General features: G+C 43.9%; 3 protein-coding genes across 9 annotated transcripts; all 3 read right to left on the bottom strand.

Moving 5' to 3' along the window:
- Positions 1-83,141: 83,141 nt before the first annotated feature.
- Positions 83,142-99,808, bottom strand: LOC115650000. The gene is made up of 4 exons (XM_030559302.1): positions 99,713-99,808; positions 98,479-98,692; positions 84,877-84,992; positions 83,142-84,784 (listed from the first exon to the last, which is right to left on the bottom strand). Exons 1-4 carry the CDS (start codon positions 99,806-99,808, stop codon positions 84,410-84,412), a joined length of 801 nt encoding a protein of 266 aa, XP_030415162.1. The 3' UTR covers positions 83,142-84,409.
- An 8,513-nt stretch (positions 99,809-108,321) lies between these two features.
- SYT16 (synaptotagmin 16) lies at positions 108,322-257,164 on the bottom strand. Of its 7 annotated transcripts, none has more exons than XM_030558534.1 (7): positions 180,534-180,611; positions 163,888-164,525; positions 146,370-146,582; positions 135,856-136,112; positions 129,966-130,409; positions 127,806-127,995; positions 108,322-110,174 (listed from the first exon to the last, which is right to left on the bottom strand). In XM_030558534.1, the coding sequence occupies exons 2-7, from the start codon at positions 164,450-164,452 to the stop codon at positions 110,158-110,160; spliced, it is 1,686 nt and encodes a 561-aa protein (XP_030414394.1). In that variant the 5' UTR covers positions 164,453-164,525; positions 180,534-180,611; the 3' UTR covers positions 108,322-110,157. The 7 variants fall into 7 exon arrangements, with proteins under 7 accessions (XP_030414394.1, XP_030414395.1, XP_030414396.1 ...); XM_030558535.1 differs by lacking the exons at positions 108,322-110,174; positions 163,888-164,525 and adding exons at positions 112,898-118,213; positions 257,115-257,154 and having other exon boundaries at positions 180,534-180,713; XM_030558536.1 differs by lacking the exons at positions 108,322-110,174; positions 163,888-164,525 and adding exons at positions 112,898-118,213; positions 257,115-257,153 and having other exon boundaries at positions 180,534-180,704.
- A 12,078-nt stretch (positions 257,165-269,242) lies between these two features.
- Positions 269,243-284,614, bottom strand: SNAPC1 (small nuclear RNA activating complex polypeptide 1). Its single transcript, XM_030558531.1, has 10 exons — positions 284,337-284,614; positions 283,410-283,569; positions 279,446-279,586; positions 278,740-278,844; positions 277,826-277,984; positions 277,278-277,352; positions 275,858-275,920; positions 274,035-274,179; positions 271,754-271,840; positions 269,243-269,860 (listed from the first exon to the last, which is right to left on the bottom strand). The coding sequence occupies exons 1-10, from the start codon at positions 284,462-284,464 to the stop codon at positions 269,826-269,828; spliced, it is 1,098 nt and encodes a 365-aa protein (XP_030414391.1). The 5' UTR covers positions 284,465-284,614; the 3' UTR covers positions 269,243-269,825.
- Between the last annotated feature and the right edge of the window lie 3,744 nt (positions 284,615-288,358).

Here is a 288,358-nt window from a genome sequence, read left to right as displayed (position 1 = left end):
ACAGACACAATGAAGGGAGCCCAATTAAATAAGTTTGAGAACCACTGGTCTATATTGTCTATTTAGAGCAAGGACTGTTTCTTACTATCACTGGTAGAATCATAGAATTGTAGAACTGGAAGGGATCATCTAGTCCAGTCCCCTGCACTCAAGACAGGTCTAAGTATTATCCAGACCACCCCTGATAGGTGACTGGAGATTTTTAAGAGCAGGTTAGACAATGACAGATTTCACAACCCTCCCCAGGCAACTTATTCCAGTGTGTAACTACCCTGACAATTAGGAAGTTTTTCCTATTGTCCAACCTAAATCTCCCTTGCTGCAATTTAAGCCCATTGCTTCTTATCCTAGCCTCAAAGGTTAAGGAGAATAATTTTTCTCCCTCTTCCTTGTAACAACAACCTGAAAACTGTTAACATATTCCCCACTCCCATACAGTCTTCTCTTATCCACACTAAACAAACCCAATTCTTTCAATCTTTCCTCATAGATCATGTTTTCTAGACCTTTCATCATTTTTGTTGCTCTTCCCAGACTCTCTCTAATTTGTCCACATCTTTCCTGAAATGTGGTGCCCAGAATTGGACACAATACTCAAGTGGAAGCCTTATCAACATAGTAGAGCAGAAAAATTACTTCTTGTGTCTTGAGTACGACAACCCTGCTAATACATCCCAGAATGATGTTTGCTTGTTTTGCAACAGTGTTACATTGTTGACTTATATTTAGCTTGTGATCCACTATGACCCCCAAATCCCTTTCCGCAGTACTCCTTCCTAGGCAGTCATTTCCCATTTTGTATGTGTACAACTGATTGTTCCTTCCTAAGAGGAGTACTGAGGATTTATCCTTATTGAATTCCATCTTATTTCAGACCATTTCTCCAGTTTGCACATATCATTTTGAATTTTAATCCTATCCTTCAAAGCTCTTGCAACCCCTTCCAGCTTGGTGTCATCCACAAACTTTATAAGTGTACACTCCCATTATCTAAATCATTGATAAAGTTATTGAACAGAACTGGACTCAGGACTGATGCCTTTGGAACACCATAGTTTGACTGAACCATTCAACTACTCTCTGGAACGGTTTTCCAACCAGTTATGCACCTCCTTTATAGTAGCTCCATCTAAGTTGTATTTTCCTAGTTTGTTTATGAGAAGGTCATATGAGACTCTGTCAAAAGCCGGCTTATATAGTGACTAACACAACAATCCCGATTGGGGGCTGTAATACAAAGAATAAATCTTAATAATAAATAAGACCACCACTCTGAGCAAGCAGGGGCTACGAATTTGCACTATATCTTTTGTGGGTTAGGAAAACCAGCTTTTGCAGAATTTTAGGTGCATAGTCATAGTTGCTACAGGTGCGGCACCTGGGTCACCTGCAGTTAAACAAAATTAACCTGAACTTAAATGGTTGAACAACTGTGTGCCAAGCTTAAAGCTCATTTAAAAAAATAATTCTGAGCCAGAAAAAAAAAAGTAATAATTCTTCAGAGACAAACTGAGTTTGTGTGTTATTGGATTGCTGAAACTCTAAGGCTCTGTTTATGTGGCTGAATGAAAGGCTCATGTTAAGTTAAATATGTTCATAAAGTATTATGAAAGCAATAAATGAATGTGCATTAACTCTCTTGCAAATGGATCAGACAGTTTTGACTGTGTTGGTAAAAGGCTATAAGGAACTCTTTATTGTTGGTAGGAGGCCAACACTTCAGATCAATAGTATCTTTACTACACCACTTACATCTCTTTTTCCCCATAAACAAGAGGCAGTACCCGCCATTAGCTTTCACTTCAATTATTCTGCAAAGTGGAAGCATCCTTTAATATACGCTCTCCCAGAAAACTCCAAAGAGGAAAACTGCAAAGCTGAACCTTGTATGGCTGCTTGATAAGGGTAGTTCTTTAAAATGAAGGAACTGATGGATAAATCACACACCTTCAGCCAAGCAGAATTCTGTATTACAATACTACTCCCTGAGTTTTTATCTACTCAGCTCAATCCCTGGAAAAATCATAGATCAGGTCCTCAAGGAATCCATTTTGAAGCAACTGGAGGACAGGAATGTGATCAGGAATAGTCAGCATGGATTCACCAAGGGCAAGTCATGCCTGACCAACCTGATTGCCTTCTCTGATGAGATAACTGGCATTGTGGATATGGGGAAAGCAGTGTATGTGATATATCTTGACTTTATCAAAAGCTTTTGATACGGTCTCCCACAGCATTCTTGCCAGAAAGTTAAAAAAGTATGGTTTGGAGGAATGGACTATAAGGTGGATAGAAATCTGGCTAGATCATCAGGCTCAACGGGTCGTGATCAACAGCTCAATATCTAGTTGGCAGCCGGTATCAAGCGGAGTACCCCAGGGGTCGGTCCTGGCGCTGGTTTTGTTCAACATCTTCATTCATGATCTGGAGGATGGAATGGATTGCACCCTCTGCAAGTTCGCAGATGACACTAAGCTGGGGGGAGAGGTAGATACACTGGAGGGTAGAGATAGAATCCAGAGTAACCTAGACAAATTGGAAGATTAGGCCAAAAGAAATCTGATAAGGCTCATCAAGGACAAGTACAGAGGCCTGCACTTGGGATGTAAGAATCCCATGCACCGCTACAGGCTGGGGACCCACTGGCTAAATGGCAGTTCTGCAGAAAAGAACTTACTTAGGTATTACAGTGGATGAAAACCTGGATATGAGTCAACAGTGTGTCCTTGTTGCCAAGAAGACTAATGGCATATTAGGCTGCATTAGTGGGAGCATTGCCAGCAGATCAATGGAAGTGATTATTCCCCTCTATTCGACACTGGTGAGGCCACATCTGGAATATTGCATCCAGTTTTGGCCCCCTCCCCCCCCCCACTACAGAAAGGATGTGGACAAATTGGAAAGAATCCAAAGGAGGGCAATGAAAATTATTGGGGGGCTAGGGCACATGACTTATGAGGAGAGGCTGAGGGAACTGGGGTTATTTAGTCTGCAGAAGAGAAGAGTGAGGGGGGATTTGACAGCAACCTTCAACTACCTGAAGTGGGATTCCGAAGAGAATGGAGCTAGGATGTTCTCAATGGTGGCAGATGATGGAACAAGGAGAAATGGTCTCAAGTTGCAGTGCAGGAGGTCTAAGTTGGATATTAAGAAAAAACTATTCCACTAGGAGGGTGCAGAAGCACTGGAATGAGTTACCTAGGGAGGTGGTAGTATCTCCATCCTTAGAGGTTTTTAAGGCCCAGCTTGACAAAGCTCTGGCTGGGATGATTTAGTTGGGGTTGGTCCTGCTTTGAGCAGGGGGTTGGACTAGATGACCTCGTGAGGTCTCTTCCAACCCAAACCTTCTATGATTCTATGATTCTACTGGCTCTGTGTGCAGTAAATCTAAACAGGCTCCTCTCCCACAAGTGATATGTCCCACAAGTGATCTTTTGCAAAGAGAGAGAGAGAGGGAGGGAGGGGGAAAAAAAGGGGGGGGTCACTGCGCTGGTTTCAGTCCCCTGACAAAAGTGGCCTTACCATGGAATTCCCCTATCCCCAATTTTGCTCATGTTTCCCCCTGAACATTCATGCTAATGAGCAGAACTGGACTGAAAAGTTGCAAAGTTTGGATACTGATTTGAAATGCACAAGTTCAGGGTTTTCAGACCTGGTGTTTGAGGTCAGCCCCAAATCAAGTGATGTAAGCCAGGCTAAACTTTGAAACTAAAAAGGAAGAGTTTTGCTGCTACCTTCCTTGAAGATCCATGTTCTTGACAGGCCCTTTTAGCTTTCCATGTCTTCTGGACGGTGTCTTGTACCTGCTCTTGCCTCACATGACATCTTCAGGAGGTAGCTGGCTCCCCCAGCCATGTTTAGATGATAGAAGCCTGGTGAGAAGTCCTGCTATCCCCTCAATTCCCATGGGAACTAACTCCTTTGGATTTCTGGCTTGCTGCTATTCTTCACCCAACATCGGATCATGGCATTACTGTTTCCATGACAGGAAAAAGATAGCCCCCAACCAAAAAAATCTAAAATAAAAAACAGATGAGATGGGCCTCACTGCCCAAAACTATCTCCTTTTGGTGGTATATTTAGAAAGGCATTATAAATTAACATGGCTAATGCCTCTTTTACTGCCCAAGTCCTCTGTACTCAATCCATTCTCAGTCACTGCTGATATCATTCCCCACCCTCCTTGATGTGTGGGCTGATAATACATAGGCCCTTCTTTATTTCTCTGTCTTGCACTGCTCATCCAGGCAATGTCCAAATCCTTGTGTTTGTTATTTTGAACACTCCTGGGAACAGACACAGCTCCAGTGCAATATTTTAGTAGGCTTTGATTTAAATGAGCACCATGTATATGCTACTCCTGGGGGAATTCTGCGCCACTGTCCATGTCCAGAAAACATGTCCCCCCCCCAGATTTATTTGCTTCCCTGAAGTAAGTGACAGGAAAGCAAAGGAAACCTGTGCTGGTGGGGAGAGGCTGAGGACACCCATGGTTGTTTGGGGGGGGGGCATTGTCCCCCCCATAAACAGAGGCAAGGCATAGGGGGCACATAGGGTCATGTATCACTGCCCACCCATTATTGCGAGTGCAGAGCTGCCTGGCTGAAAGAGGGTATCACTCGCTGACTCTGAAGTTGGACACTGCCTCCTGAGTCCTAGTGGCAGTCATGCTCCTCTTCTGTGTGCTGGGAGCCTTCCTATTTTCTGTAGGACAGTGAGTGCCCATGATGGAGCAGGGAAAGGGGGGTGGGGTGGAATAGGGCAGAGGGAGAGGGGTGCGGAGAGAGAAGAGGGGGATTAGTAGAAGGGAAATCAGGAGCCCAGCATGTGAAATCCCTTGGCAGCATTGAGGGCTCCCCCATTAAGCAAGCCCAATGAGCCTCCACCCCACCAAACCCTACTCCCCCAGTACCTGCCCGCCCCCGAGTCCTCCACACCCAGACCCCCCCTGCTGAACCCTAACCACCTTCATTCAAATTCCCTGCAGAGTACCATTGCCCCTGTACCTGGAAACCCTCTCTGCCTCAAACGAGCCCCAGTGCATTCAGATCCCCCACTGAGCTGCTTATACCCAGGTTCCCCTACAGAGAACCCTCTTACCCCATGCCTGGATCCCCCCACCCCAAACCCCTCTACACTTGGTATCCTGCTGGGTTGAGCCTGCCTACCCACACCTGGTGCGGAGGGGCAGGGCCCCAGGGTGTTTCTGGGGCAGGCCTGGCCTTTGCATTGTGTCACGGTCAGCTGTAGGGTCACCACCTATTCCCTGTCCCCAGATGTGAGGGGAGGTTGCAGAGCGATCTCCCACCTCTATGTAGCCAGTGCCTTGTCCTTCCCACTGCCATGCTGGAGTCTCCACATTTATTTAAGGACAAATAACATTTACAGAATTTTAAATTGTGTGCAGAACTTCATTTTTTGGTGCAGAATTCCCTCCTGAGTAACATGCAGTTGAAAGTGGAATTTGACCCAAACTTTGTTCGTTTGTAAGCACAGATCTACGGTTGTTAGAGAAGCTATTCTGAACATTATTGAGCTTTACTCCAACTGCCCAACAAACAGAGATAAAAGCCCACTCCCCACTACTATAGCAGCACCACAGTACGAGTAGTACAGCTGTATCGAGAATATTATCTTCGCATCTTAAACCATGCACATTAATACTTTACTTTGTTTCCAGACAGCAGATTATTGCAGCCTGGCTGCCAAACATGATTAATAACTCAGAGAGAACCTTTGTACTGTACGCAGCATTTGCCAAAACCAGCAGAAATCAAAGGAGGAGGGTGCATTGCAATGACAGTTATTTCACAGCCAGATGACTATTTCTTTGTGATTAAAGAACAAACCCAATTACATGGAGAAAATTCAGTGACAGGGTTTTTTCCTGCCCACCCCCCTTCTTCTTCACAGTGTTGCTTGGCATTCTTGAGATTAATTTCACAGCTCTAAAATAAACACTTCCAAAAATAACACGAGGCAATATGGTAATCCTGTAAAGTGGAGTCTCCATTAGCTTATTTTCCAAAGTCCAGAACCCCTGCCAGACTCTGAGTCTTATTACTGCACAGTAAGCAAAAGATGATAAATGACTTTCAGTGTCAGCAAAGGAGCTGGTGCTTTGGTGCAAAGGTCCAGCTTTAGTGTATGTTAAAATGGATACAATCCAAGAGAAAACTACCAGCCTATCCAAGGAACTAAAGTGGCCTTCTTCATTAGTATTCAATGCCCAGGTTCTTTCTGCTGAATATGTTATTATTAGTACAATATGTTCTCCACACCGATAATATCTAAACAGAAGCTGATCCAGCTAAGTATGAAATACCGCCTACAAGCATCCCCAAAAGGTCTGCTAGCCTAGTTTGATAAGTAAACCTATTATGCAATTTGACACCCCTCCGACATACACATACGCACTCACACACCACTATCCTAAAAGAGATAAAAAGATTTCTGGTAGCCTAAGCTCTGGCTCTAGTGGAAAGCATCATCCTGTCTACACCAGTGACTCAGGTAATGAACTTGCTGTGGACAATTGCTAGGAACGGTTTTTGGTTTATGCTGTAAAATGCATCATCCTCCAGAATGCTCACAGCCACACTAATAACCAAAAGGAAAATTAAAGTGTTGTAAATGCTTATGGCTGCATTATAAAAAGAAGGGGACTGGGGACTGGTGGCAGAGCACTCCATTAGGGCCCCTTTCCTTTGGGATCCATCTCCCCTCCCAACCTGTCAAGGTTTGGAAAAAAAAAATCCCTTCAATAAAAGAAGTATCTCCATCTATGGTTTAAATGTGGGGAGTGAACTGAATGTCCACCTGGTGGAACAAGAAACAATATTTCTATGAGTTCACTGAAAACAGAAGCCTATTTTATTTTATTTTGGTAAAAATGATAGGCAGTTTTACTGGATGGGAAAGTTCCATTTCATCGCAAACAGGTGAGTTTTTTAAAAGACATGGCAAACTCCCAGAAGTGGCAAGCTTAAGAAAACTTCCCAGATGGTGGAATTGGAAAACTTTCACTCAATCCTCCCTCCCGCTCCCCGCCCCCATGTAAACCCAAAGCAGAAGGCAATTTGATGACCACATCTTCAGCAGGTGTAAATAGGGTGACCAGATGTTCCAATTTTATAGGGACTGTCCCAGTTTTTGGGTCTTTTTCTTATATAGGTTCCTATTACCCCCCACTCCCTGTCCTGATTTTTCATACTTGCTGTCTGGTCACCCTAGGTGTAAATAGGCATATGTCTTTGACTGGCTGGCAATCTAACCCAGCTTGTGTTGCAAGATTAAATGAAAGCTGGCCCATGCTCAAACTGGGGTGGCCAGGAAAGGAAAGGTTCCCAGGTAAAAAGATATGAACTAAAAACCCATGCAGAACCCAGTTCATAGCATTCAGTCCAGGGGAGTGGTGCTTGCCCCACTGTAGCAGATGATAGTTTCTGAACCTGTGCTGTTTCACTCTGTATGTACGTAACATCTCAATAATTGTTTGTACAGTGCTTAGCAAAATGAGGCCCCGATCTCTGCTGGTAACGGCAATAGAGAGCCAAATCTCTATTGCTAAATGTTCTCCAACAGCAGATGCTCTGTGAATGCAAGTCATAGACACAGCAGAAGAGAGGGATAGGAGGGTTTGCTCTTCAGAGACAGGCACTCTTGTGGGATGTTACATAAAACACAGGATTGGCTGAGAACTCTGAGCACTTGGGATGCTGTTACCTCGTAATAATGGCAGAAAACAACTTCAGACAGGTGAAAATCTCCTTACCGCAGCAATATAGCAGCTTGCAATAACATTGTCAATTAAGCAATGTTCTTCACACATTAATCCAAAATGAACATTCCCAAAATCCAAGCAGGTTTTCCAATGAATAATTAACCTGTTTTCTTCTAGTCCTGAATATTCTTCAGGGGATTGTTAATAAATCTTTCAGTTCTTATATACACACCATATTTCCTGATGAGCAACTCAGCCTGTTTTTGTTTAATTTTTGTTTTTAAAAAAAATTGCATCAGTTGCAAAGTTCTGACTTTCCTCCACGCCTCATTCATTTCACAGCCCCCAACTCATCCCGTCGTCTTAAATTTAGCCTGCAGGAACAACAACTAGCAGAAGTCATTTCATCCCACCGCTAGCTTTTGTTTGGGAAATATGCCACTAGGATGCAAACAGTTTATCTGTGGGCCCAGATATTTACTGTGTTACAAATTCTCCCCAGGTATATAAAGAGGCAAGAGTGAAAGCTAGAGCAATTAGAAATGTGGACATGTCAGTGTGAATTAAGTGATCATCAGTAATGCTCCTCAGGCAGAGCCGGCTCCAGGCCCCAGTGTGCCAAGCGCATGCTTGGGGCGGCATGCTGCGGGGGGCACTCTGCCGGTTGCCGGGAGGGCGGCAGGCGGCTCCAGTGGACATCCTGCAGGCGTGCCTGCGGAGGGTCCGCTGGTCCCGTGGGACCAGCGAGCGGCAGAGCGCCCCCTGCAGCATCACGCCATGCTTGGGGTGGCAAAATGGCTAGAGCCAGCCCTGTCCTCAGGTGTTATAAGAGAAATACTTTGTGCAGCTTAAAATGTGATTCTGCTCTGACAAGTTGTGTTGCAAGCATAGCATTGTGGGGATACCTTGTTCATTGTTATTCACTTACTTTCATATTAAATATTCTCTGTGTGGACTGGAAGTAAAGATATGTTTTCAGGAACATAGGACTTACCATATGGGAGCAAAGCAGGGGGTCTAGTATCCTATCTCTATTAGCAAACAGCAGCAGATGCTTCAAAGGGGGGTATAAGAATGGTTGTAATGGACAATTAAAGAATAACCCATCCATAGAGGAAGATAATTAGTGTTTGGTTTATGCACATGTTGTACATCCCTTGGTATATTTTATCCTAGCCACTGTAATTGCGGATGTTCTCACCAGCGATATAAATGCCCAGCATGACTCAAAAAAGGATTAAGCTCTTCAATTCATGGCCCAGATCTCCAGGTCTGGCTCAGCTAATGCTCAGCACAAGGTGACTTAAAGCCTTTATGCTCCCCTGATCCTAGGGGCAGCTGGACCAGCCAGTAACCGTCATAGGGCCAGACCACTAAGTCATGGGAGAGGTGGTGCTGAAGCAGAAATCTTACCTCTTCACCAAGTGGTTAGGAGGAAGGAAATAGCCCAGACAGCCAGGGCTGGTTCCAGGCACCAGCTCAGCAAGAAGGTGCTTGGGGTGGCTAAGGGGAAGGGTCTGTATATTGGGCTCTTTGGCGGCAGGTCCCTCGGTCCCTCTCCGAAGGAAGGGCCTGCTGTCGAATTGCTGCCAAAGAAGAAAGCAGCATGGAGCTGCCACGGATTGCAGCTTTTTTTTTTTCCAGCTGCTTGGGGCAGAAAAACGCTGGAGCCGGCCCTGCAGACAGCCAGAGCCCAAGAGAACTTTATGGGTGAAATACACCAGTCTGCAAAGGGCCAGGTCAGCAATAGCTCAATGCACCAGTTAAGTGTCATGCAAGCTCTATTTTTAGGATGTAAGGAATGTACAGGCTTTGTGTTGGCCCTTGTGAATGGGGGTGAATTTCTCCCTACAAGCAACACTCCTCTATAAGCAGAGGATCACTGATCATGTAGTCCTAGTTCCAATCTGTGGGCAGCATATTTGGACAAGAGAATGGGGATCCAAATATGCTGTGCATTTGCTGAAAAATATTGGGTCCAATTCTCCTCTCCTGCCCACCAGTTTTACACTCATGTACCTGTATGGACTGAAGTAGAGCCACATCCAGTTTACACTGGTAATCAGGCTTGAGTTGTATTTGCATGGCCAACTTTGCCCCACATTAAGGGTATTGTGTTATTTGGTTAATTTAGTGTGCTGTGTAATATAGCCAATATTTTCAATAACTACAGCATCGTCAACCAGCATTTCTGAAGAGGTAATGAAAGCCTTGTACCCCATAGACTATGATAAAGAACAAGAGTTGTTTTTTTTTAAATACTGCAGGGAATAGGCTCTCTGTAGTGTAATTCACCTTTTGAGAGCCTTACTACAGTAGTTCATGCTACTGACAACAACATGTGGCATTGTGAACATTAAGATTTATTGCAGCCAGAGAAGTAGCAACCACAATATTTAAAAGAACAGCTTCCACAACTCACAGGATGGCTTCCTATTAGAAATAATAGGAATGCATTTTATTGGCAATGTCCTGAGAACTAGAAAAAAGTAGTTTATGCAACTCCTTGGTAAATTCCTAATGATATTGCCATAAAAAGTGTTTTTAAAAGCAACAAGTGTCATACTAGGGGCCCAACACTGGAACAGACTGCAGCTGAACCTGTGTGATCATATATGAGAATAAGAGGACACACGAACTGCCCCATATCATGGGCAGCTGCCCAGGGAGAAGAGTAGACTTTGAGGGGCCACTGTGTCCCCAGTTCCTGTGCATGAGGTAGGTGTAAGAAGAAACAGGTAGGGAAGAGGCAGCCTGTGGCTCCACCCATTTTTACACTGGCCAATACAGCTGCACAAACATACCAAGAGACATGGATGCACCCAGGTATAGGCAAGGGGAAATCCACGAGGCAAATCGTGGTTGAAAGTAGAGCTGGGCAGAAGTTTTCAACCAAAACTTATTTCTGCAAATAAATGCAATTTTGGCAACATCAAAACATTTTGTGAATTGGTGACAGTTTTGCCAAATTGTTTTGGTTAAAGAAAAACTCTAAATGAAACATTCTGATTTTTCAGTTCAAAATGACTATTGCAAAATTTCCTATAATTTTATTAAAAACTAAGCATTTTGAAATGGTCAAACTCAAAGCAAAACATTTCATTCAGCCCGGAATGATTTTTCTCCACATTTTCAGAATTGCCAGTGATCAGAAAAAAAATCCGTTATTTGCAGTTCTAGCTCTGAGTCATAATAGAGCCCCACACAGGGCCAATGGCCAAACCATGACTGAGCCCTTTGTGTGCATTGATGTCAACAGCAGAACTCTCATCAATGTACACATTGATCAACAAGATACAGCCCTTACCAGTGGCATAGCTACCATGGGACATTTGGGTGGATCCTGACTTTGGGTGAGTAGGCAATGATGGAGGGCGGGTGAAGGGGGGTCACCACAGATCCAGGGGGCTGCCTCCACCAACCTCCTCCAGTCCAGTCGGCCTTAAGGAGAGACGATGGATGCTCTGTCCAGGGCACACACACCCCCACGGGGCCCCGTGTGTGCACCCAGCTCCAGGAGGAGGTATCGCTTTCCAGCATGCATGGCTCCCAGCACCTGTCCCCATTGCACTGCCCCACGCCAGGCTTGGCTTTCTGAGGTGGGATGCCTATGTTTTTTGACGATCACTGCCGCTGGGCCAGCCACAAGGTGCATAGGTAGGCAGCCGTGTCTAGCTCAAGGCTAAGGTTCTGAGTATGATTCATGCAGCAGAAAAATGCTCCTGAGCCAAGCTAGTGCTTCAGTGCTTTTATTTTTTGTCTCAACCTTTTTTTTGGGGGGGGGGGAGGGGATGAATATTTGTGTTGAGCTACAGTTTAAAACAATGGCAAACTTTTCTCTATTTATCTGGCACTTTATGTGTCTCACAGCTGTGCCCACTATATAGCTGTCCTTCAACTGACCTCAACCCTGGACAGAAGGGAGGGAAGCTATGCTTTTAGGTAAGTGAAGTAACAATATGATTTGCCAGCTCTTCCTTGGATGGTTGCCTGGCTGATTGCCAGCTGTTCCTTACTGTGCAAGCCAATTTTGTGATGTGCACTACCCCAGAGTGCCTGGGACCAAGATTAGGGTGCAAAGCTAATTCACTTACTGGGAATTAGGGGCAAATTCCAGCTCTTTGATCCCCCTCCCCCGTGTGGTTTAGCAGCACACCAAATACCTCCAAGATAAGCAATCTTTGGTGCGATCGAATGAAAGTAGCCATCCAGAAAGGGACATGGAATTCTGTCAGCTTCAGGACTCCTTTCACTTTTGATTTTAAGTTGCATTCAATAGCCCTCAGGAAAATTAGTTTATAATGCTTAGTGGTTACAGGTTTATCAGATATGCTTTGTTTAAAATGTTCTCTAAACTGTGTATCAAAAACTAGATTAATGGTTTTTTCCTTGCATCTTCTAAATATTATGGATCCTTTAACACTGGAGGTGCCAACTCATCCTTCCTGTTTTTCCTCCTCTTATAATCTTTCCTCACTTTCTTTTCAAAGATTTTACTTGAGACAATGCACAAATGTAAAGGACGTGCAGGCCCATTTTTCTTCAGTTACACCATTGAAAGATGCATCTGAGGAAGTGGGTATTCACCCACGAAAGCTCATGCTCCAAAACGTCTGTTAGTCTATAAGGTGCCACAGGATTCTTTGCTGCTTTTACACCATTGAAAGAGAAATTCAGAATGTCTGGCTCTACTTGGCAATAGCCTAGCCCTTAATGGACACCATGGAGTCTCTTGCTATTCCTGTTTTGGATTATAGAAAGTTTTGCATGGAGTAGAGTACTTTAAAGGGGTGGGCAGCAAAGGGTGGTTGATTATAAGAATGCTGTTCTTATTCTGGTGGACCAGCTTTAGCAAAGTGGGCGTTTTTGCAGCATTCCTATAGGTGGATAGATTCTGGAAGCAGGTTCCTCAATTGGACCCTCTCATTTGAGAACATTAGGTCTCCAGCTCTCCCATTTCATTCTGCATTGGTCTTAGACGAGCACTACCCTCCTGGCAGTTCAGTCATCCTGCTAGTGCAGGATTTTTCCCTAAAGTTAGGTCACATGCAGAATCATTAATTTTTTGGTATTTTCTGCACCAGCATTTTCCCAGCAGCAGAAGACTGTTTTCTTCCCCATCTGCCCCCCTCAGAAAAACCATCTCACCCTTCTGAACATGATCAGAATGGAGACAAGTTTAGGAAGAAGCTGAATCCCCAGTCTGGCACTTCGAGTGCAGAAGGTGAAGACCCACAAGGATTGTAAAAATTAATACTGGCCACTCCAGGCTTGTATTACACTCCAAGAGTTACAGCTTCTCTCTAACCTTGGCTTGGTAAATGCTGCCACCACACAAATGCAAAAACCCCCTTGAGCCCAGGAAGGAGCACTTGGGAATTCCTCCTTATGGGGTACCCTCAAGCCCTTTCAGCCCCCTCCAGGGAAGAGAAAGAAAACAAAAGAAATTAGCTGTTGCCACCAGCTAATTAAACAACATATGCGCAAACTTCTTAAGACACCAAAAATCCAATCCTGTTCTTATAGGTAAAACTTATTAAAAACAAAAAGGAAGAAAATACATCTGGAACTTAGACTTTTGCTAGATTTTAAAGAGCAATTCCAAAAATTAAGCACCCAGAATAGTTTTCTTGGGGGTTCAGCTTAAAGTTACAAGCAAACAAAAGGGTTAGCACAGAGGAGATCCACAAGCCAAAATAAAGAAATAAACCTGATCATGTCTATCTAAACATTCCCTGTCCCAAGGATTCCTTCTAGGTATGGAAGATAATTTTTTATATCTGGTTCAAACCTTACACTGCTGCTCTGTGTCCCTGCAGCCCAGAGAGAACAACAGACAAAAGGAAGTTCTTTCCCCCAATTTTAAAAAGTTCTAGCCCTCCCATTGGCTCTTTTGGTCAGGTGCCCACTCCCCTTTTTTTTTTAAACCTATGCAGGAAGGCTTTTTAACGCTTTACAGGTAAAGCAAGCAGAGAACAGCTACCAAGAGGGATTTTATAGCTAGCTGACTGGCTGGGTGTCCATAAAAGGGAGCTCTCTCCCCCCATTTATCACAACCAGAAAAAGAGTCTGCCATTAGCTTAGAGGCAGCCTACTGAAAGTGAATGGACATGCCCAGTCTTTTTCATGTGCAAAAATAAAAATAAAAAAACATTAAAATTGCCTTTAGGGGCTTAGCCCTGTCTCTAACTTTCTCTGCTTTCTTTCTGTGTCACTTCAACTGTTGCTTGAGCTTTGGCTCCAATACAAATACATCCTAACAATGCGTGTGTGTGTGTGTGTGTGTGTGTGTGTGTGTGTGTGTGTGTGTGTGTGTGTGTGTGTGTGTGTGTGTTCCCACTACTGAAGTGTTTGGGTAGTTCTGTAGTGCAGTTTTAAATTGCAGTCCTCATCACAAGGCTAATGAGAAACAGTAGATAACCTGGTAAACATTTTAAAAAGGTGCCAATCACCATGGTATCTGGGCACCTCTTGCTTCAAATGTCTTCACCATTCAGGTTTAAATCTCCAGGACTAATAATTTCACATGACTATGGGGTTTTCCATATAAACACAAGCAAAAGAAAACAGGCCCGGAGGAAATATATAGTTAGTGGGAGATCTATTGTATGTATTCAGTATCTATACTGCAATACAGTTGAGAGGATTCAGACATGTTGAGGTCCTTTCCCATAGCACAGTGCATATTCCCTACATTCTTTCATGTCGGTACCATTTCAAAGACAGACAAACAGACATGTTGAGGTCAAGGCAACCAAGCTGTCTACATAGTGCTTGTGGGACTTGCAATGAAGGGAGAAGGGAAGCGACAAAATTAAGAAAAGGAAATAAGAAGGGAGGGAGACAGAGCTAGAGTGGTAGGTGGTGAGGTGTATGATTGTCCTTAATTCCTGTGGGAGTTCCTTATAGTTCTGTATAGTCCAATGGAACAAAAAAAAGAAGAGGACAAGAGAGAGACTTTGAGCCAGACAGTGCTAACTGAAGTCACTGGGAGATTTTCCATTGGCATCACTGAGGACTGGCTCAGGCTCTTTATGAATTAATTTAATTTAATGAAGCTCCTTCCACATGCCTGAGATTTGAATGCTTATTGCAGAAGCTTGCATAGTAAAGATCAGCTCTGGTTCCTACAATGGGTATCTGTGGATGGAGAGAATGCATCACTTCCCACTATTCTTATAGAATGCCACACCAGACATGTCATTAATAGGTATGTATCATCATCATGGTAATGACTCCTATTCATATCACAGATGACTTTGGACATAAAGGTCAGAGACGCATCTTGTTTCCTTTGATAACAGGCTTAAATCTTCTCATGCTCAGTGTACTACCCAGAAGAGGATTGTCTTCTTGCTCCCATGAGCTCTTGGGGAATCTATTAACATGGCCACTATGTTTCATTCTTTGTGGCACCTTTCAAAAACTTCACATCAGTTTGCTTAAGCTACCGCTAAGAGGTTTTATGAACGTAGTGCTAATGAAACTTTGCTTCTAGCTCTCACGGCTGGACAGTGCAGCCTTCACTCATAGTGGTGAACACTTACTACAGAATTCCCACTGGCTTCAGCAGGGCTACTTCTGAGTAAGCTATTACTGTGTATGAATAAGGGTGGCAGATGCCAGCCCTAAACAAACAGTGACAACAGTTACTAAGCTCCAAGGACGGAGAACTGGGGGGAGGGGATGTGCAGTAGCTTCGGGTTAGTTGTGCTGTGACATTAGAGCACTGCCGTAGGCCAAGGTGGTTCCTGGCACTTTTAAAAATTAAGTGGCAAAAATGTAACAATCCCCAGCCTGTTCCTCCTATCTGCCTTCCCAAGTGACCGTGCAGCAGCACTGACTTCAGGGGGAAGAGAGGACGGGGGAATGGAGCTCCACAGTAATAGAAGAACTTTCTGAGAAACTGAATGACAGTGGAACTGGGGAAACAAAACAAAAAACCCAAAGTTGAGGGCATTGTGCTTTTTTGGCTTCACAGAAATCCAGGTGTTCCCCTTTCTGCCTCGGTCATCAAAAGCCAGACCCAAAAACGCCCATTGAAGTTCATGGAAAGCCTCCCATTGACTTCCTGGGCTTCTGGACCAGACCAAGCAAAGCACCAAGCATTTCCAGAGCACAAACTCTCCCTAAAGCAGTACAGGAAGACACTGGAAATGATCAATTTCAGCCTGACCTTGATGCAAATAAATCTGGAAACTGTCACAAGAAAAATGCTAAAGCTGGAGAAGAGCACTGTCAAAAGACAACAAATAACAGCCCGAGCAGGTCTAAATGAATCCCAGGGAATCTTTAGAGCTTTGTGCGAGGCTGGTCAAATAAATAGAAATGCTGGGGAGTGGGGTAGGTCCTGAAAAATCCCAACCATCAGTCCTGGGAATCCCACTAATGCAAGGTGATTCAGACTCTATATCTCTAGTTTATCTCCCCCTGCCACCGCCTGCCCTTAAGTTCAGCCTAGGAAGCACCTTTGGTGCCTCTTGATCTGTCTTTATACATCTCTCTGAATCTGGCCTCACTAGCTTCCTCTTGGCCTGGGCATCCCAGTTTCAAGCTTTGATTCCCTATCTTCCTAGGTTCTCTCAGGCCTTCCAGTTCTGCAGGTTAGTGCAAGCCCATCTGCTCTCCTCCCCAGCCATCCCTTAAGACCTACTCCTTGCCCAAGTGTAGTTGGGATGGGCTAACTGAACAAAACTGACTGGCCTGAAGCCTCTTGGTCCTTATACATAATAATAGGAGACATACCTAGCTCTGGAAGGGACCCCAAAGAGTCAGCAAGTCCAGCCCCCTGCCTTCACTAGCAGGACCAACTACTGATTTTGCCCCAGATCCCTCAGCAGCCCCCACAAGAATTGAACTCAGAACCCTGGATTTAGCCGGCTAATGCTCAAACCACTGAGCTATCCCTCCCCTTAAAGGGCAAGTGGCCCTGTTACAATAGGTAATTATATCCTGTTATCATTTGTATTACAATAGCAAGCAAAGGCCCCCAGCAAAAGTAGGGCTGCATTTTAATAGGTTCTATACAAACAGATAAGAGACAGCCCCCACCTCAAAGAATTTACAATCAGAACTAAAAGACAAAAGGTGGAAGAAAGTAAGAATTGCTATCCCCACTTTACTGATGGGAAAGCAATTGAGGCACAGAGAGATGAAACTACTTGACCAATGTCATGCAAGGTGTCTGAGGCAAAGCAAAAAACTGAATACCAATCTTCTTAGTTCTCATCCAGCTTGGGTTAGCCACAAGACAATAACTTCTTTCTACTGCAGAGTGTTAAGATGAAAAATGTTTAATAGCATTATTCCCTAACTTAAAATAAGTTTTTATATTAGGGTTCCATCTTAATTTACAAGCAAGCCCTGCAGCTGCTTTGGGGTTTTTTTGGTCTTCTGCTGAACATAGTAGAATGCCAGCTCCTGGCAAGCTTCATCAAACAGGTGTGTTTCTAGTGGGGTCCTGCAGGGATCAGTGCAGTGACATGGAAGAAAACATAACATTGTTACTGATAAAGTTTACGGCTGACAAAAATTTGGGAGAGTGGTAAATAAAGGGGTAGGACTTCTGAATCACAGAGCTGAATCAAATGATCTGGATCACTTGGTAAGCTGAGCACAAGCAAACAATATGCAGCTTAATATGGCTAAATGTAAATATATACATCTAGGAACAAAGAATATAAGCCATAATTACAGAATGTGGGGGCTCAATCCTGGGAAGCAGTGACTGAAAAAAATTTGGGAGTCATGGTGGAGAAACAGCTGAATATGAGCACCCAGGATGACTGTGGCCAAAAGGGCTTTGTGATTGTTGGCTGCGTAATCAGGGAAAACTTGAGGAGAAATAGAGAAGTGATTTTTTTTTACCCCTATATTTGGACTGGTATAACCACTGCTTGAATACTGCACCCAGTTCTGGTGTCCAAAATTCAAGAAGGATGTTGATAAAGGAGGAAGGTTCAGAGAACAGCCAGGAGAATGATTACAGGATTAGAAAACATGCCTTTTAGTGATAAGACTCACAGAGCTCAATTTATTTAGCTTAACAAAGAGAAGATTAAGGAGGTGACTGGATCCCAGTTTATAAGTACACAGGGAACAAATATATAAATGGGCTCTTCAATCTAGCAGACAAAGGTATCACATGACCCAAAGGCAGGCAGTTGAAGCTAGACAAATTCAGACTGAAAATAAGTTGCAAGTTTTTAACCGCTACAGCAATTTTCCAAGTGTCCTGATGGATTCTCCATCACTGGCAAGTATTAAAACGAGACTGGCTGTTTTTTGAAAGATGATCTGTAGGCATAATCATGTGGGAAGTTCTCTGGCCTGCGTTATACAGCAGGTCAGACTAGATGAGCACAATGGTCCCTTCTGGCCTTGGAATCAGGAATTTATCTTGACTCAGAGAGGTACGTGATCAATGATGGCAGAGCTGGCCTGTATCCAACCTCCAAGAATTGTTAGATAAAAAAAACAAGAAGATACAATTTGCGTTACTCTGGCATGTCACATTGTTCCAATACTGGTTTACAGTGACCCAGTGCTGTGTATTGCTAATTGCGATACTTTCCACTGGGGCCTACCTATGCACCAAGCGGCTCAATTGCTTGTGGTTACAAGCTACATCTGCCCTTTTGTATACTACTAAAAATTAACTAAATTAAAATGAAGCAACATTATCCCTTATATTTTCTAATGCCAGTTTGGATAAATGTCATCCCTGGAAAGTAGACATCTAACATTTCAGATACTGGATAGTTGACATTAGGTAGAGCTAGTTTTCATTTCAAGGCTTTGGCAAGTTTTTGGATCTTGCTAACATTATCTTACTATCAGTTACTTGGCAGAAGTGTCTTTTCGTGCCCAGTGCCAATCAGTCTCTTTAGCTATTGATTGCACATAAATGCCACATACAGAATTTCACACAAACAGTGCTGATACATTAGCTTCTGCACAATGAGGTGATACACTGGCCACAGGCCAGCAGAAGCACTTACTAGAGCAGTGTGATGTCATCTTGGTGAGCAGGGAGTTAATGAAACCCCCCTTTTTTTGTTTTGGTTTATGCCACAATAATTTCTACGAGCCCCAATCCAAATGCAAAAGGAACTTCTCAAAGGCTAACAATATGTATTTATAGGCATTTCTTGACAGCCATTTTGGAGATAGGAACCTTTTCCAAAAGTGAACAAAGGATTCATTTTCAAAACACCAGGTCCGCATTTCTGAGCTGCCCTCAGCACTAAAATAGGGGGTCAGGGTTGGGCAAAATGTTTATGTCTTGATTTTAATTACTTTAAGCACAGGGCCTAGCCCGGACCTCCATGTATGTCATCCCAAGGTCGGGGCTGCTCTAACTCTTATATATTATATTATATCAATTGTGTATAGGCAAGACAAGCAAGACAACATTTAAAATAATAATAAAATAATAAAAAAGATGAAGAGCTAAATAGTCTTGAGCCAATCAATGGCCTCTGAATCAGTGGTGTTCAGCTTGAGAAAACCTCCTCGGAGCCCCACACACGTAAGACGGAACATCCGCCACATGTGATGCATCCTCCACAGACACACCATGGGCTCTTTTGGATGCCCCAGACATGGTTGGTCTTGGTGCAGCAAACCATGCAACATCTGAACCTCTTAAGTGGTTCTAGAAGTGGCATGGGAGCCCAAACCCAGGTAGCCATTCATCTGGCCTGACAATGATGAATGAGTTCTTGGTAGTGGTAGAGGCTCTCCCCCATTCTGTCTGCCACTGGGAGCTGATGATATTATCAACTGAGCAAAAGTGTGTAGCACTGTCCAGATGGGATTTCTGCTATGCAGTTGGTTAGGGGTACATCCCATATACTCCTGAATAGTGGCGAGTGTGGCATTTTGCTGTACCTCTGCTGATCACTTTGTTGGCTACATTCTGAGCAACTGTACTGTAGAGAAGCAGAAAACAGAATTAGAAAAAGCATTGCAATCAATGAAAACAGGGAAAGGCTTCAGCTTTGACAGTGCATCAACAGAAATACAACATCTTGGGGAAAAAAGCCAACATCAGTTATCTGTCTTCATGTCCCGTGTCATATATGAGAACATGATACCCAAGATATGGTAGAAAGCTACAGTGATAGCTTTGCCAAAGCAAGGTAAAGTCCACTCTTTAGCAGCCAGCTATTGCTCAATGTCACTCCTGAGTTGTAGCTACAAACTCCTGGAACACACTGATGGGTTGGGTCACAGAAACCCCCTTGGGACTGATACCTGATGTGCCACATGTGGTGGAGAATGTGGGCAATGATTGGGACTTGCTGAGAGGTTCAGAAGAAGGGAACTAGACAGCAAGACCTCCACACCAGTCAGAAAGGGATACCGAGAAGTTCCTAAAGTGGATGCTGGAAAGTCAACAGCAGGCCCAGCTGATGCAGCAGATGGCCATCCAACACCAGCTCCAGATGTCCCAGCATCAGGAGCAACAACAGCAGCTATTTGTGAGCTGGTAGCCCAGCACAAAACCCAACAGGAGTGCCTGGTCCAGCAGGTGGCAATGCTATTACACCCGATTGGACCATCATTACCCATCCCCTCAAGGGTAGGGCCGGAAGATGCCCTGGCAGGACTGCCTATATGTCTCACCAAGATGGGGTCAGGTGATGATCCTGAGGCATTTCAAGTCACTTTTGAACAGGTTGCTATGGAAGCCCATTGGCCCCCATTTAACTGGCCAGGCACAGACTGCTTACTGCAAACTTGATCATCGTAAAGCCTTGGAGTATTCCTGAGTGAAAGCTGCCATATTGGGTCACACTGGCATTAGCCCAGAGACCTACCACCAGTGGCTCTGCAAAGAACAGTACTCCCCTGCAGCTCGATCATGGGCTGTGGCCCAGAGGGTGCAGGACTATTGTTGGAGATGGTTGAATGTGAAGAACTTAACTGAGACCCAGGTGGTGGAGGCAGTGGCCCTAGAACAATTCATGCAGATACTGCTGGCAGGCAGGCAGGAATAGGTACAACACCACCGACCGTCAACACTGGCAGAAGCTGTAAGCCTAATGGTGGACTACCTGGTGGCTGATGGGACCGAGGCCAAACTCCAGAGGTCTGGGAGCCCAAGAATGAGAGAAGGGCCAGCAGGGGGGAACCCAGGGAGAATGGAACTACGAGAACCCCAATGCCTATCCCGACCACCACTTGCCAAACCCCCCAGTCCCGAATCGCGACGACATGCCAGCCAAAGGCACCCATGACAGGGATGAGGCCCACCACAGGAAGACACTAGGCCCATGGAGACCTGAGATCGCTGCTGGGGGTGTGGCCAAGAGGGGCACTTTTGGTGGCACCGGACTCCTCATTACTTATATGCATTGTTAACTGTGATGGGTTGGATCTCAGAAACCTCCTTGGGAACTGCCACCTGATGTGCCAAGACTACCTCTGAGCCCATTTTCCCTGGCAGCTTGGGACTTCAGTTTTTCCAGACATGTTAGCCAGGTACAAACACAGATCCAGCTCTGAACCAGGTCCCCCAAAAGCTGCAGCCTTTACTGAAAACAGCTTAAGAAGTTCTCATGTCTCCAACACCCAGATGCCCAGTTCCCAATGGAATCCAAACTCCAAATAAATCCATTTTACCCTGTATAAAGCTTATACAGGGTAAACTCATCAATTGTTAAAGCAGCAAAGAATCCTGTGGCACCTTATAGACTAACAGACGTTTTGGAGCCTGAGCTTTCGTGGGTGAATTCACCCATGAAAGCTCATGCTCCAAAACATCTGTTAGTCTATAAGGTGCCACAGGATTCTTTGCTGCTTTTACAGATCCAGACTAACATGGCTACCCCTCTGATACTTATATATTGTTCACCTTCTATAACACTGATAGAGATATGCAGAGCTGTTTGCTCCCCCAGGAATCGATTGCTTGCTCTGGGTTAATTAATGAGTAAAACATGATTTTATTAAATACAAAAAGTAGGATTTAAGTAGCTCCAAGTAATAACAGACAGAACAAAATAAATTACCAATAAAACAAAAAAACTCACACAAGTCTAAGCCTAATACAGTAAGAAACTAAATGCAGGTAAATCTCACCCTCAGAGATGTTCCAATGAGCTTCTTTTACAGACTAGACTTCCTCCTATTCTGGGTCCTGCAATCATTCATACCCCTGTAGTTACTATCCTTTGTTTCAGTTTCTTTCATGCATCAATTTGGGGTGGAGAAGATATCTTTTGAGCCAGCTGAAGACAAAATGGAGGGGTTTTTCAGGGCCTTATATAGTCTGTCTTGTGGGTAGAAACCCCTTGTGTTTTCCTATGCAGAATCACAGCTACAAGTCACATGGACAAGTCACATGTCCATGCATGACTCAGTTCTTTACCAGCCAAAGCCACTACTTACATGTTAGGTTGAACGTTCCCAGGAAAGCTCAGATGTTGATTGGCAGCTCTCAAAGTCCATTGTCAGCTTAAGTGTTTCTTAATCAGGCACTTACTGAGAATAGTCTTTTCTCAAGAAGCTGACCAAATGCTTCACTGAGGCTACTTAAAATCAAACAAGTACATAGCCAATATTCATAACGTGGAATACAAAAATGAGTATGTTCAGGATGAATATATTCAGTAGATCATAACCTTTGCAGAGATATGTTACATGGCATATCTAGCATAAAACATATTCCAGTTATGTCATATTTACACTCATAAGCATATTTCTATAAAGCATTATGGGGTACAATGTCACACACAATCCTACAAATAATTACACCTATGACAGAACAATTTGAGTGATGACCAGGCAGGTTTCCAATCAAACTGAAGCACTTGTGACCAAATGCTAGCACTTATGTACATGAAATAAATTTCAAGAAATCTGGAGCTGTCTTTTTTGATCTTACAGCAGCCTCTGACTGGCCTGCTGTATAAGATGTCAAGAGTTCTTCCTATATACATTGTCATGGCAACTGAGCTAATACTCCTAGATAGAGATGGATTCCTGCAAGGCTTGGTGCTGGCACGGATTTGAATGTATTCAATGACCTACCAAACTCATGTATGACGACAATATCTGCTTGGCCTCAAGGGACCGTCACTTCCAAAGACTGAGGAGAACCTGAACAATGATATGGCTGCCTTAGCTGACTTCTGCAAAAAAATGGAGACTGAAATCAAATATATCAAAGACTGGTCAACATGGTTCCACCGACACCAGCTTCAGAACTAACTTGAACTTAATACCTTTTAAAATGGTTAGCACACAATTCAAAGCCAGTATCTAGGGTGACCCCTAGATTTCTCTCTCTCTCTCTCTCTCTCTCTCTCAAACACACACAAATATACCATCTCTCTAAAGCACCTTGAAAGTTCAAGAGCAGAAACTATCTCCTGAACAAACTGCTAAGGTCCACCTGGTTAGCCAATATGCAAACACTGCTCAGTTTGGAGCTTTCTGCTACTCATCTGGTGAATACTGTGCCCAATTTTCTTTAAATTCTGCCCACACTAGACTAAACAGCTTAATCACACCAGGAAAAGTATCCCAGGCACACTGAAGACAACAAAACTTTTATGGTTACCAGTCCTAGCAGTTACTCCCCAATACCCAGCATCAGAATGCTCTAACTCATGTCCCACAGGGAGCCATGGCAAGCAGAGAATAGCTAGAAGCGTGCTTCATTCACACCTCCTTCCTTCTTCTGACCATCCTCCAATATAGCCCCAGTGATGGAGAGCTGGCGTAACTATCCTGCCTATTCTGCACTATTAAGGAAGCCCTTTACATAGGGGTATTCCCTGGGAGGTATTTAGAACATTAAATTTATAATGGTAAGGTACCTTCATTCTGGACTGTGGCTACTGTGTTCCCTAAACTTTGAATAACCTTTTTAACACAATCCCTTTCCATAATGAACAAGAAATAGTAGAACTTGGCCCAAAGTGTCTCCAACAGTCATATCTCTACGAACAGAAAATAAAATATAGACTCTAAATTTAAAAGTAACTTTATTCACAAATTTGGCTTTAGTTTAAACCATTTCTATAAAGTGCTCAGTTCTATATTGCTGCTCAACAGTAGCAGAGCTGTGCAAATAACCATTTTTTCAGTTGGCTGGCAAGTCTGAAAATTGAAAATAAATTAATGTTGGGTCTAACCGAAGATAAATTTTTTGGTAAATTTAAAAGCTGGGAAAAAATCCATGTTGGGTCAAATGAAGTATTTTGTTTCAATATCAAGAATTATTTAATGTTTTTTAAATTTTTAAAAATAAAGTAAGTTTCAAAACAAAATGTCATTTTGTGTTGAAACATTTTGCCCTGCTCTATACAGAAGCATCTGGGCAGAATTCCATTGGCCTGTGTTATACAGGAGGAAGGCAGTATGGATGATCTAATGGTCCCGTCTGGCCTAAAAATCTGTGAAAATAATACAGAATAGTCAATAACTAAAATGAGAATAGATTATAATTATGTGGTACCCATTTGCTAGAATTCCCAGGGACCATACAAGTAATATTAAAACATGACACAGATAAAGCATTTAGAACATCAGGATGTGAGAGACAATGTGGTCTAGTAGTCTGAGAAGAGGACTGGGAACCAAGAACTTCCAACCTGTAATCCCAGTGCTGATAGTTGGGATACTGACACTGTGATGCCCAGCTTACTTTTCTGCCTTGGACAACCTATCTCTGAAGTGAGGATAATAAACACTTACCAACCTATGCACAAGATTGCTGAGGATAAATTAATGTTTGTCTGGCACGTGGAAGATCCAAATTGATTATTACAGTAAGCAAATTATTTGCAAGCACTTTCTAAGCCATTCTTAGGAAACATTTTTTAAGAGAGACATGTCTATTCTTTTAGAGAGGCAAATGTAAATATATTTAAAGCATTACACTATTATAAACTAATAAAACCCATTTTTAGTAAGAAAATGATTTTGTAATAGCATTTTGGCCACTTCAATGCATACCGTTTTTCCACATAACATTTTAAACATAAGGATTTTCTTGCTGATTATGCAATTTTAATTTCTGGGCGTAAGGAAATTCACTTCCACAGTGGAGACTGGGAAATACATCTTCATCCCTTAATGTGGAACTGTAGTGTTGCATTAGGGTGCATTTCACTCAGGGCCCTGAGATTAGGTTGCAGAAGACAAATTAAGTAACATTTATGGGATGCTAGAAAAGGCTGTCAGAGCTTTGGGGGAGGGAAGGAGGGAGGAAATCAAAAACTGAGTTCAAGTATAATTTATTGGGGCAACATGTACAGTATGACAAAGTGTCAGGGCTGTAAAAATTTACTCAGACAGAGCCTTATCCAAAGCCTATTGAAGTCAATGGGCATCTTTCCACTCCCTACAATGGGCTTTGGATCAGGCCCATAAATCTGACATTCCTGGAGCTAAGTAGTGTCTTCTTGCCCCTAACTGACATTTGAACGAGCGAATCCCAGGATCTGGGGACTGAGAGTCAATGGCCGATAAGCACCAGGTTGAGAGCAGGGACTAAAGTCAGTGGGGTTCTTCTACTTTACCACAGAAGAAGATCTAGGCCTCATAAGTTTTGACTCCAACATTAGCAATAGACACATGGTCTGCTTCTTATATACACTAAACTCTTAAAGTGAGGTGTGGTCTTTTACACTGCCAAAGTGGTGGGAAAGAGCCTTAGTGCAAATTCGAATCAGGCTCACAGTGTATCAAGTGTCAATAAGTTGAGAACATTTACCATAATGTTTAGTAGGTTTATGAAGAGCATCTTTATCCAATGATTGTCTTCCGCCGGTGTGGGAATAAGTCTGATCTAAAGCCTAATTAAGAGCGTTTAGCTTTTCCATTTTCTAGTTGAATCAACCTGCTCAGGGCTTTGAATGCAGGCGCCATTGTGAAAAACTTTTAACAGGAACCCAGTGAGCCTTTATTTATTTGGACACATCAATAGTAAACTAAAATTTCCAGACTACATTTCTATGTCCTTTATGAAAAAATAATGATGTTTTTATCTATGAGATGGTTATTTATAGCGCTTCATGAATTTAGAATGAGTAGTAGCAAACTGTTTTTTTGAGAGCTAGCAGAACAATAGTGAATAAAGCATAAAGATCTGGACTTAAACTTTTGATGTGATGGTTTCTCTTCTTTTGATTCTAATCAGCTTCATGGCACCTTATAAGGAAGGCCTTGAAAGATCATTTTTTAAACTTCACTCTTTGAACTTCCGCATGCTGTTTTGTCTGCATAAAAAAACCTCAGATTTTTATCACCTTAAGAGTCCATTATGATCATCTAGCCTGATGGCCACATAGGCCAGAGACTTTCATGTAGTAAGGAGAGCCAGATAAAAAAAACATAGCAGGCTGAGATTGATAAGTGCAGATAGCTTCCAAGGAGAAGGCATGAACTGATGGTTTTTGGGTTGCAAGGGCTAATATCTAGGCCTCTTAAGCCACCAGGGGAGTATCAAGGTAACAGTGTCACTGTCAAACCAATTAATACAGCCCAGGCCTCATTAAAAAACTCCAGTGTGTCCTACCTAGTCATTTGCTCTCTAAGATTCAAACCATGGCTTTGCTATGAGCCCCAAATAAAGGACAATATCTTGTATTGCCCCTGAAGCTTTATGGGAGTGAGATTAAGATTTAGGGAATTACAATTTCCATCCAGTCTCCCTGCTGCTTTAGGGAGACTGCACAGGGTCTCTACCCAGTCACCTACAAGCAGAGGGAGAGTGGGGAGAATAGCAACTCAGCAGAGCTACCTATAATGCAGATTACCAGTCTAGGGGCATGATCTTGTGCCGCACTGTGCTCCCGGGCCACCTTGCTAGCTAGGCTACAATTCAGCCCCCCCTAAATCAGCAAGGACTAGAGTGTCTGATCTCTCCTCAAATGTCATCGCTGTGGGAAAATAAAAAGCAGTTGTGACAAACACAAGCACAGAGCTACACAACTGCCAGTGTGCACTATTAGATTTTTCCCCATCATCCACAGCATCCATTTGTGTTTCCAGATGGCTCAATGGTCTGATCCAACAAATCCTGGGTTCCTGTCCCATCCAGGTCCTCTTCAATCTGAAGAGTGGTGGCCACGTTGTGAGTCCTCAGACATAGATGGGGTTATAGAAAAGAGTGAAATGGGGGAGGGCTTCAGAGCTCCAGCCATGATGCAGAGGACAATCTCATTGAAACATAAAGTTGCCATTTTCCCAAAGTTCAAACAATCCATGCAGGGTAGAGGAAGGTAGATGTTGTGCTTGTCCTGAGCATGCCATTGGAATGTTTCATTTATGTGCAAGGAAATATCAAGAGTTGTTCCAAACTACAATATAGGCCTATGTCCTTTATGAAAAATAATGGAGATTTTATATCTGTGCTGTGTATTTATGACTCTTCATGAATTGGGCATGAGTGACAGCAATGCTTTACCAGAGCTAGCAGAAGAATAGTAAATGAAGCATGAGCAGGAGGACTGCAGACACTTTTGATATGATGGTTTGTTGAACATGATGAGGGAATATTCCCTGTTGGTTAAAAAGGCTAATACTTCTAACTGTAGCAATGAGGTCTTGCAACAGCAGCAGTGCATTACCTTACTGTTCTGAGCAGGAGAACAAAGCCTGTGGAATGTACTTTTAAAGATATATGCACTTTTTCATGACAAAAGAAATATGTGCCTAAATGAAGGGAGGACAGGCTGAAGGAATCCATTACCCAGCCCCAGGTGAGACAGAGGCTGTCTAAGGCAGTGGTTCTCAAACTTTTGTACTGGTGACCCCTTTCACATAGCAAGCCTCTGTGTGTGACTCCCCCCCTCCCTTTTAAATTAAAAACACTTCTTTACATATTTAACACCCTTATAAATGCTGGAGACAAAGTGGGGTTTGAGGTGGAGGTTGACAGCTTGCAACCCCCCAACCACATAATAAACTCATGACCCCCTGAGAGGTCCTTATCCCCAGTTTGAGAACCTTTGATCTAAGGTGAAGCCCCCATTGTGGTGAAAAGGTGGCGATAGTATGTGTCAGTCTTACAAAAACCCACAGAGAAAAAGGTTGCAACCTTTTATTCTTAATTGTAAGGATCAAGCCAGCTAAACTGAGACAATCAAACTAGACTCTGCTCCTAGTTATTGTACAATGCTGGGCATACTTGAAGCAGACAGCTCTCACCATTAAAGAATCAGCATTTGCCAATATTCATCAGGCAGTGGTATCTGAGACACTGTTTTTTCCCCTGTATTGTACTTAGAACACGAAGTCATTTTGCAATATCTATTGGCAAATGTTGGCTATTTAAATGGAGATCAAGGTAGTTGGTCACAAATTAAGCACTGATCAGACATCCCATACAACCAGTCTGGGGCTTATGCCAAGGCCGAGCCCCATCAGTTGAAGAAGGAGCCCCGGTACCGAACAAAGTGAGGTCAGACTAGATAGAGTTGTCAGCCCCACTAAATGTGACAAATGAGTCCCAGGACTGTCAGGATAATGCTATCAAATTACTGCAGCACTGTCCTTGTTTTAAAACAAGTGTCTACATTTGCACTAACTTTTTTGTGCCCTAATTTTTTGTCTCATGTGCCTTGATTTGTTAAGTAACGGTCTGCCCTGAGGAAAAATAACTAATGAGCTATTAACTTTCTGAAGTCTTTCTATGCAAATTAATTCCAAACTTTAGTTATTTTCCTTCACTAGATGATCTCTTGTATTAAAAAAAACCACCATGCCCTCAGCCATTCCACTGTTGCTAAAAGCACTAATAGGATTAATAATATAAATATCCAGTATTCCAAAGCTAGCACTCAATGCCCAGAGAATGAGCTACATTGCTTAAAGAAAGGGCTCATTAGAGTAACAAAGTGACAGTTTTGTGCAAGCTTCTTTTGCCATTTCAAAATGTGTGTGTTCTGACGGGATTAAAGATTTCCTCTGAGTAAGAATATCCTTAATGACGGATTCACCTCTGGCTATATAATTAAGCAATAAGATATGACAGGCAGAGCATTGTAGGGGATTTTTGCATGCCTCAGGTACACTGTGAAGTATAATGGTGAAGGCCAAGCAATCTCAACTCCTTAAGAAGTATAATAATCCAAGCAATGTACTGCCTCATTATACCGGACAAAAGTACTGGAAGAAAAAAATCCCATCTTATGAATTTCCAGTACATAATGTTGATAGCCAATCAGAAACCACAATTTGCTTCCAAAGTTCTAAAGGTCCCATGTATATGGAGCAAAATTCACTCCTGCTGCGTAAAGCCCAAGTAATCAGGCTTTATTACTGAACACACGCAAGCATTTCTCTTCTAATTGCCACTGAACATTGTCATTTTATAGCCTCTAATAATCAGCCAAATCCTGCAAAAGACCCTGAAGGCAGCAAGAATGACAGTAGCTCTGTGACACTAGAGGGCAGGATGCAAGGAACCAGCATAACAGTCACTTCTCTTTAGTTTGTTGCTGACACACCTTCACCAGGTGTGTTTTATGGGTAAGAAAATGAGGATTAGAAATGTCCCTATGGAAAGCCATCAGCCAAACCACCTCCTCACATCACAAGCCTCGGGGGAGGGGGAGCACGGCTGCTGACAGCTTGGCATGCAGTAAGGGCCATGAGGCAACTCTAATGGCACCTGGAGGCTCAAGTAAGGTGGTAGGATCCCATTCACAATCACATCTTGATTCTGCAACATGTATGTTGGCACAAAGTCAGCCTGCGTACGTTCTCACCTAGCTGTGTGGCCTAATGTGGTAGAAAGATGGATTTGGCATAGAGTCCATCTGCTATTCTTACTGTACTTTCCAAAACCTCTCTGCTGTAGCTCTGTATTCCTTGGGCCTCACGCTTCCAAAGGTCAGTAGTGATTCTGAATGCCTGAGTTTTTGGTTGCTCAACTTAAGACACCTTCAGTGGGCCTGATTTTTAGAGGGGGGTGCTTTAAGGCATCTCAAGTTGTGCACTCAGAAATGGAGATGCCCCAAATGACTGGTCACTTTTGAAAATATATTCACTTGGAAACGGACTTCTCTGAAGCAGAAGCTCAGTTCATGTTTTGCCGTAAGAAGACAGCCTGCAAATTTTCTGTCTCCAAAAAGCCAGAATGCAAATTGACTGCATATGAGATCTGGATGTGTGACACATACACACCGTGCAAATCATTTAAAAAACAAAACAAAAATCAAACCTCACTTGGGAAATATTCCTTCAGCTCACAAAAGGCTAAATCAGACGATCAAACAGGATCACACAATGAAATATCCGAACCACTCAGAAATATTAATATAGTCTATTCACAGTGAGTATTCTGCATCTAGTAGGCATTCTTGCATTAAATTATAAAGGGATATAAACCACCACAGGAAAAAATATGAGTTAACCCAAGCAGAATTGTTACACTTATTGGAGTCATTAAAGACTATTCAAAAGAAGAGGTAGGAGGTTTTCCAACTGATATTACAATATTAAAATGTCTTGATTTGTCTGTAGATTTCTTCTGTTACTCTCCTGTATATTTAACAGTTCCTTACTATACTTCTCTGATAGGGAGGAATGTGAAAGAGATCACAGGGTAAGGCCCCAGTTCACAGAGGAATCCTTGTTCAGGGCAGCACATTTGCATATGCTTAACTTTGAGCACATGCTTAAGTCCCATTAAAATTAATGATAGAGTACTTTGAAGTCAATGGGACTTAAGCTTCAGTCCATCCCTGTTATACCTGTATTAAGTGCTATCCTGAAGTGCTTTCCTCAACTGGGCTCTTAACCAATACACTGTGCAATCTGGAGGTTAGTGACAAGGATCCCAATCCAGGAATGAGCTTCTAAATTAGCTGTTATCACTCAAGAAAGATCTTTGAGTCTCTGGATAGTTCTCTGAAAACATCCACTTAATGTGCAGCAGCAGTCAAAAAAGCTATCAGAATGTTAAGAACCCTTAGAAATGGAATAGATAATAAGAAAGGAAATATCATATTGCCTTGTAGGAATGCAGGATCATCCCTGCAGCGCCTCCTGCTGGTTGTCCTCAGGAATTAGTTCTTTTTCCAGCCAGGAACACCATCTGCAGGCCGGTGATCTGCCTTACTGCTGGCCTGTGTCCCTCCCAAGACCCAGTGCCCCTTTTACCTGGGGTGCTGCCCTCTGGCAGTACCCCTCACAGACTCAGGGTCTCCCCCTCCCAGGGGAACCCCCACCCACTAACCCCACTTCACCTCAGTATACAGCTACTGCCAGTCACCATCCAGCCCCACTCCCTGGGGCAGACTGCAGTATACACCACTCATCATATGCAAGGTTGGGTTGAACCTGCTGCCTCTCTCTATAGCTGGGCTTCCCCTCTGCAGCCCCAGTACTGATCTTAGGCCCTCAGCTAGGTCCACAGCCTGGGGCTTTCCTAGGCCAGAGCTCCCCAGCTCCTCTAGCCTTTCCCTATCGCTGCTCCACTCTCAGTACTCTGCTCAGCTCCCTAGCAACCAGGCCCTTCTCTCTTTACAAGCAGAGAGAGAGAATCCTGAGCTTCTGGCTGCCCTGGCCTTCTTATAAGGCCCTGTTAGTCTGTTTGGGGCGTGGCCCCAGCTAGAGCCACTTCCCCCAATCAACAGGGGGTTTGCTCCCTTCCCCAGCCCCAGCCCTCTTCTGGGCTTTTCAACACCGCAGGGCAGGTACGGGTAACCATCCTGCTACATGCCTCTATATAAATCCATGGTACACAAACATCTTGAATACGGCATGCAGATGTGGTCGCCCCATCTCAAAAAAAGATATATTATAATGGAAAAAAAGGTTCAGAAAAGGGCAACAAAAATGATTAGGGGTATGGAACAGCTTCCATACAAGGTGAGATTAATAAGAGTGAGACTTTTCAGCTTGGAAAAAAGATGACTAAGGGGAGGGATATGATAGAAGTCTGTAAAATCATGATGGGGTGGATTATAACTAATCCAGGCTAAGCAGCTGGGAATCTCTCACTTATGCCTAGAAACACTTTGCCGCCCCCCGCGCCCCCAAGTCCAAGCAGCATAGATATACCAAGTTCCTTTTTTCTGGCGTTTTTATCCTCTTCCTGCCATGCGCTCTGAGCTGCAAACTCATCTGATGGAAAGAGCACATTTGCATGACTCTTCTTCATGGAGAGAACAACAGAACAGGAAAAGTGTTTTGTCCTCTTGACAAATTTCACATATAGTGAAATTCCAATTGCAACATTCCAGAATAGTCCATCTGATATTGATGGATTTTTCCTTTTGGGATGGGCATAACACCTTCTGTTGAAGATCTGCCCTTTACGCTAATTAATGTCTCTCTCATGTCTAGTGATTTACAGTCACAGAGATTCACAATACAACCGCTCAAATATTACTGTTGAAGCTAAAAGTTGGGTAACTGAGTCACAAGTCCACTCAAATTAGGCTCAATGAATTTTTACTTTATTTATACAGTATGTGACAATAATTGTCTGAAAGTGTCTGGACATATATTTATTCCAGACAAATAACATACAAGGCAGTATTGGTAAGTGGGCACAAGTTACCACATTCTGGGGGACCGGGAAGTTCTTTCAACTTCCATGATGGTCATCACCTTCTCTGAACCCTTGGTCTGATCCTTCAGTTCCATTCTGCAGGTTCTAGTCCAGTGTTTCTCCAGCTTGGGCCCATGTTCACTTAGGTCTTTTATACGTTTCTACATTACAGACGATTTAATCTTTATCCAATTGGTTTTTAGCACACCAACCCTTTGGATTTTAGGTAACCCAAACATTACGCATGCACTAGTTTCAGTTACCCAATGTCTGCATTTTTTCTGCCTGTTTCGGTGTCATGTTTTTGTGTGTCCCTGCCCTGGGTCTTACCAGAAAAGGGGGGTTTTATTTATCATTAATGTTTGTGTATCTTTTACTTGCATCTTCCAGCTCAGTATGTTTCCTTTGTTCTGTCAGCAACAATTCTTTAAGCAGATTGACAATTCTATGTAAAAGAAGACTTGGCAAAACCACACATGCCATCAAAGCCTTGACTTAAGTGTTACTCATCGACTATACATAATTACAGATCCTTCAAAATACAGCTATTGAAGCTCTTTATCTTACCATTAACAATTCTCTATTTTATATTTCAGTGTTATAAACCAGTATGTGTTATTCTGTGCTACCCTTAATCTATTAGAAAGGGATATAGGAGTTATAGAAAACATGATGATTTTTTAATGTCAACATTTTCTGTCTTCTTTAAACATGGATTTTTCAGTCAAAATCCAGTTTTGTTTGTGAATCGTTAAGGAAACCTCATTAGAAATTTTCCTGTGAGTGCCTTTTGAAGGGTGTCTCAGTTTTAGGGCCTTGATATTAAATTGCTTTTAATGGTATCCCAACATTTACCTTATTGGGATACAGATGTTATAAGCGAGACTGAAGTATGTAGTGACTCACAAGTAATCAATAAAGTCTAAACACTAAAGACATTCTTATAATTCCAATGCCTATTTTAACAATACCAACGCACAAATAATCCAGTCAGATTCCAGTTGTGTATTTGTCAGTGCTCAGTTGAAACATGGGGATCTTGGCATGAGCTGGCAGCTGGTCACTCCCAAACTCAAGCCCTGTATTTCTAATTACATCTTGAAAAGTTACTGATGAAAATATTAAAATTTAAAATTTCAATGAACCCTTTCACAAAACAAAAGAAATAAAAGTTAAAATCTCTGTCTCTGGATATGAAAAAAATAATTTCCTTTTTGGAGGCAGCAGAAGAGGAAAACCAGATTAAAAAATCACTTTATTGTCACCCTGCTTTAGAGAAGGGAAGAATGGATTAGCCTGCGTCAGGAATGCTGTTTCTGTACAAGCCTTCTAATCTTTAAGGGACACTTCCCACTGGCCTCTACACACAGCCAGTCGATTCTAATTTTATACTTACAGCAAAACTGTCTTCCCTCTCCCACCTGTCCACATATCTAACAAGTAACAAGGCTTATGTTCTCAAACTCTAGAGCCACTGTTACACAGTACTGAAAGTAACAGCCTTGCATTAGCAGCATGAATATTTAACATGCAATGTTTTGCAATATTTAAAATCAATAAGAACAAAGCAGCTGAAGAGCAGGTCTCAAAGTCTGACTAAAGCTGGTGAACCCCCCAAAAATGTTTCCATCAGTAACTCTGCTCAGATCTTTTATTTGCAGGAAATAAAATAAATTCATTAATTGCAGAGCTCTTTATAAGTCAGTTAAAAGTGACACAGTTGGATTATTCTGAGAATTTGTTTGTAAACAGCATATGAACATGTGACTGTAGAAAATACATTGCTAATTGCTTCCCCATCCGTCCCACGAGTATAGAATGCTTTTATGTTTCAGAACAGAACAGTTCCCATTGAAATTAACCCCCACTCAGCTAGATACAGTGAGGGCATGAATTGGCTAGGGGACAGGAAGATCACAATATTCTAAAATTTATATTTGTTATATTTACAGATAGCCTTCCATTATAAGGTCCTGGGCTTGATTCTGCTCCATCAAACTCAAAGGAATTTCACTATTGACATCAATCGGTGCAAGATCAAGTCCTCTAGCTGTTCAGAGCTCTGAAAACTTTTTCAAATACAACTTTTTGGGGGCAAAAAAATGTAGAATTAGGTCAACCAAAACATTTCACAAATTCTTATCAAATTTGCCAAATTGTTTCAGTCAAAAAACAAAAACATCCCCCCTAAATTCCATTTTTTGGCATTTTGGGAACAAAATATTTTGATATGAACTTATTTCTGGTTTTCAATTTTACTTCAATTTTACAAAAAAACGGTTAAAAACCCTCAACAATTAAATGAAATGTTTCATTTTGGGTCAAATAAAACAAATTGTTTCACCTTTCACTGAAAAATTCAAAAAGTAAGCCTGATACACTGCAGGTAAACCAGACATAGGTTTTTTAGTTTGGCCACCGAACTGACAAATCAACTATTTGCACAGCTCTGGGTGTAATGCATTGTGTCTATTTACATCAAGGGATAGGGCACTGCTTTGAAAGTCAGGACACTTGGGTTCTACTTCTTGCTCTGGACTGCTGAGTAAACATGCGCTAATCATCTCACCTCTCTGGACCTCAGTTTCCCCATCTATAACATAGGAATAATGATACTTGTCTTCTTTGCAAGGTATTCTGTGATTCACTGAGGAAAGGTGCTGTATGAAAGCTTGGTTATTATATAACTGTCAATAATAAAGGAAAGATATTAATAGGGAATCCTGTACCCAGGGGCCTTTTGCCACGGAGCGATGATAATCATTCAAAATTCTCTTTTAAAATACCGAAAAGCATTTGAAAGAGGGAGCTTGTAAGGAAGTGTCCAAGAATAGTACATCCACCTGAGCCAGACAATAGGACTTCAAGAAAACCCATATGGTGAGTTTTCCTTTTAAACGAAACTCTAAAATTAACTAACTAAGTCATTGAATTAACATGTCCCTTGCTGCTATCATGTTGTTCACTTTGCTGGTGTGTTATAGCCCTTTCCACTATGGTGTGTCTGGACTGTCTATTAGATTGGAAGCTCTCTAGAGCAGAGGTTATCTGCTACACTGTTTGTGGGGTGTACAAGCCCCACACTTGGCAAAAGGGGGTTAAGGGATTATCTGGGGCCCAGTCAGCCCTACCCTGCCACAATTGCAGCAAATGTTACATCTGCTGGAGGAATTAAAAGAGAGGGAAACAGCTCATTTGGGTGGCAGAGCTGGAAGAAAGCAGACCTGCAGCTCACAGCTCCAGCAGTGCAGAGCAGAGGGAAGCTTAAAGGCTCTGACACAACTGCCTCTGAGGGGCAGGAAGACCCACTCCAGAGATAATCGGAGAGGGGAGTGTCTCGCTTTCCCTTGCCTGTGGAACCTGGGCATTGATAGCCCCTTCTTACTTATTTTGTTTGGAGTTCCCCAACGGAGGAAAGTCTGGGATTATGCTGACCCAGATGGTGGAGGGAGGCGATGAGAGGAACTGGTCCAGGGAGGACAACTTTAAGCAGCCTTGGTTGCCAGAACACTGGTAGCCCAAAGGGCCCTGGGTCAGAGACCAGTAAAGTGGGAGGGTCCAGGCTCCACTCCCCACAGCCCCCTTAGTAGTCATGGATTGCGGCCATGACCACTAGGCCATGCTCTCCAACCAGACCCCAAGTGAGGACTATTCCAAGTGCCTAGCACAGTAGGGTCCTGTTCTCTGTTGGTCCCCAGGCACTACCATAAGAAACAATAATAAATAAAATAAGTATAAGTGAAAAATAAGCATCTAAATATGCCATTGATGCTCAGCACTCTAAAGATTTTCTTGCTCTTGTCCTTCTCCCAGATAGAACAATCAAATTTATAATTCAACAAGGTTTTAAAATCTTCCATTTCATCCTGTAGCTGTCTCTACCTTCTCTTCTCTCCCCCATCTTCTAAAATGAGATGTAAGTTTTCGCTAATAAGTATTCCTTCCTCCGTCTACCCTCTCCCTGAAAAGTCATGAAAGAGAGATCACAAATGTGCTTTATTCCTGTTCAAAGGCTTTAATGACTTTTCCTCCATGCCTGGTGTCAGAATCCATATTCAAAACAGCAGCACTTCTGTCAGTTCCTCTGAGGCTAACAATATTCTCTATGGTTCTCTCAAACCTGCAATGAATGGAGTAAAGAAACTGCCCAATAAAAACTATAAAATAACCTCCAGTGAGTCATCATATGGTACTTGTGCAATTAATGTACTAAACTGACCACTAGTGTTAGTCATCCACTGGTATTCTCACCAATGAGCATCATTGTTTTGTCCCCTTTCCATTATTTCCAAATTTCTGTAGGACCCAGACATTGCTTATTCACCACAGCTGGTGAATATGCACATTGTGCCTTGATCAAATCTCCAAGTTCACAGTCTTGCAAAATGGTCTATGCAAATGCACCTTCTTGCACAGAACTTCATTGGAGTTCCTTGTTGGTACAGAAAAAGCACAACGCAGCTTGCAAAATTAAGCTCTAAAGGTATATACGGATATTTGGTACTAGCAACTGTGACAGAATTTTCTCAGACATTAGAATTCCTCACTGGAGCATCAGCACAGCTAGGTTATGGTGAGAAATGTCTACTGTTAGTGAGGGATGATGGTTCAGAACAAGGTGTGACTGTTCAGTTTGATTTAGATAAGCATTCAAGAGTTCAGTCACTTGTGACCTCTTTCTATCACCATTTTCTCTAGACAATTTAGTCTTAAAATGGGCCTGTAAACCGCATATGATCAGGCTTTCATGTGAGATTCCTAGCATTTCCTGGCATAGACCAAGCCTGAAATACTGCAAAGACTCCAGTATTTTGTCACTTCAATTTGTCTGTTTTTATTCAAGTGTTTCAGGTGGGTCTTATTTTCTCTAAAGAGATTATTCCAGTTTTGTCCCTCATTGGTTCTCCAGGAGACCAAGAAATTTCTGTAGGTAGAGATCGCATTTCCATGATAGAATGCCCTGTAAGGTAAATATAGCCCAACAAGGGCCCAATCCTCCTGCTGACTGCAATAGAGCAGGCCCTAAAGACTTCATGTGTCCCTGTATAATATCTGTATTTTACTCTGTAAAACAAGAGGGATTATCAACAGCACCACAAATGCTGGCACATTTGTAATATCTGGCCAAAGCCCATTCAGTAGAAATGAGCCTGAACCAAACCCTGACTTGGAAGCCCCACTGATTTGGAGGAAGTTTGGAATCTGAATATGGATCCAAAAGTATCTTTATAATGAGCTGAACCAAAACCACAAATCCAACCCTCCCAGGACTCTGGGTGTCCATACTCTGGATCTAAATTTTCTCTTTATCAAGCAGTCAGCATATTCATCTTCAAATAATCAACCCCACAAATCAAAGCTGGTTAAATCAAAAATAGCCTATCTATGGACCAGAAAACTTAATGATGTAGGGTGAGAGTGTGGGGAATATTGGGAATGACAGACACCTAGGGTCAAACATACGTGTAAAGAAAACATATCTGTAAAACATCATTTTAGAGTTGAGATTTTTTAAGTATACATTGCCATAATATTGGCCATAATAGAAAAAGTGAAAATAAACTCCTAAACTAGTTTCCAGGATAACAAACTAATAGTGCCTTCCAAAATGAGGTAAAATATTTGCAGGGGGCTACAAGTTCAGGGAATACATCATGAAAATACTTTGTAAAGAATCTGTATTTCTCTTAGTAGCATAATACCAGGCAAACCAACTGAAGGCTAGAAAATGACATTTGGAAGAAGTTATTGCTTTTTCCTTTCTTTACAGTCTGACATGAAAGATATGAATCTTCTTCAGCATCTGACACAAACATGAATAAAGCTTATATCAACCCATAACAGAAGAAAATGAGAACTTCTTAGCTGATTCAGAAGCACCTGTTTGGTGCATGGTTTTGCTTTGTTTTTGGGCTTGTCAGTTTACTCCTTCAGGTAGTTGCAGGTTGTGTCCTGGAGAAATTCTGTGACCCCGTTGACTTTTTAATTCACATATCAGAGATATTCTAAGCATTCAGGCAGAGCAGAGATCCTGCAGTGAAAGAAGAAAGACGTGGGATGATGTCGAGGCAACATTTTTATATGGAGGAACTCTAGCTGCAAGCACAGAGACATGACTGTTGTCAGCAATGATCTAACACAGGCCTCTATCAGCTTGAGCCAAGGAGGTTCATGTAACAAGGTACTAGAAGGACCAGAAAGATGCTACAATCTTGTCCACATTAGGGCTCTGACTGCAGCTGAACTAGCAGGAGTACTGCCATAGACTCAGCCTCTTGTCCTTGTCAGTTCCACATGTCACAGAGCAGAGAGAATTTTGCAGACTTGGGAAGGGTAGAATTGAAAAATTAAACTAATGATACTAAGAAAATGTCATCTGGTTGCCATCTCTCCTGTGTCAAAACTGATCCCCTGCCATGAGCTCTGGAGCTTCTAAGACCCAAACGGCACAAATTAGTTGGAATCCATTAAAGACAATGCAATAGTCTATACTGGTGTTCATTTAAACATTGCACCCTTCCCCCTTTCAGGTGTACTTAATAGGACATTTCTTCTGGTTTAAATGGATCCCATGCATTCAAAGTAAAGTTAAACCCAGGCTGGAAAATATACTCTGACCTAACAGCCTCTGTTTTGAACATCACCTTATACCCAAAGGTTATAATGGAAAAGGGGGTACAAGAAGCTCATTCTGCAATTACTGCCCCAGGTTATGATAAGCTTGATATTGCCAAGACAGGACAGAATGATGGCAGGGATGCTGACCTGAAAAATATTCATCTGTGGAAATGAGAGATTGCAGCATTTCACATACAGGGAAATATTTACAGTTAAGCACCTGAGCTAATAAAATGTGCCCTCCATGCATAGTTTGCATTTGCTGCAGACTGCTACAATGATATTTCTAAGCCACATGACCTGAGTATTTTTTTAAATATATTTCCAGCATGTAATAGGGATGAAGAACAGTATCACAGCATTTACCTTACTGTGTCAAACTATGCATTTAGGGGCATATCCGCTGGCAGATGACCCAAAATAAATGGACTGTGTGCAGAAGAGGTCTGCAGGGGGCACAAGGGATCTCTTGCAAAATGCAGTGACACCAGGGCATTCTGGGGCTGCTACTGCCATGGCAACCTCACCTAATCTATATATCTAAGGTATTTGCATGGCCCCATTACCATCGGATCTGAGCACCTCACACTCTTTAATGTATTTATCCTCACAACACCTCCAGGAGTTAGGGAAGTACTATTTTACAGATGGGGGATTGGGGCACAGAGAGGCTCAGTGACTCAGCCAATATCACAAATGATGTCTAGAAGATCATGGATTAAACCCAGATACCAAACACTGGGCCATCCTAATTCTCAGGGCAGTTTGCCTGGTGGATCCACATGGTCATGGATTTAGCAGCCCCACATTTTCTCTAGACCACTCTTCAAACCCCTGCACACTAGGGTGCAGGGAGTCCCTATAGGGAAGTGGTTCTCAAACTTTTTTTCCCCCATGGACCACTTGAAAATTGCTGAGGGTCTCAGCAGACCACTTAATGATCTTTACAAATGTTGTTTATACAGTGAGCTAACTATTGTTAGCTTTGGATAAAAGTGCTATATAAAAAAAAAGTTTTTTGTTCTACAAATAAAAGCACACAACTCATTTTAATATCAGTAGTCTTACCTTTCTAATGCAATGGATGTGCCCTCTCCCCCAGCCACAGCAGCCTCCAAGCTGGGGCTGGGAAGGAGGTGGGGTCTCTCCCTCTCTCCCCCACCACAGCAGCTCCCAAGCTGGGACTGAGAAGAAGGGGGGTGTCTCTCCCCTGCCACAGAGCTGGGACTGGGAAGGTGGGGGTGTCTCTCCCCTGCCACAGAGCTGAGGCTGGGAAGGAGAGGGGGGGTGTCTCTTCCCCACCACAAAGCTGGGACTGGGAAGGGGGGGGTGTCTCTCCTCAGCCACAGAGCTGAGGCTGGGAAGGAGGCCGTCTCCCCTCAGGCAGCTGCAGCCCTGGAGCCAGGGAAAGTCGCCTCTTTCTTTGGCCGCCACAGCCCTGCAGGTCCCAAATTCCCCCCACCCCCTCTTTTCACTCCACTGCCTGCTCTCACCTACCCCCACCTCTTCCCCCCGAGGCCACCACCTCACTTTAGATGTGCATCTTCTCCAGGATCCAGGCACCTAATTAGTGGAGCCACGCCTGCGTGGCTCCACTAATTAGGTGGGTGGCCTCTTCATTCTCCCACTCAGGCGCGCACCTTAGAGGGAAATGACTGTGGACCACCTGAATGGAGCTCGCGGACCATTGGTGGTCTGAGGACCACAGTTTGAGAACTTCTGCTATAGGGCTACACACAGCACGGAGCGGGACATTTTGGCTCCTCAATCGCTCCTGCCACACAGCAGAACCGCGCTGCTTCCAACGCAGTCTATCCCTTTCACAGCTATAAAAAGGGGCTAGCGATCAGCTCTTACCTCTTCCCAACCTGACTGTGCAGCATTAGCTCATGTCAGGTTCCAGCATGTCACATCTCATCAGCTGGGGTGAAGCACAAGATGCTATAATGGAAACTAACATAACGCTAAGGGGGAAGAAAACCTGTCATGTTAAAAAGTTTTGATTCCAAAACCCATTTGGTTAATCATCCCTTTAAGAGGCTTTCACTGTAACCCAAGGCTTAACATCTCCTAGGCAGCAGCACTGATGATTTAAAGCAAAGATCTGGATGTGTGAGCAAAAAAAACCAAAAAGGGGTTAAGTTAAAAATGCTAAATTATACTACTGAGTGACCAGCAGGGCTGGTACTCACTGAGCAGCTTTTGTGAAATGATAATATATGCAGAAGGGTTCTCTTATTTGGATGGCAATATAGAAGAGCACGATGCACCGATCCATCATTGCAATTAAATAGGCAGCAACAGTTTTGTCCAGGGTCAGAGTAACGTACATCGATGGGAAAGAGCAGTTACCCGTCACTACGATCTGTGTTCCTGCTTCCTGCCACTTTGATAAATGAACATGAGAGACACAAAGCTTATTGCATGATACAATTTCTTACCTAACAGGTAGGTTGTCATAACATTTTTCCCAGATCTGGACCTTAGCGTCCAAAATATGGGTTTGGGATGTGGAACCATAATTGGCGAAGGGTTGTTAGGATTGGCTGGCGCATGCTGCCCAGCCTGCGCTAAGTCCAGTTCATGTTTTCTTTGTTTTTCCTTTTCTTCACTTTCTTTTTGTTGTTTTTCCATGTCTCGGCAGTAGGCTGCCTCTTCTTCTTGTAGTTTTCTGTGGTGGCCTGCATTTTTGGCATCTCCTTGTTTTTGTAGCCTTTCCATCTTTTGTTTGTGAGTTGCCTCATCTTTGGCCATTTGTGTTCTTAGTAGTTCTATTTGTTTTTCCATTGCTTCCAGCTGTACTGCTTCTGGTTTTTGTGACATTCTGGTTCCTGTTTTCTTGTGTTGGGGTGCCCTCCGGTGTTTATTGTCTGAACTGCAGGTTCTCTGTTGCCTCCTGGGGTCTGCCTAGCAACAGTGCCTTTTTTCCTTTCTTCCTCTAGCTAATCTTTTAAATGTAAAGTAAACCAGAAAAACCACTTTATTTGCATGTGTATTGTGCTGGTATTTGACTCACAATCGGAGTGCTATTGTCTGACAAAAGACCCTTAATAGTTCCTTAATGGTTCCTTGCTTAATATGCAAGCCAAAAACTGCAAGAGAGAGCAGAAAAAAAAATCTCTCTCTGGTTCCTTTTAAAACCAAACCCTCTTTGCTTAAAAGCCCCTAGCAGAGAAAAGAAAAATATAATATTCCTACTGACTTCTGGATTCTATCCTTCCCACTTCTGCCACCATGTCATAACATTTTTCCCAGATCTGGACCTTAGCGTCCAAAATATGGGTGTTAGCATGAAAACCTCTAAGCTTAGTTACCAGCTTGGACCTGGTAAAGCTGCCACCAGCCAGAAATCTATACAGTGCCTGGCGCACTGTGGTCTCCCCAAAACCTTCCCTGGGGGACCCCCAGACTCAGATTCCTTGAGTCTCACAACAAAGGGGAATAAACCATTTCCCTTCCCCCCTCCAGGTGTTCCCTCCCTGGGTTCCTGGAGAGATATACAGAAGCAAGCTCCGTGAATCTAAACAGAGGGACTCCACCCTCCCTATTTCCAGTCCTGGAAAACACAAGTACTGAGAGAGAGCTAATCTCTCCTCTTCCTCCCTCACCCAGAGGGTATGCAAAGTCAGGTTAGTAAATCTAACACAAAGAGATTTTCCCCCCTGACTTCTTCCTCCAACCAATTCCCTGGTGAGCTGCAGACTCAATTCCCTGGAGTCCCCACTAAAGAAAAAACTCCAACAAGTCTTAAAAAGAAGGCTTTATATAAAAAAAAAAGAAAAGGACATAAAAATGGTCTCTCTGTATTAAGGTGACAAATACAGGGTCAATTGCTTAAAAAAATGAATAAAAAGCCTTATTCAAAAAGAATACAATTCAAAACATTCCAGCAACTACACACATGTAAATACAAAAGAAAACAATATAAACCTTATTGTCTTACTATTTTTGTACTTACAACTTGGAAACAGAAGATTAGAAAGGCAGGAGACAGAAAGATCACTCTCAGAGCCGAGAGGGTCAGACACAAGACAAAGAACAAAGAACTCACACCCAAAACTTCCCTCCACCCAGATTTGAAAAAGTCTTGTTTCCTGACTGGTCCTCTGGTCAGGTGTTTCAGGTTACTCCTTTCCAGGTGAAAGAGACATTAACCCTTAGCTATCTGTTTATGACATATGTATCCTGGAGCAATGAAGAGAATGTTTGTCTTAAGTGTATTCTTTTCATTTTTTAAGGCATCCCCTACAACTTTATACATGTGGAAAGCCTTATTGTAGCATTAATCTGGATCTGAATGCCTGATTTATAGGTTGTGTCAAAAGAGCCCATCTTCTCATTCTATTTGAAGAAAATGCTGTGGTTTTTTTGTGGGGGGAAGCCAGCATTATTTGGAGTATTGAAAATTCATCTCAGAGAAACTAACCCATTAACATGCTCCAGGCTGCTCTCAAATCTATTGAATGAAAGCTGTTAAACGAGGTTAATGGACACCATCAGGCAAAGGATAGTCAAAGAGTATGGTCTAACATCATGAATATTAGCAAGCAAGATCGCTGAAACAGAGCTGCAAAAAGCAAATGCCTTCTAATAGTTAATGAGTGGACTCCCCACAAAGAAAGCTATCACTTAGGTCTGGTCTGGAAGATGAATATTATTTATTATTTGTAGTGCAGAAGCAATCAACTGGGATGCATTAATAACTTGGGGCATCTCCATTTGGGCACAATGTGATCAGCCCAGACCCATGCCAGTAAAACATTTATAATGTATCATTGGGGCATTTCTTTCTACATAGTTATAATACACAAAAAACTACATTAAAAGAGCATTATAGTTGCACAGTGAAGCACTCAAAAGTAAGAAAATGCCAGAATTAAGGTTGCCTTTGCAACCTAGGAGATGTTAAGCATTGGATTACAGCAAAAACCTCTCAAAGGAATGATTAACCAAATGGGTTTTGGAATTAAAATGTTTTAAAGCCTTTCCAACAAGTAGCAGGTTGCCTGTGCAACCTTAATTCAGCCCCCTGTGAGTATGCAGTAAGAGACAGTCTTCACTTGCATGGTCACATACTATTTCTTCCCAGCAGGACCTCTTGCCTTGTTCAGTGCGCAGAATGGAAAGTAATCAATTAGTGAGTGGATAGTCAATATTTCCTTTTCTTCTTATAGCTCAATATGTGGCCCCCAAGCCATATTTACTGCACACTCTTCATAGCCTGCTCTGAAGACAGAATTATTAACTTCCTCACAGGCTTTTCTGTGGCATTCATCACTGTAGTATTAGAGTGCTTAACACACACTAATTAATCTATTCACAACTCCTGTTTGGCTCTCCAGCCACGCAATTCTGAAGGCAGCAGCGCAGAAGTAAAGGTTCATGGTCTGGTATTACCACCCTTACTTCTGTGATGCTGCTGGTAGAGTGCTGCCTTCACAGCTGGGTGCCCAGCTACCAGCTGCACTCTCTGGCCACCAGCCACCGCTCTCCTGCCTCCACTGAAGGCAGTACAGAAGTAAGGGTGGCAATACTGTGGCTCCCCTAAAATAACCTTGTGACCCCCCCAAGTCCCTTTTGGGTCAATTTGAGAAAGGTTGCTCTCCCCTGTGAAATCTGTATAGTATAGGGTAAAAGCACACAAAAGACCAGATTTCACAGAGTGAGGCCAGATTTCACAGTACATGGTGCATTTTTCCTGGCTGTGAATTTGATAGGGCCTTAACTATGGTACTGCTGTTCGGAGCACAGTGAGGAAGGCAAAATGTTGTATTCCACAACTGCTGCCATGACTAGCTCACTTCAGAATAATTCCAGTCTCCTCAGAAGCCCTTACTATGTGGGTCAGACCTACCTTTAGACTAGAGATGGATGCATAACTGATTTTTTGGTTTGCTGGCAGTTCCAAAAAATGAAAATTATTTCAGTTTGACCCAAAAAACAACAAAAAAATCAGCAATTGAAACAAATCTGGTTTTGTTTCAAGCATTTTTAAAGCTGGCCACAGGAGAAAGGAGGCACCCTCCTTAAAACCTTTAGGGCAGTTGTTAGGGCCCTCACCCAGGTTCAATTCCCACCCAATGTGGACGATGGAGTTGAATGAGAGTCTCTTTTTAGGTGACAAATCTGAGGAGTCAACAGAGGAGGTTTTAGAACAAATTGATAAATTTAACAGTAGAGTTAACTATCCACAATGACTCCAAGATCTCTTTCTTGAGTGATAACTGCCAATTTAGACCCCATCATTTTGTATGTACAACTGGGATTATGTTTTCCAATGTGTGTTACTTTGCATTTATCAACACTGAATTTCATCTGCCATTTTGTTGCCCAGTCATCCAGTTTTGAAAAATTCTTTTGTAGTTCTTCGCAGTCAGCTAGGGACATAACTATCTTGAGCGATTTTGTATCATCTGCAAATTTTGTCACTTCACTGTTTACCCCTTTTTCCATATAATTTATAACTATATTGAGAAGTACTGAGCCAGTACAGACCCCTGCAGGACAGCACTATTTACCCCTCTCCATTCTGAAAACAACTGCTTTTGTTCCAGGACTGAATAATTCCTCAGATATGTTCAGCTTCCAAAAAGAAGTGAATCACTGCTGATGATCAGTATTTCTCCAGGATCTGTCTCCTATAAATTCAGATAAGCAGAAATAGCATGAAGATCTTCATTAGTGCTGTCTGGTAATGGGCCTGACATAATATCTAGTGAAGTCAATGGGAGTCTTTCCATTGACTTCAGTGGCTATGAGAATAGGCCCATAATCCTCTCGGCCTTGATTCAGATCTATCCCTGACTTTTCCATTGACTACACCTGAGTTATCCTCAAATATACATCAGTGTGAGAGAATCAGGCCCCAGTGATTTTTAGCAGCCTGGAGTTATACTGTTCAGAGATGTGTGTGGTAATTAAACAGCTAATTGTGACCATCTCAAATTATAAAATATTAAACCTAGATTTTATTGACTCTCGTACAGCAAAAACTCTGCTCTTTCTTCCAAATTCTAAAACTTGACTGCATTTTCCAGTCCCCTTCAGAGCTTAATTATGACATATAAATTAGAACAGTGGTGGTCTTAATGCTATTGTATATACAATCCTCAAATGGAATAACCACCTGTAAGTGGTACTGATGTATTTTTGTTGGCAAAAGCCATGCAATACTCACTAAAGCGATTCTGAAATGCCCCCATGTAGTGGCTTCCGTTGGCAGTAACAATATTCACTATTGAAACTCTACTCAGACACTGAATCGTTAGTCTGATTTTCAGTGGGATTGAGCACACAAGTCCAAATAAAAGTCAGTGGCAGTGCCCTACGTCTGAAAATCAAGCTCAGATTTGTTACATCAGCCACCCACCATACAGCTCAGTCTGAAGACTTTAAATATGTTGGTTGTGCTAATTAAGTGATCACTGAGAGACTGCCAGAGTGAAGGGAGCAAGGAAATACTAAGGAAAAGCAGCTTGCTCTAGCAAGTCTTCTCTCAATTGCCGGCAACAACTGAAATTGTTTAATCTCTTTGCCCAAAAAGGCACCACTTTTATCAAACAAAGCACATAGCAAGTCACTTAAATTTCCCTGTACCTCAGCATCACCTCTGTAAAACTGAGAATTAATACTTCCTTTGTCTATCTTGTCCAATTAGTTAATAAGATCTCTGGGGAAGGAACTATCCTTTACATATGTGTACAGCACCTAGCATAACAGTGCTCTGGTTTTGAGACCTCTCTCCACTGTCATCATACAAATAAGTAATAGTCAGACACACTCAGGAAAATATTATTTAACAGTTTGAGCATCTGGGTATCTCTAAATAGAATAGCATAACCTTGCCTTTGCCGACAGCTGGCTCAGCGAGCAGTAGTCAGAAGTACTGTCCCTTCCTTATCCTGACCTATTACTTAACCCTTATTCACTAATTAGAATGAAACCTCTGAGCCAGCTATAAAGGGAAAACAGCAAATGTTTCAACACCCTACAAATCCGATTGTTAAAATATTTTTTGCTTATTGTATTACCTAATAGTCTAAGACAACTAATTGCTTTTGACTCATTTGAACAAACAATTGGATTGTTCCCTGTAGCTGTGGATCAATAAATTGTGACATTGATAAATATATTAAAAGCCTATTAAATGCATGGGCTTAATATTAAAAACATTAAGTTGCAAATAAATGTATTCTTTTAAACAGACGTGTTTACTCAGAATGATATTAGGACAAACGTTCCTCTTCCTTACATCATTGCAACTACAGTAAACTTAGCAAGGCTGCACTGGTGAAATGGAGAGCAAGTAAACATATCATTGTCCTGTATAGTGAGGCTTTTCATCAAGGAGTGTCTCTCCCCACAAGCCACGTGGAGGAGGATCAAGGGTGCACTCCTAAATCCCTGACATCACTTTCTCCTAGCTGTGGAGACAGAACCCCACGGAGAATATTTTATTGAGATTGGGGCAAAGAGTTCGCCAAGCAGCAGAATTGTCACTACTTCTAACCTCTGCCCCCAGGTTGCAAGATGAAGCACTGTCTGCTGGCATTTTGGGAAGATCTCACTTTCCATCACCTTTGGGTGTCTACGCTGTAGCTCAGCCAAAAGTTATGAATGCCTGGCTTGATGCAGGAATCACTGGGTGAAGTTCTCTGGCCTGTAATGTACAAGGGGTCTGATGCGATGACTGTAACAATCCCTACTGGCCTTGGAATCTATAATCTTTGCAGGCTGCACCACCAATTAAAGATGATGATTTGCTTTGGTGAGCAGTATAGATCCTTGTGACTAACTACAGGTGGCCTGCTATGGTGTCTAACATAGAGTCTTTCCAGGTTAAATTATATCAAACTTCAGAGCTTCAACTTTTCCTTGAGCTATCTCAAGGCAGAAGTGTTTGGGTTTATTTCATGGTTGAGAGGAGTTTGCTACTGTAATAAATGAAAGCTTCAAACCGACTGGATCACCAAAGACATTATCTCTGAACTTACCTTGACCTCCTTCCACTCACCTTTGAGAGGACTGCGTGAAATGGGATTTAAACCTCCAGGCAGTCAGCACTTTGCTTACACAACACAGCAATACAGAAAAGGCTGAGTAGCTACTCCAACTCATTAGTGGTCATGGGGTCTGTATTCCCCTCTGCCTGGGGCACAGAGGCTGTGTATGGCCCGTATAAAGTTTGCCTTTGGCAAAGAAGTGCAATTTAGCTTTGAACTAGATATCAAGATGTGGATTTTTCATCTACATCAGTTGTAGGAACAGGACTGGAGTATTCAAAGCTCCCTGTCTGGAGGTACTTAATTTGGTAATTATGCACATACAGGGCCTAATTCTGAGGTCAATGTGTGTATTTTGTCTTTAATGGGCTTTGGATCAGATACACAGTATGTATACTTGTGTTGCTTTCCATAGGCATTTTCAAAGGTTATTTTAGATGCCTCCCACTTTGAAGTTCTGTTCTGATCCCAGACAGAGCTGGTAGCACTGCCTGTTAAGGCTAGCCGACACTTCACATTATAAGCCCATTTTTAGTTGTTTATAACAGAGGCAGACTTGAACCATTTGGGTGGAAATGTTCCATGTCTGGTGTCTGTGTCAGGTTGAAAGTGTCTTGAAAATTTCGGTCAAAATGGTTCATTCATTTCCAAGAATGATCTGGCGCGGGCGGGGGGGTGGGGGAATGTATTGTTTTACCCAGATTAAAAAACTCTGGTGATCTTTTCTTTGAAAATCTCTAGCCCCCTCTCCCCTGACTTTGGAGTAGCAACTTGAAATTTGGCAGGAGGTGGCCTCTATGCCTTTCACTAGCCCTGCAAAAATCAGCCAAAATTTGATCTAGTTATTAAGATATTTGAAAAAAATCACAGTTCACACAAGCTCAATAGTTATTTTCTTAGATTTTAGCAGCTAAGCTCCCCAAATATTCTGTCCACACTGAACATTCTGCAGCCTGGGACTCATCAGGACTTTGCCTGAAACTGCAGCTCTGGGCTGCTGCAATCTGCACTGGTGGGACCAGGTACCTGAACTGAGAACAGGGAGCCTGTCGCTTCTGTGTGCTCAGTGACATCTCTATACGTCCCAGGCAGTGTGGAGAGGTCGCTACCTGATTTGAATGCAGAGGGGACCAGAGCCAGACCTGCAAGAGGGACCAGGGGAGCAGTTTGTGGGGAATGGGACTCACTGGGCAAAGAGACAAGGACTGAGCATCAGAGAGTGGAAGGGAAAGGATGTGAAGGGAGCAGGGCTGGCAGATCTGAGAAGTCACAGTGTGGGAGACAACTGGCACTGGGTGGGAAGAGAAAATGGGACAAGCAGCCAGTGGAAGGGTAGTCTGGGACGGAGAGTCCAGAGGACTGAGGAGTGGAGACTGGGATTGGGTAGGTGAGGAGAATAAAACTGGGAGAAGGAAGCAGGGGTGGGGAACAGGTACAGGCAACTTTAGATCTGGCATTTCCTAACTTCAGAGTCAACTTTGTCACCTGTATGTTCTTTTACAAGAGCTGTGTATGTTGTATCGAGATATGTTCTCTTTTACCGACCCTTTGTCTCCTCTGTTTAGATTGTAAAAGATAGGCCCTGCCCTGACATGTTAGCAAAGCTTTTGTACAGCACCTAGCACAATGGGGTTCCACTCTCACTTGGGGCCCCTAGGTACTACCATAATAAATCATAATTTTGCACTCAGAGTCTTCTTCCATTGCACCATTTTTATACTGGGCTAATCTCATCAGCTTCATTGGAGTTACCCCCCATTTACATCACTGTTCATAAGGGAACCAGACCCTACACTTAGAAGTTTTGTGCTCCAACGGCTGTTGTAGACATAACTAAGATTTTCAAAAGCATCTGTGACTGTTGTCTGTTCTGCGAGCATAAGCTCCCCCTCCATGTTGTTCTTCATTCTACGGGAACATATGGCTATTGGCCTTGGTCTGTACTCTACGAAGAGCCAGCTGTAAAGGTCTGTTGATGAAATGCTGCGAAGGAAAGGAATGTGGCAGCAGAAAGCTATGCTGGGGTTTTATTTGCTGCTTGAAAAAGTGACATTGCCCCTGAAAGTCTTGGGAATTCTTCCCCATAGTTAATCCCATTATTTTAATGGCTGAGCTGGAGACTCCAGTTCCTTGCTGCAGAAAGCAGCACAGTATTAATACGGTGAGAACCAATGTTATCGTTATGCCTCCTCTGTGCTACCTGAATTTGTCAGTCGGTGCGACTCCTGGGAGGAGCCAATCTGCTGCGCAGGTGCAGCATTAACAGCAAACTGTTTGCATTCCCCACAGCCTGGCTATGTTCCAGAAACCAATATCCACCCCAAATCGCTCCCCTCACCTCAGTCTTCAGTCCTGCTTGCTCCTCGGTACAGTAAGAGATGTGCTGCGAGCTTTGCTCCCAAGCTTCACCCCTGTTCTGGCACCTAGTTACTCATTCTCCGCTCCAAACCCAAAGCCTTACATTGTCATCTCTCAGTCTCTCCCCAGTCCCACAGAGAAATAGGAACCCTGCTACAGAGCAAAGACAAGCAGATGATTAGCCGTTGCCAGGGACCCTGCATTGTGTAACTACTGTCCTTCTGCCAGTTTATGTGGTATTTGTGACAGGGTTGTTCACTGTACTCAACAGAACCATCCAGGCAGAAGCAATGGTCCCCAATCAGTGACTCTCAGCAGATAGCAGGGCTCCAAAGGCACATATCCAGCCATGCAGAGAAGCCAGCGCAGAGAAAAGCCGTTGGGGTGATGGAGGACACATCGGAGCAGAGCCCCATTTTTGGCATGAAACAAAACAAAAACAACCTGTAAAATGAAAAACTGACCCCGCAGCGACAGATCCTGTCCCACGAGGCTGGGCCCAGCTCTATGCTCTGGGTGCAGTGACCTGGCACGCATGGTCACAGTGCCACTCACTCAAATTTAGCCCAATTCCCCCCCACACACACACACACACACACTCCCATCACAAAGAAGTGTGGAGTAGTAGCGTTGAATCAACGACCTGCCTCCAGGGACTTTTGCCCCCAACCCACCCAGGGACAGGAGCTGACCCCACCGCCAGGACCCACTCCCAACCCCCCACCTCCAAACTTCACACACCAAGACAAAAAACTAAATCCCCCCAAAATAAAACAAAAAACTTACAAAAATATTACAAGAATTTCACAGGCCTCTGCATCTGAGTCCTTATCTCTGCCTACAGCCCCTGCACCAGAACACCCGTCATCCCATCCTGGGCACCTGAGCATGGAGGGCAGATGCAGGCACCCAGACTCCAAGCCTGCCCTACAGGAGACACCAGCCATGGCACCTCCACCTAAGAGGAGGAAGACAGCTTCTCTGCATGCCATACAGCCACTGGGAATGCAAAGCATCTCTTCCTTCAGACACTGTCGACCCGAGTCCAGCACTCTCTGCCCAAGTCAAACTGGACGTATGCAGAGGAGAAGCTGGTGTCCTGAATCTGATTGTCCCTTCACGAAATGAGACAAGGGGCAGCTGCCACTCAGTAGGGATGCGGGAGACCAGGTCCTAGTGCAGAGCCTTGTCTTGTTCCCTGCATACTGTGCTAGAAGCCTTGATAAGTGGGACAGATCCCCTGTGGGAGTCTGCAGGAGGTTAGACTTGCTTAGCAGAGTCACTAGATATGCCTGCTCCACCTGACACAGCACCCATTCATGAGGAGTCTGGTAAGTCTCTCTCCTGCTCTTGGAGAAGTATCACAATCCCCTACTGGCTGCCCACAAAGATGAAGTGCCACCACCACTAAATTTCCTCCCCCCACCACCAACCAAGCAGTGGTAGAACCAGATGCCCCTACCTCCATCTCCAGGAGGTGCCTGAAGACCTCTGAGGCCAGTGAGGATAGCTTCTTAGCTGGCCATATAGATGCCTAAGATCCCAATTTCAGAGTTATCACCTAACACCCAATTGGCTCTGCCACCACCTTTTCCTGTCCCCACAATTTTTTTCCCTGATAAGCATCGTCCTGATGTCGTTTACCTCTATGTGCATTTTTTTGCATTGTTCCCATTTCTTCCATTGGTAGATAGTTTTGAACGTTCACTGGATGTTTCTCCAGCACTGACACAACACTAAGGAGAAAAGTGAGCCAGGACTGGTCTACCACCCTAGACTAGTCTAACTTTTCAGGGCATAAATCATTATTCCATGGACCCTACACTTCACTTCAAATGGGCTGAAGGAAGCCTAAACTCTCGGCCATGCTTGCAATCCACAAAACATGAGTGCATTTGTGACAGCTGCCATCTTAGCCGACACCCCAGGGATTGAACTGGGAACTTCTAGAGCCTAAATTAGGAACTGTTACAGCATGAGGGAAGTGTCAAAATATGCTAGCTTCTGTTGTAGCAAACTCCTCCTCATGTGGATTGGGAACAGAGATGGCCCTGTAACACACACTCACCAGTGGATTACACACTGGCCCCATCACACACAAGGTCCTTGCATGCACTTACCTCACCTGAAAATTCCTTGGGTGCTTATCTCCCTAGGTAGGTGCACAAAATGATATAAAAAGCCAGCCTGGTTGTTATGAGCATCTATTAAGGCTAAAATGTTTTATAGCCCGGCTCTGTTAGCTAGGCTGCTGCGAATGGGGAGATAGCATCTTTAGAGCAGAGCCTGTAGTGCTGATAACATGGATTAGGGGACTGTGTTGCAATCAGGAGTCATTTATAAGTTATGGATCAGAAGTACACAGCAGTCTGGGAAAACAGACAGAAATAACAGGGTTTTCCCCAAGAATAAGAATAAAAATGCTCATCAACAGCACTAAAAGGACTGAGCTCAATATCTTCCCAAGGAAAGGGAGAGAATAATAAAAAAACAACAAAAAAACCCTAACCAAGATAACAGCCAAGTCCAGTGTATGCATATAGGGTGAAATTCTGGCTCATGACAAAGATTCCCTTGACTTCCTCAGGGCCAGTTAGACCATGATGATCTAAAAAGTGAGAGGAAGGAGTCTGGGGGTGGGGGGCCAGGGATTTTGAACAACTTTGAGTTTCACCAACAGCTGATTTCCAACCAAGCTGTCATCATAACTCATTGTAAAAGGTGGAAAGGGGGTGTCAGTGTGGGAGACCAGTTATTCCGTGTTAGCAGGATTCCTCTCTCAAATATATGGGCTGGGCTGAATGCCCACAGCACTACTTCAGTGTCCCTTCTCTGCCGAACAGAGACAGGGACTGTTAGATTCATTATCTCACTCTGCCTCCTTCTGCAACATGTGGAACTCATTGCCACTTGATAAAGCAAAATCTTGAGAAGGAATCCAAGATTAGGCATTTAGATGAACAATAGGGATAACTGCAGTTACAATAGATAGGATAAAAATGTACTAGGGATGTAAAACCTCATGCTTTGGGGCATAAACTAATCCCTAACTGCTTGAGTTAGGAAGAAGTATCCTTTGGGGGCATGGTATGGTACACATTGTCTAGTATGGGTGTTTTACTTAGAGCTTCTTCTGAAGCATCTGATTCTCATTCTTATAAGGCATAGGTTACCGGACTAGACAAACCACCGGTCTGATCCAGTCATGTAATTCTGATGTTCCTATCAATTCTGCAAATATTAAGAATCTATTTCTGAGTAAACTAGTTCTATTAGATTTAACTGTAATCTTGCTGACTTCAAAGCTCACATCCATCCCGGGGTGGGGGTTGGTTTCTAACTTTAGCTTGACCCAAATTACTTACAGCCTTCCTCTGCAGCAGGCAGCAATAACAGTGAAACTGTATGTCACGCTTTTGATCATTAGATCACTGGAATAAATTGGTCGATATGTCTGTGGAAAGATCAGTTTTATAAACAAGCGTGTTTAAAGCAAGGCCCGGACTGTTGCTGTTATTCTCAGAAGTATGCCCTCATCATCTGGGGGAGTGGGAAATATGGGCTTGATCCTGATATTGGCTGAGCATCCAAAACTGCTGAATCCAAGACCAGCCCCTCTCAGAATGTTCTTGTTTTGGTTTTACATCAGCTGGTCATCTAGGCTGTGAAGTAAATCTCCCCGAAGGTTTAATATTCTTTGAAAAGGTTAGACCTGGTATTCAATCATACCACAACTCCAATTTAGGAATCCCTGAGAGAGAGTGACTAGGCTGATATTAATATACAAAGACCCTAAAACAGAACTTCCTGTCCCTAATCCCTGACCATGTAGCCCATAACCTGAGTGGGAACAAGACACTGGAGCCACTTTTCCTTTACTATCTTAAGTGCTTTCCCCTGCCCCCTCCCACACACATATATACACTTCGCAACAGCAACATTAAAACAATCTGTCAGGACACTGCACTTGGAATTGGATGATAAGTTATTGAAATAGCCAGTCTGAAATTATTACACACAGTATACTGGATAAGCATTCCCATTGCACACCAGTAGATTTTTTCCCCTTTTTAACCAAGATGTTTTTTGTCATCATGAATAACCAAAACTCCATAGTTTCGCCACTGAATGTATCTTGGTGTGAAATTCCCAAAAGGGGTGGGGACACAGAGTTTAGATATTTCAATGATGCAATGCAAGCAGAAAACAAAAAATTGGGGGCGGGAGGTTTGAAGCCAGCTTTAAACATCACAAAGGATGAGAGAAGGGCAAAGCCAATGCTGTTTGTATATTCCAGAGAGGTGAGCATTGCACACTAATTTGAATGAGGGGTGTTGATATGCAAGCAACAAGACCAAATAGCCATTTTGGAGACAATGAATATCAAAGTGATTTAAACGTAAGCTTTAAAAGTGAAATCCTTTTGAAATTATATTGTCCGTCTTTTCATAAACATTTATATTTGCACTCATAAATTTTAGACAGATCCGGCAAAAGTATATTAAAGGAGTTTTTAGCATGCTAGATGATTAAAACTGATAAAAACAAATATTTTTAGTGTCATTCAACACACCAATACTTATGTAGGTGCCATCATTTGAAATATGGTATACATGTCACATCCTGAATAGCCATATCTTTTTTTAAAAACCTATGGCGCATTTCAGGAAAGAATTATTATTCATGAAAAGCTCCTAAACACATGGTGAAGCCCCATTGATGTCAATTGCACAGGTTAAGTATGTGTGGTGACACATCAATAGCATCGGTGAGCTGCTGTATAAGTTGCTTCTGTTCATACGGCAGTCAATTGCAAAACTTTTGCCAATTTCAATGGTATCAAGAGTGAGCCTTGGCCCCAAATTTTCTCTCTTGCTGTACAGCGCCTTTATATCAGTCATGGAGAAATTCTCCTATATACAAGGCTACTTTATGTTGCTCCTTCTCACGGCCTCTAGGGGTATGGTAAGAGGGCGTGCACATGCACACACACACACAAATCTGAACAAGTAGAGCACTTGTGGGAAGCTGCCACAAGGTAAAGCAGACCCAAGGTTAGGTTTGCTCTCCCCTACCACTTGTGCTGTGCATTCTAAGAGGCACGGTTCTGACTCCAAATGGGGATGTGTCACAACTATAGTGATAATATATTTTAAAGACACTATTGTCAAATAAGATTTCAGCTCTTATTCTAAGTCAATCATTTTATAGTAGCCCAGCACCAAAACAATCTCACTGATCTACCATTCAGCAGTCATTTCCGCAGAGTTAAGCAATAACACTGTACCCCATTTGCCCTGTGAAATCCATTGCAAAAATATAATTGAGCACCTGAAAAAAATACCCTGTGTGATAGAAGAAGAGTACATTTTGAGAATAATGAAACACTGCTTTTACTGAATGTAAATCAATTAAACTATTGCACTGTTTGCAAAATGCAAACAATATGACACAAATGAATTCTCCACTAAACTATCAATTTAGAATTACCTGCCTGATATAAGCATTGTGAAGATGCAATGTAATTTATCAGCTTAATCCAAGTCATGGCATTTTGGGGTCTGATCCTGCTACCATTGACCTCAACTGGAGTAGGATTGGCCTTCAGCTATAAAAATTAGACTGCAGGATTATTTAAGGTAACAGGTGAAATGGGTCCAATCCTGCTTTCCTGGAGCAACCAAAACTCCTATTGAATGTAACCAGGGTAAGGATGTGTGGATTTAGCCCAGATATTTGTATCTCCATGTGCTTGGTTCTAAGTAGCCTCAGTGAAGGGTTTTGTCAGATTCTTGAGAAAGGACTATTCTCAGTAAGTGCCCAATCAAGAAACACTTAACTGACAATGGACTTTGGGATACACCAATCCACATCTGCGCTTCCCTGGGAACATTCAAACTAACATGTAAACAATGGTGTAAGCCTGAAAAAAGCTGAATCATTCACGGACATGTGACTAACCCAGGTGGCTACAAACTCCATCTTTTTGCTGTGACTATGTACAGAAGAACAAAGCGGTTTCTGCCCACGAGAGAGAGAGAATATAAAAGGCCCTGGAAAGCCCCTCCATTTTGTCTTCAGCTGGCTGAAGAGATGGCAGCTCCACTTCCAAGAGATGCCTGAAAGAAACTGGAACAAAGGACAGTAACTACAGGGGGGAGGGAGTGATTGCTGGACCCAGACTGGGAAGGAGTCCAGTCTGTGAAAGAAGCTTATTGGGACATCTCTGAGGATGAGATTTACCAGTATTCAGTTTCTTACTGTATTAGGCTTAAACTTGCATGTTTTGTTTTATTTTGTTTGGTAATTTAGTTTGTTCTGTCTGTTATTACTTGGAACCACTTAAATCCTACTTTTTATACTTAATAATATCACTTTTTGCTTATTAAGCAACCCAGAGTGAGTAATTAATACCTGGGGGAGCAAACAGCTGTGCGTATCTCTATTAGTGTTATAGAGGGTGGACAATTTATGAGTTTACCCTGTATAAAGCTTTATACAGAGTAAAACAGATTTATTTGGGGTTTGGATCCCATTGGGAGTTGGGTGTCTGGGTGCTAGAGACAGGAGCACTTCTTAAACTGTTTTCAGTTTTGTTTTATTTTTGTTTTGTAACAAAAATTCTCATGGAAACTAGAATATTTCCTAGTCAAAAAAATTATAAACCCAGATATTTCCCTCACAATATTTTCCATAGGAAAACAATGGGGTTTCCAACCACCTGTATTTGTGAGCCCAGTTGTTTGCCCGTGCAAGTGTATAAGGCAGCATGAGTCATCTCTCAGTCCCCTGCATCACCAGCCCTGTGTGGGGCCCAGGGAAGGAAAGCCACTACTAGATGGATGGGGATAGAGAGATAGGACATGAGCAGTCTTACTTCCACCCCTCCCCAAACCCTCAGTCAGTGTAGTGTAGCCAGCAAGGAGCAGGGAATTAGTCAGTGTCTTGAAAAGGGCTGGAGGCCCCACGCATATAGAAAAAGAGAGAAGGGGGCTAAATTGTCATAGTTCAGTAACTGCCCTGCTTCTGGAGCAGAACAACTACCTAGTGCCCCTTTTTCAGTATGGATGACAGCTCTTTGGTCTTTTTGTTCTGTGTTTTTATGGCTCCTAGCACAATGGCATTTGGGTGCATGACTGGGGCTCCTACGTGCTACCCACAAAACAAATAAAACAAACAAACATCAGTCCAGGCCTTCCTTAGGAGCTGAGGATTGCAACCTCAGTCATTCACATTTTGTTAAGAAATTCACTTTCTCATGTTCCATGATAGTTAATGCCATCAGATTTTCCTGACATGAAAGTCCACAAGGAGTGAATTGTAGAGCACAAGCACTGGCAGAAAAATTTTCATTTCACACTCACAAGTATTTGTGTTTGAAATGCTATCAACCAGGCATAGTACAGAAACAATACCATGCAACTTATCTGACCAGTCACAACTAAACACTATACCTCAACAAGCAGCAATCAATACTCAGAGATCTGTTGACAACCAATCTAAACACTTAAAGAATTATCAAACTATTCTGAAAAGCAAATACAGTTGAGGAAAATGTGTTCTGCTTATATATATTCTGCAAACAGAAAAAAGCTAAAATAGTCAGATAAGCTATACCAGTATATCATGTATTATTCATTGAGTTGCAGTTATGAAGGAAGGTTAAGGGAATTGGGTTTATTCTCAGTGAAGGAAAGGAGAGCGTCATGATTTATAGCTTTTCAGAGTTCTCAAAGAGAGTGATACATTTAAAATGAAGCGAGAACTATTTATCCAGGTAAAGTTGAAGCCACAGTGGCATGTTAGCTAAAAGTTAGGAATGTAAGAGTTAATATGTAAAAAAACCTACTTTACACATGATAATAGATATGAAAAATAAATTATAGCTAAAGGCAACTGAAGCGAGTTCACAAGATGTGTTTCTGGAGAAGCTGGGGACCAAAGGATGTGGCAACAAAGTAGAAAGAAGGAATTAGATCAATAACCACTCTCATCTCACAAACACACACACGCACACAAATAAAAAAAATCAATGCCCAATGGGTGGTGAATGCTGTTCTTGTTCCTAACATTGCTTCTGTTCTTATGCCCTTTTCTTCCTTCTTTTGGGCAGCTAGGGCTAAAAGCTAAAATGTGAGGGAAAAAAGGAGAATTAGTCACTCTAGTGCATGAAGAGCACAATTTTAGACAGCTGCTAACAGGAAACAGAACATACGTACATAATTACCTGCCAAATGCATCAAATGCCACCTTATTATTTATCAGGCTTTAGAGAGACAGTTTGGTCATAATATGCAATGCCAGTAGTAGTAGTCCATATTACAATGTCATGTCATAGTATGACACTTTGACATATGACATGTCATGATATGCACTACTACTACTATCATGAAATGTAAAAATAATAAAAGTAATATAACAATTTAAAATATATCATTTTGAGACAATTTCGGTTTTGAAATTTATTTTCCTAAATACAATTTTTTCCATTGGAAATTTTGTCAAAATGGATAAGATTTTGCAAAATATTTTGGTTTTTCAATGAAAACCTTTTTAGACTAAATATTTTCATCCAGTTCCACTTTCTTTTCCCTTAAAACAAAGTTCTTATGTATAACTTCACAATTTGAATATATAATTCTAGAAGCCTTCCAGTGCCTTGGATGCCTCTCAGCACTTAAAAATCACAACCAAAACAATATAACTCTCTCTAAGACCACAACCCTCAACAACAGCATTACCAAAGAGTGGTTTTGCAGCGTGCTTGGAAGGTTAACAAATCTAGGATCTGGAGGACCAATGAAGGGATGAGGAGGAGAGCCCATAAATGAAGACCCTTCCTAGAGAATTTAGACTTCAGATTAAGTGCCTGAGCATATATCAACTGCAGCAGCATATCATGTGGAGTGATGCATGAGCAATCAGGTAACCAGTTAAAAACCAGAAAAGATCTAAGGAATTCATTAGCCATGGAATGACATCTATTAGATCAGTAGTGTTCTAGTAGGCTGATTGCAGTGCTAGACATTTACAGTGAATCATTACAGGCATGGACAGCCTCTGTGACCATGGGTAAAATTACTTAACTCCCCTGCCCCCATCTCCCTATCTTAAAAGAGTACTGTAGGTAAATAACTTGCTTAGCTATGGGAGGTTCATTTATCCCGTTGTTAATCACCCAAGTTGTGTCTGTGTCCCTTAGGTCTATTTGCATGAATAATGTGATTATTCACATCAGGCTCTGGACTCAACTATCAGAGATGTGATTTTCCACTTGGGTAGGCATACCAGGCTAGCTTTAATGTAGCTAGCTCACTAAGAATAGCAGACACCCTCTTCAATATGGGCTAGCCACAAGAGCATGTACCAATGGTCCTCACACTGTGCTTGCACCACCCCACTATGTCTTCACAGCTACTTTTACCTGCATGAGCTAAATTAAAGCTAGTGTGGTACATCTATATGAGCTGCAAATCACACCTTTGATTGCAGTGTGGACATCATAGCATATGATTAGTTAAGGATGGTAAAGCATTTTGAAAGTGAAGGGTCCTGCATACATAAATATTAATAGCAATGACAAATTGCATTTCTGGGGCACCTAGGTACCAAGGCACTCTAGACACCTTCATAAAGTAAGACTCCCATTTAAGTGTTTAATTTCCACTCCAAAAATAAAATGGTAAATAAAATATTCACCAGATCTTTCAATTATCATCTTTGCATTCCTTTAAAGCTAGTTAAAGTAAATAGTACTTGTTCCCAGTACACAATCATCCTGTGGAATGTATTACTGCAGGGATCCATCAAATCAAATACTGGATTTAAAAACAAATGTATGGAATCATAAAGTGCTATCGAACTCAGTAAGTAATAAAACAATTTAAAAAATATTTATATTTATGCAGCTTGAACTGTGGATCATTGTATTTTGGTGGCATAAACTGATCAACTTCAGGAAGGAATTTCCTCCCCAATGCACAACTGGATAGGTGTGTTATTTTGGGGGTGGAGCAGGCATCTTCCTCTAATCCAGACTGGCAAATTCTCTCAGTCCTGCCAGTGCCATAGGAGTCCACTGTTTGTATTTGCTGAAGTCTTTCCCTTTCAAAGGTAGTTTTTCATGGGATCTGCTGGATGCTGTCAACTTCAGAACCACCTCACCTGGAAACTCCAACAGCATGTTCAGCATCCACAGACCAGAGATTTACAAGATAAAAAAAGTACTGGTAGGATGTCCAGAACCCCAAGAAGAGAATTTAAACTCAAAGAGACTTTACTGTGGCGCATTCTCAATTAAATGATGGTTTTGATAAGCAGTCAAACCAATAAGCCATTCTTTCCCTGTTGAAACCAGATTTTATGGGACAGCTTTCTGACAAGATTTTAAACCAAGTCCAATTTTCAGAGCACATGCACAAAGGTCTCATAAGCAGAAAAGAAGAAACTCACTTGACATAATAATGAAGAACAAGGAGACTCCTACATTGAAAAAGTTCCCTATTGAGGTCTCAAGGGATCATTTCCTTTGCAAAATAAGAAATGGTCACATGGCAAAGTTTAGAAAGGGATTCAGTTCGTACGCTGCTAAGCATTGCAACACCTAACTTTTATGCACCTGGAAAGACACTACAATTCACAAAGCCTCTTAGGCACATAGGTTTACCTGTACAATGAATGGGGAGGATGAAGTGTTTTAGACGATGATTTACAAAAGCCAGCATACTAGGCAGGAAGCTACTTAAGCTAGCCAGTGAGAGATACCAAAACAGAGGGGCATCCTAAACCCCACCCCTCTCACAGAGTTAGGTGCCCAAGGCCAGGCTGCAGGGAGCTGCCTATCTCTGCAAGTGGGTTAAATTAATCTGGGGATTACAGACACCTATACTCTGTTAAAGCTCATTACTGCACACAGTATTTATACTCCGGGTTCCAAAGTCCCATTTAGAGTCTCATAATCATTTATTTTTATGGCTTTAGGGAAGAAACCTTTACATTTTACTTTACAGGGAGATCATGGCAAACCAGTAATGTGCCTAAACCACTACTGCTTTTTGCTAAAAGTAGCCAAGCTAACAGGCAGTAAATGGGCTTTGCAGCAGCATGACCACGTCAGAAGGGGAAGGAGGTTTGGTGTCACAGAAAGGGCATCTTGACCCCGCATCCTTCCTGATGAGATCACTGTAGAAGTTGCTGAGATATGCATTTTAGGAAAACAGGATGCTTGCATATATGTGCCCTCAGGCATGTGTCTGTCATGGCCCCAAGGCATGCAAACTCTGAAAAAACACATCTGGCTAATTGATGATCAGAAGGAAACCCATTGCTTAACCTTTGAAATTGCTTGCTTAACAAGTTTATTTGAGAGACGCGTTATTGCAATATTAATGAATAAATAAGGGAAGAATGTTTTGGGTAGTTGGACTCTTCAGGGACTCTCCCTCTGGACACAACTTGTGATCCCACTGGCAGACGGAAGATTGGCCATCGGAAGACTGTCACTGTGCCACTTGTGAGCCACACCCAACTCTGGTAATTATTGAGGGTTGGGGGTGTTTTACTAACCTATTGCAGACTTGTATAATTGCTTGAGACCAAGTAAAGTATAGCTTTAAGTGAAAGCACTTATGTTGTCCTGTTTGTGCCAGCTATCTATTGGTCAGACGGCCATGTCTCCCTTGATTTATTTCCTGACACCATCTCACATGGAGTAAAGTTATCAAAAGCTTTGGGTTGAAAGAACCCCAGGTAACATTGCCATCTCTTTGGAAAAGATGGAGAATGCCAGTGCTTCCTTCTTATCAGAGTAAACATAAAACCTCCACTAATAGTCACAGGTGTGAGATTTGAAATTCTACAGTCGGCTTCATTTAGAAACCTCATTTTTTTCTGAAGTTCATAATATAGCCATAAAATTCTCTTTGACTTGAACCTAGAAGAAAGTTTGAAGACTGAGGTTTTGATCGGCTGGTTTTAACCACACAAAAATAGCATTATTGATTCAGGAGTTTGTCTTGTTTTATTTTCATGAATGGTACAGGGGAAAAAATAATAGTTTTATACTGTTATGTCTCTGATGTATTTATATAAAATCCTATTTATAGCTCTTTATCCCATTCTCTTCTATTATATTAGCTAGAATAAGAGATTAAAAGGGATATAAACCCTCAAATTACAGGGCATAAACCAGCAATTAACAGGGATTAGGCAGGTACTAATCAGTTTGATTATTGAAAGTATGGAGCAGAATTTTGACTTACACCACAAGTAACAGATTCTGTTCACTGTTTTTTGGTAGAAAAATGGCCCCATTGTTAAGTTAGAAAAAGACTTTTCACCCAGTGAATGAAAAGGAAGGCAAGTATATGGACAAGTAATTCCACAATTGTATAAAATGTAGTTTCTTGCTCCTTGTTCTAAAGATTCAAGTATAGACCACTATTAGTGAGAGAATAATACAGAGCATTAGTAGAATCATGCACTGTGGTTTGTACCATCCAATGTATGTTTTGGCTTTTTGCTTTTGCACACTCCCTGTCTGCTGATGGGTGGGCCAATGGGTGGGCAGTGGAGCAGAGCCCAGGGAGCTAGATGAGGCATATGTAGAAGCCCTGTGGGCTTTAGGAGGCAGTAGCTCTGGAAGAAATTCTGCACAGGCCTCAACCACTCCCCTCCATCTTAAAAAATAAAAGTGGTCTGTCATTCCCCTTTTCCTTCCCCACTTTAATAACTGGCTCTCGCGCTGAGTTTTACAGACCCGTTAGTGAGATCTTTCACCTGCTAATGCAATCATTCCAAATCTAGCAATTCATTCAGGGCTTTATAGGGGAATTCTTATGGTCAGCCTTGATTTCCATGAATACCTATAAGCACAAAGAATGGTGCTCAAAAGCACAAGCTGCAACAGGCCTGTGAAGAAGATGATCAGAAAAGTACAAATGGTCTACAAGTTTCTTGAAGTTTGACCACGTTCCTGGTGAATGAATGGTTCTGCTACTTAAATTTCTAAGCCTTCCACAGCTAGTGAGGCTGTTGATTTTGATTTGTCAGGCTTGTTGGGCACAAACTTATCTGATTTCAGCACAGAGATTGGTGTTGAATTGTTGGGTACTGGAGTCTCTGATTCCAAGACAGAAAATTGCCCATTGATTGTTAATGTGATTGTTATGGATGTAGATGCAGAAACACTTTGTTTACTGAAAGCTTGGGGCAGAATTTTGAATTTGGCCACAAGTGACAGATTCTGTTTATTGTTTTGTGATAGAAAATGGTCCCATTGCTAATTTAGAAAAACTTATCACCTAGCGAACGCAAAGGAAGGCAAATATGAAAATCATGGTTCTTTGTCAAAACTCCTAATGGTGAGTGTAGTGGGGCGGACTGTCCCACTCCCTGTGAGAATGGGCTGTGGCAGGCCAGGGAGCCTGTGCAGCCCGGGAGCCAATCAGAAAAAGGCTTATGGGGAGCCAATCAGGGCCCACATTGGAGGGAACCAATCAGGGCCAGGCTCACCCATATATAAAGGCTGCCCAGAGCAGGAGCGGTCAGTTTGTCCCAGGCCTTTGACAGGGGAAGGTCAGTCTGCAAGAAGGAGACTAGCACTGTGGACACTGCAGCGCAGCACTGGGCAGGCTCAGGGAGGCTAGAAGGCTCTAGCCCATAGCCGCCAGGCTGCAGGCCCTGAAGGGAAGGGCCTAGCGGGTGCAAGGGGCCATAGGGGAAGCGGCCCAGTGGAAGAGACAGAAGAGGGGAAAGAAAGAGGACAGTGAGGCTGACACCAGAGGGTCCCTGGGCCAGGACCCAGAGTAGAGGGTGGGCCTGGGCCCCCTCCCTTCCTCCTTGCAGTACATCCAGCCATTAGCCGTAGGGAGCAGCCATTATAGACTACGCCTGATCCCTAACAAGAGGGATTAGACTTTGGAGTGTGTGGTTGCATATGGTGGCTGGAATGTCGGACTGCTGATCATCGATCCCCGGAAGGGGGTCCAGATGGACTAAAGGACACTACCGGAGGGCAGTGGCCTCAAAGAGGATGCCGCTGAGCAGGGAGCAACGTGGGTCTAGGGACAGCAGCGGAGAGCAGAGGACTGAGCAACGGATGGGACACCACCAGGAGGGAGTGCTCCACTGGAATCGAGCTAATTCCCGGAGTCACCAGCAGGAGGCGCCACAGGTGGTGAGTCCCAACCCGTTTACAGTGAGTTATGCCAGCGATCTGAGTAGACATATAGTTTGATTCTGGCCTTCTTGTTTTGTTTCACTTGTTTGCTTTTCCAGCCAAATTCCTCAACTTCCTTTGTGAACCATAAAACTGAGTTTGTGAACTTTTTCTGCTTTAGCATGTGGGTTTCCCAACATGAATGTTCAAAGGAACACATGGAGCCAATCCCTTGAAGGATGGAACTTGCAAAATGATGGAAAAATGGATCATTCAGTTGTTAGAGCATGCAAGCTGCTAACAGATCCAGAAGGACAGGTCGTATGAATATTTTGAGTTATCTCAGATGTTTTTCCTGTACTTAGGCTACAGATATTTAGATTTGAGATGTTCAGATGAGAAATTAGTCATCATAATGGTAAACTTGGGGTTTACTTAAATTTCATGCGAGAGATCATGTGGCCTCTATTAAGGCTGATGCAGCAGAAAGTGGCATACTTAGCATACTGAACTCAAAATTAATTTAGCAGTAGGATTGCACGAAAGGTAGAGCAAGCTATTTTCAACAAGGTTAGGAAAACTCTATTTCTCTGAGTTCGATTGCATGCCAGCTCCCTTTTGAATGGTCTCCAGTATTAAGCAATGTTGAGGCTTTGAAAGAGAGCAAAGATTATTGAGAGCTTTATAGATTTCACTGATATCCACACCAAAACAGGGGACGGTATTAACAGAGGTTATTTTAGAGAGGCTAAAAAAAAGATGATTTAGATTGCCTGATTGCAGGCAGAAAAGCTACAACAATGGAGCTAACATGACTGCAGCATACAAAGGAATTCAAAATTGAATTCAGCAGGTAAATCATTATGCATCTTTCTTCCCTTGTGCTGCCCACTCACTGAATCTCAGAGAAACTGCTGCAATGGTTCTCCAAAAAGTTGTTCTATTTGGGGGGATTGTTCAGAGATTATATACCCATGTTTCCTGCTTCTGCTAGTCATTGGGATGACTGGGGGGTTCAGGATATTAATTTAATCTAGAACAGGAAGCTCAAAAGGTAAAGTCCCTACTTTCCCCCTGAAGGGAGCCCTGACATTCCAATGCAGCATTCGCGTTCCTCTGCCCAGAGTGACGGCATGGCAGTGATCTTTGTAAGGCGAAGAACTCCATAAGGAACTGCACTGAATTCACTGTTTCACAGGCCACCAAACACCCACCTCTTTGTGCAGGCACCTGGGCTCATTCCCTACTGAAGGAAAACACAATCCAAAAGCTACATAGAAATTGTTAATATTCTGATTTCTACTAACAGAGACCAGGGCTTGGACCTTCATTCACCCCATTTTGATTTCGAATTGTGGTGCAGCTGGGATCGTGTTAATGTTTGATCTATGGAGACACTGAAATAGACAGAAATAAATGTGTGTGTTGAAAAGAGGGTAAGTCTTCACCCTGAATTCCCCTGCTTATACCAATATAAATTAGTGCTTTCACATTATAACAGTTTTCCAAAGCATAAGACTTATTAAACAATTATGGTCCTATTTCTGACCTTAGAAATGTAACTCCCATTGAAGGTTTAGAAAATGCCTCACAAGAGAGATTTAGAGATCATTCTGTTTAGCTTCTCCAAAAGATTGAGAGGCAACTTAATTACAAAGAAAATACCAGGTAATAAGGGGCCTTTTATATGTATCTGGAACAGTTATAACAAGAACCAGTGGCTGGAAGCCAGAGCTAGACAAATTAAAGTTTTTAAAAAGCGCCTATTTTCTTTTTTAAACAGTGATGTGATGTAATGAGGACTGTGTTCGAATTACAAGCTATCACTTTTAGAGCGTGTGTCGAGGGGAGGCTAGAGAAACCTGCAATCAGAGTCAGTCTGATACAAGGTGTTGGAGGAGTTGAACCTCTCTGCCCTAGGGAGCAGCCTGCTGTGTCTGTTTTTAGTTGTTGGGTGTTATTCTGGATATTAAGAATACAAGTGGTGATGTTGCAGCCTTCCAGCAAGAGGGCTTGATGTTCTTATACAACTCCTCTCTGTATATGCCATGAACGTTACAAGTGAGATGATCAATCATTACAACAAAGTACCAAGGAAAGCGGATTCTTCATCTCATGGTTGTCTTCAAATCAAGACTGACTGCCTTTCTGGAAAAAACACGTCAGTCAAGTACAACTATTGGGCTCAATGGAGAGGGGTGACTGGGTGAAATTTAATGGCCTGTGTTATACAGATGGTCAGACTAGATGATCTACTTGTACCTTCTGGCTTCAAACTCTTAATATTAGGAATAACTGTACATACACTTATGGTGAAAAAGGTCATTCCCCCTTAATGGCACAGAAATGCCTACATTTCAATTTATTTCTGCCTACAGCATTAGTAAAAGGTCCACAATGAAATGAGCTGGCAAACTGCCACAGTCATGAGACCAAAGTCCAATAGTAAAGGATCCACCTGAAATAGAGCTACCATAAGACACTGATCTTTTCTTTATTACTACTTTGATATTATGCACTCTATGTAGCTACTGCGGTAGCTGGTTTTGCTTAAGTTTACTAAGCAACATTATATGCACTATGCAATTTAAAACATATGGCTCAGTGCTGCCTTAAAATATACTGCTGCAACTTCCATCCCATTGGAAGGACAGAAACAATAAGCCAAGATGAAAGGGTGTACAACTTATAGAGAATGACATTTATATTTCACCCTGGCATTCCCATTGTGTTCTACAAAGAGAAGACCTTTGACATTGGTAATGCTAGTTATTCCATTACTGAATGTTTACAGGAAGGAACAGATGTTACTCCCGGTTCTATAAGCTCTTATGAAAGAATCCTGTGGAATTTAAGAGGAATTAAACCAAGAGGTTTCTACAAAAATTCTGTAGCTTCACTTAATAGAGAACTGTGTTCAGGCTATAAAATACTATAGGATGGTTTTAAAACTCTGTAGAAAGATTATCCTCCATTAAATTCTGTAGACCTTTCCCATAAGGGAGGCTATATTTTGAATTCACAGAAAAATGAATGCCTTCATTGCAAAAATTATAAATGCAGCCTGTCTCTGTGGTGGTTAAATGATTCCTTAAGTATATAATTTCTGATTCTCTTGCAATGATTTATGCCAAAGGTAAATAGTTTGTGAGTGGACTCCCTTAAAATTCCATTAGTCAGAATCGGAGGCACAGCCCTGTTTAATTTCTTTATCAAAACTGGGATTTTCAAAGGCATTGAGGAGTTGGTCAAAATGTTTCTCACTCAAAGAAAATGATTGTTTTTTCTAATAATGGCCTTTTCTGAAAGTAAAGTTTTTCATGGGAACAACTGATTTTTAAAAATCACTCATTAAAACCATTATAGAAACAATTATCACAAAAAACTGTTTCAATAGAAAGTTTTTAAAGTCTTGTTTTTTTTCTATTGAGTCCATTTCAGAATGGAAACAACTAATTTTTTTTCCCCAAAAAGAATTTGTTTCTTCCCTTTCAATCGGCTCTTAGCCATAATGGACATAAACACCCAATTCCCAATAAATTTGAGGGAGACTGGAAACCTCCCTCCCTTATCCGCCTATGAAAATCTTAGCAACTGAAAATGCTTTATAATGTGGCTAGGGTATTCTCCATATCAGTCTCTGCAGCTTGTGTGTGTGTAGCATGACATTACATAGTGTCCTGTAGGGATGTGTGGCAACGTTCTGCTAAAACTTACCCCTCCGTAGCACAGTTATAATGTGATTCTAGTCAGTGTCTAATGTGCATATCAGGCGAGGTGGCAATATTTGCAGATGATACAAAACTACTCAAGATAAAGTCCAAAGCAGACTGCAAAGAGTCAAAAGGACCTGGGTGACTGGGCAACAAAATGGCAGATTAAATTCAGTGTTCATAAATGCAAAGTTCATGCACATAGGAAAACAATCCAACTATACATATAAAATGATGGGGTCTAAATTAGCTGTTACAATCCAAGAAAGATCTTGGAGTCATTGAGTGGATGTTTTCAGAGAACTATCCACAATGTGCAGCAGCAGTCAAAAAAGCGACCAGAATGTTAAGAATCATTAGGAAAGGGACAGATAATAAGACAACATATATTGCCTCTGTAAATCTGTGGTACTCATACATCTTGAATACTGTGTGCAGACGTGGTCAACCCAACTCTAAAAAGATATACTGGAATTGGAAAAGGTACAGAAAAGGATTAGGAGTATGGAACAGCTTGCATAGGAGGGAAGATTAATAAGATATCTCTTTTCCAAGCTGAAAAGTCTGTCTAATGGGGGATATGATAAAGGTCTATAAATTCATGACTGATGTGGAGAAAGTAATTAAGGAAGTGTTATTTACTCCTTCTCATAACACAAGAACTAGGGGGTCACCAAATGAAATTAATAGACAGCAGGTTTAAAACAAACAAAAGGAAACATTTCTTCATACAGCACACAACCAACCTATGGAACATTTTGCCAGAGGATGTTGTGAAGGCCAAGACTATAAAAGGATTCAGAAAAGAACTTGGTAAGTTCATGGAGGATAGGTCCATCAATGGCTATTAGCCAGGATGGGTAGGGATGGTGGCCCTAGCCTCTGTTTGCCAAATGCAGGGAATGGATGATAGGGGATGGATCTTTTGATGATTCTGTTCTGTTAATTTCCTCTGAAATACCTGCTATTGGCCACAGTTGGAAGACAGGATACAGGGTTAGACGGACCTTTGATCTGACCCAGTATGGCCGTTCTTATAAGCAATCAAATCTTTTTATAGGAATTATTTGTGGACCGTAAATGTCATGGTAAAAATGTGGCGAAAATGGGAGACAGATGGCACATGTGGGGTTAGCACTGATAATTCTTGCATTTGTAAGCTTCTACTTCTCTTAGCCGTGCTGGACTTCTTCACTGTTGTCGTGAGTTGCTAAAATTAGCACAGGACAGAATAGGTTTTATTTGCTAAGATTTGCTGCCATCTACAGACAAAGCCAAGTTTTACTTACCCATCAGTGCCTGGCAAGGGGAGAAGAGAGAGACACGATGGAATACTTCAGCTAAAGGCTCCAATTAAGCTCGTGCTTTGCTGAATTTGGTCCCAAGACAGTAATTTACTAGAAGTCTGTGTAGGAGCACGAGCACCTCCAGCATCATGACATCAGCTCCCACTGATATATGAGAACTTCTCAGGGTAGCTCTAAATCTCTCTCCATTACAACTGATCGCAGACTTTCAACAGACACAATTGCACTGAAAAAAAGAAACAAAGTGCCCAAAGTATCTGTAAATTCCCCTCCACACACGAATTTTCCAAACAGTCCCACTATCTGTCTCTATGCTACAGGAATACAGAGGTAGTACAGAACACAACTTCATACAGCTGTTGTTCTAAGTCTTATTCTTAGCAGAATGGCGTGAATAACCGATTTTTTGGTTTGCTGGCCATTCTAAAAAACAAGTTTAAAAGAATCCTTTCACATCAAAACACACACACACTGTCATGGTATAATTCCCCACTCTGAACCTTAGCGTCCAAAAGATGGGGTACCAGCATGAATTCCTCTAAGCTCAATTACCAGCTTAGTACTTGTAGCACTGCCACCAACCAGGAATTTCAGTGCCTGGTACACTACGGTCCCCCCAAAACCTTGCCCAGGGACCCCCAAGATCCAGTCCCTCTGGATCTTAACACAAGGAAAGTAAACCCTTTCCCTCACCGTTGCCTCTCCCAGACTTCCCCTCCCTGGGTTACCCTGGAAGATCACTGTGAATCAAACTCCTTGAATCTTAAGAAAGAGAGGAAAATTCACCTTCCTCTCCTCCTTCTCTCTCCCCCTCCCAGACTGTCCCTGAGAGAAAGTAATCCTAACACAGAAAGAAAATTAACCTTTCTCTGTCCCTTCCCTCCTTTCTCCCCACCAATTCCCTGGTGAATCCAGACCCAGTCCCCTGGGGTCTCACCAGAATAAAAAAAACATCAGGTTCTTAAACAAGAAAAGCTTTTAATTAAAGAAAGAAAAAACAGTAAAAATTATCTTTAAGATGGAATATGTTACAGGGTCTTTCAGCTATAGACACTGGGAATACCCTCCCAGCCTAAGTATACAAGTATAAATTAAACTCCTTCCAGCCAAATACACATTTGCAAATAAAGAAAACAAACATAAGCCTAACTCGCCTTATCTACCTAGTACTTACTATTCTGAGCACATGAGACTGTATTAGAGAGATTGGAGAGAAACCTGGTTGCACATCTGGTCACTCTCAGAACCCACAGAGAACAACCACCAAAACCTAACAACACACACAAACTTCCCTCCCTCAAGATTTGAAAGTATCCTGTCCCCTGATTGGTCCTCTGGTCAGGTGACAGCCAGGCTCACTGATCTTGTTAACCCTTTACAGGCAAAAGAGACATGAAGTATTTCTGTTCTATTAACTCTTAACTATCCGTTTATCACACACACACACACACACACACACACACACACACACACACACACACACACACACTTTGTCATGAAATGGGGTTGTTTCAATTTTTAAAAATAAATTTCAGAACAAAAAGCCATTTTGAATTGAAAAATCAACCCATTTCCATTTGAAAATGAAACAGGATCACACATAATATTAATAAGAAATAACACAGACATTTTCCTAATTTATTACCGAGCTCAGTCTCTTTCTCACACATTCTAATTTTTCACTGAAAAACTTCAGAAAGTCTCCAATGGGACAATCTTTGAAATCTACAAAATTTTCATTGGACTTCAAAACTCTTTTCCACCCACCTCTACTCCCACAGCAAGGTGGACTTCGGCGAAATGGGTCAAGACAAGTAGGGGCTTGAGAGGTCTGTGGCAGTGGTTCCAGGTGGCTGGATTTCTCTCTTGGACAGACACAGGGGCTGCACCTACAAGTATGCCTGAGAGACCCAGAGCAAGGAATAGCGACTGGCGTTGGCTCAGAACCAAAAGGGCTTCAAAGCACATGGGCCCAGGATTTGGGTCTGTTGTAAACAGACTGGTGTCACCAGACAAACTGGAATTCACACTTTGAGGATATGTCTGGGTCAATCTGTATGTGTGTGTACACACACACACGCACACAATTATATACATAGTAAATTATGTTCTTAAAGGCAGGTCACCGAGAGGTAACGTCTTAAGACAGGTTCCACCAGACGGGGGGTGGGAGACACTTATCTCCCCAGCTCACTATTGTGCATTGTGTCTTGCACTCTGTCTATTTGTAGAAGTCTATTTGCATGCTGAGTCAAATGTCAATGAAATTATTGTGGGGACTTCAGGAGAAGAAATTAACAGGAAGCAGTGAACAGCAGCAAAGAGGGGTGAGGAACAAAGGACTGGTCAAATATCGAAGGGTGCCAAAGACACTTGGGGATCCTTCATGTGGGGAGACAAGCTGCCAGCAGTCTTAGTCTTATAAAAGGAGAGTCTTAGCCAACCTGGGTGAAAGATGCTGTGAGAAGGACTTTAGGTAAGCAATACCTTATTAGACAAGAGGGTATCTCATTAGTTAAGTTTAGGAACTAGAATGCATGTTATGATTTTATATGCAATCCTTTGTTTCCAATATTTCTGCTTGCTATCATTTGAATCTTCATTTTTTGCTCAATCGAGTTAGATTTGTTTATAAAGAGAGCCTATGTATAACTGCTGTGTGTTAGGCAGATCTGGGTCCCAAGATGCAACTAGTAAGCTGGGGTGTACTGATCCTTTGGGCAGTGTGGGCTGGGTAGTTCTGTGAGAGCCCAGTGGATAAGGGGCTGGACACCACAGAGGGAACTTGGAGGACTCAGGGGTTGGAGTGTGCCCATCACTAGCCTGCATGATGGACAACAGAGTCAGTGTGGGCTGAAAGGGGAGCACTTGGGGTGGTAGAGTCAAGGAACCAACCCCTGGCAGGCACAGACAAAGGTTTCCCATGCTCAGGGCAGATGGTAGCAAGGTCCCTCACAACCCTGGGTACCCCCCAATAAGTATCAAACTAAAGATATCACTCAACCTTCATTCTTTGGTTGCCAGGATACTAACATGCAAGATCCCCTTCATGTGGGTGTGCATCCTCTTAGCTTACAGTTACAACTACGATTACACAAAAAGGTAACAATCCACCCACCACTGTTAATTGAGGGAGCCAAAGAACAGCCAATATTGGCCACAGAAAATATAGTCCAGTTAGGACCCGGCAGAGATGTACAAACAAGTGGCGTTCCCCAATGGTAGCGCCAGATCCTTCACGCTGAGTTGCTACTGAGTCTGGCCCATGAGGAAGAGAGAGGAGCATGCCAGGAGGAGCGGAAGGAATTATTGAAGCCACAGACTAAAGTAGCTACAACCTAAAAGGCAGGATAAGCCATAGAACACAGGGCTCCCAGCTGCACATCCGTAGTAGATCAAGCACATCACTGTAACAAGCATTTAGGGGGGCACAGGCTCTTTGGGCTCAGGCTAGCTAGTGAGCTCCTGTTCCACCCTGGGTCTGAATCACATTCACTCTAGGTCCACTTACAGCACTCTGGCAGTGTAAAGGAGCGAGAGTGCTTAAATGACTCTTATGTCCACCTCCAGAGTAGGATAATGGGGCTTTACAGTGAATGTGGCTAAGGAACCCTCTGTTTATGCCTTTTCTGGCCTATTTCAAAGAGTTAGATTACAGCCAACATAATTTTGACACTTCTCTTCCTGAAGTATCAGAGGAAGAATAATTCCCAAGGCATGGTCAGTATCAGCCTGAGACTATTCTAGATAGAAATGTGAAGAATTTAAAGGGCTTGAAACAGAAGGGTAATACAAGGGTTTTCCTACTCTCAGACCGTATGCTTGTTAAATGCATGTCTTTGGGGGCTCCGGTCAGTGGTTTTACTTCTCAATAAACAAATCAGCAGCACACAGAATCTGTGTAAGTAAAAATATAAAAGATAGCTTGACTCAACTCTCTCAGTATAATAGTGCCATCTATAGAAAAAATAAGTTACTCTACATCTAAAGAAATGAAGACTACATCCCCTAAAATACAATTTAACAAATGCTAACAGGTGAATATAACCCTAGCAGTTAAGTCCCTCTAGACCAATGGTCTCCAATCTTTTTATACCCAAGATCACTTCTTGAATCTAAGGCAATCCAGGATCTACCCTGCCCCTTCCCCAAAACCCCACCTCACTCACTCCATCCTCCCCTCCCCCTCATCACTCACTCTCTCCCACCCTCACTCACTTCCACCAGGCTGGAGTAAGGGTTTGGGAGGGGGCTCTGGGCAGGGGGGGAGGTTGCAATGTGGGAGGGGTCTCTGGGCTGATCCTCGGGCAGGGGTGCAGGAGCAGATGAGGGGTGCAGGCTCTGGGATGGGGGTCAGGGCTGGGGGCACAGGAGAGGGTATGGGGTGCTGGCTCTGGGACAGGGCTCAGGGTGGATCTTGGTGCAGGAAGGAGTATGGGGTGCAGCCTCCCACCAGGCAGCACTTACCTCCAGCAGCTCCCAGTCAGCAGTGGGCACAGCGAAGCTAAGGCAGGCTCCCTGCCTATCCCAGCCCCACACCACTCCTGGCCAATGGGAACTGCGGGGGGCAGTACCTGCAGAGGGAGACCTCTGCCCCATTCTCCCACCCCCAGGGCAGCCCTGGCCACTTCCAGGAGCACTGTGGGGCCGGGGTGGGGAGTCTACCTTAGCAGCAGCCACACTGTGCTGCTGGAGATCATGATTGATTGGCAGATCCTCTAGAATCAACCAATCAATCATGTTTGGCTGGTTGGTGACCACTGCTCTAGACTAGGGCATTTAAACTTTAAATACACAGCTAAATTCCTCTCTATATACCTGCCATAGGGAAGATGAGTTGCACCTTTCTCATTTGTCTTCATTCTTGCTAACTCTAAACAACAAGCCATTGTCTGTGTTGTTCCAGCCTCAAAGGGGTTCTCCCTCAAGACATTCAGGCTGGTGATTTGTTACCCTGACTGATAACACAGCAGACACCAGTGGGCTAGTCCAACAGCCCAGAAATGATCAATTCCATGCCAGAGTGTTTCAGGCCCTTGTCTCAGGGCACAATTTACTGATAAACAAACAAAACACCACGATAAAGTAGTTTCTCTGCCTAACAGGTTACAGTTAGCAGAGCTTTTGTGCACACCTTTCTCAGCCCCCTCCAGTGCTCAGCCTAACCAGGAACTCTCTCAGGAGCCTTCTATTCACAGCACTTCCCACACCACAGGGGAATCTGACCTAATGGTCAGTCCCTCCACTCTCCAGTTCAGCTGAGTGCTTGCTTACCTTTATAAGGACCAGGTGCACGTCAAGCTATCACCTGACCCCACCCCCACAGCCTCACATGGGAGGCAACTGAGGAGTCACGGGTGAGGTTGGGCTCATCTTCCCTTAGAAGGGCCCACGTCCCCCTGTGACACAGATTTATGTTTATTTTTCTGGTTATTACTTTTCTTTATAATGTTTTATTGACCTATTATATATAATGAGTCCAGAGCTTTATAGCCACAATGAATTAAAGCCGAGGGAGTCAATCCAGTAATTAAATATCCACAGTCAATGCATGTTATGAACAGATTCAGACCAGCGTCAGGATGACACTAATTTGTCTCTGCACAATGCCCCTCCTTGGGTAATCAGAAAGGATTGTGTTACAGTCCCATATTGATAGATTTTGGGGAGGAAGGATGATCTTGTGTTTGAGATGTGGGACCGAGAAATCTGGTCATTGTCTGCCACAGATTAACTGCATGCTTTTGGCAAATCATAGTCTCACTAGGCTTGCGTTCCCCCCTCTTCACAATGGGGATAACTCCCTTTGCCTACCTCACAAAGGTGCCCTTTGGGACAAAGACTTTCTGGGAAAGTGAAGAACTCAAGAGGGTTTCCAGGAAAAAGCTGAGGGTTGTGGGTGATGAACATTTGAAGGGAGCATGGGGCTGGAGTTGGAAGAGTATCATAGATTATTAGTGTTGGAAGGGAGCTCAGGAGATCATCTAGTCCAACCCCCTGCTTAAAGCAGAGCCAATCCCCAAATAGCCCCCTCAGGGATTGAACTCACAACCCTGTGTTTAGCAGGCCCATGCTCAAACCACTGAGTTATCCCTCTGTTGGGGAGGATTTTTAAATCATAACAATGAAACAAATTAAATGTAAAAGTTTTTTTATATGTAAAAATAAACAATTAAAAAAGAAACAGGTGAGGGTTATTATGAACAATAAAGAACTAAGCAAAAGCTTCTATGACATTTTAAAGGACCTAGGCCAATATAAATGGAACTGGATGAGCTTTTTCTTCTTCTTTCTTTCTTCTTCTGAATCTTTGTAGTTTCTTCTTCCCAACTTTCCTCAGAGCAGGAAAGAAACCATCCTTTTTCTCTTCTCTTCCCCCTGGTCCACAAAGTACTCAGGCACCTATATCCCAGACTTAGGCACTAAATTCCTGGTTTAGGCACCTTACTCCCCGTTGTGGCTCCCCTGCAATCCTCAGAACTCCTGCCGAACCCTGTAGGCACCTAAACTCACTTGGCACCTCAGCTCTCCAGGGGAAACGTTCCCTAGGCATCTACATAGGTGCTGAAACTAGGGGTGCTGAATGTGCTGCTGCACCCCCTGGCTTGAAGTAGTAATAACAACCCAAATACATGGTTTTCGTCTTCAGCCCCCCCCCCCCATAAAAATTGTTCCAAGCAAGGATATTCTAAAGTCTTTCACACCAGTCAGGTTTATCTCTATACATGATAGAGTCTGTTCCCCAGTGTTCCTTTCCCAGCTCCGACGCCGCAGAGCGTTTACCCTGCCTCCCCCTTCCTGGCTCTGATGCCACAGAGCCTTGCCTGTGTCCCTGTTCCCCTATTCCCATTCCCCCCCCAACTTAGCAAGCACCACCACCGCTCTGGGGTTTCCACCACCGGCTCCTGCCAGCTGGGGTCTCAGCCCGCTGCCAGCCTGGGGAAAGGAACCCCAAGCCAGCAGCGGGTGCTAAGTGGAACCAGCTGGCAAGGGGCCAGCAGCGGGAACCCCAGAGTGGCGGTGGGCTGAGCGGCTCAGCCCGCCCTGCATGCCATCCAAAATCGGCTCACGTGCCACCTTTGGCATGCGTGCTGTAGGTTGCTGACCCCTGGTGTAGGGTCAAGGTCTGTCTGTGATGTAAAAGGGTCTGCACTGAACTGGAGGGCCTGGCCTGCTGATCCTGCCTGGGAAGTTGTTCCCCGGGGTGTTTGCACACCTTGCTCCAGCTCATTTGTTTACAAGGGTGCCACCTTCTTCCCCAGGTACGTGGGCTGTGCCACCCACACATAACATGCAGGGAAATAGCCTGACAGTGATACTGTGGGTGCCGTGTTCAGTTCCCCCCCACCTTTTGAGTAACAAACCCCTGCAAAGAAATCAAACGTGTACACAGGTAGCAGGTAGATCACCAGGTAGCATCCAGTCCCTGAGCCTTGCTGCTGCAAAGCTGCTTCCTTCAGGACATACCTCTGCCACGGCACCTGCAGCGCAATGACTGACTGCTGCTTATGACACTTTCTGTAAGAGTCTCACTGTGACTGTGTGTTGACCCCATTGGTCTAGGGTAGCCACTTGTTACCTCTCATCACATATGTAGATTGTCGCTCTTTGGGGCAGGGACCATTTTTTTGTTCTGTTTGTTCAGTGCCTAGCACAATGGGGTCCTGGGACACTGCCACAATAAAAATAATACATAAGGGTAAACAGGGAGTCCAGACCCATGAACTTTCCCTCTAAGGGAATTCTCAGAAGACATTAAAGCTGTCACAGCAACTTCCAGACCATCACCTAATGTGGGCTCTGGGACAGGGTGGGCATGGCACCTCTACCCCACGTGATCCCAGCTAGGAGCTATCCCAGGAGCTGGATACCCAGGGATTGGGTAGGATAGAAAAGTGGCATGACACTACTCTATAGGAAGGAGAAGAGAGCGAATACATGGTTTGCTGGATTTATCCAGCCCAGATCCAGGGCTCAGTCTTGCAAGGTACTGAGGTCCAGGCCTTCAAAGGTATTTTAGTGCCTAACTGCCACTGAATTCAATAGGAGTTAGGCACCTAAATACTTCTGAGGCTTTGGATTTGAGTGCCCTCAACTCCCATTAAAGTCTGGGCATAAGACTCAGGTTCAGTCAAGAAAACCAAAATTTCACCATTAATGCTTTAAACAGCAATATCGGAATGACACCGGCTCTGGTGAGCAATTCTTGGCTTGCCAACATGTTTATACACCTGGCCAAGAGGAGTGGCTGGGAATAAGCTTCACTCCTTGGATGACCCTTTTAAGCCCAGGGCAGAGGAATGGGGGGGAGGGTGGAAACCTCTGCTCTGTTGGCCCCAATTCCCGGGCTAGCTCCACCTCACTACCTCCACACACAGCTCCTGCAAACCTAGTGAAGTCCACCACCCAGATCCAGGAACCTACATACCTTTGAGGATCTGGGCCTGCAAGACTGGGCTTTCCCTCCTGATGACACCAGACAGCAACTGTGAAAAAATGGGACGGGGGTGGGCGGCAATAGGCACCTATATAAGAAAAAGTCCCAAAAAATGAGACTGTCCCTATAAAAATGAGACATCTGGTCACCCTAATCTTAAGAGATTATCTTTGATAACTGGGCCTCTGTCAGGCCACCGAGGACATAAAATTTTTGACCAGGTGTAGCAGTTCTCTCCAAACATTTTCAATTAACCAGAAATAATTGTGAAAAAAATTCCATTTTCATCTAAATTATTTTGGTTTTGAGCAATCCCAAAATGTTCAGAGGGTTTTGGTTGCAGGTTGTTTTGGTTGGTTTCTTTTGGGGTAAAGGGGGTAAATGAAAATCCCAAAAAGGTTGAAGAAAAAATTTGACAAAACAAAAAGGTTTTTCCATTTTCATCATTTTGGGTGGCAGGTGGATGGGGAAAGGCAGAGGGACAGGAACCCATTTCCTAACCAGCTCTAATAGCTGCATATGTTGTCTAGGGCCCTTCTTCACTATTTCAATGGAAATTATCAGTGGAAATCAAGTTGATTTGAAAATACCTTCCAAGATGAATTTAAATAAGTTATTTCCATGAAGAAATGACAGAGGGTTTCTCAAAAACCTTGGATTAGGGTCTGCATCCAGGAATCAGATCAATTTAGGCAAACTCTTGTACCTGCAGTGAGCCTGTTAACCTCCAGAAGGCTCCAGCACAAATGTGAGGTTCTATCATGTAGTTCAGACTGTAGGATTAAGACATACATTTTTGTTTTGTTTTTTAAATTATAGTATGTTAAACTTGAAGCTGTTAAAACCATCTCTTTGGGATTGTGATGGGGCGCACTTGCCCTGCACTGGTACTGCAAGGGTTAATTCTACTCTCTGGGACAAGGAGGTCACGCCCATGCGGCTCTGCTGGACATGCTCCGGCGAGAGACTGGGTACAAAAGGGAGCAGCTTGGCTCATTCAGGACTGACTGCTGAAGAGGGAGAATGCATGCTGTGAGTGCCAGCCTAGGAACCATGAAAATGGTAGAAGCCAGGGATACTGAGACTCCGGTGGATGCCCGAGGAGTGTTGGAGCTGCTGGGAACCTCACTGACTGAGGAGCCCAGAGACCCTGGGGATGCCAGAGATGCTGCATCAGAAGCAGGGTAGGAAGTAGTTCAGGGGGACTAGTTACTGTGCCATGTGGAGTCAGCATATTTCGGGCGGATTCCCACTAACCCAGTGTGGGCATACTTGCCACTGACAGGTCCCTGAGCTGGGACATGATAGAGCAGGGAGAACCTGGGTCCCCCTACCCAGCCACCACCCTTCCCTCAGATGGTGGCCCACTCCCCGATCTAGCTGCTGGGCCAGGCAGCCCCAGCTGAATGGGGCAGCTCTACTGGCTCTGGCCGCTGGGCCATGCAGCCCCAGCTGAACAGAGCAGCTCTGACTTTTACCCAAGCTATCCCAAGACAAGGGATGGTTGTACAGACTCAGCCAAGGGGCCATCATTACCTCCACTCCCTCCCATGAAGGGATGGGGTGCACTTCCCCCACAACAGGGATGATAAATAAGTTTGTACTGCATCAAATAGTCATCATATAAATTGATCACTGTGTACTTGGAATTTTTGAATGAAAGCTTCTATGTTTCCATAGAAATAGATGTTTTATTAATAACATGCACACATATATATTTAAAATACATGTACGCTTCTTCTACATTCACTTTAGAAAACAATCTCATAAAACCCTTAAACCAGGTCCCAAGTAATTTTAAACATTAAAAACAATATTTTTCCATGATTATACAACAAATATGTATTACTCCAACTAAGTGGTATAGAATCACCATCTAACTTTATAATGCAGGTTCATGCCTTTCAGTAGAAATAGATGTCTCCTTTTGATGCTTTATTAATATCAAATATATTTGACAATGCCTGCACCAGCTATTATATGCAAGGGTGATTCTCTGATGCAAAAACATTGTATATAAAGGATTTAAATGAAAGAGAGAATTCTGTTTTGCAGCTCTGTCACTGAATTTATATGAAGAGCATCATGTGTATACCATGCAGCTGTGGGTAAAATAGAACCCAAGGAATATGACAAGAACTGGGAAAATATCATTGCATGAATCATGAAAGAGAAATCATTGAATAAAAAGTAAAGCCTTGGTTTATATTGGTTAGAGTCTGAAATCCTGCTGTTAGGTTTCTTTTTAGAGTGATCGCTTTTTAATGTACTCCCAAGTATCAGCCTGGATCTTTGGAGAATACACAAAATTATCATCAGCTATATTGTGGTTTAGTTTTCACAGAAGGCTCCTATGATGAGGGGACTTTAAGGCACAATATTCTATATACTCAACTGAATGCATTCACTAAAAACAAAAGTTCTACTGACGATGCCTGATATACACATTCAAGAACTCAAGCGGTAGCTCAGTAATCACATCCATTGAAAATTAGGCAATTCAGGAGTTGCTTCACTGTATACATCCGCCTGGATCCTGCAAATACTTACACATATGCTTAATTTTAAGCACATGAGTATCCCCTTGACATCAATGAGACTACACATGTTGGTAAGTTAAGCACATTGTAAGAGCTTAGAGAATCTGGGCCATTGTATTTCCAAATGCCTGTAACTTACAGGAGTTTGTAAGTCCTCTATCATGTAACTGCAAGACACTCTGCTTAATTATAATGATAATTATGAGCTTGATCCTGCGAACACTTATGGCCACAAGTAGTTCCACTGCAGGCAATGAGACGACGTGGTACAATAAGCACAATGCCTGCTAGTAAATGTTTTCAAGATCAAGCCTGACACTTGAAGCCAACCAGGAAAAGCGGTACAAAGAAAACGTAATAATTTACATGTTTATAATAAACAGTCACATGAGTATCTGTGTAAATACATGCAACACTGCACTGAACATTATTTTTTCTTAAGCCAGTCATTTGCAAAATTACCAAATGTTGTTACCAAATCTTTCCCTGTCAGACATATCCTTTATATCGTCTCTAAGGTGTCATACATTATTTTTAGAATATTTTCCAAGACAACTGGTTTTGAGAGGAAGGACTTTTTTTCCACCCAGTGCAAATATAACCTGTGTGTGTGCATAGTACAGTTGTAAAATCACATACATTTCTTTACACTGAAGTCTGACCATGAGCTACCTATAGATAGGATCACTTAGGAAAGTTCGGAAAAAGATGCTGCAAAAGTCAAACTAAACCCTGAATGGTTTTATCAATAAAACATCTCTTTATGTATCTGTATTACAGTACTAAATGGTGGCTTGGTAACAGAGTATTAAAATATCACTCGATAATTTAATAACTTTCACAGTCAAGTTCTAGGGTCTGATTCTCACCAAAGTTATCCCATTTTTCAGCTGTCTCTGGGAGAACCAAATCCTTGATCTTCTAAAACGCTGAGCAGTTAGTTACCTGAAACCCGTTCAGAGTGTTTTTTCCTTGATATCTTTTAAAGGTGCATTAAGCTGCAACTCATCATGCAGCATCATATAAAATAAGCTTTTAAGAGGCCAGAAAGCACTTCCTTTTTTCCCAGACAAGGGAACTATTTTTCAAAGATGACTTCAACAAGTCTTGTAGTTCTGGTAAAGGTTAAAAGCTAACTCCTGCTCAATTTTTTCCCCTCCCTTTCTTGCAAAATATTAGTAGAAGTAACATTATGAATCATTTGTGAAGTATAATTTAATGTAATGAGCCTTGCCTTTTAGCCCAGAATTATAGTGTACATACAATATAGTAGGTACCATTGTCAGTCAGTGAGAAAGGGTTATTTAGCATTTCATACAATAATCTGATCATTATGAATGCTGCAGAAAACTAACACAAAGAAAAAAGTGCATGAATCTGTTCACTTTAGAGCAGAAAATTACACATTTTTAAAATCAGAAGGCAGAAATAATTTCCCATAGACACCTGTTAGTCCTCTAATATGCCTTTCCACACCTCTCCCTGCACACACAGTAGGCAATGGACCATCAGAGATAAGAGAGCTCTTTGAGCGATGATGGCTCCTCTAACAACACTAATCGTGTCATTCTCTCACACATTGTACAGTAAACTCATTTCACTACCAGTTTATAGTAGTACACTTATTACACACATTAGATAATTGGAGCCTTTCTTCAGACTAGCCTGGCCTTCTTTCAATTTTCCTTGTTGCGATACGTAGCGTATATTAGTAGCTTTTAGCTGATGTCTTTTCAAAATACTTCAGTTTGCAAAATGCGAGCTAAGGTTGGAAACTTTGGCCCAGTTTTTCCACTGGGATTACTCCAGTGGATCAACAAAAGGCCACTGATTTCAAAGGCGCTATGTTGATTTACACCAGCTGAGGATCCGGTCTTCAGACGATTTGACCCTTTTACCTCCGAGATAAGTATGGGCAAAAATGAAAGTGACTTCTCAGAACCTAAACATACACAATACTAACTTGACTTAAGAAACAGCATTGCTCCATTTTCCAGCTTTCCCGTTTCTGTGCTCTCTGTAGTCTATTTAGTATTAATGGTGTTTCACACAGCTGTAGATTCTGAAATTTGGGAGGAGTAGTTGTGTTGAATTTAGGTCAGAGAATTTTTAGTAAAAATGTTCAACTTTCTTGGATTTTTAGTTCTCTCTCTCTCTCTCCCTGTCTCTGAAACCTGCACTGCCTTCTAACTATGAATATCATCCTTGACTCACTTAATTTTGCACCTCATACTTCCTGTCCTTGCCTTTTATTTACTGTACAGTTAATACATGTCTGACAGCAGCAATTGTGTGTGCAATATACAAGAGCTAGAAATCGAAGGAGGGTTACAGGTGGAATTTTCGTTCTATACTAAGCACACCCATAGAAAGCCATTTTCATTTGTTCATACTGTATAATGCTTCAGAAATAGCATCAGTCAAATCTACATGAGAAAATTGGTTACTTGAATACATGTCTGCCTCCATTGTTACAACATACTATTATTTCACTTAGCATTACCTCTAAAGCTCCAGTGGCCATAATCTGCAATGCAAAGCTGATTCCTTCACTATAAACTTATAGTCTATAGCAGATGTTCTCAAACTGAGGGTTGGGACCACTTAGGGAGTTGCGAGGTTCTTCCGGGGGGGTCACGAGCTGTGAGCCTCCACCCGAAACCCCACTTTGCCTCCAGCATTTATAATGGTGTTAAATATATTTAAACTGTTTTTAATTTATAAGAGAGAGAGGTCACACTCAGAGGCTTGTTTTGTGAAAGGGGTCACCAGTACAAAAGTTTGAGAACCACTGGTCTATAGGACTCCCATTGAGTTCCATAAGCTTTGGATCAGGTATATTTGTTCAGCAATTCTGTGTTTCAAGTCATCCTTAAGTGAACAAATATATTGGTAACTGTGTAGTTTACTGGCTTGTTAATAACGTTCTCCCAAGTTATAGTGCAATCTCTGCTTTTGACCCCATTTATTTTAACGTCATCCTCTCCCTAATGTTATTCTTTGGTATTTTCAGAACGTAACTCTGGCAGCTATGACTTTCCCATTCTAGTCATCAGATTGCGCAATGTGTCTCATAGGACATGCTTGATACATATTGTAAAGGAAATTCCAAAAATTGACATTAGACATCTAACTCCACCTCAAACACTGTTACTAATGTAGATTAAACTCATCTCAAATGAAACACCTCTCAGGTTTTACTACAGTGTGTCAAATATATTCCTTTTCGGGAAGGTGGGTTTTTGTGTTGCTTTTTTGTTTTCAAATCACAAGAAGTGCCCACCTAAGCTCTAACACTGATCATGCATTGTACCACATGGTTGAATAGTAAATAGCACACACACAAAAACCTCAGAGTTCCAGCCAGGCAACCTGGAGGGGATTCAAATCATGTTTAGAAAACACTGACAACTGGCTGAGAAAATAGACTTTCATCTGAGTCATTCTGTTTTGTCGCAAAATGTGTGTCAACAGAAAGATAAGTATGAAGTGAGAGCAATTGAGTGGATCAATTAAAAACACCCTCACTAGAGTGCTGACTGATCTCGGTGCAGAACTTCTTGTAAGTAGCAGATCAGTTATTTTGCTTTTTTGGAAATCCTAACCAAAGAGGTGTTTCTTTTGGCACTCATTCCTTCAGATTCAAAGCATTTCTCAAAGAAAACTTGCTTGCTAAACCTTACAAAAAATAACTCCCACCTCTCAATCTTCATTGTCAGAATAATTTGTCACTTTTGGTTTTACCTCTCACCTGGGATAGTATAATTTAAATACAAAGTAGATAAAATATATCTACATTGGCAACTTAATGTCACTTAGTTTCTACAAAATACATTGCACGCAAGATCTCTGCTTATAAAACTCTTCGCATACCAATGACTGCAGAGTATTATTCAAAGTACCCTCCATTCATCTCTGTATGTAACCCATCTTTCATCACAAGTCTGTTTACAATTAGTGCCTCATCTTTGCATATTAATAAGCAGTTCAAGCGTTCAGAAACAAAACATCAGTGGATCTAACAGCTACTTCAATTCATTTTATAAATAAGCAACTGAGAATTTTTCTCCAAGTGGCCGCTTGTATAGCCCATTCCATAAATGGAATTCTCTGTAGAATAAGGCACAATATGATACGAATGCAGCTCTTCATAATAGAGTGACTGAGAACAGCATTCTTGTACCATAAACTTCAGCCGTTTTCTTGTATCCGAGTAAGCGGTCCTATAACAGGGTGCCTCTTTAAAGTATTCATAGCTCTCTCTGTCTGTCTCTAGGTGGATCTTCCTCAGCAAATTGTTAATAAGCACAGACCTACGGAGATAGGTTTCAGGGTCTTCAAGGAATCGAAGTTTCTGCAGAGACAGTTTTAGAATACAAGTCCGGTCCTCAGGTAATATCAGGTGCTGAGAAGTAAAAACAACCAATATAGCTTTATGATCAAGAAATAAGAACAAGAGCTTTTCCCCTTTGGAATTTTTATTAGAAACATACTCACTTTTGGAAAATACCCCTGGTAATCTTGATGTAAATCTTCTTCTTCTGCATATTTTCTCTTAAAGTAAGCTACTTTCGACGTCGTTAGCGTATTTGTCAATACCCTGATTGGATCAGCTGTGCGACAAATAATAATAAAGAGTATCAGCAATGATTGTGGCAAATTGATGTCCCCTGTAATGTTCCAGTCTGGCATGTGCGAAACGATGTGTCTTTAAGCCTAGACTGCTTGGTTTCTGGGACTAACAGGATTTTTGCTTACGCATCATTAGCTCTGTCATCATTTTTTTTTCCCCAAGCACACACAAGCGATGCTAGATACTTTGCAGAACTAAGAGAAAGGCAAGACTCCTGCCACGAAGAGTTTCAGTGTAACTTTTATATGTGACTCAGGTGAAATGAATTGAGCCATCGGAAGGGCATGAGGCAAGCAGTGGCTACAGAAATATGATCACACAAATGGAATACTAGTACAAATGGATGATTTCATCTGTTGAGTTCAGATGTTCTAGTACCCATGATGCACTTAACCTAGGAGGGACATTCAGTACCATTGAACAAGGAAGTGAATGTACATCCTGCATAAAGAGTTGACAGTGCCTCAGGCACACTAATGTATATGGGGGAATGCAATAACAGTTGTTTCTTCACTCTTTGTACAGCAGCATTATGGTTCAGAACTCTTTACTCATCATACAGGAGAGACCATGTTACCCCCCCTTCCCACAGTGAAGCACTGGAGATGTGGTTTCATTGGCACGCAATTACCATTCTACACACTAGGTGATGCTGTGGTCACAGCAAAGTGAATGAGCTCTTGAAAGTAAAATCTTTGTTGGATTTCAAGGTGGCGCGGAGTTGGTCACACTTAGGGTATGTCTACACTACGGGATTATTCCGATTTTACATAAACCGGTTTTGTAAAACGGATTGTATAAAGTCGAGTTAATGCGGCCACACTAAGCACATTAATTCGGTGGTGTGTGTCCATGGTCCAAGGCTAGTGTCGATTTCTGGAGCGTTGCACTGTGAGTAGCTATCCCGTAGCTATTCCATAGTTCCCGCAGTCTCCCCCACCCATTGGAATTCTGGGTTGAGAACCCAATGCATGATGGTGCAAAAACAGTGTCGCGGGTGATTCTGGGTAAATGTCGTCACTCATTCCTTCCTCCGTGAAAGCAACGGCACACAATCATTTCGCACCCTGTTTCCCAGGATTGCCCTGGCAGACGCCATAGCACGGCAACCACGGAGCCCGTTCAGCGCTTTTTTTAACTGTCACCCTATGTCTACTGGATGTTGCTAACAGACGTGGTACTGCAGTGCTACACATCAACATTCATTTGCCTTTGCAAGATAGCAGAGACGGTTATCAGTTGTTCTGTACCGTCTGCCATGCCACTGTAAATTGGCGATGAAATGATGGTTATCAGTCATTCTGTACTGTCTGCTGCCGTCATGGGTGCCCCTGGCTGAGGTCGGCCAGGGGCGCAAAGACAAAAATGGGAATGACTCCTCAAGTCAATCCCTCCTTTATGGTATCTAAAAATAGAGTCAGTCCTGCCTAGAATATGGTGCAAGTGTACTAGAGAACCAGTGTACCAGAGAACCAGAAAGCACAGCCGCTCCGTGTCAGATCTCGCAGAAATGGTGAGCTACATGCTATTCTAGGGGGTGCCCCTGCAGCAACCTCACCCATTGCTTCCCTGCTCCCCCAACCCTCCTGGGCTACCGTTGCAGTGTCCCCCCATTTGTGTGATGAAGTAATAAAGAATGCAGGAATAAGAAACACTGACTTGTTAGTGAGGTAAAATGAGGGGGAGGCAGCCTCCAACTGCTATGATAGTCCAGGCAAGACATTAAATGGTGGGGGGGAGAGGAGCCCAGCATCCCACTGCTATGATAGTCCAGGCAGTACAGAATCTTTTCTTTACACATGAAAGGGAGGGGGCTGGAGCTCAGCCCCCCATTGCTATGATGAAGACGGTTACTAGCCGTTCTGTACCATCTACTGGGAATGACCGGGAGTCATTCCTATTTTTACCCAGGCGCCCCCGGCCGACCTCACCTGAGGCCAGCCAGGAGCACTCATGGGCTGATGATGACGACAGAGAGCAGTCATATTGAACCATCTGCCACTGGGGAGGGGAGGGGAGAGGATACTGCTCTTCACTGCTGCAGCATCGCGTCTACCAGCAGCATGCAGTAGACATAGGGTGACATTGAAAAAAGTCAAGAAATGATTTCTTTCCCTTTTCTTTTACGGCGGGGGGGGGTGTAAATTAACGAGCTATACCCTGAACCACCCCGGACAATGTGTTTGACCCTACAGGCATTGGGAGCTCAGCCAAGAATGCAAATACTTTTTGGAGACTGCTGGGGACTGTGGGATAGCTGGAGTCCTCAGTACCCCGTCCCTCCCTCCATGAGCGTCCATTTGATTCTTTGGCTTTCCATTAAGCTTGTCACACAGCACTGTGCTGTGGACTCTGTATCATAGCCTGGAGATTTTTTTCAAATGCTTTGGCATTTCGTCTTCTGGACTGGAGCTGTGATAGAACAGATTTGTCTCCCCATACAGCGATCAGATCCAGTATCTCCCGTACGGCCCATGCTGGAGCTCTTTTTGGATTTGGGATTGCATCGCCACCCGTGCTGCTCAGAGCTCCACGCTGGGCAAACAGGAAATGAAATTCAAAAGTTCGGGGGGCTTTTCCTGTCTACCTGGCCATTGCCTCCGAGTTCAGATTGCTGTCCAAAGCGGTCACAATGGTGCACTGTGGGATACTGCCCGGAGGCCAATACCGTCGATTTGCGGCCACACTAACCCTAATCCGATATGGTAATACCGATTTCAGCGCTACTCCTCTTGTCGGGGAGGAGTACAGAAACCGGTTTAAAGAGCCCTTTATATCGATATAAAGGGCCTCGTTGTGTGGACGGGTACAGCATTAAATTGATTTAAAGCTGCTAAAATTGGTTTAAATACGTAGTGTAGACCAGGCCTTAGTTGTGTTTATTGCTTATAAGTCAATCTCCATAGTTCTGACTGTATGACTCAGATGGGAACGGAGCAGAAAGAATACTCCATTTGATTCCACAACAAAACTTAGAGAAGAGGGAAGAGGTGGACCCAGAGCACAGAATTTGGGGTGGGGGCATTGGATGCAGGCTTTTGTTTCAGCCCAATATGGAGATAAGGGCCACATGCGGGAGCAGATCTGGCTCTGACCATCTGCTGCTGGGCCCTGGGGGTTTTGTTCTGGGCCCATCCCTTGGTAAGAGTTCTAGCATGACAAGTTCTAGCGCGATTAACTCCTCCTCCCCTAAACTTTCACGGTGCTCCAATCAAGCTGAGGTTCCTGCTGAGATCACCGATACACTCCTTAAATGTGTGAATGTGTGTTCTCCTACACTATACCCAGGGGGAAAGGGCCAGGAGAGCAGTTGGATTCCAACAGGCAATGCCCATGTTGTATGATATAGTGAGCCCAATCCACTGACACTGATGTCAATGGACATTTTGCCAATTATTCTCAGTGGGAGCAAGACTGATCCCCAGAATGTTTCATCAGATATCAAGGAACCAGTTCATCCCTACACCAGAGCTTGGCACAGGGACCGATGGATGGAGGGGAAAGGGGCATAGGTGGCTTTATGTCACCTGTGTGCCTCCTCTATCCTGAGTAAGCTGGGAAGGGAGGCAACCCTAACTGGCACCAAGGGGCCGTTCTGGCAGTGAGGGATAGCTTCAGTGTAGGAATATCCCAGCCACACTCCAACACATCTTTTGTGGAGGGGGCGGGGGGTGAGATGGCATAGAGCCTGTTCTACTGGCTCTGTGTCAGCCAAGGGTTTCTCCTGTGCTGGGATATTTCCCAGGGGCCAGATACAGCTGGTTAACAGCCCTTTTGCCCGAGCTCATGAAAAATCCCACAGAAAGCATCTGAACGGGAAAGATCTCTGTAAGGTTCTCCATGCAGTGTTTTCTCCCCGAGTGTTTAGCCAGGGTGGTGTTCCCCTATTACAGAAGGCTACAAGGCTAGCCTGCAAGCCCTGACTGGAAGGATTAATTCTCTTTAACTTTCAAAGGAATGTTTCATTACTTGGGCCCAAAGCCTGCAGCCCTGAGCTAGGATCATATGAATTAAAACCCTATTGAATGTAATGGGAGACATACAAATGGAGAGCTTCTAGAACTAGACTCTCAGTCCTTCCTCAGGCAAGCCTCCCGTTGGACCTGGTTCTACATTCCGGCCAAGCTGGGCTCAGTTCAGGAATGGAGTGGGACACAAGGGTGACTAAGTATGCCTGGGCCAGCTACAATCTGTTTCAACCCTCAACATATTCAGCAACTCTAAATTACTCAAAGAACCCCCTTACACAGAAGGGATTCCCAGACAGCCACTTCTCCCCAGTTTAAGGCCCTCTTACATCACCAGACCACCATAAAGGGAGCCAGGGCAGAACGGAGAATTAGCTCCATTGAAGTTACTAGCTTTCATTTACTTCAATGAGTCTGATTTGAGCAAAATTGTATTCCAGCTGATAAGACATCCCATCCCTATCCATGTATTCAGCTGCACTGCTGGACCCTTTGCTACATTCTTATCCATCGGTTGCTGTAAGTATTAGTCATAATTCATAGATAGCAAACCCTTGTCAAATCACAATAAGAGCACCACTGCTGAGTAATTTTATAATAACGTTCAAGTAGACAAAGCTGCAATACTGGACCTCCAGGAGATTTGGCTAGCACAGAAAATATTTGGCTAATTATATATTATCTTCTCCGATCTTATATGGTCCCCCATTACTGCAGGATCTGAGCATAATCTTTAATGGGTTTATCCTCACAACACTCCATGAGGCGGGCAGTGCTGTGATCCCCATTGCATGGGTGGAGAACAGAAACACAAAGAGGGTAAGTCACACAGAAAGTTTGTAGTAGAGCAGGGACTTGAACCCACATATCCCAAGCTATCACCCTGAGGCCTGGCCCACCCTTCAGCTCCACAATGAACTTCTGACCCAAGTTTTCAGTCCCTTACATTTGTTCAGCAGCCGCTTCAGTGAAAAGGCAGGAGGGGAAAAAAAGCATTGGAACAAAATTATACCTGTGTACTTCAAATGCAGGCTTAGCGAGAGGGGAAGGCAAAGACAAAAGATGACAGATTGTGGTAGATGTCTGCTACAGAATGTATAAATTAGAGCTCAATCCGGCAACTTCTCAGAGTTGTTCTTACTCGTATAGACAGTTCCTTTGGAGTCAATGAGCCTGCTCATGTCAGTAAGAATTACCCTCCTCTGTAAGGGGTGGAACATCAGGCCTCTTGACTGACTGTTCCTTGAGGCATGGTCTGGAGGGTGTTTTCCAGTGTGACAGATCCAGGCCAGTGCGGTACAGGAGTCTGATAGAGGGCAAATATACTGGTCACTGGCTGAGTAGTTTTCTGTTCCCTGAGTGACCAGAGCAGGGGCTGCACTAGAGTAATCAGGAACCTGCTAGAACCAATTAAGGCAGACAGGCTGATTAGAACACTTGCAGCCAATCAAGGCAGGCTAATCACGGCACCTGGGTTTAAAAAGGAGCTCATAGACTCATAGCTCACTCCAGTCAGGCGAGGGGGAGCCAGAGGAGAGGAAGTGTGTGTGTGAGGAGCTGGGAGTGAGAGGGTGTGCTGCTGGAGGACTACGGAGTACAAGTGTTATCAGACACCACGAGGAAGGTCCTGTGGTGAGGAGAAAGAAGGTGGTTTGGAGGAGGCCATGGGGAAGTACCCCAGGGAGTTGTAGCTGTCATGCAGCTTTTACAGGAGGCACTATAGACAGCTGCAATCCACAGGGCCCTGGGCTGGAACCCGGAGTAGAGGGCAGGCATGGGTTCCCCCCAGACCTCCCAACTCCTGATCAGACACAGGAGAAGTTGACCCAGACTGTGGGGAAGATCACTGAGGTGAGCAAATCTGCCAAATAAGCGCAGGACCCACCAAGGTAGAGGAGGAACTTTGTCACACCAGGTGTTTGTCAAGCATCAACTGTACTTATGGTGCTATAGGAATAATACTATACAGCAGATATCCTTTTCCTTCTTGACCCTCTCAGAGCAAGCTATAGGCTATGAAGGTCAATTACGCAACCCAAAGGGTGAACAATCATCCACGTGAACTTATGTCTGGACCCAATCCAGATGGAAGGGGATGGGATGGGATAGAAAATCACAAAGGAAATTGGTGCTTTACTAAGAGTATTGTCACTCGATTGCTTGCTGCGGGACATATTCAGCCCTAGTGTGAAGGGCCACCTTAGGATCTTCAGCCCCACTTCAGGCCTTTGTAGGGTCTACATAGGGAGTGCAGCACAGCAGCTGCCCAGGGCTGCCTGTGCATCCCCAGCATATCATAGAACAGGTCTGCGCAATAGCCATGCAGGGCTGGTCCCTTTTGAGGGAGACTCAGGGGAGGATCCACAGATCTGTGCTTATGCAGATGGAGTGACCTCAGTGCCCCATGCGAATGGTGCAGAAGGGATGCAGCTTGCTCTTATAGCCCATCGTCTGGAATAGCGACCCCTGGGAGTCTGCACAGTGGCCCCTAACCCAGGGGAGGTCAATTTCACCACAATTCACCCACAGAGAGCCTAAAAACACAAGGCTGTGTGTAGGTGCAGTGAATTTCACCCCAAAGGTATACACACATCAGTTAGTCCCTCTAACAGGTCAGTTTAGAATCTACGTGGATCTAGTACTATCAAACTTCAAAGCTTTGGATGCAATTTTAATGCTGTAATATCCCATCTTTTCTGATTTATTGCCATGTTGATGCGTAGGGGAAATGGGCCAAGTCCGGGGCTTCACTAGATCACATGGGGCAACGTGTTACCAGCATAGCTTTAAAGCTGATGCTCCCATGATCCTGGGGCATTGGGATGCCTGGCCACACCCTTTTCTCTCAGCTCATGCCCTAAGCCAGTAGCTGTGGAGGTGGCATGGGGTGGTATCAGAGCCACTATCATGGTTGTACATCACCCAAAATTCCTTTTTATAAGGGTCAGAGCTGCTGGATTTAAGTCAGCTTTATGATAGAGGAAATTGGAGGGAAAAGTTTCAATCTCCTGGAGAATTTGAGACAATGTTTCTCAACAACAGAACAAACCTTAAACTAAACAAGTGACTCAAATTAAAGAGCAATTTTTCAAAAGCCTGCGCCTTATTCGTGTACTTAACAAACATGTATGGTCATGCACTCTGACTTGCACACATATTTGCTGCAATCGTGCATGCAGATGGTTAAGTGCCCAAATAGCAATTTGCACAGATATTCACTTATTCATACATGGAACAGTGGGAAATGCATGTGGATGTGAACGACCAAGATTTTAATGGGTATGGAGAATGAACTGTCCCTCACAGACAAGTTAGACAACTGAGTGTTTGATCCCATATTCCTTGCATACCCACAAAGCTCAGTGACTTCAACTATCAACTTAGATAGGATATTCCCCAGTGCCACCCAGAGCCCTCCTATTTCTGTGTTTATAAACCCAAAGAAAGTGCCACTCTGAAACCCAAAGGAAGACCCCCTAACTGAGGTTTGCGATACCCTCACGCATACAACTGAGGTTGTATTTTCTGACTGAGCTGCTTATGTCCATCTTTCAGCCTGGTTTCAACTTACAGCTGCATAAAACTGGAGTAATGCAGCACTGAATGAGGTCCTTAGGGCTTTGTTTCAATATAAACACACTGACTTGGTGCTCCTTGTGTGTAAGGCTCTTCTTGGGAGCCAAGTTCCATCAAGGTGGCTCTCAAGCTAAGAGACAGCTATATCATAACCATATCAAATTTCCTCACTACCATACCACAGTTCAAGCCACAGGGCCAAATTTTCCAGTGGTGCCAGTGGGCGCAATGCCGCTAACATCACTGGTGGTGCTCCTGCTTACAACAGCCCCAGATTTGGCCCATACTTCCAGCTTCTGAAAATGAGGATAGTCACATTCAGCAAAGCATATGAGCACACACTTACATCCATTCTTGTTCATCAAAGGCTAAAATAAGTGTCTGTGGCCTGATTGTCAAAGGTGCTGGGCACTGACAGATCTCAGTGGCAGTTGACCAGGTTAGCCTTCCTTCACCCTCACATTGGTGCGCTATTTACACTTCACATGACAGACTCTCTGAATGTCTGTTCTCAACACACAGTGCACCGGGGAGTTGCATTTGTAGCTTCCATCAGTGCTAATGGAAGTTAGAAGCATAAATCCCACACATCAGTGAGAGAATAGCCGCCTACGTCTCTAATCTTGATTCCCCAAATGCAACTTTACAATGTCTTTAATTATATGCTATAACTGCATAATGTGCCCCTTTTTATTAATTTCAGGAATAACAATAGTAGTGCTAAATGGCATGATACGCAGTGATGTATTAAGCATGCTTGGAACCGAGGATTATCTTATCTAAATTCAAGTTGAAATATATTCAGAATATAGCAATGTCATACTCCTGCTGAAAATTGCAAGACGCTCTTTCATTTGACCTGTGTGATCATAACAATGGTCTCAATGACAGGACAAATGCTTTCACATTAATCAATTGATGTAGAGTGATTTTAACAATGATGCAACTTATATGAGGAGACAAGACTGGGGTGTATAAATGGTTGTCTAGTTAGGTGAAGAGGAAGGATGGGCTTGTGACTAGGGCCCTAGAATGGGACTCTGGAGACATGAGTTCTATTTTCAGCTTTTATACAGACTGCATTAAACTAAAAAAACAGAGTAAAAGAACTAAAAAAGAGCCACTGTGGCTTAACAACCAAGTAAAAGATGCAGTAAGAGATAAAAATGCATCTTTTAAAAAGTGGTAAGGTAAATAGAAATGAGCATTAAAAACTGCCAAATTTAAGTTTGAAGAGCAGCTAGCCAAAAACTCAAAAGATAATAACAAAATGTTTTTTAAGTACATCAGAAGCAGGAGGCCTGTTAAACAACCAGTGGGGCGCCTGGATGATTGAGATACAAAAGGAGCGCTTAAAGATGACAAAGTCATTGCTGAGAAACTAAATGAATTCTTCAGTCTTCATGGCTGAGGATGTTAGGGAGATTCCCAAACCTGAGCCGTCCTTTGTAGGTGACAAATCTGAGGAATTGTCACAGACTGAAGTGTCATTAGAGGAGGTTTTGGAATTAATTGATACATTTAACAGTAACAAGTCATCGGGAACAGATGGCATTCACCCAAGAGTTCTGAAAGAACTCAAATGTGAAATTGCAGAACTATTAACTATGATTTGTAACCTGTCCTTTAAAAATGCTTCTGTACTCAGTGACTGGAAGATAGCTAATGTAACACCAATATTTAAAAAGGGCTCTAGAGGTGATCCAGGGCAAAAGTCAACATGATTTCTGTAAAGGGAAATCATGTCTTATTAATCTATTAGAGTTCTTTGAAGGGGTCAACAAACATGTGGACAAGGGGGATCCAGTGGACATAGTGTACTTAGATTTCCAGAAAGCCTTTGACAAGGTCCCTCACCAAAAGCAGCAAAGAATCCTGTGGCACCTTATAGACTAACAGACATTTTGGAGCATGAGCTTTCGTGGGTGAATACCCACTTCGTCGGATGCATGCCACTTTGTCGGTATTCACCCATGAAAGCTCATGCTCCAAAACATCTGTTAGTCTATAAGGTGCCACAGGATTCTCTACTGCTTTTACAGATCCAGACTAACACGGCTACCTCTCTGATCCCTCACCAAAGGCTCTTATGTAAATTGAGTTGTCATGGAATAAGATCCTTTCATGGACTGAGAACTGGTTAAAAGACAGGGAACAAAGGGTAGGAATAAATGGTAAATTTTCAGAATGGAGAGAGGTAACTAGTGGTGTTCCCCAAGTGTCAGTCCTAGAACCAATCCTATTCAACTTATTCATAAATGATCTGGAGAAAGGGGTAAACAGTGAGGTGGCAAAGTTTGCAGATGATACTAAACTGCTCAAGATAGTTAAGACCAAAGCAGACTGTGAAGAACTTCAAAAAGATCTCACAAAATTAAGTGATTGGGCAACAAAATGGCAAATGAAATTTAATGTGGATAAATGTAAAGTAATGCACACTGGATAAAATAACCCCAGCTATACATACAATATGATGGGGGCTAATTTAGCTACAACTAATCAGGAAAGAGATCTTGGAGTCATTGTGGATAGTTCTCTGAAGACATCCACGCAGTGTGCAGCGGCAGTCAAAAAAGCAAACAGGATGTTAGGAATCATTAAAAAGGGGATAGAGAATAAGAGGGAGAATATCTTACTGCCCTTATATAAATCTATGGTACGCCCACATCTTGAATACTGCGTGAAGATGTGGTCTCCTCATCTCCAAAAAGATATACTAGCATTAGAAAAGGTTCTGAGAAGGGCAACTAAAATGATTAGGGGTTTGGAATGGGACCCATATGGGGAGAGATTAAAGAGGCTAGGACTTTTCAGCTTGGAAAAGAGGAGACTAAGGGGGGATATGATAGAGGTACATAAAATCATGAATGGTGTGGAGAAAGTGAATAAGGAAAAGTTATTTACTTGTTTCTATAATATAAAAGCTAGGTGCTCCCAAATGAAATTAATGGGCAGCAGGTTTAAAACAAATAAAAGGAAGTTCTTCTTCACACAGCGCAATCAACCTGTGGCACTCCTTGCCTTGTGAAGGCTCGGACTATCACAGGGTTTAAAAGAGAACTAGACAAAGTCATGGAGGTTAAGTCCATTAATGACTATTAGCCAGGATGGATAAGGAATGGTGTCCCTAGCCTCTGTTTGTCAGAGGGTGGAGACGAATGGTAGGAGAGAGATCACTTGATCATTACCTGTTAGGTTCATTCCTTCTGGGCCACCTGGTATTGGCCACTATCAGCAGACAGGATACTGGCCTGGACTGACCTTTGGTCTGATCCAGTATGGCCATTCTTATGTTCTTATGCATGTGTGACCTTGGGCAAATTACTTAATTTTCTGTGCCTCTGTTTCCCTTTCCTGCTTCACTGCCTATGGGGAAATTCATTCACATTTATGACATGCTCAGATGATGCAGTGACAGGAGCTGTGTCAGCACCTCAGCAGTGGCTTGGTGACCCAGACATCCGCAGCTGATAGCCACTGAGACTCACTGACCACAATATGGGCTTAATGCACATTTCAAGGTGAATGGTAGTAACATGTTCCTACTTAGATTCCTATCACAGCGTCGGGAAGATCATCAATATGCAAGTGGGCTAAAGATGACCGAGACATATACCATATCTAAGTGTCTCTTGCATACTCAAATAGAAAACTTCAGGCTTTTAAACCAATAGAAATTGACATTTATTTTCAATAGGAGACATGACTTTGACACCCCGGGAAATACTGTAATGTCCTTGCAACTGCTGTCAAAATACAGTAATAAATTGTTTTTCTCTAAGCCAAGCACAGCTTGCACTCAAGGAGCATCCTGGCTGAAATCTCTCTTTGATTTAACGCACCAGGCTGCTGAGGTTCCATCTTTCCTGGGCATTGAGAGTACCTGCTCTACTGTTTGACTCTGTGAAGCCACTGCACCACGAACAAGTGAACGTGCAGAAGGGAGACACTTTGACAGTGCAAAGATTTCACCTGGATGCAAAATTACCTGCAATCTTTTAAAAGGAGAAGGACAAATCTTGCATTTCTTGCTCAGACCTTAAGCAGAGAAAACTTCGTTTAACTTGCATGGAGTTTTGCCTGAGTAAAAACTGTTAGACTGTATCCATACTGTTGTAATGTCACTAAAATTGCTGGTTCTATGCTTTAAAATGACATTCCTGGTGGTTGGCTAATCATCTCTGAGGACCCCACTAATTAACTCTATGTACATATGTTTGCACTTTTCCTTCATTGATACAAGTATCCCTGTGCTCATGAAGGTTTGACTTTTGCATTAGTGAAGACACCGTATTTAATTACAGAGAGATCATCACCTTGCTTATCCCAGTAGGTCCATTGGCTTCTTTAGGACTATTCACTTTAGCAAAGTGAGCAGGATTTGGCCTGTGTATAGCAAATAAGTAAGAGAAAATCATCTTTTCCAGTTGGTCTGCTTTTAAAATAGTTATAAGTAAGAAACCCCTTGCTAAACTTCTGCACTGGAGCAGTCTCACCAGAAAACAGCCCATTATATTGATTATCCAAATTATATTAAAGAGACATTTATTCTGTGTTTAGACAAAGGCCATTGTTTTTAGTCGGCTAACCCATTGGTTACCTTGTGATGCTGAATCAATCTGCAAAGTGGCTTTCTGGGATGATTTCAGCAATTCTGGTAAAATTTACTCTTTGCACAGGCTCAGCTAGCATCTCTCACAGCGCTGCACTGTTGAACTGGCACGGTGGATCAAGGAGAGAGAAACATTTCACTTGGCAAAATCAACACATGCATTGAAAGTTGTTAGATTGTAAAAGATCAAGATGTTATTTAATGAGACCTTATGATATTTCATAACACAAAAAGCAATTTCCGGAAGTCACATACAACTCTATAACTTTCTTTCTTAGACTCCATTTGAAATATAAGGAAATTGAAATGTTACAAAAACTCATTTCACTTAGGAGTATATTTATAATTACATAAGAGGGAACGCGGTTAGTCATCTTGCCTGGTTCTCTAAACATCATGCAATTACATGAGATGTATCTTTTTACTGTCCTGAACGCCTCCTTTTAAATTACATACTTTTATATCCTTTGACTGACTGCTGTCAGACTTTACCTTTTCTGGAAAAAAAAAAGCTGGAGTATTGCGAGCAAGATTACAACATAATTTTGTGTAGTAGTAACAATCTCTTATTATATACACACTTACACAATGTGTACATAATAATGTCATTTTTGAAAACGTCAGAATTTATCATTTACAATCAGTCCCTTTATTGCAATGTGGATGTCTCAGTTTTTGCCCTTTAAGTGAGGAGCTTGTATCTGAGCACTGTCTTGCATTCTATATTAGAATGGATTGTTTAAACACATATTAAAGACATCAGTCCCATGAGAAAACTATCAAGAGTGCGGGTCTGCACTTGCAGATGCTGTATGTATAGACACACACACTTTTAATACACATGCATGATAAAACCCTAGGTCTAAAGCCTCTGTTTGTATCCCTCAGATAGAAGCAATGCCTATATATAGATAGTTGTCTCATCGGAGAGGACAAGGAGGAGGAACTGATGGAAAGAGTTGCTATGGTTACTTTTCCGAGTTTGGGACTGAAAGTCCAGAGATGCTGTGATTCCGCTGCCCTCTGCCAGAGCACACTCTCAGCCTGCACTATCCACACGGCTGGCCACGGGGCGAGTGGCTCCCGTTCTGTATTAGAGCATTAATTGCAAACCCACCCACCCTCCTCCCCATTGGAGAGCTAGCAAAGCCCGGGGAGAGGCAGGGGGGAGTTCTCCCAAGCACACCCCCTCCCCTGCCGGCAGCGGGCAGAACGAGCCCTGCAGGGGGCAGGTCACCTCCCCGGCCAGGCAGGGGCTCCCCCGCGCCGCACTAAGGGGCCGCTGCGTTGTGCAAGAAAAAGGCACTTACCGGGCAAGCGGGGCCACAGGACGGGGCGGGCTCCGGCGCTCGCCCCTGGCTTGGAACGCAGCCTCCCCGCTCGGCTCCTGCTCCCCAGCCCCAGCTCCGGCAGGTCCCTCCAGTCACTGCCGAGCGCATCCCCGGCTCGCTCCAGAGCAGGGGGCGGGCAGCCCAGATGTTCCTCTCCCGGATTGGTCCAGAGGGAGCAGATGTTGGCCCGTTGCTAAGAGAGTTGCTAGGAGGCGATGACGCTCTCAGCATCTCAGGAGCAACTTCAGTGGCGCTTTGAATTTCTTGCTGGGAGAATGTAGTGGAGAGTGTCCTGAGGAGCCCCAGGATTAGGGGGTGATCTGAGCCCCAGGGGGGAGGGCGTGCCCTGAGACCCAGGGTTAGGGGTGCCCCAAGACCCAGGGGAAGCAGGTGATCTGATCCCCAGGGGCAGGGGGTGCCCCGAGACCCAGGGTTAGGGGTGCCCTGAGCCTGGAGCATTGAAACGGGTGTACTGAACTTAGGGCATGGAGGGTGACTTGAGCCCTGGAGTTAGGGGGGGTCGATGAGCCTGGGGCATGGAGGGGGAGGGGGACATTTAATCCCAGGGTTAGGGATGCACTGCTTCTGGGGCATGGAGGGGAGGGGAATGCACTAATTCCCATGTTATGGGGTGCATTGAGCATCAAGGATAAGAGGGAAGATGTACTTAGGCCTGGATGTCAGATGGATAAGGCGTCACTGAATTTTGGGGTCTCTGAGTTTTAGGGGTGAGCTAGTAAGGGATCAGGTGAGGAGTGCACTGAGCCTGGTGGTTTGGCTGGGGAGCAAGCGAGCACACTGGTTGGAGAGGGAGCACCCTGCACATCACGCAAGGCAAGAGGAAACCTTTGAGCTGGGAGGGAGGGTGCTGAGATGAGCCTTAGGGAAGGGGAGGATGGTCACAGTGTGATATGGGGGTGGAACAAAGAGCAGGTGGAATGAGCACTTTAAGATCCTGCCCATTGCTGGTGGAAAGAACAGGATGGCAGCTTGGGCCTTCAGAGTGGGCTGATGGGACATGGAAAGTGCTTTACCTAGTGCAGTGTTAAGTGTCTTAGGTGTATGGGAGAGTCTTTGGGAGCTGCAGTGGTGGATTGGGGAATGCTTGCCTTAAGGATTGCAGCAGGGATTGGCCTCAGAGAGCAGGTATCAAGGGGGTAACAACATGTCTTTCCCTCCCACACACCCCTCTCCTTTTGGCCTCTCAAGTCACCTGTCTTCTCCCTGCCCTTTCCACAACTTCCAACATCCCCTGCACCAGCTGCCTGCCAGCAGCCAGAACACATACGGTATATGCTATTTCACACATTGCAGCTGGGCCAGATCAACTCCTAGAGCACCCCAGTTTTGTAGCATCAGACCTCATATCTTAGCACACGTACATGCTATTCAATCAGACCAGCAAGCATAGAAGCAGCAGGGCCCAAGTCCTTTTAAGATGGACTGTCATGGAAGCCAGGACTTGGCACCCCAGAAGGAGGCAGAGATGAAGAGCAGTGCAGAAACCCAGATCTCAATACACTGCAGTTGTCCAGAGCCCCATGCCATACTGCAAAATGGAACCTCAAGTGGCCTCTCAACCATACCAGTTGCCTAGAACAGAGGTGTGAGAAGTCAGCGCTCACTGACAAACCCAGTGAGCAACGTCAGCCCCACTACAACCCCTGCTGGCGAAGCAATGGACAATACCTCCCAGCTTTTAGTTCATTGATGGTTAAAGAGAAGGCAATGACCAAGACATGGAAAAGAAATAACAGCAGGTAAATCTTGCTTAGCACCCAGCTAGCAGTGTGCATCCTCATGGTGCCATGGGAGCACTTATTGAAAAATGTGCTGTGAAAATGACTGTAAAATCTAGAGAAGAGTTAATAGCTATCACCTGGGCTCTCAGGAGTACTGTTATTATTTGTAGCATCTACTAGCCCCAGCCATCAGTCAGGGCCCTATTGCACTAGGGGCTGTACAAACCCAGAACAAAAAGACAGTCCCTGCCCCAGGAGTTTATCATCCCAGTATAAGACAACCAGTAGATGCAGGCAGGCAGGGCCCAAGGAAGCAATGATAGTTTCTGTCTGGCTACTTCTGTGGCTCTCAATATTGCTAAAGTAACTGGGTATCTTCCACATGGTTAAAAAGAGGCAGTACAAGGATAAATACTCAAGGGCCAGAGCCTCACCTGGTGTTAATCAGCAAAGCTCCGTTGGCATTAATGGAACTGTGCTGACCTACTCAGTGTCTCTCTTCCTTGCTTCCCTGTAGTAAATAATCATGATTTTTTCCCCTAGTGTGTGCCAGTTATATCTGTGTCCACCTGTCCACATACAATTGCCCTAAGGCTGCTATTCCTCAGTGGGGCGGCCCATGCCACTGCAATTCCTGCCTGGGCAATAATTTAGCCTTGATCCAAAATTGTTCTCTGCTTGATACGATCCCTGAAAATAACTCAGACGTTTCAGCCAGTCCAGAGCGCAGAAGCCTGTCTTTTCAATGTGGTGAGCCACTGTGGGAGTACAGCTCCAGCTGTACCCTACACCCTGCCTGCCTGTTCATTTCCTTTAGCAATTCTAGAAACCGGGGATCTACAATGCCCAAAATGGTCTGCAATCTGGTTGCTTGAGCAGATCAGCACTCTCTTTTTTCCTCCCTTTCCACAGTTTTGGGTCCCCCCAGATTTTGGCTCCAGAATGTAGTTGCTGCATAGCTGGCAGCAAGATGGGCTCCACGAAGGGCCTACATCTCTGGAGCCCTCTCTCTGCCATCATCAGACCAATTGTAGGAAGGATTCTCCACTCATTCACATAGGTGTAGTGTTCACTTCAGTAGAGTTACACCTGCTTTACAATGAAGCTAATGAGAGGAGAATCACATCCTGAGTTCCATAAATTGAGGATTAATGAGCTAAATTTCAGCTGCCGTAAATCAGTTTTTTCCAAGTCCATAGAGCTATGCAGATTTAAGCTCACTGAAGATCTGGCTCCATTTGTTTCTATGCACAAACACACACAATTTTCTTGCATATTTGGCTTTAATAAAATCAGACGTGACCATATACTTATTTCAAATTACTCCCAAAAGTGTCAGTCCCTTTACTGAATTCACACTAATTTTGAATCTGAATATTCTATGACAATATGAAAGAGCTGGAATTTAATTGATTTAAATTACCATTCTTTTTATAGTGCTGCCGGTAGCAATGCTATAGTTCAGGTCGGTATAATTTTAAAATGTACCACGTGACACAGCTATGACATTTTCCCCCCACATACTCTATATGCCACTGAATAGAGGAATCCATTAGCAAAATACAATAATTCTTTAGCACTTTACAGAGACGTGATAATTAATTCAATAATATAGTGTCTGTATACGGGAGATGGCAAGAGAAGGCACAGAAACCCCATCTTTACATCTGTTTAAGAACTGAATGAACTGTAGAGCTAGTCACTGACTGCCGCTGTTCTGGAAACTGATTGCAATTTTTATTTTTTAATTATCTTTTTTTACATTTGATACAATTTCTGCCACAGACACATCTTCCCCTCTACAGCTTCATAATGTTCAGCATACAGCCAGGAATCAATGTCTAGCTATAATTTCCAGCTGAAAGGGCCAGCCATTCTTCCTTTGTCTGGCCCCAAGAGCCATTTTCATCCCCTGATCAGCATGTAACAATTTGTTAAACACACATCTAGTATTTGCATTGCTTTTCTTGCCTTTTTTTTTCTGAAGACTTTGGGGGTGAGAAGGGCCAGATCCTTAGCTGGCATAAATCAGCATAGCTCCATTGAAGGAAAGGGATTTACACTGGCTGAGGATCTGGCCCCTCATTTGAAGCAGACCTGATTCTGAATCAGAAAGTATGGGAGGCTCTGATTCTCTGTGACATCTGGGCTGCGATCAGACATAGAGGAAAGAGACAGGTGTAGGAAGCTCATTGCAGTTATCTAATTCAGAGTTGGCTGAACTTAGCACCTGGACACCTCCTGCTCTAATTTAGGAAGCTGGTGCAAGGCCACTTTCACCAGTGAAGGCTCAGGCACGGCAGAGCTCCCATCCCTGACATTCAAGGGGTGGAGGTCCGGGGTGTAGGAGAGAGCTCTGTCCCTTCACAAGCAATATACCAGTGGAGATTCTCCTTTCCAGGAGAATTCTCTGCTGGTGATTTCTGGCCAGTTTAAGGCCTCATAGAAAAGTTTAGCAGCACAAAGTGCCTTTACTAGAAGAGAGAATCTGGACTGACAACACTTAAGACACTAATATTTGGAAAATATAAGATCTAAAAGCTTGTACTGCACGGAATAAAACACCTAGACAGACCAATGGCAGATGCCTAGCTCTTTCCCTACAGCATTTGTTTGAAAACTAGGCTAGGGTGACTGGAATAATACAAACAATTAATTGTTTAGAGTGACTGTGATTATACAAAATCAGGTGATTATTTTATATTTTATTATAACAGCTTCTGACTTTAAAATGCCAATTCCCAAATTTGGAGCGTCTTTTCTACCCAGATCTATTGCTTAGGGACACAGAATTAAGTTAATATATATGGCATCCAATTTTCTAAATGGATGCACATGGATTGCATGTATAGAAGCACTGATGCATCCATGCAAATCAAACATAGGCATTTGCAATATTTGTAAAAACAGACAGTTAGAACTGCTTCCATAGAGATGCATACATGGTATACCTGTGCATACTCCGGGCTACATCCTCAGCTGGGTGAATCAGTGCCATGCTAGTAACCTCAGTGGAACTGTTGCTACGTATTCCAGTTGAAGAATTGGCCTGAATTCTTTTGGAGGCTTACCTTGCCTTCATTGAAAAACTAGCCCCTATATTTCTCCATGTATAATATGTAGTTTCCTCTTTCATATCTTAAAACTTCAGTCCTTTGTCTTTTTAACATTTTTAAAATAAAGGAGTTGGATTATTTTTATGCTGTAGTTGTATAAATTTCACTTTTGATGGTGATTTCTGGAATATTTCTGCAGTTTTTATTTACTTTTATGTGTATTAAAACTAATTGTTCAAAACTACACTGCAGATTATTTTAGGAACATTTTTTTAAATGTCCGTGAAAAAAAATCTCATTTTTGTTGAAATTCTACATTTTGATGAAAAATTTGAGCAAAAAAGTAAAATACTGAAAATTTCAACCACATCTAAAAATAGTAAAATATAACACAACTTTCATGGGAGTCTTGGGAGATCAAGGTTTTCATGTAAACAGTAGGGTAGCCTCTGTGAAACCACATATACTCTGCTGAGTCCAATTGCTTAGTTAGATTTGCTGAGCTCCGGCAGCTCCCATCGACTTCAGTGGTATTCTTCCTGATTTCTACTAGCGTAAATGACAACAGAAAACAGCCAAAGATTTCTTTCCACAGTCACAGAGACATTCGGGGATACACTTTCAAGAATATAAGCCGGTGTTGCATGCCAAAAGCAAACACTTGTGTTCTTAGTGAGGGTGAAGACACACTTAGCAGTCTTGGAAAATGCACCTCCTCCTTGTGGTATTGTAGCAACACCGTGAGTTTGAATAATGAGAAGATCCTTGCAAGGATCTTGGGGGGCTTCTGAACAACAAAGGCAGGCAAGTCACCTGTACCCCCTAATACCCAATTCTATTAGTGTAACTACTATTATCCCCCATCATTTGATTTACAAACTATATCATAGAAGGTCTATGGATAGAAATTCCATGCTTGAATAGTAAGTATAGCAGTAGGACTATACTACCAACTAACTGACTTGGATGGTGACAGTGACTGTGAAATGCTCAGGTTGATAAGAAAGGCTACAAAAACAGAAAAGCCCAGTAATATTGGGAGATTTCAACTAGCTCCATATTGACTGGGGGAGATGTCATGTCAAGATGGGATGCACAGACAAAATTTCTAGACACCATTAATGACTGTTTCTTGGAGGAGCTAGTCCTGGAACTCACAGGAGGAGAGGCAATTCTTGATTTAGTCCTAAGTGGAGCACAGGATCTGGTCCAAGGGGTTCATATAGCTGAATCACTGAACCACAAGGTAATTACATTTAATATCCTTCAGAGAGGAAAGGGGGAGAGAGAGAAATACCAAACAAACCCACAACAGTAGCGTTTAACTTTGAAAAGGGGAACTACAAAAAATGAGGAAGCTAGTTAAACAGAAATTAAAAGGAACAGTCACAAGAGTGAAATGCAGACAAACTGTACGGAAACTTTTAAAAAACACCATCAAAGAAGCTTAAACTACATGTATACCCCAAATAAAAAATATAAGAGAAAAAAAAAGCCACTGTGGCTAAACAACAGAGTAAAACAGTAGCTAGAGATAAAAAGACATTCTTTAAAAATTGGAAGTCAACTCCTACAGAGGAATATACATAGGAGCATAAACTCTGGCAAATCAAGTGTAAAAGTAAAATTAGGCGGGCCAAAAAAGAATTTGAAAAGCAACTAGTAAAAGGGAAAAAAACTAACCGCAATTTTTTTGTAAGTACATCAAAAGCAGGAAGTCTACCAAACAATCAGTGGGGTCACAGGATGATTGAGGTGCTGAAGGAGCACTCAAAGAAGACAAGGCTGTTGAGGAGAATCTAAATTAATTCTTTGCATTGGTCTTCACTGCAGAGGATGTGACGGAGGAACTCAACTACGAAACTGTAGAACTACTAACTATAGTAGGTAAGCTATCATTTAAATCAGATGACGGGAGGATAGATAATATAATGATTTTTTTAAAAGGGCTCCAGAGACAATCCTGGCACTTACAGAAGGTAAGTCTAAGTACAGTACCAGGCAAATTGGTTGAATAGTAAAGAACAGAATGATCAGACACACAGATGAACATGATATGCTGGTGAAGAGTCAACACAGCTTTTGTGAAGGGAAATCTTCACAAATCCCTTAGAATTCTTTGAGGGAGTCAAAAACCATGTAGACAAGAGTGATATACTGGATATAGTGTGCTTGGACTTTCAGAAAGTCTTTGACAAAGTCCTTTACCAAAGGCTTTTAAGCTAAGTAAGCTGTCATGGGATAAGAGGGAAGCTCCTCTCATGGATCGGTAACTGGTTAAAAGATAAAGGATAAAGAGTAGGGATAAATGGTTGACACAGTAGAGAGAGAGAGATAAATAGCGGGTTCCTCCAAGGATCTATACTGGGACCAGTGCTGTTCAACATATTCATAAATGAGCTGGAAAAGTGGGTAAATGTTGAAGTGGCCAAGTTTGCAGATGATACAAAATTATACTATATAGTTAGGTCCAAACCTGACTGCAAAGAGTTAAAAAGGGGGCTCATTAAACTGGGCAACAAAATGGCAGGTGACATTCAGAGTTGATAAATGCAAAGTGATGCACATTGGGAAACATAATCCCAACGACAGATACAAAACAATGCGGTCTAAGTTAGCTATTACCACTCAAGAAAGTCATCACGGTTTGTTCTCTGAAAACAGCTGCCTCAATGTGCAACGGCAATCAAAAAAAGCTAACAATGCTAGGACCCATTAGGAAAGGGAAAGATAATAAAACATAAAATATCATATTGCACACCTTGAATACTGCATGCAGTTTGGGTCACCTCATCTTAAAAATTAAGTATTAGAATTGGAAAAAATATGCAGAAGGGCAACAAAAAATGATTATAGGTATGGAATGGCTTCCATATGAGGAGAGATTAAAAAGACTGGGTCTCTTCAGACTAGAAAAGAGATGACTAAAGGGGGTATGACAGAGATCTATAAAATCATGAATGGTGTGCAAAAAGTGACTAGGGAAGTGTTATTTACCCCTTTACATTATAAAAGAACCTGGAGTCACCCTATGAAATTAATAGGCAGCAGCTTTAAAATAACCATAAGGAAGTACTTCTTCATGCACAGCAGTCAACCTTTGGCACTCATTGCCTGGGGGATGTTGTGAAGGCCAAGCATATAAGTGGGTTCTAAAAAGAATTAGAAAAGTTCATGGAGGGTAGGTCCATCAATGGCTATTAACCAAGATGGTCAGGGATGCAACCTCATGCTCTGGGTGTCCTTTGCCCTGACTGCCAGAAGCTGTGATTGGATGACGGGGGGTGGATCGTTACCACAGTTGCCAACTTTCACGCGGTAAATAAGCACCCCAACTTTCACAATAAGCCAAAAATCAAGCTAATCCCATTTCAAAACAAGGCCAAAACAAGCCAATCCCTAGAATCCCCAACACTCTATGTAACTAGATCCCCCTGGCCTGCAGCCTGGGACTTTGGTGGGCCCACTGTGCACCCCTGACTCTCTTCCCCCCTTACCGCTGCTTGCTGGGAGCCGATCAAAAATAATTAAAGAAAGAAAGAAAGAAGCAGCTACAAGAAGCCAGAAGCCAAACAAACTACAAGCCAAAAACTAACCAACAAGCAACTCACAAGCCAATTAATCCAAAAACAAGCCCAATTTCTGCAGGTTTTTTGTGGGTTTGGCATGTCTGATTTTTACTCTTTTCTGTTCATTCTCTCTGAAACATCTGGCACCAGCCACTGTTGGAAGACAGGATACTGGGCTAGAAGGTCTGACCCAGTATGGCCATTCTTATGATGGTTCCTAGGAGTCCTCATATTCCTCCAGTAGAAGTGCCATGATCAGATAAGATGGATCTGCCTTTCTTTCCTTGTTTGTGTATCTTGTGAAGTATGTAGAAGGCTCCAGAGGTGGGTTTGTGGGGGAGTCTGTCTTTTAGACTGAAAGTCCTGAGAGCCAGGACTGCCTTTACATTAAACTTGTGCTCATACTAATCTGCATGGCTGAGGCTTCTAAAGATTGAGACTTCCAAGAGCTATTGAAAAAGAAACTCCATTTCAGGTCTGATCTTGAAAATTGCCCAGCAAATACAAGCTAGATCCAAAACATCTTGACCTATTGTGTGTAGAAACTGCAGATTTCTCAGATGTATTATGGTGCAATTCTGAGCCCAACAGAATGAATTACCAATAGTCATTGCAATTTTGTATTTCTTAGCTTTTGTGTTTGCTTCAATTTATGTATTGGTAATGCATACACGTATACACATATATCTTGTACTAGTGTCTATATGGGTATTTCTTAGTATAAAACGTACTGTTCTAATATTTGATATATTAACAAATTTATATGCCAGCACACCAGGACAGCATGTGCGCGTGAGTACATATGCATTTGTTAATATTATTTTGGAGGTTAATGATGACTCAGGTCTTCTCCTGCAGCTAGTAAGGTTGCACCAATGCAGGGGGAATAAAAGAGCGGTGCTCTACTAAGACTCCTATCAATGCCGGACCCCAGATCCACCCTGAAGGAAGAAGGGGTTCACTGAGCAAAGGTGATACCATGAATAGAGATACTGCTTACACAAGGCAAGGATGCTGTGAAGACTAGCTCCTGCCCCAGCCCCCACTCTTGATGCCAGGGCTGTACCTGCTGAGGGGTTCTGGAGAGATCTGGGGGTGGGGTGGGAACAAGATGGCTGATCCAGTGTTCCCCTCCTTTGCACATATACTGCTGGTTGCATGTTTCAAATTTTGAAATTTAGGGGGTGGAGAGAAAGGAAGTAAAAAATGACATTTCCCCCCAGCCCTCTCTGTCCACATGCCTGAAGTGCTCCTCCGAGTGTGACCGGAAGATAATGAGGCTCGATATTTCCTATGCTCATCAGTCTGTCCCAGGCGCTGAAAGTACTGCATCTTTGCTTGGAACAAAACAGAAGCATACTTAAAAAATCCATCACTTCAAGACACCCATAGATCCCTTGAATTAAGTCTGTTACGACATGCACAAAAAATGAAGACACTGTTTTTGCATGTCTATATGAGCCATCTGCTTAGACTTTATTGATAAAATCCAATAGCAACCATGTTCAGCATAACAAAATAAGATTATTTCTGAGCTTTGAATGGTCATACAGGCACATATAATTTCAGTTAGACATTTTGCAGAAGTTGGGATTAATTTTTTTTTCCAGTTCATCTAGACATTAATATTCCTAAGGTAGCATATAATTAGCAAGAGGCAACATACTACATGATCATGCATGCTAGTACATAAGTTGACTAAAAAAAGTTTTATCTTCAAATATATGTAAACCTGTATCACTTATTCTTTAGTCACATTTGTCACCACAGTTTTGCACTTCAGATCTCTTTCAAAGCACACGTCAAACAGGTCAAATTAAGGTCCTGACATTCTAGTCAATACTAGTTATTTATTAACTAGGCAGATGGTACAATTTCCTGTTTAATCTTTGAATGTTACAAAAGTGAAAAAGGAATCTGAGTTTGATACTTCTCTCACACACAATAATGATTCTCCTCCTGTTACTGAACCACCTTTGGTGGAGGAGATTACCCAAGAATTCATGCTCAAGACTTGCTTTATTCACAGAGAAGTTAGAAATCTGACATGTTGGTAATCTGTTTCCCTCACCACTGCCTCAAGTAACCAGTTCATAAATAGAGCATGTGCTTATGCATCTCAAGTGCGGTAAGACTACCAATCTCTGTGTTACTTTTAGTGCATAGTCATCCAAATGTTGGCATGCAAATTATTTAGAATGCTGCTCACTTTGCTATCTGCTTTGTGACAGGTGTTACTTATACAATAGCAAGGAAGGGGTGGCAGGGGACATGGGTTAAAACCATCCAGATTTCTCTTCTAGAGAGCATGTGATGCTAATCGTCATCAATTAGGCCTAAAATGCTGTTCTATGAAAATACTCAGCACTATCTATTCATGTCTACCCACCAGCCAGGTGGAGATGGAGCATTGTGGTATGTGTTTCTAAAGAACATAGAATGAGCTAAATATTGTAGAGGAGAAAGACTGGAATATATGTAAAGCCAGCGCATCTCCAGTGTCCAGCTGTAAATGCAACAGTGAGACAATAAAATTTTACTTGCCAGAAACATTATACTGATCCAATATAGAAAGACTCCAGTACACAGCTTATGTACAGTATATTCAAACCAACGAGTCAGACATATATTTCAGTGTGCTTCATGCAAATACCCTTGGACACGCTGCTGTAAAAAGTTGACATAAGATATAAATGCAATAAAATATTTTAAAGGCTAAATCAAATAATTACTTCTTTTACTTTTAATAACGGAGAGCAAGGTAAATTCTCTGCTGGCATCAATGCAGTTACATCAGTAGAGACTTTGGCCCAATAAATTTAAAGCCCTCTAATTGTGCAGGGTCATGGGAAGTATGTGGTGCATGTCCGTTTGGAAAGCTTGTGCTTGAGAGGCCACATGACAGCACAAATTGTGGAACAGGTTTTATCCTGAGCACCGTGCACATAAAATATTGCACACTGAACATGAAAATATTGAACATCTTGACTTGGAGCAGATTTCTGCGGTTATGAGCATGTGGTGATGAGTGAGGTGCAGATGTCTGGACATAGCGATAGGCCTGGACCAACTTATGGGTAGGACTAGTGAAACATGAGATTGGAGTTGGACTTGTATGCATGAGATTTTTTTGCCCCTACTAATTATGAGTGGTGGAATTTTATAATACAAGAAGTCTCAGAACTGATGGGCGGAAAATATTTGTCCAACAGAGGCATCTTTGTTTGCTTTCAAGGCTCATTCTTACTGGAGTTGGCTGGGATGCACAGAGGAATTCAGCTTTACATGGAATCAGATGGAAGATGAATCTGCAAGAAGAATATGTTTGTATTGGTGAAAATGAGTATACCATATTCATTCTAACCTGTGTGCAATGTACTTCATGAGCTCTTCTGAGGACATGAGAGTTTCCTTCCATCGATTGTTGTCCTTTGGATATGGCCATGTACCTTCCAACAATTAAACCATTAAGACAAAATAGGGAGCAACTCAACAATGAGGTCTGGAGAACACACTTGTCTAATTATCAGGAGAACCCAAGGGCAGTACTGTCCAATATATTACTCAAGACTGTTGGCTACTACAGATATTACTAATAGGATGGTTGAAAACCTACTGATAGCTGAGAGTTCCTAGGGATAAGATCATCATTGGTGCTAGAAGGTAAAACTCCAGTGATGACAATGGAGTTATGCCTAAATTTGTTATCCATCACCAGATCTGCTTTGACTTAAGTCTGATTGCATAAGCTGGTATCATTAGGCATGTGCCACCTACATGACTGTACATGATCCCAAAGGCCCCACTTGCAGACCTGACTCAACAGCTACAGAACAACATAGGAAGACAGCTTTTCTGTCTTTGAACAGGACCAGGCAAAACCAAGGGCTAGAACATTTAGGCCCCTGGAATTGTTTATCTTCTCATTACTGAAAATAGGTTGACATGGGTATATTATTTTAAGCATGGCCCATGTTGGGTGTGATGTTCCAAGGGATTCTGGTTGGGTATCCATTTGGTTTGGTATTTGCAGACTACAAATGGCAGTAATTTGGCCTGGCAGTATGCTTCAGTACCACAGGTTAGCTGGTATCTCCATATGCACTCCTTATCTCCTGCAAGCTCCTATGCAGTGCTCTCAAAAGTATGCATTTGTGAAATGATACCCAAGCCTTGATGTCTCAAAATATCCTGAAGATAGACGTTAACAAGCCTTTGTTGGTTCATTGTGGCATCCAGCTCTCTACTGGTGCTCTGACTCTGACCTTAAAACTGTTTCTTCTTGTTCACATCTCAGACTCTTGATTACTCGCTGGATCCAGTAGGGCAGTCATATAATTCTTCCCACTGTACGATCCTGCTGCCTACCCAGCAGTGTAGCCTTCTTGTGTCATAGTGAATTTGTGCAAACACTTCTCTCTGTCGCTCCTCGCTGGCTAGCTATAAAGGCAACCAGGGTGGGGCCCATTTTTCTTAAATGACTATGCAAGTTAGGGTGTCCATCCCCAGTGGATGCTAAATTGGTAACGAGGCACCTAATACTCATTTTAGCTGCTTACATGCCAATTGGAACACCCTGTTATGGAAGTGGGTGCCCTCACTTAGGCCATCAATTCTGAAAATTGGCCTTCTCATGGTGTGTATGTAAAAATGTGGCTCGGGAGGGAGCTTTGTCATTCAGGATCTGCAAAGCAGGGGCGCATTCCTCAAGCCCCTACCAAAAAAAGCTTGTTAGTAAAAGCTGACTTTGGGGCCAAATTTGACAGTAACAAGCATTACTCTTCACTATGGGATAGATGGTAGTTTTAGCCCAGAGCCCATATTTAGGGGGGATCGGGAGGGCTGCCAGCCCTGGCATTCTATAACTCTCTGGTTGTGCTCTCTTTGATGAATGAGTTTGCACTAGGAAGGGAAGGATGAATTGTGGCATTTAACTGCTGACCCAAGTGGAGGGCAATGTGTAACGGAGTCCCTCTAAGGTTAGCTCAGGAAGGACTCCATCCCCCATTGGTCTGGTGTATATAACACAAACCATTATTATTAAATTATTTCTATAGCTGAGACGTATACAGCGTCATTGTATGGTATCATACATTAACTAAGGAAGTCTATGGGCCAGTTCCTCAGCAATTGGCATAGAAGCATTGAAGCCAGTAGAGTTACGCTGATCTAGGCTCATTTAAGCCAGGCAGCTGAGGATCTGGCCATATGTACCTGGAACACAGGCTTCAGGAATCATAAAGTTTAACAATAACTTGTAAAAATTACAAAGGCCTTGTCCACATTAGAAAGTTCTACTGCTTTACCTATACAACTCCCCCTAGGGTAGACACAATCATATTGACATAAATGTGCTTTACAAAAGAGAATAAGATGTACCGCTATAAGGGCACTTTGCACCAGTATAAGTGCATCCACACCAGTATACGTGCATGCTGTAATTATTTTTGTTTAAAAAAAAAAAAAGCCACCTCTCCTACCAACATAGTTATACCAATACAAAAATCTGTGTGCAGACCAAGCTGGGTCAGACAGAAGCCTGTAAATTACTACCATAATCTTCAGATTATCCCCAGGGTCAGTGCAACCATTTGGGCGACCTAGGCGGTTGCCTAAGGCGCAAGGATTTGGTGGACGGCATTTTCTTCGGCAGCGACTGCAGCAGCCAGATCTTCGGCCACCCCGGTCACCACCGGCATTTAGGCGGAGAGAGCTGGGGCAGGGAAGCACAGAGAGGGCCACCTGCAGCAAGTAAAGGGCGGGAGCAGCACGCAGGGGAACTTGTCGCCCCAGCTGACCCCTGCCCCGCCTCCTCCCTGAGCACGCCATGGCTGCTTCACTTCTCCCGCCTCCCAGGCTTGTGGTGCCAATCAGCTTAGGCGCCGCAAGCCTGGCAGGCAGGAGAAGTGAAGCAGCCACAGCGTGCTTGGGGTGGAGGCAGAGCAGGAGTGAGCTGGGGCAGTGGGGGGGTATGCCTCAGGGCGGAGGGTGGCGAGCTGCCGCGCGGGGGTGGGGCTCAGGGCGGGGGCTCGGGGACGGGGGAGGGAGCAAGGTGGAAGTTTCGCCTAGGGCGTGAAACATCCTTGCACCAGCCCTGATTAACCCACTGCTTTCCTAGGAGACAATGAAACAGTGTCAGGGTAACAGAATGTCGAAGGCCATATCCCACTCTCCAGCTATATGTTAGCTACTCATGTTGAAGGGTAACAGATTGCTTCACTTCATCTTTTTGCTCACCAGTTATCGTATTAAAGTTGATAACAACTGTGGGACTGACAAAAAAAAAAAACAAACAGCAGCAACAAAGAAAGCCAGCTCCAAGGTCATCACCAGCTGTATCTGAAGAATAGAGGCCTGCCACCAAAGGAAACCCTCTCCCTCCGCAAGATGTCACCTGAGACTCTACGCTGAAGGGAAAAATCAATAGCAGCTGGCAGTGTTTAGTTCTTTGAGTTCAAGAACATCTGAAGACATTCATGACTGAATATCAGTCAATTATGTAAAAGCATCAAGCTGCTTCGTAGGATCTGCAGGAGCTAAAAATACATCCGCGTATTGTCTGCAGATCCAAGAGACTGTAACCACTGAAACATTAGCCCCCAAGGAAAACACAGGAAACTCAGAGCATTAAAGGAACAAAGCTGTAGCACAGCAGAATCTTGGGGTAACAGGCCAAGTTAGAGAAATAACTGCTGAAAGTAATTAAGGCATTGATGGAAAAAAACAATCAATCTAAGAAAGTGAGACAGTCCAGACAAAACGTTTGCAAATAGGCAGCTCTGGGGTCCAGTTCATTAGCAGATTAGGGCTTCTCTATAAGTAGAAACAACGAGGAGTCCTTGTGGCACTTTAGAGACTAACAAATTTATTAGGACTCCTCGTTGTTTTTGCTGATACAGACCAACACGGCTACCACTCTGAAACCTGTCTATAAGTAATGTTATTCTGGATAAGAACGTCTGCACATGAAGTTTATTCTAGAATAAGAGTGCTTTATTCTGTATTATTTGAACACACTGGATTACACTATAGTTCAGAATAAGGCACTCTTATTCTAGAATAAGTGTATCCACACAAGGAGTTTATCAGAGTAGTTAATTCTCTTTATATTTACACACTACCTTATTCCAGATTAGCTTTCATATGCAGACAAGCCCTCGGTCTCATCTCTGGGGATCTCAATTAAAATTCAAAATTACTCTAAGAGAAAATACATTTGGTGGCTCACCCGATGCACTGTCACTGGTGCACATATAAAAACAATGTCACTGGTGCACATATAAAAACAAAACAAAAACAAAGCAGAGATTCTACCATGACTGGCAGTTTCTGCTGAGGAGAGACTCCAGAAAGGAAGAGGTCACAGCTGGGAAAGGTGGACTGGCAGAGATCAAGTAATGTTTTCAGAGAACCTACTCACAGCATGCTTGGCTCGAGTGGTGCAATTACTTCCTCCCCTTTTAAGAATACTATGAATTTTTAAAAAGGAAAGAAAAATCCAAGTAGGATACAAAGAGTCTGGTCAACAGGGCTAAACTGGGCACAGATTATCGAAAAACAAGAGCATAAGGGGAAGTCACTGTGAACTGACACTGTAGCAACTTAACCTTAGCCCACCATTTGCTTCACTTCACTGGGTGTTCTGCAGCCCTAGCCAAGCCCTGCCCTGGGGTCCTGTGGGATAAAGGATTGGTATCTCTCTTCCTCTCTCTGCATCACAGGATCCTCTATCCTCCCAGGGATGGAGAGCACAGAAATACAGGCCTACAGTCATTGCCATTTCTGAGCTAAGTGCTGAGCAGAAATCCGAATAAAATGCATCAAAAGGTGGTGTCAAAAAATGGAAGCATTTCCAAAGACTCATCTATCAACCTGCTCAGCCACTTTTGTGGGGGGAAAGAGGTTAGGGAAATGACAAACTGCAGTCAGCTTTGCACAATACAAAATGTGAGCACGTGGTCAACTTCATCAATACGAGTAATAACTGAATCCAAGACATCTCTGCAAAGAGCCGGGTAGGACAGGGGACACTGGCTCAGGTGGGAACATGCTGCTGCTGAATAATCAGCTTAATCTCAACAGAAAAATCAGAGAAGCAAGTAATTAATAGTAGTGCAACAAAAAAGGAACATAAACCTGTCAGAGGAAGCACTGACAGGGAAGTCTGCTCCAATGCTACTAAAATTTCTCCACATTTCAGCAGAAACGAGATGAACCACAAAAATGTGATGCTCTGGACTGAACCATTCTATTGATTAACAGGGTTTAAATAATTCTTGGCACCCATTTACCCATTGAGCAATTTTCCTTGGAAGGTACCACGAAAAATCATTGCCATAACAATTGTTACAAAAAACCTATCCCTCACCCCAAATACCTTAGCCAAGTATGAAAAATTAATTGTTTTGATTAAAATACATATTTTGCTGTACTGTGGCCAACTATTTTCTACAGTGTATATATATTTTAAAATCAATTTCCCTTTATAATGTAACTTCAAAATGGAAGTTGGTGTGAAATGTTGCGGAAGTCCCAAACCAGTTATCTTCATGCCTCTGAAAAATCATCTTCTCCCAGGCTGCGTGAGGATGGAGTTTAAAAACATCACAGATAGGTTATCATGTGTATCTTCACTAGTGGCTGAAACTTTGTATCAATATGTAACTCCCCTTTAGAATTATATAATCACATATCACATTTTGCATGTGCAGTAGTAGGTTAATAAGCAAAATGCTAAGTTCAGTATTATGCACACATCGTGCATAGAACAGTTATTTAAAAAAAACACTAGTATGTACATTTTGTGCAGGTCAGAGAAAAATGATGCAAAAATTACACAACATACCTAAACACAGTGACTACTGCCATTAAGCAGGGCCACTTACTGTGCTTTTATCCTGAAGGGAAGTATATTAGAAACATGTAATAAGTCCCAGACTGCAGGATTTATCACTTAACTGCTCAGCTGAACTCCTTTTTCCTTTCAGTCAGTGATTCAATAGCATGAGCATTGCAGCCAAAAAGGAATTTGTTTGCTAGATTACATGGGCCAGATCCAGCTCTGGCTGCTTTGTGCTGCTCCAGTGGTGCACAGCAGCTGTAATGCCAGCTTAACTAGGGAGCAGAGGATATTCCGCCCACAAGGGAGAATCTCCAGGTGCAAAGGAGCTAATATAGCAGAACAGAAGCACAGCCAGAGGAAAGACTGTGTGGCCCTCATGCTGGCAATTCCCATCTGCTGGACTGGCCCTGTGGGGACAGAGCTGACCCCGGCCAGCTGTCCTCCCACCATTACCTGAGATGCAATGACCATAGCTCAGATGCAGCCCAAAGCTGAGGCTTATGTTAGGTCCTGAATAGCCCCAGTGAAGTCAGTGAGATTCGTAGTGGTGCCACAGAGCAGAATCTGGCCCTAATTCTCTATAAATTGGGGAAACAAAGAAAAAGAGAAACTATGAATCAAATTTGAAAGCCTTTTGCAGTCAAGTATTTTTGTGCTTCACTATGGTCAGTAGGAATGGAGAGATGCCAGCTGAAGGGTTTAAGTTAAAGACTGTACAATAGGTGTTACTTGAAATTATTTAGGGATCTGGCACCTATCTTCATCTGGTAAGACCAGTACAATTATTGCATGGCTCTGTGCACTAGGGTCATGGCTCCTATTGCTTGGCAACAACTAGTACTGGATCCATCAATAATCAAGAAACAAAATTAGCCTTCTTCCCCTATCTACTGCCAGCCCTGGGTTTAACTCATTTTGAAGGCAGGAAAAAGATTAAAACTGAAAGTGTCGCTACGCTCTGAAGCACGACTACGTAAAGATCACCTCCCTTTAATCAGCAGATCTGCCCTTTGTGAGTATGCAGACATGGGTGTGAACTCTCATACTTTTCGTTTCTGTTAGCCCTCCAGGGCCAACACCTCTAAGAGAGCAAGTGGGATTCTAGTCCTTCTTGTGCATCGACATCACTGCTTGAGGTGGGTTCACACAAGGGGAAGTGATAGCACCATGGGGCCTGCAGATCCCTCCTCGCGATGTCAGAGAAGTTAAGAATTCACCTTGACTTTCAGATCCCTGGAATATTTTACAGGATGCTTGAAAAACACTTTTTACTTGGAGCCGATTTAACACAGTCATTGAAAGATAAAAGAAACAAGAAACCCTACTATGCACAGAATCGTTCTTCCAAGCGAACCTCATATTAAGAATAAAATAAGAAGAGTGAACAATGATCTAGAATAATCATAGTTTAGGCACAAAGGCGGATGTGCAGCTTGTTTTGGTCTCTCTCTCTTTTGTTGTTGTTTTGTTTCCACAAAAATAGAAGCCATGAGGCAGCATCTAAGACATGCATTATATAACTACTATGTTAAATTGACACCCGTCACCTCATACAAACATCTGAGGATATAGGTTGCACAAGAAAGGAAACATGCTTACTTCAAATACTAGTAAATAAGATCATCACTAATACAAGAAAGTAATGGCAATCTCTAGGCACTTAACAGTTTACAGAGAAATCTTCAGTGCTTCCCCATGCTACCTGAAAATATATTAATCAGTCTTAAGTGGTATCAGATGTTTATCTCTAGGATTTAGAAACACTGTAGTAAACGGAACAGTGAGTGGCATGCAGTGCTAGACTAATGACGTCATCTGTGTAGCAAGAACATTTGCATACATCAATAACAGGAATGGAGGTGGGAGAAAGACATGACACCAGAAGAAAATAGCATCAAAAGCAATTTAGATCAATGAGGCATTGACGACAAGAGGGTAAAAGTAGCTTTGTGTTTTTCATAACCACTTCCCTTCCGGTGATTGTTTGGGTGAGAAAATGTACGAAAACCCTCAAAGGCAACAGGTAAATTTGCTCACCGGGCCCCAGCACCTACATTCACTGAGTGTGCTGGGTTTTAAAATCTCAGTTAAAATAGACCCGGCTGGTTCATAATGTTTGCTATGGGATGGCTGCTTTCAGGGGGGTGATTATGGGAGGGTCCAGTGGGCAGTCCCTGGAGCTCAGAGACCATTAGGATTCCAGCAAGGTATGCCACCTGCAGACCTGCTGCCCTTTTGTTTCTTTCATTTCTTGCCAGTGGTTTTGTTCTTCTTCTCCACTGCTGTTCTGACCCATAGAAATCCAGCCTATCATCTCCTTGCGCTTCATGCTGCGCCGGTTGTATATGGAGATCATCAGCGTGACGTCAGAAAGCTGGAACAGGGCAACTTGGAAGACGAACGTCTCCTTGTAGATGGGGTTTGGCTGGCCTCGACGGATGGATGTCTTGCAACGAGACATCTCCTGGCCCATGGAGTTGAGGAGGCAGAGTTTTCCGTAGGTGTCTGGGACAAAAGAGAGCAGAGAAACCCTTTAGTTTTGTTGCTACTAGCGAAGGAATATCAAGGGGCCAAGTGAAGCAAATGGGAGCTTTGTCTGAGCGAGCACTGAGTAAAAGCTGAAGGTCAGATCATCCCTTTCCATCATAAAACCCAGGGGAGGGGCATAAGAAGGGAGGAAACTCTGAGGATTTCCTCATCATTCAGTCTTGGTGGGCAGGCAGGGTTTGCCCCTGAGCCTCATGTAATAAACTGCAAGTCTAGCCCCTAAACCCTACAGGTCCCACTGGGAGGCCATGACCATCTCCATGGAATCTTTGCTCCAGCTGAGGTCCCAGCACCCCTTCGTCCATTTCCTGGCAGCATGGCTCCATTGGAATTGCTCCACCAGGGCCTCCCCTGGCTACCCTTGCCTCTCATGACTCCCCATTAAAAGGAGGCAACTACTACCTACTATCCCGGACAGATCACGACCCCATAGACAGCCCTTCACAGGTTCCTGAAAGGGGGAGGCAGGTTCCATGGATGCTGCTGACCACTCTTCTCTTTCTTATGGGAGAGGAGGAATCCGCATGCAGTGGCATGATCTGGCCTTAAGTAAGGGTTTCAAGATTTGTCCCAAGGTTGCAATAAAATCCTCTTTTTGCTTTTCCTCCTGAGTGCAGCAGAATCAAGGTCAATTTCATTCACTGTTCAAATTCTTTAGTGTACAGATATCTGTATTAACAACATTACTGCTGTGCAGGGGGCTGGACTTGACTTCTTGAGGTCCCTTCCAGTCCTACGTTTCCATGATTCTGTGATAATACCACCACTAACATCAGGTACTTTCTACAGTCAAAACCCCCAATCTCATCTCATCATCCCAAAAATCATTCTCAGTGCAAGTTTACAATCTATTCCTATTTGCAGGTCACTTTGCCAGGTCACTCCAGCTCTAACCTTTACAAACACCAAAGACCAAGGTTCTGCAATTTAATGTCACCCCGAAGTACACTGAAGACAGGAAATAAATTACAACTCTCTGTCTCCTTCCTACAGCACGTCTATCCTTTTCTATTCCTGTTTGATGTGCTATGTTACGCACTTATCTGCTGAGAAACACAAGGTGTGAAATTACACTTCAGGTGTGAAAACACTTCTGTAGCTCAAAAGCAGGGCTCTCCATTCCTCAAACTGTTCCACTGAAAAAAGCTGTCAGGAAACTGACAACTGAGGAGTAAATTGTGAGTCTGCACAGCTGTACAGCTATCAGGTTATTGCAGGAAAAGTTCAGCCCTATCACCAGCTAGCTATGGCAATTTGGCTGCCAACATCACACAAGAGACAAAGTAAAGCTTGCCAACAAGTATCTTCTCCATAGAGTGAAAAGGAGAGCAATTTATTCTGTCATGAAGTAGTCTGATGATTGTGGCTGGGAAGGAAAAAAACCCATTTAAATACAAGAAATGTGAATAGTTCATGTGGCACAAAGCAGACTACAAGTCCCATGTACTTTACCGAAAGCTGAAGACTACTTTCTATGGGATGGTTTGTGATTTTGGTGGCACACGAACTGAATCATGCAGAAGCTTCAGATACATTAAAAACAAAACAGAGTTGGGTTTTTTTAAGCTGGACAGCATATGAAACCGAACAAATCAATCAGCACAGGGTTCCTGGTGTTATACATGGAGATTTTAGTTTTATTTTACCTTGCGGGTGTCTGTACTGACAAAGCATGGCTGCACTGTAGAAATGTGTCATGATGAAGACAGAGGCTCTGGCCACTGCTCAGGGTACTATGGGGGCTTCTTGATATTAGAACTGGTTGGGGGGGGGCAGAAGTTTCAGGAAATTTTGGGGGGAAGTTTTGCCCTTACACGAACATGCCCTTGCTGCAGAAAGTTTGGTTTTAAGGCAGGGCAGCTTCCCCGGTCAAAATTCCAGATGGAAATTTTAAAATGGGTTCCAGTTAGGAACTAGGTACAATGGCTCTATTCTTGGTCTACTAGTTCCTAAGACTACATTTACTTCAACTGAACCCAACAGAGGTCAAAAGGAAATAACTGAAATCTTCACTGGGATACTTAAGGTAGGTTTTGGACAATCTCAGAGTCTAGAGATTTGGAGGTTCCCCTACAACTAAGGTGCACCAATGACCAGTGGGTTCTAGCATGAGAACACCCATATCATTTCACACTGTGAAGTCGGACAGGATTTGAAGCCAGCTGGCTGCAGCATGCTTCGCTCACTGAACCACCCAGTCCCTAGGAGAAGCAGCACTAACATTTGCTCTGGGAAAGAGCTCATGCAACTAAAGCATAATATAGATACTTCTCTGGATGTGCTAAGTGTCCGTCCTTTCAAGAGATGGGAAACTTCACTATCAATGCTTCAGGCAACAAGCAGCAGGTTTTCTTGCTCACCTGTCAACCTCAAAGAGTGAGCAGGGAGGGACTCTAACTGTGAAAGAAGTGTCAGAGGAAATCCTTAATGTCTCCACTCCTAGATCTAGAGTTTAGCATGTCTATTGTGTTACATTAACAGATGGCAATGAGTGTATCAAATCAACATTACTATACAGCTTGTGAAGGGCATTATTCTCAGCAACACAAATAGTAATTCAACTGTAGCCCAGTGAAAACAGCACTTAAAGCTTTCGTTTCTTTGCTTATTGGGTTAGCACCCATTAGTGCTGCTTCATTTTATGACCTATCAGCACATTCCTTATAAATCCTGTTCTTCAGGTTTGTTGCAGATTTGCCGCAAACATTCACCTCCACCTGAAACTTGGGCTTAATAAGATTTTATTCTGGGGACCAGTTTATATTCTTGTACACACCTTTGGAAAAAATCTTTTGGCTTGTTTTAAAGACATTGCAATGAAGCTGATGCTGGAATCAATACATATCCAGCTGCAAATGCATTCCTTTAACTCAAATATAGCTTTGCTTTTTATTTTTTATACTTCTTACATATTTAAAATAATTGAGTTAAGCGAAGTTACTGGGCACCATTGACTGCTGGGTGTATAATAATCATTTGAACTTCCACTGCACTTCCCATGCAAAATCTCTCTGCATTTGCCAAAAGTTAATGAATTTACCGCTTGATTTTCAGCTATGCTGATCACTCACCATCAGATTCTAAGGGTTATTTGGGGGCAAAATCAGGGGTGGAGAATAAAGGGATGCTGAAGGATTAATTAACACATTCTTTTTTTTTTCCCCCTGGCAAAGCAACTAGTTGTAACTATGTCTGTAACTCACAGGTGAGAGCATGTTGCCTGATCTGCAGATGATACGAGTCTGGATAGCGCCTGACCTACAGAGCTTGGCTGAACCTGTAACAGTTCTACCTTTTCACTCTGGAGGTTCCCAGTTCAGCGACCGGAATGTTGGTTTACATCCACAGATGATCATCTTTGGGACTGTGTGGACTTTTTACTGCCTACCATCTTATGGTCTCCTTATGTTCTACAAATTATCCCAGCCGCTAGAGAATGTTTTTTTAAAAGACAGAAGGCAAGGCAAGAACCCTACTTTACTTCTCACTTGAAACTGGTGATATTTCTTGAAGGATTCCATAAAAACCCTGACACCTAAAAGTAATATGAATTATAGTCAACTGCCATTTTAGCTCATTTACTGGACCATATGATTCTCCTGAGGGGTCATGGCATGACTAGCCATCCAGAGAGGGCTACAAAATCTACTTGGTAACCCCTACAAGGGGCTGGAGAAGTTTTGATTGGTTTCAAGTGATTGTGTGGGGGTACCCGAATCCTAATTGACAGTGGTGAGCATGGGTAGCTGTGTCACTTGTTTGAGTGGTAAAATATGCCCAGGGAAAAGGTTTTGTGCTAATGAATTATGCATTCTCATAATTTAACCCAAATTTGGTCCCAGGCTTTTCTAGATTCACACCTCTCCCTGTTCAAATTCCTATTAAATAGAGCTCTTAATTCACATGGGAAATAATTAATGAAGGTGTAAACACAACAGGCAACAGCTAAAATTTAAGACCAATCAAGAATTTAAGCTCCTCCTAAAGCAAATCAGGACTGTGATACCGAGGTCACACTTGGCGCTATCTCCTAGTCCTTGTCTTGGTCACCTCACCCCACGCAAACACCATGCAAGATAGGAAGAATCTTTTAGTGGCAGGGCACTCAACCAGGTCTCTCAAAACCTAGGTTCAGTTCTTGGCTCAGCCATGGACTTTATGTATGACCTTGGGTGAGTCAATTAATCTACCCTGTAGTTCAGTTCCCGAGGTGGGGATAACAGAACTTCCTAGCCTCACCAGGGTGTCGAAAGGATAAAATCTGTTAATGATCGTGAGGCACGTTGGTACCATGGTGACGAGGATCACAGAAGTTCTTAGCTAGATAATCTGCGATATCCTCTGCACTTCTTGCCCCCACTCCTCATAACACCGATTGGTTTTTGTTCATCAGCTGTTGAATCTCGCTTTGAGGAGCTTTTCCCTTTCCGATTTTGATTTGTTCATTCTCTCTCTCTCTCTCTCTCTCTCCCCCACCCTTTCTTTTCTAACATTAATGCTATTGTGTTTGTTTAATGGGGTTAATATGCTGCTGGTATAATAATGATCATGTACGGCTGTAATTATCATGTGTGATTAATTCTGCACTTGCTGAAAGACTGTGAGGGTTATTCTTACCAGAGTGGAATTCAGAACAATAGTGTTTGACAAGGGGCATTATACATTAATATGAACCCCACAAGAAACGCACAGAGGGAAAGAATTAAGATTGTGCTTGGAAGGAGAGAAGTCAAACAGAGCAGCAGGAAATGTCTGGCAGAGGGTTACAAGCTCTTTGGGGCAGGAGCTGTCCTTTTGCTCTGTCTGTACAGTACCTGGCATAAGGGGGTTCCGGTCCATGACTGAGGGTCCAAGACGCTACCCCACTACAAATAATAACAATTCATAATAAATAAGACAAGGGCATTTATCAAGGCTGCAGGTCTCAGCTGTCACTCACTATAAAATACCCCCACTTAAGTGAGAATACTGAGTTTTTGAGCAAAACACCTTAGGAGACTAAAATATCAACCCCAGCACCATCCCAGGGGCCCAGTAAAATAGTGTGAATAGAACATGGAAGGAAAGAAGGATAAGTTTTTAATGGCTGGAAACATGAGCACAAGCTGATGAGTTTTGGGATGACTAAATAAAACAAGATACATATTATACATACATCATCAGCGTTAAAATACGGAGATGGTCATCATGGAAAAAGGAGCACATTAAAGAAAAAACACTTGTGAGACACTTTCTCAGGGTGTCTGAGACTGAGTCACCTTGTAAAACCCCTGCTTCAGCGGGAGAGTGACGGTGCTCAGTGAGACGTCAGCTCCCTGACACCACCAGCCTGTTAGCTATTCAAACAAACCACTCAGGGCTCTGCCGGCCCTTTCTTTGCCTTGCTGATAACAATAGGTATAGATACAGGGATCATTTAGGGCCTGATGCTGCAGCCCTTACTTTTGTTTGTATTCCCTGGGGGCCCAGTGGAGTAAATGGAGCTACTAACATGAGTAACGACTGCAGACTCAGGCCTACAGCCCAGCAGGTCCAGGTGAACAATTCCTGAAGTTCTATCTTGGACCAAAACTACCTTCAAATGCCACTTCTGAGTCCTTCTCAGGAGATGCTGCGTCAGAATTTCAAGCAGCAAAAAACCTCCCATGCATCATAATGTTGAGATTTAAAAAAAATTAACACCGATGGATCACTGTCATTTTTGAAGGATAAATAAGGGAGGCTGCAATATTTAAATGACTCAGTTCAGGTCTCTACAACATTTTGTTTTGAAGGTTTTGTGATGCACAAGATAAATCTGGGGGAAAAAACACTCTTTCCTTGCCCAAAAAACTCTCTCTTATGGCTTTTGCAGGCTCCAAGATCCTGCCCTCTAAATAACGGTGGTCCACATGTAGCGTCTGCCTCTGCAGGTGTGGGGGCCTCCCCAGGCACCAGAACCACTGTGGATTTGGGGAGCTGTGCAGGGGGCACGCAAGCCACATAGGCCTAGAGCTCAGTTATGGAGGGCCCTCGGTGGGGCAGAGAGTCAGGTTGGAGTGAGGACAGAGCATGATAGGGTTGGACTGGACGATTCACTGCTGTGTAGCTCCTCCTGCTGTGTCCCCTACACTCTGGAGAGGGCGGTGGGTGGCTGTGGCTTGACCAATAGGCAGCAGAGGATACTAAAGCCACTGGACTACAGCAATGCTTAATTTGTGCCAGTGCTGAGCCCTGGCACCTCTGGACTTGGTAGTTCGTAGCCCCAGCACCTCTGAGCTTGGTCATTCATAGCCCCGGCATCTCTGGGCCTGGTCATTCATAGCCCTGGCACCTCCGGGCTTGGTCATTCGTAGCCCCGGCAACTCTGGGCTTTGTAGGTCATAGCCCCGATACCTCTGGGTCTGGTTGTTCATAGCCCTGGCACCTCCGGGCTTGGTCATTCGTAGCCCCGGCAACTCTGGGCTCGGTAGTTCACAGCCCCGGCAAATCTAGGCTTACCACGCCAGTTATGAAAGTAAAAAAATTTCTTGAGCCCCGGCACCTCTTTCATTACACATGAAGCATTGAACTGCAATAGTATGCATGGAATGGCTCTGCAGCTACTATGCAGTCTGTGTGCACACAGGGGGTTGGGAAAGATTCTTTCCCTCATGCTGCCTCCCCTGAGCATCTGCCCAAAGCCATCTGGAGAGTAAACATTACACTTCTTTCGACAGCTACTAAGCTGACGGGGGCTACAACATGGGAGGTTACGTGCAGCAAGTACCTCACTCCTGCACTCCATGCTCTCTCTCAATGTCTTCACGCAGGCACACTGCGCATTGCATAGTGGTTTGGTTTTCCACTGCCTTTTACATTAGCTGTCCCAAAGCCTTCACAAAGCTCCATTATGCTTGAAGCTCCTGTTATGCATTTCAAAAATAGCTCTCTCAGCATTGGACCCCAGAACATGTTTAACTGAGAGAAGAAATATTGGCCAGGACTCTATGGCTATCTCCCTGCTCTTCAAAAACAAGATGGGATTCTTAGTTTCTACCTGGAAAAGGAGGCTTGGTTTAATATCTCATCCAAAGAACAGCACCCTAATCAGAGCAGCGGCCTGCATCTCATACTACTTCACTGGAGTGGTGGCAGTGGTGATGACTGTAGTTTCTAGTCTGGGGTTTGGAGCCAAGTGTTCCCTTTTTCCAACCCCTTTTGCTCTCTTTTTGATAGTTTTTTCCCTAACATCACATTACCAGGAATTTTCCAGGCATGCAAGTACAGTACAGAACAGAAAATAATGATCTGACTTTGGATGGGGAAGCTATTGTGATGGATATGGAACTTCCCTGCAGTAAATTATGAATATTGTATGCTGGCCTGGCCACAGGGATGGTGTTTATTGTATGAATATATTGATTTAATTCAATAGTGAGCTGTCTGGACACAGGCAGGAAGCGGGAGAAGGGATCAAGATAGCCACTTGTTAGCAAATACTTAAGTGCTAAGGGACACTGACAGACTTATTTGCTTTGCTGACACTGTCAGAGTCTCCAATCAGAATACAAAACTGGTTTAATCAGCAATAACCAGGGCCCTGCAAACATGAGAAAACAGAACTTGGGCAGGTTTCAAAACAACATCATCTCAGATACGTCTTCACTGCAGTTAACCTAGGCTCTCATCCAAGTTTTAGGCCAAACCCCACTACCATCCACATAGAAAAACCTCTGATCCCAGGTTTGGAGATGTTGTAAGCTTTGGATACCTGGCCTGGCTGGGAGTGGGGTTAGAACCTGGGCTGGAAGCTGTCCAGTTTGCAGCGAAGATGCAGGCTAAACCATGCGAATGATGACAGTCCTCCAGTGCCTTCCCACAATTCCCTCCGTGAATCCAGAAGGACAGACACGTTCTGCCACAACGCAATGGGAACAAACCACAAAATGGCTCAGCTTATTGCAGCACAAAGAACCATGGGATATGGCCCTGGAAGTGCAAGTCACACACACACAGGGGAGTGCAGCACCAGTGAGGACGCAGTAACTTGGGAATGGCCTTGCAGTGCGGCAACTCACACCTGGGTGCAGCTAATCTGGGTGAAAGTAAACTCTGCAATACCTTCAGCGGGACAGAGGGCTACAGGAAAACCAGACAGACACAGGGGCCCACTGGGGTGTAGGGGGAAGCTAGGCTTGCTGAGGTCACCTTTGTGGAAGGATTAGAATCAAGGCAAGATAGACATGTGTGCAGACTCTGTTGTTTTAAAATCCTTTTTCTCTTACACTTTGTTCCCATTGCCAAATAATAATTTTAAGAAGGCTGTTTGGTTCCTATATACCACTAGCCACTGGCTCTTGAAGGGAAGAACCACAGGTACCTGAAACCAGCTGGACTTGCAGGACAAGACTGCTTCAGACACAAGGTAGTACAGCCCAGGTCCTGGTCTAAGAGTTGAAGAACTGCAGGCAGGAAAGTGCACGAGGACCAAGACCTGAGTTGGGGGCACTCTGAGAGACCAGAAAGGGGCAGCTAGACCTGTGACCACAACACATTTGAAGATCTTCATGGAAATTCTAAGAAAATCTTATTTCTTGGCTAGCTATGGGTATTAGGTAATGGGATATAGGGCTTGATCCTGCAAGGTTCTGAGCACTCTGGCTACAAGCTAGCAAAGCAATTAAGTACTTCAGTGGAACTACCCACATGCTTACATTTAAGTGTGTGCTAAAATGCTTTGGCGGATCAGAGCCAAAGGTGCACACCACTCTGCAGGTTCAAGCAAAAAGAGTCTTCATTTATAGATCCCCAGTTCAAACTGAGCCCAGGTTCATAGTGACCAAATGTTGTTGCCATCAGGTAGATGTTTGATGCTTATGTCCAGTTCTCAATGGGCAAGTAACCATACCACCAAAAATGTCTCCTCAACTGATGCTAGTTCTCAGATGAGATGATAGCCCAAAGACTGAAGGGCCCTGAAGTTTGAACTCACCCCTAGAGGAGGTACTTAGAGGAGCTTTGAATGAGGCACGTTGTCAGCAAAGCACAGAGTTTGGTAAGCATCGCTGTCAATCTGTCATGCTTCACGAGCACTAGACACAATTAAAGCATTAAATATGTTCTCTTGGCTCCGATATTATTCTTTATATTAGAGAGGATGGCTGGTCCGAAGACCTGAGTTCAAAACCCTGCTTTCCCGCAGACTTCCTGTGTGACCTTGGGCAGATCACTTAGTGGTTCCGTGCTTCAGTTCCCCTCTATAAAATGGGGCTAATACTACTTCTCTGCCTCACTGGGATAAATACGTTAAATATTGTGAGGAGCTCTGATACTATGGTAATGGCAGTCACATCAGTACCAGAGATAGATACTTTATTCGAAATGTACAGGCTAATTTACCAGCACATGCATTTGGAATAATATTTTTTATTTCACTATTAAATGTAAAATTCAAATGTGCAGAGACTCAACTAGGAAATGCTTTAATTGGATAGCTTGATGTGGCAAAAACTGTATCAAGAAAATAAAACCAGGTTGTGGCTCAGTGGCTCTATCGAATAGGTATGCCATTACGAGAGACTTCACTTACCGGGCGGCCTGTTAATAGCAAGGTTGCGGAAATGGCTGCCTTTGATCATCTCTACTGACAACCGTCCGGTAGTAGCATTGTACGACAGTCCCACCAGCAGCTCTGGTACACCTCCGTGCGACAGGGACTGTGCTGAAGAAGCGCTATCACTGTGCGAGACGGCCGACAGACTGAGCTGAGAGTCTCCACTCTGCAGGGAAAGAGCAAAGAGAGTCCCTCTAGAATGCTCAACACCGCTCCCCCTTTAATGTATGCCTTGTGGTCTGATTGGGTAGGGTTGTGATGTTCTCCTAGGAGTTGCCAATGACTAAGAATCATCTGCATGAATAACAATGGGGCAGAAGATAGAAGTGCAGGAACAAGCCTCCAGCATCACTCTGCAGAAACACATCTTTCAATACTCTCTCTCTAGAGGCCAGAAGCCCTCACTAATGTGTTATTACCAGTGTAAATCAAAGTCTTTGAGATAAACATATGCTCCAGTACATCAAAAGTAGAGTAAATTTCCCTGAAAATGACTTTCTGATGGAATGTGTCTAGCATAATCTTCTTTTATGTCACTTGCTGTATATTTTCTTGCTTTCTTCCTAGTTACCATCATGTTCAGTTCTTCCTTCCCCCCAGCAAATGCAGGGTTTGTTATTCATTTTGTGCAGGGCCGCCCAGAGGATTCAGGAGGCTGGGGTCTTGCTGTCGAAGACCTGGCACTTTGGCAGTGGGTCCCATGGCAGAAGGAACCCCCGCCGTAGGTCTTCGGGGCACTTCGGCGGTGGGTCCCAGAGAGGAAGGACACCATCCCCCAGCTGCCGAATTGCCGCCAAAGACCCGGAGTAGAAGCAGCTCCGGGGGCCCAGACACCCGAGAGTTTTCCAGTGCCTCTGGAGCAAGCAAAGGACCCCGCTCCAGGGGCCCCAAAGAACTCTCGTGGGGGCCCCTGCAGGGCCCGGGGCAAATTGCCCCACTTACCCCCCCAACTTCTAGCAGTTGACGTGTGAACGGCCTCATCTTCCCTGATTGAACTAACCTTGTTATCTCTAGCCTGATTCTTGCCTGCATATTTATACCTGCCTCTGGAAATTTCCACTACATGCATCTGACGAAGTGGGTATTCACCCACGAAAGCTTATGCTCCAATACATCTGTTAGTTTATAACGTGCCACAGGACTCTTAGTTGCTTTTTACAGACTAACATGGCTACGCCTCTGATATCTGATATGACAGATGATCTAATCTGGGATTGGAAATTGGGATTTTCCAAGGAGACTAGAGGAGCAATGTCACCAAATCCTACAGAAGCAAGGCACTAAACTTCCTCAGACTCCTTGGAAAACCCCAGCTAGAATGCTCTTGTGGTGATATTCAGTGTCTATACATAGGACTCTGAAAACTGGGCAGTTTTCTGGAATGTACAAGAGGCTGCTTAAGATGTTCAAGCCAAAGAAATTGTCCAACTGCTAGAAAACATGCATGCGTGGATGCAAATGGATAATTATGGATGCAAAATGGAAGGTTGGTTGTGTGGGCAATGGACCTTTTTCTGGGTTCTATTCCATATTTATGAGCAGTTACCAGTCTGAGACCATGAACTCATCTTTTGTGGATGGAACTTGTATGCCTAATTTTGAAAACTTGGCCCTCTAACCTCAGAACACAATAGATTACATATAAAGATCTGGTCCCTGAATGCATACAAGGTGGAAATTCTGTATTATGAAAGAACATAGGAATGGCCATACTGGGTCAGACCAAAGGTCCATTTAGCCCAGTATCCTGTCTTCCGACAGTGGCCAATACCAGATGCCCCAGAGGAAATGAACAGAAAATCACCAAGTGATCCATCTCCTGTCACCCATTCCCAGCTTCTGGCAAACAACCATTTTAAAAACCATGCACCCGTGCTCCCTTTCAATCCTACTGAAACGTCTAAAAGGGAGCATTAGTGAATGCATCAAGTACCATGGACGCTGAGCACTGAGCTTTCTCTAACTAGTGCTGACATTCATCGCTTGAGACCAGGATGAAAACTGAGATCTGAACAGTAGTGCTAGGAAATGGGCCAGCAGCATGTTTAAGAATCCTTAATGAAGAGGCTGGCGGAGTAGCCAAGTAAGCTGTACCCCTCCACCTCCGTCAATGATGCAAAGAATTAATAGACTTACACTCATATCGCTCCTTGGCTCCAAAACCAGTGTCACCTTCACTTCCCCCTCCTGGTTTAGGCTCCTCAGATAAAACAGTTGCTCCCCCATCATCTGTTCCCGGATCATTTTGTGCACTGCATAGAGACGGAACCTGAGTGCGTAGCTACTCAGCTTCTCTGGCTCCAGCTTATTAAAGGTCATTTTGTCTTTGAACACTGGGATGGGTCCTTTCTGAATACTCGACTTTCCCCTCTGTTTCTTGCTGGGCATCAGGACTGTGTGAACTTGCCAGGTGTTCACACCACTGCGATCTTTGTCTGGGATATCCTTAGCCTCCAGGATAGTTACCAGCAGCTTTTGGCTCGAGGCCTTATAATCGAGGAGGACGTCTAGGTCACCGCATTTAGAAATGGGTTCACGGGCATTATGATGAGCTGGAAGACTATTCCCTCCATCATGTTCCTGCCATGGAGAGAATAAATAAAGGAGCATATATTAAAAAAGCATTTTCTTATACAGGCCCTATTCAATCAAACACCTCGAAGATCATTTGAGAGGATAACTGGCAAACATGACAGAGACCAAATATAAGGCACATTGGCGTCTACCAATGAAAAGTGCTATATAAGAATGAAGTATTATTATTATTTATTATTATTATAGCTTCATCCAATCCCTAGATTGACAGTGGGTCTCTCTAATAGTGAAGAAATATCCTGAGCAAAGCACCATTTGCAGTAAGAACACAGACATCACCTCATCCTTATGTGCATCTTCCAAATCGGCTACCCCTCGACTGCCTACATCTATACTGCATCTGATTCTGAGCCTTCCAGCCAAGGTTGATGGGCTTGTGCTAGTGTGCTAAAAACAGCTGTGTACACGTTGCAGCTCAGGCTCTCAAGCCCCACACTTCAAGGCTTGAGAGCCGTGCCCCAGCCCAAGTCACACCCTCTACATAGCTACTATTCTGTCAACCCAAGCTGGGAGGGCTCCCTCCCAGATGCAGTGTAGACATACCCCAAGTGTGAATACAGTACCCACCTTAGGAATGTTATATGGCCACGTGAACATACACTTTGTGGTGTTTTTATTCCACTCACCCTCGTGTTTGGAGAGCAGGTAGGCATTTAGCAAAACAAAGCATCTAAATGCCCCTTTTTTTTCTTTAGGGATCAACTCTGGTTAACTGTTGGATTCTGTACTGCACCTCATTCACAACCGAGTGGCGGGCTGTTGTTCTGAATTTGCTTGCAACAAGAGCAGCAGATGTGGTGATACAGAAAAGTAGTCAGATCAGATTGGGGGAGTGGTAAATAATGCAGAGGACAGGTCACAGACAAGAATCAGAGGGGTAGCCGTGTTAGTCTGGATCTGTAAAAGCAGCAAAGAATCCTGTGGCACCTTATAGACTAACAGACGTTTTGGAGCATGAGCTTTCGTGGGTGAATACCCACTTCGTTGGATGCAGGTCACTGACAGTGAGCTAGATTGCTTGGTAAACCAAGTGCAAGAAAACAATACACCTTTTGATATGGCTAAATGTAAATATGTACACATCTAGGAACACAGAACGTAGGCCATATTTAGAGACTGGGGAACCATATTCTGGGAAGCTGTGCCTCTGAAAAAGATTCGGCGGTCATGGTGGACAATCATTTGAACATGAGCTCCCAGGGTGACACGGTGGTGGAAAAGCCGAATGCAGTCCTGGTATGCATAAACAGGATAATCTCAAGAATGAGTAGAGAGGTTATTTTGCCTCTGTATTTGGCACTGATGTGACTGCTGCTGGAGTACTGTGTCCAGTTCTGGTGCTCACAATTCAAGAAGGATGTTGATAAATTAGAAAGGGTTCAGAAAAGAGTGACGAGAACGATTACAGGATTAGAAAACATGCCATGTGGTGACAGACTCAAAGAGATCAATCTATTTAGCTTAACAAAGAGAAGATTACAGGGCGACTTGGTTACAGTCTGTAAATATCTACATGGGGAACAAATATTTAACAATGGGCTCTTCTGTCTAGCAGAGGACGGTATAACATGAGCCAATGGCTGAAAGTTGAAGCTAGACAAATTCAGACTGGAAATAAGGCATATGGGTAATTAACCATTGAAACAAGGGTCATGGTGGGTTCTCCATCACTGGCCATTTTAAAGTCAAGATTAGATATTTTTTAAAAAGATCTGCTCTAGGAATTATTTGGTGGAAGGGTTTTTTTGCCCTGGGTTGTACAGGAGAACAGATGAGATGATCACAATGGTCCCTTCTTGCCTTGCAATCTTTGAATCAAACACTCCTTGGCTCATCTTCCACTGTGTGCATCTCCCTCCAAAGTGCCTCGAATCTTCTCTTCACTTTGACCTCTCATATTTTCATGATGAGAACTCAAAACATACAAGCAACACGTGTGTAAAACAATTCTCAAATGACTCTTTCTTTCAGCTTCTTTAAAACATTTATTTGATTAAACAAGATGAAAAACCCCACTGTTGCTCACTTCACCTGTTGATGGGGGTGTGCGAGTTTCTGTTTAAAGGTGCTTTTTATCTCAGCGATAGAATGTGTTTCATGTGATAAAGGCATTGCTATAACAATCCATTATTTGTATTTAAACATGTGTATACACTGGACTAGGGCAAGACTTCCAGTTAATACCCAGAAGGGGAATCAAGGCCCATTGCTGGCAGTCTAAGGAGGAGGGCAACTCAAGCCTTTATCTTTTGTTTTTAAACTAAGATTTCTTTTTAACATGTGGATCTAATTACAGCATAGATTAGGAGCAGTAATAGTGGTCCCCTTAAGAAGCACTAATGGGGTCTATTTATCAAACAAAGCTAAATTTTCAACTACCACCCATCAATCTACTTGACAAATATTTAGGCTCTTAAACGTACAAGTGCAAAATCCCGCATTTCCACTTTCACATAGGCTGGTTACGGTAGTTTGCAGTTACTTGACTGGTGCATGCAAATACAAGTTAGAGAGAGAGAGAGGAATGCAGTGAAAAACTGTCCTTCTCTGTCCACGCAGAATTCTTGCTAATGCTAGCCAAAGAAGAATGACACCCAATAAGCACATACACATGGCTTGTTCCAGCACACCACAGATACAGGACTTTGCACGCATAAGTGCAGTGCAGGACAAGTTGTTCCACAGAACCTGATCATGTGAGTGACACTGCATAGCTGTCAAGCTGCTTCCACCGGGTTGCTGGAGTAAGGCTTAAAGAGCAAGCACGAGAAAGATTGCACTTAAGCCTACTTCTCCCCAAATATGTTCATTCCCATTTTTTACCATGTGCATTTGCCATTCAGGAAGTTGGATCCCAATGGGTTTGTGGCTTGCTAACATTCAGTGTGGGGGACTACATTTAGTGTGTAACTTTACATGAAGCTACTCATTCCTTTCACTTGTACTGGAGTTGGAAAGCAGCAGTTTTGTGGATGATGCATGGCCCTGTAGGATAAAGTAGTCAAAGATGGCCTTTGTACTTCCGCCATCCCTGACTGGCTGTGCCAATTTAACTTCTTGGCATAACTTAGAGCAGCCTTCAGGCTGCTCTAAATCATACCAACTACCAGTCCTCCCACCAAATACTAATACAGTAGCCATTGAAGATTTGGATATCAGGATGTCTTGACCAACCTCTCTTAGTTTTGGCTATGTTCCTCACACTGACCCTAAGGAGGTGGGAGAAGCGGCAGAAGCGACATCAGCCGTCTGGCACCAGAAAACGTTTCTCCAGTGGCGTTACCCTTACATGGCTGGCTAAACTACCTTCCGCGATGATTTGTGCTGACCGTGCAGCACAAAGTCACCAGCCAGCTGGCACTTCCAAAGGTCTCTCCAATGTCTGGAACCTGCTCGTGGTCAAGTTTCCTATATGGCAGAGGTTGCTTGCAGAAGCTTACCCCTGCTCCTAATGAAGGCACTGGTAAAATTCCCATTAACCTTCGTGGGTTAAGGGTGGGCCATAATTATTCTGTAAATATGAGCAACTAGACTGAAATCCAAATGCTGTGTGGAGTTAAATATTTCCATATGAAATAAATGCTTTTCTTTCCCAGTAAGGTGTACTGATGTACTGGGATCAATACAGGAGTAAGTGGGGAAAATTATAGGACCTGATAGTCAGACTAGATAATCTGATGGTCCCTTCACTCCTTAAACTGTATGAATCTACACAGATTTAAGACAAATACCCCTTTCAGTATAGTGTGTCTTTTTAACAGTTCATCAGTTCAGGACAGAGTGTGTATATATGTAAAATACACATTCCTGCCAGAAAAATAAATAAATCTCACAAAGCAGGAATTATGGGAGCAGCCTTGAAATGCCCTTTGAATATCCACTGCGGAAGCACAACATTACAGATTTTGTCTCCAAACAGAGGCCTGTTTGAAAGTAGCACAGCAATGTTTGGGTATTTCTGGAATGTCAGAACATTCAGTTCACTCAGAAAATAAATAAATCTTCCATTAAGCCACATAATGAAGGCAGACGAGAAGCTACTCACAGCAAACAAATCAGGATCCAGGTGTATCTGAACTCTGTAATTCTCTATGCACTGTTCATGTTGTTAATATGCATACACCTGGGGCAGAATGATAGGCACATTCAAAATATAAATGAAAAGAGGACACTCGAAATTCCACAGCACTTGTGCACCATGGTGATGAGCATGGAATAGACAGAGAAATGGGCACAGGATCCACAGATAAACCTCATGGCTCACAGTAATGTAGAAAAAAGGGTCCAGACTGTTATTGCAGGAGGTTCTGGTGTATCAGGGCATAGATGCAGAGCTGATCTGTGCAGCATTCAAAATGACTGCCTACTTTTAGTGCCTCTATGTGAATGTCTACTTTGAAGAGGTCAAAAGTCCATGCACTGAGAAACTGCTTTCACTCTCTTCAACCGGGTGGAAGCAGCTTGCTCACAGGAAGGGAATATTTTCTACCAAACCCTGTTTTTCCTGGGGCAAAGAGATTGCCTTGTGCAGCTAAGGGATGTTCTTTTTTGACTCAGAGATGTGACCTTCTGTGCTTTTTTTTTTTTTTTTTTTAAATATTGGATGCTATTCAATACTCTTGCAGAAATTAATCAGCTGGTCAATAATAATCCCCTGATTTTTTTTAATAATAAAGGAACAACCCATATTGAATCATACAGAAAGAGGAGTAGTGTAAGTGGTGAGCTAACTCAATAACGGCTCTCTTAGAATCTGGAATATTTGCTGGCAGGTATTAGCTTTGAAATAAGGGCCAAATCCTTAGGTCTGGCCAAGACCTGCCTGGTGAATAGGCTGGGTGCAGGAGACGAAAGGGGGCTGTAAATCTCGCTAGCCTGCTGTAGAAATGTGCTCTGTGTCTATGGAGGGCAGTGTGAGAAACAGTCAGCTAAGCTAGGGAAGTCCCCGACTGTCCCTTTACGGCAACTTTCCAGGTGCTTCATGCTGCCTGAGCAATGGAAAGCAGCCAGAAGGAGAACCAAGGACCTGACCCAGTAATCACACACTGTATCCCTACAGACACCCACCACATATACGGGCAGTAACAAATCCACTTACCTCCTTCAAAGCATGACAAGACATTGTTAGCTAATTCACAGTAACTTCTGTCAAGCGGGAAATGGTTGTGATATGATTAGTGTGTGAAGTCAGATGAGAAAACAGCCTCTCTGAAGGAATACGAGTGAAGTCTATTCAAAATTCCAGCAGGCAAAGTATCAGGAAAAGGGAAAACACACACCAAGGTGCGTGCACGCGTGCACTTAGGGATTACTATCCTGGGTTGTGCCAATTGATTTTTCACTTAATTTCTTCCCTAACATTTCGGACAAGAAGCCCAGACCTCTCCAGGGAACAGAAACACTGTGTGTAATACAGAATAATTCACCATACCTCAGGGCTCCAAGCTGATGAGCTGTCAGTTGTGTCATTTCCTTCAAATCTCTGGTTGCTGAACGCCGTCTCCATTTGCAAGCTCCCTTCTGTGGCTTGTTGGCTAAGGCTATGGGCACTGCTAGCTTCCATTCCAGGGCCTTTGGCTTGCATGGTACCCCTACTCTCAGAGGTAGTTCTTGAATCAACAGATATGTGGTCATCTTCATGATAGGCTAGGTTGTCTTGGAAACTCAGTTGGCTAAGCCCATCCAGTTCTAACAATATTCAGCAAGAAAATCATTTCAGAGTGATAAAATAACGTTATCCCCCGCAATTTATCCTTCCCCCCTACTACAGTAGGAGCCTGACAGGAACCAACAGCTCTGCTTACGAGATGGTGAGATCCCCAGCATTGAACCCACAAAAATCAACAACCCGCATAAATCAGCATTGCAAGGAATAAAAACGGCTGCTCTGCCTCTGCATTCTGAGTAGGGAATCAACCTGCCTCACACAAAGAGACACATTGGTCACACAGGATGATCAGAGGGACATTTGGGAATACGGTGCTCAGGACGCCTATGGTATGAAGGCATCACCAGTCAAGTGACAGATCAGGCATGAAATGGAAAAGCATAATGCACGGGCCTGATCCTGAGAGAAGGGTGTGGTGGAGGGAAACCATCACAATTTCCTTTCTCAGATGGTGGGAAGCAGCACAGCAGTCAGCACAGCCCAATAGGAGGACGGTACCGACAGGGACAGGCGCATGGCTTGGGGTGGTTGATAGAATGCCTCCCCTCTCACTGCATCTCTCACCTGCAGAGCTTTGGTTAAAGCTGCTCTCCAACCAAATGGAAACTCTGAGGAAGGTGGGAACATTATTTCAACCAGTCTGAGCTTGGGTCAAACCCTCCCTGGGACACAGGGATACTCATCGGTGCAGGGAGATGCACATTACAACTCTCCTGCCTCCCCAGAACAGCTTTTATGCATCTAACCCAACATGTCTATCCCACGTGATAGAAGATGGAAATGTTACTCACCCTGACTGGTAACTGTAGTTCTTCGACATTTGTGTCCCTTTGGGTGCTCTACTTCAGGTGCGCATGTGCCTCTGAGGCCCTTGGCTGGATATTTCTAGCAGTGTTCATTTGGCCTGCATATGCGCCCTATGCCTCAGCAAAACACCAAGGCTATTTAAGTGCGTGCAGGAAAACCGCTCTCAGCTCCTTCTCTACCCAGGGGTCCTCGAGGGAACAACTGAAGAAGAGGGGAAGGAGGGTGGGTAGTGGAGCATCCAGTGAGACACATCTCGAAGAACTCCAATTACTGCACTGAGTGAGTAATCGTTCCTTCTTTGAGTAGTATCCCAATGGGTGCTTCACTTCAAGTGACTTCTGAGCAGTATCCCAGGAGGAGAAGGGAGCTTCAGAACAGTGTCCAGAACTGAAGATGGTGCTACAGACCCAAGTACCACATCGGATCTGATGGCGTGGAGCAGGCAGTAATGCTTCAGAAACATACCAAAGCCCAAGTAGTGGCTCTACATATCTCAGATACTGGAACATTCTTAAAAAATACAATAGATGTTGCCTGTGATCTGGTTGACTTTGCTCTCACCCCCTGAGAGGGCTGAACACCAGCAAACTCATAACAGGCAGAGACACAACTGAGGGAAGAGATTCCATAGGTCCTTAATAAAACTAGACAATACCAGATGACCAAATATGGAGAATCCCTTAACTGGGGAATGAAAGGTTGATATGGCAGCCAGGTGTACTTTGACCAAGCTGATGGCTAACCCAGATGTCTACCTGCTGGATCTGAAATCTAGGATGAGGGAAAAGGGAACCAATTCAGGCTGGAGTTAGTGACAACTGAACCAACAGATGAATCTCTTCGATTTCTGCAGGTAAGCAATGCAGGTTAGTGTTTTCCTACTGTTTAATAACACCTACTGTACAGCCAAGGTCCATCTGTTCTGAACCATGAGTATGCCTAAGTTGGCTCCTCATCTAACAGGGATGAGTCAGTTTAGAGTCAATGATGGAGCTGGCCTACAGAAAGGGATGTCCACACAGACATAGAGTTGCTTTACTTGCAAAGGGACTGTCAACTGCCTGTCTAAGGAGTCCATCCTTGGAGAGTAGATTGTTCTGAGCCAACCCTTAAAGCAATGGAGGTGAAGGCTCGTGTGACTGGTCACAAAAGTGCAAGCTATCACATGGCCCAAGAGTTGAAGCCAGTTCCTTACTGTGTGGTCTAAGACGGGGTTTCTTAACCCGTGGGTTGGGACACAAAATCAGGTTGCAGAATGTTTCAAAGGGTTGCATAGCTGCTCCTGTAGCATCTGTCCCACGGGGCTGGCTGGGCTCACCTCCCTAGTCCAGGCACTGCAACCTCTGGGGTCCCAGTGCCATTCATTTTTAGCCCAGCCATCATGATCACGTGAATGGCACTGCAACCCCATGAGCCAGGTAGGTCACAGTTCTACTCACACAAATTTGATCCAGTCAGTGGAACGAGGCCAAATCTGAGTGTCGCTGCAACCCTGGAGGTTGCAATGCCTGAAGCAGAGAGCCAAGCCCAGTCAGCCCCACAGCACAGGAGTTACCTCTGTGGAGTGAGTGCCAAGCAGGGCCCAATCCCCTGCTCCTCTTCTAAGGACCAGGATCTGACTGAAATCACCCCAGGGCTTCCACTATTTACTGGGTCACGACAGGCCACAAACATTTACAAATGGGTCATGAGACCAAAAATGTAGAGAACACTGGTCTAAGGGCTTTGCTGAATTGTCTCTACCAGGCCTGAAAAGGTCACAGATCTGTCTAAAGGGAGTTATGCTCCGGTTGTCAGCAAGACCCTATAAACTTTATCCTTTGTACTAGTACCTGCATTAATTTCTGTATGTTCAGCTGCTGGCCCAACTCCTGGAACAGAGCAAAGGCCATCTGGGTGGAAGATTAGGCCTGATCCTTCAAGGTAGTGCTAAGTAGCCTGTCACTGAGGTACAGGAAGAACAGGATCACTTTCTGCCAAAGGTAAGCTGCCACTACTGCTAGGATCTTCGAAAACATCCTTGGGGCTGAGGACAGGCTGAAGGGGAGCATTCTATGCTGGAAGCGATCTTGGCCTATGGTGATTTGTAGATATTTCCTGTGAAATGGCTGTATAATTATATGGAAGTAGGTGTCTTGTAGGTTGAGGGCTGAAAACCAATATCATTCCTGCATTAAAGGAATTATAGTTGCCAGAGTCACCATCCTGAACTTTAAATTTTTTATGAACTTGGTCAAACAATAGTAGATCCAAGTTCAGCCTCTGACCTCCATCCTCCTTTGGCACCAGGAAATATTTCAAGTAGAAATCCCAGCCCATGAGAGGAATGGACCAATTCCATTGCTCCTAGACAGAGGAGAGAGTCCATCTCTTGCCTCAGTAGAAGCTCACAAGAGGGGTCCTAAAGAGGAGTGGGAGGATTTGAACCCTCGACCAATCTATCAAAACTGCTACTTAAATGACACCAGGATGGTCATGGAGGGCCGTTGGGCATTTCACTTCCTCTGAAAACTGTGTTTCTCTCTGGGGGTTCTGAGAGTCTATGGTACCCAGAGAACTGAGTAGGGCATGATCTCTTGGCAGTCTGTGACCTACTAAAACTTTTCTTGCTCATTGGTGCATTAATGCCCAAGTAACATAGGGTAATCCTGGAATCCTTCAATGTGTGCGGAGTTGTTCGTGGTCTCTGAGAAAAGCTTATGACCATGAAAGGGAGGTCCTCTACTGTGTTATGAACCTCTCTCGGAAACCCCAAAACTTGGTGCCATAATGCCCTGAGCATAACTGCCACTGTAGAGATTAATCTGGCAGCAGCATCTACAGCATCTAGAGACACTTGGAGAGCTGTTCTGGCCACGACTGACTCCCTGCAACTATGGACAGCAGTCACTCCCTGCAGTCATGTGACAGCTGCTCAGTAAAAGCCGTAAGCTTGTTGTAATTTGTAAAGTTGTATTTGGCCATGACCACCCGGTAGTTTATGATCTGGAACTGTAGACAAGTAAGACTGTTGTCCAAAGAGATCCAGCTGCTTTTGGTCCTCATCATAGGGGTTAGATCCCAAAAAGTGCTGCCTACCCCATTCATGCCCCTCATCCACCATGAGGGAGTTTGGTGATGGATGGGAAAATAAAAAGTCAGAATCCTTAGGGGCACGTACAGTACTTGTTATCTGTCTTTTTGCACGCTGCTAGAATAGTGTCAGGTATTAGACACTTAGCGAGAACCAGGAGAGCCTCATTAATAGGTAGCACCACTCTGGCGGATGTTGCCAACTGCAAGATATCCAGCAGCTTGTGTTACAGATCCTTGACCTCCTCCAGAGGGATCTGCAGAGTGTCTGCCACCGTTCTCATGAGATCCTGAAACTGCCTAGAGTCGTCGACCACGGAAAGTGGTGGAGGCATAACTGACTCACCCGGCGATGATGATGAAATGGGAGTCTCAGGGGTAACTTTTTCATCTGCTCTAGCCTCCTGCTCTTCTAACATCTCTTCCTGTCGTGGCAAATGGGGAGGGGAAGGATGTGAAACCCTGGTCTCCCTGAAGGACAGTATCAGTGGTCTGTTAAATTGCTGCCAATAAGCAGCCCATGGGTCCCAATGTGGCCATGGTAGGGGTCCATAAGGAAGTGGGGACGGCATGGAAAGCTGGTTCCATCATCTTAGGTGGCCTGCAAGGGCCTCCCTGTGTGAAGGCAGATTCCTAAAGTGGTATGTAGGACAACCATTCACTGAGATTGAGGAAACCACTTGGGAGTCCTCATCGTCTTCTTCCACATCCTCCCATGGGGCAGCCATTGAGGATGCAAGAGAGTCCTGTGCCACAAGATGGCCGCTTGGAGACCAAGGTCTCAGTACCAAGAAACGTTTGGTAGTCGTTAATGAGGACTCTGGTTCATCTGACCCTGAGAGGTACCTTGAGTATTGGAATTCCTGTGAGAGCGGAAAGGACTCTGGTACTGACATCTTAGTTGTCGTTGCTGTAGCTGAAGCCAACAGCATCAGCAATCATGGGCATGCTGCAGGCATTGTAGATGTCGGGCACCATTGCCTGCTTGGTGCAGATGACACCACTTGCCCTGGCTGAGCTGCTTGCATCAGTACTGGTGGCTGGGTTAAGGCTCATGATGGAACCAACAGCCGAGTGAAATGCTTCACTATTGATGACAGGGGTGAACTCAATAGTACCCTGCCCTCACCCTTCTAATTGGTGGAGGGTTCTGGTGCTCTATCTTCTTGTATTTGGAGCTCTGGGACTTCACAGGCCTGCTGGTACTGGAGGAAGAGTTCTTGGCCCCAACAGTACCCTCAGACATTGAGGACCTCCACAAGGACTTGGTCTTTTCTTCAGCTGACGTCTTAGAGTAAGAGTCCATGGTCCCCTTTATGGAAGTCTTCCCAGCAGGCTGCAAAGACTTCCTTTTCTTAGGGGAAGCATGTCTCAAGGTTGACCTGGCGTGCTGGATCTGTCTGAAGACAGATGTATTGGGGGGAGGGGAGGTCTCCTGACCTGGCCCAGAAGGAAGTTGCAGGGAGCATTCCGTGGCTAACAGTCTGAGCTTTATCTCCCTGTTCTTCCTCACCCTTGACTTAAGGGCCAAACAGAAGGAACACTCCCCTAGGCAAAAGACATACTTGGAGTGCCCATCGCTTACTGATATAGCCTTTGTGCAAGAGAGGCAGTGTTTGAAGCCTGGTGAGCCAGGCATTTCCCGCCCAGAGAAAACAAGTGTTCCAGAGAGAAGAGAGAGGAGAAACAATCCTCTCACCTAAAACTAACTATATTAAACACTAAACACAAACTTACAACCATAAACTACCTAACTGCAAGAAAAAACAGAGGGCTGAGTATGCTCTAGGTGGACATGTTAGGTTTCCAGCTCAGGACAAGGTGGTAGAAAAAGAACTGAGGGTTGTTTACCCGTGCACCCCTATATAGCCTTGGTATCTGCCACAAGGTGGCATAAGGCTCATGTGCAGGCCGAACGGGCACTTCTAGCTAGAAATCTTCGATCACAGGTTCGAGAGACACATGCACACCTGAAGTGGAGCACCCATAGCGATACTATTCGAAGAAGAAGGTTAATTATTGAGAGTAAAATTGTCTTCCTTTGTCCGACCTGTGAATTTCTTATCTCCAAAGTGAAGATCTCTACTCTTTATAAACAGCACTTGTTCCTCTCCCCACACAGAATCTGCACTGGCAAGCAGGATACAGTATGGAACCCAGAGAAAAATCCTCTCTTCATTTAGGCAGATTCCATTTATAGTTTAATCAGAATCATTTGTGGCTTAATCAGGAAAACAGGTATCTTCTGATTTTATACTTGTGAAACTAAAGGCAGGCTTTGTTCCAGACATAAATAAGCCTTACAGTAGTATAACTCATTTTCCTTCCTTGGAATAAAATTAGTTACATCACCACAATGCTGGTAAAAGTGATGAAATCAGAATGAGGTTCACTGTATTTACACAACCAGTAAGCCAAAGCCTTTTTTTTTTTTAATCTTAGGGATTTATTTTCTAGTTCCTTCCAAGAACTGCACCATTTCTGTGGAAAGCAACATGATTTTTACTGTTATATTTTTACTCACTTTCTTCTGCAAATAAAGAAACAGAAAATAAAAGCAAAAGCAAGAAGGCAAAACAAGCAAGAAAGAAAAGAAATGTCTGTATACAAATTTACTGAGACTGTACAAATATGGATTCTCCTTAAGGTGTTTAATTAGCAAGCCAGTGTCTTGGACACATTTTAAACAGGTGGTCATCCATCAAAGCATACACCACGCAGCAGACTTTCAGATAAAACATAACTGTAGTAATAAATTATCCCCAGGCAATTGTCTTGTGGTTTTTGATTCCTGCCAGGATAATATCTAGATGAGTAATAGAGGAATTTTGAAAGTCTTGAAAGACTATTCATAATTGGAATATTCCAGAAATATATTAATATAACAACCAACTTTCTCTAAGTGTTATGAAAGGAAATGTGGTATACAAGGCAAGTTTCAAGTGAAATAAAAGAAAAGTGTGATTCACCACTGACTGCTTTATGGAACAGTCTTGTTATTTCTTTAAATTTACAGTAGTTTTGTCAGTGACAACTGCTCGTGTGTGTGTGAGGGCATACTTTGACACTGTAAGAAGTTGAGCAAACATCTGTGTCAGATCAGAGGAAAACTTACGAAGAATGAACTCACTGTACCATGAACAATTATTTCTGGGGAGAAAAAAAAATCATGGACAAATGAAGAGGTATTGAAGGGATGGAGAAAGGAAGTACTTAGGTTCCAATTCTCAAAAAAGCAAATGCCTTATCCTGGTCATTATAACCACAAAAGTCTACTACTTTCATCACAACACAACTAATGGGCAAGAGAAACATTGGGGATCATTAGACAATGGAACCGATTACCAAGGGATGTAGGAAAATTCTCCATCACTTGGCATCTTTAAGACAGGATATCTTTCTAAAAGACATATTGTAATGTGACTACAAGTTGTTAGGCTGGATGGAGTCATCACTGGGTGAAATTCTGAGGCTTGTATCATGTAAGATGTCAGACTAGATGATACAACTGTCCTTCTGGCCTTAAAATCTACTCATTTTTTAGAGTGATACAAGGATGAATTTAAATCAGCAGAAACTTTCAGCTGAATATCAGGGAAACCTTCTTATCAACAAGATGTATAAGAACGTGGGATAATCCCTCCAGGTTAATGATGGATGCTCCAGCATTTGAAACTGTGATGAATTGGGAATATAACTATACAATTTATGAATTCTGTGTGAGATTATGAACCCTGCATGTCTGTGTCAGGTTGCAAACTCCATTTTGAATGTGCGGCCTTTTATCTTCTCTATGGTCTGTTTGCCTCCATGCTGAGCTGAAAATTCCAAAGGCTGGCAGCAAACAAAGGACAGCAGAAGGTAATTGACTTCTATGCTCCCAATTGTTGAATATCTGCTCACCCTAGACACAAGACTGATCCCTGCCCAGACGAACTGGTTTAGCAAGGAGGAAATCACCTTGGCAACAAAGTCACCTAACAGATTTGTGCTCATACGGTGAAGCTGGCAAGGCGGTCACCTCACATGGGGGCAGAGGAGGGGCTGAAAGTTTTAAAAGGGCAGAGGCTGATCGGCTCGGAGCCCATTTTCTTCAATCCATGAGAGAGAGACCACTTACCACGTAACAGCCTGCATGAGACATAGGACACACTGTCGGCCTGGATCCGGATAGTTCCCCTAGGACTCACAAAGAAAAGCGAGGGGCACTGCAGTTTCCGATGTTTATTGTTTTGAATGTTCTGTCCTTTCCAGTGTCTTACGTGATTAAGTGTAAAAGAGCATAAAAGTGTTAGACTGGGCGAAGTGCGCGCACATATGTGCGTTGCTAGCTTCACAACTGCTGCATGCCCCTGAAAGAGTTAAACTGTGAACCAGAAACTTTGCACCTTTGGGGTGGAGTGCTGGGAGAGGGTGGGGTTAAGTAACTGAGGCATCTTGGGGGGGGGGGGTTCAGCCCTGCTCCTGGGGCCTACAGCAGGTGAACTGAGTAGCCCCATTTCTGAGAAGGGGTAATTGACGGAGTCAGTGCCCAGGAAATGTGCCAGAAAGGCCAAGAGAGGAACCAGTGCTGCTGCCTGCTGAGGCTCCTGAAGCTGAACACACCGCAGAGGATCCAGCGCCTTGCGAATGATGAGAGTCAACTGCTAAGCTCTTATGAGGCTGCTGCTTTGTGGCTAGCTGGCCACTTCCCTGTCTTGTAACTTACAGCACACTCTTTATAACCCACAAGGGAGGAGGCATACCAGGAAGAAGGGAGTGTGGACAGAATAGACCATGCACCAGCATTTTGGGACCACTGCAAACAGTTAGACAGCAGCTACTTTTGCTGCATGGCTGGACTGGAAGATCAGGACTTGGGTAAACTGTAGCTAGAGAGATGGCAAAGATAAACCCCATATAACTATCTCCATCCTGCTGCATCGAAAGAGGAGATGAGAGAGAGAGGAGGAGCAAAAGGAATGACGGCAACAGAGTATTTAACAAAAGGCACTTTCCTGGGTTACTGAATGTCCCAACAGGAGATTGTACAGCTCCTCAGCAGATTGTGTTAATACTTGTGATAGGGAACAAAGCATAACTCACTAGGAGGCTTCTGAGGATCTGAACCAAGGAAGCTGGGTGCAATATATTCTGTGCAGCTCAAGTAGGAGAGGAACAAAGGTGACTTTCCACCATCTCTACACTCCTCTCATCCTGGAGCCAGCCAGGGGCCAAGCTGGATACTGGCACAAGCAATAGCAGCATCAGGGCTTCTCTAATTTACACCTACCTCCTTTTGGCCTCAAGAGGCCATTTTACCAACTGGGAATTATAAGAATGTAGAGACTATGGCCACACTCCCTTCTCCATCAGGAGTTCAGGGGTTGGGTGGCATACACCTGCAATGGTGACTCTATCCCAGCCATGGATTCCTCAGGCTGAGGGAATCCTCCATCATGCAGTCAGGCTAGCAGGTCACTTGACTGAGGGTCTGAGAATATCTAACATATAAATAAGGGGGTATTATTTGGACTGAGCCCTAACTTTTTTTTAAACACTTATAATAATTATTACAATAGTACTAATCCTAATAATTTCAGTTTATAAAGACAACAAAGGAAGTAACTGTAGTCTACATTACGATCCAACAGCAGTTCTACAGAGAGGCCTAAATAAAAATGAGCATAATAATTAACAGGCAACTAAATATTTCAGAATCACAATTGTTTTGTGCAACTAAAACCACACAGGCAGTTTCCTGAAACTTTCCCAGGAAAGGTTCTCCCAGACATGTCCTGAATTATAGAAGTCATTGTGCCGATCAATTTCGCGCTTGGGTAAATGTTCTAAAACTATGCATGCTTGTTTGGAATATACAAAAGCCACTTACAATAATAGACAATGATTGGTCAAAAAAAAGTTTCCTTTGGTACTATAAATTTTTGCCTTCTGTCATTGCCTGACGTAGTGTATGCAATGGTGAATGATGCTACATAATTCATTTGCTATTTACCTGGTATTTGCAAAGCTACTAGAAAAGAAACATGCAACTTCTGTTCAAAGTCTTGCTAAAACACACCATATTGATAAGAAATGCAGTTCAACAGATTTCATTAGGCCAAGTCCTGCAGTCCTTACTCAGACAAAACTCTCACCGAAATCCATGGGAATTTTGTCTAATGATTAAGGAGCCTAATCTAAAATCCATGTAAAGTTAATGGAAAGATTCCCATTGACTTCAGTAGGATTTGGATCCAGTTCTAAATCAGTACTTTAGGAATAAGCTCCAGATGGATTTTAGCCTGAGCAGATCAGAACCAAGGCTGCCTCTTCCCCAAAATAAAAGGACTCTTTCCATGTTAGGTGGCTGTGGATTCAAAGCAAGTGTTTTAATGCTCATTTGAGACCGACAATACCTTCGCATTCAGATGCCTCGGTACTGTACTCCTCATGGTTGGACAGCAAGCGGTTGAATTTAGGTTTACGTGCTGAACCTGCCTGAGTTGCCTTTTCAGACACCCCCGAACGAAAACTCTGCGAGCGTGACACAGAGATCGCAAACTGTTTAATCACCTCATCGTCGCTATCTGAAGATGTGGTTAGCTCTTCATCCTCCCCATAACTGTTCACTGAGAGAAAAACACAACACAGGCTTTTGACAATTTCACAGGACTCGACACAGAAGTAGGAAAACATGGGACATTTTCAGTTCAGATATTTACTTTGGGTGGAAGGAAAAGGAGAGCTATAAGACATATAACTACCAGGGAGGAGCAGATGAGGAGGGCACATTCCCTCAGAAATCTTTCCGAAATCTTTCTGGTGCCTTGCTGTGTCTGCAGGAATTACATATTATCACTCCTAGCTTCCCATCTTGCAGATCCCCCAACTTTTTTAAAATGTGATTGTTCCTCATAGACTTTAAGGTCAGAAGGGACCATTATGATCATCTAGTCTGACCTGCACAATGCAGGCCACGGAATCTCACCCACCCACCCCGTAACAAACCCCTAACCTATGTCTGAGTTATTGAAGTCCTCAAATTGTGGTTTGAAGATATCAAGCTGCAGAGAATCTTCCAGCAAGTGACCCATGCCCCATGCTGCAGAGGAGGGCAAAAAACCTCCAGGGCCTCTACCAATCTGCCCTGGAGGAAAATTCCTTCCCGACCCCAAATATGGCGGTCAGTTAAACCCTGAGCATGTGGGCAAGACTTACCAGTCAGCACCCAGGAAAGAATTCTCTATAGTAACTCAGATCCCAACCCGTCTAACATCCCATCACAGACCACTGGGCATACTTACCTGCTGATAATCAAAGATCAACTGCCAAATTAATTGTCAAAATTAGGCTATCCCATTATACCATCCCCTCCATAAACTTATCAAGCTTAGTCTTAAAGCCAGATATGTCTTTTGCCCCCACTACTCCCCTTGGAAGGCTGTTCCAGAACTTCACTCCTCTAATGGCTAGAAACCTTCATCTAATTTCAAGTCTAAATTTCCTAGTGTCCAGTTTATATCCTCCCACACCCAAAATCAAAAAAAGGAAAACCATTATCCGTATATAACCATTAGCACAGAGGTAGGCAACCTATGGCACGGGTGCCAAAGGTGGCACGCAAGCTGATTTTCAGTGGCACTCACACTGCCTGGATCCTGGCCACCAGTCCAGGGGGCTCTGTATTTTAATTTAATTTTGAATGAAGCTTCTTAAACATTCTCAAACCTTATTTACTTTACATACAACCAGGGCCGGTGCAACCATTTAGGCGACCTAGGCTATCGCCTCGGGCACTAGGATTTGGGGGGCACATTTTCTTCTGCAGCGACCACGGCGGCTGGATCTTCGGACGCCCCAGTCACCGCCAGCATTTAGGTGTAGGGAGTTGGAGCCTGGGAGCCTGGGTAGGGCCGTCTGCAGGAAGTAAGGGGGAGGGCACACAGGGGAACTCCCAACCCCAGGTCGCCCCTGCCTCACCACCTCCTCGAGCACACCATGGCTGCTTCACTTCTCTCGCCTCCTAGGCTTGCAATGCCAATCAGCTTAGGAGCCACAAGCCTGGGAGGTGGGAGAATTGAAGCAGCGACGGCGTGCTCGGGGCGGAGGCAGAGCAGGGGTGAGCTGGGGTGTGGGGGGCTGCCTCAGGGCGGAGGATGGGAACTGCCGTGGGGGAGCGCCTCAGGGCGGGGGCTCGGGGATGGGGAGGGCGCAAGGGGGAAGTTTCACCTAGGGCACGAAACATCCTTGCACCGGCCCTGCATACAACCATAGTTTAGTTATATATTATTGACTTATAGAAATAGAGACCTTCTAAAAACATTAAAATGTATTACCGGCACGCAAAACCTTAAATTAGAGAGGATAAATGAAGACTCGGCACACCACTTCTGAAAGGTTGCCGACCCCTGCATTAGCATGTGCAGAGCCAAAGTAGTAAACACGGGGCTCTAAAACCTTCTCAGCATTCCAATAATACCTCCACCGCCATCTGAAACAAATACTACCTAGTGCAGAAGAAAGAAAGCAGAGGGTTAATCTACTCTTGGGTTATACCATGAACACGAAATTACAGGATCCAGCTAATAGGCAGCACCAATTCTGCATGTCAGAGTCAGCAGAGGAACCTTTTGAGAACAATGTAAATTCTAACCTTTAAAGATGAAGATACACATCTGAACATTTTGCTGCAGCTACCTTTCCCCCTCCTACTGACAATGCTGGCTTTGACTATGGGATCACTGCGTTCTCATTAGTGTTTGAATATCCTTTGTGGGAGGTGGGGGGCCGGGGGAGAGAGGGGGAAAAGGATCTGATGTCCCATACTTGGCCTGCTTTTTCAAATGAAAATGGAGATGAAAATACAATGCCACATTACAGGTTCCCCAGCCATCTGTATCAGGGGAAACAGCATAGGAGGAAGTTTTCATTTGTGAACTTGTGGGGCCAAGGGAGTTGTGGGTGTAATGGACAGCTGGAGAGTGTGTGTGTTTGTGTGTGCATGTGAACACACCAGCTGTCAAGTGTGTTACTATTTTGTTACTTACTCTTGAGGATAAAGAACACAACAGTGGCTGCCAAGACTGTTTCAACAATCCTCAGTGCATATCCAAGCCGCCGAACAAACGAACAATGCATGCAAGTGCAAAAAGGTGGGGCCATTTTTCCATGCCAATGGCTGATTTTTTAGGGGAAATACAGCTTCATCTATATCCCACTCATACACAGCTACAGGGCTACGATTAGGGAAATAGGACCCTGCTTCCAAACATCCAGACTCCATTAAGTGTGTCCAATACTAATCCAGTTAGAACTACCTCCACTGCTTCTCAGACCTGCCTCCTTTCATGACAGTTGCCATCAGGGCCAGCTTTAGCAATTTCGCTGCCCCAAGCACGGCGGCACGCCGCGGGGGGCGCTCTGCCGCTCGCCGGTCCCATGGCTTCGGTGGACCTCCTGCAGGCTTCCCTGCGGGGGGTCCGGTGGTCCCGCAGCTCCGGTGGACCTCCCACAGGCGTGCCTGCGGATGCTCCACCGGCGCCGCAGGACCAGCGGACCCTCTGCAGGCACACCTGCGGGAGGTCCACCGGAGCCGCCTGCCGCCCTCCCGGCAACCAGCAGAGCGCCCCCCGCAGCATGCCGCTCCAAGCATGCGCATGGCACGCTGTGGCCTGGAGCTGGCCCTGGTTGCCATAGGCCTGCTGTCTATCCCAAGGGCAGAACTCATGGGGACCAGGACAAGGGAGCTCTCAGTGGCTGTGAAATTTGCTTCCACCAGGAATCTATCAGAAACTGAATCTTATTATGTTGAGGTTTGTTATCAGATTTGCCTCTGTTGCCTGGCTTTGAGTAATATTGCCAATAAGATCAGTATTGCTCTCAGAAATTGGTCTCCTGGTAGGTAAGTGGTATTTGCCTATGCCTCAGGGGAAGTCTCACTACTGTGGGGAGAAATAAATGTCCCCTACTTTGAGAAAATACACTATTTTAATTGTGTAATAGTTGTTTTGGCCCTCAGTTACCAATGCTGTATCAATGAGCCCTCCTGAATTTTAATAAGTTAAAAGGGCTGTCTTATTTTTTTACAGAATTGGGCAGGAACAGGACATCTAACTGTTGAAGTCAACTCAAGCTTTATAAATCTTTCACAATATCATGTACTGCATTAAACAAGTATCTGTATAGTTTCCAGTTTTTACAGTGGGGTGAATGCAAGTAGTTACATTTTTTTCCCCATAAGTCAAGTACTCTCAGTTTCTGTTGCACAGAATGCTTTTGCCTTAATTACTTTTAGTTTCAGTTTAGCTAGCAGGTGCAGAGAAAACATTTGCTTCATTCAGACTTGTGCATTTAAAGCTGAGAAACTTACTGGGAGATGAAAAAGCAAGAAAGTGTTTTCATCAGTATTTTCATTAATGACTTGGAAAATGGAGTCAAGAATATGCTTATAAAATTTGCAGATGACACCAAACTGGGAGGATTTGCAAGCACTTTGCACAGGATTAGAATTCAAAACGACCTTGACAATTAGAGAATTGGTCTGAAATCAACAAAAATTCAATAAAGAGAAGTGTAAAGTACTACACTTAGAAAAGAACAACTGGCTAGGTGCTACCACCACTGAAAAGAATACGGGGGTTACAGTGGATCGCAAACTGAATGTGAGTCAACAGTATGAGTCTCTATGTGGACCATGCTGCAGCACTTGTTATGATGTGGGGTGCTGTTTCTTAGCTGCATTTTAAAAAATATATCCTAATTAAATGCTAGAACTAGAGGATCAAGAGCAAATGCCTGATATGACTTCTGCTGCTGAATCTTTGTCCTGGAAGGAGACAGCTCCACAGGTTGTCACGCTAATATCTTTATATTAATACAACCAAGTTTACTCATGGAAAAGAAAAAACTCAACATTCAGATTTACAAATGCTCTGATTAGAAAGGGGGGAAAGCATTTTCAGAATCACCATGGAAACTTAAATAAAGGGCCTATGATTATGATCTAAACTCGTGAAAGATGATGAACGCATCTTGTGATTTGCAGATGTTGCGCAGTACATTCATTTTAACTTATTTACTCATACACACAGCCTATTTTACAAACCAAACCTCTGATCATTTGTAAAGGGGAGTTGGCAGTACATTTCAAATTACCACAGACACTTTTTGCAAGGAATTTCAAATATATGCTCAATATGATATCTAGGTTACAGACATTCAAATACTACACAGCTAAAAACACTCAAGAGAAATGGTCCAAGACTTCTTTATAGTTACCAAGTATACAGAATTACATATTTTTTATTCAAAAGACTATAAAGAATGTATTTCACATATCTGATAAAATATATTGTGAATGGTGTAAAACATATGCATTTTGCATACCGTCCTCCACTTGCATGTTATTAAATGATGGTTGTTTAAGTTGTGAGATCAAGCACTTGGAACATAGGTAATGCCAAATTTATCCTTCCCAGGTAATCTTAATTCTTTCTTGTGTGTACCCATTCCGTGCTTTGAGGGATTGATGCTGCTCCACTGAAGTCAATAGGAGTTTCATTATTGAGTTCAGAGGGAGCAGGATGATGCTCTGAATGAACAAGGGGTCCAGTGGCAAAAACAGTACGCGACCAAGAAATTAAAGACTGTGTTGTAATGTATATGCATACATGTACAGATCATAAATGTTCTTAGTACAGTGCCTGCTGCAGCAGTGGCGGAGACACGGGTCGGACCGTGGAATGTTCATGCTCTATTATTATTTTGCTGTATTGCCACAGTTCCCCAATGGAACACTAGTGACAGAAGAGAAACGGTGATTTTCAATATTTTATAACTCAGCAAAATCTGAACTGAATTCCATAGGACGAGAGGGTGATAGTTCAAGGGTTTTACCCCTGCCAAATTTCAAAGTCTGGCTGCAAACAATGGAGGTGTTATAGTTTGTCAAAACAAAGGTTGAAGGAATCTTTTCTAATGGAAACGTACAGTAACCTAAACACAGATGTCACTACCAGATCCCTCTATAATTATAGGCCTGAGCTTCAAAGAGCCTCAACTTTGTCTACACTTGCACTTTTGTCGTTAAAACTTTTGTCGCTCAGGGGTGTGAAAAAACACACCCCTGAACGACAAAAAAAAAGCACTGGTGTGGACAGCGCTTCGTCGGTGGGAGCCACACTCCAGGTGACAAAGCTATCACCCCTCGTTGGAGGTGATTTTATTTTGTTGCCAGGAAACCCTCAGACTCTCTTTTTACACCTTTAACCAACTGCTAGTACAACTAATTGGGAGTGCAAATGAGGGAATGCAGACATTTGACTACCTGACCTATAGCTACAATCAGGCAGTTAAGCGTCCACGTTCCTTCATTTGTGCTAACAATTACTTGTGGACCCAAAATGATTGTCAAATAGGAGACCTGGTTTAAAAAAAGTCAGGCCTAAAATGTATTTCAAATACATAGAAACTGGGCCTCTTTGTAATATATTAAAGCTGTACCATTTCAGGATGGTGGTTTTTGTGAATTTAAATACTGTGAAGAGTGCCTAATTCAGGTAATGCACCTGCAGTGGCAATAGAAGCTTCCATCCCTACTAACGTAACTCAGCCCTTAGAAAGACTTGGACATATCCAAGCCCATTCATTTTGTATGCTCTCTAGTGAGCCTGTCAACAAGAGTGCAAATTAGGGCCAACTGTTCAGTCATGCTACACACACCCAAAAGGTGAGTGACTGTAACATCTTATTGCTTCACTCGGCCCACTACCCTAACAGAGTAGAGCTAAGCAAATTTTCTGGGTTAGTGGCCAAACCGAAAAATCCTAAACAAAACAAAACAAAGAAGAGGTTCATTCTGAACCAAACTGATTTTTTTTCTTGCCAAAACAACCAAATAAATTTTGTTCAGTTTGAACAAAACAACGTTTTCAAAATGAAACGGTTCATTTTGAAACAAAATGTTGAAGTGGTTCATTAAAAAAAATTTCACTGTTTTAGAATACCAGGGTTGGAAGGGACCTCAGGAGGTCAGCTAGTCCAATCCCCTGCTCAAAGCAGGACCAATGCCCACACAGATTTTTGCCCCAGATCCCTAAAGGGCCCCCTCAAGGACTGAACTCACAACACTGGGTTTAAACAGGCCAACGCTCAAACCACTGAGCTATCCAGAAACATTTTCCTCATTTTTATTTAGCTGAAACTATTCCTAGAATTTGATCCAAATTCACAAATAGTTTCAGTGGCCCCCAAAATTGTATTTTTTGGTGAATTTACTATATACTGAACATTTTTTTGCCAGTTCTAGTCATGAGTCGGGTTTCTTCCAGTCAGGGACCTTGTACAAGCTATATGCAACTGGGCCACTTTAACTATATCCTTCTTCCAATTCCCACATCTGGATGTAAATTAAAAAAAAATGGGACTCAGATCCAGACATGCCAAACCCGTGGGAAAAAAACCACAGAAATTGGACTTGTTTTTGGTTTAATTGGCTTGTGAGTTGGTTGTTGGCTAGTTTTTGGCTTGTAGCTTCTTGCTTCTCTTTTTTGATTGGCTCCCGGCAAGCAAGGGCAAGGGGGGAGAGAGTCAGGGTGCACAGCGGGTCCACTACAGTCCCAGACTGCACGCCGGGGGGGGTTAGTCACATAGAGCGTTGGGGTTCTTAGGGACTGCCTTGTTTTGAAATGGGATTAGCTTGGTTTTTGGTTTATTGTGAAAGTCGAGGTGCTTATTTACCACGTGAAAATTGGCAACTGTGCTCAGATCCAAACCACCCCTTGCCTGGGCTTATGTATCAGCCAAATGAAAAGGCAAGCAAGAAGCTTTTACAAAAGCAAAACTGCCCCTGATTTAGCCCATTTCTACTGTGTGTTATGGGTTTTCATTAAGCATGAATTAGTAGCAATTAAAATACTACGGATGGGGCCTATATATAGGAAGGCAAGTTTTCATGATACAGCCTTCCCTCATAATAGAAAACTGTTTATATTTCTTAACTCTCTCATATATTTTCCTCTATCAGGCTATATGGCACAATGGCTTGAAATATCTTTATGTACCAACCCCCACTCCTTTTTTTTTTTTAAGATGCTGTTTACTATTCTAATGTAAAAGCATCATTCTGCAAACTCTCTTTTCAAAAGACCACCCAGCAACAAGATCAGACTTTACTCCAGATTTTTCCATTAGGTAGAAGGGAGCTTTCTTAAAATGGAGTCCTGTGTTTTATCCCCAGAACTCTTTCACTACAGTATCTGCAGAACTCCAGCTGGTACACTGAAATTCACTGAAACAACTCACAGAACTTTCACTCTGCTTCACCATAAACGGCACTTTCCCTATACCACAGTTCATTATCAGCTGGTTCCTGTGTATTGGTGCTGATTAAATACAATTCATTACACTTGGAGTCTCTTAACCATCAGGTGCACACCCACCATTCTTTGTTTGCTGATTAACAGGGTGGAAACAAATTCCCTAGCTAAGATATTTTATTTAGGGCTGCTAAGGATTACTATTGCACTGCCACAAGGTAGATATTTATTTTTCCACTTAATATAATTTTTTTAACGATATAAGCTTTTGATTAGTTACATTGGGGCTGATTCATCACAGCTTAACCCTAGTTCTATATAAGCATAACTCCATTGATTTCAATGGAGATGCACTCCCAAGGAAAAAAACATTCAGACAAGGCAGTGGTGAACAGTGTTTCTATAACTACAGTACTATATTTTAATAATCTGAGCAGGCTCCTAACTTGAGACCAGAAAACTAGCTGGGATTCAGGGCTTGGACAAAACTGAGACCTTTCGCCAAACTGAACTAAGTCCGTAGGTGTTTTTACAAGTTGGAGATCAGGTTGTTTAAGAAAATCTCATTTCAATCAGGCCTCAGACTCTTCCCTTCACCATACCCACAGCTTCCTGTGACTGACCAGCTGGCCTCTGGCTTCTCAGCAGGGCCCTGATCCAAAGCTCACTGAAGTCAGGGGACCGCCCTGGCATACATCCCTCTGCCCGTACCTTAAACATGTACAGTTCTGTACAGTACAGCTGTGGTCTCTGCTGAGCCCTGCTCTTCCGCACACCATTCACATGAACTTTTGGCTTGATATGATCTAGACTGCATTGCAAGCCAGAAATGAGAGGTGGAGGCGAAGGGACCCAACACAAATTCTCCTTAACCCCGCAATGTCTGGAGAAAAGAAGGGAGATAGTACCATGGACCTGGATAGGAATGAGAAGGAAAGTCCCATGGCCCTGTTGGGAGACAGTAGGAAGAGGAGCTCACTGGCCTTGGGTAAGATGGGACCATTATCTGAACTTCTAAAACTCCCAAATCTCTTGAGACTTGTCCGCCACTGAACTGCACACAAACGTTAGTAATCATCTCCTTAGCTCAATCTGGGGAAACCACCTCAGAACCACACGACCAACACCTCCAGTAAAACAGCCCAATCACACCAACTTGCTAGTAGGCATCCTACAACCATCAACTGCACATTTTTCCACATATAATCCCAACTAATCAAAGCAGAGGAGTGAGTTACCAAATCTGCATCTGCGGATTTCTATTGGTCCCTAGTTGTCTGCAGAGATTCATGGCATGATCCTAAAAGTTGTTCAGATTTTGACTAGGATAGGTCTTAATATTTTCACAGTTGAGTTCTCAGAGCCAGAATATTGTCTCATGTAGCATATATTCATACATTCCCCTAACAAGCTGGACATCTTGGAAAGTTAAGAATCAGAGGTACTAGAATTAGAGATAACACGTTGAGACAACCTGCAGTCTGTGTTCTAATCTAGATGCTATGAAAACTGACTCCTTGAATCAAGTGGCTGAATGAACCAGTTTAAATATTGTGACCTAGGGTTTGGATAAGCATCCAAAAGTCCATGCACACCATACAACCTTACTCCCCTCCTTCAGATCCCTCTCAACATCCATCTCTTTCCATAGTTTATCTCCAACAATGACTCAAGAGTCTCATACCACCCTAACAACATCTAAAGGCAATTCTAAATTATGCCAGCTGCCAATGGTCAATTACAACAACCAGGAATTGACAGGGCACAAGATAGCATTAATCATACCCCCATACTAGAGAGATGTAGGGGCTGTTATACCAGCTGCGTGGTACAACAGATCTCTATGGACTGGGATGATCCTCCAGAAACTGGATAGCTTGGCTTTAGAGCTGCTTATGCTACTGGAATGGTGCAATGCAGCTAGAATGCCACTGAAGATCAAGGCCCAAGTTTGTAGTAGTCCCAGAGAATGTTCTGTTTTGTAACATTTGCTTGCAATCAACAACTTATGGGAGTGACCTTCTACAAACGGGGCCAAATTAATAAGTATTGAAACTACAAACGGAAAAAACTGTTTCAGTCGTTGCAGAAAAATACAATGTTCTAGTTCTGCAGACAACATTGTTAGTATTGTACAAATCTGCTTGTTACTTCACACATAACACAGCGAGATCATTCCCACCTTGTATAGAGCAGTAGTAGAAGGAGATGAAAGGTGAAGAGGCAGGTTTTCAATGAGAGATGCAACATTTCTCAGATGCTGCCAAGATGCTGTTCATTGGTAAATGAAGTCTCAAGTCCTAAACAATTTCCCAAAGGAAGAGAGAGGCACAGCTGCCATATGGGGAGTGGGAAGAGGATGCTGCTTGGCAAAATGGCTCAGAAAACACATGCACAAATACACACACACACAATTTGCTCTGTAACTGTTGTGAATCATAACGCCCATGTTTTCCTTTTAAATAAATTCCTCTTAGCTAATAAATAATTAGAATAGATTATCAACAATAGATTAGCTTGTGTAACTTTATACAACCTACTCACTGGTGAATGCAGAAGACAGACGTCTTGCAAAGTATACCTTGGTTACCTTCTGTTCTCATGCCTCTTAGGTAGATAGGAGGCAGTGTCTCTACTATAAAGGGCCATGAACTGGGACTCAGGATATTTGGATTCTATCCTTGGCTCTGTCATTGACCTGGTGTGACCTTGGGCAAGGTCACTTCAACGTCATATGCCTCCGCAATACACACCCTACAATACACACCCCTTTGTAAACTCTTTGGAGAAGGAACTCTCACTGTGTGTTTGTACAGTGTGTTGCAGAGCCACCTACCTGGCCTGGCTTTAGGCTAGTTTCTGCCTCAGTTTCCCCTCAGTTCCACAGACCAGTTACCTACCCACATTCTCTACCACATATAGTCAGTCATACATCATCATATGACTATCATACTATCAAAACACAGACCATAGAATTCCATCTAGTTACTCCCATATTAAGCCTAATAACTTGTGTTTGACTCAAGACTTCTCTAGGTGTAAACATGTCTGGGATGATGCACATTGAGGTTGCTAACCTTGATGTATTTTCCTAGTGAGTACAAGCCCTTCTGTGCATGTGTGATCACACACGGAAAAGTAATCTTCAGTTTCTAAATTCTAAATGTTATTCACAGATCATACAGAGGCTCAGCCCACAGCCTGCCTACAGATGAATGACACCTGGCTCAGCTCCAGGTCCTTGGATAAAAACTAAGTCTATAACAATGCCTACTACCAAGGATAATCTAGCTCTTCTTCCTGGCAGTCTCTTGCTTTCTGATGCCTAATGCCAAACCAGATTCCTTGGGTAATGATAAACCTTCACATTTCCTAGTTTACTAAGGTCTAATAAATTTATTTCAGTGTGATCTGAATGTAGTCTTTAGCTGGCATGGATCTTGCCTTATTACAGAAAAAAATAAAAATCTTGATTTTGCAATGTTACAGTTGCCTCCTGAGAATTTCCTAATTTAGTGCTCGCTCACTTATACTGTAACATTGTGAACACAGTGTCAGACTGACAGCCCTGGAGACTCTTCATTCGCAGAACTGGCACTAGAAGTACACGCTTCCCCAATGCACTGCAGTTCTGATCTAGAGGATTCAACTCAAGTGGTAATTCAGTCCCCATGTCTATACCAAATTCAGCCTCTCGTCGTGAATACTAGTTGACAGTTTCAGTTGAGTGTGGTTTTCTGTTTGTGTGGGACATCAGTCCATTGAAAAGTAGGCTCTGACCACCATATTGATTTCACACAGGTGCCTAACAGCCATCATAGCATTTTGGGATATTACTTATTTGAACTAGATTCAAGCCTGTGATGCTGGCCCATATTCCCATTGCCAGTTCCCTAAGCCAACAGGCCTCCTCTTTTTAGTCACTAGTAAACCATCCCATCACTTGTTTTCTGCGAGGGATTTATAAGGACTGACTTGGTTCTTATGCTATTTCCACTAGAGTCTTCAATGATAGGGACCTACAAACAAGTACCAGATCTTGATTTACGAGGTAATTGTCATCCCACCCTTCTCTATAAGTGTGAGACCTGGGTAACCTACAGATGACATCTCAAACAGCTGGAGTGGTTCCAGCAGCGCTGCCTCAGGAGGATTCTCAGGATCAGCTGGGAAGACTTACACACTGACATCAGTGTTCTCTCTGCAGCCAACATCAGCAGTATGGAAGTGCAGGTCACGAAACACCAACTCTGCTGGGCTGGCCACTGTGTACGTATGCCTGACACTTGCCTCCCAAAGCAAGTACTCTTCTCTCAATTAAGTAAGGGAAGAAGGGCAGTGAAAGCGTTTCAAAGACATACTGAAAGTACAGCTTAAAAAGGGAGGCATCAACCCAACAATCTGGGAGGACTTGGTGCGGAACAGAACACAGTGGCGCCACATCATACACTAAGCCACAGCTCACTTTGAGGAGAACAGAGGTGCTCATGAGACAGAGAAGCGATAAAGGAGGAAAGCAAGGGCACAGCATTCCAACCAACAGCTATGTCTCCTCCAAGATTACAACTGTCACTTCTGTGGGAAAATCTGCAGGGCAAGAATTGGGCTCCTCAGCCACTTAAAAAGTCATCAATGAACCCGCTTGGCAGAGATCATCCTCGCATCGAGGGATAGCCGAAGAAGAAGAATGTTTAGAATTGGTGCTAAACTGGTGTGACAGAGGAATATGGAGTAAGGCAACTGAGCTTCAATTAAATACTGATGGGGTGTCCACTCTCCAGTGCACCTTATACAGATCTCATATGTATCTAGTTTTCTGACAATGGACCAAAAGTGACGAAAGTGAAACAGTGCTAGAACATCTCAATGCATTTGTGGCACAACAGCATTTGCATCTCTTATTTATAGACTGAGGGCTCAATGCAGGGATGCAGTGGCAGCCAAACCTATGCCACAGCAAATCAGCATGTGCCACATTAACTATCAGCAGTGTGATTTGAGAACTCAAAGATTTCAATGCCCAAACACTTAGACCCCTTAGCCTAGAGATGCCTTTCAATACTCTACGTTTGGAATGCACTGAGGACAGCAGAAGGGCCAATTTAGAAAATAGGGATCACGTTTCTTGAAAGCAAAAAAAAAAAAGTGTGGCTGAAAACCATCTGTTAAAAAACTTATTTGATAAAATCGGTCTTTTCTGCCCAATTTTTTAACCGCTATAATGTCATCTTCACTTCGTCTCGCAAAGGTGATGTTTTTCCACCAAAAGGCTTTTCTTTTGCTGCTGTTTTTTTAAAACCAGCAAAGCCTATATTGGGATGACCCTGTAATGGGTCTATTAATCATCTGTGGCTGCTAAATGAAGTGTATCTATTTTCTCTGTTACATTACTATTGGCAACCAGGTCTTCAGTAAGTGCCCAGAAATATTTCCATGGCAACAAAAAGCATTCAAGCATCGCTTTTGTTTTGTGCCAATTTAGCCTAAAAATCTTCTGTTGTAGAGGGGAATATGGTACATTAAAGTAAAATAAAATCAAGATGCAATGTTCTGAAAAGAGTCCAAGATAAACAGGAAACATGTATTTTACAGGACCAAGGCAAATAATGCCAAATGCAAGATGAAAATTTTTCAAAATTTTAATATTTATGCTAGGGAATGACTCTCCTTTACTGAATGCCAGCCAGGCCATATGCTCACGTAGGTTGTCATTTAGGGTTAGGAAGAAAGCTAACAGAAACAAGGATACCTCTTACATTTCCTCTGATCATTTCAATCCAGATTTGAAATTTAAAGTTGTCAGGATATCCCATCTTCTCACATCTCAGTCATCATCAGATCATTTCACATGCTCAGTGTCAGTCAACGGATCCAAAGAGCGATGGGAAAGATGAAAGAGGGGCACGCACGTTTAGGAAGGGGTATGCCACACTTTGGGTAGCAGAACCTGTTCAATTACATCCAAGACAGGGGAAATTTTAAAAAAAAACAAAAACCTCAAGCAAGACACTTTCAGACACGGTTCGGTGCTTTCACACTTAACAACGAGCTGCTGCAATGTACATGTTTTAGATAGCTCTGAGATGAAAGAAGTCAGAGCTTCATGTCATATCGTGCCCTTGATCCATGCCTGCAACTTCACTGCCATCAAGTCATGAGGGCACAGTATGGTCCGTAGTGCAGTGCAGAATGGAGGAAAAAGCACTAGGAATGTGGAAAGCTGGGGTTTACAGGTGAAAAGGAAGGGGCTTTGGGCAAAGCAGCCAGGCAGGGTGAGGAGCTCTGCAGAGCAGGGCTCCATGATGGCTCCATATAGACTAATGTGGCGAGAGGGTGGTAGGAATCAGGTCATAAGAACTAACATGGACCCAGTGGCCAGGAACTCCCATAGAACAGGCCCTGAGAGAACGTGGCCACTATTCCAGTCCTTTAATGTCAAATCCTGCCCTCAGTTTCGGGAAGGGGAAGGGGGGCTGGATTTCATCCCATTGCACAGCCACAAAAATGCCTGATTACTCTGGCTTCATGCAGTATTTGTGAATTAGACACCACTACTGAGGCATGGATTTCTAACTTGAGAATTCACACTGATCCAGCTCTAAAATACAGTATCAAAGGCATCAGGCAGGGCAGTTTGGGAGAAGGGGGTGATGGTGGGAAAGAGTAATATTGGCTGGTTATTCCTTCCTTTCTAATTATTACTTATTTAATGGAGATGATGATGCAGGGGGAAGAAAGTAAAGGACAGATTTAAATTTTTCTTCAATGGCCACTGCCAAGATTTACACCATCCACGTCTGATCTCCCCACCAAGTATCAAAACAAAAGGCCAGATCCTGTGCAGTATCAAACACAATAGTGGAGCTACAGAGCACCCACAGTTCGCACTGGCAACAGTGGGAGATGAAGGTGTTTAGCTGCTCTCAGGAGAGAGCTATTGCAACAGCAGGTTCAAATTTTCAGAAGTATCTAAATGCCATTTTCAAACGAGTTAAGCACTTGGAAGTCCTAGGACTTGTCTACACAGGGAGTTATGCCAGATTAACTATTCCTGATGAACTGCCTCTGTGGATGCTCCTACTCCAGAATAAGAGTGCCTTACTCTGAATCAGCTTGATCCAATAGCTATTCCAGAATAACTCCCTGTGTGGACAAGACCTTAGCACTCCTGGGAAGTGGATTAAGCCAATCTGAAACAAGGCATTCTTATTCCAGAATAAGAGAGTCCAACACATGGAGTTATTCAGGAATAGGAATTCCGCTTTAAATCCAAATTAACTTTCCTGTGTAGACAAGCCCCTGTGCTCCTAAATCACTTTTGAAAATTTTACTCTAGGCCAAGAGAAAATATAAATTCCCTGAAACAATGGCTTTAATACATCATTACCTATATACAATGTAGTCAGGATGCTAGTTTTCATGCAGTGTCCACATAGGCTTTACACCTCTGCCAGCTCTCCCTGATTGCCCATGGAAAATGGATTGACAGAGGAAATTCCACATGCACATACACACACACACACAGTGAGGTCACATACAACATTGTGCAGAAGCACAGAAATTCCAGACTATCACCACCCACTTCAAAGGGTGTTGTGCTTAAAGTTGCTCATCAGCCAAAGTTTTCAGATTATTGCAGCCCTCTCTCTCCATTATTAGGGGGGAAACTAGTCTGCATCTTCTGGGTAGCTGACATATAGATCCTTGAAACTACACATTTAACTTATAGACTCATAGACTCAAAGGCCAGAAGGTACCATCATAATCATCTAGTCTAACCTCTTGCACATTATAGGCCGCAGAACCTCACCCACTCATTCCAGTAATAAACACCTAACCTCTGGCTGAGTTACTGAAGTCCTTAAAAGCAGCAAAGAATCCTGTGGCACCATATAGACTAACAGACGTTTTGGAGCATGAGCTTTCGTGGGTGAATACCCACTTCCTCAGATGCATCTGAGGAAGTGGGTATTCACCCACGAAAGCTCATGCTCCAAAACGTCTGTTAGTCTATAAGGTGCCACAGGATTCTTTGCTGCTTTTACAGATCCAGACTAACACAGCTACCCCTCTGATATTGAAGTCCTTAAATCATGGTTTAAAGACTTCAAGTTACAGAGAATCTTCCATTTACACTACTTTAAACCTGCAAGTGACCTGTGCCCCATGGTGCAGAGGAAGACAAAAAAAAAGATGCAGGGCCTCTGCCAATCTGACCTGGGCAGGAATTCCTTCCTGACCCCAAATATGGCGATCAGTGAGACCTTGAGCATGTGGACAAGACCCACAGGCCAGACACCTGGGAAAGAATTCTCTGTAGTAACTCAGAGCCCTCCCCATCTAGTGTCCAATCACCAGCCGTTGGAGATATTTGCTGCTAGCAGTCGCAGGTCAGCTACATGCCATTGAACGCAGTCTCATCATACCATCCCCTTTATAAACTTATCAAGCCCAGTCTGGAAGCCATTATTAGGGGCTACCTAGTATAAATCCTTTGGGTAGTGGAGATTCAGACCCCTGAAACTATTAATTTAACTTAATTTTTTAAAAAAAAATCAAATTCTGATCCATTTCCTGTAATTTCCTACTTTAGTGTCCTCTTCATAGGTGCCGACTCCATGGGCGCTCCAGGGCTGGACCACCCACAGGGAAAAATTAGTGGGTGCTCTGCACCCACCAGCAGCCAAGTTCCCCATCCCACCCCACCTCTTCCTCCACCTCCTCCCCTGAGCGTGCTACGTTCCCGCTCCTCATCCTACCTCCCAGCGCGTGCTGCCGCCAAACAGCTGTAGCATGCTCTGGGAGGCAGGGTGGAGGAGCGGGAAAGTGGCACGCTCAGGGCAGCAGGTGGGGAAGAGGCAGGGTCGGGGCGGGGATTTGGGGAAGGAGTCGGAATAGGGGCAGGGAGGGGGTGGAGTTGGGGCAGGGTCTTTGGGGGTGGGACGGGGCAGAGCAAGGGTGGAGTCGGGGTGGGGCCAGGGGTTAAGGGGGGTCAAGCATTCACCGGTGCCAGTAGAAGTCAGAACCTATGGTCCTCTGAGATCTTATTTGAAAAGTTTTGAGGAGAAAAAGTGATCTGGGAGTACTTCACCTGTAACTCTCAAAACACATCTAGCTTTCAGTACAGTGTTCAAAGCAAACCACACAGAAACATCTTAAGATTCATGGCAAGGTTGGATTCTTTTTTTTTAAGCAATGGTGTACAAGCAGATGCTCCTCAAAGGGAAGGCTTAAGGTGAAAAGCTCCCTTTGAAGGGTTCTGATACCTGAAGCATTTTGGCTGAAATCCACAGCACACTGACATGTCAAGCTCATGAGCCTGAATTGAATAAATGTGGGAAATGAACTGCATTTCTTAATACGGTAACAGGGCCTGATTTTCCTCTAACCTACCGTGTCTCTACACCCGTTGAACTCCACTCACTTTAATGCAATTAATTCTGAAAGACAGGAGAATCAGGGCCATCAGCATTGTTGGTTTGGGGATTTTGAAACTGTGAGAAATGTACAAGAGATGATGTAAAATAAAATGAGCAGATTAATAACGAACTCAATCAAAGCCAAAGCAGAGAAATGGGCCCTCTTGCATAATGCTGCCGTGTGGTTACCATCATCTTACCTTCCACACATGCCTTTCCATTAATATTTTCTAATGAGCCAGCCACATCAAGGTCATGCTGAAGATCCCTTATCTGCCTGTTGAGGTAGCCTTCCTCTTCGGGTATGGTAGGAAGCATACCTAGCAGCTCGTGATCGTCATATTCTTGGTAAAATCCCTGGGATGACAGAGAGCTGGTGTCGTCTGGACGTTGCTCTGAGGAGTTGGTGCCACTTCTCACTCTTTTTTGCCATTGCAGACTCATGTTGGAGCCACTGGCAGGTGCCTGGGAATCAAGATCCTGACTTGTTGATGGAAAGTGACTGTCTTCAAGATGCACATGCTCAGCACCTTTCATGTTCTGGGTGAAGCTTCCTTCATCTTCTGAATCTTCAGAGTAGTCCTTATAACTGCCATCACTGTCTTCTAAGTCCTGGTTTCCATCTTCCTCCAACTTGTGGTCCACTCTGCTCAAGTTGACCAACGAAGAAGATAAGGAGTCTCCTGCTTGTTGGACAGCTTCATACATCCGGGACATCCAGGAGGAGAGTGGCTGGAGGAAACTCTGAGCATTCTGAGAAGCCATGCTTATACCATGACCTGTATCTGATGATCAGTTGTTCAGTTTTGCCAGCATGCCACACTTACAATTCTGTGAGCTATAGAATAAGCATTATAAGAGATTACCATAAATCACTTGTCCATCAATGTATATGTGTTATCTATCAAAACTATCCAGCCTAGAGAGAAGGAAAGGCAAGAACCCTTCCACCAGCTTAAAGAGACAGCCACTAAACCACCACCAGAAAGCCAAGATTACCCAGCAAGGCATGTATTCTGTAGCAGACAGCAAAGAGCTCCAGTTAATCTTACAGCAGCCAGATGAAAGCCATTATGACAAAAACTTAAATACAGACCACTCGAACGCTAGCACATCTCATGGTGCTCATACATTACGCTATTAGCACCAGAACAATCTATATAAAAATACTCTATTCTTATATAGCAAATTTCAGCCCAGGCTCTCAAAGCATTTACAAACCTTGATTCCCTTACCACCCCCTTGAGTTAAGTATCATATCATATCCACCTTGAAGATGGTGAAACAGAGGCACAAAAAGTCTTTTTTGTTTTATTTTTTTAATTGACTTGCCCAAAGGTCACACAGTCGATCAAAGCAGAACTCCCTACTCCCAACACTATGCTCTAGCCATTTACTAGACAAATGTTTGTTCCTATGGGGGGAACAAGTCCATAGGCTGTATTCATTTCTATGAGAAAGTTTAAAAGGAACATTTTGATATCAATTGTTGGCAGAGGAAGGGGAAGCTGAGAATAATTACAATGTTCTTTTGATGTTTAAATGAAATATAACCATTTTCTACACTCAGGCCCTGATTCGGTCAGGCAGTTAAGCATGTCCAACTTTCTGCATTGTCAGCAGTCCCACTGAATTAAGTGGGACTAGTCAGAGGCTTAAAGTTGGGTATGTGCTTACATATCTGCAGAACCAGAACCTAAGACAGTTTCTGATTTTTTGGAAGCAGAGTGTGGAAAGAGGTTTAAAATCTCAAAACAGGAACGTGTGTCATTTTTTCATCTTCATAAGGATTGCAGGAAGGCAATGGGCCCTTCTCTGCATGCATCTGGCACATCTGCTCTTTGTGTGCCTTTGAAAAATCTTTCCCCACCTTACCAGAAAGATATTGGCAAATTCAGGGGGAGTTCAGAGAAGAGGAATAAAAATTACCAGAAGGCTAATGGGTTTAAGAGGAAAGATTGAACCACCTGTACTGCTTGGGTCAGTGACACCTACAGGAGGGGGGGGGACTTTACAACACCAGTGGTGAAATCTGCACCTCACTAATATCATTGACTTCAAGAGGGCTAGGGTTTCACCCCAAAAGAGATAAGAATTATATAGCGTGCCACCAGGCCATATAGATAGGCATAACTACATTAAGAAAGGGAAAATAGAAAGGGACCATCAAGAAAACCTCTCCAAAATTATAAGGCTGCAGATAGCATCCAAAGGAAACTGACAGGAGCTCCATTTCCCGGGATATATAAAACTAGAGAGTCTTTTGTTCAGTCTTTTTTTAGGGAGTAGTCCTCCATTGAATTAGACGTGGAAGACTCAATCGATCTTTTCAATCTGCACCTTCCATGACTGATTATTTTGCCAAATGATGGTCTCTTAACTGGCTATGGTTCATTTTGTAGAAATCTCCAAGACATTTGTCATCATTAGAACGTACTTAAAATTATCATCATTATCCCGGTGATAAAAGCATGGGTGACTAAATCTTTGACAATACATTTTTAAAGTTAATGGCTATCACAAAGCCTTCCCGTACATGCACAGACACTGACCCAATGCTACTTGGAGTCAACTGGAATCTTGCCATTCATTTCAGTGGCCTATTAAACCAAGGTTATATTTCCCATGCAATCAATCACGCCCATTCCCTTCACTGTCCCCGCAGCTCCCATCCAACCACGCTTCCTCGTATGATCTATACGTTTTGACTCTGAATTCAATTCATTTTACACTGTCTCCAAATGATACATTTTCAGGGTGCTGTAGATTTTTCTAGTGATGGGCCACTGCACTGTAGACGTTGTTAGGGGACGCTGGCAATATTGACGGCTGGGAGGGGGAGAATTAGGCCTTTCGGGGATTTTTAGGTAGGAAGTGATTTAGGTTTGCTACATCCAGCGATGACTGCTAAGCACAGTAGCTAAACATGGCTTCTAAAATGGAACAGTCGCTTTAAAAATAAAGAGAACAAAACTTTTCTGCATTTTTGTGAGGGGTTACTAGCTCATGTCTGTGACCTAAGGACCTCTTGGTGCCCACTGGCAAAGGGCACAGGGGTACATAGGGTTACAAGGATCCCCTGCATTCACCAAGAGGAGTCACATAAGTTCTCTACCTGAAAGCATGTGTCACACTGGTAATCATCATTGTTGTGAGATGTATGGGCAGATAATGTGTAAGGAGTTCTGTATGTATCCTGAAAATTATGTTCTTAAAATAGCTAAGTTAAGACAGGTCGCCAGAAGGTGATAAACTGATTCTAGGCAGGAACGGAGGTAGTAAATATTTATATTTCAGGCAGGCCATTGTGTATTGTATACCTCCGGGCCAACCCAATCAGCATAAAAACAATGGGCATACTTGGTGACAGGCTGTGTTTGTTGCCTGGGTGAGGTGCTGGCCTGAAGATTTACAAAGACAGAGGAACTCCAAGATCAATCTCTGAAAATAGAACCTGCTGGGCAAAGGTCCATATTGTGTAACTGAAAAAGAAGCGGAAGGGGGACTAGGTGTCATCCTTTAATCTGAAGCCAATTTGCCAGCAGGCTTGATTTTATGAAAGGAAGGTCTCAGCCATTCTAGTTGAAAATGCTGAGAAAAGGACTTGGTGTAAGCGATCCTCTAGGAGACACACTAATGTCCTGTGAGTTAAGTTTAGGCTGTAGCAAGGATGTTATGATTTTGGGTTATATGTAACTGTTTGTTTCCAATATTCTCACTTACTATCATTTGAACCTCTGTTCTGTGAAAATAGATATATTTATAGTGAAAACATGAATAAATGTAAGCGTGTGCCTATCGCTTGCCTGCAGAGACACAGCATAGTCTGGGGGGAGGCAGGGAAGCTGAGAGGGGAGTACTTGTGCTGTCTTTGGCCAGGGTTATCAGGGAGCTGACCCCTGGCAGGCACAGACAAGGTTCTCTCATGCTAACGGCAGGGAGCAGCAAGGTACCTCACAATCCTGGGTACCCTGGGAAGCATTCAGATGCCATTAGTAGGTTTCAGATATAACAGCCTTCTGAGATTAATGGAGCCGTACACAACTCCTAAAGCTATTGGTTCAAGCTGTCTGCAGACTCTGGCAAACTTCACTGCACTGCAGTATATTCAGTTCACATTCTGGAGGTCGTCTTCACAACCAGAATACTAAAGAGATTTTTTTTAAATGAAAATCTAGATTAAGGAGCACTTGTAAGCAGTGAATAAAAAACAAAAAACAAAAATAAAAATAGCACCATCTGCAGGACCATGGATGACACAGTTTTGGTAGCCACTACTAGGCTGCCCCAAAGTTGAGGTTACCTTTCAGAATCTAGGAAAAGTGTTCAGCTTATAGCAGGTTGTGAACTGGCACTGGAGGGTGATAGTTTCTAGAAGCTGTTTGGAGAAGCCAAGGGAGTTTACATTAGTTAGAGACTGGCTATTTCCCAGAAGCCCAAACCCTAATTAACAACGGTGCTGCTTTAATTGATGTTTACAACGTGCGTCACAGCAAGGCCCTTCCAACACTAAGAATTTTCATTTTAAATAACTTCACCAATCTCAACTCACACTTTAAAAAACTGAGTTATGGATGGAGAAAAATTGATGAGAACAGTAAGTGAAATGTTAGTGGGAGAGACTGCCACTTATTTTTAATGTGTATATCTCATATATCTTATCAGATTCACTTCAAACACCCCCAACCTTTTCTCTCTCTCCTGAGAAATTTCAGGCTAAATAGCCTGTTTAGTTACTAATTGTTACTTTTATTTTAGAAAATCAGATGGGTAGAAGAGTCAATGTTAGGCACAGAAGAGAAAGTGCCACAACATCACTATGGAATCCCTACACTCAATACACTGTTTTCTTTATAGATTATATTATGAGCGATGGTAACTGTAAGGAGTGAGCTCCTTCAGCCGAGCCTGAGGACTAGTCAGCCCAGCCTCCAGGCAGATAAATGCGCTCAGATGGGTTGTGGCAGGACCACCTAATTGACCTGCCCACCTGATTGGCTGAAGGGAGCCTGCAGACCAGGCCTGTTTTAAGTGCAGCGGCAGGTCCCTGGTGGCTCGATTCTTATGCGTGCAGCTGCGAGTGCTCCTGTGCCTGCCTTGTTCCCTGACTTCCTCCCGTCCTGTTCCACTCTGCTCCAGGCCTGCTTTCTCCTGACTCTGATCTCTGGCTCAACTCTTGGTTCCCAGCTCCTGCTCTGACCACTAGGCCTGATCCCTGCTTCAACTACTAGGCCTGAGCCCCCAACATCCAAGTCATGACAGTAACTGTCAGATGTACCATCATTCCATTCCTAGGAGACCCAGGAGGAAGAAAGAATATTGGGAGAAATTCAACTAGCAAAATTCACATACATTTAATGTCTATGGTAAAATGATCTAACAGTTTTCAGCGCCATGGTTATTTCTTTAACATGAACTGGGAACGCGTTCCACAGCTTTGCTGTTCTCTATGGGAACATTCTGACCTCTGTTCATTCTGCATCAATGAGGGGGAAAATAACTCCAAGCTTCCAAAGATGAAAAGGTTACTCACCTTGGGCAGCAGTTTGGTTCTTCACGATGTCTCCCCCTATAGTTGCTCCACTTCAGGTGCACATATGCCTCTCAAGCCTTTGATCGGAGATTTTCCATAAGCAATGTCTGTTGGACCCATGCATGCCTCCTCTACAACCTCATGCCACACTCTGAGGGTATATAGGGCTGCACAGGCAAACTGCCCTCAGTTTCTTCTCTGTCCAAACATCCAACAAGAACAGTCTGAAGCAGAGGGGAAGGAGGGAACATAGTGCAGCACCCACAGGCAAACACATCTCGATGAACAGCTACTGCACAAAGTAACCTTTTCTTCCTCTTTGAGTAGTGCCCTACGGGTGCTCCACGTCAGGTGACTCTTGAGCAGTGTCCTCACAGGGAGGAGGGAGCTTCAGAATCAAGTTCAAGACTGAAGACAATAGAACAGAACCAAGTGCCGCATCAGATCTGAGCACATGGACCAAGGCATAGTGTTAGAAAAGGTACGCACTGAGGCCCACGTAGCAGCTCTGCATATATCGCAGACATTTGCATGTTTTCAAGTAGTGCTGTGGAATTTGCTTATGATCCGATAGAGTGCGCTATAACTCTTTGGGGAGGCAAAGCACCAGCTGTAGTACATCCACTCAAGAGTCTCTGTGAAGAGATCATGGACCCGTTTGATCCTTCTCCAGTGGAGATAAAGAGTCAAAATTACTTCCGAAATTGCTTGGTCCTATCCAGATAAAGAGCCAATGCCTGCCGTACATTTAACAAGTCTCCCACCTCAGATTTATGTGGTTTAGGAAAAAATACTGGTATATCAATAGACTGGTTCAAGTGGCAATCTGACAGCAAGTTAGCTAAGAACTTTGGGTGTGGTGAGAGTAAGACCTTGCCCTTGAAAAATATCATAAATGGGGTTCTGCCATCAAGGCTCCAATTTCTCCAACCCTGTGGGCTTACATGATAGCTACTAGAAAGGCAGTCTTTATAGATAAGTGAAGCAAGGAGCAGCTCACCATAGATTTGAACAGAGGTCCCATAAGATATCTATGTACCAGGTTGAGATCTCAAATCATAGTAGCATTTTTAACCTGGGAATAAAGATTACCCAGACCCTTAATAGATCTCAAGGATATAGAGTGCACAAAAATGGAATACCCATCTAGGGGGAAATGAAAAGCTGATATCACAGGGTGATGAATCTTTAACAGAGCTAACTGACATACCCAATTTTTTAAGTCCAGCAGATAGTCCACAATGGCTAAGAACGGAGGAGATTCAGGCACAAGATGGTGACGGTGACACCAGCGGTTGAACCTCTTCCATTTCTGAATTTAAGTAATTTGAGTTGACTCCCTTCTACTGTTTATAATACTTGTTGTACTCCTGTTGAGCAGGTGGATTCTAATCCCATGAACCATCTGGAAGCTATGTTTGGAGAACAACTTCACCTCTTGGTTGGATTGAAACACAAAACCCATTTCCTGGAAGAGGAGATGCAGGACAGTAAAAAGCTTGAGCACTGGTTGGATACACAGGTGAAGCAGGTAAGGACACCAATCTTGCCTCGGACAAGTTGGTACTACAAGGACAACCCTGGCATCGTCCTGCCCAATGTTGTTCATCACTCTTAGAAATAGTGTTCCTTTGTGGTTCCAACTGGAGCCACAACATCCTGCACATGACAACTGCTGTGGAGATGGATCTAGCAGCAGTGTCTGCAACATCCAAGGATGCTTGGAGAGAGAGGTTCTGGCCAATAATTGACCCTCTTTCATGATGGCCCAGAAGGAAGTTTCTCTGTGCTCCTGTGGAAGATGATCAACAAAGGATGTGAACTCATTCTAATTAATGTAGTCATACTTGTCCATAATCTCCTGATAATTTGTGATCTGAAATTGGAGAGTTGCAGATGAGTAGGCTTTAATCCAAAAAGATCTAACCTTTTCTGGCCCTTTTCCTAACGAGCAGACCTGGAGTAATTCTGTCTACCCCATTTGTTTGCAACACTCACCACCAGGGAATTAGAAGGGGGATGGAGGAAACAAAAATTCTGAGTCCTTGGGGCAACATATTTCTTATCCACCTTTATACATGTTAGCAGCACGATGGCTGGAGTTGCTGGATCCAGGAGTGGTTCATTAATGGGTAGTGCAACCCCGGTGGGTATCACGGAATGCAAAGTGTCCAGGAGTTTGTGATGAGAGTCTTTAACTTCCTCAAGAAGTACAGTATGTGGATGGTGTCAGCCACTCTCTTCACAAGGTGCCGGAATTGACAAAAATCATTGGCCATAAATGGTGGTGGATGCATGACTGCAGAGCCGTAACAAGGAACTTTTGTGTCCAAGGCAAGGGCCGGCTCCAGGCTCTTTGGCGGTGGGTCCCTGAGTCCATCTCAGAGAGAAGGACCCACCGCCGAATTGCCGCCAAAGAATGAATGAAGCGGCGGCAGCAATTTGGCAGCAGGTCCTTCCCTCTGAGAGGGACTCAGGGACCCATGGCCAAACTGCCGACGAAGAAGCGGCAGCAGTAGAGCTGCCGCCAAAACACCGCCAATCGCGGTAGAGCTGTGCCCCTCCACTTTGCGTGACTGAGGCAAGTACCTCACTCGCCTCGCCCTTGTTACGGCATTGCCCGACTGTCTCACCTAGAAACAACGATGAAACAGGGGTTTGAGCGGTAGCCTCTTTGTCCACCCTAGCCTCCTGTTCCTCAAAGGTCCCCTCGTATTGGGGGTTTGGTGGAGGAGACTGTGTAACCCTAGTTTCCTGGTGCAGCAGAGCTGGAAAATTGGCAAATTGCTGCCAATAAATCACCTAACAATCCCAGTATGGTCAGTATGCACAGAATTTGTAATTTTTTGGTGCAGAATGCCCCCAGGAGTGAAAGATGGGGAAGGGCAGGGGTCACCTTGTAAATTTCTACATACACGTGTCAAGCACTGATCACTGTAGTATCTGAGGGTACATCAGTCACACAGACTTTTGAAGACAGAGGAGCAGTATAAATGCTTTAACTCTCAAGCACTTCTCCCAAAACAGGATATCACAGTAATGGGTCCAATATAAAACAAGGATCAGAAGCCGTAAAGGCTCTAGAACCCAAGCAGTGAATTCTGAAATTTCTTATTACTCTCTTCAGTTTTGCATGCAGCTAGCTATGTTTGGAGTTGTGCCAAGATTTGTTTTAAAAACTGATTTCCCGATAACAAAACACATTTTTGTCAGGATATTTAGCCTCCTTTCTTTCTGATCCTTTGTCATGTGCACTCCTTTTGTAAAAGAATGGCAACTATAAATTACTGTCCCCTACAGTTATCATGGGAGGCAGGAGGGAACAGCGATAGCAAGATCTATTGTGTAAGCTTGACATTAATTGTTTGTAACAGTTAGGAGCTGTTTCACGAATCCAGGGTTGTCTACAATGTAGAGAAATAGAACGAAAACAAGATGAAAAATGTTTCCAAAATTCCTAAATGCAAACATTATGAAATAACATCTGCAGTACCATTGTTAAATCCAAGCAGGACAGTTTGATTGCAACCTGACCCCAAAGGGTTTATTCCATTCTGTGAGTTGCTCTGTGTGACGCAAACTACTTATTCCATATATAGGCACATTACTATTCTACTTAGATTGTAACCTCTTTGGGGCAGGGACTGTCTTTTTGTTCTGTGCTTATACATCTTTGACAAATGTGAGAATTATCCTCAATATTTTATAAAGTATCTGCATGACTCTGTATCGAGCACCTTTGCACTGCTACCAGTTGGGGGAATAACTAATTTTTCTTCCTGGGATATGGGAGATCAGGTTAGGTATTTGACACATATAGCCACTAGGAATGTCTGGGCTAGAATCAACATATTTGTTGCAGAGGGAGCTGAATATGTGAACACAGCACTGTTTTGCAGCAGAAGGACAATGGATACAGGAACCTGTGTTAAGAACTGGCCTCAGAGACACAGCCACAGGGCTCTCTCTATGGAGAGACAAAGCAGGAATGGAGCATAGGGAAGCAGGCATGGCAAAACCTCTTTCATGCTAACCCAAGGACATTCAGAGTCTGTATTCCAGGTAACTGGTAAACTGTTTCCTTCCTCTGAAAAGGCCTGTGTTGTGGATACTGCAGATACTTACTGAGAGCATTGTGCCCAGAAGTGGGGGGAGTCTCTCACAGGAGTCTGGCTTGGCTGGACTTGCTGCAGGGAGCCCCGGAGGGTATGTCGACACAGCAAAGAAAACCAGCAGTTGACCTGTGCCAACCGACTCGGGCTTGTGGGGCTGTTTCATTGCTGTGTAGACATCTGGACTTGGGCTGGTGCCCAAGCTCTGGGACCCTCCCACCCTGCAGGGTCCTAGAGCCCAGGCTCCAGAACCAAGCTGAGACATTTACACATCAATGAAACAGCCCCACAGCCCAAGCCCCACGAGCCTGAGTCAGCTGGCACAGGCCAGCTGCAGATTTGTCTTTCCTGTGCAGTCATGACCATACAGAGAGAGGGAAAGCTGGCGCTCAAAGCTCAGCTTCAGAGTCAGCTGCATCAACCCTGTGGGACAAAGAGGATCCAGCACACAAAAGTGTTACTCCTAGGAGATGGGTTAAAGCTCAGGGCATAAACCAGCCCCATGAATCCATGACACCTATGCCTAGCACGATGGGGTCCTGGTCCACGACTGGAACATGTAGGTGCTAACGTGATCAATAATTATGTTCTTGGGTGAATTTTAGGTCAGTGGGGAGTAGAGGGAAACACATCTGGACTACATTCTGTTACCTGTGATATAGGGGAGGGCCAGATTTCAATCCACTGTCAGTGTAAATCAAGCGTATCTCCACTGAAGCGAATGGAGTTACATCAGTGTAAAATCAATTTGGGACCAGAATCAGGTCTTTAGAAATTCTCTGACCATGGGTCAAATGAGCACAACAACTGGATGGTTCCTTTCTGAATAGTAACAAGAAAGTGGCACAGCAAATAACTTTCAGCATTTATGTGAGTGTACATGTGCTCACCCGCACACACAAGGGCTCTCATCCTGTTTTCATAGTGCAGATGCCATATAATTAGATCGACTAACTTCTGAGTCCCCACTCTTTGCAAGCACATCGCCTAGCTATCTCCCCTCTGCTCTGTGATCATGTAACAAGTCTGTGGCAATTGCTTGCATGGAAAAGTAACACTAGGAAAGTACTGAAGCATTTCTAGTTTCCTGTGATAAAGATTTTTTTTTTAACTTCTGTTGTTGCTTTCCTTACATCTCCCCCATACATCTGTGGAGCTCTAGGTGGCCGGCTCTCTGTGGACCACCAGCAAATGCTGCACAGTTAACAGTGTGGGAATACACCCACACATTATGCCACGTGCTACAGACTTTAGACACATCTCTCTCCACTCCTTTTCACAATGCCTCTGAGGCATGGGTGGATCTTTAAGTCCCTGGACTGACCCATATGTCCAACCCTTCACCCTCTCATGATCCACTTCTGTCACGATGCCTACAGAAATCAGACACCTAACACTGGCTAGACAGTGAGACAGACAGAAAGAGTTTGGTATTTATGTTCAAACACTTCATTAATAAATAGTAATAATAATGCCTAGCTCTTGCATAGCTCTTTTCATCAGCAGATCTCACAGCACTTTAGTGACTATTGTTAGCCCTATTTTACACATGGGGAAACTGAGGCACAGAGCAGCGACATGACTTGCCCAGCTTCAGCCAGCAGGCTAGTGGCAGAGCCAGGGATAGAATCCAAGTCTCCTGGATCCCAGAGCAGTGCTCTAGACATTATGTATGCTGCCTTTAAAAGAATTCAAAGCCACAGACCTATTCTAGACAACTGCGTGGCCTCACTGCAGTTACCCTCCTCCTTCCTCCCACTTACTGCTTGTTTCACTCACTGGTGCTGTAGTGCTTCCGATTAGATTCTAAGCTCTTTGAGGCAGGGACCATGCCTTTTTCTGCGACAGCACAACACCAAGCCTACAGGAGTTCCGGTTCTTGGTGCTACTGCTAAGGTAAGCAATGCTAATAGCAACCATAATTGTATTGCTCTGGAAAGACACAAATCTTTTTCACTATTGATTGTGCTGTCGGAGGAAGACAGTCTAGACAGCTTGTAAACTGAGTGTGCACATTACTGCCACCATTTGCTTCCCCTTTCTCTTCCACGTTCATGAGTAGGCATAAGGGTTAGCTTGGTGTCAGCACGAGATGGTCACAGCCTCTGCTCCCAAGACAGGTTCCATGGAGGACTCAGACAAAAGCACACACTGAGAAAGCACGAGAAAAATGCAGTGTTGCCAACCCTCGTGATTTTATTCCAAGTCTTGTGATATTGGGTGTTGTCCTTAAATCCCCAGCTCCTGCAGTCAAGTAACTATGTAAGAATTTCAGCTTTTTTTTTTTTAAAGGAAATTTCTATCCCCTGTGGCTTAGAAGAAAAGCTTGAAAACACAATCTGAGGCACTCTAAGGGTAAAAAAACCTAAGAAAATAAAAATCAACCCCACCCCCCATTTTGTTTACTTTTGATTTTAAGCGGTCTCATGTTTTTTTGGGGGGGTGCAACTTGTGATTTTTGAATGCTTGTTGTTGGCAATATGAGGAAAAGGCAGAATTCTGTCATTTTTTGCTCTATAAATTGTGTAAAGCGGAGTCAAGAGACCACAATTTTCTTCTCCGGCCTTCAGTGTGGGCTGTAAGATTGATCATTCTGCTCCACTTTGGAATAAGTCACATCGATATTAAAAAGTGCTAAATCGAGATATAACACAAAGTGGATTGTTTTCTTTTATGAGTCACAGCACTGTAGCTTGTGGCTAGATACGGCTGTGTACACAAGGGTTTGCCCTATGCTTGTTACATATTCCCGCAAACAAGCTGGTTTCGATCATGAACTTTGCAGTTGAAGTGCACTGCTCAGCACTGCATATTGTAAACTTTCACCACTTCAAGGGTAAAAGTCACCCCATGCGAAGGGCCTTTGCAACACTGTACACCCTCCAACTAGAGCTCACTTGAGACTAAAGTGGTGCACAGGTCTTGTACTGACCCTCTGCACAGGAACAAGATTCACCTCGCTTGTACTGTATAGATCAGAGGTTCTCAAACTGTGGTCCGTGGACCACCAGGTGGTCCGCGAGCTCCATACAGGGGGTCCACAGATAATTCCCTCTAAGGTGCGCGCCTGGATGGCTGGAACACAAGAGACTGAAGGACCACCCATCTAATTAGTGGAGCCGCGCAGATGTGATTAGTGATTCCACTAATTAGGTGCCTGCACCCTGAAGAAGATGCATATGTAAGTGGGGGGTGGCTTTTGGGGGAATAGAGAATAGGTGGGAGGGGGCAGTAGGGTGAGAAAGAAAAGGGGGGGGGGATCTGGGACTTGCAGGGCTGTGGTTGCCAGAGAAAGAGGTGACTTTCCCCAGCTCCAGGGCTGTGGATGCTGGGGAAAGATGGTCCTCTTCCCAGCCTCAGCTCTGTGGCTGCTGTGGCAGGGGAGGTACCCACCTTCTTCCCAGCCCCAGCTAGGAGGCTGCTGCAGTGGAGGAGAGAGGGAGAACCCACCCCCTTCTTCCCAGCCCCAGCTCGGGTGCTGCTGCAGCGGAGGAGAGAGGGCACATCCATTGCATTAGAAAGGTAAGACTACTGATATTAAAATATGAGTTGTGTGCTTTTATTTACAGAACAAAAAAATTAATTATTATAAAGTTTTTTTATATAGTGCTATTATCCAAAGCACTTTACAATAGTTAGCTAACAATACAAATAACATTTGGGAAGATCAGTAAGTGATCTGCCGAGACCCTCAGCAATTTTCAAATGGTCTGCCAAAAAAAAAAAAGTTTGAAAACCAGTGGTACAGATCAAAGGGATAATATTTCCTCTTCCCCCCTCAACCCCTAGAGTAATGGCTACCAACTCCTGGGGGGAAACTGCACATGTTAACCATGCTAAGGCTTAGCAACCCAGCAGTTAGTCCCAACTCCTTCTGTTCAACTGTACACACACTAACTCAGAAATGCTCTTGGCCGCTCCAACATGGCTTAGAGTGCACACACACTTGAAGAGAGACAATCAGTGGCAAAGCATCATGGTCCAGAATGCAGCTCATTGTTAAGGTCAGAAAGAGGGACTAGAGTACTAGACATAAAAGCCTCAAGTACCACAAGCGACACTCATTGCGTACCAGTAATTACGAGTCATTGTTCTGGAGTTCCCTAAAGGGTTTTCAATTAATACTTTTTTCCATAAAGATTCTTCAAGTGTATTGTTCCTTTCAGAAAGAGACAGGCCCCCTTATTACAATCAAATTAGGACTAAAATGGCCAGATGTCTCTCACAGATTCACAATGATGAAAACATGTATTTCACTCAACTCCTTTTGCCACTGTACAACCAACTTCAGTTAAATCTTTGTTCAGATTCCGAGCACTGGAAGACACTCATTATATATATATAAGGCTAACACGAGAACCTACAATGTATGAACCAGACAGATTTATTTTTCCTTCCAACTTTATTTTTGTTGTTAGCTAGGTCAACAGTCAACAGCAAATCCAGCAAGGATACAAGTGAAGACTGTCATGTACATCAAATTCAGAGAGCCATTAAACTTCTTGGGCAAGATTCTGAACTTATTCACAATGGTGTAAGATCTGAGTTACTTCACTGCAGTCAATAAAGGCACTCCAGATTTACAGCAGTGTACTGGAGATTAAAATTTGATTCCCTACACCTGCCCTTCGATTTGGCCAATTAATTTCAATAGCTGACAGAAGTAGTGTTTCAGCCATTCCAAACCCCGCCTGAAGTAGGGTGGCTAGATTTCACTATTTCACCATATCTGCCCATCATTTACTTACTACCATAACAATTTACATCTTAACAATGAGAAGCAGAGGATTTTTTTATTGAATTTGGCCCTTTAATAATAAAGGCAACCTTCCACCAAGAATAAAGAAGAGAACTGAAAAACAGAATCACAAGTAATTTATATACTGTACTAATATATACCCATACACATACATATATACAGACGCATTTACCACAGCAAAAATCAAATTCCTTGGTAGAAAAAAATTTTACTTGTTAGCAGTAATATTTGGAGATTTCCTTAGTTATACTAACTACAGCTATCTCATAGAATTATTTCATCATAAACCACAGCTGCCCTGCTAGAGTCAGACCACCTGGCAACCCCATCATCAGCCTATATGCTAGGCTTCTGCAACTGCCATCTGATGTGATATGTAACCATTAGGTTTTGGTCTATTTTTTCAGATTTATGTCTGTAAGAAATCCTGGTTCTTTTGCAAGCATGTCTTCTAATGGTCTTAAAAATACCTATATATCAAAATTAACCTAACCGTAGAAAAGGTGACATTTTTTAATCACTCTAATTTCAACTTTTCATGACTGTTTTACTTTGTAAAGAAGAACATAGGCTCCAGTAGTAATCTCCCATTGTAATTAATGATTACAATGTACTCCTCTATGGTATCAGATTTAGCACCTCATTAATGTGTATGGTATTTTGCTTGTACGGCACAGCCGTAGTTAAAGTTGAATTAGTGTTTCCATTATAAACCCATGTTTTCAAGGGTTTATTACTCAGTCATAGAAAATTTACTTTGAAATGAAAATTGCCATAGAGTGCTTCAGCTTGGCAGCAATTTTATGCCTTCAGAATTTGGGAGGGAAAAAAATCCACTCTGTTTATTAATAATTCACATTTTAAAAGGCATCGTAAATACATGTTTGCATGATAGTCTTTGACAGCTCCAAAGAACATTGACACCTACACATTGCTGAGAGATGTGTCATTTTAAAAAAAAAAAAAGCCACACTCTTGTACTACTTGCCAGAAAAACACTAAAGACTTAAAAATAATACTGTTAAATTTCTTTTAACACAGAAAATCTATGCTTAAGTCACGTTAAATTTATGACACAGAGCCCCAAAAGAAAAGGAAAAAAATGACATGCAAGCTAAGCCCTTCATTCTGGATGTGTCCCAATGGCTTTGTTACTAAAAAGATTTACAGGCAGGCTTAACTACATTGATAAGTAGTCCCATTGACTTCCGTGTCAACTTGTGACTAAGCATTTGTTTGCTTTTTATTAAGGCCCCAGTGTGGGTGGATCCTGGCCAACTGGATATAGCTACAGTGCAATGAGGTTTTATACAGGTCTGTGGCCAATCCACAGGAAGAGAATTGCAGGATTGGGACCTAAGTATTAATAGGGTTAGGCCCTTCTGTAGCTAATCTTGAAGACTGGGCATCTTGCCCCATAATTTAATTAAAAGCACACTGAAGGATATATTCTGGCAGATAAACCCAAACACATGTAAAATGCAACTGACTTTTCAAACAAAATCTGAAAAAAACATTAAAGGCAGGTCATATTTTAGCCTAGCAGCTTGGCAATGCCTCTTTAAGTATAGATTTGTAAGTGTTCATATATATTTTTAAATATTTATTGTAGAACTTTCTGATACATGACAGGTAACTTCTATGAAATGTCCCCCATTATTGGCATTAACATCACCCTAGAGAACATTTACTTAGCATTTTTCCTTCCCATCAAAACATTTAGGAAGCTACTGGCCAGATTTGCGTGCAGTTCAGCACCTCCCACTGAGACACCAATGGTCAGATTTTCAAAAGGACTTACAAGCTCCCAATGTAGCCACCTATTCAGGTGCCTAAACAGGAGCAGAGCTCTTCTGAAAAAATCAGTCTGGTTCTGCTGTAGGAGCTGAGCACGTCTGAAAATTTCAGGGTACATGCCGATGTTCTTAGGCTAAACAAGAAAAGTAAAACTCCCCCATAAGCCTTCCCTGCAAGCTATAGTAACTCAGAGTGTCACCGCAGATCTGTTTAATATATGTTTCTGGAATGGGACTAATGCAGGATGATATGTATGAGAGTTAATGTCAGGAAGTCAGCATGGATGCATCCTACACTGAGCAAACATTCCCATTGCTCTGAGGAAATGCCAGAAATGTCCAGATTTTTCTGCTCTTTGCACTACCAAAGCACTCCCACAAGATAACAATGGAAAAATGTGTTTTCTCCAACCTTTTCTTCCATCTTTCAAGAGAACATTTCTCAGGACGACAAAGAGGATGGGTCCCTTGTAGCAATGCTGTATTCATTATATCTGCTGTTAGAGGTCACACCACCGCACCTCAAACCCAAGCTATTTTCCACATAAACAACACTAGACACCGTAAAATGGCTCTACTCTCTTCTTAATCAAAGCCTCAGTGAGTTTCTGTACATCAAAGGCACTGAGATAATGACGATGCTTACCCAGGCCCTCATGAACCCCCGACCTCTCTTTGTAGTGTTTTCGTCTCCCTGGTTGTTCCAAACATGGGAGTCCACCGATCTTTTCGAAGCACAGTTTCTTGTTGATTAAGAGGAAGAGAAGTGTGAGGAGGACAATAAAGACTCCAACTGCAGATAAGAACCCAATGGCCTCTGGAGTAACTAGTGACAAAAACAAAGAAATAAAATATTGCAACTGGAAATGCCTGTTGTCCCTAAGCAAAGTGTGATTAACCTACCTCCATGCCTGCACCCCACACCCATGGCCTCCCAAATGCATAAGAAGCCAAACTCAGCAGAATGCAGCCTGTAGTTAGTGGGTGCAGACCCCATATTGGGCCAAATCTACTAGTGACAAACAATGGGGTAAATTACACAATGAGTCTGATTCTGCTCTCCCTCTGGGTCTGATTCATAGCCCACTGAAGTCAACGGAAAGACTCCTCTAGACTTCCACAGGCTTTGGCTCAATCAAATGCATAAACCAGTGAATTCCATTAACTTCAAGAGAATTACTAGCGATTCACATGGGTGTAACCAGGATCAGGCTCATTGGGAGTAAGTTGGTCATAAACCATTCATACATGGCCATATGCAAAGAAGGAATGCTATGTCTTAAGGGTGACAAAACAGCATTCATCACGTTGGAAGGAGACTGAAGGAGAGATTGCATTTTCCTTGGGGAGGGTGAGGGGAGTAAGTGGCCAAACCTCTTGGCAGACAGAGAGAAGTACTGAAGGCAAATACCTTCGGAAATGTTTTACACTTCCTCCAAAAATACATAAGATCGTCACAGATGGAAAATGACTCTGGTATGGGAGAATTCCTTTGCCATTTACTAAGAACCTGGTAAATGTGTCTGTCTCTTCGATGTATCCTGTTAAAATGTTTTTCCTTCATTAAAATAAAACACAAGCTCCAAAATCATGATTACTACTCTTAACAACACAAGGCCACATCGCCAGCAGGTATAACTCACTGCCGACTTCAGGCCTGGACCTAAATTAACTAGTGACATCACTGGCTCTATCTCAGCTGAGAAAGTGGCCCTGTAAGGCAACGTTTTCGTGTCAAACTGTAAAGAAATATTCTCTTATTTCTGCTTGTTGCATTCTGCGTGTGCCATTGGCTCTGGAAAGAATTAGAGATGCTAGCAGAAAAGCTTTTAAAGCAGTCTCACATCACGCACACTAAAATGCCAAAAGCAAGGACAGACATTACGTAGATCAGCTAGTACAGGTGGCAAACGCACACGTCAGAAAGCGTAAGCACCATCTGCAAAATAATTCAGCATATTATTCCAGTAATTACTAAATTAACATCAGATGGCTGCGAAGTTCAGTTGCACAGTTCAAGTCAAAGACCCCATCAAAATGAAATATTGGTGGCATATGTTGATTTTGAAGCTATGGCTCACTGAAGAGGCAGGCAGCAAGAAACAAGATAACCAGAGTCAGTGTGGCATGTCATGTACTCAACTAGATGTTTACAAGATTTGATTGAGCAAGTATTCAGTGGTGAAGAGGGCTGAATTGTCTTCAGTTCCTGTAGTGACAGCAGGTAGTGGGACCACAGGAGAGAGGGTAATAAACAACAGACTGATGTGGCTAATTAGAAACAAAAAAATCACAACTTCTCAGAAGCAAGCCGCACTGAAAAAACACTAACATTGCTTGGAACGAAACCTGGCAAAGCCGAGAAATGCCAAGGTAAAGCAGAAGCTGGCGGGGTTGCTTCTGATCTTGCTCACACCAGTCTGAACGAGCAGTAGCTCCTCCAGGTCTATGCTTTACTTGCCTTCTTCTCCCTAGGCACTGAGGCACATAATTGGTCCAGTTCCACCATGCAATACTGATCTTTCATACCAGTCCAGCAGCAAAAAAAGGTCGGTCTGTAAAGAGAACGAATCTCTCAGCCACGAAACCATCCAGGTGTACAGGCTTCCCTGGATGGCTTTCTTGTACCAGCCCTGCCCCTTCCCACCTCTGCTGCATTCCCTGGTGGAAGGGGTATCCTGGGGCATGGCCATGGAAGGAGGTGGGGCAGCGGTGCCATTGCAACCTTGCTATTTTCACCTGCTGCAACAGCCCTTAGGTGGCCATGGTAGCTAAGCAGAAGTCAGAACAGCCTTGTGGCACAACCCTGGAATCAAAAGAGGTGTAAGGCTCCTCCTTTGCCCTCTCCTTGCTGACCCCTTTCCTTCACCAAATACTGCTCTGGCAGGAGAAAGAATTGCGGCCACGTATGCAAGCTCTCCTTACCCTTCCGTCCTCTGAATGTTTCAGCTGGCATCTCTGGGGTATAAGTTTAACTTAAGTTTCAAGTTGGAGACTCGACCACAGGGTTTTTTAGTGATTCGAGGGGGAGGGAGTGATGTCTAATGGCTGCAGGAGGAGATGTTATTGTCATGTATTAAACTCTGAGCAGGAAACAAAATGATGAATGCCCAAGGAGCTTCCAACCTGCCAGGCTCCCGGGCTCTGGCCACTAGACCTTGGGCTTGGCTAAGTCACTGAATCTCTCTGGCTGAGTCTCCATTAAACAGCTTCCATTTTCTCCCGCTGACAGGGCTCCAGTCTGCCTCCAATGTTCTAAAGACTGTGCAGTCTAAACCTGCTCAGAGCCCATGTAAATGTCATGTGATAAGCATGCCAACACTACCTTGTCTACAGTAGGGCTCCAATCACTCCACTCTTTGGTGGGGCTACCAAGCTGCTAACAAGCGGGTCAGCTTCCTGAGGGGGGACGACGGACCACAGTGCAGGCAAGATCTCTGGGCCTCAGTTTGTGGCCTGGATAGAACAACTTCTCCCTGTGGCTGTGTGAAAGGACTGTTGGGAAGCTCTAGGCCAAGTATCCACCCAAACTGGGGTGAAGCAGCTCTAATAGTGGAGGAGGTTATGCCCTACAAACACAGGTTTGAGAGGCTCTTCTTCTCACACTGGCAAGGAGAGAGTCAATACATATATCTGCCTGTTTGCTGCCAGGGAGAAAAGGGGCAAGACGTGTGTGGAAAGCGGGGGGCATTCATGCTGCAGGGGCTGAACGAATTCCAGCAACAAACTGCAGTAAGAGTCATGGGGAAAACCAGGGCCACTCTGGTCTCCCCTATCCCTGGACAGGCTAGCTGCAAAGGTGGGAGGCATCTGCCATCAGAACTCATCAAAAGCCTCTTCTCCTGCATGTGGAAACCCTCAAGTTACTTGTGCCGGGTGCCAGCAATTTGTGCCTTAGTGCATGTGAGCGAGGTGCACGATAGCATTTGAATGCTGTACCTGGGAGGAGACAGACAGATCAATGCACCTGATGGCCAGCTGGAATAATGTATTCTGTTGTGTGGATAGTCAAGCTCATGCTGCATGGTATGCACCTCAATCAGCACAAAAAATAAAGCTCCCCACACACCTGTGTGCATATCCTAATTGCTTTCCAGATTTCCCAGCCCTTCTTTCCTGTCATTCTTCAGCTGATGGGTTATTCTTCAGACTCACACCTCTGGGCTGAAAGCAAGTGTGAGAAATTGCACCAAAAGGTTTTTCTGTTTTTGGTGTTTTTTGCACTTGTTACCTTACGCAAAAGGTTATGAAGGACAGGAAACAAAGTTTGCACTACCACTGTTTATATACCGTCATAGGGACTTCACAGACAAGTGAAAAGGAGCAGATTTTGACCAGAGTGGGTATGGCCTATGTTAGACAAAAGAGATGACAGAGCCTTGGAGCAAGTGAAGAAACACCGTGACAGGAAACATGGTCTTGTGGTTAAGGCACTGCATGAGGACTCAGGAGATCTGTGTTCTGTCTTTGGCTCTAGCACTGAGTTCCTGTATGACCTTGGGGAAGTCACTTCATCCCTCTATGCCTCAGTTCCTTTTCTGTAAAGTGGAGATAATCATACCCCTGCTACCTGCCAGCCATGTTGTGAGGATAAACTAATTTAAAAGGTGAGGCATGCACACATACTCTGGTGGTGGAGCTATGTAAGCAGAAAGATTACACTACGAGATTGAGATGTGCTTTCGTATAGACACATTCCATTTTGTCACCCCCACACACACCTTTTTTTAATTAAATACTTTAATATGATGGTGGGTGCAAATTAGCTCTCCAATTGAACACATTGTTTTTGCACATGCAATTGTGCATGCACAGTCTAGAAAACCGGAGCACACCATTTGAGGGGATAAATCTGGAGAAAAGGAGGTCTGTGATGGAAGTGAGATTTATAAGTGATATCTGAAGGCGGATATTCCAGTCATAGGGTGTTACAATCCTGTAATTACTGTACCCGCACTAGCAAACTATCCTAGCATTATAGGGAATGACTATACGGTGCAGAGAAGGAAGTGTCCAGTACACCAGGGGTAGAATCCTGGCCCCACTGAAGTCAAGAGGAGCTTATCCCTAACTTCAATGGGAGGGTCAGGATTTCAAGCCCACTGTTTTACATCCATTTTAGAAACACACTGAGCTCCTTCAGCTAGAACAGGAAAACAAACAGTGGAAGTTTCTCAGAGCACCTAACACATACATAGTACTTTCAGTGGCTGGAGAATGTCCAGTGAAAAATCTTATTCCAGTTCATCACAGCTGGCCTCCCAAGGACTAAATTCTGAATAAAATCTTATTCCAGACAATGGTTCTTTAATTCCAATTGATTCCAAGCTTTCTACAATAGGAGTGTTTACTGGTACTTTTTAATTACAAACCCCCCATAAATTGTCTGTTTTACTGTCTGTGCTAATTACATTTCATTATATATTTGGAGTAAGCTATTATTTTCCTGCTGGTTCCCATGGCATTCTTCATTATCAACTGCTAATTGTCTAGCATGCACATAGGATTGCGAACTAAGTAGGCTGCTGTGTGGGCAGAAGTTCCAGGAAACCTGCGTAGCATTAGAAATGAGCATTATTATTATTATTGTGGCATATTAGAAAGTTTCCACCTACTTGCATGCCCACATAATTTGTTGCACATCATCCCTATCAACAATGTCACCGTGCAACGAAGTATGGGAGGCCATCTGTACTGAGCTTTGTGCTTGGCAATTATCAGCAGCTATCGAGGGAAGATGGTGTGGGGCCAAATAGCTGCTGCAGTGACAGTGGAGGTACAGATCTGTCAGTGGAACACAGCGAGGGCCCTTTTAAGGGCTCCGTTTATCCTTTGCCTGCAGCGCAGGAAACCCAGGATGTACTCTGGGATCATCCCACCTATCTGCAGGCCAGGGTCAAGTTCATAAAGGAAAATAGTTCAATGCATGCATTCTGGAGTGAATTTAAAGAACAAACTGGCTCAGGGGTTTTCGTTCACCAGTGCTAATGGTAATTCGATTTGAACAACATCCTGAAGAATCCATATCTATGTGAGCTCAGGAAGCGCTATGGAGGCTACTAAAGCAACCGCAAGACTATGCAGAATTTCACAAATTTAGGTCAAGACAAGAGTTTTAGGAGCAGCTTCCTTACAAAGCAAACTGCTATGCCAGGGAGCACACATGACTGATGCTTTGAGCCACGGTTATCAGCATGGAGCAGGTGGTACTTATATTCATGTGCGTTGCATACACAATGTACAAACACTTCAGAAATAAAATGTGTTTTCACAGGATTGCAGCTCTCTTCTGATATCTATCTCAAACAAGACAGAGCCTGACCCTTCACAGAAGCTCTCACACCGGGATGAAATGGTTGCATAACTCTTCTGTAAATATATTACCAGAAATGAAATCAAACAGACCAAATTCAGCCTTAGGGTGGGAGGGTGCAACTCCCGTTTCACGTCGCATTTCACCCAGGCTGAATTTGGCTCTATGTATTTTTATGCACTGCTTCACGCCCCAGATAGCAGGATGCCTTAGTCCCTTCATAAAGGGACGATGAGTCTGACTCTGTTCTCATTGAAATCAGTTGCAAGACTCCCATGGCCATCAATGAGAGTAAGGCCAATCTCAGTGGCTTTGTTCTTGGTAACATATTTGCAGGCTACCTTTGAAGGATCATGCTGCTTTGAAGGGGAGCTATGCTTGGTCGCAGATATGCCTATTTTAGAGTACTAGGGATAATAAGGTAACTTCTATCTATCTCAGGTACTTGTATAATCCTTGTCATCATAGGATCTGAGCACCTCACAGTCTTCATTTTATTTATCCTCAACACTGCTGTGAGGTAGGGCAGTGCTGTTATCCCCATTGTACAGATGGGAACTGAGGCACAGCGAGGCTAAGTGACTTGCGCCAAGTCACCCAGGAACTCTGGAACAGACCCAAATCTCCCAAGTCCCAGCCCACCCTAACCTTGGGACTATTCTTTCAGGCAAACAAGAATACACCTGCAGGTGTTTACAGTACAGCACTTGGCTTCCTATTTGGGACTGTTACGAAGAACATTTTCAAGTCAACCACTGTCCCACTCTGTAATGGGGTGGTTACACGCTCCTGCCCTGCGGGGTTTGAAATAGCCCAGGAGAGGGCTGGGGAAGGGAGCAAAGCCCTGGCTGATTGGGGGAAGTGGCTGCAGCTGGGACCACGCCCCAGACTAACCCAAGCCTCAGGGCCGGTGCAACCCATTAGGCAACCTAGGTGGTCACCTAGGGCACTAGCATTTGCGGGGCGGCATTCCAGGTCCTTCGGCAGCGACCATGGAGGCCAAATCTTCGGCCGCCCTGGTCACGCCCGGCAGCATTTAGGCGGAGGAATCTGGGGCAAGGAGGGCACGGGAAGGGCCGCCTGCAGCAAGTAAGGGGAGGAGCAGCACGCAGGGGAACCACTCCCCGCCCCAGCTCACCTCTGCTCCGCCTCCTCCCCTGAGCACACTGCCCCGCTCTGGTTCTTTCCCTCTCAGGCTTGCGGCGCCAAACAGTTGATTGGCGCCATGAGCCTGGGAGGCGGGAGAAGTGGAGTGGCAACGGGCGCTCGGAAAGGAGGCGAAGCAGAGGTGAGCTGGGGCAGGGAGCTGCTGCATGGCTCCCCGGGCTGGGGGGAGCTGCCACAGGGCTCGGGGGGGCTGGGAGAAACATCCTTGCACCAGCCCTGCAGGCCTTATAAGAAGGCCAGGGCAGCCAGAAGCTCAGGAGTTTCTCTCTGCTTGTAGAGAGAGAGAAGAGTTTGGCTGCTAGGGAGCTGAGCAGGGTACTGGGAGTGGAGCAGGGCTGGGGGAAGGCTAGAGGAGCTGCGGAGCTCTGGCCTAGGAAAGCCCCAGGCTGCAGGCCTAGCTGAAGGCCTAAGACCTGCACCGGGGCTGCAGAGGGGCAGCCCAGCTAGAGAGAGAGGCAGCAGATCCAATCCAGCCTTGCCTGTGATGAGTGACGTATTCTGCAGTCTGCCCCAGGGAGTGGGGCTAGATGGTGACTGACAGTAGCCTTACACTGAGGTGAGGTGGGGTTACTGGGTGGGGGATCCCCTGGGTGGGGAGACTCAGAGAGTGTGGGGGTACTGCCAGGGGAGCAGCAACCCAGAGAAAGGGGCACCAGGGTCCTGGTAGGGACACGGGGGCCAGCAGTATGGCGGATCACCAGCCTGCAGGGGGCGCTCCAGGACGCTGGAAGAGCTAATTTCCATGGATGACCAGCAGGAGGAGCCACAGGGGTGAGTCCACTCCCTTACACCCTCCATTATGCCAGGAATAGGTGTCTGTCTCTCTCTCTCTCCACCCTCGAGAGCTGGCCACACTGCTTGCATCATCAGCCACATCATGCTAAGACCAACATTTAATTTTTAAAGCTGATTTCTGGGTCAGTGTTTACCTTGCATCAACAAGAAAATGCTCCGGCATGTGGAGGGCACCCAAAAGCCTTTGTATGCTTTGTCGGGTCAATTAGGTGGACCAAGAACAATGATCTGTGCCTTCCCAAGAGACACAGAGTACACATCTTCACACTGCAGTGCTCAGAGCTCTTTTTCTTTCCCATAGCAAACACTGGCAACTAGCAAACGACTTCTCAGGATACTGAAAATTGGCTACAGAACCCCTCATCTCTAGAGCACCAGTTCAAATGCAGAGCATGGAGAGCGTGCCTGAACGAGGTTACCATCTGATGATCTACATCAATGGAGTTTGGCGGTCTCAGTCCATCTCCCAGCAGAGAAGGTATCCATATCCCTCTCACACATCATAGTTGACACTAACTGTCAACCTTATCAATGGTCTCAGAAGAGGCCTCAATTCAGAAAGATACTTAAAGTGCACATGCTTCAGTCCCACTGAAGTCAAGCAGCCAGAAGGATCAAGGACTGAAGGAAGACAGAAACCATTCACATTTTTAGAAGTGGTTCCTCCAGGTGAGAGCTGAGACCCATCGGCAGGTCAGCACGGGGAAGCTTGCACTACTGTTGCTTGTCCTGCAAATAAGTATGAACACCTCAGTTTCCAGGGCTGTCAGTCTGCAACCTTTCTTGAACACTAAAGTCATACCATTTCTTTTAAGATCGCTCTCTCATTACCATAGTACCACTAATGCAGTATTTTGAGACAGTGAGGGGATAACATGCATCACTGTGATGATACATCCATCAATTGCTATCCTCTCAAAATGTAAATAAGCAAGCACTCAAACAGACTTTAAAGAATATGCCCATACTTCCCCCCACCCCCCTTGCTCTTCCATTACTCATTTCCTTCCTTGTGACACTAACGGCATCATGAGCTCATAAGAGATCAAACTCTCGCATTCAGGCCTGCCTCCTCTGCACACTGAAAGCATGAGGTGATTGCTCCAGAATTTCCACAAACATCCCCTGCCGGTTTCCTCCTGCATTAACAGAGGCTTACCGAGCATGACCTACCTTCCCCTCAAGGACAAGAGAAGCAAAAAGGTCATTCTGATGGTCTCGTTTGCCTTACCTAGACTTGATAAGCTCTAAGAGAGAGAGGCCTTGTTACCACCACTCACCCCACGTGTCTCTTATAACCTGTACTGCCACCCACAGAACTCTTTGCAAGGGACTTCTATTAATAAAAGGAAATAAACATTTTGGCGTGTGAGGTTTATTATTTTCTCTGATTTGATGTGTGGCAAAGAATGAGTTAATCCTAATTAGAATCCTCCTGCCCCCATTATTCTCATCCTACAAATGCCAATCTTCCTAGTTTCACCCCTTTGACCCCAAACACGACAACTCATTACCACCAAAGGCTGGACAGCAGCTCCTTTCAAAGACCTGAATAAACCCTATTCCATCATCAATTGACCAAGGACCATGCACCAATAAATCTTCTGCTGAAGGCAAAGTGTGTTGCCTTGGCAACCTGCCTGACCTCCATTGCCCCAGGGAATGAAAACATGCTGCCAATAAGAGATTTCAATGAATCTACCCAATCTCTCAATACTTATAGGATTTCCCATCTCTAGATAGCAGGTCATGCGCCCAGATGGAGCAGGGCACCCTGAATACAGACCTGGTTTCTTCTTGCCCTACCATTTCCTAGCTCTCTCCTTAGGCTGCAGTCTTCTCCTGATGGTTATATAATGAGATGAAAAATTAGCCCAGGGTGTACTTACAAAGCCTGCTTGTGAACTCTCTGTCCTGGGCTTTGACAGGTATTTCTAATTGCCTAGAAGCCATTTCAGCATAGGCAGCTACGGAAAGGAAGGGGAGGAGATCATTTGCCATCTGAGATCGAGCTGATCATCATACCTACGAAAGGGTTTATGCTACAAATGACCCCACTGCAGGGGGCCACCATGTGAGCTGTGCTGCAGACTGGCTTTTAGATGCCTAGCAGAGTTCTACGTGTACCACAAGCTCAGAGGTATGCGTCGCAGGCACGCCGAGTTCTATCCACTCTTCTTCTTGGTGGGTTCCCATTAAACACTCACTTGTAATAGGTCCTGGAGGATTTTTACTGTGGCTGGGTGCAAATACCTTAGGAACACATTTTAGCATGTAGTTACAGAAGGAAGGTAGGGGATTTGTAAACCCTGTAGCCCCAAGGAAACAGTTTAGTGTGAGGGTATAAAGTTTGCTCTGCCCTTTTGGTTCATTTTTTCTTGCTAAAGCCTTCTCTTTCAGGGCACAGAATAGAAGTCTTAGACCCATGATCTCACCAGCTGGGTCTTGCTCTGCCTCTAGTGTTTGAGGAATTGAATGATGAACTTGTCAGAGGGTGGATATTCCCCAGTCTTCCCTGAGTGGTGCATCCCACTGCATGGGATTGCTGGCACGCTGCCTCCCATATCGCCCCACCTGGCTCCCCAGAACCCAGTTCAGCTACTTGGGAATAGACCTTGGCTACTGAGGAATACAATCAAGGAACTGTTGTGCAAAAAGCCAAGTTTTTCAAGGGATACTGCAAGAAGAAGACGACTGCTTGTAACACAGGGTGTGGTTTCCAGGAAAGAATGTGCCACGGGAGATTTCTGGACTTGTAGTATCAACCAGGTCCCCAGCGCCCGGTGAGTGTGTTCTAAAAATAACTGGTCATGGGAGAATGCAAAAGCCATTAAAGCAAATACTAAGAAAAAATGGACTGAGGTTATTGGCTCCACTTATTTAACACAATGGAGTATTCTGCTAATGCTACCACCTTCTATATTAAAAGTGGCATGTGACCTTTCATCAACATATTAGCATAATGAACCTGCTGGTTTGTTACAGGGTGACCTGGCGAGGAAGAATTGTCCCACAGGCCGTCCTGGGAAAGGCAGAGGCCAAGCCAGCATTTAGCTAGCCGGGGGCTTCGGGACCAGTGAAAGGAAAGGAAATTTGGGAGCATGACAGATTAGGAACTGAAACTGGCCTTAATGGTTGGGAGAACAGCTGGTCCTATGCCTTCCTCCCACCTTCCACTGGCATCCTCATACACTGCCTTTGACCTGTCCCCTGAAGCGCAAGGTTGAGCAAGCCCTGTACAATCAATGGAATTCAACCACAGATGAGTTTGACCAACGGTATTTGCTATTGTAGGGGATGATCCTAAAGTCACTGAAGTCAAAAGGGAAGTTTTGCCACTGAGTTTAGTGGGAGCAGGAGAAGGCTCAGAGAAAGCAAATGCTGATGATTCATTATTATTTATATCACATCACCTAGGAGCTCCAGTCATGGTCCAAAACCCCACTGCGCTAGGTGCTGTACAAAACACAGAACAAAAAAGACAGTCCCTGCCCCAAAGAGTTGACAATCTGAGTATCAGACAAGAGAAAACAGATGGATACAGAAAGATGAGGGAGTACAAGGAAACAATGAGACAATGTTGGTCGGCATCATAGACAGTGGTCTCGGCCCACTACCAGCCTAACCATTGTCAAGCTTTTTGTAGTTTATAGGAGGGATTTAAAGGAGGATAATTAGATCGTTTTGTGGCTATTTACAGGGAGCGCCTCCTAGTTGTGAGAGGTGCTTTGTTTGACAATTTAACAAGTGGGCAGTGAAGGCTAGCACTGTGGGCTGATCGGAGGAGAGAGTCAACATCTGAATGACAGATGAAAGGTCAGGTAGGGATAGGCTGTGAAAGGCCTTGAAAATAAAAACCAGTAGTTTATGTTTGATGCAATAGAGAAGGGGGAACCAGTGAAGGAATAGAGACAGAGAGGTGACAGGGTTCAAGGGACAGGCTAGGAAAATTGACTATGCAAGTTACTTCAGAGCCAGCTATGCCCCCTCTGAAAATGTTATATTCCAATATTATACAGTCTATATACACAAGGTCCCTTATAAATGAAAGCAATTGTGATTCTGGCTGGAAAGATTCATATATGTCAGGAGATTTCAAAAGCAACACCTAGGAGTTTTTTAAGCAGCACATGCTCCATTCTCGTGGTCAGCATTTGAGTGCAGCATGCCTTAAGAAACAGAGGGAGGTGGAAAAAAAAAATCAAAGACTTCTAACTGAACTACATTCAATGAGAAGCTACATTAAAATCACATCTATACATTTTATAGGTGTTTGTATTTCCGGTATATGCAATGTTCTACCTCGTGTACAAAAATCCCCAGAAAAAAAATTGTAAAAACTTTCAAACATAAGTGACGACAATCCTGAGATGTTTTGAAAGAGAGAAAGCTGTGCTATGGAGTGTTGCTTTTATTTTACATATATTTTGGCTCCCGCCAACCATTATTCTACATTTGGGCCCTATAAAAAAGACAACGCTGTGTTCTTAACCTAAGTCATTCAAAAATAACTGCAGGTATTTGTGTTTCTCCCCATATAACGATGTGAGGCTATATTTGCTCTTTGTTTGAGGAGGTGGTGAATGGTTAACACCTGTGTTTATCCTATACATCCACCCAGTGTTATTGCTTTATTGTTCTACAGTAAAGATGGAAGCTCTTCTGTAATGATAGTATGAAAGAATACAATGTAAGTACAAAGAAAAAAGGGCATTGGTGCTTTTCGTATGGTTACCGGAGGCTTCTAACAGTACTTCAGAAACATACATAAATGTGGTTCTAAATACAAAGTAACACAGGCATTTGCAACACAAGATTTATGTTAAAGCTATATCACTCATGAAGTTACAAAGTGAAAAGGTTTGTTTCTATCCAGGAAGTATTTATTCAAAATACTAGACTTACCTATTTTCCCTTAAAGTAGCAGGATAAGTCAAACAAGACGTAAAACTTCCCAAGTGTGCTTCCTTCACTGATATAGTGTATGTTGTGAATAATACAACTCCAAAGTCAATAGTAGTTCCTTTACTTTCAATCCAGGACAGGTTCCTAAATCCTGCTTTCCTTTCAGATCTGTGGAGTTCACACTAGCTGGACAGAGAAAGACAGCCGTATAGACCTGTGTTTCACAAATGGGAGTGGTGCTTTCTCTCCCCCTCTCTGTACTAGATGATTTACTGTCCCAGAGAACAAGGAAGGCTGCTAGTTCATAAACATGTGACAATCACCAAAGGAATGTTAGCCAAAGAGGTGGCAGAGAAAGCAGACTGAATCACTCCCAACGGTGGCTGCTTATAAACTTCTACCATAACTATAATATTTCCTGAACATGTAGTTACCTGTATGGATATTAGCACTTTCTTTACTTGGTCAATTATCTTGCTGACAAATTCACCAGAAAAAAAAAAATAATTCAAATTTCCAGTTCAAGGATATAATTTCCTGCCCTGCCTAAACTCAAACTCTAGCCATAAACATTTTGGATCAGCTAACAAAATGTATCTTTCCTACTGTTGGATCCAATAGGCTCGCAATGAAAAGTTGTCATAAACAGATAAGTAAGAGTTAATAGAACAAAAGTACTTCATATCTCTTTTGCCTGTAAAGGGTTAACAAGATCAGTGAGCCTGGCAGTCACCTGGCCAGAGGACCAATCAGGGGACAGGATACTTTCAAATCTTGAGGGAGGGAAGTTTTTGTGTGTGCTGTTAGATTTTGGTTGTTGTTCTCTCTGGGTTCTGAGAGTGACCAGACGTGCAACCAAGTTTCTCTCCAATCTCTCTGATACAGTCTCTTATATGTCCAGAATAGTAAGTACTAGGTAGATAAGGCGAGTTAGGCTTATGTTTGTTTTCTTTATTTGCAAATGTGTATTTGGCTGAAAGGAGTTCCAATTTGTATTTTGCTGAAAGGGTTTACTTTCCTTGTGTTAAGATCCAGAGGGACTGGGTCTTGGGGGTCCCCGGGCAAGGTTTTGGGGGGGACCAGAGTGTACCAGGCACTGGAATTCCTGGTTGGTGGCAGCGCTACAAGTTCTAAGCTGGTAATTGAGCTTAGAGGAATTCATGCAGGTACCCCATCTTTTGGACACTAAGGTTCAGAGTGGGGGATTATACCATGACAAAAGTAAATTAAGGATCACAGCTGGTACTGATAATGTTTCATCTCAAGGGACTATCCCACCGGTAGCAAGGAACAGAACTACACTCTTTGCCAGGCCTCAGTCAGTCATGACTTCATTGAATAGATCTACACAGCCTTGAGCTGAGCCCGGTTTCACCTCCCAGGATTCCAAAGTTAGAAGAGCAAACAAGTTGCGATGGTTATGCTTTTGCGGGTGGGATTTGCATGCATTACGAGGTAAACTGTTCTCAGAGTAAAAGTGGAAGCTTGTGCCTTGCTCTACCTAAGCAGAACAGCATTGCTCACAATTGCACACTGGGTGATATACTAACCAGTTACATGCCCACTGAGCATGCAAAGAGATGCATAATTAATAACGGAGAGTGTTTCTTGTAAAACTATGCTTCGCTGACAACAAAAGGTACAAAATGCGCTTCTATTTTTTTTTAATCTTATCGTCCTTTTAAGGGAGATTTTTGATCCTATAATACTGACTATAGTGCCATATTGTGTGTTCAGTGCTCATATACAGCAGCCACTAACATCACCTGTATGCAGGAATCATTAAGGCACAATATGGCCCTTAGTTTACTGGTTTACACTGAATGAGCAGGGTGAATCCAAACTCACCCTCACTGCCTGCAGAGGGGCCTTTTGCATCAGAACCAGAGCAATTCCCAGTGGTGGCAACACTGTAGTAGTTAGAGCACGATTTTTTAAAAAACCTTTCATATCTGGTGCATCTCAATGAGAGCAGTGGAAAGGTCCTCAATAAAACCACATCACTGGGCATAGTTACTGCAGCAAAGACTAGATTGAAAAAGAAGAAGTCAGTGATTTGTCCTGGCCTCAATGGGAGTTTTGCTATTGACTTTAATAGGGCCAGGGCCTGCTTCAGTCTTTGAAGAATCATAGAATATCAGGGTTGGAAGGGACCTCAGGAGGTCATCTAGTCCAACTCCCTGCTCAAAGCAGGACAAATCCCAAGACAGTTTTTTTTTTTTAAACCAGTTCCCTAAATGGCCTCCTCAAGGATTGAACTCACAACCCTGGATTTAGTAGGCCAATGCTCAAACCACTGAGCTATCCCTCCCCCCAAAGAGCATTACAATTTCCTGAAGGTTTGTAAGGGGCAACCTATTGGTTTGCCAGTTTTAGGTACTCAGCTGGTCTCCAATCACTATAGTATCTGAGCACTTCAAACATCAGTATTTAACCTGAACACTCCTGTGAAGTAGAGCACTGCTATTATCCCCATTTTATAGATGAGAAATAGAAGCAGAGAGAGACTTTCCCAAGATCACACAGGAAGTCTGGCTGAGCAGAGAACTGAGCCCAAGTCTCCCAAGTCCTAGATTAGACCAGTGGTTCTCAACCGGGGGTACGCGTACCCCTGAAGGTAGGCTGAGGTCTTCCAGAGGGTAGATCAACTCATCTAGATATTTGCCCCATTTTATAACAGGTTACATGAAAAGCACCAGCAAGGTCAGTACAAATTAAAATTTAATACAGACAATGACTTGTTTATACTGTTCTATATACTGTACACTGAAATGTAAGTATAATATTTATATTCCAATTTATTTTGTAATAGTATGGTAAAAATGAGAAAGCAAGCCATTTTTCAGTCATAGTGTGCTGTGACACTTTTGCATTTTTATGTCTGATTATGTGAGCAAGTAGTTTTTCACTGAGGTGGAACTTGGGGGTACACAAGACAAATCAGGCTCCTGAAAGGGGTACAGTAGTCTGGAAAGGTTGAGAGGCACTGTATTAGACCATCCTAGCCCATAACCCTCATGACTTCACTACTCATTGCAGCGGGGCCCAACATACCGGTGGAAACCCATACTGGGGTCTATTTGCATTTGGCTGAATTCATGCATGCGACGTGAAAACAAAAAGACCTCAAATGTCTGTCTGACTGAAAAGCTACTTAATGCACCTCCAGGTGCTTCACCTCTCTTGGGTAACATTCTGACACCTCCACTCCTCCCACGGTGCATCAAGGACTTAAATGGACTTTTCAGGACTTGACTTTTTTTTTTTAATTATATAAATACTATTCTTTAATCCCTTTGCCAGCCCCTGGACTGCTGCCGAGCCAGAGGGGGACAAGGGAGACTAGGACAGGTTGGACAAGGAGACTAGGACAAGCAACCAGATGGAAAAAGACTGACTTCCTGGGCAAGAAGATTGGAACTGGAAGCCAGAGCTGATGAGGAAGCTGGAATGTAGAGACAGATCTGAAAATAGGTGGGCAAAGAAACTGGAATAAGGACCCATGTGGTGGGAGGACACCATTTGGATGAGTAGACTAGGACCGAGAGCGAGTGGGTATGACAAACACAGGGAGGGGGGAGAGAGAGATCGATCAGACAAGGAGCCAGGAGAGGAGAACTGGGAGTGGCCGGGCGAGGAGACTGGATCTAGAATGAGGCACCCGATGACTGAGGACTGGGATGGGTTTCATGGGGAGAGTCAGACTGGGACACGGCTCCAGAGGTATGGAAGAGACAGGACTGGGCCAGGGACTGGTTAGAGGGGAAGGGTCAGAAGTGTCTGTGCCCACTTTAACACACTCCCCTTCAGAGCCCAAAATAGAATCCAAGATTTCTGAGCCTCACCGTTCCTCTGCTTTCAGAAAATAGCTGTGAATCCACTGGCAAAGGTGTCTCATCCTGCTCTACGTTGGTATACAGAGGATGACAACCTACTATGCTATCAGTTACTCCACCAGCTAAAGTGGCAGAGGCCTGTGCAACAGATTGAAAGGTTCCAACTTTGCTGATGACCTATGCGGGTAATAATATGCCACATGATGGAATTTCTGTGGATTTTTTTCTTCATTTGTCTTTTTAAAAACATAGGAAACTACACACAAAGTTTAACACAAAAACTGTGTTAAAAATATAAAGGCTCCACAATCAAGTACTCACAAGTTAGGAAATGCTAGGTGCATTCATTGCCCAAGATGGACCTGCTCAGGCAATGAATCAGACTTGTGTAGCAAAGGAGGCTGTAGTCTGTAAGACCATTGCTTTATTTGTTGAAAAAGTTGCTTGGTGTGATGTGAAAGGGGCAGGAGATTGCAGGAAGAGAAACGACTGTCTCATGGTCAAGGCAGCTGAATGCTGCCTTAGGGGATTGGAATCTATCCTTGTGGCTGCCACAGAGTTCCTATGGGATGCAAACAAGTCCCTCGAACCCAGACTTATCACAAGTGGTCACTAATTGTGTGTTCCTCATTTTCTGGATGCCTGACTTGAGACCTTGGGGTCCGATCAGCAGAAATGTTGAGCACTCCCAGTTGCAATTGAACTCAGTGGGAGCTGTGAACCCATAAAGTGCATGTGCAACCTTAATTCTGGCATTTCCATACCATTTCTTGTCTTTGTGTCCTTGATAATGTTCCTTTAATGTAAGTTTTGTGTAATATATTACAGAACATTCATCTCCATAATTCACCAGGGCTGTCACAACCAGCAGAGCCATGGAGAAAGATTTAAGTCATCAAACCCAACCCTCTTGCATTTTGCAGATTTACTCACTACCATCCTTCCCATCAATATCTTATCCTGGCCTATCTTGCTCTTGAATTTGTGCAGTGATCTATAATAAGACAATGGAAACACCAGCACAGAAATCTTGCTATATAATGTAGAGAGAATAAAACTCTCATCCTTGTCTGCTTTGTATTTCTCTTTTTCATCCTACTTTTTGGTTTTTACACAGTTGTGCTAACAACACTGGAGCAGAAGCTGCAGAAATTCAATATCCTTTTCAAATAAAAAAAATAAGTTATTCGTCAACCATGAGGTAAACTGTAGAAATACTCCTTTTATGCCCCATTAAATGTCAAGCTGTTATTTTTAAAATCTGGACAATAGTCTTCACGTAAATCTTTGCACTGTTTTAAAGATCAAACATCCTTTCACCTGAGAATCACAGAAAGACTAGTTACCCTGGTAACATAATTTGCTTCCAGTTCAATGGAACAGTGCAATCCTTTTCATGGGTTCAGTGAACACAGCAGCCAATCAGTGCTCAGGAAGTCAGGTTCTCTTTCAAAGCTCTATAAAAAGTCTGTTGCCAAGGTGTCTTTGTAATGTATAAATGAACCTCTTATGAACTGATTTTAATTCTTCTGTTTAAAGCTACACTAAAGCACAGATCTCCCAAAAAGCCATAAGCCGTAAAACACCTAAGCCTTCTCATTTATCTGCACTTGCTTTTTTTATTTTAAAATGAGGCAAGCTTCTTGGCATATTCTCACACCATATTTTCCCCCTCAAATGGCAATTAGCTAATTGAACAAGAGTTCAAAGGAGTATCATTCTGAACCCCGCTTGCCCTGACACTGGTACAAATATATGTCATAGTCTAAAGATTGGCATCCGAAGGCCTTATAATCATTTCACAGAAAGGGCTATATCAGCCTTTCCCTCTTAAGAAAAAAAAAAAACACACCCCAGAAGAGGGGCAAAGTCACTTGATGAACCTAACCCTGCAGAACCCAAGGCCCTCTGAAGGGGGAGGTGAGGAAGGCTTGTGAATAGGGGAGAGGGAGAGTCCCTTCTAGCCAAATGGATGCTTCAAGATACCTAGGAAAACCTCACAGATCTCAGGAGATCCCACTCCATGGCCCAACTTCCCCAGACCTGACTAGCACAGCTCTCCCTGTGATGCCATTGACTCCCCATCCACACGTGGACCCTTCCCTCTCCTCTCCCCCCAGTCCTCCCCCACCCCCACCGGAAGCTAGACAGTATGAAGCAGAATCAGGGGATGGGGTTAATGCTGACAGGCCAATATCAATTCACAGAGAATTTCTCTCATGGGAGATGATGTCACACATAGCAACTCTGTCCCTCTCACTGGCTATATCCCATAAAGCAGCAGAGCTTTGCGCAAAGGGATAACTGTGTTAGTTCCCTTTCTTTCCTATTACACCAGGAAGAAACAGTCCCACTCCTTTCAATCCCACTATCCCATGCATCAGGGGCCATAATTATGCCGCACAAACGGAGAACACACTCCAGCCACACTCACATTTTGTATGGAAGTAGCTAAGAAAAATTCCTTGCTCAGCAGAATCCTTGCTCATAGTCCCATTGCGTAGCTGAGAGAGTGATTACTTGTGAGAATAAGAACTACTCACTGACTAAAGCCTGGGTCTGCACTTGACAGTTGTATAGGGGTATGAAATTTTACAGAAATAGTTATACCGGTAAAACACCTACTGCAGGTGCGGTTATACTGGTATAAAGGTATGTGCATCTAGCTTATTCCCCTTCCTACACCAGTATATCTGTGCCTGCACTACACAGGTTGTACCACTTTACCTAAACTAGCACTTGCTGGTGTAGCCAAGCCCTCTGTGTTGCAGGAACTGGCCCATAATTTGTATGCATAACTTGATAGCATTATGCCAAAACAAATTTCAAATCTCCTTAGTTAATGCATTTGGGTAGTCAGAGAGAGGACAAGCCTTTCTAAATCTCCCTAGACTTTAAATTTCATCAGATTTCATTTAGGAATTTGTTGATATTCACCTCCCAATACATTTTGATGTTAGCATTAGCATTTAAATATCTATCATTATTAATGCCTATTGTCCAAATCTGAAACAGATCCTCTGTGCACCTGCTGTGATGGCAGCTGTACTAATGATTGGCGGGTTTCCTTTTCAACTTATTTTTTAAAGTGCCAACACCATTTTAAGAGAACTCCACAGCCTTTGCCAGTATCGAACACAGCGGTGACATGAGCCATTGTCATTTTAGTTTCACCATAAATTGATCATCACGGAGCACACAGCCTGTACAAATGCATCTGCAGGCAGCCATTAACAATGTAGCAAGGTTTCAAAAAACGTATACGTGGGCACGCACACAACACAGTCACCGTATCTTGCATTCATAAAGGTTTAGCAGGGAGCACAGAACACAGCTCCTTAGACTTGTCAGAGAGGAGAGCGCTCCTAGTGCTGTGAACTCATTGAAAAATGGACCTTTCTAGTAAGAAGTAATAAAGGACTTTAAAGGGAGCAACATTTAAAATACACTCAGGACACTGTAAACTGGGTAAGAATGCAGGTTTACGGGAAGGCCCAGTCCACAAATGAACTGGAGGCCCCAATCGTACGGACATCAATTAAATATGCCTAAAGGCTCCTTATCAAGTGAGGGGTAAAATGTGAGATTCCATTCATAATTTGCTGAATTTGCCCACTATTTCATTCATCTGGGGTGATGTGTCCCAGCGGAGGAGAAACTAGGAGATGAACCTGTTCAACACCATTAGTCATGCTCAACAGCGATGTGCCAGCACAGGAGTAAGTGACAGGGTTTCAGAGTCCCGGGAAGAAGGGTTTTGTTAAAACTGGACCAGGAGAAGCCACATATAAACTAATGCTATGTCGCGGTTCCAGTGTATTTTCTTACAAAGCTTTAAAAACAGAGCATAACGTGACTGTCATGTAACTATTACCGTGTTTGAAAACTGTTCAAACACAATACAACCCCTAACATGGGCAGAGATTAATAGTCCTACCCATACTCAGAAGTGTTAACCAAAACCATGCATGGACTAGGCCCACAGTGGGGAAAGTCCTTTGCAAATCTGGTGTGCAGGAATACCCAGGGTGCAAAACACATGGTGTGAACACTCGTGCCTGGTGAGATTATTCATGCTGCCACATTCCAACCAAACTGCAACCATGTGTTTGGCTCATCGGTTCCAGCACGTTCTTCCAGTTATTTAACAGCCAAGCTGGCTACTGTACTGCTTATTCTGCTAAGAACATGCTCTAAGGCATGGCTGAACTGGTGGGGCACTGGGTTCTTTCCCTCTGTACTTTTGCATGCTCTGCCCAAGACTTAAGATTCAATTTGGCTCTCACCCAAGGGCCTAATCCAGTGCTCAGTGAAATCTGTGGAAAGACTCCCATTGTCTTCAATGGACTTTGGACTGGACCCATAATGTATCAATCCTACTTATTTCACTGGATGTTGCAGGGGAGTCCCTGAAGGTAAAGGGCTTGACTGTTTACTGCAGCCCGCATCCTTCATGTTGCTCCAGCACCATCATTTGCCCCAGCATAGAGGGCTCTGCTCAGCCACAGCACAGCTGGGGCTCTGAGACACCTCCCCTCCCAATCCTAGGCACAAGGGAGTACAAAGAGAGCAAGGAGACTGGCTGGCGTGCTCCTGAGACTGCAATTCCTGGCTGCCCATGGACCCCAGAATGCTGGCTGCTGTAACTGGACCAAATGACTGTCCTTCTTCCTGCCCCTATCCTAAGTACAGAAACAGAGGGACAGAGAACTGGAGTCCGAACCAGGCCCAGAGGCCAAATCCCAAAGTCCAAACTTAGTTCTTCATCACGTAAAACCACCGCTGCTGTCAATGGTGGCTCTGCCTCACTCAGATTAGCATGATTTGTCCTTCCATCACTGTGACACAGGAACCAATTGCATTTGGGGGGTGGGGGGGTAGTTCTCATGCTGTGACTTGTAGAGCGTAGAAGCCACCAAATGCAATAGGAACGTCCATGACGTTCTGTCCTGAGCAAACCCCACAGGTAAGTGGGGAACAAGACCTGGGAGATGGGTTGGAAACAGGAGGGAGCACGGGCTATAATGGCAGAGAGAAAGGAGGGTCAGGGCAAAGCTGGGAGGCAAGATCAAACCAGTATCTTAGATGCCTATACACAAATGCAAGAAGTATGGGTAATAAGCAGGAAGAACTGGAGGTGCTAATAAATAAATACAACTATGACATTGTTGGCATTACTGAAACTTGGTGGGATAATACACACGACTGGAATGTTGGTGTGGATGGGTATAGTTTGCTCAGGAAGAATAGACAAGGGAAAAAGGGAGGAGGTGTTGCCTTATATATTTAAAATGTACACACTTGGACTGAGGTGGAGATGGATATAGGAGATGGAAGTGTTGAGAGTCTCTGGGTTAGGCTAAAAGGGGTAAAAAACACGGGTGATGTCGTGGCTGGGGGTCTACTACAGGCCACCTAATCAGGTGGAAGAGGTGGATGAGGCTTTTTTCAAACAACTAACAAAATCATCCAAAGCCCAAGATTTGGTGGTGATGGGGGACTTCAACTATCCAGATATATGTTGGGAAAATAACACCGTGGGGCACAGACTATCCAATAGGTTCCTGGACTGCATTGCAGACAACTTTTTATTTCAGAAAGTTGAAAAAGCTACTAGGGGGGAAGCTGTTCTAGACTTGATTTTAACAAATAGGGAGGAACTCGTTGAGAATTTGAAAGTAGAAGGAAGCTTGGGTGAAAGTGATCATGAAATCATAGAGTTTGCAGTTCTAAGGAAGGGTAGAAGGGAGTACAGCAAAATAGAGACAATGGAATTCAGGAAGGCAGATTTTGGTAAGCTCAGAGAGCTGATAGGTAAGGTCCCATGGGAATCAAGACTGAGGGGAAAAACAACTGAGGAGAGTTGGCAGTTTTTCAAAGGGACGCTATTAAGGGCCCAAAAGCAAGCTATTCCAATGGTTAGGAAAGATAGAAAATGTGGCAAAAGACCACCTTGGCTTAACCACGAGATCTTGCGTGACCTACAAAATAAAAAGGCGTCATATAAAAAATGGAAACTAGGTCAGATCACAAAGGACGAATATAGGCAAATAACACAGGAATGCAGGGGCAAGATTAGAAAGGCAAAGGTACAAAATGAGCTCAAACTAGCTATGGGAATAAAGGGAAACAAGAAGACTTTTTATCAGTACATTAGAAGCAAGAAGAAGACCAAGGACAGGGTAGGCCCACTGCTCAGTGAGGAGGGGGAAACAGTAACGGGAGACTTGAAAATGGCAGAGATGCTTAATGACTTCTTTGTTTCGGTCTTCACTGAGAAGTCTGAAGGAATGTCTAGTATAGTGAATGCTTACGGGAAGAGGGTAGGTTTAAAAGATAAAATAAAAAAAGAGCAAGTAAAAAATCACTTAGAAAAGTTAGATGCCTGCAAGTCACCAGGGCCTGATGAAATGCATCCTAGAATACTCAAGGAGTTAATGGAAGAGGTATCTGAGCCTCTAGCTATTATCTTTGGGAAATCATGGGAGACGGGGGAGATTCCAGAAGACTGGAAGGGGGCAAATATAGTGCCCATCTATAAAAAGGGAAATAAAAACAACCCAGGAAACTACAGACCAGTTAGTTTAACTTCTGTGCCAGGGAAGATAATGGAGCAGATAATTATAGAAATCATCTGCAAACACTTGGAAGGTGGTAAGGTGATAGGGAATAGCCAGCATGGATTTGTAAAGAACAAATCATGTCAAACTAATCTGATAACATTCTTTGATAGGATAACGAGCCTTGTGGATAAGGGAGAAGCGGTGGATGTGATATACCTAGACTTTAGTAAGGCATTTGATACGGTCTCGCATGATATTCTTATAGATAAACTAGGAAAGTACAATTTAGATGGGGCTACTATAAAGTGGGTGCATAACTGGCTGGATAACCGTACTCAGAGAGTAGTTGTTAATGGCTCCCAATCCTGCTGGAAAGGTATAACGAGTGGGGTTCCGCAGGGGTCTGTTCTGAGACCGGCTCTGTTCAATATCTTCATCAACGATTTAGATGTTGGCATAGAAAGTACGCTTATTAAGTTTGCGGATGATACCAAACTGGGAGGGATTGCAACTGCTTTGGAGGACGGGGTCAAAATTCAAAACGATCTGGACAAATTGGAGAAATGGATGCAGGATGAAGTTTAATAAGATAATAAAGATAAATGCAAAGTGCTCCACTTAGGAAGAAACAATCAGTTTCACACATACAGAATGGGAAGAGACTGTCTAGGAAGGAGTATGGCAGAAAGAGATCTAGGGGTCATAGTGGACCACAAGCTTAATATGAGTCAACAGTGTGATACTGTTGCAAAAAAAGCAAACGTGATTCTGGGATGCATTAACAGGTGTGTTGTAAACAAGACACAAGAAGTCATTCTTCCGCTCTACTCTGCGCTGGTTAGGCCTCAACTGGAGTATTGTGTCCAGTTCTGGGCATCGCATTTCAAGAAAGATGTGGAGAAATTGGAGAGGGTCCAGAGAAGAGCAACAAGAATGATTAAAGGTCTTGAGAAAATGACCTATGAAGGAAGGCTGAAGGAATTTTGGGTTTGTTTAGTTTGGAAAAGAGAAGACTGAGAGGGGACATGATAGCAGTTTTCAGGTATCTAAAAGAGTGTCATCAGGAGGAGGGAGAAAACTTGTTCACCTTAGCCTCCAATGATAGAACAAGAAGCTGGGCTTAAACTGCAGCAAGGGAGATTTAGGTTGGACATTAGGAAAAAGTTCCTAACTGTCAGGGTAGTTAAACACTAGAATAAATTGCCTAGGGAAGTTGTGGAATCTCCATCTCGGGAGATATTTAAGAGTAGGTTAGATAAATGTCTATTAGGGATGGTCTAGACAGTATTTGGTCCTGCCATGAGGGCAGGGGACTGGACTCGATGACCTCTCGAGGTCCCTTCCAGTCCTAGAGTCTATGAGTAAGTCCGGCGCTTTACAGGGTAGAATGCCTGAGGAGAGGTGTCTGTACACACCATCCAAACACACATACTTGTGGTTTCCATAGCAGTTGGGATCAGGCAGGGGGATTGCTGGCCCATCCAACCCTAGGTGTTGGTCATGCAGAAAGACATGAGAACCCTGGGGTGGACTTCACCCACTCCAGTAACGTTGCAGCTGCATTTAGTGCAGGTGGGTAGGCTGTCTACCGCTGAATTCTCCATTATCTTTTGTTTCCTAATACTGCTCTGAGATCATGGGTTGCTTTTTTCTAAGTATTTTAAAAATTAAAAATTAGACGTCTGGTCCACTACAAAATAGAGCTGTAACAAAAGGAACAAAAATACCCCCATGCCTCGCAGCTCTAATTTATTCAGCAGATCAAACAAATATCCTGCCTCGGGAGCTTTATCTGCCAAATGAACCTTTGCTTTGAGCTGAGGGACAGCTGTCCCAGCAGAGAGTGATATCTAAAAGCTAGTGCATGCCACTAAGCACCTGGCAACTAGAAGTGTGCTGTGCCAATTCACCAGCCCCCGAAACCTGATTCTATACATCCATCAGGGTGTACTGTGTATTCTTTACTACAGCCTAACTAGGGCAAGACATTAATCTGAAGCCTTATCTTTTTCACACTACTCTTGAATCATGCCAAGTATCATCAAAGGGAAAGGTGTCCCTTGCTGGACAATGACTATGGGTTCACCTGCAGCCCTTGGAATCTGGCTTGGTGGGCATACAGAAGCCACAAAAGCTGATGTTCTCTCCACCAGGTAATTCCCAAGCCAGAACAGAGAGAATTCCCAGGTGGAACAGCATCCCTTGCAGCCCTGGTCACGTGTACAATCAGTGTCATTAAGAGAAGTAATTAAGACTATAAGCAAATTCTGGGCCAGGGACAGTTTTCATTATGTGCCTTGTCCCTTGACTGGCACCTCTAGGCATTCTCTCTCTTCTGTGTGGAACATAGAGAGCCATCACCACTGCCTTCCACCCTTGCCCATCTCCTGCTGCACTCTTAGCTTTCAATTTGATTTCTATTGTGATTCCATATTATTCTTGCTCTCTCTCATCAGATATTTCCCTGGGGGTCCCAATCCAACACCTGTCTTACGTTATTCAGATCTTTCTTTCACATATGTCCTAGATATCTCCATTTTCATGTTTGAGTTTCTGATTCATCCTCTTCCAGAGTTCTTTATGTTTTTTTTCTGGCCATCTGCTATTAAGGGTTTGCCTACGGCAGCTGTTTATGTATTCTTGGGGTTTAGATAGTAGGTCTTATAAAAGTCCAAGTTTCAGCACCATACAGTAAGACTGATTTTACAATGATGTTAAATACTGAACATTTAGTTTGGAGGGCAAGATTTAGTTTCTCCAGATCGACTCTAGCATTACAAAGGCATATCTGGCTTTTACTATTCTAGCTTTAATGTCTTTGTCTGTTCCACTTATTGTACTTACAGTGCTGCCAAGATATGTGAAATATTGGACCTTTTCTATGTCAGAAAGTGTTACTGGTATTTCTTGTTGGGTGTTGAGACTCATGGTTTTACTTTTCAGGGCTGATTTTCAGCCCTACAAATTGTGCATAGGCCTGGAGATCATTTGTTTTGGCTTGCATGTCTCTATGGGTATGGGAGAGCAAGTTTCTATGATCTGCAAAGTTAAGGTCCTCTAACTTCTGTGTGAAAGTCCATTGTATGCCCCTTGTTTTTTCTATGAACTCTCTCATTACCCAATCCACTACCAGTAAAAAGATCATGAGAGACATGAGACATTCTTGTCTGACATCCCCTAGTAACTTCAAATGATTAGTCAGTTTGCTCTTGCATATGTCTTTGGCATGTCATTTTCACAGCAGCTCTGATGATGATCATTAATCATTAATTTCTGAAGAATTCCATAGCAGCACAGCAACTTCCAGAATACTGTTTTATCCACTGTATCAAACGCTTTGGAATTCTGTAAAATTCATATAAAATGATGAATGCCATTCAATGGCAAGATCTACGATAATACACAGGGTTACTACTTGATCTATACATGCATACTTCTGTATGAACCCTGCCTGTTGTTGTTGTAATCTTGAATGTACTACTTTATTCTGTCTAGAATAATACGTGTAAATATCTTACTTGCGATAGAGCAGTGGTCTGCAACCTTTTTTCATATGTGGATCCCTTAAAAATTTCAAGTGGAGGTGCAGATCCCTTTGGAAATCTTAGACATTGTTCACAGACCCCTAGGGGGTCCATGGACCATAGGTTGAAGACCATTGGGATAGAGAAATTTAATGCCCCTCCAGTTTTCACAGTGACTTAGGTCTCCTTTCTCTATTTAGCAGCCTCAGCAGAAGATCCTTTTTTCCACGTTTGGTATTTTTAGTTCTTCCCATATCCTTTGTAAGAGGCCTACCAAAATAAGAACCTCCATCGGAATGCTATCCGTACCTGATGCCTTTCCACTTTTTAAAATCAACTGTCTGCGCTCTGCCCTTCTGCTCTCATGATAGGCCCTAGTTCAATGTTCAGTTCTTCTCCATCCTCTGTCTCGGAGGGGTTAGCCACAGGCTTGCCACTCTGTTGACCCATAGACTTTAAGGTCAGAAGGGACCATTATGATCATCTAGTCTGACCTCCTGCACAATGCAGGCCACAGAATCTTACCCACCCACTCCTGTAACAAACCCCTAACCTATGTCTGAGTTACTGAAGTCCTCAAATCGTGGTTTGAAGACCTCAAGCTGCAGAGAATCCTCCAGCAAGTGACCCATGCCCCATGCTGCAGAGGAAGGCAAAAAACCTCCAGGGCCTCTACCAATCTGCCCTGGAGGAAAATTCCTTCCTGACTCCAAAGATGGCAATCAGTTAAACCCTGAGCTGTGGGCAAGACTCATCAGCCAGCACCTAGGAAAGAATTCTCTGTAGTAACTCAGATCACACTCCATCTAACATCCCATCACAGACCACTGGGCATACTTACCTGCTGATAATCAAAGATCCATTGCCAAATTAATTGCCAAAATTAGGCTATCCCATCATATCATCCCCTCCATAAACTTAACAAGCTTAGTCTTAAAGCCAGATATGCCTTTTGCCCCCACTACTCCCCTTGGAAGGGTGTTCCAGAACTTCACTCCTCTAACAGTTAGAAACCTTCATCTAATTTCAAGTCTAAACTTCCTAGTGTCCAGTTTATACCCAGCTGGAGACTACAGCTGGTTGAAAAATAAGTACACATTTTGTGAAAAATTAAAAAAAAATTAATAGAAAAATAAATTGAGGGATGGGTTCTTTTCTGTCCCTCTTCCCATGGCAAAAAGAAAAAGCACAAAAAAAGGAGGGGGGGTCTATTGAGGAAAATGGAGAAAAATCTCACAAAACAAAAAAGTTTAGCTTTCGGTGCTGGAAACAAAAATTTGCTTTTCAATTTAAGAAATATGGGCTTTTTTTTTTCTTTTGCAATTTTTCAGCAAAAACGTTTTGAACCAATTTTGACCAGCTCTGCTTGAAAGACCTGATAAGCAAGGAGGAACAAGAGCAGTAGCAAGAGGTGTGAGCAAGAGAGAGAGAGGGGAAATGATGAGATGGTGGAGAAAGGAAAAACTCAAGACAGAGTAGAGACACATCAAGGGGGTGAATCGCCTGAACAGAGGGGAAGGTGGATCCAAAGGAGACAATTTGTGGCTGACTAGGGGAGCGTGGGGGGGAGGAGGGAGGTGGTGACAGCACTGCCAGAGAGAGGCTCTGCTTCTGTCTGCTATTCTCAACTGTCAAAATCCTGACTGAAGGAATTGGCTGGGAAGGCTTGAGAGATGCAAGGCCTGTAAAGCTACCGCATTAATCCTGTGTGGCTCTCTGTCCCCTTCTAATGTTATAAAGAAGTTTATGAGTCTACCAGTACTTTCATGCTAGTGGGCCTCATCCTTTATCTCAAGCAGGTGAGGCTCGTGCCTTTAGATCCGGAAGTCCTGAGTTCAGTCTCTCCAAATAACCCAACTAGTCTAACCCTGAGGTTCAGAGATCGATGACAGTTCAATGCTCCAGGCAGGTTGCCATTGTAATGAGGCCTCAGGATGGGGTATCTACAGAGATTGAACCCATGACCTTTCCATCTATAAACATAAGCTACAGATGTTTAAGGTAAATAATGCGGCTCTTAAACATCTTTTTGTGGTCCAGCCACTAGAGGGAGACAGACCAACATGGATTTGTGTAGATTGCAGCTGGCGCTAATAAATCCAAAATAAACCAGTTTTAGCAAATACTAAACTAACCAACCAACTGACTTGATCCTTACATGCCTACATGGAAAAGTTATGAGTGCAGCTCACCTTTAAGTCCTTAGAATTGTGTTTTTTCTTTCCTTTTCATGGTTTCATTGATATTGAGTATCTCTTTGGTGTCTTTTTAATTTAAAATTAACTTGGTTGGCTGATTGACAGGACTCGCAAAAAGACATGCTTAAAACTATATAATCTATCTGAGATTAAATAAAAAATAGCATTCTTAGAAAAAAGTCTCTCTCCGATGTCATTCCCAAAAAACAAGATTTAAAAAAGCCAAAACAGAAAAGTCATTAGCATGCAAATCAGATTGTGCAGGTGTTGTGCATAAGCAGCAGGGAAACAACAAAGGGAAACGGGGTGGAATTGGCACAAACACTACATGTCACACACCTTGTAATTTTTTCCCTGGAGCAAATCAGATGGGAAGAGAGTCTCCTCTGCAGTGGGTATCGAAATGATTTTCATTCTTTTTAACACTTCGGTGGCCAGTGTAAAGGCCATCCTACTTCCTGTCTTATCCTAGTTCCCTTCTGCAAGGTCCCATATGTGCTCTACAGTGAGCTGTACCTAAATCCTATGCCAGGTCCTCTGATTTCCATGGCAACTTTGTTTAAAATCTAAAACAGTCGATTTTATTGAATTCAATATGAAAATTAACAATAAACAGTAAATGAGACCCAGATCCCAGGGGGTGAGGCCCATAAGTACCTAGATAGAGTGGTTATATAGCACCCAGACATTTTCAGTGACCCTCATTTTTGTACTAGCAACATATGACTGTGTTGCAGAAGTTAGCAGGGGGCACAGCTGGAAGACTTTGGCACCTTGGGATGGTGAGCTGCAGTCCGACAAACAGAAGGAACCATCAAGCTAATCTAAAATGATCAGCTAGTGAAATAAGTAAAAATGTTGACAAACATACAACTTTAGGTTTCAGAATTAATACTCGGTGCTATGAATAGAACAGTTCACACCTCTTTTAGGAGATATAGTTGCAGGCTGTGTTCAGACCCTGGAAAACATTACTGCACTGTTAGTATTTGGTTCACACTTTTAAGAGTTCTTTGTAACCGTAAGAGCTAGATTTGTATTTTATTTTTTTAAGATTCTGGAGCACAATTCTGCAGCAAAGGGTGATTTCACAGCAAATTTCCTAGTATCAGAGAGTACAAGGGGCCCTATACTCATGCCCTTCACATTATAAAGCAAGGTAAGAGGAAAAGTGGAGTCTTTCTCCAGTCTAAACAAATTCACAGAGGTGCAAGTGAAGATTTAAACATTTCTAGCCAATATTTTGACCAGTGCCTCAAAATTAAATGAGCTGGTTTTATCTTACCTTTGAGAATGGAAATATAGAACAATCGCAAGAAAATCTCAGTTGTCCATTCCTGTGAATACTGAAAAACAGCCTGCTACACTCTTCAGCAACAAAGGTAGCAATTATCAGAGGGTAGCCATGTTAGTCTGGATCTGTAAAAGCAGCAAAGAATCCTGTGGCACCTTATAGACTAACAGACGTTTTGGAGCATGAGCTTTCGTGGGTGAATACCCACTTCTTCAGATGCATGCATTCTTTGCTGCTTTTAAAGGTAGCAATGAATCCACAACTTCCAGTTAGGGTTGCCAACTTTCTAATGGCAGAAAACCAAACACCCTTACCCCATCCAATACCCCAAGATCCCACCCCTAACCATACTCGCTCTATCTCCCCTCCCTTCATCGCTCACACTCCCAGATCCTTGCTCACTCACCCACTTACATTGCAAGACCCAAGAAGGCACCAGGAGAAGGCAGGAAGCTGCAACAGTTTGAATGTGGGAGACAGAATCATAGGACAGGAAGGGACCTCGAGAGATCATCTAGTCCAGTGCCCTGCACTCATGGCAGGCCTAAGTATGTATAATTCAAACACCCTTCACCTCATCAGGGAGAGATTTTAAACACTATTGTAAAATTAATTAGCCCCCAAAAGAATCCCACTCACTTGCAATGAGCGAAACTAAAGAGACTATAGCAGGAGCTTGATTTTTCTTGCCTTCACCCAACTGTCCGGGTAGGGGATCCAGTAGTGCTGCAGCCAGTGACCGACTCCATCCCTACCTGACAATGAACTGTATAGCGTGGGGGGGGGTATGCTGTTTCATGTGTAATGACTAGTTAAATTGGTTACATGTATGCTTTAATAGACAATATATGTGTAAGCAGAGTCAGGATAAGCTCTACCCTGACATCTGGTGGAAAGAAGTTCAGAGAGTGTATTTGCATAGGTACGCCCACCCTATCCCAGACTCCCAAGCTGTGGGATTGCTTGGTGACAAATTGCTCACCCTCAGTTGAGTAGTACTGGCTAGACATGGGACATGGGTTCCAAACCCAGAGAATTGAGAGAGGCTGGGGACAGGTATCTGTGCCTGGTGGTGCAGTCTCCTTGTGGAGCTAGAAGCACCAGTTGCACCCCCTCCTCTCTCCACTGTGGAATGTCAGAGTTGGTTTTTTTTATTCTCTCAAGAATCTAAATACAGGTTACTGAGCTGAACGCCCTTTGGGCTAATGGTGCACTAGCACTGGGGCTCCCCCACTAAGAGCTGAGATCACTAAGAGTTGAAATCACAAAAAAAGCTGAAATGACTGAGCTGAGAGCACTGAGCATTGTGCTAACTAGTGGGGGAGCCTGAAGATATGCTGTGGACAGAGCAGCTGGTGGAGTGGAGCAGTTGCGGGGACGGCTGGAGTGGATCACGGGACAGCTGGTGGCAGCAGAGGGAGTAGCTGTGGGACGGGTGGCGCGGCCCACAGAGTGAGCAGAGCCGAGCAGTTTTGCAGAGCAGCTCATGGAGCAGAGCAGCTGGTGGAGCGGAGCAGTTCCTGAGGATGGCTGGAGGAGCAGAGTGGAGCAGCTGGTAAAGCGGAGCAGTTCGTGGAGAAGGCGGAAGCAGAACCCACGGAGAGGCAGGGCAGTTGGCCCTGGACCACGTAAGGTGCCCCTTTCTACCCAGGCTGGGGGGGAGGGGCCTCTACAGATAGACTCTCGAACTCTGGGGTGGCATTGACCAGAGACTTTTGGGTTGTTGGACTTTGGGGTGATTGGACTTAAAACCCTAAGCGGAAAAAGGACAGTGGCAAACGTACTTGGAGGTGGGTTTTTGTTTATGGTTTGTGTTATAACCCTGTTTGTGGTGTTTCTCCAATGGGATGCCACATTGATTCCTTCCTTTATTAAAAAAGATTTTGCTACACTCAGACTCCGTGCTTGCGAGAGGGGAAGTATTGCCTCCTAGAGGCGCCCAGGGGGGTGTGGTATGTGAGTGTCCCAGGTCACTGGGTGGGGGCTCGAGCCGGTTATGCATTGTGTTACTGAAACGGAACCCCTGGATACTGAACCCGGCCCTTGTTGCTGCCAACTAGAGGGGCAGAAGGGTTACATATGCAATGTGGACAAATTAATGTTATGGGAGTCTTAATGTTAACATTTCCTGACACTTGTATTTAAATCTATAACCTTAATATTGCATTGATGTTATTGTATGAATTCATTATAGCTCTTTAATGTTAAGAAGATTAGGTTGCATAAAATGTAATTCATGCTGCAAAAACTGACCCCTCCCTGTTTTACCATCCTGCTAACAGATTTTCTAGTGTTCTGCCTTTCAAGTTTTTTCATTTGTCCTGCGTCCCAGATTTGTCCCAGAGCAGGTTGATAGAAAATATGTTAGAATGTCACACACAGCCACAGATGCCAACTCTGTGGGTGCTCCGGGGCCGGAGCACCCACAGGGAAAAATTGGTGGGTGCTGAGCACCCACCGGCAGCTCCGCACCCTGCCTCCCTGTCCCAGCTCACCTCTGCCTCGTCCCCTGAGCACACCATGTGCAGGCTTTCTCCCCTTAGCGCCCAGCGCTTGCATCGCAAAACAGCTGTTTTGCACGGCAAGCACTGAGAGGGAGGGGCGAGGAGGGGAAATGCAACATGCTTGGGGAAGAGGAGGGGCCAGGGCAGGGATTTGGGGAAGGGGTCCAATAGGGGCAGGGCGGGGGCAGAGTTGGGGTGGGGATTTTGGGGAAGGGACTGGAATGGGGATGGGGAAGGGAAAGGGTGTAGTTGGGGCGGGAAGGGGCGCAAGCACCCACCAGCGCAGGGGAAAGTTGGCACCTATGCACACAGCGTGACCACCTGTCCTTCGTTCAGTGCCTGGCGTTCCACATTACGTATCAAAATCAATATTGTCTTGTGCACACCAATAATCATGCGACGGATTGTACACTGTAATACAACGTGTTATGTATATTATGAGTGTGTGTCACAAAACACTGGGGAGGTGCCCTTAAAAATAAACCCTCTCCTATAATTTCTAAGTTGTCCTTTATTTGAAACATAAAGGATCCATATACGGGCGTGAGGGAGATCACCATAGCCAGGAACATCAGTGCTAGAGAAGCTCTGCATTTCCTGTTCCCAGGCCCCTTTTGTGCTGCCTGTGGTGTTGGCACTATCAGACCACATGATCCACTTACTTTTTCAAGACTCCAGTGGGCACGCACTATTGCGAAGTGCCAGGCTTTTTGCACACCGACGTCTGGCTGCTGGCGTGGCTCCTGATGTGCCCCGTGACTGGGTGGGCTGCAGTGGCCAGCCCAGTGATGGAGGCTGGACCAGCCCTAGTGCACTGCTCCAGATGCACAGACAGAGACACACTCAAAATCACACTAACCCACGTGTACCTCCTAGGGTGCACCTAGGCTAGCAGCTGCTGTGTCCCACTTGCTGGGAGGGGGTGTCCATGCAGCAATTAAAGCTGGCTGCCCCCTGTCCCCTGACTGGGGCTCGCTGTGGAGCTGTGTTTGGGCTCTGAGTCCCATGAGGGGGAGGGATTCAGACAGCCCAAATGTCTACACAGGAACATTACAGCCTCAGTGCGCTGAGCCAGGCCAGCAGGGGGGTTAATTGCAGTGTAGACATTACCTTGGAGAGCTCAGAGGGGCTGCAGTGGAGGCTCCCAGGTAGGGACTATGGGGGAAGGGAGCCGCAAATTCCGAGCACCTCCACCTGACCCCTTCCTCCTCAAGCCACCCCTGACTGCTTATGGGGAGCAGGGCCACCGAGCTGGGGCAGCTGCTAGGAAGAGCAGGAAGGTGCTTGGAGCTGCAGGCATGGGAGGGGGTTAGGGGTATGGGAGCAGAGGGCAGGCTAGGGGGCAGGGAATTGGGGTGTGGGAGAGGGTATGGGCTCTGGGCTGGGGTGTGGACTCCAGAGTGGGGCCAGAAATGAGGGGTTATAGGTGCGGGAGGGGGCTCTGGGCTGGGGCAGAAGGTTGGGGAACAGGAGGGGGTGAAGGCTCTGGCTGAGGTGCAGGCTCTGGGGTGGGGCCAGGGATGAGAGGTTTGGGGGGAACGGAGGGGGCTCTGGGCTGAGGGGTGGGGCCAAGGGGTTTGGAGTATGGGAGGGGGCTCTGGGCTGGGGCAGGGGGTTAGGGTGCAGGAGGGGGCTCCGGGCTGGGGTCGATGGGTTCAGAGTGTAGGACAGGGCTCCAGTTTGGGGCAGGGGTGTGGGAGTGAGTAAGGCCTCTGAGTACAGGCTCAGGTTGTGGACTTTGGGGTGGGGCCAGAAATGAGAGGTTCAGGGTGCGGGAGGGGGCTCTGGGCTGGAGCAGGAGGTTGGGGGATGGGAGGAAGTTCAGGGTGCAGGCTCCAGGCAGCTCTAGCTGGTGCAGTGCACAGGGGCTCCGGGGCCCCTTAAACAGCAGCAACACCAGCACTGCCCCAGCATTTCCCAGGGACAGAAGTCCATGTGGCTCCCGAGAATTGGCAACACGTCCAGCTCCAAGGCTGAGGGGCGGCCAGAGGGGCTCCATGCACTGCCCCCTCCCGAAAGCACTGCCTCAAGCAGTGGCTCTGCAACTACAGCTCCCATTGGCTGCGGCGCCCCAGATTTGAGCCCGCCATGGATTCCCAGCCAATGGGAACTGCGGAGCCAGCACTCGGAGTGGCACCTGTAAGGGCGGGCAGCACACAAAGCCCTCCTGCAACCCCTCCACCTACGAGCTGGACATACCATCACTTCCTGGGAGCTGCGTGGAGCCAGGCACAGAGCCTGCCTTAGCCCCACTGCAGCCAACCAGACTTTTAAGCAGCCCTGTCAGTGAGCTGCCAGGGTCCCTTTCCCACTGTACATTCCGGTCGAAAACCGAACACCTGGAAACTCTACTGCCAATTATTAACACAAACATGCAACTAGTCTTGGGAAAACTCACACTGAGCTACAAGTTTCACAAACATGTGCTTTTACACTTGCAACTTTAAGCTTCGACATTTTCAGTATGTAATATATTTCACCAAGATTCTTCTTTATACAAGTATTCTACCCTGTCCAAAGTAAAAATATAGCTCTCTTAGGAAGTTCACTGTTTTTATATATTTACCCATTTTAAAGGTTCCACTGCTTTTATGGCTCTGATTGGAAATCTGCTCTAAATATAGGAAAACTATATCCGCAGTAGAATACAGCGGCAGTGGTTAATGATGCCATCTAGTGGCACAGACGTTTTTCATGTTCCTTTCAATATATAGTAAATTGAAACTAAATGTGCGTGGCCATCAATTAAATTATCCTTCTCACAGCCTATGAATTTCAATACACCATCTGTTCACCTGCTGTGTGGGAGTTCAGTCATCTTCTTGGCAGTCATATTATTCTAGAGCAATTACCTGTGTCTTTATCACCTATCATTGTGCTTCATCATCTTTTCATCATGTGTAAAACCAACCACTTTATTACTACAATTTCTGTAGGCAGCACAGTCCTGTTAGTTACCATGGAGATGATCGGTCATAAAAAGAAAGTCTACATTTGAAGTAGCAAAAGCTGTCGGGGAGAGGCACTGGGAAATGGAGGACTGAACTAAGCTTATTTCCCATATTGGAAAGCTTAGCAGAAGAATCACAGTTTTATACGACAGCACAACAGTAATGGGATCGAGAGCACATGTGACCAGCAACCTGGTTAGGGATCTATCAAGCTTTATCAAGCAAACATACAGGATGACTCAAATGACTTAGAGGCAATACTATGTGCCAGGGAGACCTGGCTTCACTTCCTGGGCTGCTCTTAGGGTACGTCTGCACTGCATATAAAGTGTGTTCTTAACTCAAGGTAGCTAATCCAGGCTAAAATAGTAGTGGCAACATGGCATCTTGGCTTTTAAATGGGGTTAGCAGCTCACGGTCAATCCTATCTCCCCTGTGGGCTTTAACTTAAACTGGTCACCTGCATAAGAGTCCAGTTGCCATGTCTTCACTACTACATTAACTCACATTGTTAGCTACGCTGACTTAAGAACATACCCTCAGAAAGGACATTTTGTTGTCACCATAAAGCAGCAGTTGGGTGCGTGGGGGAGACAAGGTGGCAGAAATCCTGACTGTGGTGATTGTTCCCAACAGAGGCAATCAGTTTTGCGCACTCTGCTCTGTTTTATGCCGTCTCCTGCCATTATCCTTCAATTAACTGACTTCTAGCCTGACTTCAGTCTGTGTTTATGCTGTTAGCTTTCATCTCTTCCATAGATCTCTTTCCACTTGCTTCTTTTTCCCCCTATAGCTGCATTTGCACATTTCCACTCTCCCAGCCCCACCTGGTGTTTTCCTTTTTTCTCCCCATATTTTCATCACCAGACCCCATACGCTTTTTCTCTCCATTCGTGCTGTTCCTCCCTGCACTTCCTTTTGGGCTTTTTGATTATTTTCTAGTTCTCTGTTCCCATCGTTTCAGGCTCCAAGTGCTCTCTCATTATTTCTGGATAGCGTTCTGTAAAATAGTACCAAGCAACAACGTGCAAGTATCGTGCGGTCACTGTCAGCATTTGCTGCTGCTCAAAGCTTCCAAGGTCTGTCACTGCCAGCCCTGAACTGAAACACACCAGGCTCCAATCACTTCACTTATTTTTCCCCGGGACACAAGGGCAGCAATTTCAGATCTGTCTCGTTTGTTTATTAGTAAGTATCAATGTTATCAATGTTACATAAGAATGGCCATACTGGGTCAGACTAATGGTCCATCTGGCCCAATAGCCTCCCTTCCGACAGTGGCCAGTGCCAAATGTATCAGAGGGAGTGAACAGAACAGGGCAGTTTAACAAGTGATCCATCCCATCATCCAGTCCAGCATCTAGCAGTCAGAATTTTAGGGACAGCCAGAGCATGGGATTGCATCGCTGACCACCTTGGCTAATAGCCACTGTTGGACCTACCCTCCATGAATTTATCTAATGCCTTTTTGAGCCCAGTTATACTTTTGACCTTCACGATACCCCCTGGCAACAAGTTCCACAGATTGACTATGCATGTGTGAAGTCGTACTTCCTTATGTTTGTTTTAAACCTGCTGCCTATTAATTTCATTGGGTGACCCCCTGGTTCTTGTGTTATGTGAAGGGGTAAATAACATTTCCCTATTCACACTCTGCACACCATTCATGATTTTACAGACCTATCATATTCCTGCTCAGTCATCTTTTTTCCAAGCTGAAAAGTCCCAGTCTTATTAATCTCTCCTCAGATGGAAGCTTTTCCACACCACCAATCATTTTTGCTGCCCTTCTCTGTACGTCTTCCAGCTCTAATATATCTTTTTGAGATGGAGTGACCAGAACTGCATGCAGTATTCAAGGTGTGGGCATACCACGAAATTATATAGTGGTATTATGATATCTTCTGTCTTATTTTCTATCCCTTTCCTAATGGTTCCTAAAATGGTTAGGTTTTTTTAATCACCACTGCATGTTAAGCAGATGTTTTCAGAGAACTACCCACACTGACTCCGAGATCTCTTACTTGAGTAGTAACAGATCGTTTAAACCATTTGGATTCCAATGGGCATTACTTTGCATTTATCAACACTAAATTTCATCTGCCATTTTATTGCCCAGTCACCCGGTTTTGTGACATCCCCTTGTAACTCTTTGCAGACAGCTTTGGACTTAACATCAGCAAACTTCATCACCATACTGTTTGCACCTTTTTCCATATCATTTATGAATATGTTGAATGGCAATGGTCCCAGTACAGACCTGGGGGACACTATTAACTTCTCTCCATTCTGAAAACTGACCATTTATTCCTATCCTTTGTCTTCTGTCTTTTAACCAGTTACTGATCCATAAGACGACCATTCCTCTTATCCCATCATTGCTTACTTTCTTGGTGAGGGACCTTGTCAAACGCTTTCTGAAAGTCTAAGTAGACTAGAACCACTAAATTACCCTTCTGCACCTTTGCTGATCCCCTCAAAGGATTCTAATAGATTGGAGAGGCATGATTTCCCTTTACAAAAGCCATGTTGACTCTTCCCCAACAAGTTGGGTTCATCTATGTGGCTGATAATTCTATTCTTTACTACAGTTTCAACCAAGTTACCTGGAACTGAAGTTAGGTAGATGGCCTGTAATTATCAGGATCGCCTCTCAATCCTTTTCTAAAAAATAAGCATCATGATTAGATGGATCCAGTCATCTGGTACAGAGGCCAATTGAAGGCATACCACATATTAGCATTTACATAGCCCTTTACACCGTCAAAGTGCTTTCCAAATATTAATTAATTATCCTCAGCTCTCCTGCCTGGTATTATTATTCCCATTTGCAGATGAGGATAATATATTGAGGTTAAGAGTAGAGGGTCCACATTTTTCAAAAGTACCTGAGTGTCTAAGAGCCCAATTTGAGATTCGTGGGGCCTAATTTTTCAGCAGTGCTGAGAACTTTCCAGCTTTCAACTGGAGTTATTCAGGACCTTTGAAAATCACACTCACACGTGTGTCAAATTGAATATTCAGAAAGAAAGAACTTTTAAAATTTGACATTAAGCAGTTAGCTCAAGGGAAAGGACAGAAAAAGAGAGACATACAAAGGAATGGAGACTAAAAGGAGAGTAAATGAAAAAGGAAAGTTAAGAGGTAGTAGAGATTAGATCTCAGGAAAAATCCAAAAGTAGAGCTACCATTAAACTAAAGCACTAAGTACCTAGAAAACTGAACAACTGCTCAGAAGGTACCGAATTTTTAAATGAGACTCCTTGGTGTTTCTTTTACCCAGAAGTTCTCGAAAGTTCATTTGAATGCGAAGCACTTTTCCAACTCAGCCCTTGGTGTAAGATGTGCCAAAAGGAGAATGAAATGAGGGATTGACAAGGGTACAGAGAGATGAAACTCCCTGAGCAGTGAGCGGTTCACAGAAGGCAACAGTTCCTGTTCTTCTAAAATCATTCAAGTATCAAAGCCAATGAAGAAATTCCCATATCCCAGATCTCTCATATATTTGACATTTTATTTTGCACACACTTAAGAATAATCTGCTGGTGACATTTTGACAAAACTGCCTTTTGCAAACCAACCAAACTGCATCGAAGGGCAAGCTCTCATACTCCTGCAGGGCCACAACAGACAACAAATCCATGCTGGTAATTCACTACCATCTCTCATGTCAATCCAGGCTTCTACAGGGCACTCATCCCACCATGTATCAACATTCACTAGTACTACATAACCAAAGACAATCTGATCAATGCAACCACATCACAAACATACCTCCTCATCTATGGGCCAGATCCATGTCTGGTGTAATCCCACCTAAATACAGAACTAGAGTACCTCCATATGGCCCATGTGTCTGATTCAGCAAACTAAACACCTGTGTTTTCAATGTGTGATTTGTAGTACGGTACACTACTACCTAGAAGTCCCAAGGCCCCATCATGCTAGGTGCAATACAAACACACGGTAAAAGACAGTCCCTGCCCTTGTATGGGGAGACTTTGGCAAACTAGTAAAGTGCTTGAAACCACTATGGCTTATTGTTAAAGGCGGCCTAGTCAGCAAGCTGTAAACTGGCCATTCAGCAATCTCAGCTTGACCAAGGCAGGGGGGGGGGGTCGGTGCCACAGAACGGGCAGCTTGACCCCATGTCCTTCCTGATAAGAACTGTGTTGAAGTTGCTGATACATGTTAGAAGAGCAGGATATGCCCCAGGAATGTCTATTGGGGTCTCAAGGCTGCAAACTCTGGAAAAACCCACACCTGGTTAATCAATAATCAGAAGGAGCCTCTTGCTTGACCATTGGAACTGCTTACTTAACAAGTTTTCATTAAGGGACGTGTCATTCTATTACTAATGTATAAATGGGGGCGGAGTTTGAGGTAGGGGAACTCTTTGGGACTGGACTCTCCCTCTGGATGCATCCTGTGTTCCCCACCGGCAGACGGGCTGCCACTGTGCCACTCGAGAGCCACACTCAGCTTCGGTAATTATCGGTGTATTACTAACCTGTTCCAGACATGTGTAAGTGCTTGAGACTAATTTGAAAGCACTCTTGTGTTGTCCTGTTGGTGCCAGCCATCTATCGGTCGGACGGACGTATCTCCCCTGATTTATTTCCTGACACCACCTTGCACAGAGTAAACGTTACCAAGAGCTTTGGGTTGCAAGAACCCTGGGTAACACCCCGAAGAGCTAACAGCCTAAGAAGACAAGACAGACAACAGGTTGGAGGGGAAACTGAGGCACCAAGCAGTGAAGTGACTTGCCAGAGGCCATACAGCAGCTTAGCGGCAGAGCAGGGAATCGACTTTAGATTTCATGAGTGCCACTCCAGTGCCTTATCCACCAGGCTGCCTAAAATCTCACACCTAAATACTGCAGAGGCTTTATTAGCACCTTGTCCTCTTTCCTTTACACTTTGTAATATTCATATTGATGCATACAAAAATTCATTCTCTGATCAAAGCTGTTTTAATTATTTCAGTTCATGGCATGTTTTCTACCCCCATTCAGCTGCAGGCTCTATACATTTGATAAAACTTCAAGAACTAAAATACTCTCCCAGGATACCAGCGGGCTAAGCGTGTGACAGAAACCCTTAGTCAGCTCTACTCACAACAGCATACCCAGCTGAAAGAGGAACAGTGCAGACTGGTTTCAAAGGCAGCCCCTGTTCTGTTCTCCAGGTGAGATAGCGACTATGAACTGGGGCATCAGAGGGTGGAAGTGTAAACTGCAGAAAGAAGGGCTCCTCTGAGCTGGAGGGTTCAGGGAGAGCCACTACTCTTGACTACAGGCGGTTCCTACATCATATCAGGAACACACTGTGCCAGTAACACACCCATTTTACTGATCATCCTGACATATCTGTTGTCTTACAACGTTTTATGGCTTTTTGGCTGAGCAGTAATTAAAGCCAATGACTGAGGTTGAAACAGATTTGTGGCACAATATCTATGAGAAATTGAGAAAAGTGTTCCCCCCCACAAGAAGAAAGGGGAAGAGGAGAAAGATCCTTTTGACTCCATGTCAGAAGACTGAGCTCTTTACCGTATCATCTGGGACTCCCCACTAGTCATTTTCTGGCCTTGCAGAAAAGGTTTATTGCTGTCCTGGGAGCAGAGAGAGTCATTCCACTGCTGTTTATTACTATTATCGATGTACAATGACAACAGTGGACTCAAAGGACATCATTTGCTGGACCTTTAGAGTGAAGGCAAACACACATCAGCAGACTGGTAAAGTGCAAACACAAGTGCTGAGGCCTTTCATCCCCTCATCGGGGCTTATACACGCACCAGCCTGTACACCTGTAACAAACAAATCCAGGATCTTTGTTCCTAGGAGCTAAGACTGCCATTTCCTCCTCTTCTAAAACCAACTGTTTAAAGTGAATATAATGCTTACGGACAGCCCTGGAGATCAAATCTCTCTTTTCCCCAGAGGTACAGGATAGGCAGCAGCAACACTGCATCCACATCATCTTTGAAAAGTCATGGAAGACAGGAGAGATTCCAGAAGACTGGAAAAGGGCAAATATAGTGCCAATCTATAAAAAGGGAAATAAGGAGAAGCTGGGGAATTACAGACCAGTCAGCTTAACATCTATACCCGGAAAGATAATGGAGCAAATAATTAAGCAATGATTTAAAGTCTAGAAAACATGACCTGTGAGGGAAGATTGAAAAAATTGGGTTTGTTTAGTCTGGAAAAGAGAAGACTGAGCGGGGACATGGTAACAGTTTTCAAGTATGTAAAAGGTTGTCACAAGGAGGGAGAAAAATAGTTCGTCTCAAGCTCTGAGAATAGGACAAGCAGCAACGGTCTTAAATTACAGCAAAGGAGGTTGGACATTAGGAAAGACTTCCTGTCAGAGTGGTTAAGCACTGGAATAAAGTGCCTAGGGAGGTTGTGGAATCTGCATCACTGGAGATTTTTAAGAGCAGGTTAGACAAACACCTGTCAGGGATGGTCTAGAAGATAATACTTAGTCCTGCCATGAGTGCAGGGGACTGGACTAGATGCCCTCTCGAGGTCCCTTTCAGGTCTATGATTCTATACCTTATGACCTGGAACAGCCTGTAGGAATGGAAGGGCACCAGTCTCTTTGTCCATTCACTCCCAGACCTCACTGCCAACATTTGTCACCTAGCCTATAAGCTTCCCCAGGCAGTGGCCCAGCCTGTTATTGGTTTGCAAAGTGTCATACACACCTGAGGCCACAGATCCTGGAACTAGGGGTGCTGAGGGTGCTGCTGCACCCCCTGGCTTGAAGTGGTTTCTATCATATACAGGGTTTACAGTTTGATTCAATGGCTCTCAGCACTGCCACTATACAAATAGTTCAGGCACCCCTGCCTGAGGCACTGTACAAACCACACAACAAAAACAAGTAAGACCAATTGTGCTGGTAGCTTTTGTGACTTATCTCCTACTAGGAACTGGACTGAGATCCCCAATTCATTCTGCTTAGCACCTATCAGACAGTAACAAATTTTAGCAATCCCTCCTGCAATGGGAGCGCTGAGATCTGAAAGCAAAGAGGCAATCCCCTGGGCCATCCCATTCTCCTACTACTTCATTTCACTTTAAACCACAGAGCTAAAAATTCCTTTGATTAGTTCAATGGCAGATGAACTCCACAGGGCATTCAAGCTTGCTGGCTACAGAAGCACAAAAAGGTGAGTTTGTATATCTTTACTGCTCCACCACAGTGAAAATTCTATGGTCCCAGACACACAAGTGCCTCTTCCATCGCAGCTGGCAGAATAGAGTTGCAAATATTTATGATTTGTACTATGGTATGCCTTGAAGTCCAGCCACCAACCAGGACCCCATTGTGCTAGGCACTGTACAAATACAGATCTGAAGGCAGGATTTGACAAGGCAGGATTAGAAAGTTTAGCACAACTGTCAACTCTCCATCCAGCCCTAAATGCTAGCCATCAACAACAAGAAGATAGAGCAAATTTATTAAAGACAAAGTGTGGAGATGAAAATAATCACACAGAAGTGAAGACAAGTTAAAGTCAGTTATGCAGGCAACACTCCATTATATTCATGGCCTGGTTTCAGAGGAGTATCTTCAATTCCTGCAGCTGTTGAGTGCAGGTGTGTAGGAAGTGGTAGGTAATAGACAAAGCCTTGAGTACTTAGGACATCCCCAATGAGCAAAATCTTCCAGAGTCCTTTTAATGGGTGTTCTAAGCCAGAGGTGGGCAAACTACGGCCTGCAGGCCACATCTGGCCCGTGGGACCATTCTGCCTGGCCCTTAAGCTCCTGGCTGGGAAGACTAGCCCCCAGTCCCTCCCCTGCTGTCCCCACTCCACCGCAGCCTCTGCTTGCTGTGCCGCCAGCACTCTGGACAGCGGGGCTGCAAGTTCCTGCCTGTGTGTGTATTAAATTGCTCCCCGTAGGAATGTGCTACATACAGTGAAACTACTTGCAGCTGCTAGTCCTGGTGCTCTGAGCAGCATGATAAGGGGGCAGGGAGTGGTGGGGTTGGATAAGGGGCAGGGCATCCTGGGGGGCAGTCAGAGGACAGGGAGCAGGGGGTTCAGGGTTGGATAAGGGAAAGAGGGCTCTGGGGACAGCCAGGGGATGGAAAACAGGGGCGGTCTGATAGGCGTGGGAGTCCCAGGGGGCCTGTCAGGAGGTGAGGGTATAGCTAGGGGTTGGGGCAGTCAGGGGACAGGGAATGGGGAGGTTGAGTAGGGAGTGGGGTCCCGGGGGGTGGTTAGGGGCAGGGAATTCCCAGAAGGGGGCAGGCAGGGGACAAGGAGCGGGGGAGGGTTGGATGGGTCGGAGGCTCTGAGGGAGGCAGTCAGAAGGCGGGAAGTGGAAGCAGGCAGATAGAGGGTGGGGGCCAGGCTGTTTGGGGAGGCACAGCCTTCACTACCCAGCCCTCCATACAGTTTCTGAAACCAGATGTGGCCCTCAGGCCGAAAAGTTTGCTAACTCCTGCTCTAAGCACTCCTGCATTGTACTCCATCAATTTTTATCTGCTTCTCTCAATGATTGTAAAGATGCTTATGCTGAACACAAAAGCTCTTTACACTACAGACAAGCCAATCACACGCTGCTAGCTTGATTACAGCAGCTGATATCATATTTCTGCCATTTATGGGAAAACAGCACAGGCCTTGCTTACTTGGGGCTTATGTGTGGCATTGCCCCCCATATGGGACAGTGTATAGCTGGGCTGTCCCACAAGCAGTCTGTGAATTTGGGCTGGCCAGTCCACTTCCTTGTTCCACCACTGTTCCAGGTGCTGAGTCCTACACCAGCGCTACACTTGGCACAGAACGCAGCCCTGGGAATGCTGGGCAGAGCAAGGCTGTGTCTATTCCCTGCCTCTTCCTGCACACATGTACTGGGATAAGACCGAGCAACACTGATAAAGCTAATCTCCCCATACAATATGGGTAGAGTGTGTAAGACAGTAAGGGCACTTCCTCATGGCCCCTCAGTTCCCTGGGCGAGTGTCCAGGATGAGACACAAACTGGCCCTTCCATCTTTGCTCATTCCAGATACTGTTGCAAGAACTAACTGCTGAACTGTGGATATGTTAGAAGAGCATCCACTGTGTCCTAATGGAGTAATTCCCCTGTGACTGGGGTGCTAGGGGGCCACACTGAGATCACTCAATCAGGCCAAACTGCAAGGAATGGGGTAGACGATCCCCCAAATGGGTGGTTATTTCTTATACTTGGATTCACCAAGTCAACAACAAAACAGCTTCTACAACACCTTACTGGTTACCCAGAAATACAGTTCCCTTAAAGCAACCCAGCCGTGAGCTCCCATCCAGACAGCCAAGTCATATATGATGAGGATTACTGAAAATCTTGTTCATCATATAAAAAGTTCTACCAATCCCAAAGGATCGAACACATTACCCACCAGGTCAGTGAATATCTCAGATCTTACCCAAATACACACTTACAGCCAACTCTTATTAACTAAACTAAGATTTATTAAAAAAGAAAAAAGAGTATTGGTTAAAAGATCATCGTACATACAGATATGAATAAAGTTCTTAGGTCAGTTTCACAGCAGAGATGGTGAGCTTTAGAGATGCAAAGAGTCCTTGCAGAATAAGTTCCATAAATATAGTCCAATGTCCAATATCAGGGTGACCCAGTCTGGAGCTGGGGACCTCAATCTTGAGACTCAAACTTCCCCTGATGAAGCTTAAGCAGATCTGAGATAACAGGATCAGAGCCCAAGAGTTTTTTTAATAGTTCTCTAGCAACCTCTTGACAGCAGGAGAATAATAGGTGAAGCATTGTGGCTTTGAAGTAGACCTAATGCCTAAGCATCACCGTTAATTAGCTACATGGATTAGCATAAGGCAACTGCACATCTCCCACCATTTACAGGTTGTTTACTACAAACTTCAAAGGGAAATAAAGTCAATGATGCTACTACATGTCTGGTTCGTCTACATGTTAATACTTCCTTTTGATCTCTGAATTAACAGAATACAGGACAGACAGGAACCATTTGGTTACATTGTCAACTTCTAACAATATATATGTAAATACGCACAAAAACACAATCATTAACTACTAATATGTCTCTAAAGGTTGAATCTGGGTCAATTAGCCTGCTAGCTGTGTAACACTTTCTGGCCCTGTGTGACATCACCTAATGCTGCTATCAATTTCAGACGGGTGTCCAGATTTTACCTGTGTTGAGCAAGGGCTTTGTGCAATGGGGAGAAATGGTCTTTCTTATTAGCTAAATGGGATAGTGTAATATTGAACATCACAGGCCAGACCCTCATTTGGAGTAAATCAGTGGAGCTCCATTAATGTCAAGAAACTATGCTTAATCACAGCAAATTAAATAATATCAAACTTTTCCCTACTTGGGTTATTAAATCAAACAACATTAAATGTATTTGTCAATATTCCTGCTTTGTTTGCTCTGCATTTCTCTCTGCCTGAATAATGAAAATCACTCTCATTTTTATTTACTGTCCTCTTCACTTTCTGGTTCTCAGTGCTGGTGGGTTTGGGATTCAGGCACTGAAGGGGATGTTTATTTGTTCCAACCAAACTGATTATGCTGAAATATACCAAAATTTTAAGTTCCTAAGAACTTTTCTTTTGGTGTTAAGTTTTGGAAAAGATTTAGCTTTTTGTAAAAACAATTGGCTGGTCTGTTTTCTATTGACTGGGAAGAAAGAATTACAAAAAACACAATTTTAAAAAAATTGAGAATCCAATTTAGAGTTTTAAATTGTGAGAGAAAATCAAGTGATTTTCACCTATTTTAGTCATTGGTGTATGAATATCTTGTGTGTCAAGCAAGAAGAGATGGTCTGAGAACACTAGAGAAAATTCATAGGATGGAAAGAGAGTCTAGAAGCACAACATAGCGTGACATCCTCTCCCTTTCCCAGTCATTAAGGGTATGTCTACACAGCAATCCAAGACCCTCAGCACAGCTGGCTGAGGTTAGCTGACTCAGGCCCAAGCTGTGGGGCTAAAAGATGCAGTGCAGATATTCTGGCTCAGGCTGGAGCCCGAGCTCTGAAACCTGGTGAGGAGGGTGGGTCCCAAGTCCTGACCCCCCACCCCCTTGGTTGGGTTTCAGAGCCCAGGCTCCAGCCCAAGCCCAAACATCTACACTGCCATTTTTAGCCCTGCAGCCCCAGCCCAAGTTAATTGGCCCAGCCTCCAAGACTTGGCGCCGCTGGGTTTTTATTGCACTGCAGATGTAGCCTAAGGGACTGTCTACAGGGGACAACTCAGGGAAGTTAATCCCAGCTAACTAAAAAAACGTGAATTTAAAGCAGATTCTTTGAACTGTATTAAACCCCTGTGTGCCATCAGTCAGAATTAAAGATAACATATTAAGCTAAGCCATACTGTGGCATCTTCAGTTCTAAGGGGAGTGTCCACACAGGGGTTCAATGTGGTTTAAATCCACAAGCTACGGAGTTCTTCGAGGCTCAGTCCACAGCGACCCCTCTGGCCAAATGAATATATCCAGACCCCTGCACTCAGAAGAGTCTGCTCTGCTGAGATCCCAATCAAGCAAACATATACATGCTTAACTTCAACCACACGAACAGTCCCCCTGACTTCAATGCTTAAAGATAAACACGTGCATAAGAGAAACCTAACAGGGGACATGGCGAAAGCCCTCAGGACCCAAAGAGGATTTTGTACATTATCTTGGGATGGAAAAAAATTCTGCCAAAAATGAACATTTTAATTTTGTTCCAAAACTTAATTTTTATTTTAGACCAGTTCTCATAGTCAGGCTGCTTCAAAGATAAATTGAGTTAAATCACAGCTATACTGCCCTCTGGGGGTATATTGTATAGTTACATCATTTTAGCACAGACACAAAGGTTGCTATGTTAACAGGGTCTACGAGCATTACAGAAGGCAGTGCAGCCTGCTGTCACTACAAAAGGGGGCTAGCAATTGAGACAAGGGCTTAAATCTCAACTCTTCTAGTGACTCGGTGTGACTTTGGGCAAATCTCTGCCTCAGATCCTCTCTCTTTGTAAATTAGACACAACACTGCTCAATGAGGAGCTGCAAGGCAGGGGTTTAAAATCCTTGAAATAAAAATGCTCCTATCACTCTGACCAGTCTGTATCCATCTGTTATCTCATCTTATACTTCCATTGTAGGCTCTTTGGGGCAGGGACTGTCTTAGTGTTCTGTGTTTGTACAGAATCCAGCCCAGAGGGGTCCATGATTCAGGCTCCCCAAATGCTACAGGAATACAAATACTTTATTATACTTTTTCTACTCCCTCCCTTCCCTCAAAACTGACAGGAAGTTGAAACAAAGGTTAAAGGACATTGAAGTTATTTCTGTAACACAGGTCAAGGGATTACATCTGCCCTGCCAGTGGCCACATATCGTGGTTTGAATTGTGGTGGTATGTGAAGGCCCTAGTTGAGATCAGTGACTGTGCCTGTCTCAAGGAGTTTCAAAACTTAAGAGAACAAAAAGCCCATGAAGAGAGGAAGAATCGGATACAACAGACAAGCCAAGTTGTCAGGGTTATGATAGAAGCATGTTTTCGTTCCATTTCTTTCTCCCCATTGCCCCAGGACAGATGACATACAAATAGAGTGGGAGATAGTTAACAAAATATATACTATATATACACCCACTTTAATACATATTATATACACTGCCTACACCTGACAGCCCTCAGCCTGCCCTTTGCCAGCTGGCCTGTGGATTGTGGCATCGCAGCAGAAGTGGGTTGAGAAAAGAGTTGAAGAAGAGGGCCTGGGCCTCGCAAATCAAGGCAAGGAGGGAGTCCCACACGTAAGGGGCAGTGTGGACAAATGGACAGAAATATCTGTGCCAGAATCCAACAGACAGGATAAGTGTTGTAAATGATGCAATAGGAGACCAACACCGACCACCCTTCCCTCTCTCTCTCGCAAAAAAGAACAAGAAAAACAGGCAAGGGTAGAGTCATGAAGGGCCCTGAAAGTCAGGCCACGTCACGTACAAACACAACCACGTGAAGCCATCGACTTCCTCGAGAATGTGTCATGGACTCAGGGCCGGTGCAAGGATGTTTTGCAACCTAGGCAAAACTTCCACCTTGTGCCCCCCCCGTCCTGAGGCACCCCCCGCAGCAGCTCCCCCCCTCCGCCCTGAGGTACACCCTCTGCCCCAGCTCACCCCTGCTCCATGCACGAGCACCCCGAGCACGGCACGGCTGCTTCACTTCTCCCGCCTCCCAGGCTTGCAGCGCCAATCAGCTTAGCCTGAGCACCATGACAGAGTAACTCTTTCGCTGGGCCACAATGAGCCATCAGCCTTACACTTCGCAGCACGGCAGAATGCCCAGTCACACACTTTTGTCTAAGACCCTGTTGTCTGGAGTGGCTCACAAGCGAGAACACCAACCTCAGAGCAGATTGTTTAGAAGCAGGGCACAAACCCCAAACTGGCTGTGAGTTCTATAATTAAATGTCACCGACCAAATAACAAGTGTAAACTCCTCAGGCACTCCACAGCTTAACATGGAGTCACGGACTGTCACTTTGGGCATTCCAATCTATCTTACCACCCAAGCAAGACTGACTCTGTGATAGATGGTCACTTTACACCAAAGATCACAAAATATTCAGGTTACTCCCAGTCCTGAAGGGCCAAGTCAATCTGCACCTTAGATCTCACAAAGCCAACACTTGTATCCAATCCTGAAATAAACTAAACTAGGAAAAACGAAATGGTAGTTATTTATAAGATTAAAATAATAAACATACACATACATACATACACACAAATAAATTGCAGTCTTAGGTTTCAGATGCTGATAGAGCCACTGAAATATGCCAGCTCTAAATGTCCATTAGGGCTAACTAGGTTAGCCTTGGGGATCACCTTCTTATGTTTAGAAACCTTTGCCCTTCTGAGTTCAAACAGCATTAAATGAACCTAATTCCTTATGGTCAGGAATTTTTATCCCCCTAGAGTCCAAGGTGATGGGATCAGCACTTCTGCATGCAATCTCTTCATGGGTGGGTTTGGGGAGCAATCAACAAAGTCTTTGTTCCACAATGGCCCATTTATATTCAACAGTCCTTCTTGAGGAGCAGAAGATAACTCCTTCTTAGGAACCCAGCATTTTGCATTAGGTGTGGTTTGTTTCTCATTTAGTGAGTTACAATGTTCTAAATTGTAAAATTGCACACTTAAGTAGTACCTTTTAGTGCTGGATACAGGTATTAGCTCTCTCAGTGTATGCACAGTGTGCCCAGCCATTTCATAGCAACGTCACCAGCCAGGTGAAGAGCTGGTAGCCACTCATCAAGGAAATGCAACAGTCTAAAGTTGACTGCATCTACATCACGAGCCATTAGAGAAACACTATTTGAAGAAACTGGCCACACAATTGCCCTGACCTGTTCAAAACAGGTTCAGGAATGACCACAGGTGCCTTGGCAGGTCAAAACTTGGTGGGCAGATGGTTAGGTTGGTGAAAAGAGAGTGATTAACAACTGTCATTGCTGACCAGTTGTTACACCAAGCAGATTCCACCATCAGACATTATAAGTAGGATTAATACAGGCAGCATCCTACAAGCATTGCATAAAGTCCAAAACACTAAACTATCCTAACACCCAGATAATCAGACTGGTCTCCAGCTATGCACTTGTCACTATTCAGTGAGGGCTCTGGCATGAGCTGACACTTGGTATGCCAGTGTCATACATGTCCACACAAATAGTTGCACCAGTTTAACTAAATCAGTATACTTAAACCAGTGCAAGTTTGTGTGTAGACAAGACCTGCATAACCCAACCCCATTTCTACGTTCCATACAGTGGTCACCCTTAATATGTTTTCCACTGCCTTAGCTAGCTCAGTTATGTTATCCTATTATTTCTATTATACCCCAGACATCGCTCATAGGAGCTACTGTAGAATGAACACTGCAGATACTGAGATACTGTTATCTAGAAACCAGAGGCAAAACTGGAAAGTTTTTAAGAGGTGGCCAAATGTACACCGCATTGAATTATTCCCTATTAACCTAATCAGATATTTCTGTAATGAAAACATACTTTTTCTACAAGCAGTTTCTGACTCAACCCCATTCCTTCGGTGTACAGGGAAAACGATTTGAAAAACCATCTGTCCTCTTTAAATAGAGGAGCTATTTTTACCTTTATGATGAGCCCAGACAATTAAAAAACAAGTGTAGTGGTTTGAAAAACAAAGAGAGAGGGAAACAGCTGCTACCTTGTGGTTGTCAGAGTACAAACATGACATGGCGCACATGGACCTTTGTGCTAACACTCCTAGCCCTTCTGTACTGGTTTGCAGCCATCACCACATGCAAGCCAGTGCCTCACACACTACAATTAGACCCATACGGCCACTAGCTGTTAGGGTGCTAGCACATAAGGGGTTGGATAAATTAACACATCAAAAGGTGGGAAAGGGATGCAGACTAATCTATATCTAGGTCACCAGGTCAAACCCGGCCCAGGTCAGTCAGTGCCTGAAAGTTGTAACCACCTGATGGCTATTCTGTATCTTTTGTGCAACGAGTTGGTGGGCCTCATGTAGTTTCTAGTGAATAGCTATCCCCATTTGGCTCCCATTAATGCTCTTGTTGGCACTCTCAGCAGAGGGGCCATGCACCCCTTTCAGTGCTCCAGGGAAATCTGGAAGTGTCAGGTCAACCATAACTTCTCTGGGGCTCCCAGACTCCCATTCTGGAACAACCCAGTCATGGAGTTATCTACTGGCATCAGCGGGGGGGATCTACCAAGTGATGCTTTGGCTACTCCAGGAAGACAGAGGCTGCCAAACAACACAGTACAGGCCAAGAGTTCCTTCCCACCTCCTACAGACAATAAAGGGGAAGGAATGCAGATCGGGATAAATAAAGAACACGTCAGCTCTTCTGACCAATTTGAATGAATTCAAATCAGGAGGACTGGATGCTAGTCACCCGAGGATACTGAAGGAATTAGCTGAAGAAATCTCAGAGCCACTGACAATAAAACGCATGGATGACAGGAGAGGTCCCAGAAGTCTGGAGAACGGCTAACATAGTGCCCATCTTTAAAAGTGGGGGGGGGAGGAGCCAGGGAACTATAGACCAGTCAGCCTGAATTTGATACCTGGGAAGCTACTAGAGAAATGTATAAACATTCAATTTGCGAATACCTGGAGGATGAAGGAATAATCACTAGCAGTCAGCATGGATTTACCAAGAATAAATCATGCAAAACCAGCTTGCTTTCTTTCTTTGACAAGGTAACTGGTTTGGTGGATAGGGGGAACACAGTGGACATAATATTTCTGGACTTTAGCAAGGCTTTTGATGCAAGATCACACAACGTTCTGATAAATAAGCTGGAGAAATGTGCGCTCAACTGAACTACCATTAAGTGGATATAGAATTGGTTAAATAACTGAAAACAAAGAATGATGTCTGATTGGAGGAAGATCTCAAGTGGGGTTCCACAGGGTTCTGTTCTGGGTCCAGTTTTGTTTAACACCTTTATTAATGACCTGAATGTAGGTTATGGAGAGCATAATGATCAAGTTTGCAGATGACACAAAGCTGGGGCAGGGGCTTGCCAATACTTTGGACGACACAGCTAAAATTCAGAGGGATTTTGATCAAAGAAGAACTGGGCTACAGACAAAACGAAATTCAACAAAGACACATGTAAAGTGCTACAGGAAGAAAAACCTAATGCACAAATACAGAATGGGGGATAATTGGCATGGCAGCAGCACTGCTGAGAAGGATCTGGGAGGATCACAACCTCAACATGAGTCAGCAATGTGATGCTGTTGGGGCTGGGGGGGCGAAGTGCAAATGCAAAATGCAGATGTTAGGTTGCATTAACAGAGGCATGGCAGACAAGTTATGGGAGGTGATAATACCACTCTACTCAGTGCTGGTTAGGCCTCAGATGGCGTACTGTGTCCAATAATGGTCACCAATGTATACAAAGGATGCAGAGAAACTGGAAAGGATCCAGAGGTGAGCAACAAAGGTGATCAAAGGGATGGAATCGGAGCCATATGAGCAAAGGCTGAAGTAACTGGGTATGTTTAGTTTGGAAAAGAGGAGATTAACAAGGAATATGATAACAGTCTTCAGATATTTGAAAGGCTACCATAAAAAAAGATGGAGAAAAGTTGTTCTCTTTTGCCACAGAGGACAAGACAAGAGGCAATGGGTTCAAACTACACTACAGCACAACAGATTTCGATTAAATCTCAGGACAGATTTCATAACTGTAAGAACAGGAGGACAATGGAACAGATGCCTCAGGAGGTTATGGAAGCTTCTTCTCTGGAGGTTTTCGAAAGGAAAACTGTCTGGGATTGTATAAACCAGTAGTTCTCAGTCAGGGGCATGCATGGGGTCTTACAGAGGGTACTCAACTAATTTAGACCAGTGATTCTCAACCTTGGGGTTGCAACCCCAGAGTGGGGGGCAGTCGTCACAGGACAGGCTTGGGGGGGTTGCAAGTGCAAGGCTGGCATATGTGGATGGCAAGCAGGGCAATTGTCCAGGGACCCATGCCACAAGGGGCCCCGCAAAGCTAAGTTACATGCTTCAGCCCCGAGCAGCAGGGCTCCGGCTTCACACAAGGCTCACAAGGATCACACTGAAATGGGGGAAGGGGACCCCGGGAATGAAAGCCACTCCTGATGTCTTGTAACAATGCAAAGACATGGGCCCAGGCATTCTGCACAGTTCCCACAAGGCAGGCACTGAAAACAAGTGTGGTTAGAGGAGCCATCAGTTTAACCTATGCGACTTCACACCAGGAGGCCCTCACCTCATACCCCTCTGCCCACAGGCAGTGTGTTGCCATCTCTCACACCTTTACTGCAAGTCTCATGATATTTGGTGTTTTTCTTAAAGCCTCAGCTCCTCGAGGCATGCGATTATGAGCCAATCTCAGCTTCCATTTAAAAAAAATATATGTTCTAGCCCTCATGTTTGCGGAGGAAAACATGTTCCATGACCACTCTCAAGGCCAAGGAACAATGCAGTAAAATGCTTCAGGTTGGGGGCTGTCTGTCAGCGAGGACTGGCCTGTCTCCCAAGGTCCTCCTCACTGGTTTACTCTCAATGAAACATGCTCACTGAGAGCAGTGTGCCATATGCTACCAGCTCACTATATTCTATCTCACAATCTCTTCACAGCTACATATGTCACAGTCACTTTGTGCTTTCTCCCCAGTTTTCCCTGTCTTTTCAGCAAGCTGCTCAATGTTTTATACATTCTTGCCCTCGAAAACACATTCAACTTGACATCATTACAATTACGGAGCCAAGGTCTGAAATGGCAAAGCACTGGGCAAAAACACCAGCCTACTTATTTTAAAAGCCCTTCCAGAACTGTAGGTTCTTGCACAATTGTAAGATAGGAACCAATTAAAAATAAACAAAATTAAACTCTGAGGTTTATATGCAACTGGTAATGATTTATAGATCACTGCAGTCACAAGATAGATGTGAAAGCCTGCAGACAGATCTTTGGTTACAGCCAGACAATCCTGTTTCTAGGGCAGGAGAACTTTCCAATGTCAATTTCACACCAAATTTCATGCAGCTTCTCTTTTGAATTCGGAAGCACAAAGTCTGTTGCTGATCAACTCTGCCTCTACTCGAGAATGATGGTGATGTGCCACAGGAAGCCTGCTAAGCACAAACAAAAGCAAAGTTTGGGAAGGAAAATGTACAAAATAAGCCCTAAACAATAAACCAAACATAGGAAGCAAAGCAAAAAGTGACCAATAATTAAGGAACAGAGAAGAAGAAAAAAAATCACCTGGGGATTTTTGTTGGTGGTGGTTATTGTTTTGTTTTTACATATTATAATAATCATCATGTCCCTCTTAGACATTATGGTTAGACAAAGACCTGTCAGGGATGGTCTGGATAACACATATCCCTGCCATAAGTGCAGGGGATGGGACTAGATAATCTCCTGAGGTCCCTTCCTGTCCTAAAATTCTAAGATCTTAAAGATGTATAGAATGCCAGTCATCACAGCAGCTAAATGCTGTCATTATATGTTACATCATCATTTTTATTCTGGTAGCACCCAGAAGACCAGATCAGGGACCCATTGTGCCAGGAGCTGTACAAACAACAAAAATATGGTCTCTGCCCCCAAAGAATTTGTAACTGGTCATTTTGAAGATGCCCATCACTTCAGCAGGTAAGGACCAAACGGTGCACACACAGGCATGTACAATTCAGGTTGTTAGATGCCTAACTGCCTGATCTGTGCATGCAGATGCTCTTTGCTTCCAACACAAAGGCTTGGATTGTTATTTACTGAGTATCCAACATCCTGCTCAGTGCTGGACACAGCCCAGTGAAGACAAGATCCCCGCCCTGAGGAACCTACTATCAAGAAGCCAGAACAAACACTCATTGAAGTGAAGGAGCAAATTCCTACTGAGATGAGTGAATGCTGGATACTGCCCAAAATAAACCAACAACCAAGGATTAGATTGGGGGTGAAGAGGAAAGTGGAGATGCTATTCCAAGCTCCTCTTTGAGATGGTGTGGGGCAGAGCGGCAGCCCTCTCCCAAGCCTGCCCACTCAGGGTGCCAAAATGAGCAGTCCCTCACCGTGGATTGTGCAGATCTTCATCCTATGCTCTTCCCTCTCTTTTATGAGATGCTCCAATGAAGTTAATACTTTAAATATCCCCATTGTTATCAGCAGGTATCCGAGTTATCTCCAATTGAGATGAATGGGGCAGATCACACCCATCATGTTTTCCAAACTTCATTGATTCAGCTATCCTCAGGTCACGTTTTTGAGGCAGTCTCAGCAACTGCACAGGAAGACTTATTTTTAAATTAAAGCTTAGATTCTAAAGACTAAACGGCCAGCATGAAAGAGGTACCCGGCAGCCACAGGTCCATATACTGGCTGAATTTGAGATCCTACCCCATTGATTCATTGGCAAAAGAGTGGACTAACACATGAAGAGTACTGGCCCCCATGTGACCAGCAGATGGATTTTTACATAATGAAATATGGTGAGCAAGTCCTTTGTAGAACTGCAGTATCATCACTGTCCACTTTAGTTTTAACACTGGCCTTGAGTTCTTGGAGGCAAAGGCTTGGGAGGCTGCCAGTGTTCATAACAGCTGAGAACTAAAACATTTCCATGCTACATTCTGAGTACTGTACAGATTCTCTGTTCACTGGACGGTTTTTGAGCTAGCAGGATGGAATGAACACAGTAGGTGCAAATTTTCACACCAGCATCAGCTGGGCCTCCACTAAAAACTTCTAGTGACATAGCTGTGTGGATGAATAGTGTGATGAGGTGTAATCCCTAACCAACATAACTGTGCTGGCAAAAACCTACATTTTTACTGATATTGCTTATTTCGTTCAGGGGGAGGTGAAGGCTGGAATAAGTGATACTAGAAAGCACAGCCTCGCCAGTATAAACTGCAGCCACACTAGGAACACTTTGCTGGTATAATATTCCAGCATAGCTATGGTGGCAAAGCCTTCCGAGTGCAGACATTTCCTTGAACACAGTCATTTGTGCCCAACAGAGTCACTGTGAGTGCACTCACATGCATGTGTAAACGTATCTGAATGAGCTCTCTCCTGACATCTAGTGATGAGCTGGGGGAGAAGACTTCACTAACTGACCTTTGCATTGACACAGCCACTCTGTCTAGGTGCACAGCATGATGGATCTGTTTTGCCCAAAATGATCACTTTGGGCTGGTGTTGGTTCAAAAGTCACTTTGTTATTGGCGGAGGACACAGGTGTAATAAAGTGTTGTTACCCTTGTTGTGTGACTAAAGGGTAGCAGAACTGTGCTTAGCATGCTCTGATTGAGGGACTCTCCCTCACCTGAACTGCACACATTGGCAGGGGTGCTCAAGTGCCGTGGAGCTAAGGGAAGGGAAAATCAGGTGTTTGTACATAGTAGTGTGCACTCTCTCTAAGGGTCCTAAACACCATTTGACTCTCCCCCTCTCCACTGTGTAACGATGGAGTTGATTAAGACTCAATTGAGAGTCTTTTGTTGCAGATCAACAGAGCTGAAATCACTGACAACCAGGTCTCAGCATTAGACCTGCTATGAGACAGTGTCTTTGGTGAAAGAGACCGCCCAGCCTGCACTAGCAGTGAAGCTCTCCTACTGAGAGCTGAAATCACTGAAAGCTGTGGTAAGTGGTGGAACCTCAAGACATCCCAGAGAATGCAGTGGAGCGGCAGGCACCCAGTGGAGCAAGCAAAGTGCCTCCCCGCACTGCCTACCCCCAAGTATTGGGAGGTGAACTCAAGCAAATGGACTTTTGAACTCCAAGTCTTCGCTGATCAATGACAACAACTGTGAATGGGGTGCGGTGGAGGGAGAGGGGAAGGGCATGTTACAGGAACTTTTGTTTGTTGGACTTTCTTACCGCAAGGTGAGAACCTGAGGCAAAGGACACTGCCCAATGTACTCTGGGGTGGGTGTTTTCTTCACGGTCTTGTGCTTATGAATCCTGCTTGTGACATTTTCCCAAGTTAATGCCAGGTTATTTTCCCCCTTTTGTTAAATGTTTCTTTTCCACACCCAGACTCAGTGCTTGTGAGAGGGGAAGTATTGCCTCTTAGAGGGTGCCCACAGGTGGTGTGTAATTTTCCCAGGTTACTGGACGGGGCCTGAGCCAGTTTTGTGTTGTATTGTTCTAAAGGAACCCCTAGTTATTGAACCCGGCTCTTGTCACTGCCGACTCCACTTGGCAGAATGGTTACACATGCAAATCAAGCGGATGGAAGTCTAGTTACTCAGCCAGCATGTATAAATGCTTTCTATGCTCACAGATTCTGTCTTTCACAGGAGCAAATATTTGCACTGTCAATGCAAATTTAGAGATCTTTTGGGAAAACATGTCTGAAAAGGTTGCTTTAAATCTGGAAGACAAACACATTTTTCTGTTCCATTTTCTCCTACTCTTTTTCAGTTTCTCTGCCTAATAAAAGCAGCTTCCTTGGGGTTATGTACACATCCTCTACTATCAGTTTACAACTATTACTACATTTAATAGGACTCAGCTGAAAAGCAGGAATACGCTTCAACGTTTTTCTATTAGAAACCCCTAAAGATTTCTTTGCACGCAATTTGATGAGCATTCTATAGCCTGTTCATATTCTCTGTACAACACCTGCATCTGTTCTCACACACAGGCTCTCTCTCTTCTGGAATATGCATATTCAAATTTATTAAAACCAGTTGTCATGGTATAAACCCCCACTCTGAACCTTAGCGTCCAAAAGATAGGTACCAGCATGAATTCCTCTAAGCTCAATTACCAGCTTAGTACCCATAGCGCTGCCACCAACCAGGAATTCCAGTGCCTGGTACATTCTGGTCCCCGCAAAACCTTGCCCGGGGACCCCCAAGACCCAGACCCTCTGGATCTTAACACAAGGAAAGTAAACCCTTTCCCTCACCGTTGCCTCTCCCAGGCTTCCCCTCCCTGGGTTACCCTGGAAGATTACTGTGATTCAAACTCCTTGAATCTTAAAACAGAGAGGAAAATCCACCTTCCCCTCTCCTTCTCTCTCCCCATCCCAGACTCTCCCTGAGAGAGAAAGTAATCCTAACACAGAGAGAAAATTAACCTCTCTCTTCCCCTTCCCTCCTTTCTCCCCACCAATTCCCTGGTGAATCCAGACCCAGTCCCTTGGGGTCTCACCAGAATAAAAAAACCATCAGGTCCTTAAACAGGAAAAGCTTTTAATTAAAGAAAGAAACAACAATTTATCTTTGTAAATTTAAGATGGAATATGTTACAGGGTCTTTCAGATATAGACACTGGGAATACCCTCCCAGCCTAAGTATACAAGTACAAAGTAAAATCCTTTCAGCAAAATACAAATTTGAACTCCTTCCAGCCAAATACACATTTGCAAATAAAGAAAACATAAGCCTAACTCGCCTTATCTACCTAGTACTTACTATTCTAGACATTTAAGAGACTGTATCAGAGAGATTGGAGAGAAACCTGGTTGCACGTCTGGTCCCTCTGAGCCCCCAGAGTGAACAACCACCAAAAACTAACAGCACATACAAAAACTTGTCTCCCTCAAGATTTGAAAGTATCCTGTCCCCTGATTGGTCCTCTGGTCAGGTGACAGCCAGGCTCACTAAACTTGTTAACCCTTTACAGGCAAAAGGGACACGAAGTACTCCTGTTCTATTAACCCGTAACTATCTGTTTATGATACCAGTTTTTAAATGTAACCATTCCTGAATGCTCCCAGGGTTGTCAGCTTCCACAATTTTTTCCAAGTCTCAGGATATTAGGTGTTTTTTTTTAGTGCTCCAGCCCCAGAAAATGAGTGAGAACCTCAGTTTTCATTGATTTTTAAATCTACAGCAAATTTCTAGCCTCCATGGTTACAGAGAAAAGCCTAAAGACATGAACCAAGCCCACCTCAAAGGCTCAGAAATCAGAAAGGAAACAAGAGGACTGCACATTTTTTAACATTCTTGTGATGTTTAAATCAGTCTGTAGATACTTTGGCTGACTCCTGGTTTTTGAATGTTTGGGTGGCAATACTGTGTTCTACCGAGCAAACACCACCACAGATAACAGCATATGAACAGATGATGGTATAGTTAAAGCTATCCACACTCAAAAACAAAACACTGACACCTTTGATTCCCCAATAACTAACAACACATGGCCCTCGGATTCTAGATGAGCACTGCCCCATAGTGAGGGTGACGTGGAGCTGCAATGCCCCAGAGGAAGGGTCTCTGGACGGAATGAGCATCAGAAGCCACAAGCCCTCCTTCTGCTGCAAGATGGCGAGTTAGTGCTGCAGTGCAAACTCCCTTTGGATGCTGCTGCTTAGCGTCACCATATTTGAAGATTTAAAAAAGAGGACACTCCACCGGGGGTGGGGCGGAGAGGAACCTTCGCTGTTGCAACTGCCCTCCTTGACGTTTTTAGATATTTAAATAGGGTTACCATACGTCCGTACTTTCCCGGCAGGAATTTTTTAAATTTTAAAATTCCTCCTGGATGGCGATTTAAGAACCAAAAAGCCTGACATGTCCTGGAAAATACGGACGCATGGTAACCCTACCTGAAGCTCTTTTTTAAAAAGATCGGCCTGAACTAGAAATGAGCTTCATTTCACATGTTTGGGCCCCAGCTGCTCCCTGCCCCCCTCATTGAAGCAGATGTGCAGGGTTACTGCCCTGGGAACTGCAGGGCACCAGTGGACATGGGGCCAGCTACAGACAGGGGCATGGGACAGGGCTAGCTGGAGGCAGGGGGTGTGGGTATGGCTATGGGCAGGGGGTGTGGAGCTGGCTGGAGATAGGGTGTGGGGCTGGCTGGAGGCATGGGATGCGGGGCTGGCTGGAGGTAGGGGCTGGCTGCCGGAAGGGTAGGGGGTATGGCAGGGGCTGGCTGGAGACAGGAGCTGGCTGCATGCAGGGCAGAGGGTGCGGGGCTGGTGCGGGCAGGGCAGGGGATGCGGCAGGGGCTAGCTGCGGGCAGGGCGGGGGTGTGGGGCTGGTTGGAAGCAGGATAGGGGCTGTGGGAATAGGCGCCAACTCCGTGTGTGCTTCGGGGCTGGAGCACCCACGGGGAAAACTTGGTGGGTGCAGAGCACCCATCAGCAGCTCCCCACCGCATCCCCCTGCCACCTCCCAAGCTCACCTCCGCTCCACCTCTGCCTGCTCCCCTGAGCGCACCGCTGCCGCTCCACTTCTCCCCGCTCCCTCCTAGGCTTGCCGCGAATCAGCTGTTTCAGTGGCAAGCCTGGGAGGAAGGGGGAGGAAGCGGAGAGGTGGCGCGCTCAGGGGAGGAGACGGAGGGGGAGCGGAGGTGAGCTGGGGCTGGGAGCGGTTCCTCGGCACCTCCCCCCCAAGGGTTACTTCCTTTCCTGTGGCCCTCCCTCCCCCAGCTCACCTCTGCTCCGCCTCCTCCCCCGAGCATGCCGCTGCTCTGCTTCTCCCCCCTCCCTCCCAGGCTTGCCACAGAAACGGCTGATTCACAGCAAGCCTGGCAGACAGGGAGGAGGGTGGAGGGGAAATGTGGTGCACCTGGGGGAGGAAGTGGGGCCGTGGATTTGAGGAAGGGGTTGGAATGGGGGCAGGGCCAGAGACCGGGGCGAGGGGCGCAAGCACCCACCAGCTAAGCTTACCATGCTGTGGTGTTTAGATGTTGCTTGTAAATTATTAGAACTGGGAGCACTGGCTGTTGGGAGTCTGAAAGGACAGGAAACAGAAAGGAGGGGGAGGAGTTGAGGAGGCAGAGTGAGAGTTACAGAGGGTGCAGCAGCAGCTTGGTAAAGAGGTTTCCACTTTAAAAATAAAGTCCTGTTGAAGTTTGGTAGTACCTTGCCTGGTTGATACAGCATATGCCTATTTTCCCGGACATGTTTGGCTTTTTGGAAATTCCTCCCAGACGGCAATTTGAGAACCAAAAAGCTGGACATGTTCTGGAAAATATGGACGTATGGTAACCCTACTGGTGCTGAAACCTGCTCCCTCAGCCAGCTGGTGCAGAACCGGCCGGGCACTGACCACACCCTTCCCCCTTTACTGTGACCTGCATGCCAGGTGCTGGGAGAGAGCAGCCATTGTGCTCCCCCAAACATAGTTACTGCTGAGCCTCATCCAGGCTATGCAAGGCAGAGATCTCCTCAACCCTGTGCCCGCATAGGAGTCAACACAATCTGTCCCCTTATGTGCCTAAACTATTTAAATCTCCATAGCTACTAACTATTTAAGAACACCACAATCAGCAGATAAACTGAAGATTGCTCAGTGGGGCCCACAAGCCAGAGGGTCTAGAGGCACACAGGTCAATAAATTGACATCTGCTTCTGCATTTTTATGCATCGACTTCACAGGACAGGGTTGGGGGAGGAGATTATCCCTCATAAGACTAAGGTCCTCAAATCATAGTTTAAAAAGACTTCAAGTTACAGAGAATCCACCGTTTACACTTGTTTAAACTGCAAGTGACCCCCATGCCCCATGCTGCAGAGGAAAGCAACAAAACCCAGGGTTTCTGCCAATTTGACTGGGAGGAAAATTCCTTCCTCACCCCAAATATGGGAGATCAGTTAGACCCTGAGCATATGGGCAAGACCCACCAGGCAGATACCTGGGAAATTATTCTCTGGAGTAACTCAGAGCTTTCTCCATCTCCTCCCCTGCCCAACTCATCTCTTTCAAGGCAACGCTAAGTAGTCAAAAAACCAAAATATTAGAAGTTGTTTATTTCAGATGACACTGGGATCTTAAGGACAAACTTCTTTGAAGTAGCTCGTTCATATTATGATCAAATTAACAGCAGACACATCGCAGAAATTGGCATTGCACATGTACCCTCTATCTGCAGTACCTCTTGGCTTGAAGCGAGATTTCACAGTGGTTAATGGTTATGGAAAGATTCCAAATATCACATTACGGAGCAATAAGTCTCTTTGTGAAGCTTTCTTCAGAAGCACATGAGTATTCAGTCACTCGCAGCCCGATCCAGTGAGGTGCTGAGCACTTCCTGCAAAGAATAAGTGCCTTCAACTCCCCCTGAAGTCCACACAAGTTGAGGCCAACGCTCAGCAACTTGCTGGAGGTACTCAGGCTCAGACCTTCAAAGGGATTTAGGCACCTATCTCCCATTGATTTCATTAGGAGTTAGGCACCTAAATATCTTTGAGGATCTGAACCCAGTACTCTGAAAGATCAGACCCCAAAACACCAACTGTTTAAATCACCCTGGAGTTGCCAACTCTCATGATTCTGTCATAAGTCTCACAAAATGTGCTGTTTTTAATAAAGACTCAGCTCCTGAAGCCTTGTGATTACATGAGAATCTCAAGTTTCATTTACAATTTTTCAACAAGTATGGCTGAGTAAAGGTTGAAAACATGAACCTTAAAGGCTCAAAATCCAGAAGGACCTGAAATGTATCACAGTTTAAAACTTCAAGATTTTGGGGGAGAGCAGATTCACAATTTTTGAATATTTGGGTTGGCAATACTGTAACCTTGGCCAGCAACTTTTCTGGAAAAGCTTCTGTGATTATTTACTGGATTTTAATTAATCTTCCTCCAATGATTAATAATACCTAGATTTCAAAGTGCTTTATAAGCAAGGTCAGTATTATTCATCAATGGGGAAGCTAAGCCACAAGGTGGAGAAGTGACTGCCCAAGGTCACCCAGCAGGCCAGCAGCTGGGCCAGGAACAGAACCCAGGTCTCCTGAGTTTCAGTCCGGTGCTCTAGTCACTACACCAACAGGGATCCCAAAGGAATACTTATAGACTCATAGACTCTAGGACTGGAAGGGACCTCGAGAGGTCATCGAGTCCAGTCCCCTGCCCTCATGGCAGGACCAAATACTGTCTACTTGTAACAGGACAAACAAATGGATGACTCCCAGTGAGCGAGTGGTGCTGAGGCAGACTCTCTCTAAAGAGAGAGCCAGGAAGAACCTACTAAGGAACCGGAGAAAATTAAATCTATCCTTCATACCCAAGAACAACTGATGTTAGATACACATGCTCTGATGGTTAGAAAAAAGAACTGGATCCTCACACTGGGCACAGCTGGGCAGAGGCAGTGGAAAAGGTGACCTAAACAGAGGGGGTCCGTTAGGGTAGGAGCAGATGCGTCGGATGTGGAAGGAGGACAGGGCTAAAGCATAACTGATAGAGCCAACCCTTAGCTGCCTACAGAGGTCCTATAATGACCTCATAGGACCACTGCAGTTAGCATAACAATAACTAAGCTGCTCTAAATTATGCTGCTGACAGTTTCTGTGTACTCCTGCCTTATGCCCTCCTATCCATCCCTCCCTCCTTTTCCCCCATCCTACACACACTCCAGGTGCCCCGGAGCCAACTATGACACCTTTAAGCCAGCCAGGAGTTGGCGGGGCGAGGGGTCCCTTTACATTAGGGTATGAGATTTGCTCTAACTTACTGAGCTCGGTACTGCTGGTGATCTCCCTATGCTGGGGTGATGCTCCTGTGATCAACTACCCTGGCTTTAGGATGCACACTGATGGTGGATATTGGAAAGCAGCTGCACTACAGGGGAGAATCCAAGCTGTGGCTTGCAAACACTGCAGGGAGATTTTCAGATCTCGACAAGAACAAACAGCACTGATTTTATAGCCAACATTTCACAGACGAGTAGCTGTGCAAGTGTGTGTTTGTGCACGCATGCTCAGAAAAACTATTTAAAAAACAGCAACAAAAGCCCTAACCTTTAGACCCAGAATTCTGATGCACAAGCAACTTACTGCAACCTAACTCTCTTGTGTAGACTAGGCCTCCCAAGCAACCCTCTGAAGGAAGCCAGTCAGAAGCGCACTATATTCTGTGTGCTACACTTGGTGCAGGCCCAGCACACACATACCTCCTCAGACACGCAGCCAATATGGAGCTGTCTGTGTGCCTGTGATTTTACACACTCCACCCATGCAAAGTTTTTCCCATCTGTGATGGATACATTATGGACAATACTCAGTTAATGAGAAATCTAAGGGGTAATAAAATATCCCCACCCTTCTAGGTTGTAAAGCCCAATAAAGGGAATGTACGCCTACTGTGCAAAAAGTCATCTTACCAGAGAAAAAAGAAGGACTGTTGCAGGAAGACAAAACAACCCTGCCCTAGGGAGCAGCTGAGAGATTTCTTTCATGCAATGGTAGCCCTAACCTGAAGCAGTCCCTCTTACCACTGGGACAGTCAGGAAATCCCAATTTTCAGGGACACGTGGTCACTCTACAAATGAATTGAAAGGGGGTCACACAAAATGTAAGAGGGGACTGCAGCATTTCTGCCACATAATCCCTCTCCTCTCTCTCAGCAAAGTGAAAGGTGTGTCTACATGCTGCCTCCGAGTCAATCCAGTGTAGGGGGCATATCATGGGCAAAACCAGCTTACGGTTTGCCTTGCACCTCACAGAGCCAGATCACAAAACACCGTCAGTGCAAAATGCTCTAATGCAAGTCAGGCATGCAGAATTACTGGCCTGTATCTAATCTGTGACTGCAGTAGCTATGAAAAGGAGACAAGAAATGAAGCAAATGCCATCTACGGTGCCTTTCCCACTCTCAGGCATCGTGAGTAAACTGTTTGGACCTGCAGTTTCAGTTAATTGTTTGCTCATCATATAACACTCATCAGTCACTGTACTGGTCTATGTTACATTTAGTAAGAAAAATATTTAGGAAACTATTCTCCAAAAGGAGATCCATGGTAGATTAAAATACACATAAGTGGGACCTATTCACAGCCATTTTGATGGGTAAGCCCAAAACACAGTTGACAGCACAGATGTGAAATTCCTGCCCAGAAATAGACACATCTGCCAAAACAGGACGAGAAAAACACAGCATAAATTGTGTTTTCAAGCAGGCAGAAATATGATAGATTTGGGGAGTTACTCTCCTTTTTACTTCAAGACATATCAGACTCAAGCCCTTAATGAATAATTGATCAAACACTCAATGCACAACAGCAATCAGCAATAGATCATACAAAATGAAAACGAACAAGAAAGCTACTTACCCTCATTGATTAGGACATCAGCCTCTCTCAAGGAAATAAGGGATCAATGATGCTGCTTTTTCAATGTAGATGCTGCCTTGCATTTTCAGATAATTCCCCAATGGTGGTTATTATCATTCTTATTTGCATTAGTGTAATCCTAAAGCCGGAGAAGAACTCAGCCAGACCGGATGGTCTGATGTTCTCTGGTACACCAGGATCAAAAGAACACTCAGACACGAAAATGTTACAGAATGTTGCAGATGGCTCATTAGAGAAAGGATAGCACCATCTGGAATAAATCACTAGGGCATAAACAAAGCATAACATGGAACCTGATCCCACAAACCTTTATTCAGGTGAGTGACTTGGTTTCTCACCTGAGTATGCACTTGTAGCACTGGGCCAGTGTTAAACTGTCTCATCCACTTGAAAGTTTTCCTTAATATTTATTCTATTTGAATGCCTGCAGTCTACTGAAAGAGTTTATGCACCCACTGCACTGTGACCACAACACACACTAGTGGCTTTGGCTAGTGCACACCAGATATTAGTATGACTTCGGGGGACGGATTTTCAAAGCTCTTTAGGAGACTATGAAGATATATCACAACCAGGAGAGCCCATTAAGCTCTCTCTAATGTAACAAATGCTGCCTCTCCCCTTTAATTGTCTACCATTTCTTCAGCAGAACCGTCAGATAACCTTAGTCCCAGATTTGGACCTTAGCGTCCAAAATATGGGGGTTAGCATGAAAACCTCCAAGCTTAGTTACCAGCTTGGACCTGGTACTGCTGCCACCACCCAAAAAATTAGAGTGTTTTGGGGCACTCTGGTCCCCCCGAAAACCTTCCCTGGGGACCCCAAGACCCAAATCCCTTGAGTCTCACAACAAAGGGAAATAAACCTTTTCCCTTCTCCCCCCTCCAGGTGCTCCTGGAGAGATACACAGACACAAGCTCTGTGAATCTAAACAGAGGGACTCCCCCCCTCCCCGTTCCCAGTCCTGGAGAACAGAATTACCGAGAGTTAATCTCTCTTTCCCCCCTCACCCAGAGGGTATGCAAAGTCAGGCGAATAAATCTAACACACACAGATCTCCCTCTGACTTCTTCCTCCCACCAATTCCCTGGTGAGTACAGACTCAATTTCCCTGAAGTTTCCCACTAAAGAAAAAACTCCAACAGGTCTTAAAAGAAAGCTTTATATAAAAAAGAAAGAAAAATACATACAAATGGTCTCTCTGTATTAAGGTGACAAATACAGGGTCAATTGCTTAAAAGAATATTGAATAAACAGCCCTATTCAAAAAGAATACAATTCAAAGCACTCCAGCAACTATATTCATGTAAATACAAAACAAAAAACCATGTTTGTACTTACAACTTGGAAACAGAAGATTAGAAAGCAAGAAATAGAAATCACTCCTCATCCGAGAGAGCATACAGGCAGACAGACAGAGACTCAGACACAACTTTTTTCCTCCACACAGAGTTGAAAAAATCCGGTTTCCTGATTGGTCCTCTGGTCAGGTGCTTCAGGTGAAAGAGACACTAACCCTTAGCTATCTGTTTATGACAAGGTGAGTGACTTGGTTTCTCACCTGAGTATGCACTTGTAGCACTGGGCCAGTGTTAAACTGTCTCATCCACTTGAAAGTTTTCCTTAATATTTATTCTATTTGAATGCCTGCAGTCTACTGAAAGAGTTTATGCACCCACTGCACTGTGACCACAACACACACTAGCTGCTTTGGCTAGTGCACACCAGATATTAGTATGACTTCGGGGGGCGGATTTTCAAAGCTCTTTAGGAGACTATGAAGATATATCACAACCAGGAGAGCCCATTAAGCTCTCTCTAATGTAACAAATGCTGCCTCTCCCCTTTAATTGTCTACCATTTCTTCAGCAGAACCACACCTCCTGCATTCCTCCTTCCAGAGGTGCACACACGGTTGCATATATCCACAGAGTACAATGTTAATTCCATGGGGTAAGCAGCCCTCCTTGGGTTCTAAATTCTGATTACACTGCCAAATTAAAAATGAAAATTCCCCCTGCACAGAAGGCTTCTTTTTGAACACCGATCAAGAATTAAACAGTGATTTGAAATAATCTTCAAACGACATATCACTGAAGTTTGAATCCACATTTTCCTTTCAATGTTATTCCACGGAGACACGTTATAAGCACAAACAAAAGCTCTTTTAGAAAATCCAGTGTGTCCTGAGTATTAAGAAAAGAACCTATGATCACAAGCAATATTTTGAACTAAGCAGACATTTTTCAACATTTGCTTTACAATCACTAGACAGACAGACACAACACAAGCCTCCAGTTGGACAGGGAGAATTCTGTCAATAGAACATCAAATGACACAAAAATGGTTAACACAACAAAAATCAAGATATCTGAGCAGGTACTGGCTATCTGAAAAAAAGTCAGAGGAAGCATTTTTGTATGAAACTGCGTAACACTGGAAGGGAGACTTTGGCAAACCAGTAAAGTGCCTAAAACCACTATGGCTTATTGTTAAAGGCGGCCTAGTCAGCAAGCTGTAAATGGACTATTCAGCAATCTCAGCTTGACCAAGGCAGGAGGGGAGGGGGTTTTGGGTGCCACAGCAAGGGCAGCTTGACTCCACGTCCTTCCTGATAAAAATTGTGTTGAAGTTGCTGATACATATATTTTAAAAGAGGAGGATGTACCCTCAGGAATGTCTATTGGGGTCTCAAGACTGCAAACCCTGGAAAGACTCACACCTGGTTAACCAATAATCAGAAGGAACCTCTTGCTGGATCATTGAAATTGCTTACTTAACAAGGTTTCTTTAAGGGACATGTTGTTGGTGTCACTAGGCATAAATCTAGGCCTCAGTGAACCAAAGCTCCTCCATGTTGAACTCTACTTCATCTAGAAAGCTAGCAGCTGTGAAATTAAATGTGTAACAGTAAGTTATCAGTTGCAGCACAGCTAAAACCGGTCTAAAGCAGTAGTGATAAGGCCTGTGCACCTTTAGCAGAAGGACAAGATAACTTGAAGAAGGAAAACTTACTAACGAGCTGCTGTGGCCAAGATTACTTAATGCACCTACGCTTACGTAACTGCTACATATTTATTTGCCAAATCTCACCCCCACCCTCTGCACATGTATATGTGATGGCAGCCACCTTGCCTGGCACCAGAGATTGAAGCAGGAACCTTGCAAGCTAAAATTGCATTTCTATATCTTAAGCTAAAAAAACAGACTCTGTAGATGACAGCTGTGACAGACCCATACTTTCCTGTGGATTTCCCTCTCCCGCCACACTCAAAAGATGATTATTCTGCTCACATTCTTATCCCACGGCCATCACCGTGAGTGACTTGTTCAGATAAACCCATTTGTTCACTTAAGTCCAATTCAAACTAAAGGATTTTACAGACCCTTTAAGTCACAGGATCGGGAACTAAAGGTGTGGGGGTATTGCAGCACCCCCAGGTTTTGCACAGGGTCCCAGCTGCCACCAGACCCATGCCCAGGATCCCCACTCCCACCACACTTGCACCCAGGGCTCTGCTCCTGGCCCCGCACCTGGGGTTCTGGCTGCCGGTCCCACACCCGGGGCTCTGCTCCCACCCGCAGCTGTGGTCTCAGCTGGCTCACCCTGACATTTGTCTGCAACCCCGCCCAAGCCACAGCCCAGACAGGAGTAAGAGGGTGTAGGGTAAAAAGTTTGGGGACCACTGGCTTTCAACATCCCCACTATAAAAAGTGTTCCAGAGTCATTGCTTTCAGTGAGAGTATGAAAGGTCCAGTGCACTGATGTGCCCAGTGCATTGATATGAGAGTTAAACAAAGGGCACAGAGTCATGGTACCACTGACTCGTATTGGGACAAGGCTTAAAAACATAACTATGGTATGATTTCCTTCTCCACATCCACGAGATTTCTAAAGGACTCCAGATCCTTTATTCACCCCCAAAGCATGCCTCACTGAAACGGTAGGCACTGGAGACTCTCCCATCTCAGGACCACACTTGCTGATAAAATTAGACCTGGCCTTATTGGAACTTTAAGGGTTAAATTATATTCAGTCACATCAGTGCCAACCCTGTTGGCTTCATGGTGGACTGAACTGGTGTGACTGAGAAGAGAATGCAGATACTTAGCTGTGATATTAAAAGTATCCTTGCCACCCTTAGACAAAACTTCCATCTTAAGCACCCACAAAAGTCACCTGTGACTGGACCTACCTCAAAAACACTGGTAGCTTTCATTAAAGCCAGAAGAGTTATCTTTCTACAGAAGAAGCACCAATCAACTCCAAGTCAGTAAGAATAGTCAAAACAGCTATGAAACACAGGTCTGATGAGAAAGTCACTAGAGCAAATAACAGAAAAAGGAAGCTTATACCAACAGAGGAAGTGTCAAATGGACTCTCTCAAAGTATAATACCAAGAAGTTTTCTGTATTTTCACGGATCAACATATTTTACTCATCTGTAGTCCACTGGTGTAGTCCTGTTGATATCAACAGGGCTAAATTCACATGGTAAAGTTAAGCAGAGGCATGAGTGTTTCCAAAACTGAAGCCTAAATCTTGTAATTGTCAGTATTCTGGTTGTTTCTATAAATCTCCAGTTCTCTTTCAAACCTGTCTACGCTCTGTGCTTCAACATCTTGTGGCAATGATTTTCCCAGGCTTCCTTTTGATGTCACTGTGCCTCCTTAACAAGTCAAAGCATTTTACATTGTTTTAAAAACAATCCACTCTACTTTGACATCTACAAAAAAGTGTTTCATAACAAACAAGGTTTGAGCCCATAAAACAGGTAACAATTGTCTAAAGATCTGTCACATTTGCACACAGCTGATTCAACCCACAGAACTAGGAGTATAAAACCAGAAACATGTTTGGAAACCTGTGGTCCTTTGCAGCTACCTTCTGTGCAACTCTCTGAAAACACAGAGACATGCCTACTCCAAGATTACCTGAACCTACTCAGACATTAATACAATAAAGCACCTTCAAAATAAATATCCAGAACAGGTATTTAAAAAACTATGAATGTCATAATCAATCCCATGTGAAGAAAAAAGAAAAATATTAGAAGGTCAATTTAAAAAACTTCAAGAAGATCTGTAATTCATCTTCAATACAGAAAAATCCCATATTTTCTAGTATTTAAAAGTGACTGCCTTAAACAGACTGATGTTCTTGTAGCAATTCTCCTCTCTTTCCTTTGTGATTCTTCTTTTCTTTACAGTTTATTCCCTCTTGGAACAGCTTTCATTTGATAAGAGTCTTAGGAACCCTGAATGGATCTAATACTATGAGGAACAGACCCCTAATGTTAGATATGCATTAAAATTATTCAGGTTTTTTGGTATTTGCTGGCCCTGAGCAGAAGTGCAGCCTCAGGTAGGGTCAAGATTGCTATACACACCCCTCTTTAGACCCCTCATCCCCAACCCTTGAGACAAAAAGGACAATTGGTGGATCAGGGCTGCTCTAACACATGCCTGGCTGCTGCTGGCCACCAGGAATCACCGACAAATAGAGATGCTCTGGTTATACCCCCTTTCTGCCAGGAATGGCCCCCGTGAGAGGCTGCTGCCACAGAGGCCACTATGGGGGCTCTACTTCATCCACAACTTTCCCCACACAGGGGGAATCCTCAGATGGTCAGTTCGGTCAGCTTTACAACTGCTCTGGCAACATGGCTGGTAAATTCATAAAAACTGACTCCCAATGTGCCAGTTAGATTTTAAAGCTGAAATCCAACTTGCCCACGGGGGGGGGGGAGGGGATAGCTCAGTACCTTGAGCATCGGCCTGCTAAATCCAGGGTTGTGAGTTTAATTCTTGAGGAGGCCACATAGGGATCCGGGCCAAAAATCAGTACTTGGTCCTGCTAGTGAAGGCAGGGGGCTAGACTTGATGACCTTTCAAGGTTCCTTCCAGTTCTAGAAGATTGGTATATCTACAATTATTACTATTACAACTGGATAAATATCATAGCTACCATCTAAATGGAATTAGCTTACAAATTATGTTAAGTTCTTCTCAGATCAACTTTTATCTTCAATAGTGTTTCTCAGATCAGGACACAGCTATTTTCAACCAAACCAGTTTGTTGACTCACCAACAACCACACAGGAATATAATCAACAGTTTTATAAGTCATGTTTAGATATCCCAAACATTCCAGCAATGTTTTGAACCCAAAACACACATGCAGTCCTGCAAGCAATTGTCACAGGTCAATGTCAAGGCCCAGCAGCTGTACCATAAAATACTAATCACCAGGACTTCTTACTACATTTAACTGTAATCATCAGTTATCGGTTCTTCACTATTGCTGATACACTTATCGCACATCAAATAATTCTCTCAAAACTTAGAATGCACTTTGTCTTAAGGCACTCTTATGAATAGTCCGCTATTCCTTGTGCTTGGTTTGAGAGGAACTAGTTTATATCACCAAAAGGAACTACTTAAAATTATTGTTTGATGCTCTCATAAGCCAATCTATTTGGATTTACAAAGGAGGAACATGCATATAGCATCACTTAGTTAAAATATGGAATATGGTTCCTTGAGGTTTCATTAGAAAGAGTACAGACTCAACAAGGAAACTTTCAGTTACTTCTATTAAAGACAAAGAGAAATATACCCTCTGAAATGAAATCTCACCACCACTTCTCAGTTCTTGCAAGCTTGTGATAGCGGAGAGCTATTCACATGGCTGGCCCAAGTGCCTAATAGCACTTCATGAGATCAACAGCTTCTTTGGCGGGTTCAGCGAACTCTGAGGTCTCACACAGTGACCTCAATTTTATACCTTGTTTTCAGAAATCGTTGGAAGGGGCAAATCTCCTGTTTCTATTGAAACTTGCCAAAAAGGCTCTCACTTTTATTCTCTCTCAAGTTCTCTGTTGCTTTCTTCAACTTCTAGGAGATGGCATCAGTATACAAATATTTTTAATCCTTTCTTCATCACAGGCTGTGTGTGTTTTATTTAGGGCTGTCAAGCGATTAAAAAAAATTAACTGCGATTAATCGCACTGTTAAACAGAATACCATGTATTTAAATATTTTTGGATGCTTTCTACATTTTCAGATATATTGATTTCCATTACAACACAGAATACAAAGTGTACAGTGCTCACTTTGTATTTATTTCTTATTACAAATATTTGCACAGTAAAAAACAAAAGAAATAGTATTTTTCAATTCACTTCATACAAGTACCATAGTGCAAACCCTTTATCATGAAACTTGAACTTACAAATGTAGAATTATGTACAAAAAAAACTGCATTCAAAAATAGAACAATGTAAAACTTTGGCATCTACAAGTCCGCTCACTCCTACGTCAAGCAATCGCTTAGACAAACAAGTTTGGTTACAATTTGCAGGAGATAATGCTGCCTGCTTCTTGTTAACGTCACCTGAAAGTGGGACCAGGAGTTCGCATGGATGGCACTGTTGTAGCTGGCGTCGCAAGATATTTATGTGCCAGATGCGCTAAAGATTAATATGTCCCTTCATGCTTCAACCACAATTCCAGAGGACACGTGTCCATGCCAATGACAGTTTCTGCTCAATAATGATCCAAAGCAGACACATGTTCATTTTCATCATCTGAGTCAGATGCCACCAGCAGAAGGTTGATTTTCTTGATGGTTTGGGTTCTGTAGTTTCTACATCTGAGTGTTGCTCTTTTAAGACTTCTGAAAGCATGCTCCACACCTCATCCCATTCAGATTTTGGACGGCACTTCAAATTCTTAAACCTTGGGTTGAGTGCTGTAGCTATCTTCAGAAATCTCACATTGGTATCTTCTTTGCATTTTGCCGAATCTGCCGTGAAAGTGTTCTTAAAATGAACATGTGCTGGGTCATCATCCAAGACTGCTATAACATATATGGCAGAATGCAGGTAAAACAGAACAGGAGACATACAATTCTCCTCCAAGAAGTTCAGTCACAAATTTAATTAACATTTAAATTTTTTAATGAGCATTATTAGCATGGAAGCATATCATCTGGAATGGTGGCCAAAGCATGAAGGTTCATATGAATGTTTAGCATATCTAACACATAAGTACCTTGCAACACCGGCTACAGAAGTGCCATTCAAATGTCTGTTCTCACTTTCAGGTGACATTGTAAATAAGAAGCAGGCAGCATTCTCTCCTGTAAATGTAAACAAACTTGTTTGTCTTAGCAATTGGCTGAACTAGAAGTAGGACTGAGTGGACTTGTTGGCTCTAAAAGTTTTACATTGTCTTGTTTTGCAGTTAAGTAACAAAAAAAATCTGCATTTGTAAGTTACACTTTCACAATAAAGAGATTGCTCTACAGTACTTGTATGAGGTGAATTGAAAAATACTATTTCTTTTGTTTACCATTTTTACAGTGCAAATATTTGTAATAAAAATAATACTATAAAGTGAGCACAGTACACTTTGTATTCTGTGTTGTAATATAAATGAAAATGTAAAAAAAAATCAAAAAATATTGAATACATTTCAATTGGTATTCTATTGTTTAACAGTGCGATTAATCGCGATTAATTTTTTTTAGTTAATCGCATGAGCTAAATGCGATTAATTGACAGCCGTAGCTTAATTCACTTCAAGTACTGTATTTCTCTATTAACCCAGACCATTAATTGGAATTTCACACACACACACACACACACACACACCACTTTTAAACAATTTATTTTACTACTGCAGAGTTATACACTCATTAGGTGATGATATTTTTCAATATTATATTTCTTTCTGGTGCCATATAATTCATATCACCTGCAGACTGCAACAAACATTTAGGGAAAAAACCCAACAGAAGAATTTAGTTCTTCTAAATTTAGTGGACATTGTCTGTACATTCCCTATTTATAACTAATACCTTTTATTTTACATCCTTCAAGGATTACAACAGAACAAGAGACACTATATCGAAGAAACAATGCAGATCATTTGCATACAGAGGGATGTATATCTGATTAATAAGGCAGACAAATTAACTTGGGAGGGGAGGTGAAAGATACAGTAAACTTGACCCCTACAACCTTCGTCTTTCTGTAGGTCACTCCACAAGCTGTTCTTAACTGATTTAAAATTCTCAACTCATCTCTATTACTTGATTAACTTACAGAACACAGTGGGTCACTCTGCACAAGCCAAGATGTTTCCCTGGTTTGTCAGCCTGTGGGAGGCTCTTTTTAGCTAGTCAGAGGGGAAGACACATATTTGCCTTCATATATGTTATGAGATTCTTGCCCAAGAAACAAACAATAACTTGAAGATTTTGTTTAAACATCTTGTTTCCTATTCCTGGAGGAAGATGTTAGAGGCAAACAAAGGTACATCTTTGTGATCTTGTTGGTGTTTTTGATGGGAGCAATAAAGGGCCAGCTTTTTTTATTTAAAGGACTGAAGGCTCTATAGTTATTAACAGTAGATTCAAGGCATACTGATATCTATACACCTCACATTTGTGCTGCCAGAGCAGTGCGAAGCAGCCACTCTGGGGATGAGAAGCTGGCCCTTTGTATTTTCATATATTTGTAAAATATTCTAAAATATGATAAAGACCATTTTTAATTATGTATTCAGCACCAATGCTGCCCTCAGGTCCCAGCTAACTTATAAAAGCAACAAGAGGAAAGCTAGAGTTTGACAAAGTTGTCGTATAAAATTGAACAAATCAGGTCATTCCATAGTTCTTCTAAGGCCTCAATAAAAGCAGTGCACAACAACCTACATTTCATCTGGGCCTTGCCCAAGAAAATCCGTCCTGAGGGAGATGCTCTTGAAAGAAATCAAGGAACAGCAGACATATTTAACTATCATTGTACGGCTAAAGGTAGAGGGAAACAGATTCCCTGAATAGTCTAACGGCTTCCAAAAAAGCTCAAAGTCAGGTTTTTGTTCTCGGCCATTTCTAACTTGATACGTACCATCATTTAAAGAACTCTACTATTTTTCAAAAACAATTCTTCCATCAGGCTATATGCAGTGGATCAGTTAAACTACCTTTAACAAGTATTAATGTCTCTTTCGGTATAAAGTATGAAGACAAAGATTGGGATGGTGATTCTAAACGCTAAGAGTACTGCCCTGAATCAAAGGTGGCACGACGCAGAACATGGTGACCAAACACTAGAGTGGCTTATATCAATTAACAGAGGTGGATATCACATGTGTGCATATAAAACTACTGCAGCCAAAACTTAAGCCTAGACAGTTCCTGTCACTATGCAACAACTGTAACAGATGAGCCAAAAGGGAAGCTGACCATAATTAGTAAAGGTAGTGTCTAGAGGCTGCAGCTGAGATCAGGGTCCCATCACGCTAGGAGTTATATGCACAAAGAGTAAGAAGCAGTCCTGTCTTTCAGGAGCTCCAGTGGTTCTCAACCTGTTTACCATTGTGGACCACATATGCGGCCCACAATGTGCTATGTGGGCTGCATCCAATACTACGTGTATGGCCCTGAGGATGTCACATAGGCCGCAGCTCTGTGCTGACTGGGCGGCAAGCAGTCCTTGGGCCACAGGTTGAGAACCACTGAGCTAGACTGTGAGGCAACCAACTTTTGGGGGCATATACTAAACAGATGAGCCTAAGCAGGGTGTAGTTTGAGGAGGCGGGGGGGCATTGCACTGCCCCCCAAACTGCAAGCCTCAGGCAGACATGGAATTTGCCCCCCATAAACAGCCCCACTGGCCTGACTGGAGCAGCCCCCCAAAGTAGACGTCAATCAATGCCTACGGGCCTAAATCTTATTCTCTCAAATAAAATGAAACATAAAATCACGTCCATAAAAAAACCCCCACTCTTCCTGGCTGCAAAAATGGTGCCACTGAATAGTTAGCAGGTAGCTGAACTGGGCCCTCCTGATTTTCTTCATTCTAGCAGCAGGACGGGCCTGAAAGGCATCCGTTCAGTGGTAGGCCCTGCCTTTTACAGCCAGCATCATTCTCACTGGAAGCCCCTCTCCTAACAGGTGACATTTCTCTCTGCTCTGGTGGGACAGCCGCTGACCACAGGAAAATCCTGCCTTTTTCAGCAGGGCTTCCCTGAGCCCTGCCTATAGAGCCCAGGCAGTTTTCATGGCTAGCAGCAGGTGCAGGGCAGGGGAAGAGACCTGGCGAAAGGGGAAGGCAAAGGACATGCCAGTCAGTTCTCCCTCTCCCCCTAGGAGAGGGAGAGAAGCGCTCCCCATTGCTCAGAAGGGTGCAGGAGTCATGGGGGAGCTGGGGGAGTGGGAATGCTGAGAGGAGGGAGGGCTGCAGCCCGGCTAAGGGAGGTGGGGGGCGCAGAGAGGGCTGCAGGCAGCTGGGGACAAAGGGGATTGAGGAACTAGGGGCGGGGGGGGGGCTGAAGCCGGGAGGGGAGGGGCTGGGCAGAGGAGCGGGGGTGGCAGGGCTTGGGGCCGGGGCGGCCGCGAGGGGGGGGAGGCAGAGCAGCTGGCACTAGGGCGGGCGCTGCTGGGGGGAGGGAGGTTACGCTAAAGGGACAGCGGAGAGGCGGGGCTGGGGCTTCATCCCTGCCCAGGCCGATTCCCCGCTCCCAGCCAGCCATCGCCGCAGCTCCCCGGCCGGGGCTCGCACTTACTGTCGCTCGCCATGGCGCAGCCCGCAGCCGAGCGCGTCTTTCCCCGCCGGTTCCCGGCGCCGCCTGGCCAGACGCCGCAGCCCGGGCGCGGCGCGTACACACGCAGCAGCCGCCCCGGCCGGCGCACGCCGAGCATCCCACCGCTGCCAGCGGCGCCGCCCTGCAGCCCCCGCCCGGCCTCTTGCACGGTCACCAGCCATGGCCCAGCGCGGGGGCTCCTGGGCAGAATCGGGGCCCTTCTGCCACCACCCCCATACGAGCAGCACCCAGGAGCCTCTTAGCGCAGCGGGGGACAAGTGCCAGGGCTGGGGGCCGCTGCTGAGTGAGCACCTGCTGGGCCTGGCCCAACCCATCCCCTAGCCAGGCCGCTCCTGGCCTCTGGGAGTGAGAGAACTGGTGGGGGGGGTGTCAGGCTCCTGTTAGGGGGAGCAGGGCCCCGGCTGTCCCTGAGGGGCCTCTGGGAGGAAGCCGCAGCCCCCCTGTGCTCAATCAGTTGTCGAGGTCGCTGTTTGGCTGCTAATTGGCTTTGGAGCCCTTGCACCCAAAAAGGCCACCAGCGCACAACTAGAAAGAGGGTGGCCCTAGAGGGAGATGGCTCTGAAGGAGAGGGGTGCTAGCGGGAGGATTGCTGCCTGGGTCAGGAGTCCCACAGCCGTCCGTCTGGCCTGTGTACTGTAAGCCAGGCAGCAGCCCGCCTAGCATCTCTATCCAGGAGCACTCGCCTTCAAACTGAGCTTTGGTAGCCTTTGATCAGATCCATTAGTCAGTTAGCTGCCATCCATCTGCCTATGCGGTTAATTTCATACTGTTGTCCGAAACTGGCTCCTGTTCGGTGAAAGTGGGCCCTGACTCCCCTTAAAGAGTCAGCCAGCCTGTGACATGGGGTCTCTGGGGGGGTGAGGGATTTGAGCCTAAAAAGTAGCATCCTTATCCTCTTCCCCAGCTTTGTAGAAACTTCTTCTATATTTGGACTCTAGGTGTGGAGCGAGGTATTGTCCCTTAAAACATGCGAGGATTTGAATGGCTGTAACAATGCTGAATGCTTCTTATGACCTTTCCTCCCCTCTCCACTGAAACATCCCCTCTGGGCATCCAAGGGTGAGTTTGGGACATGCCCTGGGAAAGGGTTCTTTGAAACCATGCTGTCATAGTGGGGTGGGGACCATGCTGAGACACTGGGCCCCTGGATGACAGGTTTCAGAGTGGTAGCCATGTTAGTCTATATCAGCAAAAACAACAAGGAGCCCTTGTGGCACCTTAGAGACTAACAACTTTATTTGGGCATAAGCTTTCGGGGGCTAGAACCCACTTCATCAGATGCATGAAGTGAAAAATACAGGAGTAGGTATAAATACATGAAAAGATGGAAGTTGCCTTACCAAGTGTGAGGTCAGCCTAACAAGACAATTCAGTTAACAGTGGGATACCAAGGGAGGAAAAACAACTTTTGTAGTGGTAATGAGAGTGACCTATAACCCTCAATGACTGGAGATCCATGTGAGTTGCTGATGTGTGTGTCCTCAAGTTTAGAAGATCTTTGCCCCACTTGTTCCAGAGGAACTCTCCGAGCTGAAACTGACCTGTATGGAGTCATTCCTCCCACAGAAATGGTCTCTCGGACAACTAAAAAAATAAAGGTGGTTGCAATTTTTCAGATTTCAAATTTTGACCTAAAAAATGGGAGAAAAATATTGATGAAATATTATTTGTCTGATTTTCAACCAGCTCGAATAAAAATACATTAAATTTAGGCCTTGTCTACTGTACCGCTTAAGTTGACATGAGTAAGTTACATCGCTTGGTGTAAAAATCATCCCCTGAATGACATAACTTATATCCACTTAATGCGGTGTCTACACTCACCTATCAACATAGCTTCTGCCTCTCGTCGAGGTGGATTAATTATGTTGAGGGGAGAGTGCTTCACCAGAGCTGCTAAATCGATGCTGCATAAATCACAGCAGTGCCAATTTAGCATGATAGTGAAAACAAGCCCTAAATTATAAAGATGGGAGAAAGAGGAGACATTCAGCCCGAGCAAGAGCTGTAAAGAAATCTGACTGACAGTTGGACTTGGGGGAGGTTGGTGAGGGAGAGGGATTGTAATACAAGGGAGAAAACGAGAAGAAATTATACTGTGGGCATATTGCTTTTGTGTTTGCCTATATCTGTCTTGTCTTTTAGATTGTAAGCTCTATGAGGCAGGTGAATGTTTTCTATTCTGCACGTGCACAGTGTCATGGGGTCTCAGATGCGGTTGGGGTGTTTAGGTGCTACCGGAACACAAAATTATAGTGAATAAAGGTACCCAAAAGACACTTCTAAAAGAACTTAAATGTTAATAAAAGTTATTGGGTAGATTCACTAGCAGGATCCACTGCAGGTCAAAAGTTATTCTGGTGGTTAACTCACTGAGGTTCGGCTGTATTATAAAATGGATAGATGACACTCAATGCTGTGTCCAGTGTTGGTCACCCCATCTTAAGACATAGGGAAAACTGAAATGCTCGAGTGACAATGCTTAGAGACGTAGGATTTATAGTCCATACGATGAAAGATTGTGAAAATTGGCATCCATTAGCCTGGAAAGAAGTTGATAAATGAGTAACACCGTCTATCCTAATATCTACAAGCTCTTCTCAAACATCAACAATGTCTCATTTATTATCTGTGTTACTGTAGCCCCCAGGAGACCAAGGCCTGGCCCAGGAGCCCAGTGCACTAGATACTGTACAGACACAGAACAAAAAGGCAGTCCCTGCTTTATAATCAAAGTATAAGACAAGAGACGGGTGGATACAGGCAAATAGACGACTACAAGGAAACATGAGATAATCCCCCTTTACTCTCCTACATACCTGTAGGGTCAGGTACGCTGGCAGGGGTCTCCAGTTTTTCACTGCCATCCCAATCCGCAATCTTACTCCCCACCTCTTAAAACACATGCCTGAGGGACTGGGCTTCTTGGGCCATAGTCTGAACTCTTCATATGCACACACACACACAGAGGATGCACTCGCCTGGGAAGAGACCTCCAGCTTAAAGCCCCTTGTCCAGCCCTAGTTGTTGGTTGGGGGTCCACAGACAAATGTCACCCCCACCCTACACCCCTGCCTGCCTGGTACAGTATCACAGTGTAGAAGGATTTACCTTTCAGCAGTTGCTGGGTAGGGAGAGAGTTTCTTCGCTTCGAGTCACTTCCCTACTGTCAATGTCCCTGCGAGTGCCTCGGAATTAACCATGTGAGGAAAGTTAGGTATCTTCACCTCCCATTTAATCAGTGGGGAAACTGAGGCACCATAGCCCTCAGTGACTAGCCCTGAGTCATGCAGAGAGTCCTGTGGAAGAGACAGGAATAGAACCCATGCTTCCTGACTCCATTCCCATGTTTTAACTATGTCAGACCTTCTCTCTCAGGAGCAAGCTGTTCAAAATGAGGGCATTGTGTTTATGATCACAGGGGATGTGAAAGCCGTGCTCACTGATGGTCGCATGGCAATGGCATATGTGCAGCTGAGCCTGCCCTGAAAAGGCACAGCGCCCTACACAGGGGCTGCCCTACCCAGCCCTTCCTACATCTCTCTCCTCTAGCAAGCATATCAGTGCTACCTTCACATTCCCCTGCCAACCCTATTTGTTGTCTTGGAAGGTTGGTGCTACCAAGACAGCTGTTATTGGTAGTTAGCATTAGCACTGTGGCAGTATTGCCAACCCTAAGAGTTCAAAAAGCATGAGTCAGACCCTCCAAAATTACAAGACCTTTTTAACACAGTGGTCCCCAAACTTTTTACCTTGCACCACCCCTTACCCCGTCCGCACCCTCTACGGCAACCCCCGAAGCTGAGCCAGAAGAAGGGTTGCAGCTCCAGGAGAGGGAGACCTGGACAGGGGTAAGAAGGCTGAGACCACAGCTAGGGGTGGGGGTGGGGCCTACAGCCGGGGCCCTGGGGGTGGGACCAGGAGCAGAGCAGGGTGGTACTCGCTCTCTGCCCCCACCCCCCCCCCCCCGATAGCATGCCCCATGGATTGAGGACCTCTATTTTAAAATAATACATCTGAGGTTCCTTGCTTTGTTTTCTGGTTTCTGAGTCTGCAGGGAACACATAGCTTATTTTCAGAGCTTTTCTCTATGACATGTCTAGAAACATACTTTCTGTGGGGTGGAGGGGAATGGCAGCTGAGGTTTTCACAATCACTTGACTCTGGAAGCTGGGGCTTAAGTAAAACACCAAATAGCATGAGATTTACAATAAAATCTTGGCCACAGTGAGTGGTGTTTTGCCATCAGAAGCCAGATCTCAGCTGGTAGAAGAGGTTTTTGGGTTCTATTTTCATTTACCAGATTATTTTCTATATGCTCAGAAGATTTTATATAAATACCCTGCATCAGGGGTGAAAGTAACTTACAGGACTTACCGGTACTGCCGGAGTCCTGAGGGGGGCATGGCCTCATCCGGAAGAGGCATGGCCTCTCAAGATTTAAAGGCCCTGCGGCACCAGCTGTGGCTGGGAGACCCAGGGCCTTTAAATCAACCAGTGGCTCCCAGCTGAAGAGGTGGCTGGAAGGCCCCCGGAGCTCAGGGGCAAATTAAAGGGCCCAGGGCTCCGGCTGCCACGGGGAATCCCGAGATTTGCGGGGCTGGGGCAGGGATTTAAAGGGCCAAGAGCTCCTGCCGCTGAGGGGAGCCCCAAGCTCTTTAAATCCGGCCCCAGCCCGGCCGCTGGAGTCGTAGGTGGGGGCTTTAAAGGGCTCTGGGCTGACTGCAGCCATGGCAGCCCAGAACCCTTTAAATCTGGCCTCAGCCCAGCCGCCGGAGTCGCAGGCGGGGGATTTAGAGGGCTCTGGGCTGCCTTAAATCCCTGCAGCGAAAGCTGGTGCAGTCTGACACGGCGTACTGGCTCTTGCCGGTAAGCCATACCGGCCTATACCGGCTTACTTTCACCTCTGCCCTGCATAAATAATAATGTCAGTACACCAATTTAACTATAAATTCCTTTATTAAATCCAAAGACCAAATGGTATTTATACAATTGTTCTAAACATGCCTAAAAGGCCTAAATAATAAATCATTTACTACATCAAAAGAGTAACAAAACATTTATAAACATTTCATCAAGATATTTACAAACAGGCTAAATCTAGGGCTGCTTAGACCAATATTAATCAGCTCCAATTTCGGCAGGCAGGCAGGTATTAGCAATGAACACTTTAAGAGTTTATTTTTTTACACCTTTTAATGCACAAGTGATATAATTGACAATTACTGACTGCAGCTAAAACCAGTTTGAGACAGTTGACCCGTATTTCCAGTCTTAATCCAGAATTACAACCTTTTTCTCCAAGGCCTTCCCTCCCTATCTCTTCCCCTCCTTGCTGACTAACAGCTTTTTCCTTTGCACCTCTGTTCCCATAGGCTATGTCTACACTATGCACCTTTTAGCTACACGGCCGTGCCGCTAAAAAGCGCAGTGTAGCCGCAGTTTGTCAGCAGGAGAGAGCTCTCCCGCCAACAAAAAACCTTCCACCTTGGCAGTAGCTTTGTTGGCAGGAGAGCTCTCCTGCGACATGTTGTTCACATGGTTTTTTCATACCTCTGAACGACAAAAGTTTTGCCAACGAAAGTCCAGTGCACACAAAGTCATAGGCTTTATTTTTAAGATAACGCTGGTGTGTGGTGCGGGAAGCAGTGTTCCCTCTAATTTTTCCCACGCATGTGCAGAACAAAATTTATGTGGTGGGGCTGGGGCCAAGGGATTGAGAGTGTGGGAGGTGGCTCAGGGCAGAAGATTGGGATGGGGAACGAGGGCTCTGGCTGTGTGCTTGGGAGTTGGGCCGGGGATGAGGGTTCTGTGGTGGGGCAGAGAGTTGGAGTGCAGGGGGGAGTGAGGGCTCTGGCTAGGGGCTCTGGGAGGGGCCTGGGATGAGGAGTTTGGGGTGCAGGATGCCCTGGGGCTCCCCCCAGCTGTCTCTCCTCACAGCAGGAGCTGGGCTGGGGCCAGGGCTTTTCTTTACAACACCTATTTCTTTAGCCAAACTAACTTTAATTTTATATTTATTCTACAACAGTGGTTTTCAAGCTTTTTTCACTTGTAGACCCCTAAACATTTTCAAATGGAGGGGTGGACCTCTTTGGAAATCTGAGACATAGTCTGCCACCCCCCGCCCCAGGGGTCCAGGGACCACAGCTGAAACCTACTTTTCTACAATATATTTTTTAAGCAAAGATTTGCATTTGTGATCTGCTTGGCTGCGATTTAAATTCCAGTAAGAACCATAGGTACAATTTGACTGCTATGGGGGGAAGGGAAAGGGATGGGGGGTTAAACACATACGTGAACGCTGAAGCCTTTCCCTTGGCTCACTGGATCTCTCCCCCGCCTGGAGTGGTACCCGGGCTGTTGGTACTGGGGGGTGATGGGCCAGCTTAACAGGGGAGCCCCAGCTGCTGCTGGGGGCTGCTCCGGCGCTGGCTGCTGCAGCGATGTCGCTGCTCTGGTGCTGCTGCAGGTGCATCTCTGATGGGGCTGCTGTTGCTAAGGGGATGCCCTATGCCAGGCTTCTGCTTCCCCCCCCCACAACACATTCCCGTATCCCCTTCTCTCCCCCATCCCCTCCCCACTGTCCCCTGCTCCATCCCATTCCCTTCTCTTTCCCCTGCCCTATCTCACTGTCTCTCCCCCACACACACATCCCTCCCCCAGCCCCACCCCGCCCCCCACTGTGAGCACTCCCCATTGTACAGGAAAAGGACAGGCACTAGGACCCAAGATACAGTGTTCAGCTGGAGCAAGGGAAAAGCTGTTCCATTCCATTACCGGAGAGCTGAAACATGGGGCGAGGGGAGAAGTGCAGTGTGGGAAGGACAGAGTCACCCCTTCCGAGCAGGCCGATTAGAGTAAGCCCTGCCGGGCAGCTTGCACTCACAGAAATGGGTGGCGGGGGGGAAGTGGCATGTGACACTCCCCCCAGGCCTCGCCTCTAATTGGGGGTGGGGCAATGCCTCCCCTGTCTCCCCAAAACTACACCCATACTAAGAACAATTGGGCTGAAACCATCAGGGTGTAGTTTTTGCTTCCAGTTAGCAAGTTCATAGATTATGAAGCCAAAAGGGACCATTGTGATCATCTAGTCTGACACAGGCCAAATTAAATTGAAAAATGTAGTCATAAGTCATTAAAAATCTGACTCCTAATTTTTTCCAGGCAATCATAAGACATGATTTTCTTTTTTGCATGTTGCAACAAAATAAGACCCTGAGCCCTCTCACTGAAGCCAATGACACTGCTCCCAGGCTTATTGTTGGACTGGGGCCTAGCTAAGAAGATTTTGTTTGTAAAGTATTTTGGGTGGATTTTCCTAAATCAGCATGCGACATTGTTGAAATCGTTGCAGCCACCCAGTTTCAATCCAACTCCCAAATACATGAAAGAAAAACAAACCAAAGATCATTGTAAATGAGAAATACCAGGAATCAGAACAAAGGTCACCAAATTTTAAAAGGTCTATAGTCAGCGTTATGTTGAAACCATGCACTGAGTGTGTAACTTTTTGCTTTTTCATGAGTTTCTATAGCAGGTTCGTCACTCGGTGAAGCAGCTTAAATTTAATATCATCCACATTTAAGGAACTGATGGAATAATACGGTGCAAATAGGGAATCTATAGGTCAGATCCTATCTCACACTAGGGCACGGTTGTGCCACTCAGCCATTCTAAATAGGCAGCATAGAATGGAAGGTACCTCAGCTGGTATAAAGCCAGTATAGCCATCTCCACACTAGTCCCTACTGGCCTTCTCCCCCGATCTTAAGGGGCATGTGGACTGTCATAACCTTAGTCCCAGATTTGGACCTTAGCGTCCAAAATATGGGGGTTAGCATGAAAACCTCCAAGCTTAGTTACCAGCTTGGACCTGGTACTTGCTGCCACCACCCAAAAAATTAGAGTGTTTTGGGGCACTCTGGTCCCCCTGAAAACCCTTCCCTGGGGACCCCAAGACCCAAATCCCTTGAGTCTCACAACAAAGGGAAATAATCCTTTTTCCCTTCCCCCCTCCAGGTGCTCCTGGAGAGATACACAGACACAAGCTCTGTGAATCCAAACAGAGTGACTCCCCCTCTCCGTTCCCAGTCCTGGAAACAAAAAGGACTTTCCTATTCCCCAGAGGGAATGCAAAATCAGGCTAGCAAATCCAACGCACACAGATTTCCCCTGATTTCTTCCTCCCACCAATTCCCCTGGTGAGTACAGACTCAATTTCCCTGAAGTAAAGAAAAACTCCAACAGGTCTTAAAAGAAAGCTTTATATAAAAAGAAAGAAAAAATACATACAAATGGTCTCTCTGTATTAAGGTGACACAACACAGGGTCGATTGCTTAAAAGAATATTGAATAAACAGCCTTATTCAAAAAGAATACAAATCAAAGCACTCCAGCACTTATATTCATGCAAATATCAAAGAAAAGAAACCATATAACTTACTATCTGATCTCTTTGTCCTTACACTTAGAAACAAAAGATTAGAAAGCAGAACTACTTCTCCAAAGCTCAGAGAAAGCAGGCAGGCAGAAAAACAAAGACTCAGACACACTCTTCCCTCCACCCAAAGTTGAAAAAATCCGGTTTCCTGATTGGTCCTCTGGTCAGGTGCTTCAGGTGAAAGAGACATTAACCCTTAGCTATCTGTTTATGACATGGACAAATTGGAGAGAGCCCAGAGGAGAGCAATAAAAATGATAAAAGCTTCAGAAAACCTGACCTATGAGGAAAGGCTAAAAAAACTGGGTATGTTTAGTCTTGAGAAAAGAAAACCTGATAGCAGTTTTCAAAAATATGTTAAGGGCTGTTACAAAGAGGATGATGATCAGTTGTTCTCCATAGTCACTGTAGGTAGGACAAGAGGTAATGGGCTTAATCTGCAGCAAAGGAGATTTAGGTTAGCTATTAGGAAAAACTTTCTAACCATAAAAAGGTAGTTAAGCTCTGGAATAGACTTCCAAGAGAGGTTGTGGAATCCCCATCATTGGAGGTTTTTAAGAATAGGCTGGACAAACACCTGGCAGGAATGGGCTAGGTGTTCTTGGTCCTACCTAGCACAGAGAGATGAACTAGATGACCTTTCAAGGCCCCATCCACCTCTACATTTCTATGATTCCAGGGGGGGAGCATACTCTGCTCCAGCAATTGTCACTGGCATAATGGCATGAGGGGTTGAATTTGGCTTACAAGTAGGTCCAAGTTACATTTTGAAATTACTAAGCCATTCAGAAGTATATCACAACAACTATAACCTGTGCTAATAGTGTGTGAAAATGTTTTCACTAGTGATACAGTGCACTGACATTTCCTCAACCCAAAACAAAGAACTTCAAAATGTCAAGTAACTTACCTCCAGCTTTGGAGAGTTCCCATCCTTCATGTAGAACTGTCAGCTTTGAGCAGTCTGAACTGATCTGCATTATATTCACAGAAAAGGATTTTCTTAGCCGAGCAAATAAGCTTCATGCTCTGAACTATGCTTGTAGTTAATAATTAATCTCTGGGGGCTGGCTGGTTGCTATGAATTGTGAAAATACCTTTCTGTGTAAAGATGGAGAAATGTTAAGAAAGCAAAAGGCCTGTGTTGGTCTAGCTCTGGAACACTGATGCACTCCCAGGGGGAACAGAATTTTGCGATCATCTGATCATCAGCTCATTTTAGGTTGCTTGACTCTGCAAACAATCAGTTTACGTGGTTCACATTTTCACCAGCATTTCTACACAGTGATGAGGGCTAGAAATATTGTTTTCAAATTAGAACTTAATTCTAGAGCACTGTTCTGAGGCAAAGGGTCGATTCTGAGGCAGCGGAGCACAGCTCCACCCCAGCATATGTAAACAGCAACTACTCATCAAACCTGGGCAACAATGGAGGATGTAGCCTTGAAATTGACTTCTGATGGGCCGAATTAATCAACATCTCCCAGTCTCAGCTTGCAACAATAGGTCAACTGTGTCCAGTTCTGGGTGCCACACTTTAAGAAAGATGTGGATGAACTAGAGAGTCCAAAGGAGAACAAAAATGATAAAAGGTTTCAAAAACCTGACGAATGACAAAAGTGTAAAAAAAAAATGGGCATATTTAATCTTGCGAAAAGAAGTCTTGAAATATGATAACAGTCTTGAAATATGTTAAGGGCTGTTATGAAAAGGATGATAATCAATTGTGCTCCATAGCCACTGAAGGTAGGACAAGTAGTAATGGGTTTAATCTGCAGCAAAGGAAATTCAGGTTAGATATTAGGAAAATCTTTCTAGCTGTAAGGGTAGTTAAACTCTGGAATAGGTGTCTAAAGGAGGTTGTGGAATCCCCATCACTAGAGGTTTTTAAGAACAAGTTAGACAAAATCTATCAGAGACAGTCTAGGTTTTCTTCGCCCTGCCTTAGCACAGGGGGCTGAACTTGATGACTTCACACTGTCCCTTTCAGCCCTACATTTCTATGATTCTAAATGCAGAAGTGAGCAAATAAGATATTATATTACTATAGATACTTATCTTACCCAAAAATCTTTTAGGATGACACTGCATCTTTAGATTGCTCTCAGCACAATTTACACTGGGACTGGTTTTACATGTTAGAGGCTGTGTGAGAGCAGGATCAGGAATGGTTGCTCTTACAATGAAGCAGGGCAAAAAGCACACTGGGTTGGAGATTTGAGGGGACACATCTGTCCAGGCTGTACCCTGGGTAATGCCACAATAGTACAATACAGCATGAATCCACTAAAGGGCATCTCATGAGGTGCCCCTCCTACTTGCATAATCTCTAACTGCAGATCGGACTGCAATTTAAGAAAGGAAATTTTTTCCAATGTTGACAGAGTATTGTGAATCTTAATTCTTAGCTGCCTCCCAGCACACGTTGCCATGAAGAATCTCAAACATATCTTGTCAAGACAAACTTATCCGCCCTCATTTCCCATTTTCTTCTAGTTAGAAACCACCTTCTCAAACTATGCACTAGCTAGAGGATAATGCAGAATCTCCTAGTTGCCTCCCTTCCAATAGTATCACACTGGTGGGAAGCCAGGCCCAGTCCCAACCCCTGGATGCTGGGAAACGGACAGATGCTGCATGAAGCTCCTTAGCGGATGAGACTGATACTAATTGTCAGGAGTGCAGCTTCACATATAACATCTGCTGGAAAGTAAGGGTGCTCTCCCACCTTCTACACCTTCCTGACTTTCAAGGGGGGGATCGAGATCTACTACTTTGTCCCATCTTGTTTCCTGACTGCAGCACAGTCCTCTACACCTCTCCCAGCCTCTATTTTTCCATTTCAGGAGGTCATGATACCAGAGAGAATGATGCAGAACATTTTCCAGAAGAGTTTGGTCAAATTTTTTAATTCTTTCAGTTATGTTCATGCCTCATTTGTGTTTGTTTCAAACATTTGATTAACCCAAATTACTAGTACAAATGTGCACAGAAAGGAGATTTCTGAATGAATCAGTATGCATGTTGGAAGAGCACAACTATCATTGCAATGCGAAAACCCCAATTCCAGTAAGCACAAATATTCTAAAAATCTGGATTATGCAGTTGTTAAATCTGTGAAATAAAAAGTTTGAAATTATAAATCAAATAAAAAGATTGGGACTTGATCTGCTCAATCTTCTTATTGCTAAATATGATTGAGTTCAAACAGGCTATTTCTTGTGTGTTACTCCCTCAGCTCTAGTTCTGAACAGCAGCAATGAAAACAGCCAGTCTTACAAGTTTCCCAGAAGCACTGTGAAATTGACAAGAGCTGTGGCACCAGAGCTGTCCTGCATTCTGAAAGACAACACTGCATTGGGCAATACTGAGAAGTTAGATGTGCAGCCACAGAAACAAGAAGGAGATTAGGCACCCACCCTGCTTTTGTGAGGAAAAACAGCCTGGGTGCCATCAGTGAGTGGATTTTCATGCCACAGGTTTGTATTTGTTACAACTGTGCTTTTTAAACTTATCACATGAGACAGAATCCAGTAAAAAGATTTATCACAACTGAATCTGGGCTCAAGTTCCTAAACGTCATATCATTGTGAATGAAAAGCAGGCCACATGTTTATAAATGCTGGCGCAATGAAATGGAGCATACAAACTTAGTAAAAAAAAATCATTTATTGCACTTAGTAATCTCAAATGGTCACTAACATCACAAAATTAACAGTTATGTTCCAAGGTTGTAAGAGTACTGATACCACAAGTACAAAATATTCATCCATATAGTCAAGTATCATCCATTTAGTGTACATACTCAGAGTGTTCTTTTAGTAAATTCTGCTAAGAGACAGTTGTGTGTGTTAAACGAGAATGAATTATAAATGTCAACTCACATGACAAAAACTAGACAAAACAAAAAAGCAGCCCTCTACCCCTCATTGTTTCCAATACAGGTACAAGGACATACATACAATTTAGTTTTGGGGAGAAAAAGTTTCCATTCCACTCTACCTTCACTTGGGTTGTACCATTACACAACATACACTGAAGTCACTATTTACAGTTCCACATAACCTGGAGTTCTAGTAGGAGTAATTTTTGCTTTGTGACTTCATTTGATATGCCTGCATAGAGATGACCAAACCAAATCATTTACAAAGTTGTTTTAGACATTTATACTTGACCATAAAGAATATTTAACAGTCTAATTCATATAAGAAATTCTCCAGCTTGATCCTTTCTTAACGGGTTCTTTTCCTCTTAGGGCGTGGAAGATCTGACAAAAAGAGATACAAGAGGTTCAACAGCCTGTCAGATGACTGATTTTATAAATAAGAAAGTCAAATAAAAGCTACAGCATACAATTTTATTCAAAATATTAGAGACAGTGTAGCCCTTCAAGTATCAACTAGCACTACAGGATCAGATTACTGTACTTTAAAGTTTATTCAGATATATAAATACCTTGCAAGCTCTCTGCACATGAACTCCCAATGACCTCAATCTAAATTTCACACATGAAGTGCTTAAAAGACTGGATCCCAAATGTTTCATGTCTCAATTGATTGCATATTTATCTGTAACAAGTCAGTTTACCACTGGCATTATCCAAAAAAAAAAAAAAAAAGCTGTCCTCCATTTCCTCCTGATTTAGACATACAAAACTGCTCTTTTAATCCACATGACCATTTAAAGGGGATATTAGTAACTCACCTGAATTGCAGTGAATTGCATTACTACAGTTTAGATTTGAAGTCAATAAACTAAACACTAAAAGTTCGCTACAATTACATTTTTAATGAGGTCTTCAGACGAAATAGTCTCTCCTCAGCTCTATGAAAATTCCTTGCCCTTTAAAAAGGCAAGTACATACATGCTCCCTCTCTATTAATCTATTTTAATATGGTTTCTATAATGCTTACCCCACAAGAGCTTTACCCCACATGTGGCACTAGTTAAAGCCTGTCAATAAATTATCCATCACCTTTCCTACTTAGCCTCAGTTTCACCTTAGCCTTTCATATTAATAGTTAGATTCACTGGTCTGTTAAGTCCACTTTGCACAGTGTACAAGGTACAAAGTGATCTTAATGTGGCTGGAGATAACCAATTTCTCCTCTACTCCTGGCACACCTACCCACCACACCCTAGACATGTTGGAGTAGGATGGCAAGTACTGCTGCTATACTCCGTCCTCCACAGGCATGAAGGAGCAGCTCTAACTTGCACTGGGTGGCACAGAATCAGGGAGCTCCCACCATTTCCAGACAGCCCACAGTTCCACCAGGACTGAGCTCTGCATGGGCACAGTGGAAAATCTGTCCTGGAAGCTTCTGATCACTGGTCAACTCAGTGAAAATAGAGATTTTAGTAATGCCCTAAGTGCAGCTGCAGTTTCCATGGATCAACTCCAGTGGAAGTTCTCTACTCTAAAGTTGTCTTTTATTTTTAAGCAAAAGCTATGTTCTCCTTAATGACACAAACAGATGAAAGATATCAAAATCTTCTTCCTTCTTTTCCATTACTAATGGAATCATATCCCAACCTTGCCATGCAGTCTCTAACATTGCAGAAAAAGTCCTTGCTCCATGTATATAGGGTTGGCTCTTGATCCTTGGTTTGGCTGAGGGAGGATTGCCTCTTTATGTCCTCTGACTGAGAGGCTAGCCAGGGCTAGTTTGACCTCCATTGCAAGTTAGTCCAGAGACACTTCCACCATGGATCTTTTTAGCAACTGGGAGAACACTTGAAAGAGGTTTTATTCTCCCTTTTAATAAATATAAGAATTTTAAGTTCACCTACACCATTTGCCAAGAATAAATATCCTCCTTTTAACTGAGGGCAATCTTTTCTCTGGCTGCACTATATTAGGAACAACATGGGAAAAGATGCATATGGCATTACAAGACTTTTAAATGATTATTCATGTGCTTGCAGGGTGCTTGCTAAAGCCTTGTGCTATTTTATGGAAATAAACTTGCAGGTTTAGAAATAGTCCAGCTGTGACAAGACTGGAAAACCAGAACTGCAATAGTTATAATACAGTAGGTAGTGTTCTTAATGACACGTTCTTTACTTTGAAAACCACAAATATATTCGCAAAAAGAAACACTAGAAAGTAATTAGTTACAATAAACATGTCTCAAATTTGTAAGGACTGCAGTCATACCTTCTTCACTGGAATTCTCTTCTTCTGTGATTACAGGCATCCTACGATTTCGAGTAACAACTTCCTTCTTTATTGCTTGTATCCTATCTACAAAGAAATATTCAGGGGGAAATTGCCACCAGTTATTAAAGTCTCTGCATCTCAGGTACAAACAATCCAGACAAATTGCTTACTTGCTCTTGATTAGAAAAGCAGACATCAGTTGCTACTGAGTTTTTAGCACCTTCACAGAACCTTAATTGGGCTCTTGAGCAATAACTGGTAATATAAACATAAGATACTAAACAAAGACTCCAAAAAGATGAATGCAGGGTTAGTTAACATTAGCCAGAGAGATTACAGGGAATAAAGAGGTTTTGCAGATAAAGTGCTACAGATCCATCAGACCAAATAAAAGCACGGGAATGAAATTCATAAATAAAATGGCTGGAATACTTCAGTTTTTCAACACTGTCTTAAGAAAATAAGGTCAGACACCTAATGAAACCCTGGAGGAATACTTGGAGGAATGTACGAAAATACTTGGAAAATATGACTACATAAAAGTGAGCTGATCCAAATGATATACATCTTAGGATGCTGTGACAAAGTTCCTCCTCTACTTTGGTGGGTCCTGCGCTTATTGGCAGATTTGCTCACCTCAGTGATCTTTCCCTCAGTCTGGGTCAAGTCCTCCTGTGTCTGATCAGGAGTTGGGAGGTTTGGGGGGAACCCGGGCCCGCCCTCTACTCCAGGTTCCAGCCCAGAGCCCTGTGGACTGCAGCTGTCTATTGTGCCTCCTGTAACAGCTGCATGACAGCTACAACTCCCTGGGCTACTTTCCCATGGCCTCCTCCAAACACCTTCTTTATCCTCACCACAGGACCTTCCTCCTGGTGTCTGATAATGCTTGTACTCCTTAGTCCTCCAGCAGCACACCCTCTCACTCTCAGCTCCTTGTGCCTCTTGCTCCCAGCTCCTCACATGCACTTCCTCTCCTCTGGCTCCCCCCTGCCTGACTGGAGTGAGCTCCTTTTTAAATCTGGGTGCCCTGATTAGCCTGCCTTGATTGGCTGCAGGTGTTCTAATCAGCCTGTCTGCCTTAATTGGTTCTAGCAGGTTCCTGATTACTCTAGTGCAGCCCCTGCTCTGGTCACTCAGGGAACAGAAAACTACTCATCCAGTGACCAGTATATTTGCCCTCTACCAGACTCCTGTACCCCACTGATTTAGGTCTGTCACAGTGCTCAGTGAATTAATGTACTGACCTACTGAATTATTTTTGCAATGTAGGAAGATAAGCCAATGCCAGACTGGATCAGATAGTCCAGTATCTTGTCTTTTACAGTGGCAGGTACTAGATGCTTCAGAGGAAGGTGTAAGAATCCTGCAGTTGGCAGAACTGGGGTTATCTGGTTCCCATACTTGACCTTTCCTTGATCTCTACTACAGCAGAACCTCAGAGTTACAAACTGACCTGTGTTAAACAAATTACTAAAAAATTAAGGGAAAGCAGCATTCTTCATCTGCATAGTATAATTTCAAAGCTGTATTAAGTCAACGGTCAGTTGTAAATATAACAGAATTAAAAAAAAACAACCCATTTGATGCAATGTTTTCAGTCCTATTCAAAAACAATGCATTGGATGCCAACAGTGTCACCTGAACTGAAAATTGACTGAAGTACCATTAATGAGGGCAAAAATAAATGGCACTATATTTCAGATGGTAGCGGGACGCATCTGGTGAAGTACTCAAGACATCTGTATTATTAACTAACCTTCTTAAGTGTCTTCATTAATAAGGTTAAAAAGCAGATAAATACTGAATTCTTAAATGGAGGATATGCATTCAAGAACACAACAGGAACAAAAACAGAAGATAGCTCCAGGTAGCCTAGCCCAAAATCCACAGAAAATAGAAACAAAAGCAGAAAAATCAGGCTATCAACATTCATAAACTGCTCCTACTTTCATGAAGGCCAATCCTTGCCCAAAAGAAGAGAAAGAACAGCTTGTAGTCTGCCTTTGTCATTTAACTCACCGGTGAGTGTAGATAAAAAAAAGCAGAATTCTACCCTAGTTACTGGCAGTAAAGAAATGTTTGGGGGGAGAATTACCAAGAGCAGAGATAAGAGTTCACTTTAGCTTAGCCACAGCTCTTTCCACCCGCTGAGGGAGAGAAGACAATTGAGCAAGATCAGACAAATCAGGTGATAAGAACTATAACCAACTGCCTTGCCTGACAAAGAGGAGAGAAGAGTTCCTTAGCATCTCCACTCACTGATATAATGAAGAATTACCTTTGGTTTCCAATGAGTTTCCCTTCTGTGTCAACTGTGACCTCTCTCTGCTTCTTTTACACCTGGGACTTTTCACTTTTCCCTGATCAGACCCAGATTCAGAAGATTCTAGTTTAACTTGACGGTGTCTTCTTGATTTAGAGGCCTAAAATCCAAACAAATCCATTAAGCAACAGAAAGGAATCTAATTACTACATACACACAATAGTGATACACTCAGCAAGTAACTGAATCTTGTTAGGGAAGTAAGACCAGTTAAGATATCTTTCTGTCACCACCATCATGCCAGTGATCACAGTCTACTTAACACAGCGGTTCTCAACCAAGGGTTCGGGAGCTCCTGGGGGGCCGCAAGTAGGTCTCGGGGGTCCACCAAAATAGAGAGGAGGACCAGCATTAAACTCACTGGGGCGCAAGGCAGAAAGGTGAATCTCAAGCCCTGCTGCTGGGGGCTGAAGCCCAAGCCCCTCCTCCTGGGCTGAAGCCAAAGCCTGAACAACTTAGCTTCATGGAGCCCCCTTTGGTATGGGGTCCTAGGCAATTGCTCTGCTTGCTACCTCCTAAAGCCAGCCCTTAATCTACTGAAAAACAGTTGTTAGGGCACGGGTGAGACATGGAATTTTTATAGCCGGGGGAGGAGAGGAGTGGCTCAGAAGGAAAAAGGTTGAGAACCCCTGGTTTAACAAACAGGACAATAATGACAGTAAGTGTCCATAGTAGTTAAGGAGTGGGCACTCAACTCTTTAAGGCACTTTTGAAAATCCCACCTCCTAAAGTGTTACCATTTCAGACTAACAGTGCTTATTTGACATTCAAATAATGAACACATTGTGAGACTTATTTTCAAGAACACAAAGAATGTCCGCGTGCTACATCAGCCTTGATTTTTTTATAGTTATTTTTAAGCAATAAGTAGCTAATGTTAAAAACATTTCTTGTGTAACAAAGACAGATTACCAAGACCAAATAGGGTTTTTACTGTCCAGCTTTGGGCTCCATTCTTCTCTTAGTTGCTTGGGAAAGCAACATCACTACATTTTCAAAGTTTTACTACTGCATATTCAAAACACTACTAAAATCACAATATAAATCTGTGCATCCACATTCCCCAACTTAGGAGAGAAAAATGTTTAAGTGTGGATCTACTATAAAAAACAACCCAATGGAGATCAGGGGATTTCATGTTCATTGGTTCAATGACTAATCAGATCTAGGTTCCATTTTCAAAAAGTGACTTCAGAGCTTAAGTCCAATTAACTTTTTAAAACTCCCAAGACTTTGAAAATTAAAAGCATTTAGCAGCCTAAATTCTAAAGTCACTTTTGAAAATTTTACCTCATTTCATTTGACAGGTGAAAGTATGGGAGTTTTTTTGCTTTGTTTTTAACTGCCATAATAGACATTGTCGTTCACCCTGGGATTGGAAAGTCACGGCAGCTTTCTGAAAAAGTGTGTACAAAATTCTGTTCTCAGTTATCTGTGTAACTCCACTGAAAAAAGGGGTATGCACAGATATTAAATGAAGGCCAATAAGTCCCGACATAAGGAACTTTACTAATAGTTACGTCACATGCCAGACTAGAATCCACCTCACTCTCTGAACATCTGTATTGCTTCTGCAAAGCTAATTGGAGTAGTAAAAACTTGTTTTTGTTGCCAATAAGGTGGGTAAGACTGAATGCCCAATGGAAGCAGGGCTTGAAGCAGATGGTGCCATTTTGATAAATCACTTTTCTGATCATATTACAATTTAAGTCATGCAAGTGTTTTTGGAAAGTAATGACTAACAATTCCCTAACAAATACACCTATTTATTTACTTACCATGGCAACTGCATTATAGGACTTGTATTTGATTTTAGCCAGTGCATTTGCTCTTTCAGAACCCTGTAAAGAAACAAGGAAAAGGTCAGAAAAAAACAGCTAAAAGTTAGTTTCCAGCATATCCACTTAATTTTCTTCTGAGCTCATTTTTATTTGCAACCAGAGAGCTTTTCACCCACATCTCAAAGTGCTTTATTAAATTGGGGAATCATCATCCCTGTTTTATATATATAAACTAAGTACAGCTAGCAAGACATGCCCAAGGGGCCACTACATGTCTAAGGGATCACCACAAGTCCAAGACCCCAGATCTCCTCTCTCCCATACCCTTGTCCCATCCTCTGAACCATGCCAACTATGGTCTTTATAGGTCTGCTTGCATTCATACAAAAATACTCTTAGTATTTTTCAAGCATTTGAGCAAGGGCCACAGAGCTTTGCTGCTATGTCTTAGCTGTCCATTGATCTTGTCCTTCCTTATGATCAATTACAAAAATCAGAAATAAAATGCAAGACAGACTCACTTTGCTCAAAGAACCTAACATCTTAAAACAACTAGAGGATGAAGATAAATGAGGCAGCGATCCCTTCTGTGAATGTACAACCTGTTTATAAGACTCACTCGCTATGTCTCCATAGTGGAGTTGGGCATGGGGGAAGAGAATAAATCTCAATATTTACAGTATGCAACTTGATGGAATATAAAAGTGTACTAAGGAGGCAGTTTCCACATTACCTGATATAATATTCAGTGAAAGGGCAATATTAAAATTAAAAAACAACTGCTTGAGAGTCGTCGTAGAAGATATATCTTGCAAACTGTGTCATTTGTAGAGAGCTAAGTGTGTAAAGTAAGTGCTGCTAAAAAAGAGTCCTTATTTCAGTAAAAGAAACGATCAGATTTCCAGAGTAAAGCGACTGTGATTTTGGTTTTCCTAGGTTTCCACAGTGCAGAAAAATCATACATGCGAATAGTTACCTTTCTATGAAATGTAACTTTTTCTGGGGTTCAACCCAGCAGTTATTTAAACAAAAAGCAGCATTATGAAACAGTTTATTTTAAAAATTGAATACAGCACTCAGTTGAAACTACAGAAGAACCAAAAAAGTATTTGGCCAGAATAGTAAGGATCAAACCCCTACTTATGTGGAGAATGGCCATGGCATTCTTCATGAAAAGTGTTCAGGACCACTCAAGTTGTGACCTGTGTCCACCACTGACAGAGAACAACATACCTGCTAAAGAACACCAACACTTCTTCCTCCAGAACTCTGGAATTTGAAGGTCTCTCATGTTAGTACTGGCCAGGCTTGACCTGACCACTGCATAGCTTCCTGACTTGATCACAGATTGACATGCTCTGACTGCAGATTAGGTTGTCCAACAACATTAAGATATTACACAGTAAACTTTTCTTACTTCTGAGTCTTGAGAAGTCCCTCCTTCCTTTCTGTCAGTCATTTCTTCACTATCTTTAGCCTTTGAGGAGGATTTCTGAAAAAGTATAGATATTTAAAACTCATTCAGGACTTGAACAAGACAACTTTACCACGCACATTTTCAAGTATAACAATTTCTATTTGTCAACATTTAAAAATTTAAAAGATCAATTTAATTTAGGAAAGTAACCACATTCTCCCTTCTACCTCAGTCTAGTATCTTTTTAATTACTAGTACCATGGCCCTTGCATGACTTCAAAGTAAGTGTGTGTAGCACATTTAACATTTACATTACAAGATTGCTTTAAGTAGAGATCTATGCATTCATGCACCACTAATCCTTCAAACTTCCATAGAGGCAATGTGTACACATTATGTATCTGGTGTTTCACTCATTACAAATCTTTTAAGACAAAGCTTTCATTTTATCATTTGAAAAATATATTCAGAGGCCTTCACACATTTAATACATTCTACGTACTCATGATGACCTGCACTGCCACAGCACAATAGAGACTATCGCCTACCATTTTGTTCTGTTGCCATTGCTGATATTCCAAAATTGCATTCTTAATATTAATTACAAATTCATCCTTTATCAAGTTCAGAGCCTTGTCCGGCTGGGATTTGTCAATCGAGATCAAACACTTCATTTTCTGATAGTGGTCATGAACATTCATCATTTCCTGAAGTAAAAAATGTTAAAAGCGTTAAAAAAGATGTAGCAACAAATAAAGAATATAAACTCCTGATTAAATATGGACATTGTGCATATTTTTTAAAATTACAGTATATTGAACTAGCAAGTGTTTTATAAAGGAGGTTGTTAAAATTAGCTGATCACTGTCAGTAGTAGCAAGTCACAAGACTGTATTAAAATCTAGTATCAAGGTCCCACCAGCTTAGTGGAGAAGCGGAGGAAGACGGACTGTGCACTATGAAAGAAACTTAGTAAGAAACCTCAGTGGTACCAAGTGATTATTTTCAGGCAGAGATTTCATCCTCAACTGTTTGAGGCATTTTAAAGTTTCCCCCCATTTCATTGTTAATGATTTCAGTGGCAGTGGAGGACAACACCACCTCCACTTGTATGCAGTCAGTTGTTGAATCAGGGCAAACACAAATGTCAAAATTTAAATTAAAATATTGTCTTTTGCAGTGTACTTCCACCACCCACTGTCTGAGAGTTGCCTATTTGGATTGGAAGGGAATAGTCTTCTTATCGTGTCTGTGAAGCACTTTGCACACTTTCGGTATTATATAAATATCGTAGTCCTTCCATGAAAATAGATGCAGTGTTTCAGAACAGATGGTAAAACTGTTGGTCCACATAACTGCCCTCATTTCTGTAACAGAACTTTTATGAGGACCAGATTATACAATTAGATAAATTATATTTGACAATAATGATAATTATTTTGTAGCATAAAAGTTACTGTACCTCCAACACATCACTAGTGATGAGCCTGGTTACTCGGTTACTTAGCTCCTTAAATTCCTCTTTAAGTTGAGTTTCCCGAATCTTTTTCTTAGTTCTGAAGGACAGCTGTATAAAGATGGGTATATTTCGAAATAGACAGTAAAAGAAATGTTTATAACTAAGAAAATTCTCACCTTGACAGTCAAAAATGAAAGATGCTGAAAGGCATGGATCTAGAAAACAAGGTGATCCTGACGTTCAGTTGTATAGATTTATTTTCAGGCATTTAGTCTCACAGCAGTGATTTAATAGCTTTTGTGAAACATTTGTTTTTAAAAAAAGATGTTCCTTCACTGTTATCAGAAATTCAAGCCACCACCAAAAAATTAGAAAAATTGAATGTTAATTTCTACAGATTAAAAGCCATCATAAATCATAAAGCTGTCAAAGCAATATTTTTTCAAATAACTGCTAGTTTTTTAAAGCAGAACATTAGATGTAATCTGAATCCATCATAACTACATTTTAAATCCAACAACCTCTATCGCGAGTCATCTATGTAAAGTACCTATTGCACTTTGGGGTATTGTAAAAAAGTAACTGCAAACCAAGTGCACTGGTGCTGCTCAACTCTCTCCATTTATTATTGTTAACTAAATATTGTACAACAATTAGAAGACAGACAGGGATTTTCTAAAGAAAGTAAGTTCTTTGTGCCATAACTCACTAGTCTGGGCATTGCCGTAAAGTGAAATGCTTTGTCTAGTCTCAGCTTCCTAAATATGTATGCTGCATCATAATGCTGGGCATTTATCAGATCCAGTTGAAATCTCTGAATTTCAAGCCATTCCTTGAGTGCAACTCTGATCTGCAATAGAAAAGAGGAATCTATTTTACTGATACATATTTCCTTGAACAGTGATTATGGATTTTAGCTGACCAGTGGAATAAAGTCATAGCATACTACAAACTAGAGCAGGGGTAGGCAACCTATGGCACATGTGCCGAAGGCAGCATGCGAGCTGATTTTCAGTGGCACTCACACTGCCGGGTCTTGGCCACCGGTCTGGGGGCTCTGCATTTTAATTAAATTTTAAATGAAGCTTCTTAAACATTTTTAAAACCTTATTTACCTTATATACAACAACAGTTTAGTTATATATTATAGACTTATAGAGAGAGACCTTCTAAAAGCGTTAAAATGAATTACTGGCAGGCGAAACCTTAAATTAGAGTGAATAAATGAAGACTCGGCACACCACGTCTGAAAGGTTGCTGACCCCTGAACTAGAGACATGCTTGTATAGGGTGTATATGACAGAAGTGACCTCAAAACCACCAAAAAGATGCAGTAACAGATTCTAATAGTAACAAGTCATTCATGTAATTGCTGTATTTAGTATTCTAGGTTTAGCCACCTGTTTTGACAACAAATACAAAGATGCCAACCTTGCTCTGACTTTTAGGGATGTTTATATAAAAAAGTTAAGGAGCAATTAGAAAGGTTACTTGGACCAGTGAAAAGTATCAAAGGCGCAAAGCCAAATACAGACAGGAGGTATGAGTAGCAGCCTACCAAGTTCACGGTCCATTTTGGTCAATTTCAAGGTCATAGGATTTTAAAAATTGTAAATTTCATGATTACATGTATTTAAATCTAAAATTTCACAGTGTTGTAATTTTAAGGTTATTATAAGGGAGGTTGCGGTACTGCTACTCTTACTTCAGTGCTGCCTTCACAGTTGAGCAGCTGGAGCCCAGCTCTGAAGGCAGAGCCACCACCAGCAGCAGCGCAGAAGTAAGAGAAGCATGGTACGGTATGCTGCCCAACTCTGAAGACAGCACAGAAGGGGGGCCACACCATGACCCCCTAAAATAACCATGTGACCCCCGCAACTCCCTTTAGGGTCAGGACTCCCAATCTGAGAAACACTGAGCTCCCACGTGAAATCTGTATAGTATAGGGCAAAGGCACACAAAGCCCAGATTTCACAGTCCATGATGCATTTTTCATGGCCGTGAATTTGGTATGGCCCTAGGTATGGGGTAGTGCCTTGAACGCTTGAGGTGCATTTTAGATCACTATGTGCGATGGATATGTCCATGGGAAAAAGTTCATAGTATGCATAATTTTCACCCTTTTATGACAGTTTAAATTGCTTTACATTCATTTTTATAGTCTATTTTGAACTTCTGAAACCATTTTCAATTTTTTGGTGTATTTGGCTATTTTTAATCACCCATATCAGCCATTTTGATTGACAATGGCAGCTGGTGAACTTTGGGGCAAGTGGATCATGGCAAAAAAATAAAAAATAAGATCATGGATGCTTTCCCCCCAAAATTTTCCTAGGCAGGGGGCCAGAGACCATGCGCACATGTACAGGGCTCCATGCCTTCGCATAGCCATGACATCTCCCTCTGGTGAAACCAGAACCTCTCCTCCTCCTCACCTCTCTCCCCAGGAAACCAGGAACTCTCCTCACTTTCCTCCCTTTCTATGATCAAGTGGGACCTTGCCCACCCCACCTTCCCAATAGGGAAAAGGGGAGGATTGGCCCTAGGAAAGCGACCTCCTATGCCACCTAGGGCTCTTAATTACCTTGACCATTCCTTGGCCTGGACCTCATTCCAGGATGATCCTCCTCCTCTATTGTGTTCCCTCTCTCCTCCTCTTCCCCCACTGCCTGAACCAAGAGTCTGACAGGAAGCAATCTAGGAATTTGGAATGGTATTGGGGCACTGGTTTCCCCACCCTCACCACAGGCAGCTCATTGCTCTCTAAATGCCCTGTGGACAGTGCTGATGCATTCTAAAAAGTACCTACAGTGCATTAACACAGTGCAGCAGGGTTGAGAAGAGACAATTAGAGAGCAACACACAGCATGTGGCTTGGGCTGTGAATCAGGCACCAAACGCCATTTAAAATTGCCACAGCTTTCTCCTACCAGACTTTCACTGCACAATCTGAACACATGCCACAGCGGCAGTGAAGAACACCCTGCACAGCCACAGCACTACTTGCTGTGTTCATCAGACCTGAGTGGTAGTGACTGATTCAAAAGCATAGATTTAAGACCTGAATTCATAATTAAAATGTAAAAACTGGGAGGATTATTGAAAATTAGGGAGGACTGGCATCTCTCTGAATAGGAGCGAGCAACACTTCTCTGAAAGAGCAAAAGGCTAAGATTCTTAGGTGGCTGAAACACTGTTTAGCTATGAGTGTGCAGACTCAAGTTCATGGGTTTTTTTAAATTCCATTCTAAAGGTGTAGTTTTATCAACACTACAATATTTTACTGAAGTACTTTTCCCTCCCTATCTATTCTGTTAACCTTCCACTTTCTCCAGTTGATCGCAACTTCTTAGGATCACTGCTAAAACATATGATGGTGGCAGCCATTTGAGTTTTAAATACCTGTAAAGTTATTACAGCTTTCACCAGATCTCAATTGAATTACCTGACTTGTCTGAAGTTAAAGCATGCACTGTAACAGCATTAGTAATTTATTTCAACCAGTGAAGTGCCGCTTTGGGCCCAAAACTTGCAAAGACTTACACATGCACATATTTTTACTCATAAGTAGTCTAATTATACCTTTCCTTACACTGCATTTCCGACACCACCTTTACATTTTGTTTCTTCTCCAAAATCTCTCTGATACTTCCACACTATTTCAATTTGTCTCAATAGTCTCTGCCTCTCAGCCCACATACACACTTCCTTTCAACACAGCAAATGGAAATTTTATGAACACTTAAATGTCAGGGAATAAACCTACTAGTTAAAGACTAATCTCAAAGATGCCTCTCCCCCCAAGCTCCTTCCTTGTGTTCTGATCTCCTAAGGTGAGAAGTTAATTCAAACACTCCTCAAAGCTGTAAAGAGAACAAAGTAAGGATTCTTACCTAAGTGCCATTATTTTAACCTGCTTAGGAACTCCAGCTAGGTGTATGAAAGATGTAAAGTCTTCCCTCTACCCTGAGAGGGAGAGAAAACATTTTCCTCTTGTTTTCCTCTCCTACCCAGAGGATCCTGGCTGTGAAGATGACTCCTGCTACTTTACCCCTCAGCTCCTGATGGTGCAAAAAGGATGCATCTACTCTACACCTCCCACATCATCTCTTTTTAGGTCCCCCTTTCTAAGGAATAGCTTGAGAACATGTATCTATATTGCTTATACCTTTCAGGAGAAACTGCAATTAAAGTCATAATTTGCCTGCTGTATATATGGTTCTGAAGAGTAACAAACGAAAACTGATGAAACTTTGGTCAGTTTTCACTTTGCTACGTGTTGGGGAAAAGGCAAGCACCAATAGCTCTCTGCAGCACTAGGGAAAGACTGCTGATCAGTTTACTCTCAGCTCACATTTGGAAGCTTAGAAACTTTAATTTATTATTTTTTAAACAAAGGAGAGTTTCCTATAGGCACAGGCAAATGATATTTTAAGTTCTGAAAAATACCAGGACTTCAGTTAATTTAGCCAGTGTTTAGGCTCTAAGACTTTAATGATGTTCAAAAAGGGCAGTTTTCTTAGAGGGCCCATTTCTTCCAAAATACTCATGTTTTTATTCATAAAAAAGAAGTAAAAGTCTCTTCAAGTTGTGGTAGAAAAACATGCAATAAATCTTAATACAGTCATAAAAGTCCAATATTCTTTTGAGAATAAATCCTCAAAAAGCCTTACCTTTTGTTTTGGCTTACAGAGTTGTGTACTATACAATCCATACAGAAGATACAGGGCACCAACACGAATCTGGAAAGTGTAAGGAGGCAAGAAGTATCGCCATGCCAGATCCAACGCCTTCTGCGTAAACTTATTCTTCTCTAAAGGCCTTGTTTGGCCACTAAATAAACAAACAAACAGATAAAAAGCAAATAATTATAAGTACAGTTTTTAAAACCCATTAATACATTTAAAACTTATGCTAGACTAAGGTCTGATTATAACTGACAAATCTTCAAGGGAGGGAAGCGGAGGAGGGGTGCCAGGCCTCTCACGGGGGGCGAGGGGGGAAGGGATTCCGAGTCTCTCACGAGAGGGAGGGGGAGGGGAGGGGAAGGGGTGCCAGGTCTCTCACGAGGGGGAGGGGTGCGGGGGGGTGCCAGTCTCGCTCGAGCAGCGCGAGGACGATGCCGGACCCCACACGGGGCAGACGGGGGAGGCTGCTGGGTATCTCACGAGGGGAAGGGGTTCCGAGTCTCTCCCGAGAGGGAGGGGGAGGGGAGGGGAAGGGGTTCCGGGTCTCTCACGAGGGGGAGGGGTGCCGGGTCTCTCACGAGGGGGAGGGGAAGGGGAGGGGTGCCAGGTCTCTCACGAGGGGGAGGGGTGCGGGGGGTTGCCAGTCTCGCCCGAGCAGCGCGGGCACGATGCCGGACCCCTCACGGGGCAGAGGGGGGACGCTGCCGGGTCTCTCACGAGGGGGAGGGGAGGGGAAGGGGTGCCGGGTCTCTCACGAGGGGTGCCGGGTCTCTCACGAGGGGGAGGGGAGGGGAAGGGGTGCCGGGTCTCTCACGAGGGGGGGTGCGGGGGGGTGCCAGTCTCGCCCGAGCAGCGCGGGCACGATGCCGGACCCCTCACGGGGCAGAGGGGGGAGGCTGCCGGGTATCTCACTGGAAGATGGTGTGGAAGCGGCGGTCCCGCCACAGGCCGGCAAACACCTCGAAGCGGACATTATCCGTCTCCTGGAAGCTGCTCAGCAGCGCCTCGCAGTCCGTCTGCAGCCCCGAGACGCAGCTCATCCCGCCGCCGGGCCGCTCCCCCGGGCAGGCCTAGGCAGAGCAAGACCACCAGCACCCATTGCGCATGCGCACAGCGCCAGCCACAAGACCCAACGCTAAACCGCGCTCCCTCAAGCAGCAGCACAACCAGGACCCACTGCGCATGCGCCTATTCAGTTCCCCCGCCCCCCCCCACTTCGCCGCGCCTGCGTCGATTTCCGGCACCTCTGACCCATCAACCCCCCCTCGACACAGCCACGCCTCCTCCCCGTGCCCCTAGCTTAACCAAGGCGCACGCGCGCATGTTCAACTTTCACCGACTGTTGTTCAGCTTCTCTAGCCGCCTTGTGGGGGAGGGGAGTGTTCCTCCTGCCCTTCCAGTGGGGCGGGGCCAGGTCTGAGTCAGGGGAGGGCAGTTAGGGGAGCCTGCCCCACCTAAGTGATGGCAGTAATGTGGGGGCTGGGCTAAGTGAGCCCCCCCATGAACAAACAAAACAAAGGGCAGCCCCATACACTGGCACCTGGCCAGTGCCCAGGCAGGGAGGGAGTGCCACTCAACCACCTGCCACAGAGCCCACATGGGGCCTAAGAGCCCTGCCTAGGCAGGAGCCCTGCTTTAATGGCTAGGCCATGCCCCCACCCTATGCTGGGGCACAGTTATAGACCTGAATTTCATGGGTTAGATGTTAGGCTGGCCACTGATCACATCTAACCAGAAGATTTATAGGTTCTTGTCCAATTCAGACTACAGGGTCTGAAAACTCAGAGAGTTCTATATGGGGAGAGGGCTCTCTGGGCTCTTGGCAAAAACACACTGAGGACAGTACCAAATTGATAAAAGCTTTATTGAGATTAACAGAAGAATAATAAATGCTATGAAACTTCTGACTGCAAAACAATAAAAGAATTCCAGAACTGGTGGTAACATTCCTATTATACGTCCCCCAAGCTAACATACACCCTTCTTTGAGGACCTGGTTATAGGAAGTGACGGACCAGCCTCTTTCCTGGCATGTCCGATAACACCATGGTTCTGGCTTTCCCAGGAGTTAGGAATGTTGAGTGATTATACTGTACTGCACAAGCTGAGCTGATAGCATGATAGAAGATAGAATGATAGGTAGATAAAAAGATAGTCTATAGAATATAGGAGAACAAAGAAAAGAGAAATCTCCCTAAGATAACCTTATGTGGTATTTTATAGGATCTTGATGCTATGTAATTCAGGCCCAACCTACTATACCCAAATATTATTTCTGTACCCTAAGAAATTTATAGGTACACTTATCCTATAGGTTAGCGGATTATGACACTTGTTCTCTATGTATTAATCATTTTTTAAATATGGAGATACACCTGTCTCATGGAACTAGAAGGGACCTTAAAAGGACATTGAGTCCAAGCCCCTGCCTTCACAGCAGGACCAAGTACTGTCCTTGATAGATTTTTGCCCTGGATCCCTAAATGCCCCCCTCAAGGATTGAGCTTATCACACTGGATTTACCAGGCCAATGCTCAAACCACTGAGCTATCCCTCCCCCTGTCACTCTAAAAACTGTCAACCTAGGCTCTTTTGGTGACTTCCAGGTTGTGGTATACCCTGCGGTTACCAAACGGTTGCAGACGCCAGATAGATCTGTTCAGTGTTGTGTGTAGTTCCTCCCTTTGGTTCCCTAAAGTTCAGGGACCACTTCTATCTGTGCCAAAGGTTGCCAGCTTTTATGCTGACTTACTCTTAACTGATCATACTTTTAGCTATTTAGCGGATCCTACTGTATACCAGCTGGTAGGCTTCTTGCATTTCAGCAAAACTTATTCTTTGTATAATTATTAGGAAACACATATCATATGCCTCAAAGAATCCTGTGGCACCTTATAGACTAACAGACGTTTTGGAGCATGAGCTTTCGTGGGTGAATACCCACTTCCTCAGATGCATCTGAGGAAGTGGGTATTCACCCATGAAAGCTCATGCTCCAAAACGTCTGTTAGTCTATAAGGTGCCACAGGATTCTTTGCTGCTTTTACAGATCCAGACTAACACGGCTACCCTCTGATACTTGACATATGCCTCAACATATCCTAATTTCATAGGCATTAATACTGATAAAATACAAGACTCATATATGAAATGGATTAATTCAGAAAGAAACATATTATTTGATACAGCTGGCTGGATTAGTAAAATATAATAGCAAAATAATTCTATGGGCTACACAGTGTGGGTTTATGTAAACAATGATATATCCACTCTGGCTCAGCCAGCGGTTTATGGCAGCCCTAATCAGAGTGTCCCTCACAGTCCCCAGCTCCAGGTATTGATCTCTCCCTCAGCAGCATGCCTCCTCAGTGCCAGGTTTTGGGGGTCCAGGCAGAAGGAGAGCCCCCAGTGGATGAGGAGTATTGTGAAAGAAAAGAAGAGGTGGGGGGAGTGTCACAGTTCAGGGCAGTTGCACTTGTATGCCCCCTCCATGCTCCAGCAAGAGTGCACTCACTCTAGGCTCCTGGCTCCTCAGCTGTCACCTCTCTTGGGCAGAGACCAGTGTCGCCCTCCCCGCTAATGGTTTTTTCCAGGCGGCACAGTTCCCTGCTTACACTATGGTATCCCCTGCAAGCAGACTGCCAAAGCAGGCCAACAGTTGTGGTTTGTTTTCTCTTCGAAGGCTACAAACAGCATAAGTTACATCATAACTCTTTATAAGCAAGTTTATTCTTAAGGTGAAAGTATTAATGAGAAAACATATAAAACCCAATAAACGTTCCTATACACCCGCTAAAAGCTGACCAGAGGGCACCAATCAAGCTTATGGGGCCTCAGTAAGCCAAAGTCCTTCCAACCTTTCCCATGAAGGATTGGGGGCCCCTTAGACCATAGGGCCTGTCTGCTTGGTGGATCAGAAAGAAGGCCCCTAAGTCAGTCTAAACATGGGCTCTTTAACTGAAAGTCCTTTCTTTTTCTGTTGGTCTCTGGAGAATCCAGTTGGAACCAGTATATGCAAGCCCCTTCAGGCGGTGGTACGTCTCTTAAGATGCTACAACCTGAGTGAATTTGCCTAATCACCCCCTCACTGTTCTTAGTTCTTGGAGGGCCATGATTCCCACTCCCCCATGGAATTATATACTGTCCCTGCCCACGAGGATACACAAACAATATAGTAAGATCTCCCAAAGATATTGCAGCAAATTGCCATTTTTGTCATAGGGTGGAAATGGACTGAAGATAAATGGATAATCTGTGACAAATGCATTTTTTGTACCGGCAGCAATGCCTGAGAAATCTTCCCACAGATACTGAGAGTACTGAACAGCCAGATATATCATCACTGACCTTCAGCTTCCCTTCATGACTTGATATACACTTTCCACTTGACTCCACTTTCTTTGAAGGAATTTTTTCCAGGGGTCTTGCACTGAACTCCTCATCCCACACCTTGAAGTCACTGATTTTAATGGGTGAAAGCTAAGGCTTTAGGCGAGGAAAGGCAATTGCTAGCCCATGAAAGATGCTCAGCTAGCAGGTTAGTTGGCAATGCCTCACCTGGCAACACAGAGGGAAGCAGCTGCACCTGTTTGTTTATGCAAGATATTTTGTGACTGTTATACACAAAGCTGTTGGGAGTCCCCCCGTCTCCACTCCTTTGTGGCTGATCTGGCACCTGCTCTATATCCCAGCTAGAAGCTGCTGGGGCAAGGAGCGTGTCTTGATGGTGTTTGTCTATTGATGGTGCTTTCCCACTAACAGGCAGGTTTAAAATGTGTCAGACTCCTTGGTGCTTTAATGCTTGCCAGGAAAGACAAGCTGGCCGGGATGGAGGATGTAATCGGGGCAGCAGCACCCGATTTCCTTTTGCCACCCCTGACGGCGGCGTCCTGCAAATGCCACTCCCGGGGCCGGGCACAGAAGTGGAGGGGAGC

The sequence above is a fragment of the Gopherus evgoodei genome, chromosome 4 (assembly GCF_007399415.2).
Source record: "Gopherus evgoodei ecotype Sinaloan lineage chromosome 4, rGopEvg1_v1.p, whole genome shotgun sequence".
Taxonomy (NCBI): Eukaryota; Metazoa; Chordata; order Testudines; family Testudinidae; genus Gopherus; species Gopherus evgoodei.
This window is presented reverse-complemented; position numbering and strand designations above follow the sequence as displayed.

Coding starts and splice junctions, on each gene's coding strand:
- LOC115650000 (XM_030559302.1), bottom strand. CDS start 99,808: ATGTGTGAAATAGCATATACCGTATGTGTTCTGGCTGCTGGCAGGCAG. Junction 98,693..99,712: donor AAAGGGCAGGGAGAAGACAG/GTGACTTGAGAG, acceptor CAACTCTCTTAG/CAACGGGCCAACATCTGCTC. Junction 84,785..84,876: donor ACCAGGGGTATTTTCCAAAA/GTGAGTATGTTT, acceptor TTTACTTCTCAG/CACCTGATATTACCTGAGGA.
- SYT16 (XM_030558532.1), bottom strand. CDS start 164,452: ATGGCTTCTCAGAATGCTCAGAGTTTCCTCCAGCCACTCTCCTCCTGG. Junction 146,583..163,887: donor TGGAAAGGCATGTGTGGAAG/GTAAGATGATGG, acceptor TTTTTCTCTCAG/TGAACAGTTATGGGGAGGAT. Junction 118,214..127,805: donor TGCTATTAACAGGCCGCCCG/GTAAGTGAAGTC, acceptor CTTTTGTCCCAG/ACACCTACGGAAAACTCTGC.
- SNAPC1 (XM_030558531.1), bottom strand. CDS start 284,464: ATGAGCTGCGTCTCGGGGCTGCAGACGGACTGCGAGGCGCTGCTGAGC. Junction 278,845..279,445: donor TTACGGCAATGCCCAGACTA/GTGAGTTATGGC, acceptor ATCTTTATACAG/CTGTCCTTCAGAACTAAGAA. Junction 275,921..277,277: donor GGACTTCTCAAGACTCAGAA/GTAAGAAAAGTT, acceptor GTTTCTTTACAG/GGTTCTGAAAGAGCAAATGC.